This window comes from Eretmochelys imbricata, chromosome 1 (assembly GCF_965152235.1).
Source record: "Eretmochelys imbricata isolate rEreImb1 chromosome 1, rEreImb1.hap1, whole genome shotgun sequence".
In the NCBI taxonomy this organism is placed as follows: domain Eukaryota; kingdom Metazoa; phylum Chordata; order Testudines; family Cheloniidae; genus Eretmochelys; species Eretmochelys imbricata.
The window spans coordinates 283,358,711-283,647,068 of record NC_135572.1 but is presented as its reverse complement, the minus strand read 5'-3'; the positions used below and the strand labels follow the sequence as shown (position 1 = coordinate 283,647,068).

The following is a 288,358-nucleotide window of genomic DNA, read 5'->3' as shown; positions in this document are numbered from 1 at the left end:
AACCCACTTCACGAAAGCTTGTGCCCAAATAAATGTGTTAGTCTCTAAGGTGCCACAAGTACTCCCTGTTGTTTTTGCTGATACAGACTAACACGGCTGCCGCTCTGAAACCTGTCACAATTTTTTATTATACACAGAAAAAGGATTTGGGCTCAGATTCACCAGAATGTTCCAGCTGCTCAGCAGTGCACCCTAGTGATGCAAAGCAGCTGGAGTCTACTAGTGAATCTGTCCATTGAATCATAGAATCATAGAATCATAGAATATCAGGGTTGGAAGGGACCCCTGAAGGTCATCTAGTCCAACCCCCTGCTCGAAGCAGGACCAATTCCCAGTTAAATCATCCCAGCCAGGGCTTTGTCAAGCCTGACCTTAAAAACCTCTAAGGAAGGAGATTCTACCATCTCCCTAGGTAACGCATTCCAGTGTTTCACCACCCTCTTAGTGAAAAAGTTTTTCCTAATATCCAATCTAAACCTCCCCCACTGCAACTTGAGACCATTACTCCTCGTTCTGTCATCTGCTACCATTGAGAACAGTCTAGAGCCATCCTCTTTGGAACCCCCTTTCAGGTAGTTGAAAGCAGCTATCAAATCCCCCCTCATTCTTCTCTTCCGCAGGCTAAACAATCCCAGCTCCCTCAGCCTCTCCTCATAAGTCATGTGTTCTAGACCCCTAATCATTTTTGTTGCCCTTCGCTGGACTCTCTCCAATTTATCCACATCCTTCTTGTAGTGTGGGGCCCAAAACTGGACACAGTACTCCAGATGAGGCCTCACCAATGTCGAATAGAGGGGAACGATCACGTCCCTCGATCTGCTCGCTATGCCCCTACTTATACATCCCAAAATGCTATTGGCCTTCTTGGCAACAAGGGCACACTGCTGACTCATATCCAGCTTCATTGATCTTCTTTAACTTTACTTTTGCATTGGTGTTGCAGAAGGTTAATCATATGAGCCTTCCTTTTGGGCATGAACCACTTTGATATGATAGCAGATACTTTCTTAAAGGGATTAAATAAGAGAGCTCCAAAAATATTAGGTATCAAAGAACTGTGATACCTTACAGATGAGTGCAACCAGGAAATCCACAAATCATTTTCTTAAACAGAATTGATGACTTATTTGTCAATTTTGCCTTCACTTTAACTTTCAAAACATTATTATTAATCATTTGTATTACAGTAGCACCTAAAGGACTCATTTGAGATCAGGGATCCATTGTGCTAAGTACTGTCCAGGAACATAGTTGTTTGCAGTGTGGTTGTAACCGTGTTGGTCCCAAAATATGAGAGAGACATGGTGGGTGAGGTAATATCTTTTATTGGACCTGCTTCTGTTGGTGAAAGAGACAAGATTTCAAGCTCAGAAGTTTGTCTCTTTCACCAACAGAAGTTGGTCTAATAAAAGATATCACCTCACCCACCTTGTCTCCCTTATGAGCATTCCAGACAATCCCTGCCAAAACAAGTTTACAGTGTAATTAGACAAGTCAGAAAAAGCGTAGACATAGTATTTTTATCTTAGTTTTATAGATGCAGAAAGGGGCACTGAAAGATTGGGAGACTTCCCTTAGGTAAGATATAAACTCGTTCATTCTTGTCTACTCTTGTGATTTTTATCACATTACTTGCAACATCTGTTATTTTACTTAACACCCCAAACCTTGGAGTGCTGTGATTAGGAGTTTCAGCTTTATTTTTTTAAGGTAAGCTTCTGGCTGTCATGGCTGCAGAGAAAACCTTGAGAATGTGACCTATGTGCACTCTAAAGGCTAAAAAAACAAGACAAATAATTGATCATTTTTTCAGCCAAATCACATTATCAGATTATTTTGGGGACCCTGACTCACGACCGTTGAATGCTTGGAGCTGGCAATGCCGAAAGTCTGTGGTGGAGCTAATCTAGGATTGAACCCAGATTTCCTGAGTCCCTGTTCCAGCTTTAACCACAAGACCATCCTTCTTTAGAGGAGGCAGCAGCTAGCAGAAGATGGTTTCAGTCCATCAGTCTCTGGTTTATAGGCCAAGGATGTTCCTGCTGTGTCACTCTAATGCTGACCATGTACATATATTTATCAATTCATTCAGAATGAAATCCATCCCCAGTGCAGGGGGATTGAACAAGGACCATGCACCACTCAAAAAGCTCTCTGGTACATAAGGGATACCTAGGCTTGTGCAGGCCTCTTGAACACAGATAAAGTTCACCTTGACTTCTTAAAGTCTTAGGCTCCAATTTTAGGATACATCTGAGGGTGAAATTAATTTGGCACCGTGAGATATTACAGGCAGGAGTAAAATTGCACCCACAATTCTATTGGAGATGGCTATTGAACATTTTAGGTTACTTAACATTTAGGTTTTGTTTAAAAGTGGCTTCCAAATTTGCATAGAAAACTCTGACCATTCTCCAAAACTCAGAAGTGTTCATGCAAACAGGGTGATTAGATGTTTAAACGCAGAGACCAAACTTGGAGTAGAAGTTTCAGAAGACTGAACAGCCAAAATTCCACTTGAAGTTAATGGGAACTGCTTCATCTCAAAGTTAGCCCCCACAGTCCAAAATTATCCTCTCTAGTTTCTGCTCTCCTGACTCTTGCAAGGTTCATTATTACTAACACAAGACTAAACGTAGGTGTAGAAGCAAAGGAAAGTCCAGATCAGTAAATATTATTGCAGGTTCAAAGTTGGCAGAATAAAACGTTAAAAACAGAATGAAGTTTATTTTGACAGGAACACAGACATTAGATATAAAAAATGACCAATTAGCATCTAGTTCATGGGATCAGATGACAGGAAGAGGAAAAGATTAGTTCATGGGAAAGGACACTCATATACATTTCTTTAAAATCAAACGAATGTATTAATTTACTGTAGTTCTCACAGGGTAGGATGGGGTCAGATTAGAAGTGGGATATTTGGAAGGGGTTGTGTATATTCTCTTTCAAGAAGTGGTCCTAGCAGTTTGAGAATCCTGATTTTGTCAAAGTTAAGCACATGCTTTGTTGAATTGGAGCCACCATCTCTCTGAATTAGCTCCCTGTCTGGAAAATGGGTATTCTACTTAACAGCCACACACAGATGTTCTGAGGATCAATTCATCAATATACTGTATACAAGCTGCTCAGATTCTGTGGTGATTATGGCCCTTTAAAAACCTAGATTTTTCTATTGTTCCTACAGTATATGCTTTGACTGATACAGTTTTAAAATACTACCACGTTTTCTATAACAAATACATATACGTTTGGCTAATGGCAATATAATAATTTAAGTCAAATGTGCTGTATTGTAATGGAAACATGTTTTTAGTTTCCTAGCAACCAAATTACAAGGAATTACTCATTTTCAATATCTTTTTGATGCTACACCTTTTTGGAGGACCTGATCAACACAATGCCATTGGAAGTGTAGCTCTCCAGTGTAAAACTGATAGACATTTTATGCAGCTTTACGCTATAATATAAACTGAGCAAAGTTTTATGTGGCTCTCTACTTGTTTCAAAAAACAAATTAATACCAGGTACTAATTATAGGCCCAAAGTAAAAACATCTTAAGTCTGTTTAGACGAACCACTGTTTTAGTAGAGCTGTAAAACTCGATCGTTGTTTTTTTCAGATCAGTGTTTATAGTTAAGAATATTCAGCATGGTAGATAAAGAATAGTAGACTGTCAGACATCCATAAGCACACATCAGTAAAGTGTGTAAGCATTGATCCTGATTCTTAGCTCCACCAGAGCTCCATCACAGGGGGTGAGATAGAGGGACCAGGATGCCTATCAGCCACCTTTGCACTTCTCTGTCCCCCAGAGCAGCTGGAGGTCAATTTGACCCCAGCATGATTTAGAATAGCATTACGGTTCCTCTAAATTACACTAGCCTTCAATGTTTCCCATGGGGCCATTATGCTGGTTGGGGTTGTCAGATTAAAGTGTGCTCTGGCCACACTCCTGCCTGCCCCAAAAACATACACTGGAGAGGCTGCTAGGAGGAGGTGTAGAATGGATCATACCAGTTCTGTGCCAACCTAGGAATGCCACATGCTGGAAGAATCTTCCACTGCTCCTATAGATCAACTTTAAGTTACCCCCAACAATAGAGTGGCACAAAGAGTCTTTAGCGTCTGCTCCACTGTATGTACAATTAATATGCACAAGTTATTCTGTGCAAAAGTTATGAATGTCCGGTCAGAACCAGATTGAGGGCTCTTCAAAACTCAATCCTTTTATAAACATAAAATATAAAAACACTAAATATAAGAAAAAGGCTGCAGATTTGAAATTGGAATCTTCAGAAAAACCTGCAATTTGGATCGCAGAGATATTCTTGTCAGGTGAATGATTAAACTTAATTAACTGCTATAGCAAACAAATTGGAAGTGATCCAGTTTTTCATGGTACTCAGGGTGAAAGGGAACATAATCAGGATATTTAGCTGACCATTTAAGCCGTTACAACATGTCCACATTAAATGATCATTTGGCCTTTGTAGCTTTCACTTCTCTGTTAGAAACAAGTTATGTCTGGATTTTGTTCCTGTTTTATATCACTGTTGGTTTGCAAGTGCAACCAAATGTCCATTTACAAATTGCATGGCAGAGCAGATGTTAGCCATAATCCGTTCCCTGAAATTGACATGCACATGAGTCAAGGTTGGCATCTGGTGTTTATTCCGGAGAACATAAATTTGTTCGCCTGACCAGGACTGATCAAGTCAGAATATTAACTAACTTTGCCCCTGGATCCTTAATTATTGTGTGCCTTTAAATATATGTTAAGTATTGACACAATTCATTATGCAGATGTCATTTTAAATTTCATCTGACATACAGAAAAAGCACATGTGAATATTCATTGTCAATTCGAACAACATAAAAACTGTCAAAAGAAAAGGAGTACTTGTGGCACCTTAGAGACTAACCAATTTATTTGAGCATAAGCTTTCGTGAGCTACAGCTCACTTCATCGGATGCATACGGTGGAAAGTGTAGAAGATCTTTTTATATAAAGGATGAAAAAATACCTCCTCCCACCCCACTCTCCTGCTGGTAATAGCTTATCAAAGAGAGTGAGTGATTACTTTAGATAAGCTATTACCAGCAGGAGAGTGGGGTGGGAGGAGGTATTTTTTCATGCTTTGTGTGTATATAAAAAGATCTTCTACACTTTCCACAGTACGCATCCGATGAAGTGAGCTGTAGCTCACGAAAGCTTATGCTCAAATAAATTGGTTAGTCTCTAAGGTGCCACAAGTACTCCTTTTCTTTTTGTGAATACAGACTAACACGGCTGTTACTCTGAAACCTGTCATAAAAACTGTCATCCTTCAGGTTTACTTAAGACAGTTTTGTCCCAGATTCTGCCCCTTTAGTTTTGCTGAATAGCACCTTACTCTGTGATTAGTCCCACTGCAATCAATGAGACTGCTCATGGAGCAAGCTGCTACTCAAAATTATATTAAGTTTACAGTAAGGATTTTTGTGGCTGTGGATTTCTAAAAGTTCATGGCAAAACATGTCTAGCTTACAAGCCAGGCATACAGATGGGCAGACCATGAGACAGAATAAAGGTTACTTGGCTCTTTTAATTGTGCTTTTCAAACGTTTTGTTCTCTTTTTAAATGAAACCCTCACTTTTTTTTGGCTTCCATCTACTTTTTTTATAACCTTCTGAGTTTTGCTTTGAGTCTGAATGAACCCAAACAGACCTGACCTGGTTTTGGGTTGAAAAAACCATATAAAAACTTAATATATTTTGCATGGGTTTGAACATAATCATAAATCCTCCTCAAAACACATGGGGAGGGAGGACATATATATGAAATTTGGTCTAGGTTCCCCTCCAAAGGGCTGTGAGAACTCCCAAAGACTTTCAACAAAGTTGGGCCAAGTTTCACTGGTTTCAGGTTGTAAATGAGCTTGACACAGCCCTAGTTAGCAGGCAGATTACAGTGAGGAACACTACTGCATAAATATAGCCACCTTATGTTGTTTTTATTTTCAGTTTGTGATACAGCATTTTTGTGGATTATATCTTTAAATTCCCCCATTGTTGGTTTACCCTTTTCACTGTTACTGAGAGGCCATATCAACATCTTGAAAATAGTTTTAAAAGCAAACCCTTTCAAACGAATGAAATGCAAGGGTTTGCCTTGGAAGTCTGGGTGCACTAGACAATCTCATTTCCTGGATCTATTTGGACTGTCCTGCATCACTGAAGAGGATAAATAAATCTCTCTCTCTCTCTTACTGTAGTTAAACTGTCACTTTGCTCCTTTCCTCCCACTGTCACTTGCAGAGCTGTTCTGGAATTTCCTTCACAATCTGCTGAGAAGGACAATTTTTAAATGGAATTGTATGCAGCTATCTTTCAATGACTGCATTTTGCATTGGTCTTGTTTTTTTCCCAGTTAGGAAACTAGACTAAATATACTATGATTCACAGTTTATTATTTCACTGGAAATAGCAAGTGTCTGGCAAGTACCTTAGAATAATAGAATCATAGAAGATTAGGGTTCGAAGAGACCTCAAGAGGTCATCTAGTCCAAACCCCTGCTCAAAGCAGGACCAGCACCAACTAAATCATCCCAGCCAGGGCTTTGTCAAGCCAGGCCTTAAAAACTTCTAAGGATGGAGATTCCACCACCTCCCTAGGCAACCCATTCCAGTGCTTCACAACCCTCCGAGTGAAATAGTTTTCCTTAATATCCAACCTAGACCCTCCCCATTGCAACTTGAGACCATTGCTCCTTGTTCTGTCATCTGCCACTACTGAGAACAGCTGAGCTCCATTCTCATTGGAACCCCCTTTCAGGTAGTTGAAGGCTGCTATCAAATCCCCGTCACTCTTCTGCAGACTAAACAAGCCCAGTTCCCTCAGCCTTTCCTCCTAAGTCATGTGTCCCAGCCCCCTGATCATTTTCTTTGCCCTCCACTGGACTCGCTCCAATTTGTCCACATCCTTTCTGTAGTTGGGGGGGGGGAGGGCCCAAAACTGGATGCAGCACTCCAGATGTGGCCTCACCAGTGCCAGATAGAGGGGAATGATCACGTCCCTTGATCTGCTGGCAATGCTCCTACTAATGCAGTCCAATATGTCGTTAGCCTTCTTGGCAACAAGAGCACACTGCTGACTCATATCCAGCTTCTCGTCCAGTGTAATCCCTAGGTCCTTTTCTGTAGAACAGCTGCTTAGCCAGTCAGTCCCCAGCCTGTAGCGGTGCATGGGATTCTTCCATCCTAAGTGCAGGACTCTGCACTTGCCCTTGCTGAACCTCATCAGATTTCTTTTGGCCCAATCCTCCAATTTGTCTAGGTCACTCTGGACCCTATCCCTACCCTCCAGAGTATCTACCTCTCTCGCCATCTTAGTGTCATCTGCAAACTTTCTGAGGGTGCAATCCATCTATCATCCAGAACATTAATAAAGATGTTGAACAAAACCAGCTCCAGGACTGACCCCTGGGGCACTCCACTTGATACCGGCTGTCAACTAGACATTGAGCCGTGGATCACTACCCATTGAACCCGACAATCTAGCCAGCTTTCTAGTCCATTCATCCAATCCATATTTTTAAACTTGCTGGCAAGAATACTGTGAGAGACCATATCAAAAGCTTTGCTAAAGTCAAGATATCACATCCACTGCTTTTCCCATATCCACAGAGCCAGTTATTTCATCAGAGAAGGCAATCAGGTTGGTCAGGCATGACTTGCCCTTGGTGAATCCATGTTGTCTGTTCCTGATCACCTTCCTCTCCTCCAAGTGCTTCAAAATGGTTTCCTTGAGGACCTGGTCCATGATTTTTCCAGGGACTGAGGTGAGACTGACTGGTCTGTAGTTCCCCGGATTCTCCTTCTTCCCTCTTTTAAAGATGGGCACTATATTTGCCTTTTTCCAATCATCCGGGACTTCCCCAGATCGCCACGAGTTTTCAAAGATAATTGCCAACTCCCTCAGCACCCTAGGATGCATTAGATCTGGACCCATGGACTTGTGCATGTCCAGCTTTTCTAAATAGTCCTTAATCTGTTCTTTCTCCACTGAGGGCTGCTCACCTCCTCCCCATACTGTATTGCCAGACAGCAGTGTGGGAGCTGACTTTGTCTGTGAAGACCGAGGCAAAAAAAGCATTGAATACTTCAGCTTTTTCCACATCATCTGTCACTAGGTTACCTCCGCCATTCATTAAGGGTCCCACACTTTCCCTGACCTTTTTCTTGTTGTTAACATACCTGTAGAATCACCTTCTTGTTACCCTTCACATCCCTTGCTAGCTGCAAATCCAATTGTGTTTTGGCTTTCCTGATTACACCCCTGCATGCTCAAGCAATATTTTTATACTCGTCCCTAGTCATCTGTCCAAGTTTCCACTTCTTGTAAGCTTCCTTTTCGTGTTTAAGCTCACCGAAGATTTCATTGTTAAGCCAAGCTGGTTGCCTTCCATATTTGCTATTCTTTCTGCACATCAGGATGGTTTGTTCCTGCACTCTCAGTAAGGCTGCTCTGAAATACAGCCAACTTTCCTGGACTCCTTTCCCCCTCTTATTAGCCTCCCAAGGGATCCTGCCCATCAGTTCCCTAAAGGAATCAAAGTCTGTTTTTCTGAAGTCCAGGGTCCGTATTTTGCTACTCTCCTTTCTTGCTTTTGTGAGGATCCTGAACTCAACCATCTCATGGTCACTGCTTCCCAGATTGTCACCCACATCTACTTCCCATACCAATTCTTCCCTGTTTGAAAGCAGCAGGTCAAGAGGAGAACAGCCCCGATTGGTTCCTCCGGTAGTTGGACCAGGAAGTTGTCCCCAAACCCTCTCCAAAAATTTCCTGGATTGTCTGTACACTGTTGTATTGCTCTCCCAGCAGATGTCAGGATGATTAAAGTCCCACATTAGAACCAGGGCCTGTGTTCTGTAAACTTCAGTAAATTGTTCAAAGAAAGCCTCGTCTACCTCATCCTCCTGGTCTGGTGGTCTTTCGCACACACCCACCACAACATCACCCTTGTTGCTCTCGCTTCTTAACTTAATCCAAACTCTCTCAACAGGCTTTTATCCAGTTTCATACTGGAGTTCTGAGCAATCATGCCGCTCTCTTACATACAGTGCAACTCCTTCACCTTTCCTCCCCTGGCTGTCCTTCCTGAACAGTTCATACCCACCCATGACAGTCCTCCAGTCATGTGAGCTACCCCACCAAGTCTCTGTTATTCCAATCACATCATAGTTCTTTGACTGTGCCAGGACTTCCAGTTCTTCCTGCTTGTTTCCCAGCTTTTCTCCTGATCACTTTCAGTCCTGGGAACTAAGGTGGGGATCAGTGATGGAAATTGGGATTAGCTACAGTAAATTGTGCATAAATCTACATGTTGGGGCAGACCTGCCCTCCCAAACAATTAAATACTTCTAGCATTATGCATTTCTAACTGAATATAATTTTCAGCATCTGAACATGCTGACAGCTCAGGACAAGTAGCAGCTCTACTTGTATTGTGCATCTGAGAGGAATATAACATTTGAAAATTGGCTCAACATTGCTGTAGCAATCTCACCCCAATCCACTGGTTCTTTGATGTCAAGCTAACAGGCCTTTGTATTTTTCTATCTCTAAGTTCCATGAGTTGCTGAAAAAGGGCCTCATCTCATGACACTTTGAAAGATGAAAAAGAAGAAAATTACATTCTCAAGTCTGTCTCCCTGCAAACTCAGGATTGTTCCTTGTTTTTTTCAGTCTATATTTAAAAGATCCCAGCTCTGTAAAGGGGAGAGGCTCCTTAGCACATTAACAATCCCTTAACCATCCAGTGACCCGTTAGGGTAGTTGTAAGTTGCCTTTTTTGGTAAGAGGCAAATGGTTCATGCTGTCTTTGGCCTAGCCAACTCTATAATCTTTTGTGGGTGTAACAGTGTGAGGTAGGGGGGTGATTTTTTGTAACACTTTTATACTGGCAAAACGATAGCGTAGACACAGTTCTATCATCTTTTGCCAGTATAGCTTTTATACTGACAAAAGCTCTTTTTTGTTAATATAATTTGTGTCTACACAAGAAGGGATTGGGATACTGGTATAACTATACCAACAAATCTTTCTAGTTTAGATAGGACCCTACACTATCTCCATATACTGTATTGCTCCAACTGTAAACTATGGTGAACCATGCAGGTATCTGAACCATAGATTTATCTCCCAATGTCAAAGCTTTTTCATTCTTCATCTGTATAGTAGGGACAAATGGCAATATGTATCTGGAGATATATTTATTGGTATTTCTGTCTCTTGTGGACTTTAAGTCATCTGTGATGTTTCACTCAATTTCAAATTAATGTACTGGACGATGTTTCAGTCATGTACTGGCCTGGCCCTTATGCACAATGTGGGGAAAGATGTAAGGCCTTATCTCTCCTGGTGTGGCCCATGTAAGGGCTGGGTGGAATTGTAATGCCTGTGCTCTGGAGAGTGTAAGGATTGTTCACTTCATACTTCTGCAGAGCTGGCCAGCCAGGTGGGGGACATAAACTGTCCTACTAGACCCCTTAGGGAGGGGGAACCAGAAGGCATTCTTCTTCAGGCATTGTTTCTCTTCAGGCTGCATTGTTCTGCACTTCTCCTTATTATTGCCCTGATTCAGACAGATACGTTAGAATAGTCCTATTTTTAAGCACAGAGAGTCCCACTGGCTTCAGTGTGACTATTAACATACTTACAGCTATGCATACACTTAAATATCATCCTCAACTGGAGACTGTCTGCAGTGCCACAGCATATGTCTACATTAGATTTACCTCAGTATAATTGTTCAGCCTACGATGAAGCTCATATGTTTGTAGCCTGGAAAAAAACCTTAAGGAACATTCACACTAGCCTTTACAAAAGTGTTAGCTAACTTGAGTTAATGGATCACTTACTTCCAGGGTAAAAAATGTCTAGTGTAGAGATGCCCTAAATGGCACAATCAGACCCATAATATGTAGATAATCTTTTTAAGCCATTAAATACAGCTCTTTCCAGGAAATTTAAAACTGCCTTTTTAGTTTTAAATGGCAATGTTCAGTTAGCTAAAATGTAATCCAATAGACTTATTCTTAATACCCGGCTAATATAAATTATTTCTGGCAGGCCTCCTCATACAGCCTGAACAGCTCAGACATAACTACAAAAAAATCAATTTTAGGAGAATAATCTATAATCTGGTCTGGTGTGTGCACATACATCTATCAAAGGATATTTGACACCCAGTTACCAATTTTTAAGCACAGGTTAAAAGAGCAATTTCTTCAGTTCAGTCTCAAAAGCCCCAGATATATTTACACGTTAACTCTTTCACCAGAAAATCTTTAAGGTAGGAAGCGGGGGAGGAGGGGAGGCCTAGATCCACAGCATGTAAGGTGAAATTCTCAAGTAATCATACATTAAAAGATGGCTACATTGTAATAGCAACAGCAGTAGTAGATACATAAAAGCCACTAGCTAAACTATGAAATATCAAACCACAAAGATTCCATATTATACAAGACTGCAAAGTCATTCACATTACTATATTATTAATGAACCACCAGCAAGGCATTTTCACCAAAAAAACCTCTATTTTCTGGGTTACAATGAAACTTCCCTTGAAGGAACGTTCAGGAGGGACCGTGTTTTTCTCTTTGTCTAGCATGATGGAATTCCAAATCTGACTGGTGTCCTTAGCTGCTACCAAAATATGAATAGTTATCAATACTACTAATAATAACGACCATGATAGGAGGAGAACAACACAGCAAATTTGGACTATGTACTGTATAGTGGGTCAGACTCTCAATGTAATCATTTTTTTGAAGTCCATGGAGCTATCTATGACTATTTACCCCAGCTGAAGCTCTGACCCAGGTTTGAATATTGTAGTCAGAGCAGTGTGGAAACTACACATTCTTACAGCCTGATATTCAACTGGTGAAATGGACTCCTACAAAAATTAACAGCTACTTTCTTCATCTCAGTCAAGATACTAACAAAATTTATCTCCAGTGTTCAGCTTCCCTTGAATGTTGGGAGATCCAGTCCATACAGGAGGAACAGAATACCAAAGCAAAGTCTATGTAGTTCTCAGTGGCAATTTTTTTCTCTAAAACTGGAGTCTGAGTAGGTAGATAAGCAGAATAAAGACAAGTAATAGCCATGATTAAACATTAGCGCTTCTCTATTACTGGATATATAATTTAATATATGTTTCAAAAATCTTAGGTTTCAAAAATACTATTTTGAGTTTTGTGCATCCCAAAGATTTTTTTTTTCAATAGTTCAAGGGGCTTAAAAATCTATTCTTTTTTCCCTGATGTGCAAGGGTGAAGATCCTTTGATTCCAGGATGAAAGGAATGAAAACAGATTGCTTGGGAGCCCTGCTTCCCATGTATGCTCCTCTTCTTACCACTGATGTCTTCTTTGCAACAGGGCCCAAGTGAGTGGTATGGTGATGGTGGTGGATGTGTGTATTTTCCCCTTCTTTCTCATCCCCAGGATCTATGGGGAGAAACAGGCAGGAGAAAATCCTCCTTCCCTCTACACTAGAGGCAGGGGGTTCTTCTCTCCTCCCTGCCCTAGGAGAAGGGATGTGTTGTTCCTCATGGAAATTCCAGTAGAACCAGTCAACTGAACTCTGTTTGGATTCTGCTGATCTTTGATGATACTTATGGGTCTTTGTTGGTTTATGCTGGAGGGATTGTTCTGATGTAAAACTTAACTATCAAGTGAATCTATTAGGAACCAATTAGAAATTTGTCACACTTTTTCACTGAGGCTTCCTCAACTAAGAGGACATATGCAAAGTACCAGTTTGTAACAGAACGTGACCCTCAGCCCTGTGAGCCTACGGCAGCTGGAGCGGACCAGCCACGGGTGTCTAATTGTGGTGCAGACATACCCAATGGGAACATAGTGAAAATAGGATTTTAACTGTTGATAAGTTACAAATGAGGACAAGGCTTATAATACTACCCCACCACCCAACACACACTTCATGGCTGTCCTATTTAGAAAGCCAGGCATGTGCTCTGCTGCACTGATTTATCAAGTTCTTACAATAACAAGGGGTAAATTATTTTATTTCTAATTGGCACTCAAATGCTACTCGGGCGATCATGTGATCCTAACACCAGCTTAAACAATTCAAGGACAAGCCATCCAAATCCGTTATACTTTGCAGTGTATCATGTGATGTGAATCAACCAGTTCTCACCCTCTGCATTGTTGCCCTTAGCAACAGAAAAAGCATGTGATGGTTCTTATGTGGTATAGCTACCCTGCAGCAGCGAACGAAAGGATTTAAGCAAAATGAAGTGGACAGAAATATTGATTCTGACAAGTAGCAACTCTACTGTCTGGAGTTTCCCAGTGCATTGCAGTGATAATGCAGGTTCATGATTCTGGGTGGGAAAAGGGGCAGCTTTCAAAAGAAACATTATGGTGAAATATTCAGAAATATTCACTTTTATTTACTTTCTTTACAGGTAACTAGACTGTTTTGTTCTTTTATCTCTGCCATAACATTGTGCAGGAGAAAGGAAAAAGAATGGTTAGGCATAAGATGAAGCTAATCAGAGTGATAAGCTAGGGACTGAGGGCTACCATCTAGCATTGCGAATGGATGCAACACTATCCAGGACAGTACAGACAAAACATATTCAGACAAAACAAAAGCAAGTAGAATACATGTGTATATAATAAAATTAAAGAAGTGAGACTGTGCATTATCCAGTCCTCTCTATATATGAGAATAGGGAAGGGACTGTAGAGAGATGAAATACAGGCTAAGAGATGCTTCTCCTGGGAGAACGTGGAGGGCTTCAAATCAATGTATTGACACCTGCAGTGCTATGAATGAGATATAGACCATGTCCAATACATACCATGTCAGTCTGACAATGTGACATGCTGCTTGCATAGCCAACAGTCTCAAAGACATCAAACCATCAGTCTGGTCTTTGGAATTAAGTTTAATTGAATCTAATGTCTATATTTCTGGAGATGGTTGGAAATTTTCCACTAGACCATTTTTCTGTTTTTAAAAAGCCACTTTGTCAAAAGCGAAACATTTTGTGGAAATGTGTCACTTCTGACAGAATTGTATTTAAAAAAAAAAAAAAAAAGTCCAGAATATTCAAATGAGGCTGAAATGTTTTCTTTTGACCTGTTGGAATGGAAGTTCTGATTTTGTAAACAATTTTTCATTTCAGTGTTTTTATTTTATATTGTTACTCCTTTTGAGCTAAGCAGCTAGTCAGCATTCAGGGTCTTGCAGGTTGTTCCAGTTAGGAGAAGAAATGATGGTCGATTAAAGCAGGGGAGGCCAACCTGAGCCTGAGAAGGAGCCAGAATTTACCAATGTACATAGCCAAATTGTCATTGTCAGCAGCCCCCCATCAGCTTCTGCCCCACCGCTGCTTCCAGTGCCTCCCACCCACTGGCAGTCCTGCCGATCAGCATCTCCCCTTCCCTCCCCGCACTCCTGATCAGCTGTTTCATGGTGTGCAGGAGGCTCTGGGGGGGACGGGGAGGAGTGAGGACATGGCAGGCTCAGGGGAGGGGGCGGGAAGGGATGGAGTGGGAGCTGGGCCTGTGGCAGAGCCAGGGGTTGAGCAGTGAGCACACACACCCCCTCCCCCCTCCCCGGCACATTGGAAAGTGGGAGTCTGTAGCTCCAGCCCCGGAGTCGGTGCCCATACAAGAAGCCGCATATTAACTTCTGAAGAGCCGCATGTGGCTCCGGAGCCACGGGTTGGCCACCCCTGGATTAAAGTATCTTTGCTGCAGTTCTGTTTATTTGCAAAAACGTACAAAGTCCCATTTGTTTGAGCACAAGAGGAATCAAACAAACTAGAGACATTTTGCCTGATCCCAGCACCAAACTTCTTTCAGTCAGCACACCCAAGAACTCTCTGTATGCTCTTCCTCAGTACCATGCCACTGCACTTGTTCAGGCTGAACTGGAGCTTCCTGCTCCACTGGGTTCTCTGGTGCTTCCCCTGTGTCATTTTTTTCCCTCACCTCTCTCCTGCCTGTCTGTCTCTCCCACATACCCTTAACTATGGTGTATTGAAAACTAAAAATCACAAATTATTACATTAAATTTGTAAGGGGTTTCCTGGCTCTGCTTGCAGGGCTGGGGGCTCTGTAGGGAAGCATGTAATCTGGGTCTTTGGCAGTCTTTCTTCAGCAAGGGATGATGAGTTATGCTTCTTTGCCTTAGAGAGCAGCCTGCTTTCCTCCTTCTGTGTTTGGCCCTTGTGTGTTAAGGTTCTAGATTTTAAGAAATAAAGTCATGTTACATTAGAACCTTCCAGAAAATTAAAAGCATAAACGTCTCTGTATGCTGTGAATATAACTAACAGCAAAACAGTACTCAGCAAAGCCATCTGCTCACATTTTCCTATTCCTGGGCCAGTTCCCTTAAGCTGTTATTCATAGATTCATAGATATTTAGGTCAGAAGGGACCATTATGATCATCTAGTCTGACCTCCTGCACAACGCAGGCCACAGAATTTCACCCACCACTCCTACAAAAAAAAAACCTCACACCTATATCTGTGCTATTGAAGTCCTCAAATTGTAGTTTAAAGACCTCAAGGAGCAGAGAATCCTCCAGCAAGTGACCCGTGCCCCATGCTACAGAGGAAGGCGAAAAACCTCCAGGGCCTCTTCCAATCTGCCCTGGAGGAAAATTCCTTCCCGACCCCAAATATGGCGATCAGCTAAACCCTGAGCATATGGGCAAGATTCATCAGCCAGATACTACAGAAAATTCTTTCCCAGGTAACTTGGATCTTACCCCATCTAAAACCCATCACAGGCCATTGGGCCTATTTACCATGAATATTTAATTACCAAAACCATGTTATCCCATCATACCATCTCCTCCATAAACTTATCGAGTTTAATCTTAAAGCAAGATAGATCTTTTGCCCCCACTACTTCCCTCGGAAGGCTATTCCAAAACTTCACTCCTCTGATGGTTAGAAACCTTCGTCTAATTTCTAATCTAAATTTCCTAGTGGCCAGTTTATATCCATTTGTTCTTGTGTCCACATTGGTACTGAGTTTAAATAATTCCTCTCCCTCTCTGGTATTTATCCCTCTGATATATTTATTGTCATGTTATTGTAGGAGGGGACTGCTTAACTGTCTCTTAAAGCTATCTTAGGCTATGTCTACACTGCACTTTTGTCAGTAAAACTTTTCTTGGTGAGGGGTGTGAATAAAACACACCACTGACTGACAGTAGTTTTACAGTCAAAAGTTTTACAGATGCTCTCCCACCGACAGAGGAACCACTGCTCATCACAGGTGGTTTTATTTTGCCGGCAGGAGAGCTTTCTCCTGCCAGCAAAGAGCAGCTACATGAGAGACCTTACAACAGCACAGCCGTAGCAGCACAGTGTAGACATAGCTTTTGATGATGGGTGGTGGTCACACCCCACGGTTTAAATGAGGCTTAACCCAAACTAAAGCAATTTAAAATAAAAAAGGTAAAAAATAGAATTAAATGAATTGGAGTTGATTTTGTTGAAACAGAATATTTTGGTGTGAAACAAGCTTTTTAATTTCTTTTAGTGAGAAATGAATAATTTTTGTTGGATTTTTTTACTAGTTTCAGAACAGAAAAAAAGAACTGAACTCATGGAATTTCCAGCAATATGGAAATTCTGTTTCTCACCGGTTGTACTTATTTTCTGACTTCGATATTTAAATAACTTGTAAGAAGAAAAGCTATACTAACATAGAAGTAAACTTATGATAAATATACCGTATATACTCGTTCATTAGCCCGTTCGTTTATAAGCCAACCCCCCCCAAGATGGATAGGTAAAAATAGTAAAAACTGTATGACCCTTTCATAAGCCGACCCTCTATTTCAGGGGTTGGCAAACTTTGGCTCCTGGCCTGTCAGGGCAAGCCGCTGGCCGGTCGGAACGTTTTGTTTACCTGGAGCATTCACAGTCATGGAGCCCCTCAGCTCCCAGTGGCCGCGGTTTGCCGTTCCCAGCCAATGGGAGCTGCGGGAAGTGGCGCCACTTCCCGCAGCTCCCATTGGCTGGGTACGGCAAACCGCGGCCACAGGGAACTGAGGGGCTCCATGCCTGCAGACGCTTCAGGTAAACAAAACAACAATGACAGGTTTCAGAGTAACAGCCATGTTAGTCTGTCATTGCAAAAAGAAAAGGAGGACTTGTGGCACCTTAGAGACTAACCAATTTATTTGAGCATAAGCTTTCGTGAGCTACAGCTCACTTAATCGGATGCATACTGTGGAAACTGCAGAAGACATTATATACACGGAGAGACCACAAAACAATACCCCCTCCCACCCCACTCTCCTGCTGGTAATAGCTTATCTAAAGTGATCATCAAGTTGGGCCATTTCCAGCACAAATCCAGGTTTTCTCACCCTCCGCCCCCTCACACACAAACTCACTCTCCTGCTGGTAATAGCCCATCCAAAGTGACCACTCTCTTCACAATGTGTATGATAATCAAGGTGGGTCATTTCCAGCACAAATCCAGGTTCTCTCACTCCCTCACCCCCCTCCAAAAACCACACACACAAACTCACTCTCCTGCTGGTAATAGCTTATCAAAAGTGACCACTCTCCCTACAATGTTCATGATAATCAAGATGGGCCATTTCCAGCACAAATCCAGGTTTACCCGGGGCCGGGGGGGCGGGGGGGGGGCGGTGAGAAAGCCTGGATCTGTGCTGGAAATGATCCACCTTGATTACCATGCACATTGTAGGGAGAGTGGTCACTTTGGATGAGCTATTACCAGCAGGAGAGTGAGTTTGTGTGTGTATGGGGGTGGGGGGGTGAGAAAACCTGGATTTATGCTGGAAATGGCCCACCTTGATTATCATGCACATTGTAGGGAGAGTGGTCACTTCGGATAAGCTATTACCAGCAGGAGAGTGAGTTTGTGTGTGTGGTTTTTGGAGGGGGGTGAGGGAGTGAGAGAACCTGGATTTGTGCTGGAAATGACCCACCTTGATTATCATACACATTGTGAAGAGAGTGGTCACTTTGGATGGGCTATTACCAGCAGGAGAGTGAGTTTGTGTGTGAGGGGGGAGGGTGAGAAAACCTGGATTTGTGCTGGAAATGGCCCAACTTGATGATCACTTTAGATAAGCTATTACCAGCAGGAGAGTGGGGTGGGAGGGGGTATTGTTTTGTGGTCTCTCCGTGTATATAATGTCTTCTGCAGTTTCCACGGTATGCATCCGATGAAGTGAGCTGTAGCTCACGAAAGCTTATGCTCAAATAAATTGGTTAGTCTCTAAGGTGCCACAAGTCCTCCTTTTCTTTTTGCAAAACAACAATGTAATAGATATTCAATTCAATGATTTCATAGAGTTTAAAATAATCAAATTTTGGTGTAGACCCATTTATAAGCTGACCCCAGCTTTTTGATGTGTCACTTTTTTACCAAAAATATTTGGCTTACGAATGAGTATATATGGTACTCAATATTTTTATTGTAAGTGATTTTATTATGGCCATGTATGTTCACTTTTTGCATATTAGACACTGGACAGAGCCATGTATTTACATCAACCTTAAGAATTTGTGTATAACTGATGTTAAAGATTCATTTGATAAAACCTTATTATACTCTGAGTGAAAATTCTTCAGTGAAAAGATGATCTTATGGTGAAGGCACTAATAGTAAAATTTGCAAAAGTGCCTAAATGACTGAGGTGATTTAAAAAATATTACCCAAAATCTGGGTTCTATTCCTGATTCTACTACTTTGGTCAAATCATTCTCTCTGTGTTTCAATTTTTCTGCCAGTAAAAATGGGGGAAATCATATTTTTCTGTTAACTTTACTTTGGAAAGTAAAATATAACTTTGCAGAGTCAAAACAGATATTGCACAACATTCTAAAGTGTATTTCCCCTACTGCAAGACCAGATCTGTGTATTAAGTGGAGGTACAAATGTGCACACATAAACCAAGGTGGAGAGATGGTTTATACAGATGTCACTGATGGCACAATCTGATAGTGAAGTTGCACAAGTGTCACCAATGACCTAGTTTGGTGTGCAAGGTCTTTGTTACTGGTGAAGGTGCACAAGATGAGAAGAAGTGACCATTTCTTTCTTCTGTGTTTGTACAGCGCCTAGCACAATGAGGACTTGGGACTATGGTGGTAATAATAATAATAACCTGGCCTAACATTCAGAGTTTGCTAATTTGGTGGCTGGAAAAAATATATTTCAAGCCAAGCATTTTTAGTGTGAAAAGCCTTGCAACATGGAAAACTTTTTTTTCAGAGTTGCCTTTTAGACCAGAATGGTGTTTTAATGAGGAAATTGTCTGATTTAGAAGTGTTATGCTTACAGCTGGTTCCTCAGTGCCATCATTACTGGAAGTTTCTTTTATGGGGGCTTACTTACACTTTGCTTGGCTGCACAAAAGACTGGTTATAGTAAAAGTAGGGGGAGAGATGCAAATTTAAAATTAAACCATTATAGCCTTTTTCTCCACCTGTATTTTACAACAAGAAAGATGTGCAGATGTGGTCTAAAAATTTCTGGAGCTATTGTCTCAAATAAATATAGATTTTTTTTTGTTTTCAGATTCTTTTGAAGGCACACAATTTGGGTTGGGGATGTGGACAACTGATTTGATGTTTAAATACTGTGGTCTCCATTTCTGTAACATTCCCCTGGTTTCATGACATCAAAAAGCTATGAAAGGCATCGAGAGGGAAAAAAAAATCACATGATTGTTATAAATCTAATTGTAGTGAAAGTAATGGCACTCCAGCACCGGAAGACGGACGCATTTCAAGAGTATGAGACTGGACCATATGCTAAGCAAAGACAACCTCATGAGAGAATTTATAGATTTATATCTATATCTATCATATGTAGAGAGAGACTACAAAATGCGGAAGACAAATATAAGAGTACTTCTTAGGCACAATACATCAATAACTGATTCTATTCGTATGCAGTGTTTCCCTTTTCTTTGTATACATCTTTTTTCTACTCTTATGCCTTCACACCTTTTCATAAAGCCTGAACAGTTATTAATTCTTGCAAATCTGATATTTTTACCATAATATGTATCAGTTATTGTTAGCTTTATATACATTTGTTTTAATATTGCTTTGTACTAATTCAACTGCCTATCTCTGCATATTCCTTTTTACTGAAAAAACTCAAATAAAATGTGAAGCAAAGAAATAATACTCGAGATATCTGGAAATTGTATTACTAGGAGTAAAAGATATTGTTAAACTTGCTATTGCTGAGCTTGGTTTTTTTGGGGGAAACCTCTGTAGGAAATAATCTTTAGTGAAAGAACCACTATTACCTGAACACACCCTGACATGCTTTCTCAATGTTTTTCTCATAACTTAGAAATGTTAAGCTGTAGGGAACCCAAGCCAAAAAAATATAACATGATTGTAATTTGTATTTGTATGGGCAAAGTACAGGCTGGGGTAGTTAAAAATAGTAATTATAATAGTTGTTTGTAAAGTCCCCAGGCCAAAAGTTTCTGGGCTCTTAAGTCTATAGTTACAGTAAAATAAGTTAATAAAACAGGCCATAGCCCAATAAATTCTAGCTTTAAATTCAGTATCTCTAAGCCTTTCTAGCAACTATTTACTTGTTTCCATAATATAAGAACTAGTGGCCACCAAATGACATTAATGGGTAGCAGGTTTAAAACAAATAAAAGGAAGTTCTTCTTCACTCAGCACACAGTCAACCTGTGGAACTCCTTGCCTATAACAGGGTTTAAAAGAGAACTGGATAAATTCATGGAGGTTAAGTCCATTAATGGCTATTAGCCAGGATGGGTAAGGAATGGCGTCCCTAGCCTCTGTTTGTCAGAGGATGGAGATGGATGGCAAGAGAGAGATCACTAGAACATCACTGTGGGAGAGGGATAGCTCAGTGGTTTGAGCATTGGCCTGCTAAGCCCAGGGTTGTGAGTTCAATCAAATGGGATCAGGGGCAAAAATTGGGGATTGGCCCTGCTTTGAGCAGGGGGTTGGACTAGATGACCTCCTGAGGTCCCTTCCAACCCTGATATTCTACGATCACCTGCTAGGTTCATTCCCTCTCGGGCACCTGGCATTTGCCACCATCGGTGGACAGAATACTGGGCTGGATGGACCTTTGGTCTGACCCAGTACAGCCATAACTTTAAAGTTTGCAAATCTAAAACTTTAGCGGTACCAGGTGTCAGACATTCTGGCTAGTGCTTATCTATAAAGTTACACCCTCATTATCCATGGAGGTCTTAAAGAGTGAAAAAGAATCTGAGGAAAATAAGATATTTGAATATGGGGGGAAGTTTTAGCCCCAAAGGTAAACTTGTCAGACAATGAAGTTTAAAAGCAGAATTAAATTGAGAATATTTTTGCAGCTTTAAGTTAGCGATAGCTATTGGGGTACTATAGTGTACTTGTTAAAGCACAGGACTAGGAATCGAGAGCTGGGTTCTGAGCCTGGCTCTACAGATGACTCTCCATGTGACCTATGGCCAATCACTACAACTTTGTGTGCTGCAATTCCCTCATCTGCTACAGGTGGATAATGTTTACAAGAACAAATCAAAACTTTTCTGTTTTGAAACTTCAAAGAATTGTCATTAAAAATATTTACTAATTGTCAATCACCTCTGAGGGTGAGATTCTGTGCTGCCTCTTGTAGAGGGACAGCACTGTACTCACAGCCTGGCAAAAGGAGACTTTAAACCAGCTTTGTGTCCTCCCAATACTGGGCTGCTCCAGAAACACATTATGCCAGTCTCCTGGGGCTGCTACACTGCCTGGCATCTCCACAGTGCTGTCTCCTGGGGCTCTGTAATGGAGCCCTTCACTACTCGTACCACAAATCTGTTGAAGACTGCTTAGCATGCAAGCACCAGTGCCCTCTTATTCACAGTGTCAGTTCCCATCACTGTTTATATACAGTCCATTCCACACAGCTCCCTGGGGAACAGCTAACTTCTTCATTCAGGAGGGAGAGGGAGAGGGAGAGGGAGAGGGAGAGGGAGAGGGAGAGGGAGAGGGAGAGGGAGAGGGAGAGGGAGAGGGAGAGGGAGAGGGAGAGGGAGAGGGAGCCTCCTCCCTTTCCAGTCCCCCCCACCCCTTTGCTTTCTTTCTGCCAGCTTTATATAGCCCCCTGCCCGATAAGGCCAGCAGGTGTTTCTGCTGAAGCCCTTAGGCAAGCCATACCCAGCCATCAGCAATTAATACCCCTTAATTGGGGCTGGGCTAACAGAACCTCCTGGCCACCACCCTGTTACAGGCCCTGACACCCACCCCTTACATCAGGGATTTTACTCGGAGGATAGCCTTATGGCTGTCTCCCGCAATACCTGCATCAGTGGAATTTTAGAGCACCTTTTCATCACTTCTACCCAATGTATACAGATGTGAGAGATTGAAGGCTTTGAACATGGTTCTGCAACCAGGGCTCAGATTGTGGCCACCACACCGCAGCTCTTCTAGCTCGCAAAGGGTCACACCCATGAAGCACCTGATGGGGGAGATGTCCAGCCTCACTGATTGGTTGGGATGCACTACTTAAACCACAAAGAGGCACAGGAATTTGTCTGAGCAACTGGGTGTTACTATGGTTCCTGACTACTTGCCTGACTTCTGAGTCCTACTTTCCTGCCTGTTCCTGTTCTCCTTATCCTCATCTCTTCCCAGTTCATACTTTCCTGCCTCACTTCAGGTCTTTGCTCCTATGCCATACCACTGACTCTGGCATTGAGCACTGGCATAGTATCTGACTCTGACCTTGGCATGTGGCTCTGATCCTGGCTTTGGTACCAGGCTCCTGACTCTAACCATCAGGCATCATTGCTGATGCCCTGACCCCCTATAATAGGCTGGAGCAGGGATGAGGCTATCACCCTAATTATTCACCTACCTCATCGGGGAGTTGCTAGGCTTAGTTCATTAAAGCTTATGAAGTATCTTTAAAATTTCCCAATGAGATGCTGTACAAAAGGGATTTTGTAAGAGTATTTTATGTTTTCTCTGTATGCCCCCACCTGCTGTGGTGTTGCTAGTCCAAGGAGCTGTGAAGACACTCCATTCTGTCCATTATACTACTTTATTGATGTCACAAACTCACCACTTATCAGAACGGGAGAAGGAGAGTGGCACCAAGTATAAGATAATGGTCCTATGATGCTGCAAAATATTTAGGATCACTTCAGGAAAAATAGCAGCTTCCTAATTGTTTTGGGAGGCAGTAGGTAAGGGAACCAGCCCACTGATTTTTAGTATCCTTTGTGAAAACATTTTTTTAAAAGATCAGATTTCCTAACATTCAAAATGCCAATCTTCAGAAAGATGTAGTGTCCAGTTTGGTATATATGTTTTGTAGGATGCTTATTTGTTTAACTTGATGCAGCACCCTGAGAGTTCACATGGCAAGAAGCACTCCTCACCCTGCAAAAGCTGTGAATGGTTTTTTGAAGTGAATATTTCTGATTGAAATTGGTATTTCTGAGCCTCCTGCTGATGGGCTCCAGTTTGCATACGGAGGGACCACATTTCTGTTTTTTTTTTCCCATAAAAATCAGCACTGGGAGGGGCATCTTCAGTTCTGTTCTCCATTTCCCCGTGCTACTGCACATAGGCTCTTAAAACAATCCCGAAGCCTTGTCTGGACTAGCACTAACTATGGAGATACCCTGGGTTTGTTCCCTGCTCCTTTCACAGTTGTAGAATCATAGAATATCAGGGTTGGAAAGGACCTTAGGAGGTCATCTAGTCCAACCCCCTGCTCAAAGCAGGACCAATCCCCAACTAAATCATCCCAGCCAGAGCTTTGTCAAGCCTGACCTTAAAAATATCTAAGGAAGGAGATTCCACCACCTCCCTAGTCATTACGCTGAAGACTAAAGCAATGCGGTAGCTCGATATTTCAGCTTTCCTCTCTCATCCTCTATTAGTTGGCAGGCACCCTTGATGAAAATAGCATCAGCAATAAATTCCATATCCTCACACCCACCAACAACCTTTGCCCTGATGTGATCAATGAACCTTTCTGGTCAGCCCTACCCTGTCCGTCAGCAAGGACTCTCTCTTGCAACATCATTCTGAATGACACATTTCCACAGAATACCAAAATTTGAGACACAAATCTTTATTACCTTCAGGTTCCAAACAGAAGTTTACACACCATCACATTCAAAGTAGTTTCATCACTAGTACGTGACCATCACCAGTAAATACCAGTTCCAAGCAGGTTCAGCACACCAGTCTTAAAGCATCTGAACTACAATGAATCTATCTGGTGAATCATTAATAGATTACAACAGAAATGAAGGGAAAATATACCTATTGCATTTCCTGTTAAATTGGATAATATACATCAGCTATGATAAATGGGATAATACTAAGGTAGTCGAGGTAGTAAAGGTGTGCAAACTTCTTGTAAAGAAAGAGGAAAATGAGACTCTCAGTGTGCAACCCCGACCTTCCTCTATTACATGTATTCATGTAACCCAGACCTTCCCAACACTCTGCAGAGAGCTCTCCATGGAGTCCAAGACTTATGCATGGGCCAGGGGGTCAAGAACAGGGCTGAGGGACCCACCAACTCCACTGGAGGTATACTCAGGAAAGTGAACTTTCTTAATGAGCCCTTCCACACTGTAGAGCTCATTTTAAAAGGGCAGCTGCAGGCTAGGGAGCTCCATTGAGCGAAGGGGAAAGGAACCCTGGCCCTGATACAGTGGTACAAGACCTCTGTGCAGATGGCCTTATGCCTCCAGAAGATTAGAGTCTGCTGGATTTGGAGGTCAAACCTTCTTCCACAGAGAAGCAAGCACGCTCCACCCCCCTAAAGAATACAGAGAAAAATTCTGCAAGAGTTATCTCATGCACTTTTCCTTGTTTGACTCCTGGCCCTCTTCTTCCAGAAGGTGTGATCTGTGCCATATTTCTATTAAATTAACCTGGATAGCTGCCATTGTTACTTTCTGAAACCCCCAACTATTTGGACTTGGGCCACTTTTCCTTTAAAACTATTATTATAGTAGCAGATGCTACATTTTTTACCATATCTTCTCAGTATCCCTTATGACAAGCTTCTAGCATTGCTATTTTCTGACATGATATTGAGCTAGAACTTTCATTGTGATACTAAGGCAATTCAGCTATTTGCGATAGTCTGGTGGAAAAAGAGAAAAAGGATCAAGCTAAAAGCATTCTGAACTATTCAGTAATGGATAAAATTATTCTTTGTTTTCTAGCTGAGCAGACTTTGGCCACAAGTTGACACCTCTAAGAGGAGAAAAGATATTAGCTACTCAGAGGCTGGTTTTACTATTTAAACGTGGAGATGCAAATGAGTTGGTTCCCTTAGATTTCTCATTGCACTGCCATTTTTGAAACATCTACTAACTAACTACTAACTCTAGTAACTCAAATGCTGATTAACTAGCTTAAAATAGTAAAGATATGCCAATTCCCGTGACCCAATGGACTTCCATAACGAAGTCTAGTCTGAGTGACCTCAGAGCTTTTGGACTGTCTGAGGTTGAGAGCATCAGATATCCTTAAGTGGATCAATGATCCTCACAATGGCTGCTTTGGGATGCTGCTGCCAATGGAAATGTGCAGAGCAGCTGGAACAGAGCCCTGTATCTGTTCATCAGCCTTTGTGTCTAGACTTTAGATTAAGATCTAGCATGATTTGTGTGCCCCTCCCATTTATCTCTATCTTAAACTAAAATAGCTTTTCTTATGTGTTAACTGCAGTTGTTCCTCTTTTATTGTCAATAAATTAACTGCTTTTTATTATCCTATGCTGTCAAAAGTCCCCAAAGCTGTGAATAGAATTTGTGAAAGATGCTCCTTTTATGACTGTTTCCTTCACTTACTATAATTGCACAGTTCTATTTTAAGCTTTTAGTGACTACATTAATTTACAGACAAGAGCAGGGAGTTTCAGCCTGTGTCTGTGTATCTGTCGTCGGGGCCACTGTAGCATGCTTCCCTTTTCTAGGGCACTGATAGTGCATAGCATACTACTAACTAAGGTAACCATCTAACAACATCAGACCTTCTTACATGGCAGACAAGAATATCAACCACAATCTCTGTCTTGCTCTATTCCCTTTGTGTCACATGGGCAGTGCAAAGGGACCAGCTACTGCACATTTATCCTCAGAATCACCCAGTGTGGGGAATCCCCAATGGGCATAAAGCCGGCATAGGAAGAGGCACCACCCCCCGTAGCTCTGGCATGGACCACACCCCCAGTAGGCCCATAGCTACTTTCTATCCCCAGTTGGCAGACTGTGCCCTGGCTATTCTAAGTTCTTGAGGAACATGGCCAGTTTAGAAATGCTAGAAAACCTTAGCCTTAAGTCACTTCTAGGAGCGTACTGATTTACCATGCTTTGGGTGTTTTCATCATTCCGCAAACAGTCTGTTAAATGTTATGTTTTCCACACTGTGAAGAGCAAGAGATGTATTTTCACTGTGGATGATTTGTATCTGAAATTGAGGAAAACAACAAAGAAAGAGAATACACATTAAATATCCCTCAGAGAGAGTGAAAGTACAGAGTTGTGTTCATTGTGAACCAGACTTAGCTAGCTTTATCTTTGTTGGACAGTCCCTTAGTCTGCAAGTAGCGCTATTGATTTCAGTACTTCAAGCAGTGTTACCCCACGGGCAGGTAATGTGCTTACAGTACCTAGAACACTGAGTGATTCTAACTGCTACTGGAAACATCTGTCTAAGCTAGATAGGGAGTGTCTGTGGCCGTTGAGACATACAATTTCAACCTTTGTTCACTGAAAAAAAAACCCTACCATACAAAATGTCCCCTTTACCCTTACACTTCTCTTTTTTGAGAGAGAAGTGAGAGGACAACAAAGAGCCTTGTGGTTACTATTGCTTGATATAGACCTTTATTCTTAACCTTGCAATATATACTTTTAATCAATATATTGTAGAATAATCCTTCTTAAAAATAGCTTTGTCTTCCTACCAAAAAAAAATAATAATAATAATTCCACTAGTGCCTGGATTGTGTTAGTAACTGAAATGATAGTGAGCAGTTCACAGTATTTCTCAAAAATTTCTAGAAATTTCCTTGTGTTAGTTCAGGTTAACACCATTGATTTGGCATTTTCCTAAGCAATTACAATTGTGTTCTGCTTGGTTTTATGCAAGACTGACCAATATTTATTATAATATCAGTTTTTCTAAGTTAATGACCATGCAGTCACCCTGGAATTACATGTTGTCGGGGTTCCCTCCCCACTCTGAACTCTAGGGTACAGACATGGGGACCCGCATGAAAGACCCCTTAACCTTATTTCTACCAGCTTAGGTTAAAAACTCCCCAAGGCACAAATTCTCCCTTGTACCTTGGATTAGGTAATGCTGCCACCACCAAGTGATTCAGATAAACTCAGGGAAAAGACCACTTGGAGTTCCTACTCCCCCCTAATATCCCTCCAAGCCCCCATACCCCCTTTCCTGGGGAGGCTTGAGAATAAACAAGATGAGCACAGACCAACCTTGGGCTTTTTTAGGACACTAAAAAAAACCCCAATCAGATTCTAAAAGAAACAGAACTTTATTAGAAAGAAAAAAGGTAAAAGAAGCACCTCTGTAAAATTAGAATGGAAGGTAATCTTATAGGGCAATCAGATTCAAATACACAGAGGATTTCCCTCTGGGCCAAACTTTAAAGTTACAAAAAGAAAACCAGGAATATACCTTCCTATCAGCACAGAGAAAATCACAAGCCAAAACAAAAATAAGCTAATGCATTCCCTTGCTAGTACTTACTAATTCCAATGGAGTTGGATTGCTTGCTTCCTTGATCCAGCATGCACACACAGAACAGACAGACCAAAACCTTCCACCCCCCAGATTTGAAAGTATCTTGTCCCCTTATTGGTCCTTTTGGTCAGGTGCCAGCCAGGTTACCTGAGCTTCTTAACCCTTTATAGGTAAAAGGATTTTGTGCCTCTGGCCAGGAGGGATTTTATAGTACTGTATAGAGGAAGGTGGTTACCGTTCCCTTTATATTTATGACATGCCCTTCAAATCACAGATAGTGTTGGACAGCAGGTTCCACACTGCCTGTGATTTCTTCCTGGAGCTCAAGGAGAAAACAGAGTTAATAAAACACATGCATCTCTAACTATACTACTAACTGTGTAAAGACTAACAATATTTCCCACATCTTAAGGACGATTTGGACCAGTTGATTCTGGGAAACTTTCACGGGAGAGTGCATCAGCCACCTTGTTAGAAGCTCCTGAAATGTGTTGTATGTCAAAATCAAAATCTTGAAGAGCTAAACTCCACCGAAGAAATTTTTTGTTATTGTCCTTGATGGTATGAAGCCACTGTAGCGCAGCATGGTCAGTTTGCACGTGGAAATGCCATCCCCAAAGTGTAGCTTTTCCAGAGCGTACACAATGGCATAACATTCCTTTTCACTGATTGACCAGTGGCATTCCCTCTCAGACAGTTTCTTGCTGAGAAACACGACAATATGGAATTCTTGATCCTGTCCTTCTTGCATTAAAATTGCTCCCACACCATGCTCGGACACATCTGTGGTTACTAGGAATGGTTTGTCAAAGTCTGGGGCCCTTAGCACAGGGTCAGACATGAGTGTCACTTTAAGCTGGTTAAAGGCCTTCTGACACTCTTCAATCCACTGAACTGCATTTGGCTGTTTCTTTTTGGTTAGGTCTGTCAGTGGGGCGGCGATTTGGCTGTTTTGAGGTACAAATCGCCTGTAATATCCGGCCAAGTCTAAGGGGGATTGGACCTGTTTTTTTGACTTTGGCACAGGCCACTTTTGGATAGCATCCACTTTGGCCTGTAGTGGGTTGATAGTTCCTTGACCCACCTGGTGTCCAAGGTAAGTCACTCTGTTTAGGCCTATTTGACACTTTTTAGCCTTAACAGTTAGTCCTGCCTCCCTTATGTGCTCAAAGACTTTTTGTAGATGCTCCAGGTGTTCTGCCCATGAATCAGAAAAGATGGCCACATCGTCAAGGTATGTGACTGCAGATTCTCCCAATCCCACTAGGAGACCACCTACAAGTTTTTGGAATGTGGCAGGTGCATTTTGAAGCCTGAAAGGGAGCATATTAAATTCATACAGCCCTAAATGGGTGATGAAGGCTGACCTTTCCTTGGAGGATTCATCCAGCAGTACTTGCCAGTACCCCTTGGTTAAGTCTAAGGTAGAGATGAACTGGGCCCATCCCAGTTTCTCCAATAGCTCATCTGTGCGTGGCATTGGATAATTGTCTGGGTGAGTCACAGCATTTCGCTTACGGTAGAAAGTGTATTTCCCCATCTGGCCAGGAGGGATTTTATAGTACTGTATACAGGAAGGTTGTTACCCTTCCCTTTATATTTATGGCATATGTCAAAGGCCAACATTTTGGAAGAGAGACACTGTTTTCCACAATACCTGGTATTTCTATAAGCCAGTATATTTATATGTCAGGATGTTCATAGGTTAATTATCACGATTCACAGATATCTTGACATCTTAGTTCAGAAGACAGAAACATCTGAAAATAGTCACTCAGGGCTTGATTATGCCTTATCATTACAGCTTTGCATTGAAATGATAGGGATCTGCACTACCCCACAGGGAGCACCAGAAGCATTCTGCTGCAGACAGTCAGCACAAAAGGAGCAGAACTGGCTGAATCCCTCTAGCTAGGAATTCCCTTAGGATGGTTGTGTCCCCAAAATATATAGAGTTGGAATAGCCAGTTCCAATGCCAGCCTCCCTGCAGTCCATGGTGCAGGGAAGGGAGAATTGGAGCATGATGTAGGAGTAGATAGAATGCAGTGCTCAGCCGGTGGATAGTCCTTTGACTGTTGCCAGCTGGCACAAGTTAGAACAAGTTAACTTGTGCTCAAACCTGCCTTGGGGCTATGACAGAGAATCTGGGAGCCTAAATTGGCTGCTTGATGCTCCCTCCCCCGATTTCACTAATCCTTTATCAAGCTAGAGAATCTGGCCTTTAGATTTCACATTTGTACAAAAATGATTTTTAAATGAATGCTAGTCCTCATGCTCTCTTTGGAGATTGAAGTCTATTTTTTATCCACAGGGAAAACACAGCATGGTAAGCCTAAGTGCTACTCCACTAACATGCCTTTCCTCTGAACTTGAGAACCCCTGCAGGGATAAGAAGATACTTCACTCTTATGCTCATTCAATGCTTGGGCTCTCTGAGACTGTCAGAAAACAGGTACTAATTCAAATACTGGTGTTTGTTATTAGGCCACTAGGCTTGCACTGAATGCTGTGATATCTTGTCCTTGGGTATTAAATAATCCCATTCTTCATTCGCTTAATCCTCCAAAGGATACAAAACAACAAAACCATAAAAGAGTGGCAATGTGGCAGGGAAATACGATTACAGAGAATGCCCCATCAGCCCACATAGCCACCACTACCCAGGAAAGCTTTGAAGATAAAGTGACGAATGAAGAAGGGGTCAGCCCAAGAGGAATTGGGAGAAGTCTGTTTGAGGCAACATTGACTATCAGTGGTGGTCTAATTTAGGGCTATCTATCTTAGGGCTTTATGCTGTCATCCATCACCACAGTAACTGAGTGTCTTCCACATAAAATCAATAGCAATGTCCCTAGTGGACTTCGTGGAATCTCTGGCTTTTCTTTTTTTGGAGTGAATATTCTCTTGGAGTTGTTGTTTCTTTTTGGTCTCTTTTCTTTTCGGTTTCAGAGTAGCAGCTGTGTTAGTCTGCATCTGCAAAAAGAAAAGGAGTACTTGTGGCACCTTAGAGACTAACACATTTATTTGAGCATAAGCTTTCGTGAGCTACAGCTCACTTCATTGGATGCATTCAGTGGAAAATATAGAAGAGATTTGTATACACAGAGAACATGAAACAATGGGTGTTACCATACACACTGTAAGGAGAGTGATCAAGTAAGGTAAGCTAGTACCAGCAGGAGAAGCCGGGGGGGCAGGGGGACTTTTGTAGTGATAATCAAGGTGGGTCATTTCCAGCAGTTGACAAGAACGTCTGAGAAACAGTGTGTGTGTGGGGGGGGGGGGGGGGGAGGGGAGGAATAAACACGGGGAAATAGTTTTACTTTGTGTAATGACCCATCCACTCCCAGTGGGTTTCCTTTTTGGTTAGTTGTTGATTTGTTTGTTTAAATTTTTTGTGAGGGGTGGGTGGTATTTGGGTATGGGTTTGCCAGTATTGTGACAGTCATTCTTACTATGCTGGAAAGTCTTTTTCTAAGAAGAAGCTTTTGCAGCATTTCCCAAAGATAGACTCTGGATACGCCTAATCTCTTTGGAAAGTTTATTCCATAGCTGGAGCTCATCGAAAGAGGATGCTTTGTCCCCAGCTCTCACATTCTTCGTCCTGTGCTTTGTGGTCTGCATTCTCCCACAGAAGCTCTGCTGGCTCAGTGATTATAGACTTAAATTTGATCTTTAGTATAGTTGAAGCTTGGTCTGTTTGTTGCTTGAAAGATTAGGACCCAAGCCTTAAAACGGTATTTGAAATTGGGATCTAGTGGAGGGACTTGAGCAACAACCTAATGTGCTCATAGCAGCATAGACTATGGAAAAAGTGAGGAGCTGCATTCTGTACCAGTTGGAGCTTGTCCATTGTGCTCATGTTCACGTACAGTCAATTACAGTAATCCAGCCTCGAGGTAACAAATGCATGGGTCACTGTGCCAAGTCCTCACCTGGGAGGAAGGGATGAAGTTTCCTACTAAGTTGAAAGTGAAATAAGGCATTTTTAGATACTGATGTTACCTGATCTTGCAAGTTTAGCGGGGAGTCAAACAGGATCCCAAGGCTTCACAACACTTTGAATAGGGTTGTATGCCTTCAACAGAACATGGAGACAGTGTATCACTAGTTCTTTAAAACATTTAACCCTTTCTGACCAACATTGCTTTGGTCATGTCTGGGTTCAGATTGTGCCAGCAGCCCTTCATCCTGACAATTTAGTACTGATAATTTCAGCAGTGGTGAATGAGACATATAGTCGTGTCATGCAGTGATGGATTAGCCACTGGGCCTATGGGGCCCATGCCCAAGGGCCTAAGTCAACTAAGCTAACCCAGGCAGGTGGGTGGGGAAAGCCCCAGTGCCCCCCAGCCCCGCTCCCCGGTGACCACACTGGGTGGGCAGGGTGGGCATGGTGGTGGGAGACTCCCCCAGCATCCCCCATCCCCAGCAGCAGCCAGGGGGCTGGGGAAGCCCACAGCACTCCCTGACCTCGAGAGAAGCCGGCTGACCACAGGGAAACACCTAGCGCCCCCTGACCCTCTCCCTGGCAAAAGCCTGGGGTCAGCAAAGGAAGCCCCCAGTCCACCCCTAACCCCATCTCTGGCAGAAGCCAGGGGACAGCAGGAGAAGCCCCAGCATCATAACCCTTCCTGTGGCCCCAGCGTTGGAGGAGCTCTTGCTACCTGCTGCGGCCCCAGGACTGAAGGAGCGCTCGCTATGTGCTGCAGCCTCAGGGCTAGGGGAAGTCTCACTCCCCGCTGCAGCCTGGGGCTGTAGCAGGGAAACAGAGCTTCTCCAGTCTTGGGGCCACGTGGACGAGCAGAATGGGGAGGACCCTGGGTGGAATGGGGCAGGGCCCTGGGGAAGGAGCAGAAAGGGGTGGGGCCATGGGCAGGGTCACATGTGCAGGGGGTAGAATGGGGGTGAGACAACAGGTGGAAGGAGTGGGGAGGGGCCCCCCATTTGCTCTGGCCCAGGGCCCCAGGAAACCTTAATTCGCCTCTGGTGTCATGTGCACATAGTGAGATGTCATGGGCTCAGCAGCCAACAATCTTCCCTAATTGTCTCATGTAGATAGTGAAGGGGGAGTTGAGGTGGGACTAGTATGGATCTCTGTGGGATCCTGCAAATGATGGCCTTTGCGGGTGAAGGGAGGGAGAGGAATGATTGGTGCAAATATAGTTCTAGACCATTTACTGCTGCTATGGCATGTAGAGGATTGGTGATATCTTGCGGTCTACTGTGTTAAAGGCTTCAGAGAGTAGTCCAGCAACGTCAACATGGTGATCTTGCCAGTGTCCACAGCCATGAGGAGTTTCTCTTTGAGTGACTGTCAAGGTTCCTCCCCCACTCTGAACTCTAGGGTACAGATGTGGGGACCTGCATGAAAAACCTCCTAAGCTTATCTTTACCAGCTTAGGTCAAAACTTCCCCAAGGTACAAAGTATTCCACCCGTGGTCCTTGGAATGGCCGCTACCACCACCAAACTAATACTGGTTACTGGGGAAGAGCTGTTTGGACGCGTCTTTCCCCCCAAAATACTTCCCAAAACCCTGCACCCCACTTCCTGGACAAGGTTTGGTAAAAAGCCTCACCAATTTGCCTAGGTGACTACAGACCCAGACCCTTGGATCTTAAGAACAATGAACAATCCTCCCAACACTTGCACCCCCCCTTTCCTGGGAAATGTTGGATAAAAAGCCTCACCAATTTGCATAGGTGACCACAGACCCAAACCCTTGGATCTGAGAACAATGAAAAAGCATTCAGTTTTTTACAAGAAAACTTTTAATAGAAAATAGAAGTAAATAGAAATAAAGAAATCCCCCCTGTAAAATCAGGATGGTAGATATCTTACAGGGTAATTAGATTAAAAAAACATAGAGAACCCCTCTAGGCAAAACCTTAAGTTACAAAAAAGATACACAGACAGAAATAGTTATTCTATTCAGCACAATTCTTTTCTCAGCCATTTAAAGAAATCATAATCTAACACATACCTAGCTAGATTACTTACTAAAAGTTCTAAGACTCCATTCCTGGTCTATCCCTGGCCAAGCACAGCATACAGACTGACACAGACCCTTTGTTTCTCTCCCTCCTCCCAGCTTTTGAAAGTATCTTGTCCCCTCATTGGTCATTTTGGTCAGGTGCCAGCGAGGTTACCTTTAGCTTCTTAACCCTTTACAGGTGAGAGGAGCTTTCCCCTGGCCAGGAGGGATTTCAAAGGGGTTTACCCTTCCCTTTATATTTATGACACGCCCCCCAAATCTCAGCTAGGGTGAAACACTGGCTGGGATTTCTTCCTGGAGCTCTAGGAAAAACAGAGTTAATAAGACACATGCATCTCTAAATATACTACCAAGTACATAAAGACTAACAATATTTTCCACATCTCAAGGACGATTTTAACCAGTTGATTCTGGGAAACTTTCACGGGAGAGTGCATCAGCCACTTTGTTAGAAGCTCCTGAGATGTGTTGGATGTCGAAATCAAAATCTTGGAGAGCTAAACTCCACCGAAGAAGTTTTTTGTTAGTTTCTTTGACAGCGTGAAGCCACTTCAGTGCAGCATGGTCGGTTTGCAGGTGGAAACGCCGTCCCCAAACATATGGGCGTAGCTTTTCCAGAGCGTAGACAATGGCATAACATTCTTTTTCAGTGACTGACCAGTTGCTTTCCCTCTCAGACAGTTTTTTGCTGAGAAACACTACAGGGTGGAATTCTTGATCAGGTCCTTTCTGCATTAAAACTGCTCCCACACCACGCTCGGATGCATCTGTGGTTACTAGGAACGGTTTGTCAAAGTCTGGGGCCCTTAGTACAGGGTCAGACATGAGTGTCGCTTTAAGCTTGTTAAAGGCCTTCTGACACTTTCCGGTCCACTGAACAGCATTTGGCTGTTTCTTTTTGGTTAGGTCTGTCAGTGGGGCAGCGATTTGGCTGTAGTGCGGTACAAATCGTCTGTAATAACCGGCCAAGCCTAAGAAGGATTGAACCTGTTTCTTTGACTTTGGGACAGGCCACTTTTGGATAGCATCCACTTTGGCCTGTAGGGGGCTGATAGTTCCTTGACCCACCTGGTGTCTAAGGTAAGTCACTCTGTTTAGGCCTATTTGACACTTCTTAGCCTTAACAGTTAGTCCTGCCTCCCTTATGCACTCAAGGACTTTTTGTAGATGTTCCAGGTGGTCTGCCCAGGAATCCGAAAATATGGCCACATCGTCAAGGTAGGCGACTGCATATTCTCCTAATCCCGCTAGGAGACCATCTACAAGTCTTTGGAAAGTGGCGGGTGCATTTCGCAGCCCGAAAGGGAGTACATTAAATTCATACAACCCGAGATGTGTGATGAAGGCTGACCTTTCCTTGGCAGATTCATCTAGCGGTACCTGCCAGTACCCCTTGGTTAAGTCCAAGGTAGAGATGAACTGGGCCCGTCCCAGTTTCTCTAATAGTTCATCTGTGCGGGGCATTGGATAGTTGTCTGGGCGAGTTACAGCATTTAGTTTACGGTAGTCCACGCAAAAACGTATTTCCCCATCTGGTTTGGGAACTAGAACCACTGGAGATGCCCATGCACTTTCAGAGAGGCGGATTACACCCATCTGTAACATATCCTGGATCTCCCGTTCTATAGCAGTTTTAGCTTGAGGAGACACCCGGTAAGGTTGGACCCTAATTGGGTGAGCATTACCTGTGTCAATGGAGTGGTATGCCCGTTCAGTCAGTCCTGGGGTGGCTGAGAACGTTGGCGCGTAGCTAGTGCACAGCTCCTGGATCTGCTGTCGCTGCATACGCCCAAGGGTCATGGAGAGGTTCACCTCTTCCACACCACCAGCACATTTCCCTTCATAGTAGACACCTTCAGGCCACTCAGCATCATCTTCTCCCTGGGCTGTAAACTGACAAACCTTTAATTCTCTGGAATAAAAGGGCTTTAGAGAATTAATATGGTACACCTTAGGCTTTCGGTTGGAGGTGGGGAATGCTATGAGATAATTAACAGCTCCCAGGCGCTCCTGGACCATGAATGGCCCTTCCCACGATGCTTCCATTTTATGGGCCTGGAGCGCCCTTAAGACCATGACCTGGTCTCCTACTTTGAAGGAACGCTCTCTGGCATGTTTATCATACCAGGCTTTTTGCTCTTTTTGAGCATCCTGTAAGTTTTCTTTAGCAAGGGCTAAAGAGGTTCGGAGGGTGTTTTGTAGGTTGGTTACAAAGTCCAGAATGTTAGTTCCTGGAGAAGGTGTAAATCCCTCCCATTGCTGCTTCACCAACTGCAATGGCCCCTTAACCTCACGGCCATATACAAGTTCAAATGGGGAAAACCCTAAACTGGGATGTGGTACAGCTCTGTAGGCAAAGAGCAACTGCTGCAACACTAGGTCCCAATCATTGGAGTGCTCATTTACGAATTTACGTATCATGGCCCCCAAAGTTCCATTAAACTTCTCCACCATGCCATTTGTTTGATGGTGGTAAGGAGTGGCAACCAAGTGATTTACCCCATGAGCTTCCCAAAGGTTCCTGCCAGGAAATTAGTCCCTGCATCGGTGAGGATGTCGGAGGGCCAACCTACCCTGGCAAAAATGTCTGCTAGTGCCTGGCACACACTTTTAGCCCTGGTGTTGCTTAGAGCTACTGCTTCCGGCCATTGGGTGGCAAAATCCATGAAAGTCAGTATGTACTGCTTTCCTCTGGGTGTCTTTTTCGGAAAAGGACCCAGAATATCCACAGCTACTCGCTGAAATGGAACTTCAATGATGGGGAGTGGCTGGAGAGGGGCTTTGACCTGGTCTTGGGGTTTTCCCACTCTTTGGCACACCTCACAAGACTGGACATAGGTAGAAACATCCTTGCCCATTCCCTCCCAGTGGAATGATCCCCCCAAACGGTCTTTGGTCCTGTTCACCCCAGCATGGCCACTAGGGTGATCGTGGGCTAAGCTCAAGAGCTTGGCCCGGTATTTAGTTGGAACTACCAACTGTCTCTGAGGATGCCAGTCTTCCTGGTGTCCACCAGAAAGAGTTTCCTTGTATAAAAGTCCTCTTTCTACAACAAACCTGGATCGATTAGAAGAGCTGAGAGGCGGTGGGTTGCTCCGTGCCGCCGTCCAAGCTCTCTGGAGGCTTTCATCTGCTTCCTGTTCGGTTTGGAACTGTTCCCTTGATGCTGGGGACATCAGTTCCTCATTGGATTGTGGACCTAGGCTTGGTCCCTCTGGAAGCGATATAGGGGATGGAGCTGTTTCTGTTGACTGTGAACCGCTCTCCGCTGGTGCACTAGGTTGGGATTCAGGCTCCGGCTGAGCCTCTTGTGTAGGGTTATCGGCTGCTGCCAGTTCAGGTTCGGTGGGGCCCTCTGGTGTTGAGGTTGCAAGTACTGGATTCAGTGCTGGCACGGGGTCTGGTGTTGGTTGTTCGGCTGGTTCCGGTTCTGGGACTGGTTCCGTCTGGGTCTCTGGGACTGGATCCACTACTGCTGTTGCAGACCTTGGCCTGGGGTCCGGGTCCATCACCTCTGACTGGGTCCTGATAGAAGTTTCCGGAACAGAGCTAGGCCTCACGGCTTGTTTAGCCTGGCTGCGGGTGACCATTCCCACCCTCTTGGCCTGCTTCACATGATTGGCCAAGTCTTCCCCCAACAGCATGGGGATGGGATAATCATCATAGACTGCAAAAGTCCACATTCCTGACCAGCCCTTGTACTGGACAGGCAACTTGGCTGTAGGCAAATTGAAAGAGTTGGACTTGAAGGGTTGAATCGTCACTTGGATCTCTGGGTTGATTAAATTGGGGTCCACTAAGGAAGCATGGATAGCTGACACTTGTGCTCCGGTGTCCCTCCACGCGGTGACCTTCTTCCCGCCCACACTCACAGTTTCCCTCCGCTCCAAGGGTATCTGGGAGGTATCTGGGCCTGTGGACCTCTGGTGTGATTCCGGTGCAATGAACTGTAATCTGTTGGGGTTCTTGGGGCAGTTGGCCTTTACATGCCCCAGCTCGTTACATTTAAAACATCGTCCAGCTGACGGGTCACTGGGGCGAGGAGGGTTGCTGGAGAACGGGGTGGCAGGACGATAAGGGGTCTGGAGGGTTCTTTGGGAGGTAGGTGGGGCCTTGGGCGGCCCCCGGTAATAGGGTGTGGTCTGGGGTGGTCCCTTCTGGTCTCCGCTCCAACTGCGACCAGTTTTCTTCTTCTCTGCCACCTCCACCCATCTGGCTCCAATCTCTCCTGCCTCGATTACAGTTTTGGGTTTCCCATCTAGGATGTATCTTTCTATTTCCTCAGGAACACCCTCTAAGAATTGTTCCATTTGCATTAGGAAGGGCAAATTTACTGGAGATTCAACACTTGCTCCTGATATCCAGGCATCCCAATGTTTCACAATGTGGTAGGCATGTCGGGTAAATGACATGTCTGGTTTCCACCTTAGGGCTCTGAACCTCCGACGAGACTGCTCGGGTGTTATCCCCATTCTGACTCTCGCCTTGGATTTAAACAGTTCATACTTGTTCATGTGTTCTTTAGGCATTTCAGCTGCCACCTCAGCTAAGGGTCCACTGAGCTGCGGCCTCAGCTCTACCATGTATTGGTCAGTAGAGATGTTGTACCCAAGGCAGGCCCTTTCGAAGTTTTCTAGGAAGGCCTCAGTATCATCGCCTGCCTTGTAGGTGGGGAACTTTCTGGGATGGGAAGTGGTACTTGGAGAAGGATTACTAGGGTTTGTTGGGATATTCTGCTGAGCCTTTATCTTCTCCATCTCCTCCACATACTTCCTCTCTTTTTCCTTCTCCTCCAGTTCTTTGTCCCTCGCTTCCATAGCTCTCCTGTGAGCAGCCGCTTGGTGTTGTTCTGCTTCTCTCGCTGCCTCCCTTTCTTGTTCCTTCTTCAGCCGCATGAGTTCTATCTGTCTTTCATGTTCCCTTTGTCTTTCCTCAGCCTGAAATTTGGCTAATTCCAGCTGTAGTCGAGCTGAGGATTTGGTCATTCTAACCTCTCTGTTTTTAACTAACTTTACACCCGAGGTTTAGAAATAAACAAAAAAAAACTTGGCTGTAAAATTTTGCTGTGCTGGAATAGAATACCTATTCTCTGATAGTGATTGTCAGCCTACAGAAAAAGACAATTCCCTTGTCTCTGCTCTGGGCCCAAATTAAAGCAAAAAACCTCCAACTACTTGGAAACCTGCTTACCCAGCCCAAAGAAAAAAAAATTCCTTTTCAAACCTGTGCTCCTTGTAAAACAAAAAAATTAAAATCCTAAAAAAAAAAACCCTGCCACTTTTGTCTCCAGGCAAATGGGTAGAGCACACACCCCCTATTTACTTTTAGGAAGGAAAAAAAAAAAAAACCTCTGGGTTGGAAGACTGTGAATTTCCCTGCAGGAGTTAAGTACCCTGCCTCCAGGCAAAGAAAACCTGCAATTCACAAGATAATCCCCTTTTGTCTCTGCTTGGCCACAAAGCAGAGAAAAACAATCTGCTTTCAGTTTCAACTGCTTTCCAAGGGAAAAAAAAATTCCTTTTTAAAATCTGTATTTCTAGTTCAAAAAATCTCAACTGGATCTCAAAATGATTTCAGGTTAATCCCACCACTATGCCACCATGTCAAGGTTCCTCCCCCACTCTGAACTCTAGGGTACAGATGTGGGGACCTGCATGAAAAACCTCCTAAGCTTATCTTTACCAGCTTAGGTCAAAACTTCCCCAAGGTACAAAGTATTCCACCCGTGGTCCTTGGAATGGCCGCTACCACCACCAAACTAATACTGGTTACTGGGGAAGAGCTGTTTGGACGCGTCTTTCCCCCCAAAATACTTCCCAAAACCCTGCACCCCACTTCCTGGACAAGGTTTGGTAAAAAGCCTCACCAATTTGCCTAGGTGACTACAGACCCAGACCCTTGGATCTTAAGAACAATGAACAATCCTCCCAACACTTGCACCCCCCCTTTCCTGGGAAATGTTGGATAAAAAGCCTCACCAATTTGCATAGGTGACCACAGACCCAAACCCTTGGATCTGAGAACAATGAAAAAGCATTCAGTTTTTTTACAAGAAAACTTTTAATAGAAAATAGAAGTAAATAGAAATAAAGAAATCCCCCTGTAAAATCAGGATGGTAGATATCTTACAGGGTAATTAGATTAAAAAAACATAGAGAACCCCTCTAGGCAAAACCTTAAGTTACAAAAAAGATACACAGACAGAAATAGTTATTCTATTCAGCACAATTCTTTTCTCAGCCATTTAAAGAAATCATAATCTAACACATACCTAGCTAGATTACTTACTAAAAGTTCTAAGACTCCATTCCTGGTCTATCCCTGGCCAAGCACAGCATACAGACTGACACAGACCCTTTGTTTCTCTCCCTCCTCCCAGCTTTTGAAAGTATCTTGTCCCCTCATTGGTCATTTTGGTCAGGTGCCAGCGAGGTTACCTTTAGCTTCTTAACCCTTTACAGGTGAGAGGAGCTTTCCCCTGGCCAGGAGGGATTTCAAAGGGGTTTACCCTTCCCTTTATATTTATGACAGTGACATAGGAATGTCTTTGTGCTGTGCCTGGTTTAAAACTCAATTGTGATGCTTCCGGAATGTTGGCTGGTGTCATGTGTACCTGGAATTTAGTGGTACTGTAACTACTTTTCCAATTATTTTGCCCAGGAATGGAAGGTTGGAGATGTCTCCGGCATTGAAGGATGGCTTCTAGCCCTGCCATACTTCCACAGCTTTGTTCAGCAGAGGCACTCAAAATAGATCCCCTGTCGTTGTTAAAGAAATGTAGTGGCTGGTTCCAGAACTTACTCCTCACCTTGGGCTGAAGTAGCCCAAATTTGGTGACCTTCCAAGCATGCTGTAAAAAGGCACCTGTTAGATAGATTCCTGTTTTGCAGAGGGCTGAGGATATACTTCCCACAATAAAAACTAGATTTGTAGATGGATGGATGGCTGAGTTCCTCTTGAGTGATCAATTAATCTCTTATATTGTTGGCTTGTCTTTTCTCACACTATGTGTATGTTGGATTTCAGACCATCCCCTAGGGATGTGCTTTTGGGCTGTCTTCCACATTAGGGAGATCAATTCTCTGTAGTGCTGTGTGTTGGAATAATATTAAAGATGGGTTCATCCAATTCAAAGGTAAAGTCTTCCCAGTTAGTCTTTCTGATATTGAATCTCAGAATGTACTTTCAAAAAGAAGAGGAGTACTTGTGGCACCTTAGAGACTAACAAATTTATTTGAGCATAAGCTTTCGTGAGTACAGCTCACCTCATCGGATGCTCACGAAAGCTCATGCTCAAATAAATTTGTTAGTCTCTAAGGTGCCACAAGTACTCCTTTTCTTTTTGTGAATACAGACTAACACGGCTGCTACTCTGAAACCTGTCAGAATGTACTTTGTTTTTTTCTGGATTGTACTGCAGCCTCTATTGTCATTTGCTCTGGTTTATTCTGCAGTCTTGGCATCGCTGCCATAACCTCCCTTCCGAAGTTGCCTGCGTTTTCAGAGGTGACAAAGGTGAGGTCAGAAATGTACCTCTTTTTCCATTGTGAACTTGGGAAATTACATTTATACTTGAAGTCAGAGCAAGGTCAAGTTGATAGTTGCTGCCCACTTCTCAACTTCTTTCCCAGACGGTGATATGACTGTTACAATCTCCATTGACAAGGAGAAAGTCAGTTGGCCATAAAAACTGTTCATGCTGGTTTGTTAGCAGAAACTACTGCTTTTTGATAAAGTTCAGTCATGGTAAGTTCCATTATACCAGGATGTTTCACCAGACTTTTTTCACATAGAAGTATTGTGCTGCATAGATGTTGCTTTTAATGTTTGCAGCAATAAACATGCCAGGGACAGTTGGTGCTGATGCCTCTTGCAAGCACATAATGTCTGCTTTCATGCCAGATTGAATGTCAGCCTTCCGTACAGAGAATCCCTCCACTCTGAAATTGACAATTTCAGAGCCTTTGGCTGAGGCTCTGAAAGGGGAAGTTTATGTTGACAACGATGTCTGTCTGCTATTACAGGCTTGGTGTGTACTGTCAGATGTGCTCTCTTCTATAGTTACTTGCAATGGGAGATTAATAGGGGTCACAACATGAACATACCTGACTCTGCTCAACCTACAAGCTATAGAAGCAGATGATAATGGGTAGAATAGCACCAATAATGGAAGGACAGCTGACTGATGACCAAGCCACTTTCACTAGGACGTTCATGCTTTTGCCATGCTGCAAATCTAACTCAATACATTGAAGATTACTTAGAAATCTGAAAAATTACAGGCTGTGTTTGTTGATCTGTTGACTGTTCAATAATCAAGGATTGGGGGTGGGGTTAGGTCAGGATGGCTGCTTAGAAAAGTCTATGGTGTACTCAGCAGAAGGATTGCTCCAAGATTCAGTGTTATCCCCCTTGCTGTTTAATGTCTTCACAGACAACAACCAGAATTCCCCGATATGCAAAGATTCATTTATGTAGATGATCTTTTCATCACCACCCAGTCAGAGAGATTTGAGGACGTTGAGCAGCTAGGGATGTCTGTACTTGAGTGTACTTGGAAAAGACTGTGCTATCACACACAGTTCTTGAATGGCAACCTTGTCAAGACATTAATGTATGTTTTCCATCTGAAACACCCCCAGGCCAAGCAAAAGCTCCATATATTATGAAATGATACAACCCTTGAGCACTATGAACATCCGTTGGACCTTGGGGGCACATTAGACCAGACACTGTCATTCAAAGAGTACATCAATACGTTGAAAAAAAATGAACCCCAGGAACTGTGTTCTCCAGAAACTGCCCAACACAAAATGAGAAGCTGACCCTAAAACACTGTGAGCAACCAGTTTTGCCTTGTGTTACTCAGTTTCGGAGTACTGTGCCTCAGTGGTCTTGCTCACACCATGTGCATAAAATTGATACTGAACTCAGTAAATCCTGTAGGATCATCACAGGGACTTTGAAAAAAAAATCTTCCATACTGTCGCTATACTGCCTTGCAGGGATTGCACAACCTTCAGTGAGGCACGATGCCTTCATTAAAAAGGAGAGACAAAAATAGATGCATGTTCCAAGACATGCTCTTCATGGACATATTCCACCACACAAGTGTGGCTGAAGTACAAAAAGAGCTCTGCCTCTGAAAATTACTTATCCCAAAATACCATTGTGGAAAGCTACAGAGTTACAAAATGGCAGGAAAAGCCAATGATCTTGAAGAACCTGGTTCCTTCAGAACAACCCCCCCCCCAGGCACTGACCTCAAGGAACTGTTTTTTTCTAAATCCAGTGAGAGATGGGGTGGCAAAGGCCAGTGACAATATGTCTGAGTGGAAGCTGAGGAATGACCCTAGGTGTGAATGTGGGGAGCCTAGGCAAACACTTGAACACTGCCTGAGGCAGTGCCCCCTGTCAATATCCTGTGCTATCTGAGATAAGTGACAACACCAGGTCTTGGCTACAGTTTTGAAGTGACAGGCTATGATGATCATTTAATGATGCTAGGATTTCTCTTGTATTATCACTTACGTGTGAGGGCCTCTAAAACCAGGCAGAGATTTTTTTTATTATTTAAATCTAAATAAATAAATGAAATAAAACAGTAAGTTGTGTGTATGCTGCCATTGATGGGATGGAGAACAGAGAAGACTGTATATCTGGCCTGAAAACTGCATCTGCAGTATCAAGAATAGACAAATATTTCTTTCCTTATAAAAAATAAGGATATGGTTTTAAATGCCACTCTTTAGGCATATAGCTAACAAATCCATAAAGAGTTATCAGAATAAGGGGTTGGACTATTGGTAGATAGTTTTATTTTATGGGCCAAATTCTGTCCATTTTCACCCATGCAGCCATGGTGGAGTCAATAGGATTGCAGTGGTATAACACAGCACAGAAGTTGGTCATGTATGAGCCATCTTCAAGAAGGGCAAAGCAAAAATATTTTTAAACAGGCCAAACATATTTAGAGTATTTCCTGATTGCCCTTTCCTTTTCAAACATATATTGATCATGTTCAAGGTTATTTTGTTTGTATAATTCCTCAGTACACTGATGTGCTGATGACATCCACCTGAGAAGAGTGTGACTAAGAACTAAGAGGGTGCGCAACTGAAAATCTCACCCTGGCTCACTAAAGATCTGAGATTTCCTGAAAAATAGGACACTCAGGAAATGTCCGGTTGTTTGTGTAATTGGTCATGCAAATGTATGCAACTGGATACACAGATCTTCAGACATCTTTTCATGACAGTTACATCTTTTAATGAAATTGCAAATTATTTCATAAATTCATGCAAAACGGTGCTTCTAATCCATTCATGAATGGACAAAAATGTCTTGCTTGGGATATTTTTTTTAAATCTAGCTTTAGATTTTCTACATAAGCTTCTTTTTCAGACATCTCACTTAAAATAACCATCTGTGATAGGTATCATTATTCAGTCCCTGATTCAGTCAGGTGTTGATGCACTGCCTAACTTTAAGCACATAAGTAGTCCCATTGATGTCAGCATGCTTAACAATCTTCATGAATCAGGGCCTAAATCCCTTGCTAATCCATATGATTTAAGAACCAAGCTTGAGATGGAGGTTATGTGGAAAATTAGAAGGAAGGGAAAAATCTGTATGGAGAGTGCAGGTTAAACTACTTCTTCACTCCCACCGCCTATCATCCATTATTCCAGTTGCCCTTCCAAGCACTTTTCTATTACCAAAAAAATGTAATTTCAGACTATTACTCTTCCCAATTTAATTCTAATAAAAAGCGGGAGCAGAAAGCAATCATTTAGCAACAGATTGCGACTGAAAGGTCAGCAATGCTCATGAGAGAAGGATAAAGGGAGCTTATGTTAGTCCAAGAAACCTGAAAAAATAAAATTAGTGAATATTCTTTACAATAAATATAGGTCAAGATTCTTTATAACCATGGAGGTTATAAATTTGCGCTTATTTTTTATTTTTATTTTTGAGTAGAAGCAAATTTTCTTTGCAAGATACATTGTAAAATTCCCACAACATTTGTTTTAAATCTTTTTTTTTCATTTTTCATTACTAAGCTTTATTCCAGATGAACAGAATTTGTTGTCAGTGTGAATTATTTTCTTATTTAAAACATTTTTGTAAAACCAGTGAAATTTTTACTCTGGTAACAAAAACAGCCCTGGGCATGCTGCAGATGACTACTGGGATGGATGAGGACATAACATTAAACACTGCATTTTCAAGGTGTGCACATTGTTGACTAATGCACACACTGTCATTGCTTATTACTCCAATGCTATTGTAGGTATGGTGCTTAAGACCATACAGTTTTTGCTTACTCATGTGAGTAGTCTCGCTGAAGTCAAGGGTCTACCCACATGAGTAAGGAGGCCAAGATCCAGCACACCTTTGTGAAGAACTGTGGGTTCCCTTAGGATAAAAAGCACTATGTAAATGTAAAATATTATTAGATTTTTAAAAAAATCTAAGAAATGGGTCAAGAGTGAATATAATACCCTGAGATATGCTGAAGAAGCTGCTATAAGGCTGACGTGTGCTCTCAACTCCCAATGGACTAGTACCAATCAGGATCAGGACCCAAATAAGCACTAATACTTCCTTAAACCACACACGCCCAATCTTTAAACCATGTTTCAATTAAATGTAGCCTATATTAGTGACCATACAATTAACCAGTCAAACCACTTCACTTCACCCAATCAGTAATTAGTACAAAGTGGATCTACCAATTTTCATAAACAGACATTTTTATAAGGTCATATTAATTAAAATTCAGATCATATCTATGTAACCCCCCTTTGGCGTTTGCTAGCTCCTGGAAGGCTGAACTGAGCCTCTATGGAGCCTACACTCTTGACCACAGCAACAATGGCTCCAGAACCAATGGACTCCATTTCCCAGACTGCTTTAGGGTCTGGGGCAGGGACAGAGTAGACTGGGAAGGCCTACCAATGCCAATGAATTGGATAGAGTTATTTATATAGACAGTTTGCTGGTCCAATAAGAAACCAGGACAGTTCAGTTCTGGGGGAGGACTGTGTGGGGGAGGGGTTTCCTGACCCAGAGACAAAAGGACTAGTTTTGGTTTCACTTTGGGGAGAGGTAGCATAGCCTAGGAAGTCTGTAATCAGCTTCCACTTTCCACACAAAAGTGGTCTTTGAATTACAGTGGGATTTAGTCTGTGACTGGGGAGTACCAGCTCTGTGGATACCAATGATCAAAGGGGCAGAGAACCAATCCAGCACCAGTTACCTAGAGCCAGCCGAGACCTCTACTGGGCTCCAAATCAGGGGGCCAGGTGAGGACCCTGCCTCATGCATGGGTGACAACACCCTAAGGGGGAGCCCCTTTGTTTTATATAAACTAGCCAGCATTCACAGCACTGCAGCACTTGTTGCAGAACTTACCCTCAGTACCTCATCTGCTTGGAAAGGTTCTAGGGAGGGAGCTGGGAACCTGTATCGAATGGTAAATGCAGGGAGGTAGGGAATTTGACTAAAACATCAGCAAAATAACAATCTTAATCCTTTCCTTCCCTAGAGTATTTGTTTCCTGTCCCCAATAAAGTCCTCTGTGCAGTATTATTCTTTCTGAATGTGGCATTTCATTGGCTGGGGCTTCTATTAATGTATTATATTTTTCATGTACGGGATTACATTCCTTGTGAACAGAGTAACAGAATTAATTATTTTCCCAAGGGACAGCACCCCTTGTATCCCAGACACTGAGAGGAGTCACCTTGGGTGGAGGACCAGATGCTGAAATAAAGAACCAAGGACCTACCCACATAAGGTGAGAGGAGAAGCCACTCAGTTAGCAAGCATGAAGAAGGCTTGAGCCATGCCTTGGGTGTAGCCAAAAGATGATGCTTGTTATGTTATTATAGAAATGTTGAAATTTAAGGAGGCCCAAACATCTATTTCTTAAAAATAGGCTTGATAATAGTCAAGCGAGATCTGGTAAAATGAGTAAAGTGAAATGAGTGAATTCAGATGCAAGCTGAAGATAAGTTAGGATATAACCCCAGGGCAAGTTGTAAACATGTTTTGGTCCTGACTGGTTTTTTCAAGTGTTTTAAATAGCATTTTCCAAAACATTAACATTTTATCTATATTAATAATTACAGGTATGGCATTTACACAGATGTTAACATGGCAATGTTAAATAGCCAATAAGAAAGTAGAAAATATTGAATTATAGTAAAGATGGAGTTAATGTTATTTAATTAAAGCGTATTATTATAATTCATTAAAAAGATAGCACAATAATTTTACATTAGGCACACCCTTTTACTATTAAGGTATAGTTAGAGAATGAGTATAATAATTTTTCTCCATTTAGGGACTGATCACCCCAGCTGCATCATATCATCATATAATGTGAGTATAAATGCAGTGTATGATTATACTGTAATGCCTGTTTGCTTAACTATTTCATATTAAATAAAGTATTTAATTTTATCATTTGTGTTATTTACAGTCCTTCATTAAATTAAATTATCTGTATCTCCCTTGGAGGCCCAAATCTTAAAGAATTCAGTTTGCTGTTATTCCTTATTTTTAAATTAGTAATTGGGAATACATAATCAAAGGTTACATGGGGGAAGGGCTAAATATAATCCTGTTAGAAGAGTAAGAACAACTCTTGTGGGTGTGGGGAAACCAGAGGGTTGGCAAATAAAGAGCTTCATAGAAGTGGCTATTACATCTCATGTAGGTTTGAAGGTTTAAAAGTCTTAATTGGATCATAATCTGCGCTACAGTATTGTGTGTTGTGACTCCAAACTATGTAAAATCTTAAATGACATTCACAGCAAATGTATTAAGAACTGAAATCCTAACACAATGTCCAGGATTAACAAAATCATACTTCTCACTGAGGGTCAGTTGCCAGAAGAAAATGAAATATTCTTTTCTTTCTTAAAAAAGCATGGCTGCACATGCAGAGAGCACAATGAGATCACAGCATATGGGAAAAATCAGTGTGACACTACTCTCAGTTCATTTCATGGATATTGGTTTGAAACAAAGTACAATAATGATCTGGTTATAGAAGGTCTAAGAAACCCTTCTGTTTTTCTTCACATTTCCTCACATTCCCCCACTCCTTAACACTAGTAGCCACCCCTCCCCAGTGAGTAGCAGTGGAGAGCAGCCAATGGGGCTGTCCCTGGTGCATCAGGAAGGATAGGGTGAAGGGCAAACCACTAAGAGCAGAAGTCTGAAAGAAGGATGCTCATTCAGCTTCTTTGAGAAGGTGCATGTGTAAAGGTGCCCAGAACACATGTAGCTGAGGAAGCCCGGGCGGCCCAAAAGTGTTACTCCAAGAGACTGATAGAAACTAAAGATAGGGCAGGAGACAAAGTGGCCCACTATCACTGCTGTATCAGAGAGCCATGGCCTGGTACCAAATTGGTGGCCTCCTCTGCTGACTTCATTAGAAATTATAGAGTCTCTGCAACTCTTAGGATCTGACCGTTGCTTCCTCTGGATATTCTGCATTCAGTTGGAGGGACGTACCATTTCATATTCAAAGTTCAATTTGGGCAAAACTTAAAACTAAATTCTAGTGAAGTGCTCAGGTCTTCCAAGGATCTGGAGGTTCCAATCTAAAATGGAGTGATATCTGAAAGAGAAGACACTACTTAATTCAGAAAATGTCTCTGTTATTTTGACTTTGCACTGAAGGATGATGGGCTGGAAGTATTTTTAATGCAATTAAGAAGTTAGGAATGTAATTTTAGGGTACCTTTAATAAAGAGATGAGTCCAAGATACAAAATATGTTTCAGATCTATTAGACTGATGGGGTTTTCAAAAAAAGTAAATTGTAAAAGGCTGCTGCTGATGCTGTTAAAAGTTGGCAACAAGTCTTTTTTTTTTAAAAGATAATTAGGGTGCACTGAATCCAAATATGGTTGTTACCAAGCTGTATGTTGTGAATACAGGCCTCTACGAAGAGAGCAAAGTAACTTTTGGAAATTGCTGAAGAACAAAATTTTTTATTTCCTTTTCATTTAGGAATAACGTGTCAAATGATTGTAATGAGTTGTGGGATGTAATACAAGTGATCAAATAATATGCACAGCCTGTTTATAAAGCTATTGAATTTCCATTTCTTATTTGCAAGAGATATTAGAAGTAGTTCACTTTGTTATACAACCACAAAAGTGCTCTTATTCCTTCAGTGTTAGAACTTCGAAATAAAGGTATAGCAGCTGATTTAACTATCAGAAATATAACACATAATCTGAAAACATCTGGTTTAAAAACATGTGGTGATATATTCTTGACTAAGCATGAACGTATGCATTAAAATACTTATTTAATGTTGTACTATTTAAAGAAACTTTGGTATACAGAGTGAATTAACATTTTATTAAGTCACTTATGACACATCTACTTATTTGATAATACTGTCCTTAAGCGGTAAATATCAGGTACATTGACACAACCTTGTTCCAGATCTCGATATTTGCATGCTCCTGTACAAACAACTCATGCTGTCCTGCAACTGCATCACTGATTCTTGCACCCTGTTGTACAGCTACAGAATATTTCCTCCATTCAATCTGCTGCTATTGGTGGCAATGACATGAGCTGTGGCACCAGACTGCCGTTCTCTTATTTCCAACCCATTGTATTTGGAGGAGGAAGTACTGGATCTGGGCAGTGAACCTGTCTCCCAACTAATGCCTGGAAATGAGCTCTCTGTATGTGGCAGTAACACCATCACTTACTGGGAGTAGTGCTTCTGATGACTGCAAGCAGGTGAACAAAATAGCAAATGCTTTGTCAGTGCTATGGACCTCTGACAAGTCATATATCTTACAAATAAACTCTTCTGCACTTTTCACCTTCTTCAAGTCCAGCTCACTGTGTCCAAGGTGTATTAGCAGCTAATGAAGTCGCTGAAAAACTTTCCATGTGGTCTTTTTGCTGTGTCCAGCAATAAATGAGGTAGCATCACAATCGGTCAAGGTGTGAAATGGGAGCAGAGTTTCCGGAACGTGTGGTTCATATTGTAGTTTCCTATTCATGCCATTTGTGAGAAAGTACTTTAGTTCCTTTGATGTGCCAGCTTTCATCCAAAGCTGCCTGCATGTTATTTTGCTGTGGTGAGCCAGCAAAAGAATAAGCACAGCAGTGTCCCTAGCTGCAATAACCATACTGTTGGTATCACTGTGGAATCATAGAATCATAGAATATCAGGGTTGGAAGGGACCTCAGGAGGTCATCTAGTCCAACCCCCTGCTCAAAGCAGGACCAATCCCCAATTAAATCATCCCAGCCAGGGCTTTGTCAAGCCTGACCTTAAAAACTTCTAAGGAAGGAGATTCTACCACCTCCCTAGGTAATGCATTCCAGTGTTTCACCACCCTTGTAGTGAAAAAGTTTTTCCTAATATCCAACCTAAACCTCCCCCACTGCAACTTGAGACCATTACTCCTTGTCCTGTCCTCTTCCACCACTGAGAATAGTCTAGAACCATCCTCTTTGGAACCACCTCTCAGGTAGTTGAAAGCAGCTATCAAATCCCCCCTCATTCTTCTCTTCTGCAGACTAAACAATCCCAGCTCCCTCAACCTCTCCTCATAAGTCATGTGTTCCAGACCCCTAATCATTTTTGTTGCCCTTCGCTGGACTCTCTCCAATTTATCCACCTCCTTCTTGTAGTGTGGGGCCCAAAACTGGACACAGTACTCCAGATGAGGCCTCACCAATGTCGAATAGAGGGGAACGATCACGTCACAGACACAGTGCAAAATCATTCTTTTGTCTGTTTCTTGCTGTTGAGTGCATTGCTGATTGGTATCAACTGTTGCTGTCGAGCATCATACCTGACCTTCATCCTGAAAGGCATCAGCCAGAATGATGATTTTATCATATGGTGCTTGGGTCATTGGTTGCTCAGATAAAAATATTACAAGGTCCTTCTTATTTTCTGGAAGCAAAATGAAATTATCCAATTTCACGTATCTGCCTTCCACCACTCATCAAATGGGTCTTGTACCTCTTGACTGTTTTTTGTCATGTACTGTCCTTAATAGATTCTTTGTAGTATCTGTCAAACACATCTATTTTGTGGAAGTCTGCACCAGTCCTAAGTATTATTTTTACAAATGTATCCACAAGATCTCCATACGTTCTGGGTTTCCTATGGCTTGTACAAAGCTTGCACATGTTGCATAAGACATCTTTTCCCAACAAGGGTAACTGTTGGTGGGCAGTGTAAGTCAGCTCTCAGTACACCCCTCAGTATTGCTTTTGTGCCTTAGGCTGCCATTCATCTGCACTCATGCCAAAGGGACAGTCATTTCTTGTTTCAAAATTTGTTTAACTTCACAGTCCTGCCATCTTTACAGGCTGTGATTAGGCTCTGAAGAATATTTCTGTCTGTCTTCATGGTTGAGGCCTTTTCGTTGACTTCTTCCCCCAATTCATATAGCATGGAAAAGTCAGAGCATTATTTTTTTGGCAGTGGATTATGAGAGTGTACATACCTAGGCTCCCCCTCCTGTGTCATAAGTTGTTTCTCCACAAAACTGTCCAGCACCACTTGTTCTAGGATCTTTGCATTCCACAATGCATCTTGTATGGCTTCAGTAGCCAGATCTTTTGTTGCAATATTTTGCACTGAAGTGGGTGGTTGCTCCCCAAAGAAAACGGTGAACCTTTGAAGTATTTGTAAGAGTGCATCCTCATCTTCATTGTCATGTCACTTCTTTGCCTTTTTTGGACTTATTGTGAATAAGTTGGTCATCCAACCCAACATGGAACATGGCTCTGGTGTCTGCTGTGATATGGGCTCTCACTGTAAGACAAGGTCTATCTGAGGCCTGAGCAAATCTCGGTGATGCCTACAATTCCATCTTCTTTCTTTCCCGTTCCATTAAGCCACACTTGGCTTGATCAGGGTCCATTTCGTTGAACTTCTAACATGATATCTTGACAACAAAGTTCTCCTGTTGGAATTCCTTGAGCACTCCAGCTGGTAGTTGATGCATTTTGGCGATGTAGATGGCACCTCACTGTGACATGTTGGGGATCATCCAAACCAGAAAGAATTCTGTCTCCACCTACTCTATAACCTTGGATGTCTTTTAACTATGCAACTTTGGTTCATACCCCTGACAACAGTAGCCTGCCCACAAGCACAAGGTCTCACCCTCACTTCCACCAACCTAGTTACTCCTTGCAGGGTGACACCAACAGCCCTTTCCAGTCCTGAGTCTACTCAAATCCATCCTCCCTGAGTTCTATCAGGCACTCAGACTTTTCCCCTTTGCCTCATCACCCCAAAAGGTGTGAAACCAGCCTCCCAGATACCAGCTTACTTTGGCACATACACACCACACAGTTTGCACACCAGAGGCCTGATTGGGGTAAAAAATAAATAAAATAATTATTTAATAGAAAAGCCACAGCTTCAAAGGTGAAATAATAGTAAGGGAGAGCAAACTTATACAAATTACATAGAAAATACACATAAAGATGTAACCTCAGGCTCTAAACTTCCATATTAGATACAATCCCTTTTCTAATTTAAATTACCAGTTGCCTTTAAACAGTTTACCAGAATTCCCCTTGGCCATAGGGAGGATCCAGATTTCACGGACAGCACCTGCCAAGTAACTGTCCCCCAGCTCCTAGATGAAAACCTCAGATTCAAGCCTCCTTTTTTTTCTCTCTCTCTGACTCTGTCTCTCTCAGGCTCTCTTGCACAGTTACCCAGATTGGGCAAATTCCCTTTTGGTAATAGCCCTCCACCCCCCCCCCCCACAAATTCACTCTCCCATTAACCAATGGGCTATTACCAGCAGGAGAGTGAATTTGTGTGTGGGGGGGTGGAGGGTGAGAAAACCTGGATTTGTGCTGGAAATGGCCCAACTTGATGATCACTTTAGATAAGCTATTACCAGCAGGACAGTGGGGTGGGAGGAGGTATTGTTTCATATTCTCTGTGTGTATATAAAGTCTGCTGCAGTTTCCGCGGTATGCATCCGATGAAGTGAGCTGTAGCTCACGAAAGCTCATGCTCAAATAAATTGGTTAGTCTCTAAGGTACCACAAGTACTCCTTTTCTTTTTGCGAATACAGACTAACACGGCTGTTACTCTGAAACCTATAAATTATAGTTGACCAACACCTAATTTAGGGGTGTAAATTAATCCGTACTGATGCAAAGATGCAAATTACATCACCTTTGCCACAGAGAGCTGCTGAGCCCCAGGGACGATTAATTCCCCACCATTTTGTCCTGGGGGTACTTCTGTGAAAGGGAAGGTTTTTTTAAAAGGGATTTTAATGTCTGGTGTCATTGTAAGTTGGTTTCAGAATATCCCTGCTGGCAATTTTTAGCATGGAAGTAGCATCAGCTCCCTCATAACATTATTCCCCTTGTTGGCTGGAGAGCAAAGATACACCAGCAGACTACTCTTAATAGTCTGGTTTAATTATTTTGACAGGCTTAAGAATATAGAAAACTTGAAATATGTCTAGTACTGGTGTTTGGCCTGTACATATTATACTGTCTTTTATGTGTAGTAATTGACATGTATGAAGAATATTTAGTTACTAATGAAGTAGTCTCTTGTTTCTTTCATTGTGAAAGACCATAAAACACCTGAAGTCTGGAGTATTGTATTATTTATCAATCCGAAGCCAGTCACCTGATCCTGTAAGCTTTGGCACTGCATGATCTGTTCATTAACAAGCATTTTCCTGTAGTCCTACCAGTGTCATTGTTGTAAAATATAAAATCCTATTGCTGTACTATGATATTTTCTCTCATATGCATTTGTAAGAAGTATAGTAGAGTTTTTTTAAAAGTGCTTAAATTTTTAACAAATTGCATTTCTTATCCCTTTTTGAATACTTCTGAATTAAAATTAAATTAATTTCAATATCTATAGCTATAGAAACAGCAGATTTCTACAAATTTAGGCATTCATATGTTATCATTCCACCTTTCTTCAAAATATGCCGAGACAGACAGGATGCCTGCTATCACTCCTTCGTTAAGCAACATGAAGGAGATTGGCCTTCTGAAGCTGTCTTCAATCTTAATTTTTTTTCAGATTGCCCAGCTGTCAATCTTACTTTCATGAGCACTCAGCTCTATTGGAAAAAACAAACCATCTAGCAACTGCTGTTGAAGAATTTATCTAAATAGGTGTCGTTTAGAAAGGTGATTTCAGTTTTGCTTTTGGTAGTTTCATTTCCTCAAATCAGATGGTTTTATAAAGTGAGGAAAGCCTGGTTTCTGGCTTTGCTTAACTGTCTCAATTCTGCTTTAAATTTTCTGGGTGAAATCCTGGCCCTATTGAAAGTGAAACTCCCAGTGTGTTCAGTAGAACTGGGATTTCATCCCATGTCTTTATAACGGTCACTCTCCATTTTAATTCTTATGTAAGAAAATAACTTGTACTGTCAACAAGCCTTCTTAATTAAAAAATGCAGTACCCAGTGGTCAGATCATGCTACTTTTACACGGACTGGATAAGACATATTTGCATGGTAAGGTTCTACTGAATTTGAATTAGGGTGACGCAATCTGGCCCAAAATACTGCAAGTAGAAAGACATATTAAAATCACAATAATGCCAAAGTAACCTATAAATAATCATTACTATGTATTAGGGTTAATAGTGAAGGAATCAGACAGCACTGTGGCTGAGCAGAGATAGTGATGCTTGACAGTGTGGAAGAGAATGGTGTGGGAAGCCTATAAAGCAACATTATTCAGTGTAGATGAGAGGCTCTTTCCCACTCTGTTGACCAAATTTATCCTTAGCACTAACACCGTTAAGCCCACAGAGCTTTAGCTAAACTCGGCCCATCTGTTTCAGTGGAGTTGACATGCTTACCCCAGTGTTTGCATTTGGTTCCAGAACTACAGACTCAGGGAAGCCTTTTGGGGCATCCATCAGTCAGCTGCCCTGCAGGTTAGTTCTGACTAAAGCAAACTTGGTTCGCGGCTTGTTCAGGGTAAGCCCCTGGCGGGCCACAAGACGCTTTGTTTACCTGAGTGTCCACAAGTATGGCCGCTTGCAGCTAAACAAAAGAATAAAAGTAGCAGTTAGAGGTAGAAAGGCATCCTTTAACAATTGGAAGTCAAATTATAGAGAGGAAAATAGAAAGGAGCACAAACTCTGGCAAGTCAAGTGTAAAAATATAATAAGGCAGATTAAAAAAAGAATTTGAAGAGCAACTGGCCAAAGACACAAAAACTAACAGCAATTTTTTTAAAAGTTCATAAGCAATGACTTGCCAAACAATCAGTGGGGTCATTGGACAATCGAGGTATGAAAGGAGCACTCAAGAAAGACAAGGCCATTGTGGCCTTTGTACTGATTGTCACTGAAGAAGATGTAGGGGAGATCCCCACATCCAAGCCATTCTTTTTTTATGTTGTTGGCAGAGATGTGCTGGAATAAACTGATAAATCAAATTGTAATAAGTTGCCAGGATCAGATGGCATTCACCCAAAAGTTCTGAAGGAACATAAATATGAAAGTGCAGAACTACTAACTGTGGTATGTAACCGACCACTTAAATCAGGGGTTCCCAGACTTGGTTCACGGCTTGTTGCACTGAGAATTAAGAATCAGATTTTAAAAGCATAAAAGAAAATTACTAGGTCACCTCCATAAAATAACAAAGCAAAAAATATTAAAAATGGATGTCTCAGAAGTGTTGTAAGCAAGAAGAAAAATCACACTGGAAACCTCAGTACAGAAGTGGGAGCTGATCCACAGCTGGTGTCAATTGCCATAGCTCCATTGACTTCAGTGGAGCTTGAAGTCAGTGACAGTGTATGCCAACTGAGGATCTGGCACCATGTATTTTGGAAACGTTTTCTTATAACCAGCGTTTTCTTATAAGTGATGCAAATTTTGTATTAGATAGTGACTTGGACTGCATGTTTATGCAAGTCAATAAGAGAGCAAGAACTTCCCTTATAGGCCTGAATGAGTTCCCTAGAGTAAGCTGGCACTGTTGGTAACATTTCAGTGGGACATAGGATTCTGAGGCACTTTTAAAAAATTACCGGTGTCCTCCTACCTTCTGCAGGTGGGCAGGGGTTGGGCAGGGAGGGCTCCACCCTCTATTAGTTGACAAGCACAGCTGAACTGTGAGAGGGTTGTTGCAAATTATAGCTTGCTCCAGAGCAAGAAGGAAATGGGAGGATGTGTCAGTGTGGATCTCTGAAATCACAGTGCCTCTGTCTATATCGGGGTGGGAAAACTATGGCCCAGAGGCCGCATCCAGCCCTCCAGATGTTTTAATTCAGCCCTCAAGCTCCCTCCGAGGAGTGGGGTCCAGGGATTGCCCCACTCCAGCCGGGGACCAGGGTCGGGGGCTTGCCCCGCTCCGCATGGCTCCCAGAAGCAGCAGCATGTCCCCCCTCCTGGTCCTATGCATAGGGGCAGCTAGGGGGCTCCGCATGCTGTCCCCACTTCAAGCGCCGCTCCCGCAGCTGCCATTGGCCAGGAACCGTGGCCAATGGGAGCTGCAGGGGTGGTGCCTGCAGACGGGGCAGCGCGCAGAGCTGCCTGGCTGTGCCTCCATGTAGGAGCCAGAGGGGGGACATGCTGCTGCTGCTGCTGCTTCTGGGAGCTGCTTGAGGTAAGCACCCCACAGAGCCTGGTCCAATCCCCTGGACCACCTCAATCCCTCTGCCACCCTCCAAACCCCTTGGTCCCAGCCCGGAGCACCCTCCTGCATCCCCAACCCCTCATCCTCAGCCCCACCCCAGAACCCGCATCCCCAGCCAGAACCTTTCCCCCCACACCCTAACCCACTGCCCTAGCCCAGAGCCTTCTGCATCCTGAACTCCTCATTTATGGCCCCACCGCAGAGCCCATGCCCCCAGCCAGAGCCCTCCCACACCCCAACCCCAATTTCGTGAGCATTCATGGCCCACCATACAAGTTCCATACCCAGATGTGGCCCTCGGTCCACAATGTTTGCCCATCCCTGGTCTATATGCTATTCCTACTGCAGGTAATGTATTCCTGCCCTCTTCACCTTACTGAACTCTGTGCCTAAATAAACAATCTAGCACTGTATGGTCACATTTTATGTAAGGGTTCAAAAAACAGTTGAATAAAATAGGAACCAAAACTATGCGACCAGTCTCTGAACTGAGTCTTTTCTGAGGTTATAAAAAAGTTGGTTAATGTTTGAAAGCAAACACTTCCCAGTTTGGGGGCCTGCATGCTTCCTGGGTGGGGCAAGAAGCCAAAGAAAAAATGTGACTGGAAGTGTCTGGCTCAATTTTGAAAACCCATGAAGTTCTGAAGAGCTTAAATAGCCACATGTTGGCTGATCCAAATCTCCATCTTTTCAGGTACACCCATCAGAATAGATCTATAATTTTGTGTGAGGCAAAATGTCAAAGGTCCAACTGTGAAAAGCCAAGAACGCAGATTTAACACTGACACTGTCTGCCCCTGCACACTGGATGGCAAAAGATTAGGGGATTATATCATTTATCACTTGCTATGTGATCTGAAACTGGTTTTCAAGTTATGGAGTGGAAAAATTTGTCTTGAAATGGTCAGTTTTGATATTGGTTAACAAGCCTAGGGCTAGATTCAGTAAGAAATTAACTGGGTTCTATGCTGCGCAATTACTGCAGCATGAATATTCAGATAATCCAATCCACCGGGATCCATTATCAGCAAAGGGACCTTTGCAATCTGTGTTCTTTAAACACATTTTTCATGATTCAGGAAATAATTGAGCTTACTCTGCTTTAGAGGTTCAGATCTGGGACTGTAATTTAATTTTAAACCTTGACCTCCCTGCATTAATAAATGACAATAGAAGCGTCATGAGTAACTTTTTTTTTCCCCCTCTGCTTGCTCTTCCATACACTTGCTTTTTTTTCTCAGGTCAGGGGTAATGGATCTGTCTGTAGTCATTTCCCCTAACAATACAATACTGAAAAGGCAATGGCGGGGAAATACCTTGGTAATATCAACAGAGATGCTATCCAAACTTGTGCCTCTTTAGACTGGATTTACTATTGATGTATAATCTTTGTGCAAATCTGCTGGCTGAAGCAGTCTGGCCTTTGCCTGGATTTAGCCAGCTTCAACAAAAGATATGAACACCTTTCTTACTGATGGAGGGCAGAAGCACTGATTGTTACTAATAGGAGTGGACACAGTCTGCTGATGGTTGGATTTTAAGCAGCTTCACTTAAATTACAATACGTGAGGGTTATTTGTGATCCTAGCATGTGAATTTTGACTCTTACCCGTTAGAAATAATTTTCTAATAGGCTCAAATAACCTCACAATGAAAATAATGTCATTTATTATAATTTATTATAGTAATCCAGACCCCAACCACGAAAGAGCCCCCATTGTGTTAGGCATTGCACAAATACATATAGTCAAAAACCACCACTGCCCCACAGAACTTACAATTGGAATGGACAAGTGAGAGTAAATATTCGCATCCCTGTTTTACAGATGGGGAACTGAAACACACCAACATTAAGTGACTTGCTCCAGGTCACAAAGGAAGTATGTGACAGAGACAAGAATGGAATCCAGAACTCCTGAGTCCCTGCCTATTTCCCTGACAGCAAGACCAGCCTTCCTCCCTGAACACAACTTCCTGGGATAAGTCTCATGACTGGAATATTGGTATAGAGGGGTATAGACTATTCAGGAAGAAAAAAAACAAGGAGGTTTTGCATTATACATCAAGAATATATACACTTGTTCTGAGGTCCAGAAGGAGGTGAGAGGCAGACTAGTTGAAAGCCTCTGGATAAAGGTAAAATTGAGGGGGGCGGGGGCGGTGAACAGGGATGATGTCATGGTAAGTGTCTATTATAGACTACAGGATCAGGAAGAGGAGGTGGATGAGGCATTTCTGGAATAAATAACAAAAATATCCAAAACAGAAGACCTGATAATAATGGGGCACTTTAACTACCCGGACATCTACTGGAAAAGTAATACAGCAAAACACAAAATTGCTGTTAAGTTTTTGGACTGTATTGAGGACAACTTTTTGTTTCAGAAAGTGGAGCAAGTAACAAGGGGAAAAGCCATTTTTGACTTGATGCTGACCAACAGGGAGGAGTTAGTTGAGAATCTGAAGGTAGAAGGCAATTTGGATGAAAGTGATCATGAAATGATAGATTACATGATTCTAAGGAAAGGAAGGAGTGAGAACAGTGGAATAAGGACAATGGACTTCAAAAAGGCAGACTTTAACAAACTCATAGAACTAGTAGGTAAGGTACCACAGGAAGAAAATCTGAGGGGAAAAAGGCGTTCAGGAGAACCAACAGTTTTTCAAGGAGATAGTATTAAAGGAACAGTTAAAAGCTCTCCTGATGTGAAGGAAAGATAGGAAGAAAAGTAAGAAGACAGTATAGTTCCATCAAGAGCTCTTTATTGACCTGAAAAGCGAAAAGGAATCCTATACAAAGTGGAAACATGGACATATTGCTAAGGATGAATACAAAAGAATAGCACAAGCAAGTAGGGACAAAATCAGAAAGGCTAAGGCACAAAGTGAGTTACACCAAGCAAGACACACAAAAGGCAATAAGAAAAGGTTATTTAAATATGTTAAGAGCATGAGAAACATGCATGAAAGTGTAGGTCCTCTACTTATAGTGGAAGGAGAGCTAATACCTGATTACATCAAGAAGCCCGAGGTGTTTAATGCCTATTGTGAGTCAAAAGTTGAAAGCTGAGGAATTCTCTTCCAACAGCTTCCCCCATTTATATCAAGGGAACTATAAATTAAGCACTTTCTGTGATCCTAACTGTAGAAATGTGGCATAGGGAACAAGGTGGTATCTCAGTTAATCATGTTGATTATTAATTTAAAATATTAATCTGGAAAATCAGAAATTGAGGGGCAGATTCTCCTGTCAAGCCATGTCGACCTCAGTTCCATCAGCATACAGCTGCCGCAGTAATTAAATAGCTTTTGCATGTCCACACTATGCTCCTTATGTCAGCGGTTTGTCTCTTCACGAGCAGCACTTGCATGGATGCAGAGAGCAGTACACTGTGGGTAGCTATCCCACTGTGAAGCTCACCACCTTCTAGCACAGGGTGTTTTGGAGAGGGTTTGCAGTGCCTCATAGGACCAAACAAGTCATTCAGGGTTGACTGGGAACATGATTTAAACATCCCATAATGCAGTGTTCATCTCATAATTTAATCTGCATCCCATAATGTTTTGCACCTTTTTTCAAAGATCCCCACAAACCCACCCATCCATCCTTACTGTCTGCCATCCATATCAGACGCATGAATATTGCACAGCTCTGCCCTAATGTGATACTCATTGTGAGCATGGGCTGCCTGATCCTGCAGTATTTGAAGAGCTGTCAGAGGAGCTGCGGGGAACATGACAATTCCTTGGGTGAGGGGGTATATTGTTGTGGGACATAGAAAGAAACAATACAAAGTTGCTGACATCATTCACGGAGCAACTGCAGATGGTAGAGTGCTGGTTCTGAGCCTGAAAAATGACCATTGATTGTTGGGATTGGGTCGTAATGCAACCTTGGGATGATAAGCAGTGGCTGCAGAATTTTTGGATGAGCAAAGCCACATTCCTGGGTCTGTCTGTAGAGCTCACACTAGCCCTCCAGCACAGCGACACCACAATAGATCTACACTGACAATGGAGAAGCGAGTGGCGATCGCTCTGTGGAAACTTGCAACACCTGATTGCTACTGATCAATCGGGGATCAATTTGGAGTGGGGAAATCCACCACAGGGGTGGTTGTGATGCAAGTGTGCAGAGCCATTAATCATCTCCTGCTACAAAGGACTGTTACTCTGGGCAATCCCATGCTCTCCCCACCATTCTCCACCTACTAGACTGAGTGGGAGGTGGTGGGGGGGAGAGCTCATGTCTTCTGCCCTGTGGAGGGGTGATGGGGCTAGAAACTTCTGCCAAAGATTACTGGTGTCAGCTGAGAGTGGGGTGGGGGCACAATTTAAAGGTTTGCCTCCCCCAACAGCTTGAGTCATGCCCCTCAACTTACCTCAGCGGCCCCGCCATGCAGTTCCCAGGTATTAGCTCCACGCGGAGAGGCAGCAGCAAACAGCTGAGAGCTGTAGGGAGGGATTGCTGCTATAGCTCCCTGGCAGAGGCAGTAGCAAAAGTAGCTGCTCTCCCTGCAGCTCCCAGCTGTTTGCTGCTGCCTCTCCCCATAGCTGCAGCTCCCAGCTGCCATGCAGGGAGGGGGCCTGATGGCACCATGTGACTGAGAGGGGCCAGCAAACTCTGGCAAAAATCTGGGGGGTGCACATTACCTCATCTGACCTCCCCCACACATCACTTCTGGCTTCTGCCCAGAGGCTTCAGCCCTGCAAGGTGCACCTTCCGGGGCTCAGGGCTTCATCTTGAAGCCCCGAGCCCTGGCAGGTGCCGACTACTGGGCTGAAACCCCAAGACCCCATTCCCCATGGGGATGAAGCCCCAAGACCCAGCAGGTGCGCCCCAGTTCTCGAACTTCTGAAGATTGTCATATGCAGCTCAGAGGATCAGTAAGTTTGGCCACCCCTGACATAGTGGATGGTTTTTCAGCAGTGGGGTTCCTGAACTGCGGTGGAGCAATAGATGGCACACATATCCCTATTTTGGCACCAGATCTTGCCACAGAGTACACCAACAGAAAGGGCTACTTTTCTATCCTATTAGAAGCACTTGGATCATTGGGGAATGCTTTACTGACATCAGTGTAGGTTGGTCAGGGAAGGTGCATGATGCACGCATCTTTAAGAACACTGAGCTGTTCAGAAAGCTGCAAGCGGAGACTTTCTTTCTAGACAGGATTACCATTGGGGATGTTGAAATGCCAATAGTGATCCTGAGAGACCCAGTCTACCCCTTACTCCTGTGGCTCATGAAGCCATACACTGGCCACCTTGACAGCACCAAGGAGCGCTTCAACTACAAGATCAGCAGATGCAGAATGACAGTTGAATGTGCCTTTGGCTGTTTGAAAGGTCACTGGTGGTGTCTGCTTATGAGATTGGACCTCAAAGAAAAAATATCCTAATGATTATAGCTGCCTGCTGTGTGCTTCATAGTATCGGTGAAGCAAAGGGGGACAAGTTTCCACCAGGTTGGAGGTGGAACGGCTGTCCACTGATTTTGAGCAGCTGGATAGCAGGGTTATAAGTAAAGCTCCACGTGGAGCTATTTGGTTCAGGGAGGCTGTGAAATACCATTCCAATAGTGAGCCACAGAAATATGTATTGCTGTAGTGTGCTGTACCTTGGCATTGCTCTTTTACACCCCAGTATGAACCTTGTAATGAGTGCTATGTGTGTAATGACATGACATTGCAAATGCACCTATTACTAGTATCTGTGAATGTCAGCCCCAGCTAGCATTTGTTGTGAACTAATAAAGATGAATTAAGTTTCCCAGAATAGACTTTTATTCCATACCCATGTAAACAGACACATTTATAAGTGAATAAAAATTAATAAATAGAAGGAAAAGAACTTTTGAAGGGGAAAGAACAGTCATTTTCATTTCAGGTACACAGACACCTGTGTCCTTCACAGGTCAGTGTATGCGCAGCTGTGATTGTCTGTACTCTCCCCCAGGGTGCAGCAGCTGCAGATACCATGTGGAATGTGGGGGGTGGGGGGAGCTGTAGCGAGGTCCCAGAATGCAGTTCTCTGAGGGATGAAGAGGGAGGCAAGCACAAGACTGTTGAACCTGGAAGTCAAAAAGAATCTGCAGCATGTCCGTTTGCTGCCTGAAAACCTCTAGCATCTCCTGCTGCACATCTCTTTCCTTTCCCCACACGTTTCTCCTCTCCACTCTATCTTTGGCCATTCTGTCTGCAAGGGTGATCCTCCAAGCCCTGTGCAGCAGAGTCTTTTAGGATCTCTTGGAACATGTCATCCTGTGTCGTCTTCCTTCTCCTCGTTATCTTGCTGAGCCACTCTGCTGGTGTGGATGCAGAGACCCTCAAGGCCACATTTCCAGCTGCAAAAGATACAATGCACAGAGGTACCACGGCGAGTGTATTCACAAGATAAATGGAAACCTGGTATACTGAACTCAATCCCCTGGATCCACACAAATTGCAAGCACTACATTCTCACTTCTACTTGGGATTTATACAGCACAGTGGCAGTCCCAGCCATGGTGAGTACAGCCCTGGGGGAAGGGGGCAAGTTGGAAAAATAAGTGCAGGGGGGATAGCTAACTGCCATAAGTATATGTGTATAGGGCCATTGAACTGAACACTGGCACAGTTTTCCACAGGCAGTGGTGATTTTAGCTGATGTCTCACTCCTGAAGGTAACGGAGGTTGAAAGGGAACAGCTCCTGTATGCTTCCAGCTGGGTCTGTATGCTGTAGCCTGTGTGCTGTAATGGTGCCTGCTGACGTAATTGCTGAGTGGCATGGAAAAGTGTCCTACCACAGCAGAAGAAATAAGGCAGCCCTCCCCAGAAACGTATGGCAGAGAATTGTAGACTATCTTCAGGAAAGTTTCCTTGAGATCTCTGTGGAGGATTCACGGGACATCCTGGTGCACATAATAAAGCTGTTCCACAGCATCCCCTCTGCCTAGCTGTACAGGGGAATGAGAACCAGATAGCAATTCTGCCTCTATTGGTTGTTTTCTAGCATAAGGTTGTTTTTGTTTTTGTTTTCTTGCCTCAGTCTTCACAGACAAGGTCAGCTCCCAGACTGCTGCACTGGGCGACACAGTATGCGGAGGAGGTGAGCAACCCTCAGTGGTGAAAGAACAGGTTAAGGAATATTTAGAAAAGCTGGACATGCACAAGTCCATGGGTCCAGATCTAATGCATCCAAGAGTACTGAGGGAATTGGCGGATGTGATTGCAAAGCCATCGGCCATTATCTTTGAAAATTGTTGTCACTTTGGATGGGCTATCACCAGCAGGAGAGTGAATTTGTGTGGGGGGGTGGAGGGTGAGAAAACCTGGATTTGTGCTGGAAATGGCCTAACCTGACGATTACTTTAGATAAGCTATTACCAGCAGGACAGTGGGGTGGGAGGAGGTATTGTTTCATATTCTCTGTGTATATATAAAGTCTGCTGCAGTTTCCACGGTATGTATCTGATGAAGTGAGCTGTAGCTCACGAAAGCTCATGCTCAAATAAACTGGTTAGTCTCTAAGGTGCCACAAGTACTCCTTCTCTTTTTGCGAATACAGACTAACACGGCTGTTACTCTGAAACCTGAAAATTCATGGCGACCGGGGGAGGTCCCAGGTGATTGGAAAAAGGCAAATATAGTGCCCATATTTAAATAAGGGAAGAAAGAGAACCAGGGGAACTACAGACCTGTCAGCCTCACTTCAGTTCCTGGAAAAATCATGGAGCAGGTCCTCACGGAATCTATTTTGAAGCACTTGGAGGAGAGGAAGGTGATCAGGAATAGTCAACATGGATTCACCAAGGGCAAGTCATGCCTGACCAACCTGATTGCCTTCTATGGTGAGATAACTGGCTCTGGATATGGGGAACTCAGTGGATATGATATATCTTGACTTTAGCAAAGCTTTTGATATGGTCTCCCACATGTTATTGCCAGCAAGTTTAAAAACTATGGATTGGATGAATGGACTATAAAGTGGATAGAAAGTGGATAGATTGTCGGGCTCAACAGGTAGTGATCAACATCTCGATGTCTAATTGGCAGCCAGTATCAAGTGGAGTGCCCCAGGGGTCAGTCCTGGGGTTGGTTTTGTTCAACATCTTTATCAATGATCTGGATGATGGGATGAATTACACCCTCAGCAAGTTCACAGATGACACTAAGCTGGTGGGGGGGGGAAGAGGTAGATATGCTGGAGGGTAGGGATAGCGTCCAGAGTGTCCTAGACAAATTGGAGGAGCGGGATAAAATAAATCTGATGAGGTTCAACAAGGACATGTGCAGAGGCCTGCACTTAGGAAGGAAGAATCCCATGCACCGCTACAGGCTGGGTTACTGACTGGCTAAGCAGCTGTTCTCAGAAAAGGACCTGGGGATTACAATGGATGAGAAACTCAATATGAGGCAGCAGTGTGCCCTTGTTGCCAAGAATGCCAACAGCATATTGGGCTGTATTAATAGGAGCATTGCCAGCAGATTGAGGGAAGTGATTATTCCCCTCTATTCGGCACTGGTGAGGCCACATCTGGAGTATTGCATCCAGTTTTGGTCCCCCCCCACTACAGAAGGGATGTAGACAAATTGGAGAGAGTCCAACGGAGGGCAACGAAAATGATTAGGGAGCTGGGGCACATGACTTACGAGGAAAGGCTGAGGGAACTGGGCTTATTTAGTCTGCAGAAGAGAAGAGTGAGGGGAGATTTGAAAGCAGCCTTCAACTACCTGAAGGGGGGTTCCAAAGGGGATGTGGCTAGGCTGTTCTCAGTGGTGGCAGATGACAGAACAAGAAGCAATGGTCTCAAGTTGCAGTGGGAGGTCTAGGTTGGATATTAGGAAACACTATTTCACTAGGAGGGTGGTGAAGCACTGGAATGGGTTACCGAGGGAGGTTTTTAAGGCCCGGCTTGACTAAGCCTTGGCTGGGATGATTTAGTTGGTGTTGGTCCTGCTTTGAGCAGGGGATTAGACTAGATGACCTCCTGAGGTCTCTTTCAACCCTAATATTTTATGATTCTATGATTCTAAGTAAAAAAACGTAAATCAGCCGATGTGTCCTGCTACTTTGGAGGTTCCATCCCTGCAATTGCAAATTAAACAGAATACTTACCAGAGGTTCCTTCCCCTGCATCAAACTCGCCTCTGCTGGGCTGTAGGGACTGGGTTCACTACCCAGGAGTCAAAAACAGGTCCTGGCTCCCCATGCCACTGGATCCCTTGGTCACCTCTCCGTCATAATCCTCCTTGCTGTTCATGATGGGGGCCTGTGGGCTCTTGGGGATGGTGGTGGGGTATCTGCCAAGGATGGCATGCAGCTCTTTGTAAAAGCAGCAGGTCTCCAGCTCCGCATCAGAGTGACTGTTTTCCTCTCTTGAATTCTGCTACACCTGCTGCAGCTCCATGACTTTCACACTGGGCACTGTTGCGGGTCCCTCTTGTAGCCCTTCTCTACCATGCCCCAAGCAATCTGCTCATAGATGCTGACATTTCTACAGCTGGATCAGAGCTGTGTCTGCACAGCCTGTCCTCCACAGAGCCAACATCTCCTGAGTAGTCCAGGCAGGCGTGCCTCTGCAGTGTGTAGCCAGTATGGTCAGCTGGGCAGTTGCTACGTGTTCTCTCCAAGCCAGGCAACCAGGAAATTGATTTCAAAAATGTGCAAGGCTTTAAAAAGTAGGGGCCTGTAACTGTGTACCTGACTGCTGGGCAGCACAGTTCAAAACAGTGATCAGAGTGGTCAAGTTCGGGCATTGTGGGACACCTCCTAGAGGCCGCTAAAGTCAATGTAAGTAATGAAGTAATGTCGTGTCTATGCTGACACTGCGTCAACCTAACTATGTTGACCTAAAAGCTGTGGTTCTCATGGAGGTAGAGTTATTAACCCAATGTAGCAGGTGAGGTATGTCGGTGGGAGCAAAAATTAAATGTAGACACAGAGTTATATCAACGTAAGCTGCCTTGCATCAACCTAACTCAGTAGCCCAGGCCTCACTTATACTGGTATAAATCAGGAGTAATTCCGCTGAAGCCACACCCATATAAGACTGATGTGAATGAGAAGGGTATCCGGCCTTTACTGAACTTTGCCTAAAATAAAGCTTTTCAGAGTAAGCTCTGTGGTGTTTGAAAAAATGATGATGAAGAGGGTTTTAAGAAAAGTGTCCTAAAATTATTTTAAAAATTAATATTGATTGTTATTAATTCAAAGAAACTACTAAATTGATGGGCTCAGTGGGTTACAAATCAAGTGTGTTACTGGTTTGGTGCATTAAGTATCTTACCGCTGTGTTACTTTACTATGTTGTATTATTAGATACAGCTCAGGAATAATGTATGCAGTCATCAGAGGAATGCACCAGACAAGGGCATTGTCAGAACATGCACTGATTTGAACCTAGCTCCTGAGGGTGGCTTCTGAATATTCTTCTTTGTGGTGTACCTAATTGGAGGCGTGGTGTGGCTAGGGGCTGGATAAAAGTGCTGATGTGCACATTGCCAAAATTACATGATGAAACCAAAAAACTCTGCCATCTTTCCAAAAGATTGGGAATTATGAGTCTTGGCAAAATCCTGACGTTCTGTTTCCATTGGGCTGTGTACAGAAGCCTTTCATTTCACATATGCAGAAAGTATTAAAACTACACCACTTTTAGTTTTTTTTTTTTCGTGAAATGGAATATTTAGTTGCATAATACATACTTGTGGCTATAGATTAATATTTAAAGCCGTGGCAAGGAATAACCACATAGGACCCCCCACTTTCCCACCCCAAGATGTGAAAATTCTGTGAGATATATATACTAAATGCCATGCTGACCAATACCTGGAACTTTGACATACGGTCACAGAGCCAATGAGCAAAAAAGACAAGGTGAAAGGGAGGGGAAAGTAGGCTGTTTTACTTTAATAGCCCATTATATTGTTACTACTTTTGACAATTTCACTTCCAAAAAATTCAAACTTTAAATGTAATTAAAGCAGGGAGAAAAAAACATGCTAGTTTGCTAGGTCATGTTTTTGTGGGTGTTTTTTGGTTAACAGTGATAACAAATTCTACTCATGTGTTTTGAAATCCAATTATTTTGAGCTGGGCAAAACCAGAAAATAGTATGAAAACATATACACAAATATTTCAGTGAAGTGTGCATTTTTCCCACATTTATCAAATCTTGCTACTATTCTGTAAACTCTTACCTAGTTTTTTTTTTTTTGTAGCATTGGGGCTGCAATGATTTACACTATCTGATCTGGGCTATTTTGTGTATATATTTCTTTTAAAGAATCACTAAGAAAAGAGGGGATATAGCCTTCGGCAGCTTAGGGCCAGCGCACCCCCAGAGGGAGCGTCAGGGGATCAGTATGCCCACCAGATGAAGCTGTATGTCCTTCATAAGTTATTTTCTCTTAATTTATTAAGTTTTAAATATACATGTTCTAAAATTTCATGGTGTCCTTTTTGTTTGGATTGAATTCTTTTCAAAATAAATTTCTATTTAAAACATAACTCATCTTTATTATTTTGCAACATCCGCTACTGAGTGCTTAGCAGGTCTGAAAGCAACCAATTACTTGTTACTGACAATGTGATACAACTCACTGGATAAGCCACATACAAAATTAATAGATGTTTTAACAATGTTATATTCCTATACGTAAATCAATCATCACACAGGCCATGTAACTCTCACTGCAGCAAAACACTCTGTGGTGGCTTACTCTTAAATTGCTTTCAAAGACTCCCTCGCCATATAGCTCTATGTTCAGCTCTTCTAATAGCCCTTGTGTCTGGCTGTTCAAATTCAGCAGACAATCACGCACTGCACCTCTGCCCTCCACCCCAGTAAAAACTTGTCCCCCTTTGCTTCATATACATTATACAGTACACAGCAGGTAGCTATAACTATTGGGATATTTTCTCACTGAGATCCAGTCTTGTGAGTAAACAATGCCAGCATCCCTTGACTTGATCAAAAGCACACTCAACTGTCATTCTGTGCCTGCTAAGCTAAGTGTAGCTGAAGTGTTCCTTGGTGCCATCAAGATGGCCAGCGTATGGCTTCATAAGCCAGAGGAGCAACAGGCGGGCTGGATCTACAGGTAGGCTGATTCAGGAACACGACTGGCATTTCAACATTCCCAGTGATAATTCACTCGTCAAGAAAGAAAGCCCCTGTTTTGCAGCTTTCAGAAAAGTCCTGTGTTCTTCAAGATGCAAGCAGCATGTACCTTCCCTGACCAGCCCACACTGATGTCAGTAAAACATCCCTGGTGATACACCGGCACTTGCATAACCACAGAAAAATAGCCCTTTCTGCTGATGTACTCCGTGATAAGGTAGCCAAAATAGGGATATGCATGCTGTCTATTGCTCCACCGCCATCCAGGAACCCCTTTGCCATGAATCCATCCACTATGTCCTGCACATTGCCCAGTGTTGCAGTCCTTCATGGCAGGAGGCAATTAATGGCCCTGGGCACTTACATGAAAATGTCCCCCTGGGGTGGATTTTCCAACTCCAAATTGATTTCCCACTGACTGGTAGCAATCTGGCATTGCAAGTTTCCAGAGTGCAATTACCATTCATTTCTCCTCTGTCATTGCACCTCTCATTCTGGTGTTCCTGCCATGGAGGGCTGGGACATGCTCAGGGCACAGATCCAGTAATGTGGCCTTGTGGATCCAAAAGCTCTGCGACCACTGCTCATCATCCCAAGCCTACATTACAGTGCAATCCCACCAATCAATGCTTGTTTCCCAGACCCAGAAGCACAGCTCCACTGCCTGCAGCTGCGTCGTGAATTCCACTCACAACCTTGAACTGGTTCTCGGTATGTCCCACAGCAATCTGTCCTCCATGAAATCGTCATGTTTGCCACGGATTTGGTTCTTCTTGCAGTTCTGCAAATACTGCAGGGTCGTGCACTCCGTGCTTGAGCTGGTGCCAATAGTGCAGAACTGTGCAGGCTCCATGTTTTTGTCAGAGATGGCGGACAGTGAGGAAGGCCACACACCTTTGTGGAATTTTGAAAAGAGTGCAAATATTATGGGATGCAGATAATATTATGGGATGGAGACGGTTGCCAATTGAGAACTTGACCCCTTGCTCCCAGTCAGCCCTGCATGACTCATTTTGGGCCCATCACACATTTCTAAAACATCCCAAAACAGTGTGCTGGAGTTGCAGATCGGGGTATCTACCTATAGTGCACTGTTAATTGATACAAGCACTTCTGGTGAGTATGCGCACCAGTGACAGAAGGAGCCAAGTATGCATGCACACAAGCGATGTACTGACTGCAGTGGCTTTATGCTGATTAACTTGCATCAACGTAAGTTTGTAGCGTAGAGATGGCCTCAGTAACTTTCACAGACCTGAAGAAGAGCTCTGTGTAGCTTGAAAGCTTGTCTCTCTCACCAACAGAAGTTGGTCCAATAAAAGATATTACCTCACTGACTTTGTCTCTAATATCCTGTGACCAACATGGCTACAATTACACTGCAAAAAATATTTTGCATGTCTCCTACTCACTAAGTTATTATTGTTATTACAGTGGTGATGAAGAATTAAAAATTTGTCACTATAGATGTGGAATCTATATGCATTCGTGAAAGACATTTTTATTACTTTCAAACAAATTAAAAAGTGAGACTTTGTTGGATTTATTCCCATATAAGGTCTAAACTGTACTTTATGTTGTTTTTAATCTGCATAGAGAATACTGGCATACTATTGAAAGAGGTTCTGGATGGATTCCAATTGATGGATAGATAATGTTTGGATGTCTTTGAATGAGATGGCACAGCAATACTGTTTTACAGAGACATACAAATTTAATCCAAAACAACAAAACAAAACATGCATCTGATGAAGTGGGTATTCACCCACGAAAGCTTATGCTCCAATAAGTCTGTTAGTCTATAAGGGGCTACAGGACTCTTTGCCGCTTTAACAAAACAAAAGTATACGAAACATAATTCAACACTACCCCCAACACTACAGTAACCCCCATACACTTTGCTAATGATTAGTGAATGGAACTATTTGGAAATGAAAGCATTAAAGATGTGAAATAGTGAACTGCACAATAGAGCCATGTTTACTAAATATTTTAGTGCAGTCTCAGCTGGGACTTAAGATGCAGCTGGAATTGTTTCATTAATTTTTACAGCAATTTTCAGTTCTCTAAAAATTGTTGCCTTTAGAGGGCAACAGCACCTTGCCAAATGCTGAAGCATGCATTTAGGGAGAATATTATATTTCAGCCCCTGGCTTAAAACAAAAATGTGAATGTTCAGTTCATACACATGATCAATCTAGTATTAAATCGTTAATTATCATACGGTGGTTGACAATTAATATTTACCCAAATACCTTTTGCAGGTAATTTACCATTGGGGAATGCACATGCTTAAGTAGGCTTTAATTCTTTAGGCTGAGATTTTGTAATGGGTATTGAAAAAAGACATTCAGCCAGATAGTGAACGTTAAGCACAGACCTATATTAGGCAGTGTGGAATCAAATTGCCCCCTGGCAATGCTCCAAGTGGCACTGCATCTGAGGAAACAAAACACCATCTCATGTGAAAGTTGCACCATCCTTTTGAATGGTGTAGTTGATAAAATATAACAGTGTTTGCAAATATAGGGCCATAAACTCTCATTGATCCCTTCTCACAGCCTCCATTTTCATCCATTGGGTTTGAACATACAGGTCAAAGACACTAGGTAACTTACATGTGGAACAATAACAGATTCATGTTAAAAATATATGAACTGATTGTGCCCCCAAGACCTGAGTGTAGTAATGATGGTAATGGGCAATTTAAATTAAATATGTTTTAAAACACTTATGGTATTGCCAACTCAAATCTCATGAGTCAGGCTCTCAAAAATCATGAGAATAGCTTAAAGATCATGAGATTTTAAAATAATCCATTTAGGGGGCTTTTTTTCCTTCTGCTTTTTGAGTCTTTAGGTCATACTCATGTCATATTTTCAAGCTTTTTTTTCCTTCAGCCATGAGAGCTAGAAACTTAATTTTTTTAAATGAAAGTTGCATTTCTCACACAATCACTTGTCTCCAGCAACTGAAGCTTTAAGAAATAAACCAAGCATTGTGAGATGTGTGATAAAATCATGAGAATTAGCAACACTGTGTAACTTAAAAAAAAACTTCACCAAAATAAAACCAAGCTTTAAAATGTATCTATATGCAGTGCCAAGGCTTATCTTAAAATAGTTTTACTGCTCCTAGTTATAGATTCTGAGAATGCAGATGTGTGTGAGAATTGTTCCCTTCGACTTACGGATAAAAGTATTTCAAGAGACCATTTCATGCACTTCCCAAATCCTGTAATATATAATGAAAATACTTTTCTCTGTGAAGCTTACTGGTGCTAAAATGCTCTAACCAATTCCCATAGAGGAAAACTTTGATCCTCTGTTTTTGTAACCTTTTTGCATGAGACAATACAAAGTAAATAATTTCTACAGAGGAATATTAAGTTAGAGAAAAATTAAAATATAAACACATTACAACTAAGCCAAAATTCATGGTGAGAATCAAAGCTTGCAGGCTTTATTCTTCAGAATAGTGCGTACACAGACCTTTCTAATCACCTTATTGTCATAAGGGATACATTCCATAAGATCTGTGATCAAAGCATTGTGCCGGACTATCTGTATGTGTGTTTAGCATAATCTAGGATTAAGCGTGTTCTTTAGAGAAAAACAAAGTTGTCGTTCATTTTGAGATATCATTAGATCATTGTAATCATATGTTAATATCATTAAATACACTAAAGAAAAGAAAATATCAGCTATTGAACTCTTTCTGGAAGATTAAATATTTTTTATTAGAATACAGAACAGTAAATTTGGTTAGTTTATTTAAAGAGCTACAAACTCTGACTCAGTTAAAAAAAACTTTTCACACATACATTTTCTCGTCTGCACTGTTTCTTTTTGTGTTCATGTGTATGTGTATGGATGAGTGTCAGTTTTCTGGGAGCTAATGATTTGTCCATTAAGAGGATTCCATTTTTCTGGACAAAGAGCTTTTCATCCTATTTATCTCTTGTATATAGCTGTGTTTTTGAGCTCAAATCCTTAGAAGACATACCAGAAGTCAGCCCATCTACACTAGAACAAAGTTAGAATATGTGGACCTGTTTCCTGATTCTCACCTGTTTTACAGTGGAGTAACTCCACTGATTTCCATAGGGTTACTTAACTCTCATTCCATAGACTTTGAATCAAGCCTTCAGGGAAGAACTTCCATTGATTCTAGTGGGCTGTGCATAATGCCCCTAGGGTCTAATCCACAGTACAAAGTAACTCCTGGAAAGTGCTGGGAGCTGAAACATTCAGCTCTGGCTCTGGTAGTGATCAGCACCTTGTAGGAATGGGCCATTATCCTGATGTAAATATAATCAGATCCACCTCACTTTCGATCTCTGTGAAGGGAGTGGGGGCGGGTGGAGGGAGTAAACAACTGGAAAATATAGGTCTTTCCATACTTTAACACAGTGCAAATTGCAAAGTATGCTGTTCTCTATGACAGAACGCTATACACCAATCTGCCTCTGAGGATTTGTTTCCACATTTTTTCTTCTTTCAGCTACAGTCAGTGTTTCAAACCAAATAACCACATGGCCTGTATCTAGTGAATTATTTAATAGATATAAAGGTATGTAGAATACATGTAAAGGATGTATGACATGACACACATCTGAAGAAGTGGGTATTCACCCTTGAAAGCTTATGATCCAATACGTCTGTTAGTCTATAAGGTGCCACGGGACTCTTTGCCGCTTTTGCTGATGTAAAGGATGTAGATCATAGAAATATCAGGCTGGAAGGGATATTCAGACGTCATCTAGCCTGGTCCCCATGTTGAGGCAAGACCACGTAAACCCAGACCATCCCTGACAGGTGTAACCTGTTCCAAAAAACCTCCAGTGACAGGGATTCCACAGGGAAGCCTATTCCAATACTTAACTAGCCATAGAGTTTAAAAGTTTTCTAATATCTAACCTAAATCTCCTTTGCTGCAGATGAAGTCAATTACTTCTTGTCCTACCTTGTGGGCATGGAGAGCAATTGATCTTCTTTGTAACAGCCCTGAACATATCTAAAAACTGTTATCGGGTCCCTTCTCAGTCTTTTTTGTTTAAGACTAAACATGCCGAGTTTTTTTAATAGTTCCCTTTTATGATATGATACACCAGACCCTTGCTATAGCCCGCGTCGCTATAGAGTGGATTCACGTATAGCGCAGTCGCGGCGATGGATTCCAAATTTAAATATTTAAATTGGGATCCATGGCAACACATCCCCCACGTTAACGCGGTCCCGCACGTGGATCCCGAACCCCAGGCTATAGCGAGGGTCTGGTGTGTCATATTTCTTGTTCTCCTCTGGGCTCTATCCAGTTTGTCCACATCTTTCCTAAAGAGTGGCACCAGAACTGGACACAGTATACCAGCTGAGACCTCACCAATTCTGCGTATAGTAGGACAGTTTTCTCCCATGTCTTACATACAACAAACTCCTGTTAATACACTCCAGAATGATGATAGCCTTTTTCAGAACTGCATCACATTGCTGACTCGTATTCAATTTGTGACCCTCTATAGCCCCCAGATCTTTTTCAACAGTACTACCACCTGGCCAGTTATTCCCCATTTGCATTTTTCTTTATTAAATTTCATCATGTTGATTTCAGACCCATTCTTCAATTTGTCAAGATCATTTTGAATTCTAATCTTGTCCTCCAAAGTACTAGCAACTCCTCCCAGTTTGGTATCATCTGCAAATTTTATACACATACTCTCTTCTCTGTTATCCAAGTCATTAATGAAAATACTGAATAATACTGAAAGTACTGGACCCAGGACAGACCCCTGTGGGATCCAACTAGATATGTCCCCCCAGTTTAACACTGAACCATCAATAACTACTCTGAGTATTGTCTTTCAGTACAATGTTTTGCACTCACTTTATATTAATTTCATCTAAACCACATTTCCCTAGTTTGCTTAAGAGAATATCATATGAGACTGTGTCAAAAGCTTTACTGAAATCAAGATATAGCACAATTGCAGCTTCCCCAATCAAAAGGCCAGTAACCTATCAAAGAAGGAAATTAGGTTAATTTGGTATGACTCGTTCTTGGCAAATCCATGTTGGCTATTCTTTATAACCCTATTATCCTTTAGGTGCTTACAAATTGTTGCAGCATCTTTCTAGGTACCAAAGTCAGTCTGACTCAGAGCTCGAATGAGAGAGGTTTAGGAGGACCAGGCCCTCTTACTACTTTTAGGAGCTACCTAATTTCTCTCCTATTCAAAGGCACTGTGAGGCAGAATGTTTTGGCTCCTTTACTTTTCCCAGTGTTCCCTGGAAACTACTCACCAGAACAGGGAGCATCTGCAAACTGCCTGCCCAGCTTGAGAACATGCTCACAGAAAGCCAGCCAGCAAGAGAACATATATAAACTGTACATGTGGCCAGAAGTATGCACAACAAGCCAGCCAGCACAAGGGCATTTCAGCACATTCAAATCCTGCTAGAGCTTGTACAGCAATTCAATTTTTATGCCAGCCTACAAACGTGCTCTTAGGCAGGGCAGGTCTACTTTACAAATGTACAGCTCTCCTGTTGGCGTAATAACTCCACCTCCGCAAGAGACGGTAGCTATGTCAGCGGGAGAAACGATCCTGCCAACGTAGCGCTGTCCACACGGGAGATTATACTGATTTTTCACACCCCGAGCAACGTAGTTATACTGAAGTAAATATGTAGTGTAGCCTAAGGCAGGGAAAGTCATCAAAGTCATTGTTAATTTGAGTCCTACTTTGGGCAGAAATCTGGAAAAGGTTGGAAGGTACATTAGTAAAATCTGTCTCTGTAAGGGGTTGGTGTTGGTTGGTTGGTTTTGTTTGTTTTTTTAATTTGGGGGCATGTAATCAAAGCATTTCATATATTCATATGAATGAGCTGGGATCTCTGTGTGTGGGGGGAATTAAGGTAACACTAATCTAAACATCGGAAATCCAGAAAATGAAATTAATAGTTAAGATATGCATCACCCTTGTGGGGAGTGTGCGTGTGTGAGCGGGTGGTCTCGCCAGAGTGTGCAGGGAATGGGCCCGATTTGGAGAAAGGGTAGATGGGGTGGACCCGCAGCATACCTGAGGAAGCCTGGCTGAAGTGGGGCAGAAGTCCCAGCTGGAAGTGGGTAATTGGAATAGGGGGCCCAACTCAGTGTGCAGCTCTAGCTACTTGACCAAGGTCCTCCAGTTAGTTGCTACCTGTGATATGCGTACAGTGCTAGTGGCTTAATGGGATGGGCTGGGAAGGGGAGGGGCATCTGGAAATGTTGGTTGGTGGGGCAGGGGGGGATTGCATGTTATGGGGAATGGTGGGGCAAGGGGTGAAGAAGGAGAGAGACACACCAGCTTCTCTCATATGCTTAAAGTTACTGTAACAACCCGGAAATAAAACTGTCCAAGGTTTGGGACCTAGACTATGGATGAGAATTTTCTCTCCAGCCCTGTCAATAACGACACATTTCAAACATTCTGAAGCAAAGTTAAGGGAAACACCCATGCAACCTTACCTCCACCCTCTTTGAGCAATGCCCATAACACACATACTGACTCTCTGCCTTTTTGCTGTAATGGACAAGTACTTCCTGCACTAGCCCGACACCCAGATCCTGAGCCTATTTCCTGACAGAAGAACACACTTACAAAATTTATCAACCACTTCATACCCCTCACGTTTTCACACAGGTATACTGTCCCCTACCCATCATTTGATCCACCGACTGCTTTTATACCCCACCGCACTACTGACAATATCCTTGGCAAGAAGACCCCAATGCCCTGCTACTGACACAACCTACATAATTCTGTATTGAAATGCTGCAGACTGGATCTTCAAGGTACACATGTGGGCATTTACCTTTACGCTGTATTTCCTGGTTTTCTGACATTTGAGTTTTGCTGAACTGGAGGGCATTCTGGGAGGGCACGAGCTATCACTGGTCAACCTTAACTCTTTATTAACAAAGTTTTTGTGCCATTTAATTTCCAATATGGCCAGAGACTACTTGCAGACTGCTAGTGCTATTGGGGACCATGCACAGCAACCTAACCCAAAATTGCAAAGTACCAGAGCACCCTTACTTTTTCCCCCCATCTAATTTATCTAAATATTTTTAACCCGTCCTTTCCCTATTTGGCTTATGTTCCTTCCCCCTTATTGTTAATATTAATTGTGTCTAATATCTTGTCACAATTTACTTTTTCAGTAAAGACTGAAGCAAAATAAGCATTAATCACCTCAGCCTTTTTGATGTCATCTATTTTTAGCTCTCTTTCCCCACTAAATAGAGGAACTATTCTTTCCTCTATCTTTCTCTTACTCCTACTGAATGTATAGAACCTCTTCTTACTGCCCTTTATGTCCTTGCAAGGTGTAACTCGTTTTGTGCCTTAGCCTTTCGGATTTTGTGGTGCTCCGTGAATTTTGTGGTGGCTTTTTCTGCATACTGTAGCACTTTGTATCCTCTAGTATTTCTATAGAAGCACAACACAAGTTAACAGATAGAAGAATTACACGTTTTCTCCTTCTAATCTCAAAATATAAATATTTGATGACTTTTGACTATAATTATTCATTTCTTCTGGCACATAAATGGAATTTCATCTCTATTTCTTCTTATTCCTCTTTTTTTCAGATTCTCTCACTTGGCATTACTATGTTCTGTATATTAATTATTATTAAATATTATCATTTGTTAAACACCAATAGCATGTCTGGCCTTGTTTGAGGCACACAAAAGCATGGATTCATGAAAAATGCTTGTTGGAGGCTTTAGCAGTCAACGTACATTCACGTTTTATTGTGGATGTGGGTGGCTGGCATTGAGAGGGTAATGCCTTTGAGCAGAATTTTAAAATTCTGTGCAAGATTTATCTACATGCTGAGACAAATTCTCCTCTCAGTTGTGCATGCGATGCTGTCATTGATGTCAATAGGAACTGCCTGGGCTCATCTAAGGTCAGTATTTGGACACAGACCACAGTCCTTATTTGCAGAATTTGGACATTACTCCACTGTGTTTCATTTTAAATTGCAATACAATACCAGGCATCAATTTTCTTTAAAGACTTTTATTGCTCCTAGGATAAGTATGTTTGAAGATCCCTAACTGGCTTCACCCAAGCCCACAGACAAAGGAGTGATATGGACCATCCAGCAGAAAAGGAACATGCAGACCTCCCAAACAATCCCAGGTTTCTCCTACAAAACCTTCTGTCCTGGTTGTAGCAGCTGCTGTCCTACAGGGCTGGCTGGGCTCAGCTCCCTGTTCCAGGCATTGCCACCTGCTCTCTCTCCCCTTCCTTATCCCTCACAGCCCCTCCCCTCCCTGCTGTCCAAGGGTATATCTACACAGAAAAAAACAAAACAAAACCCTGCATCAGCAAATCACAGATCCTAGGTCAACTGACTCAGGTTTGCCCTATAGGGCTAAAAATAGCAGTTCCTTCTCAGGCTTGGAACCTGGACTTTGAAACCTGGTGAGGGTCTCAAAGCTGGGGCAGAATGTCTACACTGCTATATGTAGCCCCATTGTGCCAGCCTGAGTCAGTTGACCTGGGCTCTGAGACTCACTGCTACAGAAAAGAAAAAACTGGTAGGATTTGTCAGGGAAAGCTGTCTTGCCCACTTTCATGCCAAGTATGTTTGGTTGACCACTGAGTCTGATGAATACCTGTTGCAGGTCATTCTGCCCTGTAGCACTTCCTGTTGAGTTAGTATGGTGGTGCAGGCACTCCTGGTCTCAGTTTCTCTTTCCTGAGCCCCTCCTACACAATCAAATTGAGTGAAAGACAAAATACCCATGCTGGAGATCTCCTTTATTAAAGCTAAATAAACTTGAAATAAAATTCTCTCCCTTTGGGTTCAGGGGTTGCACATCCCTCCTCCTTGGAGCCTGTGGTTCTCAGTCCTGGCCTCTAGTTTCTCCCCTTGGGCTCAGGGGGTGCCACAGCCCTCCTCTTGGGGCCTGTGGTTTTCTGGGAGTGCCTCTCTCTTAGGAGTGCGTCTCCTTCTGTGAGCACCTCTCTGCAACCGAGTCCTGATGCTCTTTTATCAGGCTGCCTAGATAGGCTTGTTTCCCTTAAATCAGTTCATCAAGGTAGCCTGGGCCCAGACTCTCCTTAAATGGGCTCAGTAACCCCAGTGATAATGCCCACATATCTTTTTGTTTTAGAGTTATTTGCAGGTACAGCAACATATATAATATAACTGTCAGAGCAAATTGTTTTGGAGACTCAGAAAACTAGTATTCAGTTTCACAGAATGTTTTATTATTCAGCTAGTTAATGGGTAAGTGTTCAATACTTTAGTCTGTATGTCTTTGTAGTATAAATATCATAACCAAGACTACAAACAATGCACAAATGTCTCAAGACATAAATTCACATATGTTATGCAGTACACAGCAGGCAGCTATATCCGTTGGGATATTTTCTATCTCAACACATAAATTACACTATATCACAGTAATTGTTATATTTTAGGGCCTGAGCCAAAAATCATTGATTTTAATGGGAGTCTTTCCTTTGACTTGAAGGGTCAGATTAAAGTAGAGGTTCCCAAACTCTGGCATGCATACTCCTGGGGGTATTCAAGACATCTCTGGGGGGTATGCAGGAAAAATTGTGTAATGGTGGATTTTATTTATTAATTATTTTATGTATTACATTTTCATAATGGGCTTCGCAGACAAATCTTTAAAACTCTGGGAATTTGTTATATAAAATATGGTAGTTAATTTACTTCAAGATGTACCAATGAGAACACAAGTACACAAAGACACTGATGTACAGAGTCCTCACCCAGGGCCAGATTTCCAGTTAGGCACAGTAGGCACATGCTTAGGGGTGCCAGCATTCTAGGGGCACCTTACCTCTCTAAAATTGTGTGCAACACAAAGGTCAGCTGTAGGCAGGGGGCGCTGAAGATGTTGTGCCTAGGGGTGCGTAAAGTGTAAATCCGGCCCTGTCCTCACCTCCAATCACCGTACACTGCGGGTTCAGTTGCCCAGCAACTGTCCAGTCTAACTTAGCTCAGAATTTAGGGGGATTTTTGGTTGTATATGTCGCACTATAACTATATCTGTACATAACAGTGAAATATGGACAAATGGCTAAAGACCGGTAGTGTTAAGAAGAACACACAAAGTATCAATGATGAGAAGGGCAGGGGTACATGGGCAGCTTCTAGATCTGGAAGGGGGTACACAATAAGAAAAGTTTGGGAACCTCTGGATTAAAGAATTATTAGATAATTCATTCAATATAACAACACCAAAAATCTTTATTCCTTTTGTGAAATTGTATTCTTCTTGATGTTTTTAAACAGCAATGCACCTAGTGTGAACAGGAGGACCTGAAAAAGGGAAGAAACAATGGGTTAAAAATTAAAGCAGGTCAGTTTTTTATGCTCATTCATATCTAAATTTAATCTGTTGCAGTTTAGAGGCCAGATCCTGCTCCCATTGATGTCACAGTAGGCAGAACAACAGGAAAGATAGACCAGTGGTTAGAAATGCTAACATAGGACTTAGAAGACCTGGGTTCAGTTCCCTATCCCTTTTCTAAGCTTCTTGCGTGACCTTACCCAGATCATTTGGTCTTTCTCTGACTTCGATCCCCCTCTGTAAAATGGGAATAATAGCACTTTCCTACCTTATGGAAGTGTGTTATGAGGCTAAAGACATAAAAGACTGTGAGGCACTATGGGAATGGCGGATAAATAATGTAAATTTTGCCATAAACTTCATCTGCCCCGAAAACACACCAATTGGAAGAGATGGTGAGCAGAACAGAAAATCCTAATAGTAAAATAATAAAATATCTGACAGAGAAAAGAATCCAGCAGAATATACCTGCAGATCAAAATGCTGCTCACAGATCAATTCCTTAAAGGGCTGTATGTCAGAAGAGATGGATAAATCAGTTCAGTCAGAATATGAATTAGTCTGTACCACATCCCAGTACTTAATATAAATAAGCCCTAAACCTTTTTTTTATTACTAATTTGGCCAACACTGATAATGGGGAATTCCACTGACCTTCCAATATATGACAGTAGAACAATAAAAGTCTATGGAGATACAGAGCTAGATTCTGCTCTCAGTCTCAGTATAAAACTGAGATAACTGAGTTTCCGACTCAGTGATTTGGGGTCTGAGCCAACTTCCTTTGTGCTTCAACAATTTCCATTGGTGGCAGTGGGACTTTGGGGTGCCTTTGGAATTCAGGGTGAGTCTTTGTTGTAATTAGACACAAATTTTGTTTTGTTTTTGCAGAGTTTATAACTTGTTTGTGATATACTTTTCTCATAAATTTGAGAATGAATTTTCTTCCTCGCGTAATTTTGTGCTGTTTGACTTAGTGCACATGTATCAATTATTAATAATAATTAGGAGGAGGAGAAAGAGTATGGTATCATCTCTCAACCCCAGTAATGGACCAGGACCCCACTGTGCTAGATGCCGTACAAACACACAACAACAAGATTGTCCCTGCCCCAAAGAGCTTACAATCTCTGTAACTGACTTTTCCTCCACTGCAGGTGAAAGAAACAAGCTGTATAAACAAATAAGAGAAAGGATGGGCATCAACATCACTGAAGAAGTCTTCACTGCTCTGGGCATAGGCGTGGGAAGTAGCAGTGTGGGGGTGCTGCAGCACTTCCAGGTTTTATGGAGGGCCGGTGGCCCCATGCCCTGCTCACCAGTTGCTGGGGTGTTTCCCACGCCTATGCCCTGCTCCTGGCCCTCCGCCCGCCCTCAGCTCCCCAACCCCTCATCTCACCTGGAGCTCAGGTCCTGGCCATCCCCACCCGCCGCTCCCAGGCCTCTGCTCCCGGGGCCTGCCCCACTTCTAGCCCCACACCTGAAGCTCTGCTCCTGGGACCCCAGCCACCAGCCCCGCTCCCCAGCTGCTGGCCCCATGCCCGGCCCCACAGCTGGGGTTCTGCTCTTGGCCCTGCACATGGGGTCCAGCCTCCTGGCCCCTGCCCGGGGCTCCGCTCCTGACCCCACACCTGTTCCCAGCTGTGGCCTTGGCCCCTTTACCCCTGTCTCGGTCCCCCCTCCTGGACACACAGCCCTGCTTCCAGCCTCAGGACGGGGTGGGGACAGACAGGGGTAAGGGGGCTGGCTTTAAGCACCCCCACCACTAAAAATGTTCCAGCGCCACTGGCTCTGGGAATCCTGTTTCTGAGGCTGTGTCTACACTAGAGACCTTACAGCAGCACAGCTGTACCAATGCAGCTGCACCACTGTAAGATCTCTCCTGTATCTACTCTATGCTGATGGCAGAGAGATCTCCCGCCGGCATAATTAAACCACCCCCAACAAGCGATGGTAGCTATGTCAGTAGGAGACGCTCTCCCACTGACATAGAGCTGTGCACGGTACCACTTATGCCACCGGCGAAACTTCTGTTGCTCATGGGAGTGTTTTTTTCACACCCCTAAGCAACAGAAGTTTTGCCAACAGAAGTTTTGCCAATAAGTGGTAGTGCAGACAAGCCCTTAATTACCAAAACCACCAATAAATAGAGACTTATCTTGCTCCCGTTGAAGTTAATAGAACTTCCTACATGATTTTAATGGGGCAGGGTCATGCCCATAGAACACTAAACTTATCTTTGTGGGTCCCACTAGTTTGTCAATATTTTCTTATTTTAAAAAAAAAGCAAGTACTCTTACCTCTACAGTAAGCAGTGCAATATTAATTGCAATTAAGGCCAAAGTGTTGTTTTCAAACCACATTTTAATATACTCGTCACATCCCTAGGCAAAAGCAGATGAATAGTTATTAACTGCAAAATTATTTTTGATTCTTTGATTCAGACTGCATGTTTATAACATGTCCCTTTTCAAATTTTATGCAACAACTTCCTACCAGGGATTTACGGGTTCTGCTACTTACTCATCAGAAGGCAAAGTCACATTAGTGTATAATGCTGAGTTGGGCCCAAAACATTTTCAAGTGTTTTTTTTTAAATGTTTAAACCAATTTTTAAAAGTAAATGACTGAATTAGTTACCTTTTCACCCAAAAGTACTGGGACTAATGGCTGATCTAAGGGGAAATTTGCTTTTGTAAAAGCATATTGATGGATCCTCATTCAAGCATCCAATCACTCTACAATTGGATACTTAAAAGGGTATGTTTAGCTATTGCAAGTTTACTGTGATTCCCACTTATTATTCATCTCAGGATGGATTTATCTGTCTTCTGGATCATTGTTTGTGTTTGTTATACCAGTCACTTCAATAATTAATAAACTGTTATATAGGAAACAAGTTGAAAAGTAAAGAAGGGTCATTGTTACTGCAAGGAAAAGGTATTGTGCAGGTCTCACACTAATATAAACTTCCAATCTCCATGTCTTTTCCTCTTTCCACTTCCCTGATTTTGAATAACAGTATGTGTACATATTCAGAAATCTTGGAATAGTGAAAAGAATAAAGTTTTTTTAGATTAGGACTGCTCAAAGATTTTCTGTTGAACTGTTTTCCAACAGCAAATTTGATTTTTGATTAAATGAAAATTTTCATGAAGAGTCTCTGTTTTTCTTGAATTTGGGGATGAGGGGGTTTCTAGGAAAACGGAAAACCAAAAAAGGATTTCTCTTGTTTTTGACTGAAAGCTTTCAGTCTCTGGCAGTTTTCAAATAAAACACTAATTAGTTTCAGTTGTCAAACCATAAATATAAAAATAAAAATATCTGGTTTTGAGCCATTTGCTTTTTTGACAAAAAGTCTAAATTTTCCATGGGGAAAATAATGCTCTAATATATAGATGAGAAAATATGTCTCTATATCCCATTAAATGACCTGCTATCAGAGTTAATTCATTGCAACAACAGGGGACAGTACCAACTTGATGTGAAAAGAGTGAAATCATAGAATCATAGAATATCAGGGATGGAAGGGACCTCAGGAGGTCATGTAGTCCAACCCCTTGCTCAAAGCAGGACCAATCCCCAACTAAATCATCCCAGCCAGGGCTTTGTCAAGCCTGACCTTAAAAACTTCAAAGAAAGGAGATTCTACCACCTCCCTAGGTAACACATTCCAGTGCTTCACCACCCTCCTAGTGAAAAAGTTTTTCCTAATATCCAACCTAAACCTCCCCCACTGCAACTTGAGACCATTACTCTTTGTTGGCTGCTAGTTCCCTTTCCGTTGAAATTCAAGTTGCTGATTAGTATCTACAAACTCCTCAATGATCTGGGTCCTATTTGTTGCTGAAAATCTCTTTTTTTTCATGCCATACCATTCCAAAATATCTATGATTGACATGAGGTGCCTTCGGCTGATTGTCTGAAGAATATTGCCCAAGAGCATAGGATTATGGTATTCACTTTGGATCCTGCGCCTCTCGAATTTTTTCCCAATGTAAGGTTCTTGAGATCAACTCTGGGTGTTCTTAGGAAGTATGGTAAAATGTATCTGTTTGCTCCAGCTTTCTAATAACAGCAATCTGATGGCCCTAAACAAGCTTGTCCTTCTCTTTTATAATTAGATAGTTCTGATCTATCAGGTTCTCAGATAATATGCTTCTTATTTTTCTGCTTGGGATTCTTTCATTCTGTAAAGTGCATGCAGATGTTTTGGTGAAAGACAACTCCTAAATAGGTGAATACACTGCTGGCATGATACAAGTAACAACAAAGCTAACAATTATGTGTTGCCAGAGCTTTTATGTTATATTCTTCACTCCTTTTCTGTAGCATAGCTGTACTTGCACTCAGCACAAAATGGTGGATGGCAACAACTTTAGTACCGCACAAGCTACCGGTAAATGTTCTCTCATGACTGACTCACTCTGTGATGCTCCCAGCTCCTGTTATCCTGAGATCTCTGCCTTGATCTAGAGTTTCCTGTGTGGTAGACTCCGAAAAAGTAACAACCACGCCAGCAGCCTGCTCAAGAATGTCTTTGCTTTAATTATGAAGATCATTACTACTGTTTCAATTTTTTTAAAGGCACTTATAGTTTAATTAAGATTTGGAAAGAGTTTTCAAAGGTTAATTTAGGGTATGTCTACACTAGAAATGTAAGTTGATCTATATTAGATCAACTGATAGCCACTGCAGTAATTACTGTGGTGGTGCATGTCCACACTACCCTACTTGAGTTGGTGGGATGCGCCCTCACCAGGAGCGCTTCCACAGACCTAAGAGAGGCAGTGTGGGGAGCTGAAAGCCTGGTCTCTCAGCTCCCTGCAGCAAGCCCAGCTGCCCCACAAGCTCTGGGGCTCCTGATAGGCTCTCCCCCCCACTCCCTGTTCCCCGCCAGGAGACGGGGGGAAACCACCAGGGGCTTCTTGCCTCCGCGTTTCCTGCCAGGAGTGCCAGGGGGTTGGGGGGGGGGAGCCACTTGGGCTTCTCACCCCAGCTCCCAACCAGGAATTCTCACCCCAGCTCCCAGCCAGCAGGGGGTCCACTCTCACCCAGCTCCCAGATGATAGCAGGGCCCAGCCACCTCCAGTGGAGCGAGGGGCAGCTGGGCTTTAGCTGTCCAGCTTTTTTATCAATTTCACGGCTTCTGCCTCACTTTGATCTAATTGTGTAGAGTAGACCAGCCCTAAGTTATCAAAGCTAGCTACTGTGTTCACTCAGGTGAAATAAAGTTGCTTATTCCTTACTTTAATGTACACTTCATTCTCGGGGGCATCACACAACCATTCCTTCTTATTAGATTTTGTACATGAACATGGGACGTGATTTGTGTGTTCTTTATTTTCATTCTCTTCCCAGTCTGTAAAATTGTGTCTTCCACAGCATTCCAGCTGGAAAAAAAAAGATCCTGTACTTTTAATGCCAAAACAAATAAAGAACGACACACGGTGCCCCCAAGGTAGACAGAATTATAGTACAATAAGAGATATTAGTAATAATGTCAGTGATGTAGTTTATTCTTTAAAAATATGGTTTATATTGTCTCAACGTCCTCTATCATGTAAGAATCAATCTCTTTTCCAAAACAGCCATTGCATATATTTGTAATATGCAATGGTATGTATGGAATGTTCATTTTACATGTGTATATTAGGAGAGGAATATGTTCTTAAAATGTATATTTGAAAGGAATTTCTATTTGTGGCACTAGGGTCATGACAGAACTACTAAAAATGTAAACTGGATATGTTGTTATCATGTTTTTATTCCAGGACAAATGCCAAACATTTGGACCACCACACTCAGCCTTCATCAAGGTTTAAATGTGAGCTAAGAAAGCATTCACTTTATAAACTGTTGTTTATTCAGTCAAGCAGTAGAGGCACCAAACTGACAACAGGCCAGGCCACAGTGAAATACTACCAGAAAGAAAAGAGAAAAATCTGTAAAAATAGCAAAGGAAATGGAGTGCATTTCCATAATTAGGACCAGATTTCTAAGGAGTACAGGTCTGGTTTAGCCACCTCTATAAGAGCAAGATTTTCCAAAGCACTCACAACTCAGCAGCTCTTATGGTGGCACAGTAAGATTTTTAAGAGCTCAGCTCCCAACATGCTGAGCTCTTTTGAAAACCTGGCCATTTACCTAAATGAGAGTGGAGCTCTTTTGACAATCTAGCCCTAAGGTCCTCATTTTAGGGTTAGCACTTGGCAAAAAGCTAACTACTATCACAAAATCCCATGGGGTCAACTCTAGGCATCCTTCCCAAAAACCTGTTTGAATATCAGTGGTAGAACTGTTTGGAAAACTGAATTTCTGCCCTAGGGGAAATTCTAATATTTCAACATTTGTTTTCATCCTAAAACAGCATGAAAAGTCGAAATATCAAAAAAATAAAAAAAACAAAAAACAAAAAGAAAAGAAGAAACAATTCTGAAAAATTTCAATTTGGAAATGGCTATATATTTTTTATGTCATTTTTGACACTTCACAATATTGATTCAAAATGTTTCAGGTTGAAATGTCAATTCAAAAGGAAATGTACTGTTTAGAATTTTCCTGTTGAAAAATCAGATAATTTAGTCAAAAATGACATTTTCCTAGAAAAATTTTTTTCAGTGAAAAACCTTATTTTGCTGGAAAAACTTATCAAGCAAAAAGCTGTGAAATCTTAGGTTGTGGTTGTGTTTTTCTAACAATTGTTGATGACATCACACAAGAGCTGGAAGCAGAGCGGGGAATGCTGTCTTAGTTTATGATGATGATGTCACAGCACCAGCTGTTGCTGAAATCAGAACTTTGCAACTCAGAGAAGGAAGAACAGATTTTCAAAGAATGTTTGTTTTAAAATGTATCTGCAATGCAAATTAACTTGTAATTGCAAGGGTAGATACTGCTGTGAATTATTTGGGATCATAAATCATTGCCTATCATTTGTAAAGAACTTTGTAGGTCACCTTTTAAGCAATTTATCTCATGGAAAATGATGCTGCTATTAAGGACTTCTAACAAAGGAAACTGTTCATGTCTCACCATGTAATGAAAATGTTTATGAATGCTCTGAAATATTAGTAATAAAATGTTGATATGCAGGACTAATGTGGCTTTAAGTTGCCTGTGGCAGTCGGGGCTGGTGAAGAGAAATATAGCACCAGCAGGTGTTCTCACATGCACTTGGACACTATGGTGATGAGTATGGTATAATGCATTGGAGAGATCGGCATTGCCCCTGAGGAAGGCACATGACAATTCCCTTGTGATTGCTGCAACAGTGTGACTCCAACTATACCCTCTTACAGGATACAGTTTTCAATCCTCTCCATGCTGGGACACCTCCATTAGACAATGTACATGGAGTTGAGGCCATGGCCACATCCTGCCCACATCCTTTGTAGTTATTAGCATTGGCCAAGGCATTAGAGAATTCTTGCCCTTATGCTCAGGGGCCTAATTAGGCCAGTGGCCTACAGTGACCGGAACTGTGCCTGTCCCTGCACAGGGTGGCAAAGCAAGGGCTGTGGGGGAGAGGCCTTTTGCACATCTGCAGAGCTAGCCCTATCAACCCCATTGACATCCAAGTTTTCAGTTAAAGAGTAGTATTACATCTGACACCAGCTGCCATGCTATATAAGCCTGTGGCTAAACAACCGTTTTTCAGTCAGTGCTTTATGATATAAGACTTTTCATGTGATAAAAGGTGATAGAATATTTCTGGGGTGGTGATTTTTCAATTTTCTGCTTACAGTCTGCTGCACAGCATTCAGAATATTCCACTCGTGTTCTCTTCCAGTCAGATTTTTGTTCCCATAGTTAGAAATAACGGCATCAATTCTGTCATTCCACAGAATCTGGACCTGTTAATACAGAGCATTTACCATACACACTGGATGATTGAAAATAAACTGCTCAAAATACTGTATTATTAGTATACAGAGGTCCCAACTGAGATCAAGGCCTCATTATGCTTGGTAGTGAGAAACAGTCCTTGTGCTGAAGAACTTTAGTCAAAATAGACAACATAGGTAAAAGGTGGGAAGGGAAACTGAGCTACAAACTTGAAATGACTTGTTAGAGATCACATAGCGGGTCAAAGGCAGAGACAAAATCATCCTGATCTCCTGTCTCCCACTACAGTGCCCTATCCACTAGACCATGTTGCCTCTACTATGTCTTCTTAGAGTTCTGATGAAAGAACGTGTATGTCAGCAATGTGTTGTATACTCTGGTTTCATGAAAAGGCTCAGGGAACTGAAACCTGGACATTTCTGTTGTGGAAGGAGGCACAGTGTTTCCACTTTTGGGAAAGGGGATACTGCAGTCTGTGTTTTTTCTTTTACTGACATTCTGCTTTCTCCAAGGGCCACCTGTGAGCAGCGTTGCTTTGGCCTCTTTACCATATATAAGAACACGGCCATGGCAGCAGCAGAAAAGAAGAAAGCAAAGATGAACAAAGTGGTCCAGTGTAACAGCAGCCTCTAGGGCATTGCAGTGACAGATCACAGGGAAAAGTGTGGCTGCACAGAGGGCATGAGTATCATATGATGACATGCTGTAGGTCATAGAAACATTTCATTACAATGCAAGCAAATGGTAAGTCTCTCTCTGCTACCCCACCCCAATTAGCCTATTCATTCTGCCGACATGGCTGGAAGCTCTGCATTGTGAATGATAGCATGTTAGTGTAATTTATTATAATACCAGACCCGCATTATAGTTAGGATGAGATAAAATTGTATTTCGTTTACTGCTCTCTTTAAAATAACACACACATGAGCACACACACACACACACACACACACAATTCAGAATATATCGTATCTGTTCAAATATTCCAATACAGAAAATTATTCTGTGACAGGCAGAACTCAGTCAGCATTCATTACTGGTTAAGAGGCAAATTCTGGTGCCACAGAGAGACCCAGATGCAGTAGAACAGATGCAGTTCTACTGTATAGTGTGGTGATAGGAGCTGGCTTTGGAAAACCTGCACAAGAGCCTGCACCCCCCTGTGCATGCTGAGCCTTGCTTCATGGGGACTCCGTTTGCATTCCGATGCAACAGAGTTTAGGGAGTATGGCCAGGAGAGGGAGGGGTCAGGACTGCTGTACAGAACCACCAATTACTGCCCTCCACAGAGCAGCAATGCTGAAGTAAAGTGCGTAAACTACTATATGAAGGTACAAAACAGTGGAGTATCAGGCCAACAGCTTTGCACAATCTGTAGCTGCTGCTTCCTATTGTTAAAAAAAATGAAGGTATGTAGGAGTCAATGGCAGATGCTGGGGAGAGAGGTGTGTCCTAAACCACAACCCTTGCAGAATTAGGCAGCTAGGTCTGGGATGCAGGGAGGTGCCTATTTCTGCTCGTGATTCACAGCTAGTAAGCGTCTCCTGGATTCAGGTTCCTAAGCCATTTTTTCAAGAATAGCAGCATTGCACATCTAACTCCACACAAGAAGGCTGGGGGTGGGGGGCAGAGAAATGAGACAGGCTAGGGGCCACCTCCTTTATAACCTTTAGTTCAGAGGTTAGGGAACTTACACACCATGGGTGTCAGAAGGGAAGAAAGAGGTTTCCCACCCCCTGTGTGCATGCCTTAACCACTAGACTACGGGATGCTCTGATGTGGGGCTCGCAGATGCCTTGTCTACACTAAAGGGAAAAGTCAATCTAAGCTATGCAATTTGAGTTACATGAATAGCATAACTCAAATCGACGTATATTAGATCTACTTACTGCAGGGCCCCCACTACACAACATCAATGGGAGACACTCTCCTGTCAACTTCCCTTACTCTTCTTGATCTGGTGGAGTACAAAAGTCGACAGGAGAGCGATCAGCCATTGATTTAGCAGGTCTTCACTAGACCCGCTAAATCGACTACCGATGCATCGATCGCCACAGCGTAGACAAGCCCTCCATCTCTTTGGTTGAAGACTTTCCACCTTGTATTAAACAATATGTGTAGGGCCAGCAAATGAGTGAGGATAACTTGATAGCCCAGTGGGTAAAGCACTCACCTTAATGACAGGCAACCCACATTCAACTCCCTGCTTGTTAGGTGGGGAGAGATTGAAATGGCATCTCCCACATCCCAGGTGAGAACTGTAGCCACTGGGCTAAAGGTCACAAAAGAGGTGTGAGTTAGGCATGGACCACTTTGGGGCCTGACTCCAAAAGAGGGTTCCCAGCTGTGGACTGCAGACCGTGGTAGGTGCCTCTCTGCAGCCCAGACTTAGGCACCTATCTGCCTGATAGGGGCAAGGCTTAGGTTACATCCATCTCATCAGCATCTGGTGTTGAGTAGCTTAGGTGGCTCCTCGCCTACCATGCTCATAGTTGTGGATCCCATTCTCAGGCACCTATCTCTCCCTGTGCATTGTAAAGGAGCCTATGTGCCTAACCCAGCATTTGTGGATTCCAGTGATTTTCAAGGAGCCTAAAAGTTAGGAGTTGCAACACTTACTGTTGTAACATCTAAATCTTTTGTGAGTTTAGGTGCCTACAGGTTTAGACTGCAGCTGAGCAGCAGTTTTGTGGATTGCAGTGGTACCTAAATCTGGGACTTGGGTGCCTAAGTCCCTTTGTGGATTTGGGCCATAGTCATCACATAGAATTTTTGCATTCACAGACATGCTGGCTGTGCTTGCATTTAAAATAGAACTTAAGTTGACAAATAGTGTAATTAATTCATATATTTTACATGTCATGGTAACAATTACTGTTGCTACAAATTGCAAGATAGATGCAGTTCTTACATAGTGGTTAATTGTATCATTCATGTTATAAAGCTCATTACATAAGCTAATTATCTAATTTCAGCATAATTATTTTATTATTCTTTAAAAATACATTAATTCCCCATTAACAGCCATTAGAATTTTACAAAAGGTCTAGCAGTGGCAGTGCTAATGTATTGTACATTACCTACACTTCTTATATTTCATAAGAGAAAATACCTTCTGTCATGTGAACTACTTTAGGACCATCCCATCTAAGACAGTTCCATATTTTCCCCCATCCAATCATTATCTTGCAGAAACATGTGTTCTATGTGGTCTTTAATTCAGCCTATATGTTCCCTCTAAACTGGGATAATACAATCTGAACTATAGCGCTACGGTCATTGTTTACACAGTCTTTGCTTGGACAGTGGGATTAAATACTTGGTACACGGAAGCCTGCCCCTTTAAGGGACAATGGGACTTTTGCCTGTCAGCACCGCACCCCGCTTCACCTGTGCTGGGTATTGAATTTAAGAGGAAGGAAGCGCAGTTGTGGGCAGCTGGCAGAGGTTAAGGAGTGGCTGTTCAGGAAATAGCAGGGAGCAACTCAAAGGAGCCCAGGAGGGTGAGATGGAAATGAACCTGGAAAGAGCAAAAGCTCAGCCCTAGGGTGCGCAGAAGAGTGCCTGAAATTAAAGGAGAGAAGACAGACCCCTTGGGAAGGAGGGGAGCCTTTGGGTTTTAGATCTGGATTCCCCAGAAGGGGTGGACTCTTGTTAATGACTTAGTTGGAGGGCAAAATCACTGCAGCAAGTCAATGGCATGGCGAGAGCAGGCTGAAGATTGTGTGGGGAAACTGGGGTGGAAATGCTACATCTGCTGCTCTTGCTGCAGAGGGGCTCTCTGGGATGGTGAGTCATGTAACAATACCTGTGATTTTCTAAAGGCCAAATACCAACGCTGCTGGCCTGTACTGTGAGAAGTTGAATTTTATGGGGAAAGCCCCCTGGCAGCAGCCAGAGGTGTGCCATGGATCCCCACCCTTCTGTCTCTTCCTTCCCACTTCTGTATGCAGCAGTGGAGTCATCGGGGAGTTACGGGAATGTGGTGCCTTCCCGGATGTCTTGGCATGGGGTAGCATCCAAGCTACCTGGTGGCTGGAAAGACAGCGAGTGAGCCTTCTCCCAGCCCAGCACCAGAGCTGGCTGGCATCTTCTAAATGGAGATATCAGCAGGAAGTGGGCTCATTAGCCCACAGTGAAAGGTATTGGGGTGATACCTACTCAACCCACACTCACAAGCACCTGTATCCCTTTCAAGCTCCCCCTGGGCGGATCTATTGGTGCTACTGCTGACCAGAATATCCTTGGATCCTGCACAGGAGAAGGCTGTAAAGACAGTCTGTGGAGGAGGAGGTGGGGAATTAATTTGCATGAGAACCTTCCAAGTCTCCTTGGGTTCCAAGTGGCTCTGTGTCCCCTAATGTGTCAGCATGAGCATACTTGGGCATATTAAGTCCACTGCAGAGCTCCCATCTCAGTGCATAACATATCTCTGTACCCCCATAGGGATTGGCCCTTAATAAGTTTAGCAACAATTTAAAATTAATAACAGGTCTATATGATAGAAAGTTTACATACCTCTTCTTTTCTTATATATATTAGCAATAGCATTGCAACTTGGACACCAAACAGCAGGACTATGAGTCCTGGATACTAAATAAATAAATAAATAAATAAATAAATATATAAATAAGAATTATTGCACAACAGAACATTGCATGGAAAGCTGCTTGCTCCATAAACTGAAATCTGATCAGCCATGCTTATTATTTAGATGTATTCCAATAAAAGTAAGGAAATATGTCTCTATAAAAGCAATCAGAGAGCACAATACATAGGTATCGCTGCTGCTGCCATTCAGGATTAGGCCACGGCTATATATACAGTGCTGCAGCGGCACGGCTGCACTGATACTACAGCGCATCTGGTGAAGACACTCTGTGCTTACGGGAGAAAGCTCTCATGTTGGCATAAAACACCACCTCTGTGAGCAGCAGAAGCTATGTCAGAAGCTCTCCCGTTGACCTAGCGCTGTGCACAAAAGCATTTATGTCGGTGTAACTTATGTTGCTCAGCGGAGGAGGGGATATTCACACCCCTGAGTGACATAAATTTTGCCAAGATAGGCTGTAGTGTACACATAGCCTTAGATATTAAGTAAGACACAAGTTGATGACACTAGATTTAAAGAGGAAGCTTTAACTTTTATTGAAATAATGAGCAAAGTTACTGGTAGGTAGCAGAGATGTTAAGCATCATAATTACAGAGTAGTTGCAGTATATAGTGCCATTCATCTTGAAAACATTGTGAAACACTTAGGGTGAAATCCAGGCTCCTTTGAAGTAAACTATTATTTATTGGTATTATCAAAACAGCTAGTAGCCTCCCGGCCCCCACCACACAGCCCCCTGAACATTCTTCCGCATCCCCCCTTGGAGGGCATGACCAACAGTTTGGGGACCACTGTTATATGGGATGGTAAATATTTCAATTATTCCTTCTCTTCCTATGCTTGCAAGTCTTCACTTTCAGAAAGGCCATAAAGTGAGCACTGCTATCTCTGCTGAGCCTGTCCCTGCTAACATAAGTCAAACTGTGAGCCTGCTCTGCGGAGTCTGCTGTGCAGCACACAAGTGCTTCATTTCATCCACTGAAGCACTGCACTCAGGAGACCTGACTCCACAGAGCACCACAGCTTGCTGGGCAGGCAGACTATTGTCAGCAGGAGGAACAATGGTTTAGAGCAGCGATTCTCAAACTGTGAGTCGGGACCCCAAAGTGGGTCATGACCCTGTTTTAAGGGCTCGCCAGGGCTGGCTTTAGACTTTCTGGGGCCCAGAGCTGAAGCTGAAGACTGAGCTTTGGCTTCCGTTAAGCTTCAGCTTCCGTTTAGCTTTGCCCCCATCTGCCCGCAGCGGCAGGGCTTGGGCAGGCTCAGGCTTTGGTCCTCCCTCGTTGTGTTGTGTAGTAATTTTTGTTGTCAGAAGGGGGTCCCGGTGCAATGAAGTTTGAGAACCCCTGGTTTAGAGTGAAATCTGATTGCCCTGTTGAGGTTTTGTCTGAGGGAAAGGGACACTTTTTCTTGAACAGTTCCAAGAGCACAGGGAATATAACATGCAATAGCACTGCCAATTTACAACTGAAAACAGCATCAAGTAGTAAATTAAAGTCAACCAAATGTAAGGGTCTAAGTGAACTGAATGAATTCTCCCCTGACAGCTAGCTGGGATGGGGAGAGACTTCCGGAGCAAACTTTGTTTACATGAGCACACCTACTCTGCATAGATACCTGGCAGATAGAGCAGTATTGCTTAAAATAATCAACTTTGGCTGGTGTTGGTTACTAATCACTCTACTATTGAGTGCAGGGGTAGTGAAATGCCGATACCAATGTTGTTGGCATTATTGTATGAATACAGAAAAGCAGGACTGTGCTTAACCTGTCCCAGATTAGGGGGTCACCCACAACTGATAGGACCTCGTTAAGCCATGGTCTCAAATGCCAGAGCCCTGTGAAAGGCTCCCTAGGAGGCCCCAGACTGGTTTAACCTGTTCTTCCCCACTGTTCAAAGAAAGAACTAAACAGGCTTCATTAGGAGCCTCTTTGTTATTTTAAATGCTGAATCAGAGCTGAAATCAGTTGTGGTGGGACTGTGTTTCTGCCCACCCTGCAAAGAGCTGAAAATTACTAAGAGACTGATGTGCAGCAGTCATAGCAGAGAGACAGGTGGCTGACAGTTGGCCGGTGAATGAGCGAGGCAGTGAGCAGAATGAGAGGCTGGTGAGGCAGTAAGGAACCGTGGTTGGCGGGGTGGCCAGATGGCAAGGAGCAGCAGCTCGCGGGGCAGCCAGCCAAAGCAAGTGCTCAGCTGGCAGCACAAGCAAGGTGTCTTCTTCCCCAGGTGGGAGATGAACTCACACAGACGCACCTCTGAACCCCGAGTCCTGTCTGACCAAGCACAACCTCTGTGAGTGGGGTATGGTAAGGGAGCAGAGAGGGACACTGTTTCAGAGTAGCAGCCGTGTTAGTCCGTATCTGCAAAAAGAACAGGAGTACTTGGGGCACCTTAGAGACTGACAAATTTATTTGAGCATAAGGTTTCATGAGCTACAGCTCACTTCATCGGACGCATGCAGTGGAAAATACAGTAGGGGGATTTTATATACACAGAGAACATGAAACAATGGGTGTTACCATACACACTGTAATGAGAGTGATCAGGTAAGGTGAGCTATTACCAGCAGGAGAGGGGAAAAAAAAAACTTTTGTAGTGATAATCAAGGTGGGCCATTTCCAGCAGTTGACAAGAACATATGAAGAACAGTAGGAGGGAAAAATAAACATGGGAAAATAGTTTTACTTTGTGTAATGACACATACACTCCCAGTCTTTATTCAAGCCTAATTGAATGGTGTCCAGTTTGCAAATTAATTCCAATTCAGCAGTCTCTTGTTGGAGTCTGTTTTTGAAGTTTTTTTGTTTTAATATTGCCACTTTTAGGTCTGTAATCGAGTGACCAGAGAGATTGAAGTGTTCTCTGACTGGTTTTTGAATGTTATAATTCTTGACATCTGATTTTTGTCCATTTATTCTTTTATGTAGAGACTGTCCGGTTTGGCCAATGTACATGGCAGAGGGGCATTGCTGGCACATATCACATTGGTAGATGTGCAGGTGAACGAGCCTCTGATAGTGTGGCTGATGTGATTAGGCTTTATGATGGTGTCCCCTTAATCCTGCTTGTGGCATTCTCCCTAATTAATGTCAGGTGCCTTCCCTCCTTTCATGAAAAGTTTCTTTTCTACATTCAGACTCTGTGCTTGCGAGTGGGCAAGTATTGCCTCTCAGAGGCACCCATGGGTAGTGTGTAATTTTCTCAGCTCGAGTCGGGGCTCGAGTTGGTTCTTTGTTGCACTGTTGAAAAGAAACCCCTAGATATTGAACCCAGCCCTGATTGCTGCTGGATCCATCTGGCAGAAGGGTTATACAAATAATCCAGTAAAATAATCTGGCCTGGTAGCAAAACTGACAATGCAATTGTTTTTTTCCAGTACTGTCACTGCAAGGTGAACCTATACTGTTAAAAGGGTAGCAAGATCTACAGCATACTGTAATTCCACAAGGTGTTGCTATAAGTGGGTCTTTGCGGGAAGCAACCTTTATAGTCTGAAACTAAAAAGGAGTTTTACAAATTACTTCAGGGGCTAGAGGCATTTCCCCTCCCCCCCAGAAAAGAGCTTACTGATAATAAACTAAACTAATGTTGCAAATGTAGCTAATAGATAAAATTTTCAATGTTCTAACATTTTTAAACCCATATGCTTAATGCTCACTAGTATTGTGACTTGATAAAAGCAATTTGCTGCAGCTTATTCTCATCTGGTTATGTATTCTCTTATGCCACGCAGCTTCTTACATCATGATCTCTCATTTTATATTCACTCTCCTTATCTATTGCTGCAGAATTTCACACGTGACACAGGCATTTGGTAGAAAGTAAATAATAATATTGGGACACTCTGTTCTTGTAATATGTTCATTGACCGTGCTTTGCAAGTTAACATTTTAAATCTGGAGTCATTTTACAAGAAAGTACTTACCAGAATTAGAAACCATCTGATTTCTTTAAAGCTTCCTAGGAATCCCAAGAATGAAATAAAAAAAAGGATGAATCCAACACCAAGCAACATATAAGAAATATATGCTACCAAATGGCTTTCACCTGTGAGAACTGAAACAAAATGAATTCATAAAATGTGATTCTTTTTTTCTTGGTAACTTCCACTTCCACAAAACATCTGCCATCAAAACTTCTTCATTTTTAAAAATTCATTGTCCCAACTTTTTTAATACCATTGTTGAAAGACGGAATTAGTGAAGTCACCAAATGAAGTTATTACCTGCACTGCTAGATCTGGCTAAAGAGACAGAGGTCTGCTTTTCTCTTGATATTTCGCTAACTCCCAGTATTGTTCAGAGGAGGTATACACTCAGTGGTGAGCTGGAGCCGGTTTGCACCAGTTCGCTAGAACCGGTTGTTAAATTTAGAAGCCCTTTGAGAACCGGTTGTTCCATGAAGGACAACCAGTTCTAAAAAGGCTTCTAAATTTAACCGGCCAAAAGTGGCACCTTAGGCGCCGACTCCATGGGTGCTCCAGCCGTGGAGCACCCAAGGGGAAAATTTGGTGGGTGCAGAGCACCCACGGGCAGCTCCCCACCCCACCCCTGGCCCCAGCTCACCTCCACTCTGCCTCCGCCTCCTCCCCTGAATGTGCCGCCCCGCTCTGCTTCTCCGCCCCCCAGGCTTCCCGCGAATCAGCTGTTTGCATGGGAAGCTGGGGCAGGCTGAGAAGCAGGCCGCGGCTTCCCGCTCAGGCCCAGGGATGTGGAGGTGAGCTGTGGCGGGGGGCGTGAGGAGGGGCGCCCGCACCGCAGCAGGTAACCTGGGGGGGGGGTGGGGCGTGCAGGGGAACCAGCTCGCCTCTGCCACCCTCGGCCTGAGTGTGAAGCCGCCACCTGCTTCTCAGCCCTCCCAGGCTTCCTGCCGAACAGCTGATCTGCGGGAAGCCGGGAGGTGGGGATGCGGAGCGGAGAAGCAGAGAGGGGCAGCGTGTTCAGCGGAGGAGGCGGAGCGGAGGTGAGGTGATCTGGGGCTGGGTGTGGGGTTGGGAGCTGCCGGTGGGTGCTCTGCACCCACTAAATTTTCCCCGTGGGTGCTCCAGCCCCGGAGCACCCAGGGAGTCAGTGCCTAAGGTGCCACTTTTGATGTGATCAATGGTGGAGCGGCCGCTCCCCCTGCTCCTCCTCCAGCTATGCTCCCCTGCCCCTAGGAGCCAGAGGGACCTGCCAGATGCTTCCTGGAAGCTGCCCCAGGTAGGCACCTCCGGGACTCCCCACCTCGCCCCCCGGCAGGTGCCTCTGGCTCTTAGGGGTGGGGTGGGCACCCACTATGGTGGCCCACGAGACCCTCCTGCCAGGTTCTGGGGGCAGTCAGGGGACAGGGGTGGGGGGTGGATGGGGCAGAGGTCCGGGGGGGGGTCATCAAGGAATGCGGGGGGGTTGGATGGGGCAGGAGTCCCGGGGGGGCAGGGGTGGGCAACGACCCCCTCATGGGGTGAGGAGGGAACCCATTGTTAAGTTTTGGCAGCTCATCGCTGTATACACTCACATAGAAAGTAGTTCCATTTGTGAGAGTTCAGTCTGAAACCATAGTACAAGGAATTCTGGGACACCCAGAGTTGTCCAGCAGCACATCAGATGTAAACAAGGATATATATAGTAGAGTTGTGTGAACAGTTCATAATGAAACCAGAGGACACTCACCTGCTTATAAGTTTGTTGTGCTCTCAAAATTAATGCTAGATTCACAAACTCTTTGGGCATGGGTCCAGTCCTCCTTAACTGGAGGACCAGGACCAGGCTTCCATTTATATTTTATCATCTTTGTGGACATGAGAAGATGGTTGTGATTCCACCCTCCACCCCTCTACATTGTCAGTGTCTTGTGTCAGAGTTACTTTACTGACTAGATGAGTTGTGGTTCTTTGTCACTCAGACAGGTCTTAAAGGTATGGCTCCTCACAGGTGGGAAGGATCCTTATCTCAAGAAGTAATTCTGAGAGGGACTTCAGGAGTGTGGGTATGTGCTTCCTGCCCATGGGGAGAAGGCAAAATGGTTGGTGCTAATAATGCCAGCAGCAGGAGGGGAGCTGCCTCTATACTCTATTGCAGAAATAAAGAGATGTGGTTTTGTTCCTTAACTAACCTTGTTCTCATGTCATTATTCTGGGGACTTTGCCTAGCTGTGCCAATCTACCGACAAGTAGACCACAAGGTCACATAATGCTTTTCAGGAGAGAGCTTGCTTTCCTCCTCCCTATGTTAGATCTCTGGGGGTAACCATTTAGACCACTCTCTGCCCCAAAGGCTGACATGGGAGGAGACATCTAAGGTGAACTCTTTCTTTCCCTTCTTCCATGTCTACAAGAAAGATTTTTGGACCTTTGTGACCTTCAAATCACCTCAGTGTTGATATCTGGGACAATGTAGTTGGCCCCTTCCTCCACATTCAGCCTTTGTGGAGGTGGTTGCTCTCCTCCGAGTCTACATAGGAAATAGCTTGTGAATCCTTGAAGATCTTTCCTATTATTACAGGTGGGACAGGGGCTCAGGCCTGGTCTATACCTAAACTTTAGGTTGACCTAGCTATGTCGGCTACATTCATACCCCTGAGAGATGTAGTTAAACTGACCTAAGCTCTGTTATAGATGCTGCTCAACGGAAGAATACCTCTTCAATTGCTGTTCTAAGGGTCTATGCTGTAGATTTCGTTCCCTCAGTTTGGCAATAGATTTGTCCAGTGAGGGACAACATAAATTACAGCAAAGTTAATTCATTGCATTTTAATCCAATGCTGCCACCTTGTGAAGAAATTCAATAATTATTTCTGTTAGCTTGTATATGTTTTGCTAGTCATGGAATGCAGAAAAAAAATCTATTTATAGTCACATAAAACAGTGAATAAATTGTTTCTGTCAATTAGAAGCCACACACCAAACATCATAAGCATAAGACCTAAAACCTGAAAATAATGTTTTTTTTTAATTAATACAGTTGCTGAATAATATTTACCAAGTTATTTAACTTGTTAAAAATAAATCAAGATTCTTACCAAGAAAATTCCATTGAAGATGCTTAGAAAGTATTTTAGGATTAATATTTTATCTCTCGGTTTCATTCTCCTTCTTTTTCTGAGTTTTTAATGGCTTCTGAAAATATAATTATTCATTCAACATAAATCATTCGTTCAGTATAATGAATGAGATAAGTAACTCCTTCAGTATATGTCTGAATACAGTTCTATAAGTGTAAATATTTAAAACTGCTATTTTGAGTTACAAAGTGGCAGCATTATCAGAGGTGCCAAGATGGTTGACAAGTCAGGGCTGCCTTATAGCTGTGATCGGTCTTACATTTTCTTTTTCAGTCTTTTCTTTATACATCTGCAAAAACTTTTTGGAGCAAGAGGGATGAAGGTCTGTGTGTCAAAGATGTCAGTTATGGTTCTGTCGGCTACACACTTACACAGCACCACTGTGATCATGAAGCTCCCACTTGGCTGCTGCTAACCCTGTAGGCACCTTGACTCAGCACCTAACATTGTTGGATCATATTAAAGAAGTTCTGTATTAAAATCACAAATGAGTTTGATTCCCCATAGTTTAAATTCCAGGGTATTACTAAGTAAGAGGTCTCTTGGTTTTTGGTACTGTTTCTCTCCCTCTCTGTGTGAAACTTGCAAGCTGCTAATTGTGTTAGTACATTCTAAGACAGAGTCTGTTCTCAAAGCAGTTCTTTCTAACAACAACTACTCATACAGAGAGAGACTCAAAGCAATACTCTGTAACAACAGAAACAGCACCCAGAGACTCCCCGCCCTTTTGTTGTATTCATCTCGCTTTAATCAACAATTGTGATTAAAATAGTGATAGAGGATGTATGTGGATGGATGCTTGGTGTGGATAATAACTGAATGATCAGGGAGGTACCAGCCTAAGAATCCAGTGTCCATCGGCTGAAGAAGGTGTCAAGTGGAAATAACCAGAGACCCCCAGAGGTCAGACTGGAATCCACCCAACAGCCTCAAGAATGGGAGAACCAAAGAACAAGATAACATCTGGTAGCACGGTGCCGTCAGGAATGTGCCATCTGCTGATTGATTCAGCAATAGCATGATGAAGCAATTCCCATAGACTGGCATAGGAAGAAATTCCTATAAAAATGGACTCTAGAAAGTGAGAACTTTGGGGTCTGATTCTGCAAACCAACTTCCAGGAGCATCAGATGAGCATCTGACAAGGCCCTGCTCCCTCCTCATGTCCAGGCCACCTGGCCAGTGGCTTGGCATGAGCAACTCTAAGGCTGGTAACTATGATACCAACCTTGCAGTACCTGTGTGTGTGTGTTCGTATGAATGAATGTGTGAATAAATATGAAATTGAATGGAATGTTATAGCTATAACTAACTGCTTACTATGATGCTTTCTGTATTCACAATAAATGTGGCATTTTGCCTTTTCCCCTTTAATAAGATCCTGCTGGTTTTTATTTTATTGGTATAACAACATTCCACAGTAAAAGTTCCCTCGATGCCTAAGTTTTAGATCTAGGGGCATGTGCGCGCTTCCCCATTCTAGGCGTTCGGAGGCCTATCTCCCACCTTACATCCTAGTGCCCAGCATAAGGAACATGGCAGAGCAAAAGATATCATGGCTGGGATAAGCCCCAGAGCAAATCATGAACCAGAGGAAGACAGGCATTTGGCCGCCTAAGTCGTGTGAGGGGCCCAATCTGGGAGGTAGTCACTGAGCATTCCATTCAAAATATGGCCAGAGGAAAATGTGGTATTATTGCCTATTTTATAACTTTTACCCACGTGATTAGCACACTCACCTGGGATGTTATAGATCTAGGTTCAATTCCTCCAGAGCTGTCTGCAGAGGAGGAGAAAAGATTTGAAAAGAAAGTATCCCTTCTCTTCCTGTAGCAGAAAGAGGGTAATTGAACCTCACTCTCTCACATCCTAGATGAATGTGCTAACCATTCAGCTACAAGTTATGAGGTGCACAAGGCCTCCTTCTATGGCTTTTTCATGTGGAGTAAAGTGGTGCTTAACTCATGCCCTCAAGAAGTGGCTTAGGCATCTAAGCCATCCCGTTCCAGGCAATGGATACCAATTTGTGATTGCACACCAACTTCAGCACCTATCTCTCTGAGCGGGGTGGGGCTTAGCATACACCCCTCTCGTCGGCATCTCCCGTTGGCTTCCTTAGGCAGCTGCTTGCTTAACACACTGGCTTTTTTGGATCACATTCTTAGATGCCTTCCCCTCTCCCTTCATGGTATAGGGTACCTATGTGCCTAATTCAGTTTCATGGATTGCTGTGTTGTTCCTGGGATTTTCTAGGCGCCTAAAAGTTAGACGCTGTGATGCTCAGGGCTGCAATGCCTAAAATCCTTCATGGAGCCCACCCTACAAGACTTATCCCTAATGGACAGTCACATTTGTCTAAAGTCAGTTACCATCCCCCATCTATAAAAGTCTGAGCAGAAAGAGCATGAGTCCTGCCAGTTAGAACTGACATACTTTAGTAGAGCCCTATGGGGAAGACTGTAGAGTGTCTCCTGCATTATTTCTGGATTAGCACTGCATCTTTAGGATCTGAACACCCTTTGATTAGGCACAGTACAGCAGTGAAGCAGAGAGAAACCAAGGCCTAGATCCTCTAGAACAAAGGAGCCATACTTGCTGAAAGTCTCCAGGAATGGGAGTGAGAGTTGGGAATAAGGTTGCATTATACCCTCTTTGTGGCTCTACAATCCTGGAGCTGGAAATGCTAATCCAATTCCTTGTGGAAGACAGAGCAGCCTGAAGATTACTCTATTTTATGCCAACTGCCAATGGGAGCTTTTCTGCCAGTAACGAAACAGACAGATATAGGGAGTTCCCACCCATGATATCTTTTGCTCTCTATTCCTTATGCAGGGCACTAGGACGTAAAGTAGTATGATTAGGAGACGATACTCCACTGGTCAATTGAGATGGGTTTAAGTCTGCTTCACTGTGCTTAAATAGATTTAACAAGATGGCTAATCTCATCCTAAGGGTCTATCCAGGAGGGCTGTAAGGTAAAGAGTCCATCAGGACTGACAGGAAAAGTCATGTGAACAGAGCTGAGGGAGGACAATCAAGGAATCTTGAGGAAAAAGGAGTTGAGGAAAAAAGGAGTATTGCAGTTTTGGTGCATCTGAGTTCCATTTAGTTTTAATCTAATGGCTCTAAGGAGTGCTTATTCTTGCTTTCATGAGCACTAAATTCACTCACAACATACATAGATAACAAACATACTCCGATTTTTTTTTAAATAACCTTTTCTTTCTACCAGCTTCTTTGGTGGTAGGCGTGGTGATACTGAAAAACTGTGAGATTTGTCACATACTTATAATACTCTATTACAATCCTAATTCACATAACACGACACTGGTATTAAATTACACCTTTAACCACAAAAGTTATCTGTACGCTTTTCTGTAGATGAACAGAAAATTCCACTAACTGATTTCTCTGTTTGATGACACCATTCAGGCAAGTGAAAGAATTAAATTGCTGAAGCCCCAAAAATTTAACAGTGCTATTCAAATGGTATTTCCCAAAGCAAATTTCAAGAGATGCAATAGAAAAAGAAAGGATGCCTAAGGATCTCTCCTTTGTCAGGGCTGCTATCAATTTCTGCGCACGAATGAGAATATAATAGTTACATTTTCTGTCATTTTTAAAATAGAAGGAGATTACCAGGATAGATGCAGCTTCCATATTTTCAAAGAATTGTATCCAATAAACAGTCTACTGTACAGACAAAACATATATAATGAAGTATGGTGAAAGGCATTGATTAAGGAATAAGAAAAGGAGTACTTGTGGCACCATAGAGACTAACCAATTTATTTGAGCATAAGCTTTCGTGAGCTACAGCTCACTTCATCGGATGCATACATCCGATGAAGTGAGCTGTAGCTCACGAAAGCTTATGCTCAAATAAATTGGTTAGTCGCTAAGGTGCCACAAATACTCCTTTTCTTTTTGCGAATACAGACTAACACGCTGTTACTCTGAAACCTGTGATTAAGGAATACCATTCAAATTAGTTTTTGCTTGACTTGTCAACATTCTTATTCTTTGCATTAGGAATTTTTACTTGCTAAACACTAGAATGACGAAAAGAAAAAACTTCTTAAAACGGCTGCCTTTTGATATGTTTAATTCTATATTACAAAACCGTGTACAATTTATGAACCATACTGGATAACTGTTGCTCCACTTCCCCTGGAATAGATTCCAGCACTCTTAAAATAATGCACTATGTATTAACAGGGAATTAAATCTCATCCCAGAGTTTTTCACATCTAGAATTTAATGAAATGCTGTACCTGCAGCATACTCAGCAAAACAATACTAATGGTTACATGTTACCTGACCAAATTGTACATGAAATAGTCAGAAATCTTTGGAAGAATAGTGCTTGCACTTCAATGTTTCACTATTAAAACTGTTTACACACAATTTTTCAATCTTTGTAAAACTGTTTGATTATATAAAAGGTAAAAATAGTGTTATTCCCACAGAAGCATGTACTGTAATTATCCTATTAAAATACAACTCCAAAACAAAACAAAGATCCTTACCAGTGCTGAATATTTCGCTCTCATCTATGGAGCACTACCATATAGTGGCATAAATTCGTTTCTTCACTGCATCTTGAGTATGTTTACTAATTCTTCTTTTGTTGATAATATTTTACTTCCTTGTTACAGAAGACAACGATATACAATGCTCTACAGAAGTTTCTTTCCTTTCAGTGCTGCAATAAGTTGTTTGCTTTAATCACCATGAACACAATGATTAAGGTCATGTCTACACTACAGGGTCTATACCAGCATAGCTACAGTGCTGTAGCTATGCTGGCAAAACCCTGTAGTGTTGACACAGCCTACACCAATGGAGGGCCTTTTCCATCAGTGTAGGAACACTACATTCTGAGCAATAGTAGCTAGGTTGACCGGAGCAGTCTTTCATCAACCTAGCTGTGTCTACACTTGAGGTGAGGTTGGCATTTTTCACAACCCTGAGCAACATAGTTACGTTGACCTAAATTTTAAGTGTAGCTCAGGCCTAATTCATGTACTGGAAGATAAATATCACTGAATCAGTTCTGCCCCTGAAGAATTTTTAAATGATCTGATTTTCTCTTAAATGACAATTTTTAAGGTGGCTGAGATAATATCTGTTACTAGACCAACTTCTGTTGGTGAGAGAGACAAGATTTCGAGCTTACCCAGAGCTCTTCAAGTAAACTTTTGTCTCTCTCACCGACAGAAGTTGTCCAATAGAAGATATTACCTCACACATCTTGTCTCTCCCATATTCTGAGACCAACATGGCTACAACAACACTGCATGAAAGAACTTTTAAAATTGGTTTAGATGGGGTTGCCAGGCATCCGGTATTCGACCGGAATGCTCGGTTGAAAATGGACCCTGGTGGCTCCTGTCGGCACCACCAACTGGGCCATTTAAAGTCTGGCTGGCCATGCAACGGGGGCCCTGGGCTAAGGCAGGCTGCCTAACTGCCCTGGCTCTGCATGGCTCCCAGAAGCAGCTGCCAGGTCCCTGTGGCCCAAAGGCACAAGGAGGCTCCGTGCAATACCACCGCCCTGAGTTGCGGCTCTGCAGCTCCCATTGGCCAGGAATCATGACCAATGGGAACTGTGGGGGCGATGCCTGCAGGTGCAAGGGCAGCACACGGAGCCTCCCTGGCCGCCATGCAATATTACAAGTATGTGATAAATCTCACTGTTTTTCAGTATCACTACTCCTACCACCAAAGAAGCTGGTAGAAAGTAAAGGTTATTTAAAAAAAAATCGGAGTATGTTTGTTATCTATATATGTAGTGAGTGAATTTAGAAAGTGGACAACCCTAGATTTGGATAAAATTGTTACATATTATTACAGACTGCTGGGGGAGACAGGATGGATTTCAAAAGGACAAGTTTTGTAAATACTTTTAGTATTGACATACCATCCAATTGTATTGCAAGTTTAATAATATTTGTATTTTTCCCTCAAAATACCAGCTCCTGAATTCAGGTGATTACTTGAGAAGCTCATCTTTCTTTTTAAAGTATGTTTCTAGCTATCAGTGCAGAGAAAAGCTTAGAAACACGATGCTAAAGAGCTCACAAACCAGAAGACAAAAACTAACAAACCCAACATTAATTATTCATAAAAATCTCGTGATTGCGAAACTAATCTCATGATTTGTTGGGGGCGGGGGGTGAAGGGGGCTGACTACTCATGATTTGTGAATGCCTGGGGTTGGCAAATCTATTTCCCATGCCACAGGCCAATCAGTGTAAGAAAATAATGAGGGGTTGAAATAATATTCAAGCTGGAGGCGGGTGGGAGCTGCTAACGGGAGCCCAGCGGGGCTGGTGATAGAGGGTTTCCCCTGAGCCTGCAACTACGTTTCTCTCTTCCTTCACCTCCTCTCCCCCGGCTGGAATGCAAAGCGAGCGCTGCTCACTAGGTTCGTCCCTTCCGCGTGCCGTAGCACAGGCTTGGCCCGGCCCACAGTCTGTCGGTGCCATGGTTACGCTTCCTGTTTAACACCGCAGCGTGCGCAGCTGGAGGGGTTGTAGAGAGGTCTGCGTGACCCGGAGCTGCAGGATCGGGGCGTCTCCAAGGGCCGAGGCCCGGGTAGGAGCCTGGCACCGGCCACGAGAGGCGACCAGCTCCATGAAATCCACGGGGACTGCTCGGCGAGATCCTGGGGGCTGCGGCTGGTCCGCCGGGGATGGGGAGGAGGAGGAGGAACTATCACTCCCAGAATGCACAGGGGCTTGGTGGGGCCGATCTTTGTCGCCCGGGAGCTGTAGGGTCTGCGAGGGTGGTTTTTTGTTGCATTCTGGGAGTTGTAGTCCTGGGCGGGACCTCTCGAAAGAAAATGAGCCGGGCGGGACCCAGGCGGCTGTGGTGGGGGGAGCCCAGCCTTGCCTGGAAGGGAAGTTTCTTCTCTCGCCGGCTGAGAGCCTTGCCTGTTCCCGTGTGATTCTCACCCCCTCCGGGGGAGGGGCTGTTTTGCCAGCACCTGCCTTGAACCCCTGGATATCTTTAACGTAATAACTTGGCTGCTGTTTGTATTTGCCTTCTTGGTCCTGAGCCTTGTGGCTCTTTACACTCAAACCTTTTCTCCGCGAACCACGAGACGCTTTTTGTCTTTAAGTGAAGGCTGAGCTTCTGGAACCCACCCAGCCGCTTGGGTCTGCCAGAAAAAAAACATCAAATACCATGTGACTCCTGAGCCCATAATGAGGGTTGGCAAGATGATAGTATATTACCCGTGATCGCGATTAGCGCTGCAGTTGCGTTGATGGAGTCGAGGGCGGAGGGATTTTGCTGCACGTGAATGTATCTGCGTGAAGCAGTTCCACATTTAAATAAGTGCTGTCTGCTTTAAAAATTGTCCTAATGGTGTAAAATCCCAGGATGCAGCCTCTCCACCCTCCCTAAGTGTTCTTTTTAAAGTTTGGTTTGTTTTCTTTGTGAAACCTGAAATCAGGAGGAAATGTAAGGGCTTGTCTGTGTGGGGGAAGTTAGGGTGCAGCAAACCAGGGTGTGAATTTAAAGCACAGTAAGTACTCTGCACTAAGGCAATGTCTACACTACAGCAGCACAGCTGCTGTAATGCTGTAGCATAGACACTTCCCATGTTGATAAAGGGTTTTTCCTGGTGATGTGGTTAACCCATCTCTTCAAGATGGAAGGTCACCAGGGCCTAACTATTTCACTCTATGTGAAACTTTTCATAGCACTGAACAACATAGCTAGGTTAATCTAATACATGTACACCAGGCCTAATTCTCTGTGTGGAGGCTCTTACTCCGCACTCTTCAGAGCCTCCACACAGAGAATTAAGAAAGAATAGCTAATGTACACAAGCTACTCTAGGCTTTTTGCCTGTATAGACAAGCCCTAAGCAATCTTGCTAAACTTTCTGTTGTATCCTTCCTAAGGAATGAAAAGAATGATGTATGAGTTATTCTAGCTCAAACTTTCAAAACCCTACTGGTACCCTCAGGCTTTCCACGTAAATGGCCTCTAGCCATTCTGGATTGGTTTTGTATTTTTATATAATATATATATATATATACACACTGAAGTTATCAGACACATTCTAAACGTACACAAATTTAAAATAAAAATAGAATCAGAATGGCCCAAGGACACCAAGCTCCTCCTCACCTTAAAAAGACCTTTTTCCCTAAATCAGCTCTCCTGTCCCAAAACCTCAACTCCCGAAGTGCGCTATATTGTATCCGGTGTGCCATTTCACTGTGCACTTCTTGGGCAGTATCTATCTTAGCCTTCATATGTAAACTAGTGTAAAGTATACAGATGAAAGGCATATTAATACTGATTATTTATGTTTATGCTTAATAGTACCAATAGGAAAGGGTATAGGGTTGGCATGTTTTTTTGTTCATCCTAAGTGGCAATGTAACGGCAAGGTTGAACTTGGGACCTCTGGAGCTGAATATGTGAGCCTCTACCGCATGTGATTGTTAGCTAAGGCAGTAGCAGACTCATTAATCTCTCTCTAAGTGGTCTCAATGCTACTACATAGGATAGAGAACCACATGCAGGAGGTGTGTGGGTTACAGCAGCTGCTGCCGAATCCACAGGAATAGGCTGTTCTGGGATGCTTTTCTTATCTCAAACTATTAAGCAAACCCTTTCCTGTGTTGTATTGTTTTTCTTCATTCCTGTTAGAGAGTAAAGTGTGTAGTTGGGATAATCTTGTGAAGTTCCTTTTCTCTTTATTAAAAAATAGAGATCCACATGCACTGCCCATACTCTAAATCAGGGGTGGGCAATCTGCGGCCTGCCAGCTCTTTTAATCTGGTCCTTGAGCTTCCGCTGGGGAGTGGGGTCTGTGGCTTGCCCCTCTCCAGCACTCCAACCTGGGAGCAGGATTGGGGGGTGCTCCATGCAGCTCCCAGAAGCAGCGGCATGGCCCCCCTCTGGCTCCTACGAGTACCGCGGCCAATGGGAACGGCTGGGGAGGTGCCTGCGGACGGGGCAGCGTGCAGAGCCACCTGGCTGCACCTCCGTGTAGGAGCAGGAGAAGGGACATGCTGCTGCTGCTTCTGGGAGCCCCTTGAGTTAAGTGCCGCCCAGAGACTGCAGCCCGGAGCCTCCCTCCACGCCCGAACCTTGATCTCCCTCCTGCCTGCCAAACCCCTCAATCCCAGCCTGGCGCACCCTCCTGCACCCCAAACCTCTCATCCCCAGCCCCATCCCAGAGCCCGCACCCCCAGCTGGAGCCTGTGCCCCTTCCAGCACCCCAACCCCCACCCCACCCTGCGAACCCCTTGGTCCCAGCCCGGAGCACTCTCCTACACCCCAAACTCTCCTCATCCCCAGCCCACTCCAGAGCCCTTCCCCCTGCCCCCCTACAGCCCACTCCCCTGCCCGCAGTCCGGAGCCCTTTCCCGCATCCTGAACACCTAATTTCTGCCCCATCCTGAAGCCCCCACCCCCCCAACCAGAGCCCTCACCCCATCCTGCACCCCAACCCCAATTTTGTGAGCATTCATGGCCCGCAGGCAATTTCTATTCTCAGTGTGGCCCTCGGGCCAAAAAGTTTGCCCACCCTTGCTCTAAATCCATAGCTGACTAAATTGAGGCCAAATGGGAATGCATGTTTACTGTGTTTTGTTTAATACGGTCAGTGATTAAAGGTAATGCTCTTTGTGGACCTTTGAAGGTTGATAGGAAACCACAGATATGTGTACTGCCATATAAATAAATTAGCATGGTCTACCCACCACTGTGGCAACTTGGTTAGCAGCTCAAGTTCATTCCTAGGCTCCCCTTTAGGCTTTATCTTAAACTGCTAACTGGAGTTGCCATGTTTTTGCTGCTATTTTAATCCAAGTTAGCTAACCTGAGTTAAGGACACACCTTTTTTTCCAGTGCAGATATACCCTTAAACTCATATAACTTTGCTCATCTGAGTAGTTCCTCCTATTGAAGCCAATTAAAGTTACACACATGTAAATGTTCATGGGAACAGGGTCCAAGGTAATATATTTTATTATTTGTGTGCATCCTTCTCTCTCAACAGATTGATAAATATAGAGTTTTAGGTCCCAGTACAGCCAAACATTAATTTTACAAATGTGAGTATTCCATTGACATCAATGGGACTACTCATGTGTCTAAAGTTAAGTGTTCATGTAAGTCTTGTCATAGTTGGAGCCTTACTGTGGATATAGATGCTTTTTTGTTTTGTTTTAGAGCTTTTTGAGATACCTACTACTGCCACAAATCTAGCAGTAAATACAATATCCACTAAAAGAAAAAGAGTACTTGTGGCACCTTAGAGACTAACCAATTTATTTGAGCATAAGCTTTCGTGAGCTACAGCTCACTTCATCGATGAAAGTTTATGCTCAAATAAATTGGTTAGTCTCTAAGGTGCCACAAGTACTCCTTTTCTTTTTACAAATACAGACTAACATGGCTACTCTGAAACCTGTCAATATCCACTAATGTATTCCATTTTATTTTTCCTTTTTTGCTGTTACAATTTTATTATGGAAAGCTATGGAAGATGATGATGATGTAAAACTTGAAGAAGAAATAAATATAGAATTGAGCAGAATCAGTGTTACTTCCCTTGAAGCGGATGATTTCAACACTGATTTATCAGCAGAAGCTTGGAGTGATGGTGAAACAGTAAGTGTTTAATGGAAACAGGAGGGAGAGTACTTCCTTTACTTTTCATGGCAAATGTGTGTCTTTTGTGGAGTCCTCTTGCATTCCTGCTTTTCTAAGGTACTTGGAAGTGTACTATAGGGTGGATTTGATTTAAATCACTAGTCAGGAAGACTCAACTTAATCATGGATTTCTACATAAAAGTGCATTCTTGTTGGTTTTTATAACCTTAATACATATTCTTCACAACTCAGAGATAGATGTAGGTTTCATTTTTAGAAGGTACACACTATACATTTTTAAAGTGATTTATTTTGAAAACTTTTCAGATTAGTTTTACAGATATATCAGAAAATAAATGAATGATTGTTTGGTTATTTCATTTACCAAAGGTAACTGAAACAGATATTTATGAAGTCATTGGGAGGTGAACTATCTCCAATTCAACAGGTTAATCATTAATATTTGGAGGATTTTCTTGCCATGATGTATTAGGAGGAGAACATCAACAGACAGACATATAAATTGTTTTATTTAACTAAAACAACAACAATATCTATTCTGGATTTTTTTTCTTCAACAGCAAACATATAATATTTTAACAAAACAAGCATATGAATTTTTGAGTTTAAACATTCAAGTTTTTATAAAATCAGGTTTGTTTTTGTTAAAATAACTTTTTTTAAAAAAAATATTTCAAATCAACTATGTCAGCCAGGTCAACATGAAAACCTTAAAATATTGGCTTCTGCAGCTAACTCAGTCTTCTTCACCTTCATTTTCCTGTTTGTTCATAATATGGAAAAGAAAAACAAGCTTTCCTGCCTTTTCAGGTCCCAAACAATTTCTCAATTTGGAATGAATTAGTCCAAAGGAAGAAATTTTTCTTTCTACACTAGCAGAAGAAGCTACTGCTGTTAAAAGTGAGACAATCTCTTCAACAGTCTCTGAATCCAAGTGCTTAAGTGACTTCCATTAGTTCACTGGTGTGACTTTCTTTAAAACATCATCAGCAAACATATATTTCTTGAATGGTTTGCTCTGAAGTTTATTATAGTTGGCATTATGGAGGGCTGATTGCTGGATGTCCATTTCATAGCCAACTCCTCTTCTTCAGCAGTTAAGGTTTGACTTGGTACTGAGTATTGAGAATATTTGCAAGAAAATGAGCTGGAGATAGTGCTCGTCCTGTTCGTTTTTTTAATGCTTGTGATTTAACTCTGTCATTGCATATTTCTCTTATTAAGATCTCACTCAGTTCCTTCCAGATTTCAACCGCATCAGCAATAAAACAGCTGTTTCCCTGCATTTTGTTCAAGGCGACAGAAATAGGCTTTAGGGTACTCAGTATGTGTTCAACATTTCTCTTAAGCCCAAGGTTGAGAACTTTGGCTGTGACAGTGCCATCTATTTTTTTATGATTTTGTTCACAAACTGTCATCAGATTAGGCCAGTTCTTGATATAGTGCTCAAAACAGTCCACTACTGAGTTCCATCGCAAGTCTTGTGGGAGAGTTAGCTTGGTTCCTCCCACTTTTTTCAGAGCAGCTACTGCAAAGTGGTTATTACGGAAGTATTTTGCAATTTCAACATTAGGCTTTATTTCTGGAACACTGAAGTCTTTGTCTAGGAGGTGCATCCAATGAGCACTGAAACCATATGTTATTAGCTTGGGGACTGTGTTCTAAATTTCTTCTCATCTTGGATACATTTGCAGCTCTGTCTGTGACCAAGCTGCGTACTAGACATTTGAATTATTTTTCACAGTTTGTTATAGCTTTTACTGCTACTTCTTGTAAGTATTCTGCTGTGTGTGCATTTCCTGAGGTATCAATTGTTTCTGTAAGGAAGACATCCGCTTCTTCTGTTGTCACACAAGCACACACAACAGGATCATTGAGGACATCCGCCCATCAAGACTCAGGTGAACAATTTCACCCTCTAGACCTTTTGCACACTGCTCAATTTCTCTTTCATACGCTTATCCAGCAATTTGCCTGCGACATCTGCTCCATCGGGTGGACTGTATCCTGGTCTTAATGACTGAACCATGTTAATGAAGTGTGGGTTCTCAATCATACAGAAAGGAGAGTTTGTTGCATAAACAAACCGGGGAATTTTTTCATCAATTACTTCTTTTTGTAATCTGCTGATTCTTATCACAAATTTATCTATGGTTGTTTATGGACGAAGGAGACTTTTTTTTTTTTTTTCCTTTTTGCATACTGTGGCTATGTGACATGCATGATGTGACTAAAACACTATCATTGGCAGATAACTCTGAAACTATGGGAAAATGATGGTGCTCTTGAAGGTGGATAGTCTTCAGAATCCTGGAATTGAGGATGGATTCTCCTAAACAAAATAAGTCAATGTACAGTAGTTATTTAATTATTATTACCATACTGCTCATTTACTCATTGCATTCACTGACACTCAATACTACTTTAAAGGTGAAATTGTAAAAGGAAGATCTGCCTATTTCAGCTATTTATTTTTTTATCAAACTGCGTCTAAAATTATAGTACCATAGAGTAACAACTATATTTTTTGCTCAAACATGAGAATTCAAGAATAGTCCAGAGTGAAGACAGGCAGTCTTTAAGAAAGAAGTATGAAATAAAAAATTTTACTGACCTGAAGATCCTGCATGTTCAGACATGTTCCTTTCATCATCTTCAATGCAGCTTCCTCCTGAGAAGGAACACTTCTCGTGATGTTGTTTCATTCGGACAACCAGGCCTTGCATTTCTTTGTTGTACTGTTTGCAAATTTCACGCATGCCTGTCTTACCCACAGGTAGAGGAACTTCATTAAAATATTTCCAAACTGGAACTCTTTTATGGCCTGCTGCCATTATAGGTTTTTCCTCCTAGTGAGAGAATGGTATGGTAGATCTCAAATCTATGAAGGTTACACTCAGAAAGACCTCAAGACTTCTGGAATATGCTGCTCAAACAGTTTCACTTTTGTTTCTATTGCCTGTCCCTCCCTCCTCACATTTATCTCCAGACTTCTTCTCCTTGTCCAGATCTTTTCTGCCCCCAACAATCTTCTATTCATTGGAACTTTTTGAAACTTTGCAGTCTCTTAGAAAGAGGTAAGGGATTGGCTCTGTGTACACAAATTTGCAAAGGGACAGTAGGGTTGAGGTCTGTTATTTTTCACCTCTCTATATTATTTATCTATTTATTTAAAAAACATTTTTGCTGTTAACAAGCATGTTATCTCTGGAGACACAAATCCAGTTTGAGAACTACAAAAGGCCATGTCTACACTACCCACTGGATCGGTGGGTAGTGATCGATCTATCGGGGATCGATAGACATGTAGATGTGATTAAATCGATCCCCGATCGCTCTGCCGTCGACTCCAGAACTCCACCACGGAGAGAGGTGGAAGCAGAGTCGACTGGGGAGCGGCGGCCGTTGATCCCGCGCTGCGAGGACGTGAAGTAAGTGATTCTAAGTCGATCTAAGATACGTCGACTTCAGCTACGCTATTCTCGTAGCTGAAGTTGCATATCTTCGATTTCCCCACCCTCGTGTAGATCAGGCCAAAGTAACTAAGCATCTCTGATGGTATCTTCTAGACTGAGCACTGAGCCTCATTGAATAGATAGAAAGATTAACCTAAATAATCTATACAGAAGCCCCTGGAACCCCATAAAATTGGAACTCATTTACAAAACTTTTCTTAAACATTACATTAATATATTGTCTCATACTATAGAATTAGAATTTATAATCTCTATTCCATGATGAGATATCTTTGAGCTATAATGTGTCTTAATTAAAACTATCTTTAGATTGCTTTTTGTGGGGAAAAAAAGCATTTTTATCAAAAAAAAAAAATCCAATTTAAATTAAAAAAAATCTGATTTTTATTTAAAAAAAAAGGAAATAATTGATTTTTGTGAGATATGAGAGAGTCTAGATGACTAATGTGCTATTTCCTAATATTTATTCCCTGGCGGAAAACCTCCTTCAAATGTATCCTACTCCTATTAATTGAGCTCCATGAAAATGTAAATTTGAAGTGACAGATAAGCCCCTGAAATAAACTGATATTAAAGAAATACCTATTGTGAACTGTGTATTTAAAAGGGCATGTGTTAAAAGAAAGCTATTTATGGGATATAGAATGAGTTGCAACCTGACTTTCAGAAAACTCAAATTGGTAGGTCGGGCATTCTGCTGAAGTCACAAGATCAGATTCCAGTGGATTGTAATTTTTGACAGAACCTTTCGATGTTAAAGATGGGTGAACTTTAAAAGGTGATAAGATAGATAAAAGTTGTGATGGTTAACCAAATTAATCTTTGGTCTTAAAAATTTGGCTTGCAAATTTTGCAAGAAGAAGCCGTCTTGTACAATACTTCCCGAGTTTTGATTCTTTCCATATAAATTAATCCCTTTAGTTTCCCCCCTCTCCCTGCTTTTTTTAAGCTGTCCTCTGAATTCTATCCAGTTGATTGAGACAAGGTAGATGAGGTAATACTTTTTATTGTGGGCCAACTTCTGTTGGTGGAAGGTACAAGCTTTTAGCATCATAGAGCTCTTCTTTGGTATGAGGAAGGTAACCACGGTGTTGCAGACATTCCCTTCCCCATACCTGGTTACCTTCCCCATACCCGAGGAAGAAGCTAAAAGCTTGTACCTTCCATCAACAGGAATTGATCCAATATCCTGGGACCAACTCAGCTACAACAACGCTGCATTCCATTGACAGACATAATTCTGGTATATGCCTATAATTATATGTAGTATTCATAGAATCATAGAACTGTAAGGGACCTTGAGAGGTCATCTAGTCCAGTCCCCTGCATTCCAGGCAGGACTAAGTATTATCTAGACCAGTGCTACTCAAAGTGGTGGTCCGCGGACCGGTGCTGGTCCGCGAGCCATTGGCTGCCAGTCTGCGTGCACATTGGGGAAAAAAAAATTGCCGGTCCCCCACATCAGATAGCTTGAGAAGCACTGTCTAGACCATCACTGACAGGTGTTTGTCCAACCTGCTCTTAAAAATCCCCAATGATGGAGATTCCACAACCTCCCTAGGCAATTTATTCCACTGCTTAACCACCCTGACAGGAAGTTTTTCCTACTGTCCAATCTAAACCATCCTTCTGCAATTTAAGCCCATTGGTTCTTGTCCTATCTCAGAGGTTTAGAAGAACATTTTTTCTCCCTTCTCCTTGTAACAACCTTTTATGTACTTGAAAATTGTTATTATGTCCCCGATCAGTCTTCTCTTCTCCAGATTAAACAGGCTGGTCTACTCTAGACCACCAAGTCCTACTATTCATTTTCTTGGAGTACTTCCAACCTCATCAAAATCAGAAAGTTCCTCAAGAACACCAAGAATACTGCATGCTATTCTAGGCACCTACATACCAGAATTATGTCAATCAGCTGGATGGAATTCAGAAAAGAGCTAAGAGGGGAGGGAGAGAAGTAAGGGACAAAATAGATTAATACATGTGTAAAGATTAACAGAACTGCATACTGTCTTGTAGGCCCTCAATCCTAAAGTCAGTTCTCCCTGGGCTCAGGGGTCCACCTACACAGAGGGTCAGGACCTTAGTAATTTAAGTACATATAGTCGTTGGAAAAAGTTATTTGGAGGGTAAAAAATATGAAGACAGAGAAGTTGCTAAAGGTAGATCCAGTAGATTATAACTGGGAATCATGGGATGAAACTGAGAAAATAAAGGTTTAAACTGAATTTCAGGAAATTTCTTAAGGTAAAAATTATGGAGGTCAGTGCAGCACTTCTTTATATCTGAATTATGATGTCGGTAGTGTATAGGAATGTGGAAACAAAGCCCAAGTGAGATTGACCCAAACCTTTTTCAACCTTACTTTGTTAGGTTTGAGTTTTGGGTCAGTCCTCATAGGAGCAGAACATGTAGTGATACCTGTTAAGGTTGTCTGACACTTTGCATTCTAATGCTCTGTTTTCACTTGTTTGTTTTTTTTAAATCTAAATCACTTCATTTATTCCTTATTGACCAATATATGATCATGGAAATAAATGTGTTTTTGGTAACAAACATTTTTATTGCTCTCCTTTGCCACCTCTTTTGGCTTCCTGCTCCCACCATCACTTATTCTCTGCTACCACTTTTCTGTAGGGATGCATCCTTGCTTCAAAGTCTTTGGACTATGACTGTAATCTCAAGGACCCATTGTGTTATTTCCATCATCAGAACTTTTTGTCTTTGTAAACTACCGCTGCCTATTGGCAGAAAGTTCCTAGAGCATTGGCCAGTGGGGATCTATTTAAAAACATAAGGCCTGATCCTGACAGTCATTAAGCACCTACAACTCCCACTAGAATAATGAATGTCAGGACCTCTCAATGTTCAGGGCCTCTGAGTACTAAGTGCTTCCTGAATGATGATGATCACCTTAATCTCCTGTTGATATAAAAAGGCACTGACACTCAGCAGCTCTCAGAAGGCACTGGGTTCTTCACAGGATCGGGACCCTTAATGAGGAAAAACAAATACAAATTCTGAACAATGAGGGTGAGGTCTCTCTTGCCCAGGTGAGCAATCTGCTGATGATATTCCACAGAACTGAGTTCACTCCTCTGCTTCTGGTTGCTCCTCTGTGCCTTTCTGCCTGTGACTTATGTAGTCGTGGATAGAGTAGAGTACCAGTGAAAAGAAGTGAAATGGAGTACAGTGGGAGCAAAGATGTCATTTGCAGGCTCACCTGAGAAAGCTAAATTCTATGGTTAATTAATGTCCCTGGGTTGGGGTATAAATTCAGGACTATACATTTCCTAGATGCACAATGGAATGCTCTCTAATGTCAGTAAGAAGTTTTTACAGAGATCAAGGAGACTATGTTGCCTTTATGTAGTAACTAAATATTTAGTTGTTTATTACTTGTTCAGTGCCTTCTTGTAATGCTCATCATTCTGAAGAAAATCTGTTCCCTTTCAGGCCACTGTGATCTCTGCCTTGTTTCCCCCCCCCTCCTCTGTTCTTTTCATTTCCATCCCTGCAGAAGCATCCTGTTCCCAACCTAGTACACTTTGCTTCCACCCACTGAAATGATAAATTATTAAATAGTAGAGCTTCCTGAAAAAAACATATATGAGAATTTTGCCCCACCAAAAATGTTGATTTGTCAAAACTGAAATGTTTTGTGGAAATGGATTGGTGTTGATGAAATTTTCATTGGGAGGTTTTTCAGGTCCAGCGCTTGAAAGAGGGAGAGACCCACCCACCCTAGGACAGCTGAAAGCCTGATGGTTAAGATACTTGCATAGAGTGTAGGGAACCAGGGGTTCCCAACTCACGGTTGGGGACTTGAATCTCCTGGTCTCCTACACTTCAGGAAAGTACCCTAACCACCAGGCTACAGCCTCATTCTCTAGCTGGCGCTCTGAATATTAAATTTATCATAAGTAGAACAGTTCCATCGGAAGAGATTGAGAGAGACTGACTCTGTAATCTGGTGATTAGGGTATTTGCTGAGGACGTCGGTATTGAATCATTTGTCCTTTTGTTCAACTTGGATCAAACCAATAACAAAGAAAACAATATCAATTAGAAAGATGCTTCTAGAGGGCAGTAGTAATTAGATTGCTGTGAAATCTAAATGACTGTCAAATAATGAGTGACACAATAATGAAACAAGGCCTGACTGAAAAAATACATGATTTGTGGGAGGGAGTGTGTGTCCTTCACTAAAAAACTAATGTTTTAGTGAGGGATGCATATGGTATGTCTACACAGCATTTTGGAGTGAACCAGGAATGAGTCTCTCAACCTGGGTAGATAGTCTTGGCTAGTGGGGCTAGTGCTAGTGCTTTTAAAATAGCTATGTAGACAGACCCATGGACTTTAATTAAGAATGTTAAGTGTTTGCCTGTGGTCTTCACAGAGAGATGAACATACAGAATTTAATTTAAAATAATGTTTACTTCTAGACTTCAGATGAATTACCAGAATCAGTTCTGTACTGTCTAAACTTTGTGAAGAACAGAAGTCAAAATGCTGAAAATTTTATACTGCAAGACTTGGAAGATGAAAAAACCACAAGTAAGCTATGACTATAATAAATGTATGTGTGATGTGCCCCCTCAAACCCTCATATTGACAGTGCAGACCAAACTAACAACCATCCATAATATAACATAAATCGTCAAATGCAACAAAACTATGAAACCTATTGCACCAACTTTAACTCATCACCTAGTATTGCAGCTCTTATACTCTTTCAGATGTTCTCTGATTATTGTTAAGTAATGTAGCATGTAGTCTGGAAAATATGAGGTCCTGTATAGTATGGTATGCATCACTTTTATTACTACAAAACAGTTTGCAAAGGATTGGCTAGTAAATATGACTGTGTTCAGTGATACGGAAATCTTGGTTAATAGTTTATAGACTGCAATGCCAACGGCTTGAGGTGGTGTTGCTTTTCTAGCCTTCACAATAGCATGAAAGGTTTCTGTTGTTATAAGAGTTCTTAAAATCTGCATTCTTTTCTGCCTCATTGATTCAGACAAGGATATTCTAAAATTTCTGCATAATGTTAGACGGTCTGCAGAGATGGAAGTCCAAGGCATTTTACACATGTGCTGTATAGAGGACAAGTTGAAGTTGTCTTAATCCCATCCTTAATTCCTTCCTCATATCCTGCATAATTGATTCCTACCCTGCTACTGGGAAACCATCCAGGCTCCAGAATGTCACCACAGTCACTTCTAACTTCATTGTTGTGGGATGCTGAAGAGTGATGCATAATGTGCCTTCCCTTCTTGTGTTTTGAAGCCCCAATTCTGTGGACCACAAGGAATCAGTATTTCTCAACGACCGGTCCATAGACTGGTGCCAGCCCCTAAGATCTCCCTGACACAGTTTTCGAAGGCAGCAAGCCAGTCCCTGGTATCAAAAAGGTTGAGAAACACTGTTCCAGACTATTCAGGTCAATCATGAGTTTTTTTTTTTTTTTCTTCCCCCCCGCATCCCCACCCCACCACACATGTTTAACGTTTGTAATCTCTAAAGACTTAATTCAGAAATAGCATTTGCTAGGGTGGATCTTTGCACCTGGGGCCACTGCTGGCAGGTCTTCTCACAGGATTGTTCTCTGAAATAGTAGTACTCGCCCTCTCTAGACCATGCTCTTGTTAGGGTCAATCTTGTGAGGTGCTCAACACCCCTGCCTCCCACTGAAATTAGTGGGAGCTGAGGTAATTGAACACCTCAAAGACTGATCTCTTTGTTACTAAGTTACCCTACTTTGTTGAGACTCCAAATCCCAGTTTAGTCAGAGTTTCCAGGTTTCACATCATTTAGTTGGGACCTCTTCTGAATAAAGTTAAGTGTTCCCTATTCATCCTTAGGGGAAGTTTCTTCCATTTTTCTCAGTAATAAGAATTATGTATATTCTAAATATAATTTATGTATATGCTTACTTATTTACCTTGTCCTTTAGGGAAGCTTCAATTTGTCACAGTTCTTATTCTAAAAAAGTAACCACTGCACACTTATTACTTCCTACTACTGGAGAATGTTTAAATGTGTCTTGTCTTGTGGAGTAGTTTTCTTTGCATAGATGCTGTTGCCATAGATTTTCTTTTTTTTTTTTACTCTAATATTTTATTTCTATATATCCAGTGCTTTAATTAGCGTAGATTAATTAGATTTAATTAATATTAACTGAACCTCTTCTTGTCTGAGTGGATTTGATGTTTTTCTTAAACTAGTACCTGTGGTGTACGCTTTTAAAGCACAAACGCATTGTGTTTCTGATTTTGGATTTTATGGACAGATAATAGGGAACTAGCATTCACCAGAATTATACTACTTAGATTAAGACATCTTCTCCCAATGTCCTTTTTTTCTCCCCCTTCCCTCCTCAGGTGATATCTATCGAGTAATTTCTAGCCCAGCTTCAGAGTACTTGGCAGAGTTGGCTTCTGAATACAATGAAGATCCAGATGCATTGAAGAAGAGGGTATTCTATGTTTAAACCATCTTTATAATAGATTCAGATAATCAGCTTCTTTTTTGGACCCAATCTTACAATGACCAATGCACATGCTTAAATTTACACACTCTAAGTAGTCCCCATGGGACTAGTGGTGCACATGGTGTATAAGGGGAAGCATTTGCATGTGGTTTTGCAGGTTGGGGTCCTTGGCTGTGATATACTTAGTCCACAGATCATGAAGTTATAACATTTGGTATAAATGTCTTAAGTGGTGGGGATGAACATTAAATGACTATAATAGACTTGGTCTATCAATTATTCATATTTAATCCAGAGGCAAAATGTCATTTTTATCATATAACATTTTTATAGTGTTCATTTTTAAATTTATCTATTATTTTACCATTGTCTGTTTCTTTTCATTATTAGGATTATGAGATCACTAACATAATTCATTTATTGACGAGGTTTTGCTGTTTCAGGGAAAATGTTAAAAGAATTATGACTGGAATTTTCAAGTTTGACTCATGGAGTTAGGCACATAATTTCCATTGAATTTCAGTGGTATTCAGTTGCCAAACTCTCATAGGTACCTTAGAAAACCTGAACCTATATTTTAAAAACAGTTCAGTTCTGTTTATGTACCACCTTTTACTTGTTTCCCTGTTTTTACCAGTGAGCACTGTATAAAATATGAAATTTAATTACATTAAGAGAGCATTTTCTTGTGACTGTCCTGTTTGTGACAGCACAATTATTTACTGTGATGGTGGTTATATCACAAATGTAGAACTATACCTACACTGTGCAGATGGTCAGTACGTAGCGGGAGTAGATCAATTCTTGGCAGTGAAGAACAAGGGAAGAAAAATTAGAAGATGTGATCCATGCAGTGTTGTTTTCAAATAATGTTTTTTTCAGTTTCCCTGTGTGATCAATGCCATGTATTTAATGTCATGGTAGAATTAATTTATACATATGGTACTTGCATTTACTTGTGCAATTTCTTACAAAAAATATATTTTGACCATTTCCCTTTCAATATACAAAATATAAGAAAGCACTACAATCTTTTGGGAACTGCTCCAAATATTCCTTACTCTAGAAAATAACATTCTAATTTTAAATATAATTGTGTGATACTGTTGCCTAAAGGCTGCAGTTAGGGATCAGAGCCCCTAGATTGCTAAACTCTGGACAATGAAGATGAAGTCCCTGACCCAAAGTCTTTATCTGAAATGTTCTGGATTGTTATAGCTTCATCCCATTTCATTTCATCATGAGAATGTGTTTTGGTTTTATACAGATACTGTCTGAAATAGAAAATGAAGAATTGCAGACCAGTGCAACTTCGGACAGTAATAGTCAACCCATCAATGAAGATACAACTTGCAGTGTGGTTGCTGATGAGCACTCTGTCACAGGTAAACAAACAATATTAATTTATTTGTGCTGCTAATTAGTGCATACTAATATCGCTGAATAAAATATTTCTTCTGCTCCGTCCTTTTGATGAGAATAGTTAAGGCAGTCCAGTACAATATATATTACAATGCATAGGTGCCAACTCTGTGGGTGCTCCGGGCTCGGAAAAAAAAATAGTGGGTACTTAGCACACACTGGCAGGCCCACCTCTTCCCCCCCCCCCCCCCCCCCGATCAGCTTCTCCCTTTCCGCCCCCAGCGCCTCCCACCTGCAGTGGATCAGCTGTTTGCCAGTGTGCGGGAGGCTCTTGGGGGAGGAGCGAGGGTGGGACACACTCTGGGGAGGGGGCGGAACATGTCGAGAAGAGGCAGGGCAGGGGCAGGAAGAGGCAGAGCGGGGTGCAGGTTTGGGGAAAGGGGTGGAGTGGGGGTGGGGCCTGGGATGGAGCAACGGTCAAGCACCCCCTGGCAACTCAGAAAGATGGATCCTCTGTTACAATGGGATTTAAAACCTGATTCTGGAAGTGGAGCTACTTAGGCAGATAGCTGCATTTATCCAGTTGTAGGATTGGGATCTTAACTTCTTATTCTTGTTCCTTTCTAAAGTCTTGATAATGAGTTTATTTTAAATGGCATTATACACAAATGACTTAAGTAATATAGTTTGTTAGCTAATTTCATTTGCTGATTTGTACATTTGGCCTAGTTTCTGATTTTGGGACCTTTTAAGTATGCTTAGCCAATATTAATATTTGTTAATTTCAGGGGGGGGTTACATTAAGGGCCGCATTTGCAGAATGTGGCTTTGGTGTGAATACACACAACCTGAACATGCAGTTTTCTTCATAAGTAAATCCAATTTAAATGCCTAGATTGAGTGCAAATAAACTTTGTATGTATCAGTTCTCTTGTTTCTCCATGCAAAACATAGTATGAACACAAATGGAAGTTCTATTGTGGCCACTGATCATTTGTTTTATAGACTATTCACTTTAAATGTCACCCTCCAAAATGGCCTCTGTATTCTACTGTGGTAGAATACAGAGGCCTTAAAAGCCCCTATGTGGCTAAGGGAAAATTGCCCTGGTGCCTCCATGGGTAGGACTGTTCTAAGACCTCCTTACAAATCCTGGCATAGTGGGCATGTATGTTTGTGGCAGATCCTTAGGCTGGAGTGTGTAGGCCTATAGAACTGTGGGCATTTTGTGCAGTGCCAGATCTTGTAGGCAGCCCATAACAGAGTGCCGGAATTTAGAACAGCTCTATGGACTGCCACGTTCTGCTCGTAGCACTTTTTCAGCCCCGGGAGCAGCAACTCCTGCTCTAGGGCTTCAAGTTGTAGGCTGTACAAACACAAAATCTTACTCATATTGTTTTCTTTTCAATCCATTAAATTATTTTATGATTTCAGATAAGTAATTACTGTGAGCTGAGACTTTTAGTTAAAAAGTGTGTTTGCTTAAATTCTTGTAGATAATGGTGACATGACCATTAGCTTTACTTACCATGAAGTAGAGGAAAGGTGCAGGCAAGAATTTGAGCTGTGGGAGGAGCGACAAAAAGAACTTGAAGACCAGAAAAGGAAAAAGCTGAAAGCTGAGAGGGAAATAGAGGAAAAACAAAATGAAGAGGAAAAGAAAAGAAGGCAACTGTATCTGGAGGAATTTGAGGCTGAAAGGATGAAGTTAGAGGTGCTTCATAAGGTAACATTTTAACAAAGACATGTACAACATACCCCTTTATTTATCTGGACTACTTGAACATACAGATCAATGCTGAAGAGAGGGGAAAAAAGTACCCTCTCAAATCTCTGCACATCCCCACACTTCTGGTTCCAAAGAGAAATACTGCTGAGAATAGATCATGTAGATCTTTGTATTGATTGTCTCTCGTCCCTGTTTTGATCAGCTGTGAACTACTTAAGAAAGCTGACATTTAAATTGTCATAGTTAGGCTTTATCATTATTAGTAAGTATTTATAGTATGGTATCAGCCAAAATCCCTGGACAAGAATGGAACCCCAGTGTGCTAGATGCTGTACAGATACAAGATAGATACTAGAGCAACTCATAAAAAGGACTTTTTCATGGAAAATTTTCCAACTTTTTGGTAAAAAATCCAAAACAAAATATTTTGGCTGAAAGTCAAACACTGCTATGGTGCCTCCTGGGATTTGTAGTTCTGTTTCTTATGCTCCAGTTCTTTTCTTTTTATGTTGTTCTCCTTGGTCATATTATGCCTGCCCGATGCACCAGAGTTCCCTCATAGTGAAGTGAAGTGGTTGCATCATGGAAGATGTAGTCTGGCTGGGGATCTCAGGCCATAGAGAAGAATGAGGGCATAAGAAAAATGAATTACAGCTCCTATGAAGCACCTGATTCAGATATCTCATTTCAATTTTTTTGGTTTTCAGCCTAAATATTCAGGCTGAAATATTTTGGTGTTGAGGAATCTGCTTTTTTGATGAAAATTTTCTGTTTACTGTGAATTTTTTTGTGAAAAACTTCATTTCATCGAAACCCCAGTTTTCTGTCAAAACTGTTTTGGTCTAAAATTTTCATGTAGCCATAGGAGACATTGTTCCTTCTTCAAAGAGCTTATGAACTTCAGAATTATACACTATTCTAATGGGGGTAGTTCACACTTCTGTCAGTGCATTTGTTTCAGACTTAGACATAATTGCATCAGTTAGCCTGTATGCATTTTGAAGGATCTCTTCATGTCCCATAAGGATAGACACTTTTTTTTAATTCTCAACAATAGATTGGTAAATAACTGCCATCTTGTTCTTCAAAATCTCCAAAGTAAAGTAAAGTACCAAGTTGCTGACCTGGTTTTGTCTTTCAAGGTATGACCAAATGGGTGACATTGAATCTGAGTTTTTAGCTACTGTTTTTTTGTTTTGTTTTGTTTTGATTCAACCAACCTGACTGCTTATTATATTTCAGGTATCAGCACAAAATAAGTGGATCTTTGGAGAATGCTATTTTTATAGTCAGCTGTGATTTTAGTGAGTTACGTAATGAAATATATTAAAATAATTGATATAAGGTTACTTGTTATACAGCAGCAACAAGCTATGATGGAAGATGAGTTACTGAAAGAAAAGGAAGTTTGGAGAGAAAAGTTTAGGCAACATGAGGTAATTTGTACACATGAGCTTTTGTCAAAAAGGATTTGAATGTTATTGTACTATGCTTGAAAGATACTTTCATTGTTATGAAGGAAAACACAATCAAATTTAATGATTTATACCATGTGTGTTAAGAAAGTTTACCTGTGTGTGGTTTTAAAAAAGAAAAAAGTTTTTGAAATTTGTGAAAGCAGCCCTTCTTTTAAGAGGGTTAACTCTGGCTGAGCAGTCCATTTCTCTTCTTGTTTGAGCATCTGCAAATAGCTCTCAAGTTCTTCAGCTAAACAAAACTTTTGGCCAACTTTACAAACTGGAGTTTGTCTCCATGTACTGATAAGAAGACAATCCTGTGTCCAGACTTACCTGGAGAAATGTAGAAGAAACCATATTAGCAGAAAGTAAAATACCTTTTAAGAATAAATCTGTCTGTCTTGTTTCACATATTACAATTACATCTTAAGGAAGAGTTCAATAATTCAGATGCTGAATAAAATGTATTTCCATTGTCGTTTTGGCACAGGAATTGATCAAAAGACTACAGTTGCAAATAGAAGAGGAAAAAAGGGCCTTTGAAGAGCAGAAAGCAAAAGAAAGACAACACTTGGCAGAGCAGTGGAATATAGCAGCTGTGAAAATCCAAGCTAGATTTAGAGCATTTATCGTGTACAGAAAATATGCTCCTATCTTAAAAGAATGGAAAGCAGAAATTAAAAGGAAGAAGGAACTGCAACAAACAATGGAGAGAGAAAAGAGAGAAAAAGAAGAAAAAATGAGGAGACGGATGCAAGAAAGGAAGCAAAAAGAAGAGGAGGTGAGAAAGAGACAAGAAGAAATAGAAAGACAAGCTCATATGGAACAGATGAGGAGACGTGAGGAATATGAAAAGAAGAAAGTAAGTCTGAGGCTTGAACGAGAAAAAAGCCTGCAACTAGAAGGACCTAGAGGGCAACAAGGAGCAAAACGAAAAGAGAAAATAGCAACAAATACAGAAAATAGAGACAAAGACACACGAAATACAAAGAAAGAAAAAGAGAGAGAAAATATAAAAGACCTAAGAGAACAGGAAAAGGAGCAGAAGAAACAGATACTGGAAATAAAAGAAGAGGAAGAGAAACCAGAAAAAAAACATGTTGGAAAGATACAAGAGGCAAATAATTTGGAGAATCCAAAAGACAGAAAACAGACACCACCAAACTCTGAGAAGAAAGAAGAGTCTCATGAAAAAAGTAATGAAAATGAAGATGGGTATGTGATGACACATACAGGAAAAAGTTCCCTACAAACTATAGATCTTGATAAAAATACAAATACAAATATGCTGGATAGAGAAGCCATTGTTCTTGTAGCTAATGATGCAATCGCAAATAAGGAAAACAGTATGCACAACAGTCAGTGGAATTTGGAGGCCCAGTCAGAGAACAGGAACAGTGAACACAAAATGCAATCGTGTAAGTTTGAAACAATTAAAACAGCAGAGGTTGTGATGAAGGAAATTCAAGAGGGAGTTGCTGAGGATTGGGACAACAGTGAGAGTGTAATTAAGTATTTTGAGAGGCCACTAACACTACTTGATGATGTTGAAAAGAAGAGGCTAATGTGGATGACAACGTGTAAACCCTGGTCTAAAATTTATAGGGAAAACCAAAGAAAGAAAGTCATTAAAAGAAGCAGACCAAGAAAAACCTCAGCTAGTAAGATGCCTCCATTAAGTATAGAAATGATTATTCAGTGTGGCCCCTGGAAAGCCCTCCAACAGGTAACTAAATACTGTAAGTAATTCTTAAGCAGTGATTTACGTGAGAGCTGACTGGACACGTGAGGTGGAATTTTCAAAACTGCCAGCGTTGGCCTAATTGGTTTTCCCATTGACTTCTTCAAAGGGAAAACAATGAGGCCAATGTTGAGTGCTTTTGGAAATCCTTCTTGTGGTGCTGAATCTTTGTTTTCAGCTGCTAAACGGCATTAAGTAACAGCTGAAAATACATAGTTTCCTAACGTTAATTATCCATATAAGAAATTGCTTTATTGAAACAAGGATGTTCTGTGACTGGGATAGGAAGTGGTGCATAAGACCATGTCTCTATCAAAATGTGATTCACACTGATAAAATGGCCCAGAACTGCAGAATAGTTTATTTTAATGCAAAAGAGACTGGCACATATTTGTATTATTGTCATCTGACTTTTATCAACTGTGACAGGGTTGGGTCAGATGGCTACAGGAGAGTAAAAGAAAGCAGATATATTAGCCCCAGGCTAAGCAGGTCCCTTTTCCCTGGGTAAGGTAACAGGGAAAGTTTTTTTTTTTTTTTTTTTGAAACAGAAAAGAATTTCATTTGTAATACTTACAAAGAATTACCAAAGAAAACAAAACAAACGATGCAACAAAACAATGCAAACAGAAGGTACAACACAACAGCTTTCAGGGGAGAGAAGTGTTCACGCTAGCCTGGGCCCAGAGCGGGGGAGCTTCCTCGACACTCATGGTCTTCCACCCTCCTGAGTTACCTGGTGGCCTAGAGCGGGGGGGCTTCCTCGACACTCGTGGTCTTCCACACCCTCGAGTTACCTAGTGCCGCGCCCAGTGTCACCGATTATCCCTCTCCTGAGAGTGCCCGGCAAGATGGGCACGGCTGTGGGGTGGGCAGTTTAGGGGTGGGGGGGTAGACACCCATGTATTATAGGACCCCTCCTAGATGACAGTAATGATGGTATCCACAGCGGCAACGGCTGGGGCTGGCGTCTCTCGCTCTTCCCCTCAATCAAAGGATCAGACAGAGGGAACCAGATGGGGTCACCGAGCAGAGAACCCCAGACAGCGCCCACCGCTCCTCGAAGGCGTCAAGGGAGTCGGTGGACGCCGCCCAGAGGAACTCCGCCCGGATACGTGAATGTACTGAGGATCGGAAAAAGGCCCTACAATCACAGGACGCTTCATGGGCCAACCTCCCCTCTCTGGTTTTATAAATGGCTGTTTTAGCCAAGGCTAGGAGGAGGTTAACCAGGAGGTCTCGCGATTTTGTGGGGCCACGGATGGGGAGTGTATAGATAAAAAGGTGAGGGGAGAAATGAAGCCAAAAGCGCAATAGAATATTTGTGAGGAGCCGGAAAAGGGGCTGCAATTTGGCACACTCTAGATATACATGCACCAGGGTTTCCCTCACATTACAAAAAGGGCAAGTATCCGGGATGGGGGTAAACCGTGTCAGAAACACGCCCATGCTCACAGCTCCGTGAAGGAGCCACCAACTGATTTCCCTGACGGGCCTCGGGACCAAGATGGAATACAGGCTGGCCCACCGAGGTTGCTCACCCTCCAAGGGTGGCAGGAGGTCCCGCCACTTTGTATCGGGGCGGGACACCAGGGTGTGGGCATGAAGGGTGTGAAGCGTGAGTGTGTATAAATAATTCCGTGGTGCGATTTGAAAACTGACCGGCTGCAGTTCATGCAGCCGGCTTGCAGTGAAAGGGTGAGGGGTTTGTTGGGATCGGCAGGGTAGGGGCCCAATGGAAAGGTCCGTCGGGCCTGGGGTAGAGGATGGGTGGGGTGCACCCTCGCGCAAGGCCTGGTTGACATAAGCCCGAGCAGTGGGGGTCAAGGCGGTCTTCACCTCCTGAAGTACGCGCCGGAGGGTACGAGGGCTGGAGAGCCCCATGCGCCGAGCGAGCGTCAGGGGATCCAGCCAGTCTCTCCGGTTGTAGTCCAGAAGGTCTTCGACCCTCGTGACTTCCGCCAGGACCAATCTCTGGCGCACCGAGCAGGACTCCGCCACCTGCACACGGAGCTGGGGGTTGGGTAGCAGGGGCTCCGTGAGGAGATCTGCTCCCACGGTGGCCGCCACGGACCTGGTTGTTAGACACAGTTTCCAGGTCCGGAGGAGGTCCTGGTAGAAGACCAGCAGCCCGGAGAGGTCTCGCAGAAAACCTCTCGGACAAAGATAAAAGAGCTGCCGGTGGTATCGGAGCCCTTGGAAGCGGCGCAGGAAGGCGTGCGCCAATATGCTCCACGTCGAACTACCTGCACTATAAAGGAGCCTCTGCAGGGCCTGGAGGCGGAAAACGTGGACCTGAGTGTACAGACACTTCAGGCCCTGCCTTCCTTCCTTCAGGGGTAAATGAAGAACTCCAACAGGGGCCCAGTGCATTCCTGACCAAAAGAACTCTAGAATCAATCTCCGGAGGTGAGTCAGGAAATCCGGGGCCAATGCCAGGGTGTTGAGCTGGTACCAGAGCGTGGACAGGACTAGTTGGTTAAGCACCAGTGCTCTCCCTCGGAGGGAGAGACATCGGAGTAGCCTCGTCCATTTCCGGATCCACTCTATCACCCCGCCCTCTAAATTTTGCCAGTTCTCTGGCGGGGAAGGGTGCGTGGCGGAAAGGTAAACGCTGAGATAGAGCAGTGGACCCACATTCCACCGGATGGTCTGAAGCGTGGGTGGGAGGGAGCTTACCTGCCGCCAGTCCCCCACCGCCAAGCCAGAGCTCTTGACCCAGTTGACTCAGGTGGAGGAGGCTGCCATGTAGATGGCCTGGCAAGCCTCCACTCGTGCCAAGTCACCCGGGTCCTGGACCACGAGGAGTACGTCATCGGCATACGCCAACAGGACCAGCCGCAGCTCCGGCTCCCGCAGCACCAACCCTGTCATCCTCCTGCGGAGGAGACAGAGGAAAGGCTCGATCACCAGAGCATACAACTGGCCCGAGAGGGGGCACCCCTGCCGCGCTCCTTGCCCAAAGCTGATGGGTTCGGTCAGGGTCCAGTTGAGCCTAACCAAACGCTCCGCGGAGGCATACAGCACCCGGAGAAAACTCACAAACTGAGGTCCGAATCCAAACGCCTGCAGAGTGCTCAGGAGGTACCCGTGGTCTACTCTATCGAACGCCTTCTCCTGATCAAGAGACAGGAGGGCGAACGACAGACCGTCTCTCCGCCCGAGTTCCAAAAGGTCTCGGACTAGAAATAGGTTGTCAAAAATGCTGCGACCCGGGACAGTATAGGTCTGGTCTGGGTGGATCACGTCCGCCATCACGGACCCTAGCCGCAGTGAGATTGCTTTTGCTACGATTTTGTAATCCGTGCTAAGGAGTAAGACAGGACGCCAGTTTCGTAAATCGCGGAGATCCCCCTTCTTTGGCAGCAAGGCGAGCACCGCTCGCCTGCACGACAGAGGGAGGACCCCGCTCTGCAAGGACTCAGTGCAGACTAGGTGACTAGGTCTGGGCCGAGGATGTCCCAGAACGTGCGGTAAAACTCCACGGTCAGCCCGTCCATGCCCGGAGATTTATTGGTGGGCATGCGACGGAGGGCTTCCGAGAACTCGGCCAGGGTGAGAGGCAGCTCTAGTCGGTCTCGGTCGCCCACGCTGACCGTGGGGAGTTCCTCCCAGAGCACCCTGCAAGCGCCAGGATCGGTCGGATCCAGGGAGAAAAGGCTTGTGTAGAAGTCACGGGCCCTCCCACACATCTCTGGATCCGTGAGGGGGGTGCTGTCTTCCGCAAGAAGGCAGGTGACGTGTTTCTTGGCCTCCCTCGTTTTCTCCAGGGCATAGAAGAAGTGGGAGCCCCGGTCCATCTCCCAAAGGAGGCGGATGCGGGACCGAACGAAGGCACCTTGGGCCCGGTGGTCCTCGAGGGCCCGGAGCTCCTCCCGCTTCTCCCAGCACGCTCCGCAGAGGGACGGGTCCTTGGGGTTGGCGGCCAGGCGCCTCTCCATCTCTAAGACCTCCCGTTCCAACTGCTCTATCGCCGCATTTCTCCGTCGGCTGGTGCCCCGAGTGTAGTCACGGCAGAAGAGCTTGGCGCGCACCTTCCCGAGATCCCACCATCGCCGCACCAAGGGAAAGGCACACCACTGCTCTCGCCAGGCCAGCCAAAACTCCTAGAAGGACGTCACGAAGCTCTCGTCCTCCAACAGGTTGTTGTTAAAGTGCCAATAGGCCAGCCCTGGTCTCTCTGCATGGAGGGAGACCGTTATGGTGACTAAATGATGGTCGGAGAATGGGGCCGGCTGAATGGCGGAGGAGTGGGCCTGTGAAAGATGGAAACAGGATAAGTAAATACGGTCCAACCGAGAGTGGTGTGACCGATGGGCCTCCACCCGGACAAAAGTGAACGTGGAAGTGTCATCTGGGTGATGGTCACGCCAGACGTCCGCTAGGGGGTGATGTTCAACTATTCCTCGGAGAATGTTCGCGGCGGCTGGGCTCGTCTCGGCCCTTGAGCGGTCCCATTCCTCGAGGGTGGTGTTAAAGTCCCCTCCCAGGACCAGGCACTCGTGCGAATGTAGGGTGCCGAGAAAGTCGGACACCCGCTGATAGAATTGTGGCCGCTTCCAGCTTGTTTGCGGGGCATAGATGTTAACAAGGTTGACCACGAGCCCCTCCATACGGACTCGAAGGTGCAGCAGGTGGCCCGGCATGGCCTCAGTGACCCCTAGCACCTCGGGCCGTAGGTTGGGGGAGAACAGGGTCGCCACTCCAGCTTGTCGAATCGTGAAGTGGCCAAAGTAGACCCCGTCCCCCCACTCCAGCTGCCACCTGTCCTCGGCAGTCGGGTTGGTATGGGTCTCCTGCAGGAAAACTACAGAGTACCCCCCTTCCCGAAGGTAAGAGAGCACCTGGGACCTGTGGAGAGCCATCCTACAGCCCCTGGTATTCAGGGTTGCAATAATAAGAGGCGTCATGCGGAGGGCTGGGGGGGTGGGGGTTTCTTGTTGGTGGGGGTGTTCTTGGCCCCCGGCGGGTTGCGCAGCAACCCGTGACCCATCCCATGGATGAGTAGATTGTTTCGGAAGTTGCGGGCCCGCTCGTAGGCCGCAGCACCGCGCTTTCCTTGTCCCCTGCCCTCCTGTATAAGGGCCCTTGTGATCTGGAGGATTTGGTCAAAGTCCCCCCATAGCTGAAGAGCCAGCTGTACCCTATTGCGGGCGCCAAGGGTGTGTTCTAGGAACTTCCGTAGTGCATGCCGCAGCTCATGGGGGGGTAGGGTTACGATTTCCGGGGTATTCCTTGGTGGGGCTCTTAATGCAGCCTCGTGGTCCGCTGGCAGGCAGGGTGCGGACCACCGACAGGGCGTCTGACAGGCTGGGGTTATTAAATCCATTTCACGCCTTGGGGTGGAAGGGGATGGCAGGGAAAAAATTGCAACTCCTAATGGGTCGCGACTAGAAAGTGCAAAGACTGCTCCCTGGAGGGAATCTGCAAAAGGCGGGAAAGAAATAACCCCAGGGGCGGCATTAGCATTGCAGGAGGAGGGGAATTGGGCAGGGACGGGGTGGGGGCGGGGGCAGAGGTAAGGCTCTGGACTTCATGAGGCGAGCAGCTAAAAGAAGGTGCCTCCTGAGCAGAGTCGAGGGTTAAGGGGTAAGGGAGGGGGCTCCCAGTGACGCTAGGCGCTGGCTCCGTGGTGGTCTTGGCGGCCATGGCATCAGGTGGTGGACCACCTTCTGCGGTGCGCTCGCCTGGGAATGCAATTAGCGGGAGGGAGCATGGGGAAAGGGGGACTGGGGTGAGGCTACCCAGATCGAGGCCAGCCGGCAGTAGATCATCTTCTCCCTGGGTGACCGGGGTCAAATCTAGGGCCTCAATCTCCGCATACAGGGAGGAGAGGCCAATTCCTGCTACCCCGGGGGCCTCTCCTCTCGGGCCCGCCTCAACGGTCGCCTCGGGGTTCGCGGGGGGTTCAGGTGGTATCCGGGCAAAAGGAGCTTCCTCAGGGGTCTCGGAGGGGAGGGTCTCTCATGGAGGGGGGATTCTGCCCTCCAATGCCAGTCTGTCTTCCCCTCCCGACACCAGCGGATGGATCTCACTCGTGGCCGTAGCGGAAGGCTCGATATCAGTGCCTCCCTTCCTGGTCTTCTGGGGGGCTTCCGCATCGGATGGGTGCAGCGGAACTCAAGCCTTCCGCTTGCCTCGCTTCCCCTGGACTAGAGTCCAGCCCTCCATAGCATCGTCTGGGGGTTGATTAGCAGGGGTCGTGTCGGGGGGGGGGGAGGCGATGGTTCGGGGGGGTAACGGTAAGGCAGCATGAGGGGCAGGGGGTGCTCCTTGGGGCGGGCCCTCTCCTATACCTGGTAATATCTTTGACACACCCTTCTCCATAGGCTCTACCAGATTGGTAATAGCAAGGGTGGGACTCCCTTGCTCGCCTGGGCGTTTTAGGGAAGGTGTTTCTTGGGCCCGGACAGGAGCAGCGGTGGATCGAGTAGGAGGAGGGTTGGTTTCAGGTTCCGGGTGGCCAGGGACGTCGGCAACGACAGGGCCGATGTCCTGCCGGGTCTCAGGTGCCCCTCCCCCCTGGGCCAAAGGGCAGTCTCTGCGGACATGCCCCGCTGAGGTAGCACCGGGCCTTTCCGGTGGAGTAAAAGACCCGGTAGCGGGATCCTTGGTAGTGGACTAGGAAGGACCCCTCGAGCGCCTCTCCGTCATGCACCGTCGCCGGCGGTAGAAGCTGCACTTGCCGGCGGAACGAAAGGACGCGACGGAGGGTGGGGTCCTTGCAGCCCAACGGGAGAGGGCTGATGACAGAGACAAGTTTCCCCAGGGTGGAGAGAGCGGGTAACAGGGCAGCAGTGGGTAAAAAGGGAGGAACGGAGGTGAGGACGAGGCGAACGCCCAGGTCTTCTAGCGGCTCTAGGGGGACAAACACCCCCCCCCACCGCCAGTCCCTTCTCCACCGCCTCCTGAGCAGCAGCCTCTGAAGCTAAGAAAAAAACGACCTTCCCATACATTTTGGAGGCCACCACAATAGCCGTGGGTCCTACCACCTTCGCCAACACCTGCATGTATGTCTCTACGTGGGGCGAGGCGGGCACCAGGAGGCAACGGACACCGTGCCTCCTGATCAAGGTGGGGAAGGGGTCCTGGCCACTGGTGATGGTAGCGGAGGCAGTGGGTGGGCAAGATGACGAGGTGGCAGGCAGGGGGAGCCTGCCACCGCCCGGGCATGTGTCCTGGGGGCCGGGGGAGGGACGTTCGCAGAGTTGGTGGAGGGAACAGCGGGGGGGGGAGGCGCCACAGTCGATGACAAGGCCACAGCAGTGGGGGCAGCCCCTGCCATGGAGGGCCTAGTGGTTTTAGCGGAGCCCTTTCCTTTCTTCCCGCCCTGGCCTTTTCGGCCAGCTGCGGGGGGGGGGGGTTCCTAGAATCTGCGGGGGCGGTGGACGAAGCAGTGGCAGTAATCGCCCCGGTGCCTCCTGCTGCCGGTGCCCCGGTGGCAGGTATTTTGACAGTGGTGGTGGTGGGGGGGGGGCTCGGGGGTTGGGGGGGGAGGTGGGGGAGGAACAACTGATATTGGTAAAGGGGCCTTGCCCCTCTCATTCCCCGCCATTGTGAGCGGGGAGAGATGGGGAGGCACCGGAAGGAGGAGGGGGGAGGGGGAAGCAGATTAACCGCTCTGCAGGCGGGGGGTACCAAATGGGTTGGACTGGAAGGGGGGGAAAAACAGGAATCGGGGTCCGGTGATAGGGGCAAGCTGTGGGATGAACAGTCGGGGGGGGCTGTGGACCCATGCACGTTTGTCCAAAGAGTCTCGTTTGGTCGGCTGTTATGTCCGGTCTGAAAGGCAAAGTTCAAAGCAAACAGCTGGATCCGAGGCAGATGGCAGGTTGCCAGCAGGGACAGACGGCGGGGGGGGCGTGACAGTTGTAATAATGTTGGGGGGGGGCACCGATTGATCGGGGGGCAGCTCCGTGCCACACCTCCTGTGCCGCCACAAACGTAATTAAGCCACAGTCAAACTCCCCCCCACGAGAGTATAATTCAAAAAATTACTCAGTCTTACGGCCCCCTCCACGATGATTTGTAGCTTCTCTGGGTGATTTCTTCTGTCTGCTATCTTCTTCTTCTCTAGCTGTGTTGGCTGTGTTCCAAGGCTTTGGGCAGGCCGAGAAAAATTGCAGAAATAAGCTGACAGCAAAACGGCTGGGTCTGGGGGCTTCCACTCCCCCCTCCGGATAGCGGGTCGGCAATCTTCCCCCCCCTCCTCTGGGGGTTTCAGCTGAGGCAAATAGCTGCGCCCGGGAGCAGGCGTGTGGGGGGGGGGGTGTTGGCAGCAAGTTGGCAGCTGACCAGCACTCAACGGCAGCAGAAAACGGCAGAAAGACTAAACGAAACAAAAAAGCGTCTGGCCCGGTCGGGGGGAGAACTAAGGCAGGCTCAAAAAGTAAGAAAAATGCAGGCCAGGGGGCTTTAGGAAAGAATAGAAAGCAGATAGCTAAGGAGCAAGCGAGGGACGTCCCGTTTCCCAACAGGGAAGGTTCCAAAACAATCAGGAACCTTCTGGAGACAATTAAGAGAGACAGGTTGATTAGAACACCTGCAGCCAATCAAGAAGCTGCTAGAATCAATTAAGGCAGGCTAATCAGGGCACCTGGGTTTTAAAAGGAGCTCACTTCAGTTTGTGGTGCACAGGTAAGGAGCTGGGAGCAAGAGGTGCTAGGAACTGAGAGTGAGAACGCATACTGTTGGAGGACTGAGGAGTACAAGAATTATCAGACACCAGGAGGAAGGTCCTACAGTGAGGATAAAGAAGGCATTGCGAGGAGGCCATGGGGAAGTAGCCTAGGGAGTTGCAGCTGTCGCACAGCTGTTCCAGGAGGCACTCTCGACAGCTGCATTCCACAGGGCCCTGGGTTAGAACCCGGAGTAGAGGGTGGGCCCAGGTTCCCCCCAAACCTCCCAACTCCTGGTCAGACACAGGAAGAGTCGACCTGGACTGTGGGTTCATAAAAACGGCCAAACTGAGTGCTGCTGTGAAGCTCCAAGGCAAGCAAATCCGCCAATAAGCGCAAGACCCAACAAGTTAGAGGAGGAACTTTGTCACACAACATACCATTATTATTCCTAATATATATGATACTTAGTTTCGTGACGATTCTTTTCACTTCTATTATGATAAGATTAGATACACTTCTAATCTGTTGACGTTATAAATGAGACGAAACCCACGTTGGCTTCTGTTTTGCTGTCGCATTAATCTTCTATTCATTCACATTATACATTATTAGTAGTGAAGCACTTATGTTTGAAATGGACATCAAAATCAAATGAGTTTGGCTACCTTTTTATAGTTTTACCAATTTTTTCCACTATCAGTCATAAATTAGGGCTTTCAATTAATTGCAGTGAACTCAAATGATTATCTCAAAACAAATTAACTCAGTTAAAAATAATCACGATTAATCACAGTTTGAATCACACAGTTAATAATAGAATACCAATTTAAATTTATTATAAATATTTGTGGATTTTTTCTACATTTTCAAATATATTGATTTCAGTTGCAACACAGAATACAAAGTGTACAGTGCTCACTTTATATGATAATTTTTTAGTACAAATATTTGCACTATTCTGTGGAATGGTGGCCAAAGAGTAAAGGGACATACGGATGTTTAGCATATGCTATTTTTGTTTCTTTTCTACAGTACAAATATTTGTAATAAAAATGATTAAAAAATTGCAAATAATTGCAGTGCTCACTTTATAATTGTTTGACAACCCGATTATAAATCATTTCCATGTTTTTATGATGCTTAAGTATTGTTGTTATACATATTTTTTTTTATGATGAGAGCATTAATTTATCAGTTAATGATTTTGCTGAAGATCAGAAAACTTTTAGTCTTTAAGTGTTTTATAGTAAATTCAGAATCTAGACTTAATTCATATAATTGTATGCTACGTAGTATGTATTTAACTTTAAAAAGGCTACATAAAAATACCATTAGAATGCAATTTTATGGACATCCTTTTCATTGAATGTGTGTAGGTTACAACACTTACGCTTCAAGATTTGTCTGGCTGTAGCCTCTCCACATTGTCAGAATGTTCAAATCTTCAGTTATTGACCCTTAGACGCTGTGGACTAACTGCACTGGAAGGACTCAGTAACTGCAAAGGCCTAAAGTATATTGATGTGGAGGTACCTAGCATATTTTACTGTCTACGTGGAGGTGGGGTGAGACTGTCATCTCTGCCATTCAGAATACTATGAGACTGAATCTATCAGTTTATATGTGTATGTACATATAGGACAATATTTTTTTTTAAAAGTGCCAAAAGTTAGTCTACTAAGTGCATAGTTAGGATTTGCACTTAATAAGCAGCCTGATTTTCTACAATTATGAGTACTTAATCTTGTTCCTTGTTTTTGGCTCAAAGACAAAGTTGAAGGGACACAAGGAGATGCTAGTCTACTGTATATATTGTTATAATTTTAAAGTGCAGTAATTTGGAACTTTCAGAAGTCAGAAATAGGCACAGTCTCTTTCTCTGTCTCCGAGTATTAGGTTGTGAATGGCTCTAGTGTGAGTATGGAGGGAAAGTGATAAATCTTCATTCCCTCTGTTGCATGGCTGTACAAAGGCTGTCTTCCCCCCCCCCCCCCATAGTGACTAGAGCATTTAAAAGTGGGCAAGGAGGCCCTTAGGCACATATCTCCTGTGTACTAGCCCAGATTGCTTGCCCACATGAGCAAGGAGCAGCACCAGCATTGGTTTCTGGGGCACAGTCTTTCCAGTGCTGCTTCTGCGGGGGGGGTGGCATTGCACTGCTGCTTTCACGGAGCTGTGGCTTAAAATCTAAGTGACTAAAGAAAATGTGTCTTTTTATAATGTGCCTCATTTAAAGAACTTGACGATTTATATGAAATGGATGGTTTTACCTTTTCGGTTTTTAGTATTTTGATTATGTCAATGCACTGGGAGAGTTCATGCATAATGACTAACAGAAGACAAATTGTGTATACAAGCTTTGAATGTTTCTTTTTTGCCCAATGACTACTGTTTGGAGTGTGCTGTGACCTTCTCAAAACTGAGAGAGGAATGGGCAAGGTCAGTTATAGCTAAGGCAATGTTGTCTAGTGGCTAGAGCAGTGCACTGGGAGTCAAGACTCTCTTGTGTTCTTTCCCCAGTTTCTTACCTATTAAAAATAATCTTGGGCAAAATTTTCAAATGCCCACTAATTTTGGGTGCCTCAAATTACAGCGCAAAAGGTGTAAGAGGATTTTATACATATAGCTAACCTGTTAATCTTTCTCTGACTGACATTTATGGGTGATGAGGTTTTATACTAAGTGTTGCCTAGTATTTTTACACACAAACTTGGTGTTTCTAAGGATTAGAAATGTTATTCTATAGACTGTCTATTCGCTGGAAGTTGGGTGGCTTGATCTACGGGCAGTGCTGGCTCCTCTGATAGAAGACTTCCATTCAAACTAAAATGACAGAGCAGTTAAATGCCCCTTTGTTTACTAATAGCTGAAACAACAGAAGACACTTCCCAAATCACAGATCAGCATGGCAAGGCTCCAGTAGGAGTTGAGCCATTTGGTCTGAGGGGTTTTCCTAGCATCTGCATACCAACACAGGGGACTGAGTATTCACAGATTCCAAGGCCAGGAGGAACCATTGTGATTGCCTAGGCTGAGCTTCTGTAAGCCACAGGCCATAGAACTTCCCCAAAACAATTATTTGAGCATTGCTGTTTGGTAGAGCTGTAAGTGCCTGAGCGTCAGAAGCAAAGAAACTGCCTCCTGTTGTGTGCTTCCTACTGTGTTCAGTGAAATAGGACTCTCTGTACATTCTTTATAAATGGATTACATCAAAGATGCCTGACTCAACCATCAGTTTTGCCTCTTAATGGAAACACTCCTCAAGGCCCCAAATACTAGCTAACTGCTCAGACTAAAAATGGTTAACGACAGTAAAGTTTACAATATTTTTGAATGACCCATAATAATGCTTAACTTTAATATAGTGATTTTCATCAGTAGATCTCGAAGAGTTTCAGTCTTTTACGGTATTTATCCCCAAACACCCCGGTGAGGTAAGGAAGTGGTGGTATCCTCATTTTTACAGATGGGGAACTGAGTAACAGAGAGACTACATGAGCAAGTAGTCCAAGAGCACACAGGAAGTCTGTGGTGAAGTAGGGAATTGAGCCTGGATCTACCAAGTCCTAGGCAAGCTAACCAAACGCTGGACTACCTTTTCTCTCTCGCCGAAAACTGCCTATACTTTTCTATTCAAAATGATCTTTAATTTTATCTGTTTTTTTTCTTTGTGGTAGGAAAACAATATTCAGACAATAAGTTGTGAGAATCTAGACAATCTCTGCATTTTAATTCTGAATAAAAATCAACTTGCATCACTTCAAGGCTTAGATGGCTGCAGTGATCTCAGGAAACTTGAACTGTCCTGCAATAAAATCACTCGAATTGGTAAGAAAATATTAAAGATGATGCATTTTATTCATTTAACATCAGTATTGTGCATTTATTCATAACTTGGTTTGGTTGAGGATAGAAAATGACTGTTGCCAATGTAGTAGTGTTTATTTTTAATCTTGTAACAGGCTTATTTCAAAGAAGATATTACTCAGTACTCATGTCCTTTATTAGGATGGAAAAATCGGAAAATTACATTTAAAATCTTACACCCTTTGTGGGACGTGAATAGTTTAAAATCTCAAGCAAGGTGGGTGGACGATGAGAAACATGAGGGGAATTAATTTGTTTTAGATAATAAAGGAGGAAAAAATTATACAAGAAGAGAAATACTTGTCCTAGTTCCTCCCTCTGGGAGTAACCAGGAGACCCACTGGCCTAATACTGGTACAGCAGGCCTCAGAATGTTTTCTCTGTTATGAAGGGGCAGTTAAATGCAACCCAGTGAAAAGAATTGCTGATTCTGCTGCATTAGAGTGGGGAGAACCGGTTCTTTGGTTGTCTACAGAAGAATGAACCCATTCAGCTGGCAAGAGAAAGCTTCAAGTTTTCCCCTCCAAAAGTAGCCTTAATAATTGAAGCGGGGAGAGAGGTAAACCGCCTTGTAATTACCTAAAATGATGATCCCAGTGCTGAAAGGAGCAACGTGCTTCTTCCTTCAAGAATGAAATACAGCAGGTAGATCTGCTGCTGAAAGGGTTGCAGATCCTGCTGTGGGGACTGGGTCATGTTGGAAGGTAGAGTTGTGAGGGCCACAAGGATGTAGGTAATCATTGGAATACTTAACTAATTCAAACACTGAGCCTTCTGGGGCTTTCCAGGAACTAATTCGAGTGAAAATCAAAACATAGGTTTTGAGGAAAGATTTCATTTGCTGAAGCAATTCATCTTTTGTTTGGAGGAAACTCGTTTGAGCTGAGGAAGCCGATGCAAGCAGTGGGTGGGTAGGTGGCCAGCTCTTGAGTTGAGGCCGCTTCAGATGTGTGTATGTAAGGACTTGAGTTGAGCATCAGAAAGGTGGTGCTTTTGAGTGCTTTGTCTTGCTTTAGACTTGTCTTAACGTTTACCGATAAACAAAATGAGGTGTTAACAGAAATAAGGAATTAAATGAAAAACCAACATCATTGCAACTTCCACACTGACAAATTAAGCCCATACACATATGGTCATTTAAAAAAAATTAGAAGTTTTTACAGCAGCAAAAACAGAAGTTTAGACAAATATGCAGTTATGAGAGGTGAGGGACAAACTCCATGATTAACAAAATAAACAAGAAAAAGGCAAATAGGAAATATTAAACTTGAGAAATTAGTGATTGTACAGCCACCCTTGTGGTGTTAATAGCTTCAGTTTCAAAATGCTAATACTTTGGATATTGGATTGTTGATTTTACATATTAAAGTACATGACCATATTTCATGTTTCTGGGGACAGTGTCCTGCGGTGGTTGTAAATGGTGGTGGTGTTGGCACTTTCTATAAAAACCAATGCCAGTAGCCTCAGGGGAACTGAGGAAACAAACTGCAAGAAGCAATACTGGAACTTCCTCCATGTCTGGTTGCCAGTAATGCTGTGTGAGATTATTTGTTTGAGATGGATTTCCTGTGGCAGAATACCTGCAAGATTAATATGCAAGTGACATAATATTAACTGATGATCCTTAAGTATGAAGTATCTGTGTACAGAGCAAATGAAGTAAAAGCCTTCTGTACTATCTATTATGTACAATGAAAGTACTGTATTTACTGAGTGTAAGATGTGTTTAAATGGAGAAGTGAATGTTCAACGAAAAACCACATGGTTTTCTCTCCTAAGGAACAGCTTTGAGGATGTCTGGATAAACTAAATGCATAACATAGATTTTTTTTGTTTGTTTCACACAATAACATATTGATAGTTAGACATCTTATAGAATCACACAAAGATGGACTTGTGTTTTTAAGATGTTAATTTGCTCCTCCCATCTGTAAATCTAGTAGAATGTCCCATGGCAATTTTGGAAGTTGCACTGCTGTGTAGCATTCTTTTTTACATTCAGTTCATTCAGTTTTAAATTATTCTAATCTATGGGGTGTTTTTTTTAAGGGCTTATTTATATTTATGGTTGTAACAATTCAGGTTAACTTGTTGCAGGAAGTTTCCTAGATACTATTACTTTTGTTTTCACCAGAGTATAAAAGTGGGGGAAAATGGCAGTTGGCAGAAGCTGTCAATAAAGTAAATGGGGTTGAGGGGAATGCTTTATTGCAAAGGAGCATGTCCTCTGAAAGCAGCATGCTCACTGCCTGAGTGATTATACTTTTGTACAATGAACGTAAGGAACTTTAGCATATGTATATACTTGGGAGGGGGCTAGTTCATTGAAATATTTCTTTTATTAATGAAAAATATTTTTTTTAAATCTTGTCAATTATGGCATTCATAGATTCCAAGGCCAGAAGGGACCACTGTGATTATCTAGTCTTGTGCCCTGTGTAACACAGGTCATAGAACTTCCCCAAAATAATTCCTAGAGCAGAGCTTTTAGAAAAACATTCAATCTTGATTTTAAAATTGCCAGTGATGGCAAATCTACTACGTCCCTTGGTAAATCGTTAATTACTCTCATTGTTAAAAACGTATGCCTTATATTCAGTCTGCATTTGACTAGCTTCAACTTCCAGGCATTGGATCATGTTATACCTTTCTCTGTGATTGGGGCACCCATTAACCCTCTCTTTGTTAAGCTGAATAGATTGAGCTCCATGAGGCTATTGCTATAAAGCTTGTTTTCTAATCTATTAATCATTCTTATGGCTCTTCTCTGAATCCTCTCCAATTTACCAACATCCTTCTTGAATTCTGCATACAGTATTCCAGCAGTGGTTGCACCAGTGCCAAATACAGACAAAATGTAACCTCTCTACTCCTATTTGAGACTCCTTGTTTATGCATCCACAGATTGCATGAACTCTCTTGGCCATAACATCACACTGCGAGCTCATGTTCAGATGATTATCCAGCACAGCTCCCAAATCTTTGGTTAATAACTAGATCCAGCCCCTTTGAAAATGCATGTGTATGCCGCTGCTTCTTTTTTCCCCCTGTGAATTTCTCTGTGGGTTATAGGATGTGTATTCTACCTGGTATGCTACCAGTGCTAATGAGAACAGAGCACAGCCCTGGATCACCCTTTCAGGCAGTCTTGGTTTTACCATTTGTTAGAAGTTAAGAATCGCCTAATTGGAGCATCAGCTTACTCAGAACCCCTCTTCTCTCTTTCTTTCAGTCAGAAGTCTCCTCCTGTTCATCATAGGACCTCTCTTCTCTTGCCTCAGCCATTGTCTTCCTGTTTTAAAAAGAAAGTTACTTTATTGCTGCTGGTCACTGAGTCAGGACAATGTGCGCTGAATGGGGTGCTATGGGCAAGTGGATGCTACATGCAGCTGCACTGTTTTCACTTTACCAAGAGCAGTTCTGCTTATAGAGGGGTTTTCACCTCAGCTTGTTTTATTGAGACATATGCATATAATCACAGAACACCTTTTTTCATGTACTGCCATAGCTGGTATCACATCATGTGTTTTATGTTGGTGCCTTGTCAGTGCCCATGAGAAGTCAGACTCTCAACAAAATCATTACTATTTTTTAAGCATGACAAGATCTTTAGCATTGAACAAAACACAGAAGGTGTAAGATTGGCCATACTGGGTCAGACCAATGGCCCATCTAATCCAGTATCCCTGTCTCTGACAGTGGCCAATGCCAGGTGCTTCAATGGACAGAACAGGCAATCATCGAGTGATCCATCCCCTGTCATCCACTCCCTTTGCACTCTGCACAGTGCAAAATATATAGTCACCTAACATTTGTGGTTAGTTTTAACCTTGCATATGTCGGCAATACAGCCAGTACATATTTGTATTACAGTAGCACCAAGAGGTCCCAAAGTAGATTGGAACCCCATTGTACTTAGCATTATACATACACAGTGAACGACAATCCCTGTCCCAAAGAGCTAACAATGTAAATAGATGAGACGGACAAAATAGACAAGACAGAGACAGGGCTTTCAATCTAAATAAATGAGGAAACAGGTACATCAAGTGAAATGGCTTTCTAAGATTGCGTAGTAGGGTAGTGACAGAGCTGGAAATAGAACCCTGGTCTCTTAACTCACACACACCTCCTATACAGTTCCCCTTTGCACATCCTATACTTGTCTGCCACTAATTTGAATCCAGTGCTGTCTTTTTTAAGGGTGTTGACCTTGCTACACAGAAGTACAAAGCTTTAAAAATGGAAAAATAATGTTGAGACAAGTTCTTGCAGCTGTCAGCAGTTTTCAGTACTATGCTTGAAATGAAACTATGCTCAGTCCACTAGATGGTGCTAGTTCCCTTTTAATCCCCCCCCCCCCAATAAATAAATAAATAAATAAAATCCAGAAAAGCAGCTTGCAGTCTGGTATAGTATGTCACAGGCATATCTGAAATTCTTTTTCAGTAATTAAAGGCTAGTAAATTAATTTCTTAAAGCTCGGATGGGAGGAAATAAACTGCTTGTAACAGACCATTTGACTTAAATTTACTGTAGTATCAGTTTAATATCTGATATTCTTTTCCATTTCCAGTTATTATTATCCTAAGTCCTATGCTGTATAAATTCTTAATGTAATGTGAATATTGATGTTTAATTTTTACTTTTTTTTTTCCCTTTATGTTTTTTCTTCTTTCTGTATACACCCTCTGTACCTGTGGTAACCCTTTCTTTGGCTGGGACAAACAGTACTTTGGAAGGCCTAGGTTGCTCCAAGGAGATTACCACAAAGACACCTCCATCCTTGCACACATCATCTCTACTCTGTGCATGGAAGGATGGGAAGGTTGGGGGTAGGTCTGAAAAGGACTGCCTCAACTACCTCCCAATACTGTGAAGATTACCCAGAAAAAAGGTCTGGGAGGGTACTACATTTTTCTCACTTTCCCTCCCCCTGCCATAGGTTTTTTATACCCTATTCATCACTATCATTTTTGAGCTCCCTTCAAGGAAGCCACAGTGCTAGGAACAAGTGAGGAGTGAATGGGCCCAGAGCCGGTATAGAGGTACAAGGCCTACCCAACTTTCAGATCCCCTGAGTTCCATAAAGTTGTGGGAGGAACCTAGTCTTGTTGCACTATCATATAAACTGCCAACAGAATGATTTGGGGGCAACTCCAGGAGAGAACTCTCACTCTCCCAGGTATAACTGTGGGATGTGATAGCCTGATTCTTGCTCTGTATACCAGCTGTTAGGAATGCTCTTTAAAACTATGGTAGTTGTAGATATAGTTCAAGACATACATATGTTTACAGATACCTCACTTTCCTTAAAAGACTTTGTTTTAATGCTCTTGCTTGAACAATGCATGCCCTCATTCACTTCCCTGCTGATTAGCCTCTGTGTATTATAGTGGTATGATTAGTTCTTATCATTTCTGGTCACTTTTTAAAAACTTTAACTAAAATATTTCAAAGTTAGACCATTAAGCTTTTGCTCTTAGTAGAGATTTTAAGATGGTGGCTAGTATTTTGCTAATACCACAGGACCTTGACTAAATATGCTTTCTGCCTTGGATATTTACTAATTTCTCTAGTCACAGCATTGTAAGAGAACTTTACTGCATGAAGCATGTCCTGTTACAACACTTTGACAATGTGATGTGCACAGAGAATGCTAAGTTTATTTGGTTTCTTGTTTAGTTGATAGACTCAGACATTTGCTATTTTTGTATATTCTGAAGATGATTGTTTAAAATGCTTGAAACACATGGGGATGAACGTAAAATTAATCGGTGTTTAAAATACCTCAAAATCATTGTAAAGCCTTTTATAGAGAACTGAATGTGTTTATTTTTTATGTATAAAATATGAACCTGTTACAATTTCAGTGTGCTTTATGTTTCAACATCAACACAATTTTAATCACATTATGATTTAATTCAGGTTAAAATATGAGTTTTCCTTTTCAGGTGGTTTAGAGTCATTGAAAAATCTCCAGCAACTAATTGTGGACCACAATCAGTTAATTAGTACGAAAGGTCTTTGTGATGTGCCAACTCTCATGCACTTAGACTGCTCTTTTAATCATCTTACTCAACTTGAGGGCATTGAGAATTGTGGTCTGCTTCAGATTCTGAAGTTACAAGGAAATAATCTAAGTGAGGTAATATCCGTGAATCAAATAGGCTGTTTTTTCATACCATGCTTCTCTGATACCAGTAATACAGCCCATGATGCTGATCACATTTTTTTTTTTTTTTTTTGAGGGGGAGATGTACAAATGGCCAGCTATGGGAGTTTGGTGTCTCAGTACCCTTTTTAACCTTTAAAAATCCCCCCCTCAGTAATTTAGTTTCCATTCTTTGCACTATAGTGGGTAGTTTTCAGTTTGTTGTATACTAATTTTTTTTTTAAGTTGGTCAAACTGCTATGATCATTAAAGGTAAAACCAGCCATGCAGTAGAGATATTTCTTCCAGAATTCAGTATGGGATGATTTTCGTAGGTGATGACTGCCTAAAACTTGAATTAAATCATTGTGGGCTACAACTCTCATAATGAGGCCCTACATGGCTACCTGTACATTTAGTCACCTTTCTTGGCAATGGCTTTTATATAAAGCTGAGGCAAAACCTACTTGTCATAAATAGTCAGTCATTGCATGAATGAAAGCAGTAAATTTGTGTATATTGCTAATCTCAAATTCTGTGTTTTATATTGAATGTTCAGACTATGCACAAAGCATAGAAAAATGTTAGCATGTAATAATTGAAAAGGATATACATACTATGTAACAAAGCATATCTGTAACAGTATTTAATAATCTAATCAAGAAAAGCAGCTGATAAGCATTCAATTGTTTATATGCAATCAATTTTTATTTGAAAAATAATAGCAAAAAATCACTTTTGTGTATTTAGCTCCCTACGTTGGAAAATCATGTTCTGCTAAGAGAACTATACTTGGATGACAATAGTATTTCAGCTATGGAAACATTTTCTTTTTATTGGCTGCCTCTGCTACAGATCCTTTCTCTATCACAAAACAGGTAAAGTGGAAAGTCTTTCTATTCAAGCAATTTAATACATAGATATTTACAAAATAACAGTTCTCTTATGAGTTTTAGGTATGAACCTGAGCGTATATAAAGGACAGCTCTGCTGTACCAGACAAAGCAGAGTTCCTAGGATGATTCTGTCTGAAAAAGTATATTTAGCAATTAATAGGTGTAATCTTCTTTAGACAATTTTGAAAACAATGGTGAGTATAAAAGGTTAACTTAAAATATAATTATGGCAGTGCTGTAAATAGTTATTTGTAAAACAGTGTCTGTCTTACTTCCCATCAAAGGGCTGGTTTTGCTCCAAAAGTTGGACCTAATAGAGGCCTCCCACTCTATCTGGAATAAACAGTGCTAATTAAAAAGTTCATCAAGATATTAATTTTCATTTCCATGCACACATTGTATTCAGATGTCAAAGAAAAGGAATTTCAAGTTGCTTATCAGATTTTATTTTTCATTGTTACAGTTCAGTTTGATTTAAGGTGTAAAAAATAAAATAGGGTTTTTTTCTTATTATTTATAAGTCCTATAGTAAAATACAAAGCTATGGGAAGTCATAAATTAGTATATGGCAATCTGTGCTTCTATGGGAATATAGTGACCACATGTTCTGAGTCAAAAGGTTGTTACCCTTTTTTATGTAGTTGATTTCAAAATTGAGTCTATCTCAGTGCATGAGCAAAGGCAAACAATAACAAACAGTTACAATTCTGGATATTTCTAGTTCTCTGTATTACTTTTGTACAAACTCATAAGACTGTGTGTGCGTGCCTATGTGGTTTTTTGTTTGTTTGTTTTTGAGATATAAGTAGCTACAGTTTTTGAATGGGAAGTATATTTTACTAGCTTACATCACCATTTCAGACATTTTATAAAGGATTTTTGTTAGTAGCTTGCCCTCTTGTCACAATGTAGGGTATAGGTCTGCAGGTATTTTGCATGCCCTACTGTAGGGCATATACAGAATCGATAGCCTTCCTGAAAACATAGGGCAGTGCTAAAGAATTTAGGGCATGTCACACTAAGCAGGGTTCTGTCATAGCTGGGGCATGGTGCTTTCTGTGTCCAAGGAGAGCCAATTGGCTATGACTGTGGGGAGATGTAAATAAAAAATGTGTTTTAGATTCACTTAGGGGGCATTCTGACTTTTCAAACTATGCTTTACAGGTCACCTATAATGTAGTAACACGTATGAAATTGCAAGGCATGTAGGGTGGATATGCAAAAATCTAGACTTCTTTCTTGATCAAGCTTTCTGGAGACAGTGCTTCATGTCTGTGACTAACACGAGCACTGTTTGGTGGGCAGTGGATTTTGATTTACTCTTATTTTGGTAAATCAGACTAAAATATAAGTCTGTGTATGATTTCCCCAGACAGTATTCTCCCTCTGTTTACTTCATATCTTTCTTTTCTGTTTCCTATTCGGCTTCTATAAAACACCCATCAAAGTGGTATCTGAGGCCTGGATTTGCAAAGGTACCTAATCACCTAAACCCCAGATTTAGGTACCTAAATTTGTGTTAAGGTGATGTTAAGTCCCAGTTTTAGGCTCCACTGTGATACAAAACATTCCTGCTGAAAGCTTTATATATCTAAACTCACTTGGCACCTAGTTTTCTGCCTCTGGGTATATGCACTGCTGCCTCACATTAGGTGTCCAGATTCACAATTTGGGGAAGATAGGTATTCAGCTGCCTACCTTGTGTGGAGGGCCCAATCTGGTAACAGTGCTCAGAGGTTGCCTACCAGATTGTGTCGCATTCAAAATATGGCCTCAGTACAAGATGATGGTGATGAACTTTTGAGCTGAAGTGGTTATGGTATTCAGCTGGGATGTGGGAGATCTGAGTTCATTTCCCCCTCACCCCCTTCCAGAGAAGAAGAAAGGATTTGAACATGGGTTTGCCACCTCTCGGGAGAGTGCTCTAACTGCTGAGCCATGGGATTGTCCAGTGTGAAGCTCCCTCAGTGTCTCCTGTTGAAGCTGTTCGACTTTGGATAAAGAGTCATTGGAGCAGAGAGAATGGATGCTGGGTCCACCACCTCCCAGGTAAGTGCTCTCACAAGGCTATAGAATCATATTTTCTCTCTCTTCCAAAGACTCTTTAGTATTTGAAGCTGTTCCACTGTTTTTAAATACTTAAAAAGTCACAGAGTGAGAGAATGACTGATTATAGCTTGGTGGTTAGGATACTCACCTCAGAGGTGGGAGGACCCTTGGTCTAGTTCTCCTGCTCCAATCATTCTTCAATTATTTATCCAAACTGGAACAACTTCAGTAGAAGAGACTGAGAGAGCCCCATATCAGACCCATAGCTCAGTAGTTATAGCACCCTACAGGACGGGGAGAATTGAACCTGGATGAGTCTCTAGCTATTTTGTGTGGAGCGATGCTCTGGCCTCATTCTTTCTCACAAGAAGCAGCTTAGTCATCTAAGCTGCCTGACTCCAAGAAAGGGGTTCCTCTTTGTGAACCGCTAGCAAAGAGAGGCACCTCCCTACAACCTGGACTAAGGCATCTCCCTGCCTATAGGGCTGGAGTTTGACACATCCTTGATTTTGGCATCTCCTATTGGGTACCTCTAGTCATTTCCCTGCCTAGCATGCTGGCTTTTGTGAATTGTATTCCAAGGTGCCTATCTCTCTCCATTTATTGTATAGGAGCCTAGATGTCTAACTCAGGCTTGGTGAATACAATACGTTCCTGTGATTTTTCTAGGTGCCTAAACATTAGGTTTTGCGATGCTCAGTATCTCAGTGCCTAAATACCTTGTGGATCCAGCCTGAGTGCCTTTTCCTCTTCTCTATATTTTATGGAGTCCTTGTCTGTTTCCTGTCCCCTGCTTTTTCCCCCTCTCCCCCATCTCTTTTTTTCTGACTCATTCACGCATTCAGTTGCCATCTTTTTCTGTTAAAACCCTCATTCCCTTTCATGTGTCTTCTCTCTGCTAGTCCTGCTGACATGCTGTGCTTTAGTGGTTGGCTGAAATGTGAAATGCTTCCCGTAGTGGAGAAAGAAGCGCTGTAATATGTCAGAGCATCAACAGAACAAATATATGAATGATAAGTCAGACATGAACAACTACCACATCATGTGTCAGTGCCTTAACTCAAATCTTTGGGGCAAAAGAGACAAGTTAGCATTAAATGCAGGATAGAAGCCTCAAAATTCCTAGTATTGCAGTAGCCTACTCTGTTACATTCACTTTATGTACATTATAAGCAGCTCCATATGCGTCGCTATGGCATAAATAACTGGATGCTCTATATAGGAGGAATTAATGTAATGGAGTAAGCTGTTGAAAGAAAAGCTGTTTCTTTGCTTTAATCCTTCAGCCAATGCAATCTTGTGAATCTTTTTAAGAGTGTGCACTGAGTGCCATTTCCTTTTTGCTGATTTCAGGAAGCCCCTGCAACGGTAAGACTGTGAATTTATATTCTCCTTAAAAATAAAGCACAGTGTTAAGGAAAATCAAAACAAAAAAAGAAAGTTCTTCACAAACTAATTTGTAAGGATTTGTTGATCTAGATATTATGTCCGTATCGATATCAAAAATTGCTCCCAAAAATCATTTTTCAAAGTTGAACCTCAAAGCGTAAAGAAAATGTTTTAAATCCACAACTTGTTAACAGGGAATTGTTATAGAGCTAAACATTACATATTGTAAATGCATCTGAAGACAAAATAACTGAAAACAAGTATCTCTTTCACATACCTTCAGCAGTCCAAGTTTTTTGTGGTGTTGCAGTGCTACAGCTGAGATGGTCACAGAGCTTTGCGTTATGTAATACATACATACTCAGCAAAAAGAAAAGGAGTACTTGTGGCACCTTAGAGACTAACAAATTTATCTGAGCATAAGCTTTCGTGACCTACAGCTCACTTCATCAGATGCATCCGATGAAGTGAGCTGTAGCTTGCGAAAGCTTATGCTCAGATAAATTTGTTAGTCTCTAAGGTGCCACAAGTACTCCTTTTTTTCTTTTTGCAGATACAGACTAACACGGCTGCTACTTTGAAACCTATACATACTCAGTGTGGGTTTGATCCCTGCAGTCAACAGCATATCTCCCACTGACTTTAATAGTGCAGAATGAGGGCTGTCAAGGTTCCTTCCCCACTCTGAACTCTAGGGTACAGATATGGGGACCTGCATGAAAACCTCCTAAGCTTACTTTTACCAGCTTAGATTAAAACTTCCCCAAGGTACAAACTATTTTACCCTTTGTCCTTGGACTTCCACTGCCACCACCAAACGTTTATCTGGGTTTATTTATTAGGAAAGCGTTGTTTGGAAACGTCTTTCCCCCCAAAATCCTCTCAACCCTGGCACCCCACTTCTTGGGGAAGGTTTGGTAAAAATCCTCACCAATTTGCATAGGTGACCACAGACCCAAACCCTTGGATCTTAAGAACAATGAAAAAGCATTCAGTTTCTGAAAAGAAGGATTTTAATAGAAGTAAAAAGTAAAAAAAGAATCACCTCTGTAAAATCAGGATGGTAAACACCTTACAGGGTAGTTAGATTCAAAACATAGAGAATCCCTCTAGGCAAAACCTTAGGTTACAAAAAGACACACAGACAGGAATATCCATTCTATTCAGCACAGCTTAATTTCTCAGCCATTTAAAGAAATCATAATCTAACGCATATCTAGCTAGATTACTTACTAAATTCTAAGACTCCATTCCTGTTCGGTCTCCGGCAAAAGCATCCCACAGACAGACCCTTTGTTTTTCTCCCTCCTCCCAGCTTTTGAAAGTATCTTGTCTCCTCATTGGTCATTGTGGTCAGGTGCCAGCGAGCTTCTTAACCCTTTACAGGTAAAAGGATTTTTCCTGTGGCCAGGAGGGATTTTAAAGGTGTTTACCCTTCACTTTATATTTATGACAAGGGCCTATATGAATGTACTAGTCAAAAGCTATGTTTAGGGTTGCCAACTTTGTAATATTTAATAACACTCCAGCAGGAGTGCCAGAACCTCTCCTTCCCTGCCCCTTCTCCCTGCGGACCAGCCTCTGCCCTGCCCCTGAGGCCCCGTACCCATTTGCTCCTCTTTTTCCCCCGTCCCCCTTGTCGCTTGCTGCTCTTCACCTCCCCCACCTCTATTGGGATGGACTTGCCTGCGGAGCCGGGGCTGGGAACTGCAGCTGCCTGACGCAGGTAGGACCCAGCTAAGTAGGGACTGGCACAGGTGATGACTTGGCACCTCCCTCACTCACAATAACGGGACTTCAGGTGTCTTCAGTAATCTGAATGGACACTGTCAGGTCCCCTTTTCAACCGGACTTTCTGGTTGAAAACTGGGCAGCTGGCCTCCCTAGCTATGTTCCCTGTGTGATAGCTGAACATCACAAACACCCAATTAGAGAGAGGCATTCAAGGGAACAAGTGTTCCTTGCTTTGCCTTAGACTTTTAAGATTACATTAGATGTTTCAGAACAAACAGAACCCTGAAGTCAGGATGTGGCCAGTAGGTGGAAAAATTCATTTTCAGAAAGGTTTTCATTAAAAGTCTTTAATATTTATATCCATACATGTACTCTGTTAATGACTTAGGATCATAACAGTTTCTTTTTAATTGACAAAGGCTTTACAATGAAACTTTGTTAGCCTAATTTTCAGCCAGCTATTATGTTTCTGAGTATAACTTTATAGATTATGAATCCAGACGGAACCTTTGTGATCATTTATTCCAGGGGTCTCAAAGTCCCTGCCCGCGGGCCATCTGCGGCCTGAGAACCTCCCCACTGCAGCCCACAGAAACTTTTTTAAAAGTTCTTTCATCTGGCCCTCATGGCTACCAGCTGGGGGTAGGAGAGGACCGGGCAGGAGAGATTCACATGCCCCTCCCACCAATGTTGCTCCATCCTGCTGCTCCTGGGACCCTCCCAGGGGTTGCACTCGGCAACGTGTCATTCACCTCGAGCAGCTCCGCTCCCTGCAAGCGGTTCACTATCCCTGCTGTTGTAATCAATTTATTTGAAAATATAGAAAACACCCAAAATATTTAAATAAATGGTATTCTATTATTGTTTAACAATGCGATTAATTGCATGTTTACTCATGATTAATTTTTATAATCGCGTGACAGCCCTACTAACTATTCATTTAGCTATCCAGGGTGCTAGAACTAATTGCTGCAGTTTTCCTTTTTAGCTTATAGTGCTTTATAGTATTTTAATCTTTTACATGGCATGGCATTTCAGCTCAGTACTTTAGACCAGCTCAGCTTAGTCTAACCATTTTCTCTTTAGGAGGTTTTGTTTTGTCTTTTGCTTCATAGATTTTACTCTTTTTTTTTTAATGTAGTTCTGATTATTTTAACTCTTCTGCTACTTTTCAATGACTCAGCTACCATGGCTTTGCTCTAGATAGCACCACCAGTATGGGACTAGCAAGGGGCCATGATTCTGGGGAAATAAGAAAAATCTGTTTTTCCTCTTTTTTTCTCAGTTTTCTCCTCCCTTACACTATTTGTTTCCATCTCATTTCTCTACTCACTCAAATTGCTTCCTAGACCTTAAAAGGTACACAGCAGGTACACATCCTTGTAGGCGTGCATATGCTCTGATATATCAGGTGCTGCACTGAGGTCAACTAGCTCTGTAGAGCCTCCTGTATCTCACTACCTCAGAAAACTCTATCAGAGATATGCCAAGTACAAGGACTGATATAGAATTACTCTTTATACGCTAGTCAGTCAGAACAGAACTTTCCCTGCAGACTGAAATAGCAAAATACTGGGTCCCCAAAATAGGAAATCTAGTGTGGAGAGTATTTGTGGCATGGGTATGATCAACACATAGTACGTTTTCCTGAATTAAAGAATATTTTCAGTTATTGCAATTAAAAAAATCAAAATTTATCCACAGTTGTGCTATGCACTGTTATTGTATTTAGTTAAACCATTGCCAGTTTGTTGAATGAAAATGCTATTCTTTCATTTTAAAAGAGTAGTTTATATTTTGCTTTATCTTAAACCTGAAAAAAAAGAAGGGATCAAGCTAAACTGCAATATGCCACTCTTAAACCAAAATTAAAGGGTTTATGCACAAACTTGAACTAGTTTAGCTAAATCAGTTAAAAAACACGCATTTAATTAACCTGGTTCAAGTTTTTGTACGGACAAGGCCTGAATATCACAGATGGCACTGTGACTGTTGGCAACTGTTAGTTTTTAAAATCGAAAGGAATGTACTGTGGGGAGGAAAGTAAATGAACCTATAAATTAGAGTCTGCTTTGGTCAGAAATCTTTTTGCATAAAAATATCTACTCATAGACTCACAACCTGTTAGTCAAAGCTGCTCATATATTGCCAAAATACATGTTTTATGACTTTTAAACACTGTTATTTCTGTAGTCATTACAGCTAAGAGAAAAAGATGGATTTTCTTCTGGTTCATGTATCATCAATAGAATTGTGAACCAAGTTTTGATTGCAGAATCTTTATTACTGATGAATATGTGTGCATGTGAGCCACAAAGAGCTCAACCTGACTTTCACATCCCATGTCAAGTCACATGGAGGGCAGTTTACAAGTAAAAATATAGTTTCAAAGTCCGAAAATCAAATCTAGAGTCAGTAAAATTCATATTAGTTGTGTCTAAACATGCCTTTTCTTTTTGAATTACATTTCACAGTAAGAACTGCACTTACTCCAGTTTATCCTCTGCCCATCATATTTTTTTCAACGAGATTGAAAAAATTATGGAACATTATAGCAGGGATCCGCAACCTTTGACACGTGGCCCAGCAGAGTAAGCCCCCTGGCAGGCCAGGCCTGTTTGTTTACTCCTGTTGCATCCGCAGGTTTGGCCGATCGTGGCTCCCACTGGCTGCGGTTCGCCGGTCAAGTCCAATGGGGGCCGCAAAAGAAGCGGCGAACCGTGGCCAGCGGGAGCTGCGATCGGCTGAACCTGCGGATGTGGCAGGTAAACAAACCGGCCCGGCCTGCCAGGGGGCTTACCCTGGTGGTCCGTGTTCCAAAAGTTGCCAATCCCTGTATTATAGTCTTTAAAAACGATTTAATATGGTTTTACAGGACGTTAACAATATCATTTAAAAATCACTTCAAAAGTAGTTTTTCCACTGACACACAAATAGTGCATCTATTTTTATTTCTCATAACAGTGTTACTGCATCTTGAAAATCCATGACACAGGCTCCGGTACCTCAGAATCAACAAAAGTTAGTCTGGGTGCTATGGAGTGAAAGCTGATTTTAAAGCAGTTTCCGAGACAAAATGATGCACTATTTTTTTATGCTGTGTTGATTATGTTGGTAGTTGTAGCGCTATTCTGTGATGAATTGACAATTCTATTTGACTCCTGCTCTGCTTTTTTCTGCTGGGATTATTATGAGATTTAAAACTTTCTCATCAGTATATCGCTTTCCTTTGACTGACAGGCTTTGTTAATTATTTTTTGAAGAAAATTCAAACCAGAAAGACAAAGGACATTACTGAAAACTTAATACCACTTGACCTTGTCACACTAGCCCTCGGCATAAAAAAGATATAAATTACAAAGAAGACACACAAGTAAAAGATATTCACAAAAAAGCAAGCAATAGCTTCCGCTTTCTGCTCCCATTTAATGTTGCAGCAGGAGTAGGACTCTGACAGCTAGAGAGGCTTGCAGTCAGAAAAAAGATTTTTAAAAGACTTGAACAGGAGAAAACAGTGTAAAAATGAATTTTAGAATATGCTCACCAAATATTACACAATGTCCCAAATCCTGTTGAATGTCTGCCTTTACCCAGGAAAGTTTTAACAGGTAGGAGGACTGAAGAACTAAAATTTAACTGATGTGCTATAATGTATATTCTTATCTTAAAATAAAGTTCCTGTATTTCTTTCACATTCTTTAAAAATTATACAGTGTTTTACTCACAAAACTTCACCTTTATTGCCCTAAATTTATCCTTCTTTTTTTCCTGAATATTCTGGCAGAGAATACTTAACAACATTGTCTAATACTAGACACTCAAAATAAATATCTGCAACAAAAGGTTACTGAAATTGATAAAATCCAGTCCTATTCAGAAAAATTCTATAGCCAAAGGTATTTTTATGACTGATTAACTCCAATATCATAGTTAATTACCACTAAGGATTTCTGGAAATGTTGTAATTCCCAAAAGACAGTGGTTTGCAATGGAAATACACTGTCAACCATAATTACAGTCGTTAGTGTAGTATAAAAATGCATATAACATGCACATTTAATAGAGAGACTAATATGTATTAATAAGTGAGAGCTCTGAGGGGGCATTTTGATTAGAATTCCTTTAAAAAAAAACACACTGGGTGTGAAAACATGTTGCAGGATCAGTGTGTTTGCACTGAATTTGATCCTGCTTAGATCGAAGTCAATGGGAGTTTGTTTTGTCATTGACTTCAACAGGCAAGGGATCACAATGCCTTGAATGCAACAGAGATCTTTTTTCTACTGCCCAAAGATAATTTGTCTATTTTAAACAGAATCCAATGGCTGGAATTTGAAGCTAGACAAATTCAGACTGGAAATAAGGCATAATTTTTTAATGGTGACAGCAATTAACCATTGGAGCAATTTACCAAGGGTCACGATGTATTCTCCATCACTAACCATTTTTAAATCAAGATTGGATGCTTTTTCTAAAAGATATGCTCTAGGAATTATTTTGGGGACTTCTATGGCCTGTGCTATACAGAAGGTTAGACTAAATCAGGGGTCTCAAACTCAATTTACCTTAGGGTCATTGCCAGTCCTCAACTCCTCCCAGCAGGCCAATAATGTCTCTGAAGATGGTGTTCACACCACCTCCCAGCCCGTTTCCCACCCTTTTTCCTCGCTCCCTTGGCCTCATGCCACCATGGCTGACTCTGCCTGACAACGAGTGATGCTCCCTCCATGGCTGACTCTGCCTAGCGACTAGTGATGGTATCTCTGTCCCTCTCCCCCAGCCAATGGAAGCTGCTGCGGTGGGGGAAGGGGGAGAGGGGCGCCGCCTGTAGCAGACAGCTGGCAGTGTAGCTGCATGGTTTTCTTTTTTGGTGGTTTGGGTTCTGTAGTTTCCACATCTGAGTTTTGCTCTTTTAAGACTTGTGAAAGCATGCTCCACACCTTGTCCCTCTCAGATTTTGGAAGGCACTTCAGATTCTTAAACCTTGGATCGAGTGTTGTCACTATCTTTCGAAATCTCACATTGGTACCTTCTTTGCATTTTGTCAAATCTGCAACGAAAGTGTTCTTAAAACAAATAACGTGCTGTGTCATCATCCGAGACTGATATAATGTGAAATATATGGCAGAATGCAGGTAAAACAGCAGGAGACATACAATTCTCTCCCAAGGAGTTCAGTCACAAATTGAATTAACGCATTATTTTTTTAATGAGCATCATCAGCGTGGAAGCATGTGCTCTGGATTGGTGGCGGAAGCATGAAGGGGCATATGAATGTTTAGCATATCTGGCACGTAAAAACCTTGCAATGCTGGCTACAGAAGTTCCATGCAAAGGCCTGTTCTCACTTTCAGGAGACATTACAAATAATAAGCAGGCAGCATTACATCCCATAAATGTAAACAAACTTGTTTGTCTTAGTGATTGTCTGAACAAGAAATAGGACTGATTGGACTTGTAGGCTCTAAAGTTTTTGCATTGTTTGTTTTTTGAGTGCAGTTATGTAACAAAAAAAATTACATTTGTAAGTTGCACTTTCACGAGAAAGAGATTGCACTATAGTACTTGTCTGAGGTCAATTGAAAAATGGTATTTATTTTGTTAGTTTTAGAGTGCAACTATTTGTAATAAAAATAATAATATAAAGTGAGCACTGAACGTTTTGTATTCTGTGTTGTAATTGAAATCACTATATTTGAAAATATGGAAAAAAAACCATTCAAAATATTTAATAAATTTCACTTGGTATTCTATTGCTTAACAGTGCAATTAAAACTGCAATTAATCCTGATTAATTTTTTTAATTGCAATTTTTTTAGTTAATCGCGTGAGTTAACTGCGATTAGTTGACAACCCTAATAGCAAAATTACATATATATATCCCTGACATCGTATTTCAAAACTTATTTCAGCAATACTTGTCCCTATGTCTGTCTCAATGAGAAGTGCTGCTTTTTTATTTACATAACTTTCTCTGTTTTGTTTCTAGTTTGACTCAGCTTGCACCCCTATTTTCATGTATATCTTTGGAAAAGCTTAATATCAGCAACAACTGCTTGTCAGGTGAGTATGTAAAATTAATTAAACAATATTTTTTTTAAAAAAATTACCTTAAGGCCTTTTTTAGGAATACAGGCAACCAGCATATTATAAATTTCAGTTGTTTATTAAAATATATGGAATGGGGTCTTAAAATGACAGGAGCTATTCTATTCTATCACCACCTTCATGAGTGTAGTATCTGGGCACCTTCCAGTTGTGTACTAAGTGATGTCGCTAACATATGTCACATGTGATTTGTTCTGTCTCTCATCCTCTCCCCAGGGGAAGAATTGTGTTTTTGTTTTTTTTTAATGTACATGCTGCTATGTGTTTATGTAAAAGAAGGGTTGAAGAATTGCATCTTGCATTTGGATTAGAAGGTGGTGAAGTTTGTGAGTTCATTCTGCCATCTCAGATGGGCCCCCTGAGAGAGCTTTTTCTTCCACACAGAAGAGCATTACCCTTATGATAGGAAGATTAATTATTCTTCAGGAGCATTTGTTGGTCAGACTTCATCCCAAGGCTTCTGGTGATCTTTGAGATATGCTAGGCCTAGGCTGCTGAACACTTCAAAGATAAGGACCTTGAACTTGGTTAATTAATTCTATGGGAAGCCAGTGTATGCAGCAGAGGACATGTTTGACATGCACACAGTAGTCTGTGTTGCTAAGGAGATGCTTGGTGGTGTGCTGTACTACTTGAAGTTATCCAAGGTCTGATGGCTTGCACTGCTGTAGTCCAGATGAGAGGTGAGGAAGGTTTTATGTAACTGAGGCAACCAGCATGTAATGGAGTCTCCTAACCAACTAGAGTTGTTAGAAGTTGTTTTATTCGTGGATGCTGCTATGTGAGAATTTAGAATCAGAGTGAGGAATCTGGGAGTACTGCTCACCTACATACTGACTTCACCAACTGAGGGTGTGTACTTTTAATCAAAGGAGATTGCACTGTGGCTGCAGACTCATCAAACTGCTTTCCTCTTTCCATCAGCATAATCTCTGTCAAGTTCTTTTTCAACCAGCTGATCTTCATCCGTGAGATGATCTCATCCAAGCACTGGGGCATCTTAGTGGTAGGTCATATACAGTGGAGTTGCATCATACACGCATTTAACTTACACGGATTCAACTATACACGCTCAGCAAAAAAAAAAAAAAATAACAGTAACTCGCTGTGGTGGAGAACTGTACAGGAGTTGACGGGAGAGCGCTTGGGGGTCAATTTATCGCGTTTAGACTAGACGCGATAAATCAACCCCCGATGGATCGATCACTGCCCGCCGATCCGGTGAGCATTTCGCCGCACTGAGTGTGATTCTAGTGTTTAAAGATCTGTATTTTTTGTACAACATGGCCCCTAAACGCAAGCCAACTACTTCATCTGGTGCTCAACCGAAGAAACAGCAAGCTGTTCCAACGCTGAAGGAAAAACTGGCTGTATTGGCCTTATAGAGAGATGGTATGTATGTTGGTCTCCAGTGTGGCGCATAAATATGGCTGCAACTAATCTAGCATCCGTGTCATCAAGATTCGAGAGAGAGAAATTCGTCAAGCCGTGGCATCAGGTGCTCCAATAACTGCTAAGGTGATGAGCCAGGTGCATGATAAGACTTTAGTGAAGACTGAAAAGGCATTAAACTTATGGCTGGAAGACATGAACCGGAAACACATGGCTATTGATGGCAACACGTTGCAAGAAAAGGCTCTTAGCCTGTATGCACTGTTCAAACCTCCTGCCGAAGAGGGACAGCCTTCTGATGAGAAGGAATTCAAAGCCAGCCAACGTTGGCTTAACAGTTTTAGGAACCGCTTCAATCTCAAAAAGGTGCAGACTACTGGTGAAGCTGCATCTGCCAATGAAGAGGCAGCAAAAACCTCCCCCGAACAATTAAAGGAAATCATAGAAGAAAAGGGCTATCTTCCGGAACAAGTTTTTAATGCTGACGAGACTGGGCTCTTCTGGAAAAAAAAAAATGCCCAACTGCACTTACACTTCAAAAACAGAAAGACAAGCCCCTGGCTTCAAAGCAGCTAAAGACTGTGTTGTTTTGTGGCAATGCAGCTGAGCATTTAATAAAGCCGGGCTTGCTCTACAAAGCTGCAAATCCCTGTGCCCTACAAGGCAAGAACAAAAATCTCCTGCCCGTGTTCTGGCAATCAAATTAAAAGGCTTGGGTGATGGCAGCGTTATTTCTGGATTGGTTCCACAAGTGTTTCATTCTGGAGGTCAAGCGGTACCTTGAAGAGAAAGGACTTGACTTTAAAGCGTTGCTGATCATAGACAATGCTCCTTGCCATCCTGAGGCACTCCGGTTTTTGCATAATGACGTTGAAGTCGTCTTTCTCCCATTTTTATTCTTTCATTTTTCTGTCTCTCTCTTTTTAACTATACGTGATTTTCGCCTTACGCACTGACTTTAGAACCTAATCCCCATGTAAGATACGACTCCACTGTATGGTGAAAAATAGGTAAAGCTCTGTGCCATCTGCATACTGGTGGCTAAAGAACAAAAAACCTAGACATGAATTACTGCTATATTTGAAACAATGAAGAATATGTTGTAGCTTCTATTCCACAGACTCAAGCTGGAATTGTATACCATCAGCTCTGTTTGTAGTAGTTAGTGTTATTCGTGCATTTCCAGCTGTAATGCAAAGGATCATAATTTAATGTCACAGTGCTCTTTAGATGAAGGAAATCTGTAAAGAAGGAATATATCCTCATTCTGTGTTTTGGGATGCCTTGTTGTCCTCACCTGTTTTTCAAAATGTAATAGCATAATGTTTTATCAAATACCTATTTATCTAGATATTTCAGGTATTTCCAAACATATTCAGGCAAACAGGTGACTACTTTACAAGACAACAGAAATATTTGTATACTTTTGCTCAATTTTATGATTTCTGTTAAATTGAATTTTATTTGAATATACTTTATACTAGAGCTGGTTGAAATTGGAGAAAACTTTTTCACAAAAAATTTGGACAATTGTCATTTTGTTTCTAACAGAATCCACAGTAACTGAGAGTTTGTTAATGATACTACTTTACTATAATTCTTTGCTTTTTACACATGGTTTCACCTTAATCATTCAATGTTATATATACTTTTTCTTCCCTAATGTAATATAGACCTTGAGAGTGTCATCACATGGTTTAGTGGATGTCACAAACTAACTGAGTTGTCACTCAGTGGAAATCCAGTTCTCCAAGAAAAAAGTTGGAGGTAAGATAAACAATTAATTAACCCTTACAATATATCCATTGCTCAACAAAATATAAATCAACCAAAGTTCACACATAACCAGATGGTAAATAAATCTTAATATTTAAGTTTAGCTAAATAGTAATTTTATAAAAATCTGGAGGTTGCAATGAATACACTATACATTTTATTATTCAGAATATTATATCTGATCATTTTTGAAATCTAAATATTATAAATACCTCCACCCAACAAATGGCCAAAATTATCCCTCAGCTCTCCTGCACACGCTGCATTTAGGCTTGTGGCAACATCTGCATCTAGGCTTGTTGCAACATCTGCAAATGTTGATATTTTTATAGGTGATCTGATTATTTTTTTTTGGTGTAAATGCTGGTCATTTTTTAAAGTTAGATATTGTTGTGAAATAATATCCAGAGAGTCATCATCCTTGTAGAGATTCTAATTTTAGGAAAAGACTAAGGCCTAAGCTTCTATGATCAGAGAAAACTTGTAGTGGTAAATATTAATCTTTGTTACATCCAGGAAATGTAGAGAGAGACTGTCATAAATATAAAGGGAAGGGTAAACCCCTTTGAAATCCCTCCTGGCCAGGGGAAAGCTCCTCTCACCTGTAAAGGGTTAAGAAGCTAAAGGTAATCTCGCTGGCACCTGACCAAAATGACCAATGAGGAGACAAGATACTTTCAAAAGCTGGGAGGAGGGAGAGAAACAAAGGGTCTGTGTGTCTGTCTATATTCTGTCTTTGCCGGGGATAGACCAGGAATGGAGTCTTAGAACTTTTAGTAAGTAATCTAGCTAGGTACGTGTTAGATTATGATTTCTTTAAATGGTTGAGAAAAGAACTGTGCTGAATAGAATAACTATTTCTGTCTGTGTATCTTTTTTGTAACTTAAGGTTTTGCCTAGAGGGGTTCTCTATGTTTTGAATCTAATTACCCCGTAAGGTATCTACCATCCTGATTTTACAGGGGGGATTTCTTTATTTCTATTTACTTCTATTTTTATTAAAAGTCTTCTTATAAGAAAACTGAATGCTTTTTCATTGTTCTCAGATCCAAGGGTTTGGGTCTGTGGTCACCTATGCAAATTGGTGAGACTTTTTATCCAACATTTCCCAGGAAAGGGGAGGTGCAAATGTTGGGAGGATTGTTCATTGTTCTTAAGATCCAAGGGTCTGGGTCCGTAGTCACCTCGGCAAATTGGTGAGGCTTTTTACCAAACCCTGTCCAGGAAGTGGGGTGCAAGGTTTTGGGAAGTATTTTGTGGGGAAAGACGTGTCCAAACAGCTCTTCCCCAGTAACCAGTATTAGTTTGGTGGTGGTAGCGGCCAATCGAAGGACAAAGGGTGAAATATTTTGTACCTTGGGGAAGTTTTGACCTAAGCTGGTAAAGATAAGCTTAGGAGGTTTTTCGTGCAGGTCCCCACATCTGTACCCTAGAGTTCAGAGTGGGGGAGGAACCTTAACAGAGACTGACGTGTAAGTAGCTGGCAGTGAGATTAGTTATGAAGAGCTGTGCAGGGCTTGCCAGCTGTGGGAGATATTCATTTCCCCTTTTTGTATAGAGGGATGCATTTTGCATCACTCACTAACCTCAGATTTGGGGCTGTCTTCCAGTTTCCAACTATAATGGTTAATATTCTGGGCAGCCTGCCTGTGGGTAGGTGTACATTGCAAAAACAAACGCTTAACAAACGCTTGTTCTTAACTCAGGTTAGCTAACTCAGGTTAAAATATCAGTGAAGACACAGCACAAAGTTTTTAATTTGGGTTAGCAGCTTGAATTAACCAGCTTTAACCCAAGTTGCTAATCCAAGTTGACATGTCTTTGATGCTATTTTAACTTGAGTTAGCTAATGTGGGTGAGCTAATTTGAGTGAAGAACACACGTTTTTTTGCAATGTAGACCATACCCACTGTTGCAGAGAGCATGCCTACTGCAGGCCTCAATAATGATAAAAGTATGACTCAATAAAACCCTAGAAAATACTGCCAGATTACAGTGGCTAGTCAGGTGGCAAGCTGAGACTACCTTCTACTTTGCAAACAGTTCTGCTGTTATCATTCCATCATCCTTTTGTACCTGCTTCATCTATGTGTTGTTTCTGGTTGTGAGCTTAGCTTCTGAGCTCTCTAGGACAGGGACTGCCTTCCTGTTCCATGATTGTATGGCACTTAGCACAATGGGGCTATCATCCTGGCTGGGGCCCAGAGCCTGACTGACATGCCTGGACAACCAACCCCACACCTATAGTAGCATGCACATAGCTAAGACATTCAGACATGCACCCAGGCCACACAAGTACTGTGTTTTGGGGAAGGTAAGGGAGTTGACTTCAAGTAGCAAAAAAAGGCTCAGCCCCTTCGCTTCCCTTGAGAATAGGAAAAAACAAAACGCTCTGCTTTGCTCCTCAGCAAGAGGGAGTGCAGCTGATCGGAAGTACCCAGCTTTATGGGGAGCTACCCACCAAAATTACTGCTATCAGTAACAGAAAGAAAGAGAAGCCAGTTCCCTAATCTAAATAATCGCTACCCACAAACTGGAACGAGCAGAAAGAGAGAAAAGTCAGCATGGCTTAGTCTGTCGAGAGGGAACTCCCAGATTACACTGTCCAGTGGAAGACTGACTGTCAGCATTAGTCACTAGGCTTCTTGTGCACCAGGAGCTGCTTCCCTGCCAGCCTAGCTTATAATGAGACTTCACAACTATGAGTATTGTGGTGCTGCATGTAGGTGGTTAGGAAAGAGGAGAGTTCTGTGTGTGCACAGAAAGGTGGAGGTGCACAGAAATGAAGGAGCATGTCAGTACCATCATGTACCAAAATGATGGGCAGGACAGAAACATTCATAGGATTATCTGTAAATTTACTTTGCTTCAGTAAGCCTTATAGAGCTTCAACACCAGGAATATGCCAGCCACTCTAAAATTATTTAAAAATCTCAACTTGTGCTTGTCAAGTTACAAATGAACACTTACATTTACTATGGTGCATGTGAAAGGCAGCATTGTGGTGCTTTGGGAGAGGTTTTCGGAGGGAAGATTTGTTTCCCTGACACTTAGTATGGGTGTAAGGTGCTGGGTTAAAGTTAGATCCTGACCGATCCTGTCAGTTTTTGGACTCAAGCACCTTGTCCTCCCTTTCCTTCTCTTCCAACTCTGAATTCCACTGCTTAAAAGGAAAACAGTTTTCACCATCACAGTTAAATTTGGGACGGGGGGGAACCCAGACTTATCCCAATACAAAAATGTGGGCCTGGCTGCTGGATTCTGCAGTCCTTTTGTGTTCAGGGATTTATAACTTGGATGGGGGTGACAGGGAATGAGTGTGGATAAAAAGAATTGGAAAAAGTTAATGATTTCATTGTTGGTTTTTATGGAGGCATTCTGTTTCCTTCTGACTTCTTTCCCTCACAATGAAGGATTCTGAAGAGTCATTGAAGATATAAGTGAGCAAGTAACTGTCTCTCTTCACTTGTAAAATTGTTGACACAAAACATGCTTTCCTCACCCACAACTCTTTGGTCTTAGATACACTCCTGCAAACAACCAAGTATGACACTTCTAAACGAATGAAGTAGGAACAGGACAGATATACAATGAAAGAGAACTGTGATATGTGTGAGTGTGTGTGTGTGTGTGTGTGTGTGTGTGTGTATATATATACACACTCTTTACAATAGCACTTAAGGGGGAAAACTGCAAAAATGGGCTGAATTCTGCACTGTTTATTTGAGGAAAAATCCTATTGATATCAACGGAAACTTTGCACAAACAAGGGCCCCAAAATTTAGCCCAACATTTCTGAGTTTTTAGTAAAATGCTGTATATTTTCATAAGTTTGCCAAAGTGTGGCAGTGGTTACTTCAAGCTTATTCTCCACTCTAAATAGCATTCTTTCCCAACTCCAAATAAAATTAAAGAACATGTCTTAAAATGTTTTATAGCTTTATAAAGTTAAATATACAAATTAAGATGTTTTAGTAGAGTACTTACTGCTTCATAAAAAGAGTGAGCATTGACCTGTTCTGGCACACACGTTTGTCACTCAGATATTTCACAGCATACCTACCATTTCATCTCTGTTCTCTTTCTGAAATGGTGTACCAATTTAAATTGGCAGGTTTACTAGGTTCCATCTCTTGGAGTTACTGAAATCCCTGTTATAATATCAATAGAACACTTTTATGATATTTCCAGTGAGTAATTGCTGTGAAATGCTTCTTAAAAAGTAGTTTTCATTTGTATAAATATTGAGAAACTAATAGATGATTAAGGACTTTTGTATGCAATGGTATGTAGGACTAGTTCTTCAGTTGTGGCTAAGATGTACACAGTATAACAGGTCGGGGGAGAGAAGCAGGCAAGGTATTAAACCTCAGGCTTCAGATTGAGCCAGTCTCAGGTGTAAAGCAGAGCAGCTTCAGGGACACTAAGGGCCATCCCAGCAGCTGAGGAATACAGGCAACCAACTGTGCACATTTTCCCTGGCCAGATCCCGTGGTCTGGGAGGGTTGTTGGGAAGCCTCTATTACAACTCTGTACTACCCCAGGATTCTTCTATAGTTGGGGAATCTTTAAAGGGCTGGATCTGCCATCTTTCTGGATGCTTTGTGGGATATGAAGCAGCCAGAGTGGGCAGCAGGATCTGGCCCTATAATGTGGGGTGATGTTTGCTCTCACTATATGCTTGATGCCTTTAATGGACTTTCAGTTTTTTGCCAAGGAGTTGTATCTCACTCCTTCATTTGGGATTTGAAAACTGGCTGAAAACCCATTCCATAAATAAGCTGCATTTTTTTTCTTGGATTGGTCCAATAATATTCCATAAATCCTGTATTTTAATTTGGAGAAGGAGCCTTCTCATGGTTACTTCCTCCCGCTGTAGCATCTCCTGAAGCAGTGAGTCCTGTTGACCCCCTTTCCTACCACCTTTTTTCCCCATAACAAGGGAGGGAACTGTGCTGACCCCCAGATCACCTATAGTGAAGTTTGTACTTGCATTGGGAGCAAAAACATTTTCCATAGTTAAATGTAAAGCACATCTTCATTTTAAATCGATATTTTGAAAACAAATGTCTATGAATGCCAGCTGGGTGGGGTGATAAGGAATCATGCACTGCAGCCAAAGTTCCTGGTCTGTTGTAACTCAGGGTAATTGTCTCCTTTGCCATCCTCTGTCTAAATTCTCTGTCATGCTTTTTAACTGCGTTACCCCACCATAATGTAGCATAAGCCCTTGCCATTAAGTCCTCGTACTTGAACAAGGAAATACGACTCTCTCACAAATTATGCTCGCATAACTGCAAAAGATCGTTCTTAAAATTTTGAAGCACTTTAGGTCTGCGGGATTTGTTCTCATCTTTTTTTTTTTGTTCTTTTTGCCCCCTTTCTCCATCTGTTGTTCCCTAAAGAGCCAGGTAAATAAATCCAAAAACTCCCCCTTCCAAATCTTTTCCTTAACCTTTTTAGACAGATGGTTCCTGAGCAGCCAGTCTGATCCTGCATAAGATCCAGAGTTCTTTCACATAATTTTCTGGCCTGGTAGCTTCAAGAGGAAGATGGCAGGCCTGGAATCCAACTTTTGTCTTGTACATGATAGGGCAGAATAAACTATTGGGTCAATAAGCTGTCCCTATTACTGAACTTTTTAAGTGAGCCATTTAGTTGATTCAGAGAAGCTTTAGATTGACCAGAGCAATCTAAACTGTTCTTTCCAAATAAGGGCATGTAGTATTTACTTGGGAAAGTATTACTTATATAGAATTGCTCTAAGGATAGAAAAGAGATATTAAGCCCATTAAAAATGTCAGTATTCTGGGTTGAGATAACAAGGGAACTTTCAGATAAGATATGAGTAATGTAGTTGATTATGATTTTGACTAGGAACACTTTAAAAAAAAATTAAAAGAGCTTAGCAATTGGATCCTGGCCTCGCTTGTGTTGCTTATCAAAAGTGATATCACAAGGCGGTGGAATATATAGCCGTGTTTGAGGGTTGTTTTTTTTTGATTATTTAAAAAAATATTACTGTCATTGATAAGCCCTCTTGGAACCATAGATTGAAATATTTCTTAACTTCTTTTTTTCTTTGTTTTCCTAGTCTCTGGGACCAATCTTTCCAAACCACAGAAATATGCTGCTAGTAATGTTCTTGTGATTTCCTACTTTTGCTGCCCACGAGCCATAGTCCCTCAAGTGCAGTACCATGTAACTGTGTATAGTAACCTTCAGTATGATCATTTCAGTGTCTGAGTCAACATTTACTTTGACATTCATTGACATTCATTTCTGTAATCATTTTTTTTTAAACTTTTCTCTCAGTTCCTTGCATCACTTCAAGCCAATTAAATACAAAACTTTATGCTCCAGTATTACCACAAGCTTCCCTAATGCAGTGACTTGCCAATTTTTACTTTATTGGTGTGATAAATTCGGGGGGGGGGGGGTTGGTTTTTTGTTTTTTGCATGTGGTATATAAAGAGAGAAAAATATATACGTATATTTTCTGCAGTAGGAGATCTTTTAGCAAACTTCATATTAGTATTCAAGTGGAAAAATGTGTGCACATTTTTTGGAATTTGAAGCTTTCAAACAGTAGCAGAAGTAGCTGTAAATATGTGTTTATATTTAATGCATACAGGTATTTACACTACTGTTAATGAATGCAAGTACTATTAAATATTACTCTTCAGCATGTGACATTTTAGTAAAGCTCACATTTATGTTTATACTGTTTTTAATTTCTGATGTCTCATAGAACTAATTTCTTCCTCAGACATTACTCAGGAAAACGAAATTACTTCTGAATTCCTATTAACTTTAAGAACTGATACATCAGGTTCCTCTCTTAGATCATTTGACGCAATAGAGCCTTTATGATTGGACAAGAGATTCATTTATCTCAAGGATTTAAAGGATGGGACAGTATAAAATATGGATTTGTTGAATACAGCATTAACTATAACTTCAGGCAATATGTTCCAATGAACTTTACATAACCCCTTGATACCAACAAAGGAATTAGTTGTAAAATTTTCCAATCGGTTTCCTACTTTCATGTCCAGCCAGCGATAACACCGACAAAACTGAAGTACTAAGAAATTGCTTTTTAAAAATTAAACCCTAGGATCAGTCTGAGCGCTCCTAGGGGAGTGTGTTTCACTGCAGCAATGATTAATAGAGCCTCTTAAGTGACAGAATATTCACCAGGAAGTTTTCACTAAATGAAATATTGACTCAGCCCTTCACCAGGAGAAACCCAGCTGGAAAAACCAGTGTTGAGATCCCATAGCTCTAAGATACACTACTTCCAGCATTAATCAACTTGATATGGCACTTTTTAAATGTATCATTATTCAACATTGGCTCTTCACTACAAGCTCAAGGCCAGTGTATCTAAAATGATCCTTTTATTTCAAGTATATTTTAGACAGTATTACATTTGCCATAACAAGCAGGGAGTGCAGGGTAATCTTTATATCTGCGTCAAATAGCACTGCTGTTGTAAAGACTTTTGCCAATCTATGTTTTGGATAATGTAACTCAGCCATAGAAATTTGCTCGGATTTGAAACTTGGCATATATGATCTCAGCTAAGTAACATTCTTTTCTTTAAATATGGGGGCAGTCAAGCAATGCTCTGGTTCTGAAGGATTATGTAATATAGTTTTAACTGATGGCAAGGGTGCCTATAATGCAGAATAGACTTTCTTTAATGTGTGGTGTTTAAATCTAAATAAAGGAAAAGTTAATTCAGACTTATTTAAAACTATTTGTGTTAAGATATAATACTTTACCAATTTAAGATTTTTTTTTGCAGTTTGATGAATTGAAAATAAGGAATATCAGACATAATACATATTGTATTGTCCTAAACAAATATTTAAAATACCATGAGGTTTAATTGGTCAATAAGACACACATAAAAAGTGTTTTTAACATCTGTGTGCCAGATTATCCCTTACATGTGAAAGGACTGCCTAGGAAATTCATTAGCCCTCCCCACTCTGCTTTCACTGGTACAACCTCCTTTCTTCTAGGATGGACTTTGTGCTATGAGGGGCATTGTTAATCCCATAGTCTGTTAAATCATATGTTACACATTTCTGAATATTTTTTAAAATACATCTTTTAGAAAGGTAAAAAATGAATTCCAATAGCTATCTAAGGTGTTTTTTTTTTTTTTTTTAAAGGGGGTGAATTAACCCAGTCCTGTTTTGTTTGAAGTCAGTGGGAGTTCCATTTAGGTATATACAGAATCAGGGACCTATCCCAGTGACTAGGATTGGAGCAGGAGCCATCCCTTAATTCTCATAAAAATGTGTGACTAACAACAGCACTAGAATTTGCTATAGTGCAAGCAAGTTCCATGCTATTTTCTTCTCATTTGTGACTTGCAACACCCCTGCTGTTCCACATGGACTTTTATGAGATTGCTAGTCAGGCTGAATTGTCTTGTTTTTGCTGTGTGTATAAATGGAGAGTGAGCTGATATTGCAATGCCATTTTCATTCACAGTCTATGCAATGTCTCCAAATGTGTCAGGTCAGCCAGTGCTGCTTTATTTTTATTTTTATGTTATTCCATCATGATATAGTTTTCTGTATTGCCTGGTAATCAGTTGCCAATGTTTCAAAACAAAACACAAAAATATTTCAGGTACTCATGGAGTTATTAATGGTAATGGATTACATCCGGGCCCTTTTGAATCAGAGATTTTTGTCACTGATTTCAGTGTGGCCAGGATTTCACCCAGCATCTATATACCTACAAAGTATTGAGAATTGCTGCAAAGAAATTATTTTTCATGTTAATTTTGTGGTTTCCGTAAGAGTAAATTTTGCTAGTAATAAACCGTAAATAAATATCAAATAAGGTATAGTAATTTTATGTAAACATTTTCATGTATACCAAAATGTTTAGTAAAATAACATACTTAAAGGTCAATCTCTTTATGTAGTTGTGATGGGGATTTCTAGACTTTGGATTCTAAAATGTAAGTTTTTCCATAATGCTAATAATGAATTGTTCTCTCCTCTTTTAAAAGGTGTTCCCTACTTAAAATACTTCCTAGTTTGCAATTTCTTAATGGTGAAAACCTAAATTCTCCTGCAAAGCTCTCAACTGAAAGAATCAAAGCATCAAAACCAGGAAGCTTTTTGAAATTTTGTCAAGCCCAGATTGAAGAAATTGACTTAATAAAAAAGACCACTGAACAAGGGTAGATATCCGAAATCTTTTTATGCAAATATAATTATTTTCGAAAGCATGCTTTTGGAAATGTTATGTCTTTAGTATACTTCCTCATTGTTTTCCTGTATTTTACTTAATTTTTTGTCTGGGAATATAAATTTATGTTAAGAATGAGAGTATATATCAGTAATTTAAACATAAAGAACATTGCAATGATGTTATAATTATCCTCAAAATAAGCTTACAAAGCCAGGTCAGAGTTAAAGTTAAACTTAAGACAAACATGTCAAGGCCTTCAAACAAGTTTGAGTCTATCCTCTAAGGGCTGATTCAGTCAATACATTTTAGTATTTGTGGCCCAAGACTAGATTAAAGTGATTTTTGTTAAAGGCACATTGAGATTTTTTCCCATATTAGTTTTTCTTGGGTGTGTTGATAATACTCCAAGTGATTGGAGGTACATAGGTAAAGCTCTAAGTTTTTAAAAGGGAAGACTGTGGTCTTCAAAGTCTCTCATACCTCCAGACTTGATACTGTGGTAAAATTTTGAGCAGCTGTCCTGTGGTAAATTTTTCTTAAATAAATTTATGAGATTGAGATTTTCTTGCAAGGAGATAATGTAGAAGTATGGAGAAAATATCTTCCCTAGAATAACTTTAGAAAAGATAACATAAAGCAGGTAATAATGAGGCAGGTAACATTATTTAACAAATTAATTGGTCTTGGGCCAACCAAAAGTTTCCTGTTCGATCATTATTAATTTAGTTCTGATACATATTCCAAGAAACGGATATATCAATGCAAATAATTAATTTGTCTAGCACTGAAATGTCAAGTCCTTTTAGAAACCAAGACGCTGGTCACTCTGTGTGAGTGTGTGTGTGTGTGTATGCTTGCATGTTTATTTCAAGGAATCCCTGTTGAGGTTACAGGGACAAACCATCCCGATGTGTCGAAAGAATAGTAAATATGGCAGGCGACCAGCTTGACTTAACGGTGAAATCCTAGCGGATCTTAAGCATAAAAAAGAAGCTTACAAGAAGCGGAAGGTTGGACATATGACCAGGGAAGAGTATAAAAATATTGCTCGGGCATGTAGGAATGAAATTAGGAGGGCCAGATCGCACCTGGAACTGCAGCTAGCGAGAGATGTTAAGAGTAACAAGAAGGGTTTCTTCAGGTATGTTGGCAACAAGAAGAAAGCCAAGGAAAGTGTGGGCTCCTTAATGAATGGGGGAGGCAACCTAGTGACGGAGGATGTGGAAAAAGCTAATGTACTCAATGACTTTTTTTGCCTCTCTCTTCACGAACAAGGTCAGCTCCCAGACTGCTGTGCTGGGCATCACAACATGGGGAATAGATGGCCAGCCCTCTGTGGAGAAAGAGGTGGTTAGGGACTATTTAGAAAAACTGGACATGCACAAGTCCATGGGGCCAGATGAGTTGCATCCGAGAGTGCTAAAGGAACTGGCGGTTGTGATTGCAGAGCCATTGGCCATTATCTTTGAAAACTCGTGGCGAACGGGGGAAGTCCCGGATGACTGGAAAAAGGCTAATGTAGTGCCAATCTTTAAAAAAGGGAAGAAGGAGGATCCTGGGAACTACAGGCCAGTCAGCCTCACTTCAGTCCCCAGAAAAATCATGGAGCAGGTCCTCAAAGAATCAATCCTGAAGCACTTACATGAGAGGAAAGTGATCAGGAACAGTCAGCATGGATTCACCAAGGGAAGGTCATGCCTGACTAATCTAATCGCCTTCTATGATGAGATTACTGGTTCTGTGGATGAGGGGAAAGCAGTGGATGTATTGTATCTTGACTTTAGCAAAGCTTTTGACACGGTCTCCCACAGTATTTTTGCCAGCAAGTTAAAGAAGTATGGGCTGGATGAATGCACCATAAGGTGGGTAGAAAGTTGGCTAGATTGTCGGGCTCAACGGGTAGTGATCAATGGCTCCATGTCTAGTTGGCAGCCGGTGTCAAGTGGAGTGCCCCAGGGGTCGGTCCTGGGGCCGGTTTTGTTCAATATCTTCATAAATGATCTGGAGGATGGTGTGGATTGCACTCTCAGCAAATTTGCGGATGATACTAAACTGGGAGGAGTGGTAGATACGCTGGAGGGCAGGGATAGGATACGGAGGGACCTAGACAAATTGGAGGATTGGACCAAAAGAAATCTGATGAGGTTCAATAAGGATAAGTGCAGGGTCCTGCACTTAGGATGGAAGAACCCAATGCACAGCTACAGACTAGGGACCGAATGGCTAGGCAGCAGTTCTGCGGAAAAGGACCTAGGGGTGACAGTGGACGAGAAGCTGGATATGAGCCAGCAGTGTGCCCTTGTTGCCAAGAAGGCCAATGGCATTTTGGGATGTATAAGTAGGGGCATAGCGAGCAGATCGAGGGACGTGATCGTCCCCCTCTATTCGACATTGGTGAGGCCTCATCTGGAGTACTGTGTCCAGTTTTGGGCCCCACACTACAAGAAGGATGTGGATAAATTGGAGAGAGTCCAGCGAAGGGCAACAAAAATGATTAGGGGTCTGGAACACATGAGTTATGAGGAGAGGCTGAGGGAACTGGGATTGTTTAGTCTGCAGAAGAGAAGAATGAGGGGGGATTTGATAGCTGCTTTCAACTACCTGAGAGGTAGTTCCGGAGAGGATGGTTCTAGACTATTCTCAGTGGTGGAAGAGGACAGGACAAGGAGTAATGGTCTCAGGTTGCAGTGGGGGAGGTTCAGGTTGGATATTAGAAAAAACTTTTTCACTAGGAGGGTGGTGAAACACTGGAATGCGTTGCCTAGGGAGGTGGTGGAATCTCCTTCCTTAGACGTTTTTAAGGTCAGGCTTGACAAAGCCCTGGCTGGGATGATTTAATTGGGTATGGGTCCTGCCTTTGAGCAGGGGGTTGGACTAGATGACCTCCTGAGGTCCCTTCCAACCCTGATATTCTATGATTCTATGATTCTATGTAAGTGTATGCATAAATAAAATGTACAGTATTTGTTAACAGGCATTCTTCTACTACATATGTTGCATAAACAGCTTTTTTCAAATTTGTTACAAGTTTATTTTTGCACAGGTTTTTTTATGTTTGCTTTATTTTGATAAGGGATCTTATTGGGGCTTTTGTGTGCTGATTAGTCTCTGGAATCACTCAGTGTTTTCATTCTTGGGCAACATCTACATTTCCAGGATGAGACCTTCATGCATTGTCTGTAGTGATTGTCCTATTCCTTACTAGGGGTTACAGATTTTGTTAACATAAAATATTTGTGATATGAATTCTGAACGGCATATTATTACAATAAGGCATCTTAAAATATCCCATATAAAATACCTATTTGTTTTTTAGCTCTTTATCGGAAACATACTTTTGTGTATATTTCATAAAATTATACCAAAATCCACGATCTGTGTTTCTCATTCCATTCATGAGTTCTTTGGTATCTTGCATAGGGATAGAGGCTTCAGTTCAGGAAAGTACTCAAGCCTGTGCTTAACTGTAAGTGGGTGAATATTTCCACTAAAGTTAATGGAACTACACATATGCTTGAAGTTAAGTGCTTGCTTAAGTGCTTTGCTGAAACAGGCCCAGATAAATCAGGAAATTGTAAATCTTTCCAAGCCTTTCTGTGACATATTAGCAGAAAGGCTTGGAAATGTTCTGGGTCTTTTTGCAGAGATATTCTCACTTCTTCTTCAAGTGCTTGCTCATGTTGATTCCAATTAGGTATGTGTGCACTGCGTGCACAGTAAGCAGAAGGTTTTTCCCCTAGCAGTAGTCATGAGGTAAACTCAGGGGCCCGCTAGAGTCATGCTTCTATGACACTGTATATAGGGCCCTGCCGACCCACCCCCACTTCAGTTCCTTCTTACCGTCTGTGACAGTTAGCCGGAATACTTGTTCTCTCTTGCTTTGGCAAGCTTTCTCCCTAGTAGTCTTCAGACTGTTTTTTCTGTAAATAGTTAGACCAGTAGTTAGTAGTTGTAGTTAGTTTAGTCATTATATAGTTAGAATTCCAGTAGGGAATTGTTCTGGGGGTACCTCCCATTCCACTCGTCCACAAGATGCTACTCAAGGTTCAGAGGGATGAAGCCTCTGTAATATTGACAGGTTTCAGAGTAGCAGCCGTGTTCGTCTGTATTCACAAAAAGAAAAGGAGTACTTGTGGCACCTTGGAGACTAACCAATTTATTTGAGCATAAGCTTTCGTGAGCTACAGATCACTTCATGATAGCTCCATGTCAGCACCTCTCTTCTGGAGCTGTCAGTGGAAACTCCAGTCACTCTACCGTTTCTCCTGGACCTGATAACACAGGACCGCTGCCGTCTTCAGCACCCCAACATTGAATCTCTCCACTTCATGGCTTGGAAGCTCCAGGGCTAAACCCAATGGAGCTTTCTTGCTCTGATCCATTTAGGGAAGTCCTCCTTGGCTGTAAGAAACCATCTACTAAGGCCACTTACAACCCGAATGGAAGAAATTCACAATTTGGTCATTACAGAAACACACATCTTGTGCGCACTCAACAATACCTTTTATCTTGAACTTCTGCACTTGAAGCAGCAAGGGCTTTCTATTTCATCAGTAAAAGTCCACTTGGCTGACATTTCCGTCTTTTATCCAGATGTGGCAAGCCAGTCGGTCTTCACAAACCCAATAGTTGAATGCTTCCGTAAAGGACTTGAGAGGCTATACCCTCAAGTATGATAAGCCATCCTTGCCTGGGACCTTAACCTGGTTCTTTCCAGAGTATTGGGGCCCCTCTTTGAGCCACTAGTGACATGTTATTTCTACCAGAAATGTTCCCTTTCATGAGAGACAGAGCAAAAAACATTTGCCAGGAGTGTATCCAAGATTAAGGTCCTAACATCTGAACCTCCTTACACAGTCTTCTATAAGGACAAGATTCAGCTTCAGCCTGCACCCGGCCTTCCTACCAAAGGTCGTCTCCCAGTTTCACGTTAATCAGGACATTTTTCTTACAATCTTTTACCCCAAGCCACATGCAAACAGCCGGGAACAAAGACTTCACTCTTTGGATGTTCGCCAGGCGTCAGCCTTCTATATTGAACAGACAAAGCTGTTTCGAAAATCTACTCAGCTGTTCATCACAGTAGCAGACAGAATGAAGGGGCTCCCGGTCTCTTCTCAAATAATTTCTTCACGGATTACCTCAATTATCAGGATGTGCTACAATCTGGCGAAAGTACCTGCCCCATGCTTACAGCACGCTTCATGAGGGCGCAGGCATCTTCAGTGGCATTCCTGGCCCAGGTCCCAACCCAGGAAATTTTCAGGGCTGCGATGTGGTTTCCCGTGCATTATGCCATTACTCAGCAGGCTAGGGACAATGCAGCCTTCAGCAGAGCGGTGCTTCAATCAGTGAACCCATGAGCTCTGACCCTGCCTCTGAGTTCCTGCTTGGGAGTCACCTAATTGGAATTGACATGAGCAAGCACTCGAAGAAGAAAAAATGGTTACCTACCTTTCGTAACTGTTGAGATGTGTTGATCTGAGATGTGTTGCTCATGTCCTTTCCAAGACCCACTATCGGAACCTCTACTCCTCTGTCGGAACAAGTCGACAAGAAAGAACTGAAGTGGTGGCGGCTCGGCAGGGCCCTATATATGCCGCCATGAAGGTGTGATGCCAGGGGGTGCCTGAGCTGACTTGACGGGTACTGCTAGCGGAAAAACCTTCCGGCTACTGTGCATGCAACGTGCACACACCTAATTGGAATGGACATGAGCAACGCATCTTGAAGAACAACAGTTACAAAAAGGTAGGTAACTGTTTTTTCTATATGAGATAGTCAATATATCCTAAATGGAGTATCTATCCCAGGGGCTGGCAAACTTTTTGGCCTGAGGGCCATATTGGATTTCCAAAATTGTATGGAGGGCTGGTTAGGGAAGGCTGTACCTCCCCAAACAGCCAGGCGTGGCCTGGCCCCCCTGGGACCCTGCTCCATCCACCCTTCCCTCGCCCCTGACTGCCCCCCCCCCGCCCCATCCAACCACCCCTTCTCTCATTCCTGACCGCCCCGGAATCCCTGCCCCTGACTGCCCCCCATCGCCCTATCCACCCCCCCTCCTTCCTGACTGTCCCCCTGGGACCCCTGACCCCCATTCAACCCCCCTGTTCTCCGACCTCTAACCGCCCCAAGCCCGATCCACACCCCTGCCCCCTGCCCACCATCCCAAACTCCCCTGCCCTCTATCCAACCCGCCCTGCCCCCTACCGCGCTGCCTGGAGCACAGGTGGCTGGCGGCGCTACAGCCGTGCCACCCAAAGCACCAGGACAGGCAGCCATGCCGCCCAGCTGGAGCCAGCCATGCTGCCGCACAGCACAGAGCACTGGGTCAGGCTGTGACTCTGCAGTTGTGCTGCCCGGCAAGACCTCGCAGCCCTACCGCCCACAGCATTGCGCTGGCGGGACAGTGAGCTGAGGCTACGAGGGAGGGGGAACAGCAGGGGAGGGGTTGGGGGCTAGCCTCTCAGGCCAGGAGCTCAGGGGCCGGGCAGGAGGGTCCTGCAGGCCGGATGTGGCCCGCGGGCCGTAGTTTGCCCACCTCTGGTCTATCCTCTTCTGTTTCAAATTATATGTACATATTATGCGGGCTTGCAGTGGAAGAATCACCTCATCAACAGTCAACTTTGTCCTACCTTAACCACCTTTTTAACTAGTAACACCTTTCTTCTTTACTGTGTGAGTTCAGTATTGTAGGCTTTTTTTTTTAACCTTTATCTGCAACAAACTCTGCAGATGAGGCCTGTAGAAGGTCCATTTAGTTTGTGTTTACACTTCATTTTGTCTGACCATTCCTGGGTTCTAGGTCATATTGCCCTGATTACTTTTCAGGGCTCTAGTATTTAGATTTGTTCTTATTTTATGTATCCAGGTTTCTCTTTGGTTTCCAGAACATATTCACACTGCATGCTCTTATTCTTACAGCACACAGTAAGAGTTTTCACATCTTCATAGCCAGCTGTGTTTTTAATTGTGATTCTTGGCTTCTGTTTTGCAGATGAAGCACTGATGCTTTCTCACCAGTTTACCACTTGAAGCGATGTCTCTTTGCTAAAAAATTTGCCTATTACTTATTTACCGTGTAGAGAACTTTATACTGTCCTCAACTGTGGATCTATAACTGGTACTTCAATAAGCAAATCACTTTCCTGCAAAGTGACTAGAGACACTTAGGACTGCTTCAGCCCTCAGTGAGGATGGGAAATATCAATTGCTGGTGTACTGGGGGAGGATACAAGAAAATTCTAAAGCTATGGCGGTTCCTGCCATAATAAAGCATTATGCACCCAAAATTTTGGATATATTTGAGAAGAGCAATTACAAGTAGATAATTCTCATGTCCAAATTTTGTTTCACAAATATTCTTTAGTTTTAACTATCTTCTGTTGTCAATGATATCTGAAGGTCCTTTAAAAATTTTACCCTTAGTAATTTTTAAATTTAAACTTGTAAATTGGAAATGGATGAAATAACTCTTATGAAATTTGGTTTAAAAAAGTATTCACTTGGGTTACAAACTTGTATATTATATTTTTTGGCCCAGAGCACATTTTATGGATGATTTAAAAACGATTGAAAAGTGCACTTAAAAAAACACACATAAAAACCCCCTAAACAAAACATACCTACATAAGCCTAAACAGCACAGCTATTATACTTAAATACTGTGATACTTTCTCCAAGTTGACTGAGTTAATGTAACGTTGAATAAGAACAGACTGAAAAAAGACCAAGCTTCTTGTCTGTTTCACATCTCACTAAGTTATGAGCCCCTGTAGGTACGACCTCAGCTATGTAATCTGCCAAAAGTAATCACTGGTTGGTTCTCTAATCCATGTTTTCATATACCACTGCTGCTCAAATAAATTGTCTGTGCAGTTTCTGCTTTCAAATGCCTTGTTTTTACCGTGCTTAAGAATTATGTTTTTTAAAAATTAAATTTCTGTATTCTAATAATGCCTGTCATGTAATCTTTTGACACTTACTAATAAATAGCTATATTAAGAAACCCAACACTTCAGTTTCAGTAATAGATACTGATGGAAGTTGAAAACCTTATAAATAGTAACTATTTAAAATAGTGAAAATGACAGGAAAGCTCTGTTATAGGAATGTGAAAGAAGAAATATAAACAGTGAACTCTTTTATGTATCTGTAAGGGACTTTTGTACTTTGTAGTTGAAGAATAATGATACTTCTACATGTTTCCTCTATGCAGAATTATTTTACTACACAATTACAAATAGAATCTAATGTAATATCTGAGTGTAGAGTCTCCATATACTGTTTGTAACAACTCTCATATTTCTTTTAAACACAGAATTGTGTAATAATTCTTTATTAAAGCAACACTCACTGAATACTGAAACCTGATATAATTTATGTTTGGGAAAGCAAGTCATTCTACACTATCAGGCATTATGGTGCATTATTAGTGTCTATAGTGCCAGCATTGACGAAAGGGTGCTTTTAAATATGGACTTGTAGGGTAAAGATTCAGATAAGAATAAGACATTTTTGCCAGAGCATTACTAATGCCTACATGTAGTTTTGCAAAACTGTAATCTAGCATGTTAGGCAAAGTCTTTGATGGCTTGTCAGTAATAGTAATAGTAGTAAAATTCATTTGTTCCTGGCTGAACACTGGTGACATCATAGCAAAATTTTCGGAAGCCTTTTCAGTCCATTGCTAACTTCACACATACAGCAGCTGAACTTCTAGTGATCATCTGCAAATCATCTATCCATTTTCTCACTGGTTGTCCTTTACTATAATGATCCATCACTATTCCTTTCATGATAACTTGTTCAAGGGTATTTTCATCTCTGTGTCTGATTTGATCAAAATACACCTCTACCCCGATATAACGCTGTCCTCGGGAGCCAAAAAATGTTACTGCGTTATAGGTGAAACTGCGTTATATCAAACTTGCTTTGATCCACTGGAGTGCGCAGCCCCGCCCCCCTGGAGCGCTGCTTTACCGCGTTATATCCGAATTCGTGTTATATCAGGTCGCGTTATATCGGGATAGAGGTGTATATAAGTTTGCACCTGTTGATTTCCAAGAGCCAAATCTGCTTCTCTCTGATAATATTTCTAATGTAAGTGCTTTTCTTCTTTTCTGCCCAGGAGATGCACAAGAATCTTCACTAGTACCACATCTCAAAGGCTTCAATTTTCTTTTTGTCTGCAGCATTAGTTTCCAAGGATTCGTATCCATAAGTAACTAAGTTCACGTGGACCTTTCATGCATTTTGAGATGCCACAGTTTTTCCACATTTTCAGATAGATTCCATGGCTGAGTGATCCATCTGTAATCATCTTCCAATTTCTTTGGAGCAGCCTTCTTGGTTGGATATGTATGATACCCAGATAATGAAATTAATCGACAGCCTGTGCTGTACAGTTAATTGCAATGTCTGCTTGTATCCTATTTTTATTGTTCATGTCAAAATTCATGAATGTAAGTTTTTCCACTTTCAGGAATAGTATATAGTCCTCACTAACTGCTTTTACAGACTAACATTCATTGCATTGTATCAATGGTTGCATCATATCATCAGCATATCTGAGGTCAGTTAAGAAGTGTGCACCAATGGAAATTCCAGCTTCTTCCACTTTATCAAAACTGTCCAGATCTTGTCTCATAATAAATTCTGTGAACATGCGGACCGAATATACGCTGCCCAATGGAAAAACACTGGCTGTTGGCTGCTGCTGCTAGCATCATGGTCTGCTGTTGATCATAGAGATTTGGAATGAGTTCAGTGGCATATTTTTAGAATTCCCATATCCTCCAGTATCCTCCAGAGACTAATATATTGGATGGCATCAAATACTTTGGAGTAGTCAATAAAACACACAATCAATGGGTGATTCATATCACTGAAAAATGTAGGGAGTTCAGATATTCATAATTTGATCACGTCCCTCTCTGAAACTAACTTCTTGTGGTGGTAGTTCTGTTTCTATCATTCGCTTCTTGCAATCCTGAATTATGTAGAACAGCACTTTATATGAATGTGATATTAGGGAGATGTTACAATAGCTACTGCAATCTGTTATATCCCATTTCTTTGGTAAGGACCGAAAGATTCTCTTCATCCAAGTCATCCAGCCAGTTTTTAGTCATTTGTATCACAATACAAGTTTTCCGCATGAGATCAATACCATGGTCACCAATCATTTTTAACAATTCTGTTGGTAAGTTATCTACCCCTCATGCTTTCTCAGGTTTCATTTTCATAATAGCATGCACTGTTTTGGACTGATGACTGTAGGTCCATACTCTTTTCTGTCATCCTGTATTGTAAATGGCTTTGACTGGGCATACAGATTATTACAGCAATCTCTCCAGTTGCATTTGATATAGTCACTTTCAATAACCTGCCATCATAATCTTTTATTACACTCAGTGGTGGGGAAAACTTTTTAGAAAGAAGTCTGACAACTTTGAACATACCTTTTGTATTATTACTCTTTTTACAATTTATAATCCTCACATTTTGCCCTGATGTAGTCACTTTTGTCTTGTCTGCTCTGCCTTTGAATCTGTCTGCTCAATTCCTTGTGTTCTTTCCTGCATTCCTCAGTCTTCAATCCTCTCTCTTTGACTCAGTGAAAAAATAACGCAAGATCAAACACCTTTTCAGTCAACAATGATGTGGTCCAACACTGATTTTTTTTTTTAGAATGTGTGCTTTGGCAGCTTTGAGCATGATGGTTTCATTTTATTCCAAGTTCATTCAGGTTTTTCTCTTTTCACCTATGACAATGACTCAAACCTATATTGAAATTATATAGAAGTCTTGTAGTCTTTTAATTGATTTTGAACAAGACCATACACAGTGGACCTGCCAAACAGCTTATTTTTTTCAGTTTTAATTTTATGTTTGAGGCTAAGAGGTGATGGTCTGACCGGCAGTCTGCATTCAGGAAAGTCTTCGTCCATTGGCCACTCAATCGCAATCATCCCTGTATCATTACATAATCAGTTTTGTTCTTTGTCACTCTGTCACGTGACCTCAATATATAAACATCTAGGATGGTGGCTGAAAATGGTGTTTGTAATGACCAGATGATTAGAGCAGCAGAATTTGACTAAGTGCCTGTAGCGGAGTGTAGCGGGGTGGTCATTCCGCTCCTCCCTAGAAGGGCTTAAAGCAGTCCGGGAGAGGGCTGTGGGAGAGAAACGCAGGGCTGATGGGGAAAGCAGCCACAGCTGTAGCCAGTGCAATCCGGGCCCAGCTGGCCCTTATAAGAGGGCAGTGGGCCAGAAGCTGAGACAGTCTCTCTCTAGAGGTTGAGAGGGAGGGCCCTGACTGCTGGGATCTGAGCAGGGTACCTGTGGGTGGAGCAGGGATGGGGAAAGGCCAGAGGATCTGGGGAACTCTGGCCTGAGAAACCCCCAGGCTGCAGGCCTTGATGAAGACCTAGGAAAAGGGTACTGGGCAGCCCAAGGGTAGGCAGAAGCAGCAGGTCCAGACCCTCCTTGCCGATGATGAGTGACAATTATACTGCAGTCTGCCTCAGGAAGTGGGGGCTAGATGGTGACTGGCAGTAGCCATATACTGAGGCGAGGTGGGGATAGAGGGTGGGGGTTCCTGGGGGGGCGGGAGGGAGACCCAGATCTGTGGGGGTGCTGCCAGGGGGCAGCAGAAGGCACTCCGGAGGCTGGAAATGCTAATTCCCTGAACAACCAGCAGGAGGCGCCACAGGGGTGTGTCCCACCCGCCACAGTGCCTTCCTCTCTCATTTTTCAAACCCAGACCATTGTTTCCCATTACTTCCTTAAGAGAGTTTACAGCTCCTACTTTCGCGTTCAGGTTTCCAGTTACAAGGGTGCAGTCTTTGCTTGGTGTTTTAGTGAGTGTCAATAGTAGTATTGTCCGTAAATTCTGACTCAGTGAGTGGAACGGAAATTTCTGACAGCCAATCTGAAATTCAAAAATAAGTGGTGGATATGAGATTGTTTATTAATGGTATCACTTTTTCTAGTAATGTTGTCATTGTTACATTTATTGGCATTTCTGAACTTCAGAAATTATGAGGGCTGTTGCATAATGTTTGGGTTGCAACACATGTAGAAATTTCAGATTGTCAGTGAACTTTTACTAGATGGATTCAACAAGGAATGTAACAAGCATTAATATTACACTCTTCACCCCCCCCCCTTTTTTTTTGGCCAAATGATATTAAGATATGTTTAAGTGGTTTGTGAGATATGATAAAAATAATCTGGCTTAGACTGGCATTTTCAGAAGAAGTTGCACTGGTGATGGTCTCAAACATAGTGTCTATTGTTGAGCTGATAGCATTTAGCCCATCATAATCAACAAACTTCTTTGATGCAGTATATCTTGCAGCATTTGGGAAATGCAATTCCAACCTTTTGGCATGTTTTCAATAGATCTATCTTCTTCTAAACCTTAACAATATTTCTTTCATTTTCAGACATGTCAACCTTTTTCCTGTTTTGAAGTCAGCAGGTGCAGGTGTAATTTATCTTAGTTCCTCAAGCAAATGTACAGCACTGTTGGTTTTAATAAATCTTCATAGATAAAATGCTGCCATTGTTTTGGAATTTTTTTAACAAGAAAGAGAAATGCTGCCTAATGGGCAACAAGACTCTCAAGTTGTTTGGCCCATGTATCTGCAGTAAGTTATCTGGTTTTAGTGCATGTACCTAATTTCTATTAAACCAGTTTTATGCTGGTGAAGCTCCCTTTGAGTCAATAGAATCAAACTGGTGAAAAGAATCAGGCTGTCTTTCTAGCATGGCCTGACTCAGTTTCCAACATTTCATACGTTTGGTAGAAATACAGTAGAGGAATGTTCATATAAGGAAAATCAGTGTGTGGCTTTTTACATAGCCAGGCACTACGAAAGCCTTGTCTTTCGATAAGAAAATACGGCAAGTGTACTGCTGTCATTCTTCTGCGACAGTTGCAGGTCTCAATTCTGCCAGATCCTGTACAGGAGCCTTCTAGGTTTCCACTTCTCTTGTGCCACTGACCCCAGACATATTTATTGACTAATGCTGTGCATTCGTTCTATGTAAGTGACGATCAGCAAGACATACTCCTCTGTCTGCAGTACCTGGTTATTATATGCACTTACTCCTCCTATTCATGTAAGGGCTACAACACATAGCCATACTTAGTGGAGAGAGGAAAGGAAAGTAGGACTATGGACCCAGCAGCCAAACAGGAAGGCAAGTGCCCTGCATGCCTCATTTCCTCTTATGTTCCTTCCTCTACTCTAAGCTGATTATCATGCCTTAGTGCATTTAAACCTACCAGTCACAAACCAGCAAAAATCCATGAAAACTTCACCAGCAGTCAGCTATGGAAGTGGGAGGCCACTGAGTAATTCTTTGAAACCAGCAAGCTGGTGGAGAATGGTAACCTGCCATAGTATTTTATTGTTGCATTTCTCCATTTTTTAATAGTCTTTTTATTCTCTTTTAGACCCTCACTAGACATTGAGGCTTGTTGGTTGGAGTCTGAGTTTTGTTAAGTTCTGCTCTAGATTCAGAAATATGTAGTACCATCTTTACTTTGTCTTGCTTAGTTCCTATTTTAGAATAGATTCGTAAGGTTATTGGTGTAAGTAAAATAGACTCAAATCCTCCAGAATTTGCTGCACTATGTGCTCCTAACCACACTAAAATTTTCAGTGAAATAGATACCCCAGTACGTATTTCAAACCTAAAGTCTGAAAACAGAGAAAAAATAATTTTCTAATCAAGCTACTGGCTTAGTAAAATAAACAAACTAATGTGTGTTAGTGTATTCAAGATACTGGAAAAATAAAGAGGGGAAAAGAAACCATTTAAGAATATCATAAATTAGCAATTAAAGCAGGAGTCATTTAGTACTCAGTGTTCACAATGTTATGTGTGTGCTAAACTCATCCAATACGTGGCTTATGTACGTTAGAAAATAAAAGCATGCTTGATTTAAAAATATAATTCCAATTGTCTGAAATAAATGTAACTGCATTTTTATCTTTCTTCAGAAATGCTTCTGCCTTGGATGCTGCACAGAGTCAGTGCTGGTATTTTAAGGAGCTGATGAAACTTAGTAATGAACACCGATGTGCACATGAATATGGAGACCTAAACATTGCTGACAGAGATGAACCAGAAGCACAGCAAGATCATTTGAAGCAAACAGCCACCGACAGGCTACAGCAAAATAACCTCTTTATCGCTGGTGCAAAGGAAAATAAGCAGGGCTTGTTGAATCCTTCTGAAAGATGGATTACTACACGCCACATTCAGCCTATGTTCATTAACTCCTCCGTACCTGTGCCTCAAAAAAAAAGTAATCAAGAGCACAAAATAAAGAAGAAGAGTACTGAATGTTGCATCAGTCACAAAGGGGAGCACAAAGATAACAGAAAAATATCAACCCCAAAAACAAGAAACACATTCAGAGAGACAGTCATTGCAAGTAATGAGGGAGAGAATCTCCAATATGTTGAGAACAGTGTGGAAAAGTAAGATATAAATGTCAAATATTTGCCATAAAAACCCAGTTCCATTTCTGCATAAATGTAATGTGGAAAGTTAGTTTTCAAAATAGTTTCCAATGGGATACAAACTTACAACTATTATGTTCTATTAAGGGCTTGTCTACACAGCAAGTTACCGTGCTGTGAATCTACGGCGCACTAGTTTGCCATGCAGCAGCATCCTGGGTGGACCACAGTGAAAGTCCTGGAGTGTGGCTTAGCATTCTTCTACTTCTAAGTGCAGTATGCTATATATTACACACAGGCTTTCTGTGCCGTAACTTGCCATGTAGAAAAACCCTTTGTCTTTTCTGTTCACCTCCTATGTACTTTTTTTAATAAGAAGTTTTAACTCTTATTGTCCCCTAATCATGGTTAAAATTAATGTCCTTTATGTATGACAGTTCTGTGATATTTTGTCAGTGATTGCATTTAAAAAATATTTTAAAAATATATTCAAATTGAAAACTGCGTGAAAAGTAAGGAGAAAATTTTAAATGTGACTTCTATCTAACTTTTCCTTTCTTGGTACTAAATACATGAACCCTCTGCCTAATTGTATAAAACAATAAGAAACAATAGTGTAGAGGTTTTTTTACCATTGTTAGTAAGATTTTTTTTTCTGAACTTCATTAGGGCTCAGTCCTAATCTGTGCTGAGTTTACAGTTGAGCAGGTGGGAGGGAAAGGTGGTGATAAAACTGTTTCTCCATTCTCCTGACCCTAGGCCAATCACATGCAGCTGTGCTGACTGAAGAGCCAACTATCTGTCCTGCCTTTGGCATTCCCAACCTGCCTCTTTCCATCTTATACAAGAGGGGTTGGGGAGCATAGAGCCAGCTACACTTGATTTGTGCCATCTAAGGATTCTCCTGTGTGAAGTGGAATGCTCTGTTGCTGTTTAGGGCAGATTTCTAGCTACTTTGTAGTGACTCCAGCTACACAGGTAGAATGGGAGGTGAAGATTTGGTCATAAAAGTTCCGGTATGACAAGGTGTCCAGTTTAAAAAATACACTGTACATGTACAAGCCTGGGGTACATTGTGAGGGGCAACACTGAAAGGTATGTTCCTTCGGTTTCCTTAGAAGTACAATATGCAGACATCATTCCCTGTGTTTTAGGGTTTTTTTTTGTTTTTGGTTGTACGTGGGAATCGATTAATTTATTATGAATGTATTCATTGAGAAGGACTGCAGAATTCACAATGGACTCCAGTGGAGATGAGCGGGAGCATAGTAGCCCATTATGAAACCTTAGTGTTTTTGAAAATCTAAATCCTTTTCTAAACATTGCATTTAAAGTTTTTTAGTTAATCTTCTGATATAAATATTTCAGGAATTCTGCTGTTAGCCATTCTCTTAACTGTGAGTTGCACCCAGTGGTGGAACATTTTTTTATAGTGGAGGTGCTGAAAGTTATTGGACAAAAGTGTAAACCCTGTATGTGATAGAAACTACTTCAAATCAGGGGTGCTACTGCACCCCCAGCATCCTTAGTTCCCCACCCCTGGTTGCGCTTGCTCATCAGTACTTAAGCAAGGTTTTAAAATATACTTTTTTGTGGTGATATCAATTATTTTTAAAAATTTCCCAAGTATTTTCTTAAAAGTTAAGATTTTTAAAAAGCCACATATTTTCCATTTGATATTTACTTATCTCTGAGTTAACGTGTTGACTTCAGAATATTCCTGTGGGAGGTTGTGACTTGTTTTAGAGTATCTGTTTCACTGTAAGCTGCTTCACATTTTAAGCAGCTATACCTAAATAAGAAGAAAAATATAAAAATATAGAATGTTTGGGTGTTTCTCAGTTCTTCTGCCTTTTCGTTGGTTTGTTGATATAAGAGATGCTAGGGTTTTTTTCTAACATTTTGAGATAACTTAGAACTGCCATTAGACATTAACTTCTCTGTAAAAAATTTATCTGCAGATCACTGTAGGGAGCATGTGCCTTGATTTCTTGAATTCCCCAAACCTTTAGAAAGCAGCAACCATTTGACAGATCTGAATAGTCTGATTGTAATATAATCAAGACTGTTTTATAGCATTTAAATTAATAACTGTACTTTTTAAACAATAAGCAAAATGGAACTTGAACAATACTTTAACCACTAGGATTGCCGTATGAAATTATAAACTATATGATGATTGCCTAAGCCTAACTACATGGCACCCCATACATAGCTGTTTTAAATCATTGTGGAGATTTAAAAGCATCCCTAATGTATTACTCTCTGGAATAGTCTTGTTGTTTAAAAAGTAAAAATAGGTAGAAGCTGAAAATGCGTTTTCCAAGAGTCTCTCAACCATTGTGTGTGGATAAACACATGTATGCATAATATCTAATGGGGAACTTCTTTATCATTACTGGTAGTGTCTTCAGTTCCATAAAACTTTCTTTTTCTGGTGTTGATAGCTTGGCAGCTACACTAATCCAGTCATATTGGCGAGGCTACATAATTCGCAGAGATATTAATTTCTGTGCTAGACTACATATGGCAGCAACAGAGATCCAGTGTGCTTGGCGGAAGTACCGTGCCAGGAGAAACGGTGTCTACTGCAAAAAAGAAAGTAATCAACTCACAGATGCTATAGAACAGAAGCATAAAGCTGCTACCCTTATTCAGGTTGGTTTGCTACAGTGTTCTGTTCATTTGTTACAGTTAGACTTAGTAAGGAATGATCTGATTGATTAGCTGTATTTATAAGTAATGTTCATTCAGTTTTTTCCTTGAACCAAACAGATGATTCCAGCAGAAAACCCTTTTTTTTTTTTGTTTAATAAAATCCTGTATAAGCATCACAAGTTTTTGTCTTTTACAAAATACTGATCGGTTAAATTAGTTGATGCTTGATTTTAATTTTACTGGGGTGACTTAGGAAAATAATGCTATGTACCCTGAACATTCTAAGTTCTAAAATCTGTATAGTCCTTTTTAAATTAAAGGGACATTGCCAGAATGTTTAGCCTTATGTAAACCCTATCTTGAAAGTTATTCCATATTGTGTGTGTTGGGTGAAAACATCAAAGGTACCTAAGTGATTTAGGATCTTAAGTATCATTTTCAAAAATACCTTAGGCACTTTGAAGCCTAAATCTTATTTAAATATCAATAGGATTTAATCTACTAAGTATCCTACTTTAGAAAATTGTACTGCTTGCCTCATGGATTTCATCACATTGTGGCATCTGCTCAACGTGACTTGTCTTCTGGGTAGAATGTAGAATGGGTGTCAGGAAAGGACCAACATTGTGGGGAAATGCTGTCTTTTCCTTCTCTCTGAATTCTAGAAATGGGGTCTCCAAGCACAGGTCACTTGCCCATGAGGATGCCCTTTCCTGCCACATGTGCTCTGGAAGAGTTGAGGCTATAACCCAATCTACAAGCTTTTAACCCAGCCAATCATAAGTGCTATGGTATTCCTGATTTAACTTTAATTGTATGTTCCTAGTAGTTAAAGCCCAACAGAGTAACCAGTAGGAAAGCAGATCTTCAGTCTCAGCATTTCATTATGTTTATGATAAATCATTAGTTTATGGCAGCACACTGCAAATGATAAGGCAAAACAGATACAGGGCTATTATTTGCACATAATTTTTGAGAGGGAGGAGGAAATGGCAATATCCTCTAATTGATACAGTATAGGACATTCTCAATGAGCAAGGAAAATTGCTATCCAAGTTCTAACACTGTCTACCATAAAACAGGAATTTCCTTTTAAAACCATGATCCATAAAACTACAGTTATAAAAAATAATATTCCCATGTATAATGTACCTTTTATCCTAACGTATCCAGTATGTCTTTGCACATATTCCTAATGACTTGCATCATGTTCTGGTATACAAGTGCTCATTCTTTTGCTGTATGTTCTTTTTTTACCTAGATGATGATAAAAAGCCTCTTTCTTAAAAAAAAGTAGAGTAGACAGTAACTGTGAAGATGTGGTTGACTGGTTTAGGTTAATTACATGAAATGACAACAACAATTGCCACTTGTAACCACTGAAAATTTGGTATAAGTGTGTTTTTATTTTTGTTCTCAGTAATTTGAAAGTGAACACTCAACTTTTTGTTATATCTTCTTCCCCCTCAGCTTAGAATAGGCCCTGTAGGAATTGTCAAATAATTAATTAGTTGACCTAGGTTTGTAGTTGAGGGAGTTTCAAGATTCCATTCTGCTTACTTGAGGAAAACCTCTTGAGTATTCTGAGCTTTAGACATATGCTGGCATTTAATTTGTCTTGTAGTTTTAAATGTCACATAAAGTTCAAAAAACAGATCATTGAGCTATTAAACCAAGGTCTAAGATGTTTTATCTTCCTAATGGGATAACATAGAGAATCTGGATTTGGGTTTGATCTATGGCCTTGTATAACATGCTTTAAATTTTTGTTTAGGCATTTTGGAAGGGTTTCCTCTTGCGGAAGAAACTAGCCAGTGCTCTTGCAGCTGTTAAAAGTGATGAAGTGGAGGATGACTATGAAGAAGTAAATGTGGATGATTTTACATTTGATGAAGTAAGCACAGTTGTTAACATAAAAGCTCGCCTAAAACAGCAGTAAACCTACCTACATTAGAACTGTATGTTGGGTGTCCTAGATATCCCGATAGAGTGAGAGAGAGTTACATTTTGTGTATATAATTCATTTAAATGTACTTGTTATGGATTATTGGATTCCTGGTCACATTGATGTTCCAGTGCTACTATGCTTTTAATGACATACCCACCGTGGAACCTTATCTATTTCTAGAACCTGAAGGCAAATAAATGGATCGAGCAAGTGGTTCTTTTTGTCCAAAAATGTGCAGTTTTGTAACCCTTTTAATAATATTTTATACCCTGTGGGGTAAAAGGTACAATGTAGTTTCAAAAATATTACAAAACCATAATTTTTGGAGAAAATATGGATTGGCCTTGACCCTCACAGGTGGTCCCCAGGTTCCCGAGTAGGTGTGATGTCACCAACATAGTGATCAGTCGGGTCATTTGGCAGATTGGGAGCTATGACACTGATGGATGCAAACTTCTAAAAGAAAAACATATTTGAAATTAAAGGAAAATAGATCTGCTAATTAACATTAAGGGATAACTAAATAAATAAACAAACCACCACGATCAACAACAGGACGTGGAGAAAACTGTTAAACGATTCAGCAGTCTCACCTGTCTTTTGGAAAATGACAAGGAGGATCAGGGTCCTTAATACAAGAATAGTTAATGAAGAAAGGGATAGTGAAATTGGGAAGGAACAGGCTAAAGAAGTAGTACTCCAGAACGTCCATCTGCAGTACCACAGGAAATACACCTCTATCCCGATATAACGCAGTCCTCGGGAGCCAAAAAATCTTACCATGCTATATAGGTGAGACCGCGTTATATCGAACTTGCTTTGGCCCCCCCTGCTCCTTGTCCCCTGACTGCCCCAACGGCTATCCACACACCCTGCCCCCTAACAGGCACTCACCGACAGCGGCAGGAAGCGAAGCAGCCTGGCCCCAGCCCGCTCCACTCCGCCAGCTCCCAGCCACGGCACTCCACTTCCTGCCGCCTGTGAGTGTGGGGAGGTTGGAGAAAGGACGCCCCCTGCGCTCACTGGTAGCGGGAAGTGGAGCGACACGGCCCCAGCCTGCTCCGCTTTCCTTGCCTCCAGTGTCGCTCGGGCTGGGGGAGGTTGGGGAAAGGTCCCATGCTCACCAGTAGCGGGAAGTGGAGCAGCCCAGCCCCAGCCTGCTCCACTCTGCCAGCTCCCAGCCACGGTGCTCAGCTTCCCACCGCGGGTGAGTACGGGGGGCATCCTTTTCCCAACCTCCCCTCATTCACTGCTTTACCACGTTGTATGCAAACCCGTGTTATATCGGGTCACGATATCAGGGTAGAGGTGTATTGGAATAATTGTCAATAATATTGGCAGTTCAGGGAGGATAAGTGAAGTTTCAGAGGACTGAACTAGAGCAAAAATATTCATTTTTAAGAGATGACAAAGATCACCAAAGGAATTACAGAGCAATAAAGTAAAGTTCAAAACCTGGTAAATTGATATATAAAACATTTAGGCAATGTTCTACAGCATCTAGGGAATCGAACAACTGCCAACAGCCAAATCTTTTCACTAAACATGGAAAAGGAACCTTACGCAGCATCATCTTCACTTTCCTGCAAAACAACAGAAACTCCTCTTGGAAAATACTTGCACGGTTGGGGCTCTGTTTTTGGAAGCAGTTGGCAGAGTAGACTCCAGCAAGGATTTAATTGTCGCTCAGAGCCAGTCAGAGGGTCATTTCAGGGGAGAATTAATCCAGTGTGAATTAAATACTACACAGTACAGCCTACCACACTTCTGGAAACTGGATGGAAACTGAGTATCTGTAGGAGCAATTCTGGATGAAGAAAGTTACTCACCTGTAATTGGAGCTCTCTGAGTTTTCTGCACATCCTCATTCACTCACCCTGCTTTCCTTGTCATGATTTCAAGTACAAGAAAGGAACTCATCGTGGCTGGCTCCATGGAACTGTATATGGCTTTGTCATGGACATTTGGATCTGGGTGAGCCGTGATGTACTGTATGGAGCTCATGGGTGTTTGCAAAAGTCCTGTGTTAAAATCCCACCATAACTTCAAAAGGGAGGTTGAGATGACTTACTTCTGATGTGGTTAACCCCTCCTTGGCCAGAGATCACGTGTTCTTAGGGCTTATAAAATATTTTTGCCTTTGCCATGTATCAAAATGGAACTGTACCAGTATCTAGTGACCTGAGGATCAGCCACCTTTTGAGGACCCAAGTTAGACTTGCACTGGATTAAACAAAACAGGAATGGTGTTTATTATATAGACATACAATTTGTTACTTATGACTTGGAATAATTTTTAACAATCAAAATTAGTTTTTCTTCAGTCTTTGAGTAGCTATAAACTTTTCAGGGGTATATTTTCAAAAGGACAGCCACCCTTTTGAAAGTGTAAATCAGACAGAGGCACAAGTACCCGGAAATAATTTTGCGGGCATAAATGGGGGTTTGAACCAGCAGAGTAGGCTTAAATTTTACCTTTTAATGTTTGGGATTTTAAAACGTATCCAACATAAAGAGCAACTGTGTTGTTTGCTCCCATCTTTCTCTCAAATAATACTCAATACTAGAAAGTTGCAGAACTTCCTTTCTCACACAGGGAGGAAAATATCTGTTCACGTGTATCAAAGAAGGGAAAGGCACATATGTTGTATTGCATTTTACACCCAGTGAACCAGATCCTTATTTAGTGTAAATCAGTGTAGTTGCATTAATGTCAGTGGAGCTATGGCCTTTTATACCACATGGAGATCTGGCCTGGAATCTCTTTTTATTCCAACTATTATAGTATTTTTCTAAAATGAATAACAGTGGTGTTTATAGCGTGTATTCCATATCAGAGTGCTATCATGTCATTACCTGAATATTCTTAATAGTTGCTCATCTAGGTGCAAATACAGAGTCAAGCACCTGGCCTGAATGGCCAAGCCAGGCACAGAACAGATGTAAATGGGAGGAATCTTTCTACCCCTCCCAGGGTCATGGAGTGATTACTTCAGGCTAGGAGGCAAAGCAGTTTCTATGGCATGTTACAAAGTGAAAAGGCAGGTGAGGATTCATGCAGTGATAGATCCTTCCACTTTGCCTGTTTCTCAGTACAATTGCATCAGGAGGCCTTGCACAGCTGCAGTGAGCATGAGGTGCCAATTCTTTGCATTCAGCTCATCCTTCTGCAATAGACCTGCACTAGCTCTGTTGTCAGGGGAGTCACTGAACTCATGGAGGCGGGAACTGGAATTGAGTCTAACCCTAAATTCACATATTTTTGTGTCCAATTAAAATTAGTATATTTTTGTATTTTGATGGTATATTTTGCCTTTAAAGGGTCATCCAGAATGTATAAATATCCAGAGATCTGTCACCTCAGTTATTTAACATGGTCACATAATATTTGGTACATTGACTGGTGGGGAAGAAGACTTCTGTAACATCTGTTTTCAAACTCTAGGAGTGCTTTCTCCCTGCCTGGCTGCTCCAATGATTGCATTCTGGCTTACTAATATGGGTGACCCTCTATTTCTTCTGCAAGTTCCTGTCCATATTAACTACTCTTCTAGGTGTTCCTGTACATCAAGGACAAGAAATCCTGTGTCTGGAATGATTGAGGGTTTTATACATCTTTGCTGTCATGCTTTTAGCGTCTATACAATTGAAATGCCAAGAGATACTATATTAAGCTTCTCCATCCAGTTGTCTGCCATTAATTACCCAGAACTCCCATTTAACCCTCATATAGATTTATCATAATCTGCTCCCTTATATAAATTTATCATGGCATGTATGATATCGTTATATAGATGAGGTAATGTGGGGTCTAGCTAATCTTTTCCAGCCCATAGCCTAGGGGCTTTATATATAGTTGCTTCTAAAGAGTCAAGAACTTTGGGTTACACTCTTACTAAAGTACTTGGAGATCTGTGTGCCAAGAATGTGCTAATTGTATCAACATCCATTTCCATACTCTGTGAGAAGAGGTCATCAATGCAGCCAGTATTGTAATTGGCTTTAATATCAATACTTTTTAGAGGGACAAAGGAGGAAAGTGAAGTGTCAATTTCCTTTCTTTCTCTCTCCACACAAAAATCCATATGTATCTCATTGTTTGTAGCTTGGCTCATGAAATCCTTTTAGTTTTAGAACACGGGATATCTTCTAACCCACAGGCTAAATGTGAGGAGAAATTTTATTCATCATTAATTCATTTGTTTTTAAAGGAACATGAATATTTAATGTAGCAATAATAGAAAAGAATGACCAAATTATTTCAAAATAAAATCTAATAAATTCTTGCTTCCAATTGAAGTTCTTGTCTTTGAGAGCTGTCCTGGAGAATTCATAGATATATTCAGCATCAGCTTAAACTTCAGAAGCATTCACTTTTTCCAATCTTAAGAAAAGTGATAAAAGAAATATTTGAGAACATTACTAAATGAAACAATCCTCTCTTGAAAAATAATTACTATTATCTTCTTACGAAATAGAGCAATGTTACACAGCTCTTAAACTGTTGATTTGTCATGCAACCTTTCTTTCCTAAGCCTACTTAGGACTTATCCTTCATGTTGCAAACTACCTGGAAGTAAGGAGACAAAGATGGCTTGTCAGTCACAGCTGCTATAAGTAGCTCAACCCACCCACTTTCTCCTCACTGTTTTTCCTCTTTCTGCTGGTAGCCTGAAGTGTATACCTTATTTCTATAAGCCTTTCCCCCCCTCTTATCAGTTCTTGAGCTCCTAAAGGAAGAGGGAGATAGGGAAGGAAGGAAGGAACAAAAACCAAATGATGTTAGGAACAAAACAGGCAGAATATGTGCATCTTGTAACCATGTGCATTCTTTGACTGTAAAGAGTCCATAAGTTTTGTCAGGTTCTAATAATTTATTCCTGTGATTCTTAAAAGGGAAAAAAGACATCACAAATCTCCTTATGGAGACTATGCAAATACAGTATTATCTTTGCTTACAAACAGGCAGATTTCCCTGACCCTGTATCAATCAAGTCCTTCAGTTTTAGGCATGACTGCACCTTGGGTTGAGGAGCCAAAAAAGCTGTTGATATGGCTTTCTGTGGGTCCTTACATTAATTGTTTATTTTGTATCCTCCCACCACAAAAAATAAATTTTGACACACAAACAGTGACAATTATTGATCTGCAGGGGTGACTGTCCAACAGAGAGACATTTTGGAGGGCCCAGCATTTGGAGGTTCTCAAAACCTCTCTAAACAGAGGTAGATTGAGTGCAGATCTCAAAAGAATAGTGGATCCAAGTCCTAGACTGACAAGACACTCGGGGACCAACTGTTTTTAGAGCTTCATAGGACTCGTTTCTGAAGAAGAGTTGAAGCCAGGAGGCGCAGAATGTGGGGACTCAGGTCAAGGCAGGTGGCTAGCAGTGGGTCTTACGAAGATAGATCTTCTTAATAATTAAGTATCCTGTGTCCACCTTAAGCATCTTACATTGTGATTTTCAAAAAAACAGGAGCCTAAAACTATGTTCTGAAGTCCATATTTAGACACTTAAAAAGTAGCCTGTCTTTCAAAAGGGCAGAATGTGCAGCCGCACTCCAATTTTGAAAATCTCTGCCTTGGGCAATACCTCAACATTTATCCTGTTCCACTATTAACTTTTCTCTCCAGCTTCTCTTCTTCTGATAAAGCTGCAGCCCCCAGCAATTGTAGCATATTCTCTGGTGGTGATATCCCATATTGGACATCTGGAGGTCAATATACTCTGAGTTATGTTTAATAGAGAAAGCTCCAAGTGCAATATTATTTAGATACAGAAGCTTTGTGGTCTTGCCACAGTCTAACAAAGCTGTTGTAGTTTGAGTTCCCTAGCTTTATTTACAAAGTTAGGATGTATGGGAGATTTGGTTGTGTGGGCACATCACCTGGAATGTGTAGGGACAGTGGTCTGGTTGGGATCTTGTAGAGAGCGGTGGAATCAGAGGTAAGAAGGCAGCAGGATTCTGGGAGCCTTTGGAAGGAAGATTGTGTGGGGATCTTGGAGCCTTCCAGAGGAGGGCTGAAGGTGCCAAGAGCCTGGGGATTCTTGAGGTTGCTGAGAGGGTGGGATTGGGAACTTCAAAAGGGCTGGGTAAGCATCCAAGCATTTCTGGTGCTTATGTGAACCAAGTGTAACCTCTGAAGCTTATGAGGTTCACTCATCTGTACTTTGTAGTCTTTTATTCAAAACAAAATGTAGGAATTGGCTTCTGACCCATAACTTCCTTTGAGCACTATCAAGCTTAGGGCACAAAGCACATTTTGGAGAAAAGTTATGTGTATGTCATGAATAACTTCTGTAACACTATCATAAGACTTGACCTCTTTGGAGTTAAGTATGGAGTGTTTTCATTTGTAAAAATTCCAAGGTTCTGGAGATTGTTTTATTTTACTCATTTACTTGCATCCTCCTTCATATACTGAGTAGTCAGCTAATTCTACACAGTCCTAATCATATTTATTTAAAAAAAAAAAACAGGCAATAGGAATAAGAGTGAAACCAATCATTAGAATGATTGTCTAGGGTTACTCTAAGGATTTTGGCAAATGACATTTGGCGCAAGCATTCACAAATATGGTCCTGCGTTAAGATTTTCTCAGCAAAATGTTATCGTTTTTTTCATTGTGTCCACTTACAAGAGAGAGATACAGAGGATTATGCCACTATAGCTGTACTTTTCTTCTAAATTAACTCTCTCTTAAAGGAATGTTCTGTAATAATTACTCTACTTTCTTATGTCTTTAAAATCTCTTGAGATCCCATGAGAACAATTCACTGTTGTGATATTTCTTTGGAATTCATACAACACCTCTCTCTACTTTTCTTGGCTGGAAATATTGTTTGGTTTTAGCAATTAGAATAGTGTTCTAAAATAATCTCAGTTAGTAGTGGTTCAGAGTTGTTTCTGAATCCAGGTATAGCAGGTTTCTAAAGCTTCCTATTTTTGTAGATAGAGGTATGCAATAGCCTTTTTCTGTAATCCTTATTTTTGTATTGCACACAAAGTTTTGCACAATTTTTATTAAATTTACATATCCTGATGATCTGTATTTTCCTCGCTTTGCTTTCAGAGTGGTTTGCTATATGGTTTTACTTTGTAAAATGACTGAGACAAACATAGCACTCCAAAATGCCATTTTAGTAGTGATTTACCTATGAAATGTGCTATGTTTACAAATGGAAATTTTTCTAACTGCCAGCCTTGCAAAACTCAACTCGGGATCCAAAAGCTGAATATTTTCCGTGGCATCTTCACTGGTCTGCGCTACAGAGATCTCCTTTGCAGATTCACCAGTGGCAGCTGAAGTGTTGGTGTCAGGCTATGCTGCTTCCTCTTACTGGTCAGGCATTCTACATCCAATGGCAGAGATAGTCATCATGCTTCAAGCTCGCCCACTACAAACAAAAGTGTATACCCATTTTGCTAGCATGTAAACAGTATTAACCTTTCTCCATTCTGATTCTATCTAAGGGACGTTTTTTAAAAGCAACTTTGGAACTTATAGGAATCTTGCTTTAAGCACACATGCTCATTTTCTCTTTCTCAACTCCTCCACCACAAATAACAGCAGATCTAAGGAAGAAGCATTGGTCAAAGGTTAAAATGCTCTTCTGGGGAGCTTACCTGCTTACTTCTACCAAATAGAATAGGTGAGGTATCAGGAAAAGTAAAACCAACAGAAAAAGGCTACATTATTCTTATTGGCTGCAATTCTAAGATTCTATCCATGTATGTGATTCATCAATAGAACTGTTGGAGGAAAGATGGAACTTGTGGGACAAATTGATTTAAAACAACAATTCAGGATGATAGCTTTTATAAAAATAATAGGGCCTGGTCCACCTAGTTGCACTGTTTTTTATGCTTGTGTAACTCCACTGACTAAAAGGTGTTTGGACTAAGGTGTAAAATCAACGTAATGCTGAGAAGTATCAGGCCCAATATGTACAACTTTTTGTAACACATAATTCATACTACCTCAACTTCCAACTTTTATCCAATCTTTTTGTTTGACAAAATTAAAATCTTCCCCCTTTTAATGAAAGTTGTAGCAAATCTGCCTGAGGACACATCTTCAGTACATGTAAATAGGTGTAGCTCCATTGGATTCAGATGAATTTATACTAGCCAAGAGTTTGGCCCTGAATGTCTAAATATGTTTGGCTTCCTGATTCCAAATTAAGCTATACAAGAGAACTCCTGTTGCTTTCTTGCTCTGGAAAACTAGCCTGTAGAGTAATCTTATTTATCAAAATTCTGGGGATGAAAGAGAACTTTAAATGCACTAAAAAAATTCAGATCTCTAATTTCAAAGGCAGCTTTCATTCACAGTCAATCAGCAATATATAAACAACTGGGAAAGAATAGTTCAGGGCTCTTATGCCAGGAAACCTGTGAGTTACAATTGCATGTTTTCTTGCAACTTTTGCAAGTACTTAACTTTACAGAGAAGAACTTTGTATCAGAGATACTAAGATTCTTGCAGAAAACAAAAGCTAGATTAAGTGGTGAAAAGGTTTTGTCTTGGAGGATTGAATGGCGGTGTGGTAAAATCAGGATGAAGAGGACATTCCTTACCTAGAGATGATGTGAAAAAGGCATGGTGACAGGATTGGGAACTGGAGATGAATGACCTCATTGGCAGAGCAGAAGTCAGGGAAACTGATTAGACAAAATCAGAGGTATAGACTGGAGCTGAGTATAGAACAGCCTAGAGTTAAAACAAGCAGTGGATTTAGCTGGTAGGCCTGTGAAACTGTAAAGAGAGGCTGTTTCTTAAAACAAGATTTTACTCATTGCCTTCTTTCCTTCCATTCTTCTCATGCCACTGTCACTCCCACAGGCCAACAGGGCACCTGAATTCAGAATAACTGTCAGAATAATTGTTTTCATTGCTTTGTTTACATTTGGAGAATTCCAGCCAGTCACTCCCAAATTTTGGTTTTGAAGCACAGTATAAACACAAATATGACAATTAGTCTGGACAACCCCATGCTGTACTGTAGGCAGAGAAGGGGTTAAATGAGGGGGAAGAGAGTGATTGAGGAGGTCAAAGGGATTTTCTACTTTTAAAAAGGTAACATTCAACATTTTGAACAGCTCTCTTGTAGGTTTTTTTTCTTCCCATATAATATGTAGCTATTTAAGTGAATATTTAAATGAATTGACTCTACTGTCTAGAATTTCAGTAATATATTACGGGATTAATAAAAATATATCTTGGGACATAGTTAGTACTTGTAAACAAGAAGAACTGTCAAGCTATTATAATAACTGAATCATGGGCTAAATCAATTTAGAAGCTGTAAAGCTATTGTGTGTTTGTAGGCAGGAGTTTAGGTTAATACATTAACTTGAAGAATCCTTACGTAGTTGTTTGTTTGAAATGCTGATTTATTTAAATATTTTGAGACTCTTCCCTCCCTTTTCTCCTTCCTGTCAACCCAACCTCTCCCTAATTTGTTTTTTAGTTGTGGGTTGTTTTTATATTTTTGTTAACCCTCCTGCTCCACTTTGCTCCTGGAGAAGACTATGGTCCAATCCTGTCCAAAACTATGCATGTGCATAACTTTACTCACATGAGACCTGTCCATTGATCTCAGTGGGGCTACTCACAAGAGTAAAGTTACTCTGATGTATGTTTGCATGATTGGGACGTAATCTCCACCTCCCAGTAGGCCTAATCCATCATACATTCAATGGACATTGGATCCAATGAAAGTAATTAATTTTTTTGTAATGCAGTTGTATTTTTATAAAAGATGAATTAGGACACCCACCTTCTCTACCCACTGCCTTTTCCTTCTTAAGAAGTCGCTGACCACCTCATCATTGCTTTTATTATTATTTAAGTTTATTTAAATTATACTCAGCAGAATTCCACACTTTTATGTGCTGACAGTCATCTGCAAAGTGCTGAGCTCCCACAGCTCCCACTGACTAACACTAGAATTGGGGGTGCTCTGCATTTGAAATGTTAAGTCCAAAATGAGGACTACTTAATAAAAGCAAGATATATAATGCTCTAGAAAGAGATATTGGGATTATTTTAGAATTAATAGATTAAAGGTAGGAAAGAATAGCTATATATGGAAAGGTTATGTAGTAAACTATGGAGTGGAAGAATTCACTGTTCATTTGGAATTCATTTATGAGATACCAGAATACTGGGGTAAAATAATCACAGGATTACATTCACAGAAGCTGAAAGAATGTGATGCAGTGAATCACTGAATGAAGTTCTTTATCTAATCGATATACCAAAATGTACTTACAGCATAAACATTTTGTATTACTATAATATCTATGTTCATTTTAATAGTTCTTGCAATATGAAGCAATGAGGAGAAAAAATACTGTATTTAATAAAGAATTCCATGAGCTAGATTGAGCATGAAGGTATAATCTGGACATTCTTGTGCCCACTCCTGGTAAATCAGAAAGTGCAAACCTTTACTGAATAGTACTCAATATATGTGTATTCTTTCTTGGAAAAACGTGCCAACAAACTAGTGTTAAAAGGTCAGACTGAAAGGAGGTTAACATAAAGAATTTATTTTGGGATTTAAAAATGTGCTAGTGTTTCTAACTTGCAACCAATTCATGTATTATCTCTAGCCGCTAAATATCTCATTTCTTTGCCAAATCTTCAGTTCCATTAAATGAAGCTTTGTAAATTTCATTCTTTATTTTGAAACAAATAGAACTAGATGTAAAATTCCAAGGGTATAATCCTGCAGCAAATTGTACATGAATAATTGACTTTACACATGTGAGTTAGGTCCATTGAATGGAATTTGCAAGCATGCATAAAGTTACTTGTATACATTTAGTGTTTTAAAATCAAGCGCTTAATTTGGTTTCAGAAATATACTTAATATTCAGCAGAGGCTCTTTGACGTACACACACTTCTCTAGTAAAAATGGAATTGGTGTTTTTTTATTTAGTCCATATAATCATGCTTTCTACTTTTTATACATCTTTAGTCTATCCCAGCTTGCATTTTTTTCCATCAGAGTATATCCTCAGTAGTATTGGGATCTAATTTTAAGACTGTTATCGAAAAATCTATTTGTGTATAAACTTTGGTTAAGATAGTTATACTTCAGTACTATATTTATGGGAGGACTATGAACAGGAGTTTCTTGAGCTTGGTACTGTAGAAATCTCTAGGGATAAGCATAATAGAATAACATACATTTTGAAAATCAATGATGTGTTTGTTGTTGTTGGCCAAAGCAAATGACATTTTAGTATATTTTTAATACACAGTACATTCTTAGTAGTGCTAAATGTGCTTCGTATTAACAAATCTGATCTTAATGATAAATCAATTGTCTTGGTAATGTTTTGTTAGTTACTGTACCTTTTATATCTTTGAATAATGCTTTACCATTCTGTACTGTGGGGTCTTTTTTTACCGGACAGCTTTAGACATTTTATATTTTACATACAATTAGTGAAACAAATGAAAACACTATTAAAATAGTAACTGATATAAAATTCAGTAAATGGTATAAACTGAATTTAAAAATTACAGGTTTCAGAGTAACAGCCATGTTAGTCTGTATTCGCAAAAAGAAAAGGAGTACTTGTGGCACCTTAGAAACTAACCAATTTATTTGATCATAAGCTTTTATGAGCTACAGCTCACTTCATTGGATGCATACGCATACACATCCGATGAAGTGAGCTGTAGCTCACGAAAGCTTATGCTCAAATAAATTGGTTAGTCTCTAAGGTGCCACAAGTACTCCTTTTTTAAAAAAATTACAGTAAGGCTTCAATATGCATTTAAAAGCCAAAGAAAGAATATTAGTAAATAATGCATCTCTAAAACAAAGGGATCCAATCCATACTCCAGGCAGGGACCATACCAGCATCTAGTCTGGCCTCCTGCATACCACAGGCCACAGAGCTTCTTCACCCACCCATTCTGACAATAGGCTCATAATCTCTTGCTGAGTTACTGAAGTCCTCAAATCTTAAAGCTGTCTAGGCTTCTATGTTTGTTTTTGTTGACTGATTTCTGTAGCAAATGAGCTCAGTTTAGAGTAGAAACTTAAACTGCCAGGTCTACAAACTTGACCGGAGATGTGAGAGTCAAGCTTGGGTCTTATTCTGCATTAATAAATGTTTTGCAGAATCTCCTTTCAAATATGCCTGTGTACCACAAGTAGCTTCAGTGTGATTACCCAAGAGAGATTGATTAGAATTCAGTATTATCAGGAGTAAGGCACTGCAGCTATGCCTACTCAGTACTCCTGTCACCCTAACGAGTCATCTGGGCTGCCTGACAGACCATCCTGCCTGACTGGATGAGGCAGCCAGTAGGCCAGTTCTGAAGATCAGCAGGAGCTGTAGCTTGGTGACTGCTCAATGCACATGCACACAGACTTTCTGCCTCCTTGTGCTTGTCTGTCACCAACCCCTGCTCCTGCTCTGCTCCTCCACAGCTTCAGCCCAGATCCTGTCCTGCAGCCAGCCTTGTTCCCATCCTGTCCCTGCCTTGCTCCTCCCTCAGAACCTGCCCTGCTCCAGCCTTCCCTGACTTCTGGTAATCCAGTTCCAACACTCAACTCTGATTCCTGACTGCAACTCTGCCTCAACCCTTGGCTCTGGCATTTGGACACTGACTCTGATTCTGACCTTTGATCCTAGTTCTGGTCCTGTCTCAACCCTTGGCTCTGGAAATTGGAATCTAGCCACTAGGCCTGACTGCCTACTACCCAGTCTCCTGACAAATATACAGAAGAAATAACAGACTCCAGTACACACTTACTTGTGTTGACTTGGTACTACTAACAGAGAGGGAGGAGATTTTTGAATAAGAAGGCTATCATCTTTATACAGCTGCTTTTTGGAGCAGAACTTCTAGTGTCAGTGAGGCTACTTCTGATGGTTGCAGGACTGGACTCAGGATGAATGAAGGGATGCTCATTTGAATAATTAGAAGTTTTTTTCTGCTACTTAATTGAAGCTGAGTACAAATTAAAGAGGGCATGAAGAGTACTCATTTGTAAACTAATACCTATTTCCAAATGAGATGTTTGGTAGTCTCATTTAATGTTAAGAAAAATACGCAAATTTGACTCCCTCTAAAATTGTTCTTTTTGTCAAGATTGAAGAGACTTTTAGCTTCAGAACCTCTTCCCACAGCAGATAAACTACAAGGCCAACAATAAGTATATACTTGTAAAGTCTGATGGATGTCCTGAGATACCATTCCAAAGCTAGGAAGCAAGTGCTGTGTGGAAAATCTGGGAAGCTCCCAATTCTAGCTCTGCTGGTCATAGACCTATCAAACCTTGAATTAGTCACTGTTTCTGAGTCTGAACATTGTCCATCTTACATCTCAGATTGGTGGCTTTTAAGGTGTGGCGTGCAAAAACAGAATTCACATTCAGAGTGGCACTTTGAGGGTTTTTTTGTTTTTAAAGCTGCTCACAGGTTAGGAGTGTTAGAATAAATTCCAAAGTGGGTTGATGAGTGGACAGAGGGCGAATGAGACCATCATAGGTGCATGATAAATTTATCTGGCAAATGTGTTTTGACTTTATCACGCTGATATTTCCTTAACATGCAACTGATGTGAAGGGGTTTAAAGGAAAACCTAAAAAACTTTGTTCTTGAAATTAAACGATAAATGGGAAAGAACAGCGATGCTACATCAGATATAAACGAAGAGGTAATAGAATCTGATCTAGATTTTAAAAGAAATTAAACCCCAAGTACCAAATATGGCTAATTCCATCATATCAAGCTTAAGGAAATTATAGAAACGAGTCTAACATGGAAGAGTTCTTATGATTTAAAACTTGCCTATAAACTCTGAAAAACCTTGTTTCAGGAATTTTTGAGTAAGTATGGAGGAAGGATGATGATTCAGCATCATATAGTACATATAGATAAGAGCTGTTTTAAAATTAGTATAGTACTTGACCATCATCCAAGGTTACCTGTTCAAAATAGGTAAAATATGAACCTGTCATCTCCTCTTCAGAAAGAATCTGGCAGCACCCATCGTTCACCAACGTAAGATTATGCAAAGACTTGTAAATATGCTAGCCAATAAAGAATTACTGTAATCACGTCTTAAGGTATTCAAAGCTGGGAGTTCTGATGGAGGCAGAAATGAATGCAACCTAATAATATTCCATAAATGGGAGATGTTCTAGCTACATAAATTAGAGGTTTTTGGAAAAGGGAGTAGGATTAGAATGAACTGCTGAAGTTCTTTGCTGCTGAAGTAGGAGCAATCTGAGTGTCTGAGTCTTCAGTAAGAGAAGCCAGACTCTTAGAGGTACTTACTTATTCTCATCGGGATGTGCACTTCTATCACTTGTTTAAAAGTGTTAAAAGAAAATATGGTAGAAAAAGTCAATGAAGTGTAAGAAAAAAGTTAGACTGGCTGAGTTTTAAATTAGGAAAAAATAAAATACCCTTCAGGATCTGATTCTGCGACCCTTGCAAGTTTGTTCTATTAGGCTATAAATCAGTTGGACTACTTTAGTGAATGTTTGCACATTTTGACGCATTGATTTCAGTGGGACTCTTCACCAGATAAGTACAACTCAACATGAGAAAGGGTGACAGAATCAGGCATGCAAACAGGGATTTAAAATAATAATTGTTCAAAAAAAGCTAACAAGCTTCTCTGTGCCCTTTATATTAATATTTGAAAACTACTTTAGCTCTGTAGTTTTCTGTTTTAGTGGCTTTTATTTGCTTATTTTAGCAAAGTTGTTGGAGTAAAATAAAGAGAATTTGAGAAGAGGATAGAAACAGCTGAGTGAAAATAACTATTAATTGTGGATTTATTTGTGTCTTTTTTTGTTCTATTTCTACAGCACCTAGTACAATAGGGGTCTTGGTCCATGATTATGGTCCTAGATGCAATGATAATACAAACAGTAAATAATAATAGAAATCAATCCAATGCAGCACTTCAGAATTGTGACTGTGATTACATTGCAGGTGGCAATTCTGATATACAACGTGTACACATTTGAATCAATCTGCAAGACTTTAAAAGAGACTTTGTAGAAATTATCTAAACTGTTCTTATCAGTGCATTATTTGACTTTACTCATTCATACAGGCTGCCTTAGAGAGAGAATGGCTAGCTTTGGATTCCACCCGCTTCCCTTCAAAAACACTGCTGCTCACAAACCAGCTGCACTGGCCAAAGGTAACATGTCATGGAAACTTCTTAGTCTTCAGTCTTTGTTCATTCCTTGAGGATATGCTACACCAGGGTGATTAATACTTCAATTTATTGACTTGAAAAACACAATTACTTTTAGAAGCCTCTGACTTCCTCCTCATCCCCAGATGTAATTTTTCATGTAGCTTTTCTTTCATTTGCTTAAATTTTTCTTTATTTTGGATTTCTTTCAACACTTTACTTCACAGTAGCTCAAAAAAAAAAAGATGATGTGCTTCATCTGCACATTTGGCAATGGATTAAAAATTGCTCGTTGACACAGTACTTTAAAAATACTAAAGTCTGCATTATATAGCAACAGCTGAGGACTTTCAGAACAGCTAAAGGTCACTGAACTGTAATGTCTGTGAGTTATTTGATAAACTTTGAAGTTTCAGCTTTCTGGGGTGTTTTTGTTTTTGTTTTAGGTTTTTTTCCATTTTTCTTCTGCTATATGCAAAGTATTCTTTAAAATATTTTTGCCTGGATTCAAATAATGGCTATTCATAAATGTATAGTGAGTTAAACTTTTTTTTTGCTTTTGAGATATAATTAAACACACCATCTTTTTTGCAATATTCCATAGAGCATTTAGTTAATTGAAGAGAAGGTCTATGATGGACCTATCATGTTTTGACTATACCTCTGAAATACAAAGGGCATGACTCTGCAAACATGACTCATGTTTAAGTACATATGTGAGTAGCCTCATTAAAATCAGCAAGGCTACTCCTGTGCATAAAGTCAAGCCCATGAGTAAGCGTTTGTAGGATCAGGGCCAAAGTTACGATACTATTCACTGACTGTTTTTTATATATATATATATTCCCTTACTTACAAGTATGCTAGGCCTCAACGTTCCGATCATAATTCATTTAATTTACCATGGCCTCCACATGAAGCCTGGCAGTGTGATGAGAGACCACATTCATTGTCATCAGAAAACACCCAACTTAGGAGCAGGTAAGCCAAAATGATTTGCTTTTTTTATTACTACTTGTACCTGCTCTGGCAGGGACCAGAATAGACACTGGAAGAGTAATTAGTACTCCTCTTTGTGGTGCTTTTTGCAACTGTTTGATTGGTAACTCAGATAATTACTGATTTGTAAGTAAATGCGCTCATTAAAACTGAATAAAACAAATACAGTCTATTAGGTCTGCAGTCGTTTAATGTGCATTTAATTAAAATATCAAAGTTCTAAGAATAAAAGGCTGTAAATATGTAAATAATAAAATGTTAACAAAAAAAATCTTATAACGTAGGCCTTAACATACAGATATCTAACAGATAAGAATTTAAAAGTATTTCTCACAAGGCTGTATTCCTTTGCAGAAAAGGACTGAAATATACTTCATTGTAACTGAAATGTAAACATTCAAAATCAAGGGCAAACTTTTATTGCTCCCAAAGATAAAGCCTTCTTGGAGTATTAAAATACAAGTTTTTATTTCTGAGTTTCAGAAGGCATAAATAGTTCGCAGAATAATAAAGGCTGCAAAGCCATCACACTATACTTTTACTACTGACCCAGGTTTCAGTATTGCTTTGCTACTCTTTTGTCAGGTCAGACAAGAGAGCTATGTCACGTCTCTCTGACTTGCAACCCAGAAATAAGTTGTCTTTCAAATCGGAAAAAGAAGAGAAAATTTCAGAAGAATGGTATGTCCAAATCTATCCTATTGTTTTGTTTGTTTGTTTGTTTTTAATGTGAATTCTACACATCAGGAGCTGTAGATGTAGAGGATTTTAATAGGTACCCTGGTTAAGTAGGTATTTATTTCTAAATGTCAAAAATATTGTTTTAAACTTTTAACCGGCGTGTGAGATACCAAGTCAATTAACTACAATGTCTTAACTGTTTAAGATGAGCACTGCAAGCATCTGTGTAGTTCAGTATGTCGAGTATCATACATGAGATGTCCTGTGCTCTTGCTGTATTCTATGTGAAAGGTGTGGGGGAGGGGGAGAGAGAGAGAGAACACTGTGCACCTGATATGTGAAAATGTGTATATATTGATAGTAAAATATCACCTTCCCTTAGGGGTTTTAAAGATATTGCCACTGCACAGCTAATGCTGAAGAGGGCCCATAAAATGAAATCCAAGAAATCTAGTCATAAAAATCTAGGTAAGTCAACAGTTCTGTTACAATATATGTTACATAAGAATATGTATAAAATGTAGAAAACAGCAGGTCTCTACTTCTTCATCTGAAAGCAGATTGTCACTTCTAGAAATTTTGCTTGTATTTTCTTAGATTGCTTCACATGTTAATATGAGGGGGGAGTAATGTGCTTCAGAAATGAACATATTAAATCATCATAAAAGGAAGTTTATTTTGTTTATATGTTAAATATATTAATATTTGAAAAAGTACTCTGGTGAATATTGAGAGGAATATTTGACAAATGTATGACATGGGAACTTTGTTTCATTGTGTTCTGTGTATTCCCTTTTCTAGATATAAAGTTTATATTTCTGTATTTTTGTGCTGCTTAGATTTTTTTTTCCTTCAGAAGAATATTTCAAAGGAAAAAAATGCTTGCTCAGTTCTCCTGCTCTTGATTATATTAGGTGCTATTTATATACATTTGTGAAGGTTTCACGGTTTTTGGTGTCTCTAGAATTGATCATAATTTGGCATTCAAGCTTCAAAGATGATTCTGTGAATCTTGGAAGGTACTTTCCTCTCTTTGCTGACTGATGCTAAAATTATTCCTTCCCTGCATGGTTACTTCTTGTGTCCGTCATAAGGATAAAATATCTTAGTTAATTATTGGTTGACACCTTTAAGTTCATTAGTCATGGCAGGCTGTCTTGAGAAATCCTTACAGTAATAATGTTTAACTCTTTGGTGATATGTTTGGAGCTCTCACTACTGGCTATAATGCATTTTCCATTACTGCATAACATGGGAAATCCCTGTTTTGTGTCAAGCGGTGGTTGTTTGTTTTTTTTTTTTTTTTTAATTCAAGAGTATTTGCACTCAAGAGGGGAAACACAACTTACAGATAAAAAGGTAAAGTTAAGAAAAATTTGCAAGTCCCTCCTCCCCCAGCCAAGTACCAGCACCTAAGACTACTTATGACAGATAGATCTCTAGATTTCAACAAAAGGTACCATATAATTAACCTTTTCATTATGGATGTTTTTATATGCATTTTGTTCAGATGATTGGAGGGGGTTTTGTTTTGTTTGTTTATAGAAAGTGCTGCTCTGGAAAAGTCTTCTAAGCACATGACCAGTGTTTAAAAAGTTAAAAAAAACTTTATAATTTGAGTTGTTAGATCTGTATAGACCTGATCTGTTGTTTAGTTGCAAGATATCTCCTTCCATGACTACCCAGTAAGGAATCCCCTTTCCAAATATACCATCCAGGCAAAGGAGAGCGTTGATTTTCAGAGTGAGTGTCCCGTCACAGAAAATGCCCCACCTTCAATCCCCTTTCAGTATTGGGGCTGTTAGGTCAAGTACCTCCCTTCATCCTAATTGCTCTGGTACAGCATGATGAAAGAGGCAGACTCTAAAGTAGTCAGATCTAAATGGAGCTTAACTTAAAACCAACATTTTCAGTTACACCCTGATCTGAATTGGACACTAGTGCAGATACTGAAGCACAGCTGTCAATCCCTCCTTGCCAGAAGCAGCACTAAGTGCATAATCAAGCAACTACATTCAGAACTTTCTGGTCTGGCTTCTGTAGTCTGCCAAAGTTCCTTTGTGCTGCTTATGTGAAGTGGCCTTATTCTGGTCAGAAAATCCCAGTGGAAAATTTTCCCTGTGTAGGGGGAATCTCCACAAGCATAGCTGTCTCCTACATCCTTCCCAGCATACGGGATGGGGGTGGGTGGGTGGGTGGGTGGGAAAAGAGAAACAGAAAGGGAATATCAGGGATGGTCTGAGGACATGGTGGAACTGAGACCTTACACCAGAAGCTTAAGTAAGAGGTGGAGGAGTCCTGTTCTAACTTGTTCCGAGACCAGGCAGCCCTGAATCAGGGAGCTGCAACAAGCTGTGTGTGGCTGCCACTCTCCCCAACACGGGGATGAGTGGTCTTCAGATGCAGCCACATGTAGAACAAATTGCAGTAACTCGTCTTGAGGTAAAAAAACATATTTGGCAATGTCAACATCCTTTTCAAGAATGAGATTGGTCACAATCCCTTAACCAGACATTAAAAAAAAACAAAAAAAAACCTTTGGCCTCTTCTGTCAGTTTAACCTCTCATGCAGCTGGATATCCCCAGAACATGTGCCTCTTACTAACAAAAGGCAGGTAACAACCTCTCTAAACAATAAGCAATTGTCAGCCTCATCATTTCCTCTTGTTTCCCTAGGAACCGGCATCACATCCTTTCTGTATTCTCTGAATTGATCCTCAGCCACCATATAGTCATCCACACCTCAATATTACCCTTACCCTGATTATATCTTGGGTTTTTTTAGGTTTGATCTTTTCTTAAACTCCAGATTGTATGTTATGTTATTTGGCACTATTCCTTCCTAACATAAAAACAATGAGGAGTCCTTATGGTACTTTAGAGACTAACAAATTTATCTGGGCATAGTTTCAACTAATTTCATTCAAAAACTTAATATTATTTTAATATAAGTATTAACTTAGTGATATAGACATTCCCACGAATCTGAGGATAAAGTACAAAGTATGCACACAGCGTTAATTATATTCTATAAAGAAGTAGGTTTTCAGAACCTCTAATATGTCCATTCATTGCTCTATACATTATTTGCAAACAAAAATATAATAAAAATTAAGTTGTCAGCTGAGCCATAGAATGAGCAACCTCCAGTAGCTCAAAATACAAGGAAATTACAGAATATTAACAAATAGGCATCCTTTTATGCTCAAGTCTCAATGTCAGCCCGCTAACCAAACATCTTTCATGAGAAATATTGCTATGCTAAGGTAAGGACTTGCTAAATTGAAGATGTTGCATTCACACAGTAGTCCCTTATTAACTGCTGTTTCATAGGACCACTCATATGCTCTGGTCACTACAAATATCTTGTGGTCTTGTCACCCGTCACTTGCAAATGTCACCAACTTCCTCTGCCTTAGGGCTTTATTAGCTGATATTCACATACCCACAAAATAGAAAGTTAGCATCTGCCCTGGGTTTTATATAGCCCCTCTTTAAAATGCCTACTCATTTACCACAGTGGAACTTGGATGGGATTAGCATTGTAATGAACATCCTGGGTTCCTGATGCTCTCTGGTGAGGGGACTTGTTCCCTTCTTCTCTCCATATATCTGCTTCTTATAGAGCTGTGATGAGTAATGTGGTGGGAGGGTTTCCCATCCTGTGAAACCAGGACTGGCTTATGCACTGGCCACTTGGGGTATGTGTACACTGCAGTGTAAACCCAGGCTCAGACTCAGGCTTGAACGCAAACCCTTCTTCTGTCTGCGTAAATCTCTCAGACTCGGGCTTGGACCTAGGGTCCACTCCTAGGACTCTGTGGTGTTCAAGGGTAAACCCGTGTCAAGCCATGATACATGGTTTGAGCCCTATCACTTTGCATGGTAGTCACAACCCCCCAACTTGAGTCCAGGGAGTCCGAAAGTAGTATACCCCAATCCCATGGGTCAATCACCTTTCTCCTCTGTATCCCAAGAATCTCCAGTTGAAAAAAGAAGCCACCCCCCTCGGCATACAACAGCACCTCAGTGAATCAGCGTTAACTCTTCCATTGTCTTGGAATCAGCTTGGCATTCTGCCTCCCTTTCCCTCCAGCCCCCCCTCACACGGCTCAAAATGACGACCAGGAAGTGAAAACAAAAATGAACACCTTTAAAGAGGATTTTTACTGGAAAGACACAGATTTTTTGCTCAGCCCATTCCTGTTTCATAAAAATAATATTACATAGCCGTGCATTTGCCACACTGTAATCACTCAGTGGTCTATGGAGCTGCCTATAAAAATGAACTATGTGTTTAGGGAAATGTGATCCATTTTCAAAACTAGTTCATTTCAGTTAAAGGTAGTCCATGCAGTTCATAGGTGACACAATCATTTATCCCAAGTATGACTGGGGTTTGCAGTTTTGTCCAGAAATGTGCTGTGGGAAGGAAGGAGGAATGCAGCCATAACAGAATAAGCCATGAGTGAGCTAACTCAGCATTCTGTTCATTCAGTCATGGATTCTGACCCAGTCCTGATTGCTAATAGCTGCAAAATTTTCCTGAAGCAGGAATTCCAGATAGTTAGTCACATTGTGTGGAAGCATATATTTTCCAGTATCACTTGGGTAGCTCACCAGCCCACTCCATTCATAGATGTGATGTTCAATCATGATATGTTTGAATATTTCTGATGCATACGCTGCAAATTGACAACCAGCAGCTTGGAATAACATCTTCCTTTGCCAATGGGGCACCATGAGAACAATTATGTCCTTCCAAAATATGAAAGGCCTGAAATGATTATAAAAAATAAAAAAAGCTTTTTGTAGAAAGGCCATCGACCATTCCCCCTCCCTTTCTCCAACCCACGTAATTATGCAAGTTTTGTAAAACAAAAACAGCTTTGCATTTTTATTTACCATTGTGTCTGCACTGCTTTAACTGCGGTTACTCAGGCTGTGTCCAGGGAGATTCTGGGGACTGAAGCATCCATTTCACAGTATATTGCAGTTAAGTTTTGAAATGTAACATTTTATGTCCTTGAAATTCCACAAGAATTAATTCTGGGCTCCTGCCACTGAGATATTTGAGACGCTCTATATTGTGTCCTATTGCAGTCCCCCCTACTAGCTGCTGTGTCTCCACAGCTTGATATCCGTACCCTCATGGACCATTCCAAGAGGAAGCATTTCTGTGATGAACTAATGGTTGAAGTTCTTGAGAGGGCCAACAAGCAAGTTGAGTATCAGAAACACAGGGACTTAAGACTGGAGAAAAGGCATTCTGAGAGGCAAGAGGAAAGGCTGAGAACAAGGTATCAGCACAGGAGCGAGAACAGTGGCTAATGGGGGAGGACAGGGCTCATCAGAAAGTACTGTTTGAGCTGTTCATCTTAATTATGGCTGCAAGATTACTGGTTCCTGGTGCCTTTCCCACACTGTGGCTTGATTCCCTTGTGACATACCCTGAGTCCAAAAACAGCTGCAAAAACTCCATGTCTGGGTGGCCCATGCAGTCTGGCCCCATGAGCAGGTGGACAGGGCAAACTAAACCTCATGTGGCCCTCCATCTTGATCCCCCTCTCCTCTGAATACCTCCATCCACCTCCTGCTGCACCAACTGCATGGGAAATGAGAAAAGAAAGGAAAGGAGAATAGGGAAGCCTGGGGACATACAGCGGTAGGGTGTTTCAGTTATGTGTGCACTTGTTTTCCTATTTTGGGGATGTTCTTTTGTAACTGGTGTTTTGGTGTTGTAATGGCAGCCGGCCTGCCTGGCTGTGTGTGACTGCTGCACTGTTTTAACACATGTTTATAAATAAAGCCTTTTATGTCACCAAGAAAGTTTATTGCTATCACTGCATCTCATAATACAACCAAGATTTGAATTAATAAAGCTAAACATAAGTTCAGGAACAATTTTAAGAATTAGTAAGCAAACACTATTCCTATACAGTTAGGTACGCCAATCCACGTGTCAATCACTTCCTTATATGAACCCATACTATGACTCACTTCCCACCCATTTCATAAGACGACATGACATTCATAATAACTACATTGCATGGTAATCTAGCCCTGTTTCCCCGGGCCCACCCGCATACACAAGCACATTCATAGAGATACTATTCCACCTCTTCCACTGGGCCATGCAAGTCCATAATGTGAGAGCACAAATCATCCCTGACTTCTGTTGCTCGGGTGCATCTGGTTCCAGCAGTGGTAGGTGCACTTTATGACTGACTGTACTGATTCAGCAGCCCTGTGACAGAGGGAAGGGAGTGAATAGATGAGCCTGCACTCTGATCACTTAGAGGCTAATTAGTGCCCCAGGAGAAGCTGTCTGGGATCAATGAACTCACTTGGCTCATCAGCCCCAGGCTGATAAGAGGCACAGGAAGGCAGTGTAAAGGGAAGAAAGAGAGAAAGGGGAGAACAGAGGGACAGGGCTAGCTGGGGCTGGTCACAGAGAGGGCTCAGACAAAGGAGACCTCTTCTCCCATCAGGTCAGGACCTGAGAGGGCCTAAAGCTGTAGGTGGAAGCACTGAGTAAATAGGTGGAAGCCCTGGGTACTGTGGTGATATTGGTGAAGGGGATGTGCACTGAGAGCACATCTAGAGGACTGTGCAGTTTTTGCAGATTAACATGACCCAGTTATGGGGTTTGCCTTCCCCAAAAGCTTAGTTTAGGGGGGGACTTCGTGTATATGCATTCTATTTGTGCATTTGTTGAAACTTTGTGGAGCAGATTCCAGTGCAGGAGTTCTACGAAAATGTGAGGTTTTTACCAATCTTAACCTTGGGCACAGGATTAGAAAAAAATTAAGACAAGACCTGCAGGGCATGGGGTCTTCTACACAGTCATGCTGTGTCTGGGCCCAAGAAGCTTTGCACAAAGAAAGACGGGTCTGAAGGATGCTAATAAGTACCCTGAGTCCTGTGCCTTGTATCATTAGGGAGAGCTAAAGGTAGTCTGTCCTTACTCATTGTCTGCACCAACCCAACTTTGTATCATATTGCACTGGACCAGTACCGCCGGCATAGATTATGCTCCAATCTATTACGGTTATGGATGCAGGTATAAACAGTTAAAATCGTGGCCTGTATTTTAACCATAACATATGCATGCCATGTTTTATACCTCCACTGTATCCACATCAACTACTTTTCTTGACTGTCAAATAATATGAGAAATGCGGGCAAGATACTAGAAATTTGTGCAGCCAAGCAGAAGCGGCAAAATATCAAAAATATTCCCATTTAAGAATGCATGAAATTCTGCAGAATTCTAATTAAAAACCTAAAAGCAATAGATGGTAATGCACTTCATTGTGCCTGGGTACTAAACATCTATGATTCATAAGATCACAGAGCCCTTAAAGATATCTTGGCACAAGAGAACAGAGTTTCTGGCTTAACTTTGGGATTTAAGGGCCTATTATCAAATCCACAAAATCAAGGAAATTCAAAGACTTTAATAAAGTTAATTTCTTTTTTCTTTTAACAAAATTTTTTAAAATGACCAGAGGTCTGGAGTAACTGTTTTCAGCTGCTATCTTCTGCCATGCTGTATTGTTACTTGTTTAACCATTTCCTTTCTGGAGGCAAAGTTTGTTAGTGATTGACAAAATGAAGTGATACTTCTGGTGCCACCCAGGCGGAAACAGAAGAAGAGACAAAGGAGAAGTAAAAGCTGAGACTTGACTACTCAGATAAAACTGAAACAACTGATTGATTTGTTACAGGACAAGACGTATTGTTCTGTCAGTCTGTTTTCTTCTTCGTCTTTGAAAGATACTACATTAAATACATTCAGATTTAAAAGATTTTCTGAGAATACAAAACAACTCTAATGAACTGAACATCATTCACCATCTATACTTCACATATGAATTAAAATACCCTTATTCCTGAATTTTCCTTAATGGATGCAAGAAATTCTGCTGTAAAAAATAAAATGCTTCTATGTTTGTTTGTTTGTTTTTGTTTTGTTTTATTCTTTGTATAGCAATAGTCCCTAGGAGTCCCAGTCATGGACCAGTAAAACACTGTGATAGGCACAATACAAACACAGAACAAAAGGATAGTCCCTCTCCCATTGAACTTACTCTGAATAATCCTCCTTGACATGATGCAATGTTCGCAATTTTGAAATATCAACTCTTTAAAACTGGCACAACTAATACCTATTTTTGTTTTCATTTTCTCAGTTTTTCCCCACGCCCAAAATCAGTGACAAACTAATTAAAGTTTTGAGGGTTTTTTGTATTTTCACGCATTGCCAAGATGTCATGTAACAAATGCCAGCTCAGGCAGTAACATGAATTTCCATAGAATTTCCATAGTATTTCTATCACATTTATAATGTTTGTCCAAATTATCTTTTATATCTGGGATCTGCCAAAATGTGTGCATTAAATTACCTCCCAGGTTTCCAGATATTCAGTACAAATCATCAACTAATAAACCAAATTTAAACAAGTATGCCATAGTCTAGTAAGATCTCAGTGTAATTCTGAACTGTTTGACTCCTTCACAGTTCCTGTGTGTGATATCTAAAACGTTTGTTGATTGTCTATAATAAAAACATAAATCTAATCCATTTCTCTGATACTGAAAAATACTAGTATCATAAAATAACTGAAGTAATATTACCTTAATTGGAGACTAGATTTAAAAAGGGTTCTTTTTAATATAAAAAGAGCTGTAGGCAATGATTAGGGTAATCCATGTAGGTGTAATTTAAGTACTCTGACATTGTGATAAATCTCGGCGGATTATTTAAATTATTTTGCATAGCTCAAAAGTAAGATTATCTGATATAAATCTCTCAGAACAGTTTCCATAGCTCTCTTCCCAATAGACAGATCTCCTTCAGTACCTACTTTGACAATCTTATACATAGATCAATTATAGAATAATTCTGGTGATATTAGTCATTTTATGTGACTTCACCCAAATGTCGCTGATGCATTGTACTATTAGACTGGTCATCGTTTTCAAACTAGGCAGGTTTGAATGTGAAAAAGTTCCATTTCTAAAGCTTTTAGACATAGCAAGTTTGGAATAGCTTCAATAGACCCAAGAAGCAAAACCAATTTATAATAGTCTGTTAGGAACATCAGAGAAGAAACCTAGGAATCCTTTATCACATTTTGTTTTGTGAATTACTAATCTTTCAATTTTGGTAACTTGATCTTTTACCCTCCTCAAGAAAGTTACCGTATTTGAAATTGTTCTAAAGTAGTCTGCTGAGGTGTCTGGTTTTTCGTTGCACATTACAGGCTTGGTTTTGGGGAAGCAATTAATACAGAAAATATTCTTCTCTACCTTTCTCACTGTGTGTTGTACTGTATATAAAAATGGGTCTCATTATATAACTCTAGAAAATACACTACAGTGTATTACATTATAATTATAAATTATAATGAATTACACTATAGTTAAACATTTTTATATTTCATATAGCTTTTCTGTCAGCTAAAGTTATTGAGAAAAGGATCTCTGAAATTAAAATTGTATGCGCATGACTGATATAGTTATACAGGTGCAGTATTTTTACTGAGTTATAGTAAGAAATGCATGACAAATTCTTTTGTATATTGTAACAAGGACTGATTATCTGTTACTGTATTTTAGATATTTGTTATGAACCTGCACACCAGTATGACCGAGTACTGTAAGCATTTGCTGACACTAAGAATGGCATATTAATAAAGATTTTGGTGATTTGCCAAAATGGAAATACTTGACTTGTCTAGCTACCCACCGTAACTGCTAAAATCTCCACAGTTAACAAATTAGCCCAGTAGTCTGGTTCCTCAACACACACAATCTAGTTATCTGAAACATTCTAAAATGTCTTTTTTAAGTTAATGGAGCTAACCTTGAGAGAAAGGCTGATGCAACTTGCAGCCAGGCAAATAGAGGGTCAGGCTAAGGTGACTTTTCACTTCCTTTGTGACATCTCAATCCTTGGCTCCTCCAGAGGCTGGAGAGGTCATTACCAGAACATAGACAGACCTTGGAGGCCTAAGCTATGGCAGCATCCTCCAGACTGCCCTATAGACCACAGCACTGCCTGGAATCTCTGGATTCTGTGCACTGCAGTTCCTGTTTCTATATAGGTTTTTTTTACCATGCTCATGACCATAGTATCTGAGTGCCTTTCAGTAGTTTCAGTTTAATAACTGAGGCCAGATCTTGGGAGTCCCTTAGCCAATCATAGATGGTAAAAATTATTACTTCTAGATGCTGCTGTGTGAGAGCCTAGTGTCAACAAGGAATCCCAGGAGTATGCCTGAACTACAGACTGAATTGAATTTATTGCGAATTTGTTCCTTCAACCAATAGAGATTGCACCATGATTGGAAGCTAAAAAGCCTCCCTGACCCCCCGACACACATCCCTCCCCCACCTCCAGCCATGCTCCTATCATGCCCTCTACCCTAGGGCTTGTGATGGGGTCCTGGGTGTGGAGTACTTGCACCAAGGGAATCCTCCTCCCTGCAGAACTGGAACTTCTAGGGCCCCTTCATGCCACTCCAGCCCTTTTACCTGGTATGAAGGGACTCCAGCCTATTTTCTAATCTAATTCTGCTGCCATTGAAGTTAGTGGAAAAACACACCTTGACTTTGGAGAGATTAGGGTCTGACATTTATAGACCTAGCTCCCTTCCCCTCACCCTCACGCCTCTAAAAGGCTACATACTTTGCTGCTGGCTCTCAGAAGCTCTGACAGCATCACTGATTAAGAAGTAATTTTGTCCCCACAGAAGCCTCCTCCTCCTTCCCCCAGCTCCCTTGGTAACAGTCTCATAATGGAGAAACTGACATTATTATTCTGACACACCCACTCTCTCCAAAACTGCACTTCCCATCTTCCCCAATCCTTCTACGCTGCCTACTCATTCTTTTCTTGCTAAGTTCTACTCCTTTTTCTCTTCACTTCCTCAAGCTACATCCTTTCCTCATTGTCCCCACTGCTAAAACCCTTTTCACGGCTAAAAAACAATGTCACCTTGTAACAATCTCTTTTCTGCCTTCATTTCCTATTAGCTTTCCCCTTCATCCCAAGTCTGTCTGCTGATACAGTCTCCTTCCCCCTTCACTAACGATATGACCTTTTCCATTAGTTCCCTCCTTTGGGTCTTACACTGTTTACTGCATCAGTTAGGGTTGCCAATTTTGGTTGGACATATTCCTGGAGATTTACTGACATGACATAATCTTTAAATAAAGATTAATCTTTAATTCCTGGAGACTCCAGGCCAATCCTGGAGGGTTGGCAACCCTAGCATCAGGTTCAACCTTCCCAACCTCACCCCCTGCACAATCCTATGTAATACCTCCCGCTCTAACTCTGTGCATTTCTTCCAGTTCTTGTGTTCTTCCCACCCCCTCTTCATCTCCTATTCCAGGTACCTGACTTAAGCTTATTTCATTCTGCCTTCTGTATGTGAGACTCTTTCCTTGTCCTCAGGTTTCAGAGTAGCCACCATGTTAGTCTGTATCTGCAAAAACAAAAGGAGTACTTGTGGCACCTTAGAGACTAACAAATTTATTTGAGCATAAGCTTTCGTGAGCTACAGCTCACTTCATCGGATGCATGCAGTGGAAAATAAAGTGGGGAGATTTATGTACACAGAGAACATGAAACAATGGGTGTTACCATACACACTGTAACAAGAGTGATCAGGTAAGGTGAGCAATTGCCAGCAGGAGAGCGGCATCTTTTGTAGTGATAATCAAGGTGGGCCATTTCCAGCAGTTGACAAGAATGTCTGAGGAACAGTGGGGGGGAGGGGAAATAAACATGGGAAAATAGTTTTACTTTGTGTAATGACACATCCACTCCCAGTCTTTATTCAAACCTAAGTTAATTGTATTCAGTTTTCAAATTAATTCCAATTCAGCAGTCTCTCATTGGAGTCTGTTTTTGAAGTTTTTTTTTGTTGAAGGATTGCCACTTTTAGGTCTGTAATTGAGTTACCAAAGAGATTGAAGTGTTCTCGACTGGTTTTTGAATGTTATAATTCTTGATACCTGATTTGTGTCCATTTATTCTTTTACGTAGAGACTGTCCAGTTTGTCCAATGTACATGGCAGAGGGGCATTGCTGGCACATGATGGCAGATATCACATGGGTAGATGTGCAGGTGAACGAGCCTCTGATAGTGTGGCTGATGTGATTAGGCCCTCTGAAGGTGTCCCCTGAATAGATATGTGGACACAGTTGGCAACGGGTTTTGTGGCAAGGATAGCTTCCAGGGTTAGTGTTTTTGTTGTGGGGTGTGTGGTTGCTGGTGAGTATTTGCTTCAGGCTGGGGGGCTGTCTGTAAGCAAGGGCTGGCCTGTCTCCCAAGATCTGTGAGAGTGATGGGTGATCCTTCAGGATAGGTTGTAGATCCCTGATGATGCATTGGAGAGGTTTTAGTTGGGGGCTGAAGGTGATGGCTAGTGGCGTTCTGTTATTTTCTTTGTTGGGCCTGTCCTGAAGTAGGTAACTTCTGGGTGCTCTTCTGGCTCCGTCAATCTGTTTTTTTCACTTCAGAAGGTGGGTATTGTAGTTGTAAGAATGCTTGATAGAGATCTTATAGGTGTTTGTCTCTATCTGAGGGATTGGAGCAAATGTGGTTGTATTGTTGAGCTTGGCTGTAGACAATGGATCATGTGGTGTGGTCTGGATGAAAGCTGGAGGCATGTAGGTAAGCATAGCGGTCAGTAGGTTTCTGGTATAGGGTGGTGTTTTTGTGACCATAGCTTATTGTCACCGTAGTGTCCAGGAAGTGGATCTGTTGTGTGGACTGGTCCAGGCTGAGGGTGATGGTGGGATGGAAATTGTTGAAATCATGGTGGAATTCCTCAAGGACTTCTTTTCTATGGGTCCAGATGATGAAGATGTCATCAATGTAGTGCAAGTAGAGTAAGGGCATTAGGGGATGAGAACTGAGGAAGTGTTGTTCTAAGACAGCCATAAAAATGTTGGCATACTCTGGGGCCATGCGGGTACCCATAACAGTGCCGCTGATTTGAAGGTATACATTGTCCCGAAATGTGAAATAGTTATAGGTGAGGACAAAGTCACGAAGTTCAGCCACCAGGTTTGCCATGACATTATCGGGGATAGTGTTTCTGACTGCCTGTAGTCCATCTTTCTGTGGAATGTTGGTGTAGAGGGTTTCTACATCCATAGTGGCTAGGATGATATTTTCAGAAAGATCACCAATGGATTGTAGTTTCCTCAGGAAGTCAGTTGTGTCTCGAAGATTGCTGGTAGTGTAGGCCCTGAGGAGGGAGTCGACATAGACAGACAATCCTGCTGTTAGGGTGCCATGGTGAGATGATGGGGCATCTAGGATTTCCAGGTTTATGGATCTTGGGTAGCAGATAGAATACCCCTGGTCAGGGTTCTAGGGGTGTGTCTATATGGATTTGTTCTTGTGCTTTTTCAGGGAGTTTCTTGAGGAAATGCTATAGTTTCTTTGGTAACCCTCAGTGGGATCAGAGAGTAATGGCTTGTAGAAAGTGGTGTTGGAGATCTGCCCAGCAGCCTCTTGTTCATATTCCGACCTATTCATGATGACGACAGCAACTCCTTTGTCAGCCTTTTTGATTATGATGTCAGAGTTGTTTCTGAGGCTGTGGATGGCATTGTGTTCTGCACAGTTGAGCTTATGGGGCAAGTGATGCTGCTTTTCCACAATTTCAGCCCGTGCACGTCGGCGGAAGCACTCTATGTAGAAGTCCAGTCTGTTGTTTCAACCTTCAGGAGGACTCCACCCAGAATCCTTCTTTTTGTAGTGTTGGTAGGAAGGTCTCTGTGGGTTAGTATGTTGTTCAGAGGTGTGTTGGAAATATTCCTTGAGTTGGAGACGTCGAAAGTAGGATTCTAGGTCACCACAGAACTGTATCATGTTCGTGGCGGTGGAGGGGCAGTTTGGCCATGTACATTGGGCAAACTGGACAGTCTCTACGTAAAAGAATAAATGGACACAAATCAGATGTCAAGAATTATAACATTCAAAAACCAGTTGGAGAACACTTCAGTCTCTTTGGTCACTCGATTACAGACCTAAAGTGGCAATTCTTCAACAAAAAAACTTCAAAAACAGACTCCAATGAGAGACTGCTGAATTGGAATTAATTTGAAAATTGTATACAATTAACTTAGGCTTGAATAAAGACTGGGAGTGGATGTGTCATTACACGAAGTAAAACTATTTCTCCATGTTTATTTCCTCCCCCCCACCCACAGTTCCTTACATGTTCTTGTCAACTGCTGGAAATGGCCCACCTTGATTATCACTACAAAAGGTTTTTCCCCCCCGCTCTCCTGCTGGTAATAGCTCACCTTACCTGATCACTCTTGTTACAGTGTGTATGGTAACGCCCATTGTTTCATGTTCTCTGTGTATATAAATCCTCCACTGTATTTTCCACTGCATGCATCCAATGAAGTGAGCTGTAGCTCACGAAAGCTTATGGTCAGATAAATTTGTTAGTCTCTAAGGTGCCACAAGTACTCCTTTCCTTGTCCTCAAGCACTCACTTTCCTTCATATCCCTCCTTAAATTCACCTGTTCAAGCAGTCCCTCCTCCCTTCCCTTCATTAATAAACTGCAAAACTCCCTTCTCAGCTGTTGAACAAAAAGATGTGTTTTGCTTTTCTTATATAAATTGTAAGTTCGTCTGGTGTGGGAATGTTTGTGTCCATCTCTGGCTCTTTACAAACAATTTTTGATAAGTTATGAAGACTTAAGACTATGTAGCCTACTAATTATGGGAATGATTATGGAGAGTATGTTTCCACAGGCTGTTGGAGGCCATCTCTACTTTGAACAGGATAGGATATGTTAAAGGGCTTTCAGTTCATTTATGTTCCTCAAGTTTAGCCTCAGATAATAAAATATTTGTGATTTTCTTTGCTTAGTGGGAAACACATTTATTTGAACCAGTCTATTAAGTTGTAGACATTGGGGGTTACATATTTGTTTACCAAATTTTTATGATTGAGATCCCCACCTTCAAAATAGGACTTCTAAATATTTGCTAAAATATATATCCTTTCAAAATGTAGTTTTGCTTTTCACAGGTGGATGATTTAGAAAGCTTTTAAAAGTACATAAACAAGTCAAGATGGCTGTTTCTTTGTACATATATTAATGTATTTTAGAAGTAATGTAATTGTTTTTGTTAAGGTAAAACGTACACAAGAGATTGTTTCTTTTATTAAATGACTAAAAGGTGAATATCTGCTTCAAGGAATGAACAAGCCAGATCTGACCTCTGATTTTAACTTGTTCTTGTCGTCTAGACCCAGCTGTGCGCCTGGCGTTGTTCAGAAACAATGAAAATAAACATCCCCCTGTGAAACCACCAAGGAAGAGACAGCCAGCAAAAGAGACAGCCAGCAGTTACTTTGAAGGTATGAACAGGAGTTTTTCTTTATATGTATTTATGTATTTTGCAATGTCTTTGCAATTCTTTTTCAGTTATGAAAAAACACGCAGAAGTAAGAGAAGGGATTAGCTCCAAGTCCTTAGCTGCGTGTGGACAACTCAAATGACATGATGAAACATTTCAGTTTTAATACATTTTTTTCTAGTGATTAATTTGTAACGTGCACTGTAGGCCTGACCCAAAGCTCACTGAAATCAGTGGGAATTTTTCCATTGATTTCAGTGAGCTTTGGATCAGGCACTAAATACTTTTAAATTGGGGGAGTTGGTTTGAGTGACATGCTTGAAGCTACATGCACAGAAGGGAGGTGAAAGACCAATGTTCCCTCTAATTTTTTACATCCATGTGCGGAATGAATTTTGTTATGTGCACCAATATGGAGATGATGTCTGGCGGGGGTGGGACTGAGAGTTTTGGCATGTGGGAGGGGGCACAGGGTTAGGGTGTGGGGGGCGGTGAGGGCTCTGGGGTGGGGCCAAGGATGAGGAGTTTAGGGTCCGGGAGGGGGCTCACAACTGGGGCAGAGGGTTGGAGTGCTGCAGGGAGGTGAGGGCTCCAGCTGAGAGTGTGGTCTCTGGGGTGGGGCTGGGGATGAGGGGGTTGGGTGCAGGCTGCCACGGGGCTGGGGCTGGGGGAGAGGCACCTTTCCCTGCCTATGCGGCACTTGATAGCCCTTGATAGCCTGCTGTGCAGCTACACGGCTGTGCAGCTTAGAAGGATCTTAGTAAAAGACCCTTTCAACAAAATGGGGAGCTGCTCACCATGCTGTGGGATTGGAGGTGGAACTGCATGACACTAGCTGCTACAGATTTAATAAAATATTTTAAACAAGCAGCAAAGCACTGTACAGAGGAAATACAAAGCAGTAGCATAGAATACTATGAATGGTAGTAACCAGAGAAATAATATGGTTTGGGCCTTGTGTACACCCTTATCTATTTCAGACACTGTTCTTTTTTCTTACCAATTTAAATGCACCAAATAAAACCATTTCTAAGCTCACTTTGTTTCTTGGTTATATTTTTTTTCAAGTTACCCATTCTTGAAGACAACGAACCTTTTTTATTTTAAACAAACTATTCTGTAAATTCAAAAGAAAAACATGAAAAAATCTTTAAATGGAAAAAAAAAACATTTTTGCTCCATGCTCATACAATTCAAACATTGTATTGAACATTCAAAAAGAATTCACCTTTGGGCTGAGGGTATACGTAAGAAATTTCAGAAGAACTTATAAAAGTTATAGACTGAGCTTTTCAAATGCCCTCAGCGTTTGTTCAATTCTGCTACTATTAAAGTCAGTGGTAATACTCCAATTGTCTTCACTGGAAGCAGAGTTAGGCCAATTCTGGGCACTTCTCCCATCGTCCACAGCTATTCCCCTCTCATCATTGACTTGGCTGGGTTTTTTTCCAGCTAACTCTCACAGACACTGCATGCTATTAGTGACTATTCCTTCCTAAAGGGGGTTTGGTTAGACTGAGAATGCTGCCACATTGCTTCATTCCTTGATCAAGTGGAAGAAAGCATCTCGGGTGCAATATGGCTTCAAATGGGCTTCCCAGAAAGCATTAAGTTGGGGATGGGAATTAGGGTCAAAAGCACACCTGAGGAACAGCTGCTTGAGCTGTTGTGATACCACCAGGATGACTTCAGAGCTTTCTGAGCCTCACTTTGGCCTCCACAAAACAAAGAGCCTGCATGAGAGTTTCACTGAGTTGGGCTGGAACAGGATCTGTGCAGACTGGGTTGCTTGACTCCCATCTCACAAGCACCAGGCCAATGTCTTCTCTTTCTGTCCTTTTGACCATGCCTTTTCCTGCCTTGAGCAGATCTTCTTGAATCTTTTTTTTATGGTGGGAGTTCCCACTCTCTGCGAACAAGCTCTGTAGAGATACCAGGTAGATACAAGGTGGGTGAGGTAATATCTTTTATTGGACCAACTTCTGATCAAGCCCTGCAGACATTGTCCCCCAGAGCAAAAGGAAGAACAAACCAATCAGCTGACTGGTAGGAATCAACTTCACCCATACAACCCATTTTCCCTCCACGGACAGCCGGCCTGCCTGCCAGTCAGTGCTTTAATACTTTGGTGGAGGGTTTGAATCCCAACTCCTCTCCTTTAGAACCCACTAAAGAGAGATCTCAAAGAAGAAGGGATCTACATTCTAAATATTCCTGCTTTAATGTGGGAGGTGGGGAGGAGAAACTGTAACATCAATAGCAAGAACACATGTTATCTGTTAAATAAGGGGATTGCCCCTTTTGAAAGGGGATGCCCTAGGAAGTGAAACAATTAAATGATTTTTAGCTTTTTAAACTGGAACACATCACAGCAGAGAACATCTAGAAGGATTTAAGTTGTCAAATGTATGGTATGTCTCTTGAGTCTTCTCTGTTCTTTTGGTTGTAATTATGGATTATGGTTAACAGTATTTAAAATAAGCCTAATGCAAAAAAGAAACACTGCATAGACGGAAAAGAAGTGGTAGAAAAAACAATATATCTAAAAGCTTGTATCTGACTCCTATCTATACAGTATTAACCAGTATTGATGGTTATTTAAACCACTGTATCATATTTGTATTTTATATTCTATCCTTGGTTAAATTTGTTTCAACTTTAAATATATCTGGTATTTCATTTTTTTCATGGTTATTTTAAAATATTTATTGTTCTAAGGATTAATGGATGCTAAGCATTTGTGGGAAGGGAAGAATATAGCAAACTTTTTGTCTGGAAACAAGTCCACTGAATGGAAGGAAAAAACTTGCACTTAAATAAGATCAACAATCTGGTGAACTAATTAAAGCAAATCAATTCTGTCTGAGTTAAGGATGACATTTTGTCATAATTCACCTTTTTTTCCTACATAGTTCAGAAGTCTCAGGATGTTGTATGCTGTTGTGTGACATAGATCTAAACACAATGGGGGAATTAGGATAGATTGGCATCTGTAATACTCAACTTCCTTGGTTTAAGTTTAGGTAAAACCAATATTTTAATTTGAATGGGATTTTTTTAAATCGTTTTGTTTTAATACTACATAAAAAGTATAACATTCCCTTCCCCCACATGTTGAGTTGACAACTAATTGAACTTATGGCTTTTTAAAAGCTCACTGAGACTTCATGGAAAATAGCACTTTTCTTGCTGACAGTACTCTTACTGGCTCATGTATTTTCTTTCTGCCTTCATTCATTTTTTATTACAGATTATTGTATAAATCCAAAAGTTTTGGTTTTGAGACCTCCTGGTCCTGCTTTTTCCTCATTTGAAATGGGAATTTCATTTCTGGCATCACACTAATTGTACTTGTAAAAGCAAGTGTGATGCCACAGATTTACTATACTGAGGTATCGCCAAAAAGAGAAAATGAGCTCTGCAGAAAAAAACCCATTTTTATGCAAATCATTCTATAACAAAATTGTAGGGGGAAAGTGAGAAGAAATTTATGGACCTACTTCAAAGCATCAAGGCATGTGCATAACTTCGATCACATGGGACTACTCATGAGCAAAACCTGATACATGCTCCTTGAATGCGTTATAGGACCAGGGCCTTTGTGAACAGGAATATCCAAAAATATATTTTTTAAAATTTGCCATGAGATATCAAATCTTTCATGAAATGTCAGTGAATCCACTACTGATTCTCCAGTGACTGTATAATAAGCCTGAAGGAGAAATTGTTATTCATTAATATTTATAGCAGAGTAGCATGGAGAAGTCCCAATCAGAAAGAGACCTCTTTGTGTTAGGTGTTGCACAAACAACATATGGAGACCTGGTCTCCACCTTGAAGAATTTCCAATGAATCCGATGAAGTGAGCTGTAGCTCACGAAAGCTTATGCTCAAATAAATTTGTTAGTCTGTAAGGTGCCACAAGTACTCCTTTTCTTTTTGCAAATACAGACTAACACGGCTGCTACTCTGAAACCAATCTAAGAAGATAAGTGATATGTAAAAGGGATGGGAGGAAGGATATATACATGCACCAAAATAATTCTAGAGAAGGTGAGACAGTAACCTGTCAATACATCAGAAGGCTACAAAATCTTCCTAAATGTTGTGGCACTGATGGGCCATGTTAGCACTTAGTAAAATTGTGATATATTTTAAACACGCACATGCACACACACGCACACGATAACCTGCTTTTCTTCTTGGGAAGTTAGGGCCTGATCCAAAACCCTCTGCAGTTATCTGAAAGACATGTTCTGTGATTTCCAGTGATCTGTTAGCCGTTCATATGGATCAAATATGTTGGACTGGATTCTCTGGTCCAGCTGAGTTCTGCTTAGATTGGGACTAGAAGAGGGAGGAGTTAGATGGCTTTAAGCTAAATCTGGTTAAATTTTTTTTCTCAAATTTTGATTTAAAATGACAAACGAAAAACTGTAATGGAAAGTTTTGTGAAACTTTTTTTTTTCTCAATTAAAAACATCAGTTTTTTTTTCATGATTTTTAGACCAGCTCTACTTTAAACCACTTTTATTTCTACTCCTTCATCCTGGGCTGCCTAGGGACCAGTCCAATTCCTGGTCTCGTGTAGAGTAGTCTGGGGCCTTTTGGACCCAAAGAGTTGATCTGACAGCTACAAATTGCTGGTGTTCTCTGTTGTCTCCTTCTTGGAAAATTCCTGTAAATCGTGAGCCAGAGTGTGACATAGTCCGTCTCTGCCACAGTCAGTTCAACTGGCAATATGGCTGTATTAGTCTGCTACAGCAGCACAAAACTGCTGGGTCTGGCCCACTTGGAATATAAGCTTTTGAAGCACTTCAGATCATCTTGGCCACCTGATAGTTAGTGCAGTCCATCTACCCATATGATTGGTGAGCCATGTTCATCATTTCTCTTAGGTGTGGAATCAGCTGTGCAAGATGGAGAAACAGAATCAATCTGTTGAAAGTCAGTAATCCTACTGAAAATCTTTAATGTCAGGATCCACTTCTCTTGCTATTACTCAGAAGTTCAGGCACTGTACTCTGATGCCTTTATTAAGTTTTACTCACAACCGATGACCGACTGGCATAGAAGTACATGCATCAAGGTACATCTGAACCTCTTGGTGCATATGCACTCTCTGTATAGTCTTCAGATTCAGTGAAAATAACTCATTAAGGTGGCTTCACTCCTGAATGTGCACAGTGTTCAGTGTCACAAGGTTAATCTCTGAGTCATATTGTTTTATATTGTTAGATGTAGCCTGCAGGCTAGAAATTTCTTAATAAGCCTTAGTATCTAATTAGTAATACTTTGTCCTCTGTCATCTTATGATCATTGTCACTAAATTATAGAAAGTATAATAAGAAATATAGAAAACATAATAAGTACTAAGGATAGATTTTCATAAATATTCATTTGAAAACTAACAGGTTCTGCTTTTATCGGTCAGTTTTTATTTAAAGACAAATGTATTTAATTTCTCTAACATTGCAAATGAAAATACAAGTTGTTTTCAGATCACATTAACCAAAAATTAGAGGAAAGATGACTGTGTGGTTACAGCACAGGACTGGGATTCAGGAAAGCAGGTATGAAATCCTGACCCTTGTGAAATGAATAGCTAAACTCCTGTTGTCTTCAGTGGGTCCAGGTTTTCATCCATCCTGGCTGTGACACAGACAACTTATTTGACTTTAGGTATGTCTCTTAAAATATGTCTGTGCCTCAACTTTCTCATAACTCATATTTGTAAAGCTCATCTACATCCACAGACAGAAGGTGTTACTTAAGTGCAAAATGTTGTTATACTGTATTTATTATTACTAGGCTTAACTTAAACCCATGAAAACTGAGACTTAGGACTGCCACTTTGTCTTTAAATTTCTTTGCTATACTAGGCCAAATACATCTGGTAATTTAGGATTCTCTTTTTTGGTTAATATAAGTACGCACTTTAAAAATGTTTTTACATAAACATTTTTAACATATGTAATATCCTATATTGCAGTAATGAAAGGAAATACATTGGAAAATATAAGCATGTAGTAAGTAAATAGCATTTACTTATTGATTCAAATTCCTAGTGGTTGTCTGGATATAATATCTTCAGATGAAAGCTGACAGAAGTGTCATTGAGATTGAGATATTTTCAGTAACCTTTACTAGTGCTGTGAAACAGATAAGCTTTCATTATATCAGGATGTGTATGTCGTTCAAACGGTAGATAAGAATATTATGAAAGGTAGCTAATACACATGGGTATTAGTTGTTTTTAGGCTTTAATAACTTGACCATTTTCAGTTAAAGCATATAAAAAGCCTTAGTCCCCAGAATGCACAAATTGTTTGTATACATCCAATTTCTAAAATCTGGTCTAAAAACACATCAGTAACCATGCTGCAAAATTAATTCTCTATAATTTAACAAATGTTTTCCCATGTTTACAGTAAAAATATAATAATCTCTCCCAGGCACTATATTTTTATGGCAGACTATGGAAGCAATATCTGATTCTTACAGTACTGCACTGGTGAAAGTGACAGAATAATGAATTTCCAAAAAGCATAAGATCTATCTTGAGATGTAATAAAATGCATTTAAAAAAACCCTGTAGTGTGGAAGGGAGTCTGTCTTTTAAAATCATAGTTCTGTAACTTTGTTTCTCATTATCTAGTGTGAGCTCACACAACAGAGCTCTGCACATTGAAATATTTTCTCATTTTAAGGAATTAATGGCTCTCCACAAGCCCTTTAACATGTAAAATGAGTAGGTTACTTGTGTCCAGTACATCCAGAAAGAGCCAGGATAAAATAAACATAAGGAGTTGGATATCTTGGAAAAAATCTGTCATGGGTTTGGGTTAATCATCTCCAGAAGAAATCAACTTGATGCCTGAAATGTAAGACTTCTTGGAGAAAGCAGTAAAGCCTGAGGCAGTGTTGATCTGAAGGAGTGCTCTCCATGGGTCAGAGCTGCTCTGCTGGCAGAGTGCAAACCCAGTTCACAATAGCGGCACGCTGAAAAGTTGCAAAAGACTGCAGGGGCCTTACAGTGCACGCACTCGAGCTTCAATTACATAGTTTTAGTAGCCCAGTTTCTTATTATGAAATAAAACTTTAAAATGAAATCTGTGCCTAATTTGCCAGTCTTCTGTCCATCAATGATAACATAGTTATTTTCAGTGATCTTGGAATAAACCAATCTTAAAATTGCTTCACAAGCTTAAAAATAAATAAATAAATAAATAAATCCTATTTTGTGAGGTGAGCAATGCAGTGTGCATTGGCGATTGAATATTTAGAAAGTGAATTTTGTGTTTTATGTTCAGAAGTCTATTTTAAACAGTAAGATTGGGATTTGCTTGTGATTCCAGCACTGTAAGTACCAGCCATGGAGATACTACAGCTTGATACCCTGCTGCCTCACTGTGGTTCTGGTCTTCCAAATTCCATGGTGTTAGCCCCACAGGATTCTGAACTTGGCGGAATGTTCCACCCATTTGTTCACTGTCCCCTCTCCTCATTCCCTACCTCCTCCCATTTGAAGACTCTAGTCATTTGTAATGATATTAGGTGAACAACAGTAAGGCGCTTGTGAGGCTATCTGACTTTAATATGTTCTCCAGTCTTCTGTGCCACAACAACCTTTTAAGGCCCCAAACTATTTAAAAAAAAAAAAAAGTTAGAGCTTTGACACCTGGGTCACACCTGGCTGCTATGGCAATTTACCTGGCTTTGAGGGAATGGGGGTAGAGGGGGACTTTACATTTAAAAACAATAGAGCGAGGTCTTCCTGCTTCTTAAATTAATGACTGACTAATGTGGACTTCAGTGGGTGGAACAAGATTAGGCCTCATAATTTCTGCAGCCACTTAGGGCAATTTTTTATCATTCTTGAATAAGATAGCTGAACAGTAATTTACAGCATCTGAAGTTTTCTCTTTTCTTTTTTCTTTTTTTTTTTTTTTTTTTAATTTAGCTTCTGTGACCTGGAACTGGGTAACATAAAACAAATATTTCTGCCTCGCAACCAATTTATAGATGAATAAATTGAGTGCAGAGTCAAAATCCACAGCTTTTTACACTGCATAAGGCAGTCATTTTGGATGAATAGACCCCTGAGTACTAAAGCATTTCAAATCCTTTTTCATCTGACCATTCAGTGACCTGATAACTATTTCCTGTCCCTAAGTAAGGTTGTGACCCAGGTCTTCGAGTGCAAAAGACAGATAATTTTAGCAACAAGTTAAATCCAAATGGGTTTGGTTGGAGGGGTTAAGGGAGAGTAAATTTGGCTAAATTCCTCTTTCAATAAAGTTTTACAACATTTGAACTTAAGTCTAATTAAAAATAATCATTGAATTTGTTGCCATGTACTTGGATGACATACGTCCATACTATTTATTTTTTTAAAACAACATGCCAAGGCAGAGATTCTACTTTTACTTTCCAGAAAGTCACTAAACATAAAGAGGTTATCTTACTTAGTTTTGGATTGCTAAATATTCTAAACGTTTAACTCATTTAGATATACAAATAACCTTTTACAAAGGTTACACAGAGCATTTAGGTATATACTGCATGTTCAAAGAAGATCCTCAAGTGCCACATTATGTGATAGTTCACTTCACGAAAATAAGTTAGGAGTGTGCAGAGTTATGACTTTGGGTGAACAAATGAATTCTTAGAAACAATTCCTGTGTGCAACTCCTGTAACAGATGGCAACATGATACATTTTAAATCCACAACAAAGAAAATAAAGTATTCTATAAATGTATATGTTATAATACAAATGCCTCTAATCATCTGTCTTAACTGCTCAAATACCTTTGAGGTTGGATTAGGACAAGAAAGACCTTTACAAGGTCATTTTGTTGAACTGAAAATGTAATTGACTGACATCGCTTATGAAGAAATTATTGGTTTTCTATTCTGTGCATGGGACCTACAGTGTTATGAAGGATTAATTGTCTTAATGAGGTCAGAGATCTACAGCGTTCAAAAAAAGTTGTTTCCTTGTGACAACATTTTTAATATTAAACGCACGTTTGAGTTGTTTTTTTCTTTTTTCTTACTAATAAAGTTAAGGATCAGCAGTATATTATAACTTCTTTTGATGATGTGAAATATTCTTTTAAACAAAACATTGAGAAAAGACTCCAAAATTGAAACTTAGATATTGAAAATATAGTGCTGTTAAATAAAATGAACAAAGCCCTGTACCTTTTACAAGATTCATATAATCTACACAAATAGACCGTAATCATGCTAGATTTAGATGCTTTTACAAGGAATTGTAGGTATGGTTACAAACTATTCAAATATTTTAATAGAGGAATTGTAGAATAATATATCTAGTCAATTTTATATTAACCTTTAGGACATGTGTTATATAATATACACTTTTCTGCTCCATGACTTCAAAATTCAAATTTTAACATGTATAATATACAAACTTTTCAAGTTATGTCAAATGTATATGTCTGTACTGTTTATAAGGAAGGTGTTTTTAGGTTGGCGTTACACCACAGTGCTTCTTGGTGTGTGTGCCTTAAATATTTTATCTTGCCTATGTATATTCAAAAAAAAATTTTAAAAACAGACTATTGAGTTTCAAGTTTTAAATAGGCTTGGAAACAAATCTCATACTGTACAATTAATACTGGGTAAAGAAGAATGTGAAAATACTATATTTTCCAATTGATACAGTTAGCTTCTTCAGCTGTGACTCAGGAAACTTCTATGCTTGTAAACATTGTCACGGCACTGCAGAGATCATGTTCTACAATAAAATGTCACTTAGATGACCATTCAAATAATTCTTCTATTCATACACTATCAGGTTAAAATTTCTGACATTTTATTATAATTGCATAAATTAAATTATTGCAACTAAAAAGCCGTTGATAAGGCTTGTGTTTAGCCCCCTGTGGCACGTTCAGTATAAAGGAATAAAAATAGCCAGACAAGGGTAGCAATTAACCTCACTTTCACATTAATTATACAGCAAGTGGGATATGCTTAAGCATAAGTTATTTAAGTGGTTTTCAAGTGCAGATTGAGTACCAGGCTTACTAAACTATGAAGGGTCATTTCTCTTAAAATAGTTACATCATTATTGTACTCTAATATGAAGCATTTTGAAGCATATGAAAAGGGGCATCTTTTATAGATATAGTTAAGGATTTAATTGCAAATATACATTTTATTATTTCTAAACAGTTTAATATGTATATCAAAGTAAAATGTATATAGAGAATTTTCATTAGAGGTTCCTCTTTTATGTAAGAAATTGATTGGGAATTAAACATAAAACAATCAGCTACAAGGTTAAGCAGGGAGTTCTGATTTAACCTCGAGATGACCTGGCCTTGTTTATTCAGATGATGGTTCTAAAAGTGTGCAGAGAATATTCCCTTTTGATACAATTATTTGCTGCAATCCCTGACCTCACTGACTGTCAGGGAGCAGGACTGAATTGGCCCTTTCTCTGATATCGTGACATTGCTTCTGTTGCCTCGATTGTGACCTCTGATTGCAAGATACCCTTGAGAATTCTATATAATAAGCATGACTCCTGATTCTTAGCCAGGTCTGCTTGCTTAGGTTTTGTCAGACTCTGCTTGTAGTCTGGGCTACATATGCTAAAACATCACGTAGGCTGTCATGGTATTATGTGACTTTAGTACACCATTTCTTTTGAAACTTTTTTTTTAAATGCATTTTGCAAATACTAATGTTTGTAAAACTTATTTGACATACATTTCACAAACAAATTCCTTGTTCATTAGATGTCCATCATCTCATATGATGGATGTGATGGATTTTTTTATATTTGTACAAGCATCAAATAGTTTCATAGTCACTGATTAGTGATATAGTATGTCTTATAATATGTTGTACAAGTTATGTAACAAGAGCTTTGTCTTATTTCCCTGTTCAAAGTGCTTCTTGTTTCCAAGTCCCTCTGCCAGTATGATATACTCGGATGCCTCATATGCATCCTGGCAGCACTGCTAGAGGGTGAAATCCTTATCTTCATTGTACAATTAACCATGTACAAGGAGGCAATACTGGTGAGCTCCCAGACCACCTCAAAGTGAGGTGATCTAAGGTCTGGCTAGATGAAAACTGTAGAACCTGGCTGGAATCTGGGAGAAGGAAAGTAGTAGTATGAACTTTAAGTTTGTTGGATTTCACATATTTTGCTGTTAATTACCTTTTAACTACATTACGTTCTTTTTTCCTGTTTTATTAACCATGGCAGCTAGAATCATGAGGGAGAGGAGAGCCTCTTCTGAGAATGTGCTTGTTTGGGGGACTATGATGCCATCCAGGCATGTCTCTGCATTAATTGCTTCTGCTGCAGCAGCTTAACTAGAGTGGGAGAGCTGCTTGCTTCAGAGGTTTGAAAGGGTATTTTGGGGACTATGATGCACCCACTGATGACAAGTTTGTATGTTTTTCATTAACATTTTTTATCATCTCACTGCAGTGATACATAAGTCTCTGTGAGAATATTTTTAACATGCTGTTTCTAATCAATTTATTTTCCTTTCAGATCAGAGGAGTAGAAGAAATTCTGCTGTAACACAAGACTGTTAAGCATGCACTTACTTTCAGTTATTAGAGTGCATTTAGACAAATGCAACTACCATATGTTGTAAATATTTCTAATTAATGTGGGACTTTTAATTTCTTGAGCTGTTATAAAGCTATCATCATTTTTGTTCATACTATTTTGCTGTTGTTTGTGTTGCAAGAATCTAATAGAATCTGTCTAGTAAGGTTTTATTTTGTATGAATCTCTGTGTGTTTTCTCTTTTTTTGTGACTTGCTTCAGCTCTTCCTGGGAGAAGCCATGGATTCTGGGTTCTCCCAAACAAACCCAAAAGCAGGCATGTGGCATTTCCAGATTTGTCCATTAAATGCCATCATCTCTGCCTTATTACAGAGGTTATTACAGATCAAGTAGCATCTTCTTAATTGGTTTGTTTTGATGGAGATTATTTTGTTGTCATTTTGAAGACTTCTCACCTGAGATGACAGCATTTTACTAGTATAGTTGTAGTCTTTACAAATTGGAAAGATCATCATATAATTGGACATTCCCTGTACTGGGATAGGGACTGTGTGTTTTGCCTGCTCAGTGCCAGAGACAGGGACTGAGCATATGTAATTGGCATGGAGGTTGCAAGTGAACAGTCAGGAACAAACAGCAGTGAAACAATTCATACTTCTGCATGTATCTTAGCTATGGACATCTTGAAAATTGTTAGAGATGAAAAAACAAAACAAAACAAAAAATGAGCAGAGATTAGAGAGACAGGACAAAAGCATCACCTGAAGTCAGAATCAGCATCCTAATGCCTGGATTTAACTGGTTCCCTTGGAAACACCCTAATTAAACACATGATCTCCCCATTATTTGTGTCCCAATTAAGTGAACTTGAGTATATTCACTGTATTTTTAATAGTTGCCCAAATAAGAATATCTAAAAATCATGGGAATTTGTGTACAACTCCAATGAGAATAAAATATTCATCCTCATCTTACAAGCTTAGGTGAGAACTTAGTGAATTAAGCAGTACAGGGTTGTCATTAGCTTAAAGTTAACTTATATTAAGTAGGCATTGTGCGAGTATAATAGTTCCTGCAAAGGACTGTGGGAATTTGGATTCCTGGGTTCTGTTCTCAGCTCTGACTTGTTATTTCTGTCAGGCAAATCATTTAGGCCTGGTCTACACAAAGAAATTGTGCCAATGTAACTATATCTGTTTCTAAATCAATCTCATTAAATTTGGTGCAGCCTCCTAGATTGACACTCTTAAGTCGTTTTAAATGTGCCCACACAAAGAGGTTATGCCAGTTGTAACTAAATTGGTTCAGAAACAACTGTAGTTAAATTGTTGCCATTCCTTTGTGTAAACAAGTCAGAAGACTCTCTTTTCCAAACAGTTGAGGCTTCATTAAGGAACATTTGTAAAGTCCTTTGAACTCCTTGGTGTAGAAATACAAAGTGTTACATTAGGGCTAGAAGAATGTGTTCAAACGACTCTCTTCCTTTCTCAATGGTTCCCCTTGTGCATGGAATGTCCTCCCTGAACTTAACTATAAGATCTTGTCCTTCAAATCCCTCTTTAAGAACTACTTCTGCCATATATAAAGTCACCAATGAATTATGATTTGAAGGGAAGATGGGGATAGTTGGCATTTATATCTATTTATAATGTACAAATTGCAAATACATTTTAAATGGTATGTATTTGATTATACTCGTCTCCACCTACCATGTCACTTGTTTCCTTAGATTTAAGCTTTTGGGGAAAGGGACCATGTCTTCCTATATGTGAATCTGAAATTGAAATCAATACGCCTATTGAAATCATTACAATTCTTTCCATTGACGTCAGCTGAGCATTGGATCAGGCCTTGTTTGTACAATGCACAGCACAGTGGGATGTCTGATCTCACTGGTGCCTCTGGGTACTACTGTAATATAAATATTAAACAATAATTCTCACATCCTTTTTCATATACTTTGTGTGTGGAACTTATATGAGAAAATACATAATGATGTAGTGTGATATGACTTATTGCCATATGTTTTTTAATTGCTGCATTTCTCACACTCATGAAGCCATGAATAGTTAATACAATACTCTTATCTAGTTAAATAATACATATTTCATCACAAAGCAATGACCATGACTGACCCAAAAACAAATACTATTTTTCATCATTAGCTGAAATAACACAAGATAAAACCCTTCTAAAATGAAACACAAATATGAATGTATTGATCAGCATAATATACAAGCCCATGTGCATTCATAATTTTACCATATGTTGATAAAGTATACATTTTCTTTACTAAACTTCACTTAGTGTTGTTCTAAAGAAACTGCAATTATAAGTACATATACAAATCCTATTATCAATTGACAAATATTAAGTTATAATAGTGTAATTAGAATATACTTTAGAACAAAATATTTAGATATTAAAAGCAAAATAAAACATACATAAATACTGTAATATATGTTTTTTAAAGTAACTATAAGGTTTGGTGAAAAATATGCATTTCATAAATAGTATTGGCCAAATATTCATCTGGTGTAAATCATTGTGACTCCCCTGAAGTCATTTTATACTATCCCTACCTAATCATTTCCTTGCTTGTAAGTACTTAGGATGATGCAAGTTAATTACAGTGTTGTCACTTAGTAATCTCCATTTTTTAAAAAAACTGGGTTTTTTAATATCCCAATATTTCCTCCCCTTTGCCCTGCATGCCCCACCAAAGACACAAATTGTTACAAGGTTTGCTAAGCTGGATAATGTTTCCCAGCTTGCTTTCACCACTCAATCTTAGAGTGGTGGTGAGTGGGAACAAACTCTTCGACTTTGACAAAATGGCTTCTGAGACCCTATTAGGAAGGAGACTTTTCTCACACTAGGCAAACTCCAGCAAGTGTTGTGCTTGCATCTGCCATCCTGGAACCTTCAGGATCAGATCCAAACCATATTCAAATAAGGAAAAAATAACAGGCTTACTGAGTGTATCTCTGTCTAGGCCGAAGAATAATCCTAAACCAAGGAGAGAAATCCCCGCCCAACCTCTTTTTGGTACTCTAGTCTCACACTCAAAATCTAGGGGTAGTAGAATGGGTTTATCCGTACTGCTATCGTGAAACCACTTCCTTCCACTCAGTGACAATGCTGCTTGTCATAAGCCTGTGCTTCAAAGTGGAGGCACTTTTCCATTTGTATTTCAAACTAGGCTCTGGTGCCTCCATTCTTGTTTTGCTACCTTGCATCTTAGATTGCTTACTTTTGCTGAATGTTGGCTTCTGCTTGTTTTCCCTGAAAGAAGGTGCTGCACTTGTACTGTCTGCTAGTGTGCCTAACAAATTTCTGGGATATGAATATAGACTTCAGCAAATTCATGGACCCTTCCTTTTGAATCATGTTGGGAACATTCTTTACACTTTCTGTAGCAAAAAGCGGCCGCCTTTTTGGTCATTTATTACTATTGTTAAGTGTGTGGGCGAGCTCCAAGCTTTGATATCTCATCCCTCTCTTACAGTTCTTAATAAAGATAAGATAATGTGTTTCAACTTCTGAAACAGTCCATCCATCTACCCCACAGACTCTGTGATGGTCCTAGGGCAAATTTGCTCTATAAAATGAATGTAATGCAGGTATTCTGTTGTTAGCTGGATAGGACCTAATATTTTGGAAAGTCCTGCAGATGACGTATTGCATTTGACAATTTTCTTAGGTGTTGAGATTGTGCAAATTGATCATCCTCACCAAGCAGATCTATTATGTACTCTCTGGAGTTCAACTACCGGATGGCCTTAAAGCCAACTCTAGTAGAGTTAGGGCAGCTTCTACAGACTCCCAGTGTCCATCTCTAAGATTCACGGAGAGACTTCGAGGAATTGGATGCATATTTTTACCCAGAATTATTCATTATGTTGAGGCTATATCAGATTAATGTTTCCATCCTTCCACTAAGCACTTATCAGTCATCTAACATAGTGGATTACTTCTGTTGTTAATCTCAAGAGTTTGAGAAATGTAGAAGTAATTTCATAAGGGAGAAACTGTAATGAAGTTTGTGGCTCATTTCTGGTTCAATCCCCAGTTCAATATTTAGCCAATTGAGGGCTCCATAATCCTCAGAGAGGATGACCTGAGGTCATTGGGGACAGGATAGGGTGGAGACCCAGAGACACTGGGAGAGCAGAATCAGCAGGCCAGAGGCAGTATCATGGTAGTTGGCTGCGGAGGAGAGGCTTGGAAGCTGGGACTGAAAGGCTGACAGCCAGACTCGCTCTGTTGCTGGCAAGGAGGCAACAGTTGCACCTCCCAGGGAGATACAGGTAGCGGCCTACAGGCCAAGAGGATAGGGTGGCAAGGTTACAATGTGATGATGATATTGATGAATTGGACTGCTTTTAGGAGCTGATCTGAGGACTGTTGGTGGTTTGATCTTTGCATTGTAACATAAAATCATTGTGCTTAGGGTGCCATTGTGCACCTGGTAGTTTCTGGCGGCGCTGGTAAAGCAATTATGTGTTACTTGAGGTGTGTAAATGTTGATTGTTTTTTTGTTCATTGTTCTCCCTGTCAGTCTGTCTGTATCCATCTGTTCTGTCTTGCCTTATCCTTAGATTGTAAGCTCTTTGAGGCAGGCATTGTTTGTGTTCTGTTTATGCAGTACCTAGCATAATGGGGTTCTGGTCCATGATTTAGGACTCCTAGATGCTATGATAATACAAATAATTTAGTAATCCACCAGGGTCTGGCTGCTGAAGAGTTTAGTGCTTGTAGCACCTTCAGCGCTTGCCTCCGAGCACATAGTATAGACAGTAAGATATCTAGGAGGAGCTGGTATGCCACAGCTCTTGCTGCTATACCCTAGAGCAGCAGTTCTCAAACTATGGGGCTGGGCGCAGGAATGTGTCAAGGGAAGTGTGAGCTGTGTGCTGCTTTTTTTTTTTTTTTTAAGAGCTCTGGCTGTCAGCCCCAGGTGGCTAGGGTTCATGCAGAAGGACCATGCACACCTGAGATACGGGGATAAAGGGGAATTGCCGGAGCCTTGCAACCTGGGCTCGGGCACTCCTTCCCTCACCCAAACACCCATCCCTCACCTGGAGGCAGCGGGGCTCTGGCTGCCAGCCCCGGGGTGGCAGTAGCAGCACAGAAGTAAGTGTGGGGTGTCAATGGGGCACTAAGTCTGCTGTGAAAAGTGATATTCGTCAATATCACTTTTCACATTTCTCCCCTTACTTCTGTGCTGCTGCCAATATGGCGCTGCCTTCAGAGCTGGACGCCCAGCCAGCAGCCACTGCTCTCTGCTCTGCCTTCAGAGCTGGGTGGCGGATTATGTACTTGTGGAGGGGGGTGGGATGTAAATGACTACAGACACAAAAAAGGGAGGCCTGATCAAATAAGAACCACTGACCTAGAGGAATATCAGCTGCAATATGGCACTTTATCAACAACTTAATTTTCCCAAATATGTCGTATGGCCTCCACAGATCCATATTTGCCCCTTCCTTCTATCACTCCAATTCTGTGTCTTTGGTGTTTTTCTTTATTTCAGATTGAAACTGAGGCGGGGGGGGGGGGGGGGGAGCCTCTTTGCCTTTTTTATCACTTCAAGCTTGGCACCAATCTGCATGTGTAGCAACAACATGCAGCCAAGTGCTCTCAACGTTTTTGAACCCTTACAACAAGACACGTGGGCTCTAAATGGATTTGTGGAAATGGATATTTTGGAACATCCAGCTACTGATAGTGATTTAATTATGTTATAGCTAGGCTTTGCAGAATTTGATTTTTATTCTTTTGTAATTTTGACAGTTAATATTGTTTATTTTAAGCTTTTCTTTAGATTTTATCAATTTACATTTTCATTTTTATGGAAAATTATGTTTTAGCAATTTTTTATTTTCATCTATTTAAATTTTCACTGTTGCAGAAAGTATGGGGGAGCAGACCATCATTATTTAATGACAGTAGATTGAGAGATTCAAAAAGTTAGCTTTGTCATTTGTTAAAACACAAATTATCAACATCACATCAGCATATACAAAGTAAATATCCTTGAATCCAACTCTAAGACGTTCTCAAGCATATTTTTCTTACTTTGTCTATCTGAAATTTCCGTTATTATTGCTGCAGATATTTTTGTCAGTTTGTGTATATGATGAAATCTGTGTTTGTTGACATTTACCTATAAAACTGTAATCCTTACAAGCCTAGCTATAGCACTAAGTAAATGCTGTTTCAAAGTATTTTAGCAAATGCACTTGACACATTTCTAACTTGGTTGATTTTGATTTTTCTAATTGTCCACATATTTCAGTTCACACTAAGGACTATGGTGGTCGGGAAAGAGAGGAAGAATAGTCCAGTGGTTAGGGTGCTAGCCTGGGACTTGGGAGACCCAGCTTCAATGCTCTGCTTTGCCACAGACTTCCTATGAGACCGTGGGCAAGTCAATATCTCTGTGTATCATTTCCCTATCTGTAAAATGTGGGCAATAATACTTCACTACCTTAGAGGGTTGTTATATGAATAAATATATTCAAAGATGATAAATAAATTAAAAGATGCTCATATAACATGGTGACTGGGAGCATATAGGTACCATAGATAGAAAAATAAATTGCCACTCCAATGATATGCTACTCATATTTTTTTTTCAATTGTTTTGCTCCTAAAATGGGTATCTTGTATCTGTCACTTGATGCAAATGTTTATAATCACTTCAAATTATGGATTCTAATGAAAACTGTTATGCTTTGCTTTGGAGCTACAAATGGTATTGCCATGATACCTGTCTTCTGTTTTTCCTAATGCAGCCTCATAGATTTCAAGAATCTAAATGTTAGATCAAATGCTGGCACAGATGTTACAAAGATTTGATATTCATCCAGCATACAAGAAATGAAAGACTGCTTTCTTTCTAAACCTTGCTTTGGAAATAGTAGCACTGACATTTTGTGAGGGAGTTGAATTATTCCTATGAATCTGGAAAGTTACAGAGCAGTTAGAATCTTAGTCTTTCAGCTTTTATGTAGTTTACTTCTGTCTTATTTTTCTTCTATGTAATTCACTTGATAAACCATTTGCGTCTGGCTATCGTGCCAGGTGCAGAAGCAAAAAAAAAAAAAAAAAAATCCTACTGTTTTGCCGCACATACCTAGTACAATATGGCTCCTTTAAAATGTCAGTATTACAAGGTGACATGCTGATATTTACCAGAGCAATGCTGAATATAAATGCCAGAATGGAGGTTGTCATCTGTGAAGGAGTTAAAATGCATCTACTCTTGGCAATAGATACATTCTATAGTTCTCTACTTGTTAATCTTGGATTTTTCATTATCAGGGAGTAACAGTAGTCCCCAACTTTAGGTACTAATTTTAGTCCTGGTATTCATCGCTAGTATCTCAATTGTGACTACCCAAAACAGTGGCTAGGTCATGTTTTCTTAACTCTGTTTCTAGACCATGAAAATCACACAACCTTCTCAGAAGAAAAAAAAATCTTCCAGGTAATTTTACTATGAGAAAACTGAGGTGTCATCTTTAGCTGAGATATGGTATTATATGGAGGGAGGCAAGTTAGGAGTGGAGAGGTAGATTTTTTCAATTTGTCAGGTACCTGAAGTCATGTGAGTAGAAGAGAGCACCCAGAGATAGAGTGCAGGGGAGGGGAATTGAGACAGCTGGCAAGAAAACTGAAATAGTGGAGGAGGAGTATGGCCTCACAAATGAAAAGTGGAACTGATTTTACCAAGATATTGGACTCTGGCCCTATTTGAGTCCTCACTTTTTGAGGATCAGAGAGACCAGAGCATGCTTGCATTATGAGAGGAGAGCACTGGAGAATGATGGTGGGGGTCAAGGGAGGTCAGGATGTGAAAAGGGTGGAATCACACTAGGGCAGGTGGAGGGATTAGAGGAGAGCAGGAGGGGGAGATTGTGGTAGCTCTTATTGATCTTCTCTTTGAAATCTGAACAATCATGTGGAGAAGGAGAGGGAGAGAGTTTTGGGACAGAATCAAAGGTTGTAGTCCTCATTTTACTAGATTCTGGCTATGTATGCTTCAGTTACTTTCTGCAGGACTCTTGGTGTTGTGAATGGGTCAAAAAATCTGTGTACGCAGTACTCTGTGTTAACCTTTTCCTTAGTACATTTGTAAGTTTCTGGGTGCTTTTTGGTTTAGAGTTCAGTTTCATGGTCAGACATTGCTTTCCCTTGAGAAATTTCCATCTTATAGCTTTTTCATTCACCTTCAGACGTTAATTGGGCTCACTGGGAAACTCCTGGACCGTGAGTGCATAGTCAGGGCAGCAAGCCTATGGTGCCACTCAGCACTTTGCCTGTGCTACTGCAGTTAGGCTACTTTTAGTGCGCTGGGAATCACCCCCCTAGTTCCAAGGGTAGACATAGCCTACAAATCCCAACTCGGCACCCTGCGTACTTTCTAGTTGCCCATCCCCCCACTAGGGGAGCAGCTAAAGTTCTTCTGAGCTGGGGAATGCAAAGGTTCAAAACTACAGTTTAAATACAAATAATATTCTAAAATATTATTGTCAACGGTGTTTACCTTGCTCTTCAACTGCCAACGTTGGGCTAGGTTCCTAGCACTTTAGTTAGGTGTTAATAGTTACGCCTCAGGCATTACTTTCCAACTCAATAAGACCAGAGAAATAAGTAACATAAAACTAGAGACCTGAAATCACCTCCCTATATTTTTTTATGTTTGAAAGATCCTTCTTAGACCAGACATAATCCTTTAGAGACCCAAGTGAGTTGATCCCTCAATTTGCACCTTCAGTAAGCTGACTACTTGAACAAAGTCATCCTCTAGAGTCCAAGTTCCATGAAAAAGGTTGGACATGCACAATTGTGAGGATATTATCTAGCCCAGAGAAATTTAATATTGAAATATTAAAGCATAACAGACTGCAGTTGTGTGTTGTGCGTGCTGACTGTTAATTGACAGCACCTAAAAATCACTATTGTATTGAGTTTTTTAATCTTAAATGGTTAAAGTGCATGTATCATGTAGGTAAAGTGTAATAGATTGAAAGCTTAGAAATGATCCCTTAATGTGTGTTATTTTAATGTTTCTGAAATTAATTTAGTTTTCTTGTATTGCCTAGTGGTTAGAGCACTGGACTGGGACTTAGGGGTCCTGGGTGTTATATTTCTGGTTCTGCTCCTGGCCCTACTAAGTGACCTTGGTCAAGTCAATTTACCTCCCTGTGCCTTAGTTTCTGCATCTGTAAAATGGGGAACAATGATACTGACCTCCTTTTGTAAAGTGCTTTGAGATCTACTGATGAAAAGTACTACATAAGAGAGAGGTGGTGTTATTATTACTGTCATTTCTCTCTGAATAGTCAAAAGTTCCCTTTTAACCTGGTATTCCAAGAGGAGTTTATGTTTTGCAAATAGATAGGCCTGATTTTCAAAGATGGTGAATGCCTATAGCCCCAAATGATTTCAGTGGGATTTGTAGGTGTTCAGTACTTTTGAAAATCAGGCCACAAGCTGTCAGAAAGCTAGAGTCCTAATTTAAGAATGCTGTCAGGTAAATAGCATTTTATTACTATTGATATATCAGATCCCCAAACACATGATATTTGGTATGGGTGGTTTTGAAGATTCACAAATGGAACAAGAGTGGTTGATTAACATTTATTATTTTTTTAATATATTATTTTTTCTAAATTAGTAAAAAGATTGTAACCTCAAGAAAAATATTCAAGACATTAACACTGAGATTTAAGTGTGTCAATATATTTTAGGGAGAGACAAGAGAACAGAATTTTCTTATGCATTACTAAGCAGTTCCTGCATAGCATTTGCCCGTTTGAGAAAACAAAAACTGTGTTAAATGTAATATGGAAAGTGGCCATTGTGTTAAATAGCAGATGTGATTTAAAAATCAGTTCATACATTTGTCAGTTTAATGTACATACATTTATCTTGATCATTTCCTTTTTTAAGTAACTGGATGTCAGAATGTTTTGCATTGCTATGAATAAAACAATTGGCAATATTCCCCAGACATAACACAGTCAGAAATCCAAACCATACACGTAGCAAATAATTAACAATAATTTGGAAAACATAACTTGCCAGTTAAAAAGAGTATGTACTTTTTATTATAGCTTATTGTATATGCGACTTCCTCCCTGACTCTCTGCCCTGCTTTCCCCCCAACACTCAGAGGTAAGTTTCAGCAGTTGTTCCAACTCTTCAGCTAGATTTCCCCCAGAAAAAAAAAAAACTTTGCTAATATATAGTTAAGATTTATTATCTTAACATGAAATGACTGTTTGGAGGCAGCTGAAGCTGAGAGTTGGGACCACTATCAGTTGAGGCTCTGCCAACTTCTTGTGTGACTTTGGGCAAGTCACGTTTGCTTTGGTTCCCTATTTGGAAAATGAGGATAATAATAATTCCTACCTTATGGGGGCAAAGTAAAGATAAATTCATTAATGTTTGAGAAGCATCTAGATGCTGCACTAAGCAGGGCTATAAGTTCCTGGATAGAATTTTATTTCCCCAGCTACTGCAGAAGGATGCTCTGCAATCTTCCCCTTCCAGACACTTTTCTTCAAAGGGTCAAGATTTTATCCTAAAAAAGAATAATGTTTAAAAGTAATTCAGAGGGCTTTGGACTCTTTTCAGGTTATGTGGATAATTGCTGGTTTGTTGACTTCCTCAAAATCATCTTCTGATATTTGCAGAGTTGGATGATTGCTCTTTTACTCTCTCTTATTCTCAAATAACAATGGAAGATGAGGATCTCTTTCTCATCCCCAGGGAGGGAAGAAGATATTGTCCACTTGGATACCACTTCAGATGAGAAATTACAAAGGAGCAAAGAATTTACATACCAATGGCTTCACACACAGGTCGGAGATTATGAAGCAACCAGTTTGAGCAATGTTAAATGGTGAGTTCATTGGCTTTTAAATTAGATTTGTGTATGTTAAATACCTCTTGTAAAGTGAAACCTAGGTGTATTGTCTTAAAACAAACATGGCTTTATAGCCAAAGGCCTGCACATCACAATACCAGGTCCCAAACAAGTTTCAGAGTAGCAGCCGTGTTAGTCTGTATCCGCAAAAAGAAGAGGAGGACTTGTGGCACCTTAGAGACTAACAAATTTATTTGAGCATAAGCTTTTGTGAGCTACAGCTTACTTCATCAGATGCATTCAGTGGATGAAGTGAGCTGTAGCTCACAAAAGCTTATGCTCAAATAAATCTGTTAGTCTCTAAGGTGCCACAAGTCCTCCTTTTCTTTTTGAGGTCCCAAACAGACTCCCGTTAAAACTGATTTAATAATTCTATGGATCCCTCTTCTGCAACTGATAGGGAATTGGTATGCTACCAGAATGCAATATCTAATGATAACATATATAAGTAACTTTTCACCACAAATATGAGGAATTGTATTCTATGAAGAATATAGGAAAAATATATGTTCTTCATCTGGGGCATAATTTCCTTGTTATATAATGCATTCAAATTATTTTAGTGTAATAGCTAATTAGATACACTGTACATACGTTGTTAGGATATGTTAAGGAACTAATTAAAACTTTACAAATGGATAATATGTATTTTTATTTTATCTTTGAAACACAGAGAACAAATTAAGAAAATACAACCTTGACAAGTCTATACTACATTTGGATAAGGGGTTGTAAAACGCCCCTCCTCTGTATTAACTTTGTTTTGGTTATTAACTAGATCAAATACAAGTATAGATTATTAAAAATATTGTTGCTCCTTAAACGGAGATGTTAACATAAACACAGTGCATTTACCATTTCTTGTTCATAAAGTCAATAGCCAATAAATATTTGGCCATTGAAGTCACTGCGAACTGCAGTGACTTTTCTTTTAAAAAGAAAAATCATGCTAGTATGCTTTATTTAACCTATTTCTTTAAGAAGCAAAAATATTAATTTCTGAAGAAAACTACTGTACTGATATATTTTTTCACTTAGAAAAAATAATCTTTCTCTACATTGTTAAATTGTGTATATCAGATGAGTAAGTAGCAATAATCTCATAGTGAGCTTCATGGACTCCAGGTGTTTAAGGTGATTTTTCACTGCTTTTGATTTTAATGAAAACATTTTGCAAAGGAAAACAGGATGATTTTCAAAAGTAAGAAAATATGTCCGCCGCAGGAAAAGTTTTAAAATCTGAAGTTACCTCTGCAAATGTGCGTATTAGGGGTGCTGGAACAATTTTTAAAGTGGGGTGCTGAGAGCCATTGAACCAACTGTAAATCCTATATATGATGGAAACCACTTCAAGTCGGGAGGTGTGGTAGAACCCCTAGTTCCAGCGCCTCTGATGTGTAGGACATTAATATTAGTACTAGAGAGACAAGCTGGATGAGGTAATATCTTATTGGACCAACTTCTATTGGTGAGTGAGACAAGCTTTTGCGCTGATACAGAGCTCATCTTTAGGTCTCTGCCACATCTGTTTCAGAGTGTCACATCCTGGGACCAACACAGCTACAACACTGTATATCGATATTTTGTCCAATCCTGCTCCTATTGAAGTTAGTGGCAAAACTCCCATTGACTTCAATGGGAACACAATGTGTAAAACAGCTGATAGACTTAAACAGCTTCATTGTGACAGAAGATAAATATAACAACTGATTTGATTAGACCTGATAATTGTGAGCCTGAACCAAAGCCCACTGAAGTCAAAGGGAGTCTTCACTTTCTTCAGTGGGTTTTGGATCAGAGTCTATGGCTGTAATTTATACTTATTCAGCAAACCGCTATATTTTTTGTTTCCAGTCATTGACTGATTTGCATTTTGAGAACTACGTGTTTGGCTAGCTTGAAATAACTGATGACTATATTTGAGCTACTCAGATGTTTAAAAAATAATATGCCTTGATATAAAATAAAAATAATCATTGATCATATTTAACTGAATATGTTGCTTTCTCTATTGAGCAATAGTACTTCCAGGAAGGTATCTTATTGAAATCTGTATAGTTAAGGTGTTTCTGAAGTATTTGCTCTGGTTTTTATCACTACACAGCAATCGCTTCTTGCCTGACTTAGATCGAGACATACTCAATGGTGGACGAGTTCAGCTAGTGGTAAGATGTTTGTTTCACTGTAAAACTTTCTAAAATCAGCACTTAAACCTTAATAGCTGATATTCCCAAATATGTATGCAGTATGAAAAACAAGCATGATCTTTTTTTTTTCTTGAATATAATCCTTTTATTTAGTCCAAAATTTCCTCTTCCGGGGCTAATCTGCCCGAGATCTAGGGGGCCAGTCTCTGCTGTCTCTACTTGTGCAGAGACGTTAGGGTGTGGGTCAGACTCGGGTGCTTCTCCCTCTTGGGTGGCCTCGTTTTCAGCTGCTTGGGTCCGCCTACCTACGAGAGCGATCCTCTGGCTTTGGGCCAGTATTCGGGTTCCCAAGGCCTTAGCTGCCCTTCTTTCCCTTTTCGTCTTTCTACGCTGTCTGGGAGAACAAATCTGGGGGGATATTTCAGAGAAGGTTGTGGTTTGACAGTCTACCGTGGATGCCTCACTACTTTCAGGGCTTCCCCCTTTCTCCAATTCCCCTACCGGGAGTAAGTCTCCAAACCCTGGGAAGTCCCTCCCTATGAACACCGGGTCTGGGAGTTTAGGGACTACCCCTGCTGCTACCTCAGTAGTGTTCCCCTGAATCTCGATTTTTACTGGGATGGTGGGGTAATAACCAACTGTCCCATGGACGCATGCTATCCCCGTACACTTAGCCCACAACAGCTGACTACGCTTCACGAGCTTCCCTGAGACAAGCGTGATAGCACTCCCCGAATCAACCAGTGCTGTGGTCTCTACCCCATTGAGCTTCACTGGTCTAGTGCACATATGTGGGGTTAGTGAGACCCCCCACAAGGTGGATTAGGGAGTATGGGTCTACCCAGTTCCCCAGGTTACACTGTATAGGCTCCTCGGCATTGGGACACTGTACAGCTATGTGTCCCCACTCCCCGCAGGCGTAACATCTGTATGGAGCCCTAGGCATTCCCCGGTCTCTTGGTTTGGGTAGTCTAACATCACGATCCTCTTCCCCCTCAGTGCTCCGACTCTTTGTGGCTTCTGGTGGGCCTTCAGCTCCTCTCTCTTTGCACCTGGGTTCTCCTGGTGGCCCAGTCACCCGAGCTCTAGGGCTTGGTGCTGCTAGTTTAACCTAGGGTGCTTCTTCCTTAACTGGTCACTGTCCTTCGCCTTTCTACCAGCACAACAACCTCGTCGTAAGTGGAGGGTTCATTCTGGCTTACCCAGGCGCGAAGGTCTGGCGGTAGTCCTCTCATGTACTGGTCGATTACCAGAACCTCTAGTATCTCCTCCGGACTCAGGGACTCAGTTCGTAACCACTTTCGTGCAAGATGGATGAGGTCATATAATTGGGAGCGCAGGGTTTTGTTTTCCTGGTACCTCCACTCATGATATTGCTGGGCCCGCACTGCGGTCGTTACCCCAGATCTGGCTAGGATCTCTGCTTTCAGCTGGGGGTAGACTGCCGCAGCCTCTTCAGGCAAATCATAGTAGGCCTTCTGGGCCTCCCCACACAGGAATGGAGCAAGGATGCCAGACCACTGTTCTCGGAGCCAAGCCTTCCGCAGGGCTGTCCTCTAAGGCCAGGAGATATGCCTCTACATCATCCTCCCATGTCATTTTCTGCAGCCAATTGCTGGCCCGCATGATCTGCGTCCCATCATGGCCGCGGTTCAGCTCTGTAAGGTCCTTTACCTGGTTTACCAGTTCCCGCAACATAGCCCGGTCTTGAGCAGTCTGGTCCATCAACAGGCGACTAGTCTCTTGCTGGAGCCCCACTGCCTCCTGTCGGGCGGCTGCCTGGATACGAGTAGCCTCCTGCTGGGCAGCCGTGGCTTGTGTCAGTGCCCACACAACCTCCTTCATTGTGGTGAAAAAAAATAAAAATAGACCCTCTTCCTTTTTTTTTTCCTTCCTTCCAAACACCCTCCTTCTTCCTCCGTGCTCTGGACACCAGATCCCACTGCCGACACCAGTTGTGACAAAGTTCCTGCTGTACCTTGGTGGGTCTTGTGCTTATTGGCAGATTTGCTCGCCTTGGAGCTTCACGGCAGCCCTCAGCTTGGCCGTTTTTCTGAGCCCACAGTCCAGGTCAACGACTCCTGTGTCCTACCAGCAGTTGGGAGGATTTGGTGGGAACCCGGGCCCGCCCACTATTCCAGGTTCCAGCCCAGGGCCCTGTGGAATGCAGCGGTCTAGAGTGCCTCCTGGAACAGCTGTGCGACAGCTACAACTCCCTGGGCTACTTCCCCATGGCCTCCTCCCAACACATTCTTTATCCTCACCATAGGACCTTCCTCCTGGTGTCTGATAATGCTTGTACACTTCAGTCCTCAATAGTCTGTGTTCTCGCTCTCAGCTCCTAGTGCCTCTTGCTCCCAGCTCCTCACATGCACAGCACAAACTGAAGTGAGCTCCTTTTTAAAACCCAGGTGCCCTTTTTAGCTTTCCTTAATTGATTCTAGCAGCTTCTTTATTGGCTGCTGGTGTTCTAAGCAGCCTGTCTTAATTGTCTCCAGAGGGTTCGTGATGTTCTGGAACCTTCCCTGTTCCCATACCCAGGGAAGAGGGACCTCCTTCGCTTGCTGCTCAGCTATCTGCTTTCTATTCTCTCCTAAAGCCCCCTGGCCTGGGCTTTTCTTACTTTTTGACCCTGCTTCAGTTCCCACCCGCCCCCGACCGGGCCAGCCGCTTTTTCTTCGTTTTGTTTTTTTTTGCTGTTTTTTTTTTTGCTGCCGTTCAAGTGCTGGTCGGCTGCCAGCCCCCCCCCCCCCACCTGCCCTCAGACACTGCTACTGCTCCAGCTGAAATCCCCGGGGGGGGGGGTGAGGACTGCCGACCCGCTCCCCAGAGGAGGGGAGTGGAAGCCCCCAGACCCAGCCGTTTGCTGTTCGTTTGTGGACCTGTAATTAACCGATAAGTTATTTTTTTTCTTCTTACCTACTTGGCATTTTTTGGAATGCTCCACAAAGCCCGGGAGAGAAGGCAGCCGACAGAGGAATCGCCCAGGGAAGCTACAAATCATCGTGGAGGGGGCCGTAAGACTGAGAAACTTTTGAACTGTACTCTCGTGTGGGGGGAGTTTGACTGTGTCTTAACTGCGTTTGTAGGGGCACAGGGGGTGTGGCAAGGAGCTGCCCCCCGATCCATCGGTGCCCCCCCAACACTACTACAACCGTCACAGCCCCCCCCGCCATCCGTCCCTGCTGGCAACTTGCCATCTGCCTCTAGATTCAACTGCTTGCTCTGAATTCCGCCGCTCGGACCGGAAACGACAGCCGACCAAACGAGACTCTTTGGACAAACGCGCATGGGTCCATGTCCCCCCACTCCCTCCCCCTGGACTGCCCACCGCACAGTTTGCCCCTACTACCTGATCCCAACTCCTGTTTCCTCCCCCTGTCCAGTCCAACCCATTTGCCCCCGCCCCCGCCTGCAGCCCAACAGGGAGAAGTGGTTAATCTGTTTCCCCCTCCCCCCTCCTCCTTCTGGTGTCTCTCCATCTCTCCCTGGTCACGATGGCGGGGAATGAGAGGGGTGAGTCCCCTCTAACAACCTCAGCTGCCCCTCCCCCTCCTATCCCCCTGCCCAACCCACCCTCCCCCCCCCCCACTGCTGCCAAAACACCTGCCACCGCCACCGCTGGGGCATCGGCAGCAGGAGGCACCAGGGCAACTACTGACGCTGCTAGGCCTACTGTCCCCCCAGATTCTAGGAGAGCCCCCCCAGTTGGCCGGAAAGGCCAAGGTGTGAAGAAGGGAAAGGGCCCCGCTACAACCACCAGGCCCTCCATGGCAGAGGCTACCCCCACCGCTGTGGCCTCGTCATCGACCATGACATTTCTCCCCGCTGTTGCCTCCACCAGCTCTGCGAGCTTCCCTCCCCCAGCCCCAGGGCATATGCCCAGGTGGTAGCAGACCCCCCCACCGCCTGCCGGCTCGTCATCTCGCCCACCCACCACCTCCGCTACCATCAATAGCGGCCAGGGCCCCTTCCTCACCATGACCAGGAAGCACGGCATCCGTTGCCTCCTGGTGCCCGCCTCGCCCCACGTGGAGACCTACGTGCGGGCGTTGGCGAGGGTGGTAGGACCCACGGCTATTGTGGCGGCCTCCAAAATGTATGGGAAGGTCGTCTTTTTCTTAGCATCGGAGGCTGCCGCCCAGGAGGCGGTGGAGAAGGGTCTGGCGGTGGGGGGGTGTTTGTTCCCCTGGAACCGCTAGAGGACCTGCGCGTCCGCCTAGTCCTGACCTCTGTCCCTCCTTTTCTACCCAATGCTGCCCTGTTACCCGCTCTCTCCACCCTGGGGAAACCCGTTGCCGTCATCAGCCCTCTCCTGTTGGGCTGCAAGTACCCCATCCTCCGTCATGTCCTTTTGTTCCGCCGGCAAGTGCAGCTTCTACCGCTGCCGGCAGCGTGTGATGGAGAGATGCTTGAAGGGTCCTTCCTGATCCCCTACCAGGGAGCCTGCTATCGGCTCTACTATTCCACAGGAGAGGCCTGGTGCTACCTCTGCCGATCAGCGGGGCATGTCCGAAGAGACTGCCCCTTGGCCCAGTGGGGAGGAGCACCCAAGACCCCCGAGACCTGGCAGGACATCGGCTCCGTCGTTGCCGGCACCCCTGGCCGCCAGACACCTGAAACCACCTCTCCTCCTGCTCGATCCACCGCCGCTCCCGTCTGGGCCCAAGAGACACCTCCCCTACAACGCCCAGACGAGCGAGGGAGTCCCACCCTTGCTATTACCAATCTGGTAGAGCCTATGGAGGAGGGTGCAGCAAAGATATTACCGGGCATAGGAGAGGGCCCGCCCCAAGGAGACCCCCCCCCTTCATGCTGCCTCACCATCGCCTCTGCCCCCCGCCACGACCCCTGCTAACCAGCCCCCAGACGATGCTATGGAGGGCTGGTCCCTAGTCCAGGGGAAGCGAGGCAAGCGGAAGTCTCGAGCTCCACTGTACCCTCCGATGCGGAGGCCCCCCAGAAGACCAGGAAGGGAGGCACTGACACTGAGCCTTCCGCTATGCCCACGAGTGAGATCCATCCACCAGTGTCGGGAGGGGAAGACAAAATAGCATTGGAAGATAGGATCTCCCCTCCACGGGAGACCCTTCCCTCCGAGACCCCTGAAGAAGCCCCTTCTGCCCGAATATCACCCGAACCCACGCGAACCCCAAAGCGACCGTCGAGGCGGGCTCCAGAGGAGAGACCCCCGGGGTGGCAGAAGGCATCCTCTCCTCCATGTATGAGGAGATTGAGGCCCTAGGTTTGACCCCGGTCACCCAGGGACAGGATGACCTACTGCTGGCTGGCCACAATCTGGGCAACCTCACCCCAGTCCCCCTTTCCCCATGCTCCCTCCACCTAACCGCCTTCCTGGGCGGGCACCCTACAGAAGGTGGTCCACCACCTGATGCCAAGGCCATCAAATCCACCACAGAGCCTGCGCCTAGCATCACTGGGAGCCCCCTTAACCCTCGAATTTGCTCAGGGGGCGCCACCTTTCAGCTACTTGCCTCCCGAAGCCCAGAGCCTCGCCTCTGCCCCCGCCCCCCACCCCGTCCCTGCCCAATCCACCTCTTCCTGCAATGCTATTGCCGCCCCTGGGGTTATTTCTTTTCCGTTTTTTGTGGATTTCCCCCAAGGAGCAGCCTTTGCATTTTCCTGCCGCGACCCATTAGGAGCTGCAATTTTCCCTCCACCATCCCCTTTTACCCCAAGGCTTGAGACGGACCTAATAACTTTAGCCTGTCAGATGCCCCGTCGGTGGTCCACACCCTGCCTGCCCGCCTCAGCGGACCACGAGGCTGCATTAAGAGTCCCACCAGGGAATAACCCGGAAATCGTAACCCCACACCCCCATGAGCTGTGAAAAGCATTGCGGGAGTTTTTAGAAGACATCCGTGGCTCCCGCAACAGGGTACAGCTGGCTCTCCAGCTATGGGGGGACTTTGATCAACTCCTCCAGGCCACAAGGGCCGTTATAAAGGAGGGTAGAGGGAAAGGAAGGCACGGTGCCGCAGCCTACAGCATTTACTCAGTTACGGGATGGGTCACGGGTTGTTGTGCGACCCGCCCCGCCAACAAGGAATGCCCACCCCCCCAGCCCTCCGCATGATGCCTCTCATTATCACAACTTTGAACACCAGAGGCTGTAGAATGGCTCTCCGCAGGTCCCAGGTGCTCTCTTACCTTCGGGAAGGGGGGTACTCTGTGGTTTTCCTGCAGGAGACCCATACGGATCCGACCGCCGAGGACAGCTGGCGGCTGGAGTGGGGGGACGGGGTCTACTTTAGCCACTTCACGATTCGACAAGCTGGAGTGGCGACCCTGTTCTCCCCCAACCTACGGCCCGAGGTGCTAGGGATCACTGAGGCCGTGCCGGGCCACCTGCTGCATCTCCGAGTCCGTATGGAGGGGCTCGTGGTCAACCTCGTTAACATCTATGCCCCGACAACGAGCCCAAAGCGGCCGCAATTCTATCAGCGGGTGTCCGACTTCCTCGGCACCCTAGATTCTCATGAGTGCCTAGTCCTGGGAGGGAACTTTAACACCACCCTTGAGGAACAGGACCGCTCAGGGGCCGAGCCGCTGCGAACATTCTCCGAGAAATAGTCGAACATCACTCCCTTGTGGACGTCTGGCATGACCACCACCCGGATGACACTTCCACGTTTACCTTTGTCCAGGTGGAGGCCCATCGGTCACACCACTCTAGGTTGGAATGTATTTATTTATCCCGTTTCCACCTTTCACGAGCCCACTCCTCCAACATTTGGCCGGCCCCATTTTCCGACCATCATTTAGCCACCATAACAGCCTCCCTCTGTGCAGAGAGGCCGGGGCCGGCCTATTGGCATTTTAACAACAGCCTGTTGGAGGATGAGGGCTTCGTGATGTCCTTCCAGGAGTTCTGGCTGGCCTGGCGAGAGCAGCGGCGTGCTTTTCCCTCGGCGCGGTGATAGTGGGATCTAGGGAAGGTGTGCGGCAAGCTCTTCTGCCGTGACTACACCCGGGGCACCAGCCGAAGGAGAAATGCGGCAATAGAGCAGTTGGAACGGGAGGTCTTAGAGCTGGAGAGGCGTCTGGTCACCAGCCCCGAGGACCCATTCCTCTGCGGAGCGTGCCGGGAGAAGCGGGAGGAGCTCCGGGCCCTCAAGGACCATCACGCCTGAGGTGCCTTTGTTCAATCCCACATTCGCCTCCTTCGGGAGGTGGATCGCGGCTCCCATTTCTACTATGCCCTGGAGAAAATGAGGGGGGCCAAGAAACACGTCACCTGCCTTCTAGCAGAAGACGGCACCCCCCTCACGGATCCGGTGGAGATGTGTGGGAGGGCCCGTGACTTCTACACAAGCCTTTTCTCCCTGCATCCGACCGATCCTGGCGCTTGCGGGGTGCTCTGGGAGGAATTCCCTACGGTCAGCGTGGGCGACCGAGACCGACTAGAACTGCCTCTCACCCTGGCCGAGTTCTCGGAAGCCCTCAGTCGCATGCCCACCAGTAAATCTCCGGGCATGGACGGGCTGACCGTAGAGTTCTACCACGCTTTCTGGGACATCCTTGGCCCAGACCTAGCCACTGTCTGAGCCGAGTCCTTGCAGGGCGGGATCCTCCCTCTTTCGTGCAGGCGAGTGGTGCTCGCCTTGTTGCCGAAGAAGGGAGACCGCGCGATTTACGAAATTGGCGCCCCTTGTCACTCCTTAGCACGGACGACAAAATCGTAGTGAAAGCAGTTTCGCTGCAGCTAGGGTCCGTGCTGGCGGACGTGATCCATCCAGACCAGACCTACACTGTCCCGGGCTGCAGCATTTTTGACAACCTATTTCTAGTCTGAGACCTTTTGGAACTCGGGCGTAGAGACGGTCTGTCATTCGCCCTCCTGTCTCTCGATCAGGAGAAGGCGTTCGATAGTGTGGACCATGGGTACCTCCTGGACACTCTGCAGGTGTTTGGATTTGGACCTCCGTTTGTGAGTTTTCTCTGGGTCCTGTACGCTTCCGTGGAGTGTCTGGTTAGGCTCAACTGGACCCTGACTGAACCGGTCAACTTCGGGCGAGGAGTACGGCGGGGTGCCCCCTCTCGCCAGCTGTATGCTCTGGCAATCGAGCCCTTCCTCTGTCTCCTCCGAAAGAGGTTGACAGGGTTGGTGCTGCGGGAGCCGGAGCTGCGGCTGGTCCTGTTGGCGTACGCCGATGACGTGCTCCTCGTAGAAACCCTGATGCACGTATATTTAGAGCGTGCCAGGCTGCAGCCCCTTTTCCGGCTCCTCACGAATATTTTATTACGCCTTTGGCTGCACTTTTCCCCTCACCTTTTTATTTACACACTCCCCATCCGTGGCCCCACAAAGTCGTGGGATCTCCTGGTTAACCTCCTCCTAGCCCTAGCTAAAACGGCCATCTATAAAACCAGAGAGAGGCGGTTGGCCAATGAAGCGTCCTGCAACTGTAGGGCCATTTTCTGACCCTCAGTACATTCACGTATCCGGGCGGATTCCCTCTGGGCAGCATCCACCGACTCCCTTGACGCCTTCGAGGAGCGGTAGGTGCTGTCCGAGGTTCTCTGCTTGGTGACCCCGTCCGGTTCCCTCCGTCTGACCCTTTGATTGAGGGGAAGAGCGAGAGACCCCAGCCCCAGCTGTTGCCGCTGTGGATACCATCATCAGCGTCACCTAGGAGGGGTCCTAGGACGTGGATGTACGTTCTGCCCCAAACTGCCCACCCCGCAGCCGTGCCCATCTTGTCGGGCACTCTCTGGAGAGGAATAATTGGTGATACTGGGCTTGGCACTAGGTAACTCGAGGGGGTGAAAGACCACGAGTGTCAAGGAAGCCCCCAGCTCTAGGCCACCAGGTAACTCAGAAGGGTGGAAGACCATGAGTGTCAAGGAAGCCCCCCCGCTCTGGGCCCAGGCTAGCCTGAACACTTCTCCCTCCTGAAGGCTGCTGTGTTATACCTTGCGTTTGCTTTTCTTTTGTTGCATAGTTTTGTTTTTTTCCTTTTTGGTGATTCTTTGTAAGTGTTATGCAAATAAAATTCTTTTCTGCTTCAAAAAAAAAATTACTTTCCTATAGCCATCTGGCCCAACCCTGTCACAGTACATTAACTTTCTTGTATTTTAATTGTTGAAATTTGAATATGTTCCTAATATGTTTATAATGTAATTCTGTTAAAGGCTAAAAAAATAACCTTCTAGTTGCAAAAGCAGCTTTGTCTAGTACACTGTTTTGAGTCTTCAAGACAGACTGAAGAACTAATACCAAACTCCTAATTCTCCAATGTACTTGAAATATATGCCTGACTTTAAGCACATAAGTAGTTGCATTGACTTCATGTTTAAGTTACGCATGTTAAATTAGCCATGTGCTTAAGGACTTCACTGAATTGGGGTATTAGAGTAGAGTGCACTTCCTTTTTCATCTTAACAAGGTGTTTATTACCTGTTGTGATAATTGGGCTGACAAATTTACCCTAATTGTAAACTCAATTGTAAAACGTGTATGAAAGTTCATAAGATACTACAGTAACCTATAATAATAAATATTGATCGAGAGTAGGTCAAGTTGTTTTCAGTAATGAATGTTACAAACAGATGCAAGAGAACCAGACAGACTAAATTAGTCCAAACAAAAAAAAAGGCCACTTGATGTATCTCAAGGACTGTGTTGAAATCACAAAAGATGTGGAACCAGAAATTTAATGAGCCAGAATAAGTGTATCCAATATTAGGCCTAACTGGTAAACATAATAATGGGCTATTCCACCCACCATTCTCTTTGTGGGTCCTGGAAGAAGGAGACTTTGGGGAGAGAATGGAATGAAAGACAGAGGTTACTACAGCAAGCTTCACCATCATGGCTGCCAAACCCCACCCCACCTCATCCTGGTCTTCTGGGACTCTTGGCTTTCGTCATCCAAATCCTGAGAGATGTCCTGACCAGACCGGGCCAGAGAGTGGGATCGAGATCATGGCACCACCCCCCCCAGCAGCTTCAGCTGAATCGCAAATTCCACCTGAGATAAAACAGGATCATATTTTGACAACAGCAAAAACAACAACAGCGCCAATCAATTTCATCTAACTTCTTCTCTTTCCCCACACCCCCAAAGTATGGTTATTACCCCTTGGATACCACCTAAGAGATTTCCAAACAAGGGGTTTTTTTTCCTTCTAAAAACTCTCTCCAGCTAAAGAAAAAGGGAACAATAAATATTAAAATGAAAGCTTTATTTAATACTTTACAAAGTTTTAAGTTTTTCCTTCTTTTCTTTTACTTTACTAAAAAGTTAAAAGGACTTTTAATGGTCTGTTTGCCCTGGTACTAAGCAGGCTGAGGTCTTTGTATACCAGACACTGTACTTTGTTTAACACTGTTTAATGTTCAACAGGGACTGGGTTATGGTAACACCTTTGGCCCATTTATTCCATCTAAATTAATACATCATATCTCCAAATAATTATGTTGTTAATAGTTAATTACTGATTATCATACCAAAAACATCCACATATCTTTTACATGTATAGATAGCCTTTTCTCTAAGAAGATTTGAAAATTTAACAAAGTAATAATCAAATGTACAAATCTACAGCTATATTCAATACAGATAGACTTTCCTGTGGAGTCAAAAAAAATTCCAATTAATTTGAAAGGATGTTTTATAAAATAAGGCCAAGGGTGAAATAGGGAAAAAGTTAAATATAGTGTCATGAATTCAGGTGAGATGCTTACCTCCACTGTTCTTAAAAAAAAAAATGTGTTGGACTTCTGCTGCGCATCTTGGACCTGATCCAAAGTCTACTGAAATCAATGGGACTATTTCCATTGACTTCTGTTGGCTTTGGATTAGGCCGCTTCCGGGTGCTGGACGAAACTTTGTTCTGTAGTAAAGAATTTTTAAAAGCTAATATTTTGATTGACCATCTTTTGATGTGATTGTTCTTATCTTTATTTTAGCCTGCAGAGTAAGAAATATTAATAGTCATAAAGCCAGCAACCCTTATTAAATCCGGTGTAAATGTGTCTGTAAGTGAGGGATGCATTCTCAAAAGGTTTGTTGGTGGATAAATTGGATAAGAGCCCCACAGAATGGATACTTGTTTAAATTACTGAATCATTGGTTTCCAGCCAATGGGAGCTGCAGGGGCAGTGCTTGCAGGCGTGGGCAGTGCATGGAGACCTGCTCCCCCGCCCCACCAGGGACATGCAGAGACATGCCATGGTGCAGCAGCTGGCCACTTCTGGGAGTGGTGTGGGGCCATGGCATAAAGGCAGCCTGCCTGAGCACCCCACTATGCTGCCAGCCAGGAACCGCCTGTGGTAAGCACCTCCTGGCCAGAGCCTGCACCTCACACCCCCTCTTGGACACTAACCCCACGCCCAAGGTCAGAACTGCCTCCTGCACCCAAACTCACACCCAGACCCTGCACCCACTCCTGTACCCCAATCCCCTCCCCAGCCCAGAGACCCCTCCTGAACCAAACTCCCTCCCAGAGCCCTTCCCTTCTCCTGCACCCCAACATAAATTTCATAGAAATGTGCGGCCCATGATGACTTAGCAAAATTCATGGAGTGCCCCCCCCCTGCCAAAATTATTGCCTGCCCCTTCCCTAGAGGATGAGAGGTTGTACTTCAGAGTTTATAACAGCTCCAGCAAGAAATTGCAATAATGGGGAAGGTGTCTGGAAAAGTGAGAGAACAAAAATTAAAGGAACAATTTGTGCATTGTGGGTTGAGGAGCCCAAGGCTTGATCCCACAACTTTCTCTAACATGGGGTTCTCTGAAGTTTTAAATCTTGAATAGAAATGTAACTACATGAAAATACACTCCACTCACAGCTCATTAATTCCTCGTCTCCGGGAGCTCCAAGATCAGGAGCTGTTATACTGTGACTCCACAACTTCACAGATAAGGAGAAAATCCTAATAGCACTGCAGAGACCGGGGGTGGGGGTGTGTGTGTGTGTGTGTGTGTGTGGAGAATGTATTTTAGTGTTTCTCCCCAGTTACATCTTTAAGTAAACCCTCTTTTATCTGGCAATGCTAAAGGTCACAAAGGCAATGTGGTGTAGACAGTCTACAAATCCTGCAAAACAGCAGCTTTCATTTGACAGAAGGAGATTGAGGTGTGAGGATATGAAAAAGCACGATACTCAGAAAATAAAACCAATCACTCTGTCTCTCAGAGACTGAGTAAATGCCAGGTTTATTCCATTTCATGCATGCTCTCTTGCTTGCACTCTGTTAACATGGAGGTGGATTCATTTACTTTCTCTTTTCTAAATCTTGTCTATCGTTTTACCCTGCTTCTGAAATTTCCTTTTACACATCATTGATACCTGTCAGTATTTAGTTGCAGTTTGAATGGAGATTACAATGGCCATTTTTTACAATGATACCTTTTACCTGTCCAGCTCAAGTCAGGAATTTAATACTTACAGATTGCTCTCTAGTCAATGACTATTGTCTCTTTTATGTCTCTCTGACATAAGGTACTATTACTTTTCTCACAATGGTGTCCAGCCTGAGCAGGTTAGGTTTTATTTCTTTGGTACTTGTCATATCATAAGTCTCCTAATTTTCCTCTCATCCATAGAATCTGCTTAAAACCCAACATTTTAATTGTAGAGCCCCTCCCTCTTTTGAAATACCATTTTAGGGCCCCTTTACATATTGTAAACAAGCTAAAAAGGACACCGCTCTTCTTCGTTTCCTTTGCAGGTTGCCTTTAAAACCTCCATCTTACACAATGTTTTTTTCAAGGACAAGATGGTGCTCCCAACACAGCCTGAATTCCTTCCAAAGTTGGTGATGGTGTCCCACCTTCATTAGTCAATATCCCTTTTCATGTCATTCCTTTACTCACATCTGGTGCGGTGAAGACCTTCTTCACAAGATCAATGTAAAAAAAGCCCCTGAGCTTTTATCTGGACCAGACTTCATTTCTCAGAAAGTCATCACAAAGGCTGTGAGAAATCTTAGTTCTTGTGCTGTTTTGAATGCAAAGACTGTTGAAATCTATCTTGCATTACCATGGCTGCTAGACTCCACAGAGGAAGGAGGGAGGATCAAGAGCCGTGGTTTACCTGACTTGGGCATGATAGCACCAAGGATGGTACAACAGCCTGTCTCTCTCTCTGCACTGAGGCACAATAACTTTGAGTTCCTGCTGAGGATCCCTAAAGCTGACACATATTGTCATAATTGATCCCAAAATGTGTATACACCTACATACATGTGTGAGTGTGTGTGTTTTTATATAGTAATAATGTAACATAAAATTGCTACTGTTCAAGATGTATGTTTACTGTGTTTATCGTCTCACACTTCCTATTGCAGTTCTTTTTCTTTGACATATCTGCAGCAGTTTAGTCTCCCAGAATGGAAATCTATCAAAATAGGTATTTTCAGAGAAGAAATAATTACTTTCCTATCATTGTTTTCATTGAGGAGATACATCTTGACAGATTACCACTCCTCACCAAAATGGGGACTCTGAAATTTGAGTATATGTATATTGTTCATATGCTTTTGTTTTAGAAATATATCAGTCCCTACTAGAAAGAGAACTGACAATAAAAGCACAGTGGACTGTCTAGGTCCCTAAGCATAGGTGTTGCAGGATATCCCCTGCTTGGATTAATATCTCAGATCTTCTACCTAAGGGAATTCTCATTAAGTACATGTAGGTTCAAGCTCCTAAAAGTGTTATCTATGGACTATGGTATCTTCCAGGTCAGTGTTTCTATGCCATGCTGCATGAGCCCCCAAGATCAAGAACCCAATGCTAAAATGAGAGAACATTTCAATTTTATGTTATTGTATTTAGGTTCATATATCCTGTCCATCACCAACATGTACTGGCATTAGAAAAGGTTCAGAAAAGGGCAACTATAATGATTAGGGGTTGGAACAGATCCCATATGAGGAGAGATTAAAGAGGCTAGGACTTTTCAGCTTGGAAAAGAGGAGAGTAAGGGGGGATATGATAGAGGTATATAAAACCATGAGTGGTGTGGAGAAAGTGAATAAGGAAAAGTTATTTACTTGTTCCTATAATATAAGAACTAGGGGCCACCAATGAAATTAATGGGCAGCAGGTTTAAAACAAATAAAAGGAAGTTCTTCTTCACTCAGTGCACAATCAACCTGTGGAACTCCTTGCCCGAGGAGGTTGTGAAGGCTAGGGCTATAACAGGGTTTAAAAGAGAACTAGATAAATTCATGGAAGTTAAGTCCATTAATGGCTATTAGCCAGGATGGGTAAGGAATGGTGTCCCTAGCCACTGTTTGTCAGAGAGTGGAAGGGGATGGCAGGAGAGAGATCACTTGATCATTACCTGTTAGGTTCACTCCCTCTGGGGCACCTGGCATTGGCCACTGTCAGTAGACAGGATACTGGGCTGGAGGACCTTTGGTCTGACCCAGTAGGGCCATTCTTATGTACCACCATTACATGCCAGAAGATTATAATTAATATAATACTCAAAGTATAATTTAAATGCTCTTTGATGGCCATGGTTAAGTAGCAAACCACTAAAAGATGAAATTACTTACTGCATGCTTGATTGATAGAATTGATACTTGCCCTGGATAAAACATAAATATTGCAGAAAATAATTTGATATGACATTTCTGGCATTCAGCTATGACTTAAATTATAGACTGGTCAGTAAATGATCTTAAGCTGTTTAAGGTTTCATCAGCTGTCTGCAAGATTGATTTTCTTCAAAATTACTGTACTGAAAAGTTTTCTTTTGTTGTTGTACTGACTCAGATCGCAAACCACAATTTTAAGATCAGCTCTTATTTACAAAAATGCTTTGACATAGTGCATTTGTTCAGCCGAGGCAGCAATAAAGGACTGTGGTATCATTTTGAAGAAGGTTGTTTGACAGAGTCTGTTTGTTTATTTGAGGAATGTGAGCTGCATTCAGAAAATGTCATATTTTGTTTCATGATTGTGTACATTCTCTCCCACTGCTCCCAGGCAAGCCCTGTAAGCAGAGAAGACGCGGATTTAGACCTTATTTCCATGATCAGTGGAAGTGCTTTGACTCAGAACAGAGAAAAAAATAATCAGCCACACAGACACTCAGCAGGATCTTCAAGTAAGTTGTGGTTTCTTTCAATATTCACTTTAAAATGAGTTGATGGAATTGCCTGTCTAACTGCATTCTCATATAGATGGGATAGGATGCCAGCCTTTGGAAAGTCTAGTAACATGTATATTTGATTCTTTCTTACTTGAAACTTTCCCTTTATGTTTCACATATTTATTTATAATGCTAAATCACTTCAAAAAATTAACATCATTAGATTTTTGTCTGTTAGTTAATTGTAACCTGTGATTCTCCTGTAAACTATACCAAATCCTTTGATCATTCATTTCCTAAAAAACAGATTTTTGTCTAACTCTTTAATTATGAAAGGAAAGTTTTGTACTCCTAAAGAATTGATTTCTTGTCTTTCTTCCATAAAAGTTCATTAAAAATATTTAGGGAAAGTTGATTTCTGTAACCACCCGGATGCCAGTACATATGTCCCAATCAAGGCACGTATTGCCATGAATTCAGTTATTAAATGGGGATGGAGATAGTGATGACTGTTGGACTCTAATAGCAAATGGTATTTTCAAAGTTCTGGGGAAACTTTATCACTGTTTAAATGTCATAGAAATAAACAAGGGAATCAACACTGGAAATAAAGGTTCTAATTATTAAAAATCATAAAAAACTTAACTTTTTAAGCTTCAAGTTTTGCTTTGCATAGTAAAACTAATTGAGGAAAATTGGGGAATCATCTGTTGTGTAATATATTATATTTCATATGCTATTTATACTTTGGATGTAGATTTTGGAAAATGTGACTTTCAAGCGTAAGTGAAATTCAGGTGAAAAAAAGGACCGCATAGGAAGTGTAAGGGATATTAAAAGACGAAGGCAGATTTGTGTAGTTCAGTAGTACTGTATAACTAGTGGAGTTCATTGAGATTGTTCATATCATTGTGAAATAGGTGATTTCAACAAAAAGTAAATCAAATTGCTGGTTTTAGAAATTTTGATCAGACTGTTACCATTCACATTAATATTGACTGTTCAGTTTATATGAACTTGAACCAAAGTCCAATAAACTGATGTCCTAAAAGAAAAAAAGTAGATATAAAACCATAAGGAATACTTTTTAAAATCTATATTTTGCTACTATAATTAAAAAACGTTTAAAACAAAGGGTGAAATGACGATACAGCTGGAATACAGTCAGTCAGAAAATCCACTAAGGGCAAAAAAAAAAAACCCCCAAAATTGCATCTAATCCTACACTAAGTTAAATTGATGGCAAAAGTCCCACTGAGATGAAAGGAAGTAGGGTTGAGCCCACTGTGCTCATAAGTGTACAGAGATACAAAGTCCTGTAATGAACACTTGAATGAACTGTTCATAAATAAATACATGTATAATGAATGCATCTTATCTATAATTCAATTAAAAAAACTTCATAAATGCAACGTATCTTGAACAATATATATGGAGAAACCTTGACTCACATATAATGATGAAAAGTGGGTGTCTGTTTTATTAAATAATACAACATATAACAATTGTGGCCTAGGTTGTAATCCTAGCCCTATGTGACCATCCTGATAAACATCGGGGGGAGGGGCATGTATTACCTTTATCCCCCGGATAGCCATGTAACTTTATGCCAAAGTGGGAATTGGGCGCAAAGGGGAGGACAGACACCACCACCATGCAAACAAGTGAACAGGAAGGAACAAAATGTTGGCAGAGCCGTATTGTGTTTGGGGGTGTGTGAAACAGGGGTGGGGTATGCTGTGAGTGGCAGTAGGCCCCTCCCCTGTCATCCTCCCCTGCACAACCCAGGAACTCAGGGAGAATTGTAATTCAGAGTAGTGCCCTTGTATTTCTTTCTTTGTTACAGATTTCAGAAGACTATTCATAATAAAGGCATACAAAACCAAGATTGTGTGTGTGTGATGTTAATTCCAGTATAGACAAAAATACAAGTTAGAGTCTCTCTGCTTGTCCCCATTTGCCATCCTTCATTCACAACCCTCCTTTGGCTCAAGTGAGTACCCTGTTCCATAGTCACATTTACTGTAGCTGAATACTATATTGAATTCAGAAACACGTGGGGTCTTGGACTCAGAAAGGCAAAACTCTCTCTCTCTCTCTCTCTCAACTTGTCTTTCCTACCTTGCTCTCTCCCCTCCTCCCTCACCTACTCCTGCTACACGTCACAGCCCCTCACATCTTGCCATTATGCTTCTGTCAAGGTTCCTCCCCCACTCTGAACTCTAGGGTACAGATGTGGGGACCTGCATGAAAAACCTCCTAAGCTTATCTTTACCAGCTTAGGTCAAAACTTCCCCAAGGTACAAAATATTCCCCCCGTTGTCCTTGGACTGGCCGCTACCACCACCAAACTAATACTGGTTACTGGGGAAGAGCTGTTTGGACGCGTCTTTCCCCCCAAAATACTTCCCAAAACCCTGCACCCCACTTCCTGGACAAGGTTTGGTAAAAAGCCTCACCAATTTGCCTAGGTGACTACAGATCCAGACCCTTGGATCTTAAGAACAATGAACAATCCTCCCAACACTTGCACCCCCCCTTTCCTGGGAAATGTTGGATAAAAAGCTTCACCAATTTGCATAGGTGACCACAGACCCAAACCCTTGGATCTGAGAACAATGAAAAAGCATTCAGTTTTTTACAAGAAGACTTTTAATAAAAAATAGAAGTAAATAGAAATAAAGAAATCCCCCCTGTAAAATCAGGATGGTAGATATCTTACAGGGTAATTAGATTCAAAAACATAGAGAACCCCTCTAGGCAAAACCTTAAGTTACAAAAAAGATACACAGACAGAAATAGTTATTCTATTCAGCACAATTCTTTTCTCAGCCATTTAAAGAAATCATAATCTAACACATACCTAGCTAGATTACTTACTAAAAGTTCTAAGACTCCATTCCTGGTCTATCCCTGGCCAAGACCAGCATAAGACAGACACAGACCCTTTGTTTCTCTCCCTCCTCCCAGCTTTTGAAAGTATCTTGTCTCCTCATTGGTCATTTTGGTCAGGTGCCAGCGAGGTTACCTTTAGCTTCTTAACCCTTTACAGGTGAGAGGAGCTTTCCCCTGGCCAGGAGGGATTTCAAAGGGGTTTACCCTTCCCTTTATATTTATGACAGCTTCCGTGAGCCATCTTTCTCTTCCTTTTATTTTCTCTTTCTCTCTTGTATCCCCTCTTTCTTTCTTTCTTTCTTTCTTTCTTTCCCACACCATGTTTTCATATTTTCCTGTTCTTCTCCTGCCAGGGGTGTGGTGGGGCAGGTAGCTGGTGCTCCCATTATGCCTCTGCAGTGCGGCACAAAGAAAAGGAGCTCTGATTAGGATCAATGAGAACTATGAGGAACAGCCTCTTCAGCACATATTGCAATCCAAGCAGCTCTGTGTCCTCAAGACAGAGATGCAATTCACTGAGATCTAGAACTCAGAACTAAAATCTGAGACAGTGACAGCCAAAATGAGACTGTTAGCAAAGTTCCTACTGGAGAAAGGAGCTCAAGTTCTCAGCTGTTCTCTTCCCCCATCCATCCCTTTCCTGGTCAAGGAAGCCCAATGACTCATTTCTTTCTTTCTACCCTGTACTCTCCCAGGCACGTGGTGGATTAGGGAAATGCAGTAGAACAGTATATCTCAACTTCAGTAAGGCATCTGATATGGTGCCACATAATATACTCATAAACAAAATTGAGTGCTGTGGATTAAATGGAGCCACTGTACTACAACAAGCTAAAACATCAACAGAAAGAACAGGGATATAAGAACTGCCATATTGGATCGGACTAGTGGTCTGTTTTTTTCGGTATCCTGTCTCTGCCACCGGCCAGCACTAGCTGCTTCAGAAGAAGGTACAGGAAACTTTGAAGTGGTCAGTTATTGGATAACCTGCCCCCAGGAAAAATTTCATCACAACCCAATTAGTTAGAGCTTGACTTGTGCTCTGAAACATGAGGGTTTATATCCCTTTGAAAACTCTTGGCTGTTAATTTTTTTGTTTTTTAATCATTGCTATTATACCTCTGGGTCTTCTCATTATCCACATAAATGTTCAATCCATTTTGAATTTTGTGAAGGTGTTGACCTCAGTGACATCTTGTGGCAGAGAATTCTGTAAGCAAAATGGAATATTGTGTTAAAAATAAAATGTTTATGATTATTAAATATTCAGCCTTTCAATTTCATTTCCTATCCCCTTATATTTGTATTAAGAGACAGGGTGAATAAGTAGCCAGTATATCTTCTCAATTGCCTTAATTAGTCTGTGTGCCTTTAGCAGTGATTATTAGTGATTTATTGTCAAATAGTCATGCAAAGTTCAGGTATGGGTCCAATACTAATTAATATTTTAATTAATGTCAGAAACTTTGCAGTAAATAGGACAGTAACCAAGCTTGTAGATCATTTTTATGTAAGACTATTAACATTCTAGATGCCTAGGTAATGCAAAATTGTGGATGGGATTTTTTAGAGAGAATTAGAATATAGTATAGCTTTGACAAATTGGAAGGATAGACTGAAATACTTACACCAATGCCCAGTTTGTGGTCATATAGTGCAAGACCTGATCACAGTGACCTGTTTTCAATCTCCTCCTCCCTCTTTCTGTCACTATGACTCTTCTTGTGGTTTTGACTTCCAATGCTAATTATCCCTAAATCTACCTCTACTCCAGACCTCTCCCCACTCCAACCAGTCTTGCACTTTTAAATGTCTCTCTGACATCTCTTCTGCAGTGTCCAGCCACCAGCTCCATTTTTCCTAATTTGAACATATCCTTTTTTTCTCCTAATCGCTGGCCTTCTCATCCTTTATTTCCATTCTCCTCCTTGTTTCTGAGGCCTATAATTTTGTTGTTATCTTTTAGAGTGGAATTTCCAAAAGCACATGCATGATTTAGAATTGAAAATCAATGGGACTTGTGCTCTTAAATCATACAGGTGCTTTTCAGTATCTCACCTTTAATTCTTACCTCTCCTCCTCCGCACATGCTAATCTCTCGCTGAGTCACTGATTTAGGAAAACATCACTTCTCAGGCAAGGAAGCTTGCCTTAATCAGATACCTAAATCCCGGCACTTCTTCCTTATCATTCTTTTCCGAATCTACCCTTGACTTATCGTCTCCACTGCTAAACCTTTATATATTCCCTGGGCACCTCTCACCTAAATTACTTCTCTACTACATCACTATATTGTGAAATTAAGTTCATCATGATTAATGAAGCATTTGTATACTACTGTGGTAAGACTACAGAAAACCCTCTAGTTAAATTAACTAATTAAATAAACAGTAAGCTTTTACTGTCCAGTCTCCTGGCTCCAGCTGTCCCTCCTCCAATCTATACAAAATTCTGCTGAAAAAATCATCTTCCTTTTCCTCCTCTCTGCTAGAGTCTTCCCTCGTTTCCCGTCATTACATCCTATATTCTAGCACTTCATGATCACTTAGCAAATCTTCTACATTGTTGTCACCTATGAGGCCTTTTACATCTTGTCCTCACCTACATTTCTGCTTCTTCCTACTCCTCCACGCTACCCACTCCCTGAGCTCCACCCAGTTTCATTTGAAGGTTGTGAGCCGTCTGTCATGCTACCTCCTACACCAAGAAAGCTCTTACTGTCTATCCTATTCCTTCAAACCCCTCCTTAATCCACTTCTTTAACCATTTCCTCAGTGTTAGTAATCTCCAGACTGTCATTCCAGAAATGTAGTCTTCTGTATCATCTTTATCTTTATTTTGCTGCTAGCAGTCTGTAAACTCATGGGGCAGGAAACATTTTATTTCTGAGCTAAATCCCAATGTCTTTACTCATCTTTTACTGATTCTATATTTAGCTAACTCCCATTGACTCCAGTGATAATATGCCTCAGTATAAAAATGGACCAGGGATCTCCATATTTCACCTTGTATCTTTAAAGAGATATATAAACTTACAACAGTATAAAAATGTTTATTAATAGTAATAAAATGCACAAAAGGCAAAGCTGCCATGGAAACCTTAACTTTGAGTATCCTACCTTTTGTCTGCTCAACCAGCTGGAGAAGTACAGGAGCATCAATGCTCTGGACCCTCAGAGGAGACAGCATTAGATACAGCCACCCTTATGTAATTGATTTACTCTAGCCAGTAGAACTATAGCATGCAAATTAATGAGTGAGGAATAGTGATGAATGATTGAGTTGTCTCTGATATCACGGTGACACAAAAGAATGACATGAATCATTGAATTTGCTCTGATTGTAATACGTTTCAAACAACAGTAATTAATGAAGTTGCTTAATTACAAACTTTTTCAAATGTGCCTTTTTCCAGGTTTTTTCAGATTTTTTCAATTAGATTTGACTGTATGGAGAGTTTAAAGGATTAATAACAAGCCATTGGAGAAGCCTGAAAGATTCTGAAACTCAACATAATTTTGTAATGAAATTTTTAAGGGATCATTTTAAATTAATATTAACTGCTTAACAGCTTACTTGAAAATAGCCATAAAATTCACTCTTCACTCAGATTAAGTGCTGTAAATTTGGAGAAGATATAGTGTATCTGTCATCCAGAATAAAGTCTTTAACCCTAGCCTTGCATTAAATTGAACCCTACCTTACCTCTAGAATCACAACTACTGCCACCATAATTAGGAGTAAGGTAGATATCTTCTGTAGGCTTATAGCTAGCTGAAATGTCCACATATATTTTGGTAGGCCTGCAATCCATCAAACAGAGGGCATGATGGGAGAACAGACAGCTGTGCAAACTTTAAGTGTGAGATGACTGGGAAATGTTCTACTATTCTGACATGCTTGAAGTCTTGATAAATGTTGTTATACCTAGTAGTATGGCATGGACACCTATTGAAAAGTCTGATAATTTTAAATATACTTTTAAGGTGGAGAACACTTCATAGTAATAATTACTTATTTATATGTATAACATCCCTGTATATTTAGGGCTGTATTGTACTCTGAGCTATAATCCAAATACAGACTTTCCAAATATGTACTTTTAACTGTGACTCATATAATATTGATACTTTTTATTCAAGATATAATTAAGAATAAAACAATATCAGCTATGAACAGAAGTTATATAATGTTACTTTAGTTATTATGGAGTTTATTAAGGTGTTTTTAAAGCATAATGTGTGAAAAAAACACAACACAATAGAACTTATTTGCACAAAATCTGAGAGAGATAGAAAACTGATTTTCTGTGTATAGCAAATGAATTGTATTGTTGGGCTATATTATAGCTACTTGGGAGACACTGTGGTGTAGTAAGAAAAGTATTGGAGTGGGACTCTGTCACTACCTGCTAGGTAAATGTTGGCAAGTCACTTCCCCTCTCTATACCTCAGTCTCTGCATATGTAAAATGGGGATAATAATACTGACCAAATATGTAAAGTGTACTGATAGCTACTTATGAAAACTTGATAGTATTATTTTGTTAACTACCAAGAGTAGTATGTGAGAAAAGGAGCAAGTACGTACTAATTATATATTTCTTGCTCATTGATGAGTTAACTAAACTGCTTAGAACCTCCATGTCAAGACAAGGGTAGGTCCTACAAATGGATGCACCCAGGCATATCCCTGCTCACAGAGAACCCCATTTAAAGTCAATGGAGCTCTGTACCAGTGCACATCCATCTGCACAATCAAGGCCTTTCTTGGCAAAAATAAACCCATGGCCAGACACATGAGGTGAGTGATGTACTTACCAGCAAAACAAAGCAAAGTTGGTTGGTCAGACTGTAGGCGTATCAGCTTTGACAGTTTCGTTATTTTCTCCAACTTTTTTCTGGATATATTAAATGACAAAAGTGCAGTATTACTCTCAAGTAGTAATATTTAAAATTTGACAGAGCATCATAAAATAAATTGGCACAATGAATTAAAGATTCATGAAAGTGACATGGGCTTTCTTTTCAAAACTTTTCTTTAGAGTTAAGCCAGGGGGCTGGAACAATTTGTACAATGGGGGTGCTGCGAGCCATTGAACAAAACTGTAAACCCTGTATGATGGAAATCACTCGAATCCAGGGGGTGTGGCAGCATCAGCCCCGCACCCCTAGATCCAGCGCCCGTGGCCCCAAGCCTACAAGTGAAGTGATTCAGCATGCCTAGAATCTTGTATGTCCTCCTGGAGCTCCATTGACTTTAATGTGCAGGTGCAGGGATCCTCCCACATGCAGCCACTTACGAGATAAGGAGCTTAGGTTTGATTCTAGTAAAGAATCACAGTAATAATGGGACAGAGTGAAAAGTTGGACTTCTGGGTCTAATTTTGATTCCGCTGAAGTCAGTGGCAAAACTCTCATTATTAACTTCAGTGGGACCAAGATTTCACCCATAATTCATTAATACCCTAATAGTGAAGCCTATTTATTGCATTCCTTTAATAAAGTGCTTAATCTGTTTGGGGGATACATATTTTGTTGGGAAAGCCCTAGAAATAATGCATACATAAATATTGTTTTCACCTATGAGACATATATATCAGATATAGAGACAGACATAGATCTATAATTACACACAAAAATTATATTAAAAGAACATTATTAAGGTTAAAAAGTCAAACACTCAAAAGTTAGGAAATGCCAGAATTAAGGTGCCTGTGCAACCTTAATTTGGCTCCCTTGTGCGTATTCATTATGATGGTCTAGTTAAATGATTACATACTGTATTTTTTTTTCAACAAGATCCCTGTGCACAGAATGGACAGTGCTCATTTAATTGGCAGCTATACAATATTTTCTTTTATCCTTATTGCTCAGTGTGTGGCCCAGGCCTTATTTATTGCACACTATTCAAACCCTGCTCTGAAGAGAGAATTATTATTTTCCATATGGGCTTTTCTGTGGTGCTCATTTCTATAGTACAGGGGTGGCCAAACCCATGTGACTCTTTTTTACAGTTAAAGTGCAGCTTGCAGAGCCCCGCTATGTCCCCTGTTCTCTGCCTACCAGACTTAGGGGAAGCTCAGGGCTTCTGCCCTGTGGTGGGTCACAGGGCTTCAGCCCCATGGGAGGCACCTACCAGAGATCAGGGCTTCAGCCCCACTCTTGCTGAAGCCTCAAGCCCAGGCAGGCTAAAGCCTCTAGCCCCTCCACCCTGCCACAGGGCAGAAGCCCCAAGTCCTGGAAGGTGTGCCTGGCTCTCGAGCTTCTGAAGATTATCATATGTGGCTCGGAGGGTCAGTAAGCTTGGCCACCGCTGCTATAGTATCGGAGTGCTTCCAGACATTAATTAATTTATCTTCACAACACCCCTGTGATAGGATGGTGGTATCCCCACTTTACAGGTGGGGAACTGAGGCAAAAAGACTTAGGTCAAAAGTATCCACTAATTTTTGGCACCCAATTTGAGATACTTACCTCCTGTTTTTTCTCAGAGCAAGTAATATAATATAGCACTTAATACGTTCAAAGCACAGCCCTCATTGACTTCAGTTGCAGCTGTGAGTGCTCAGCACTTTGCAGTTCAAACTTCTGGGTGGGAAGTCCGGCACCCAGAAAAGGAGGAACACAACTAATGACCACCTCTGAAAAGTTTGATTTAAGTGACTTGCCTAGCATCACACAGTAACTTAGTGACAGAGGTAGAGAGAGAATCGAATTCTCCAGGGCAACATTCAGTGTCTTAACCATGAGACTGTACTTCTCTTCCTGCAGTCCCCTGTCTCATTTACTACACACCTTCCATCTTCTACAACAAATGGACAGGGGTCCTACAGACAAAAGCCTCCTTTATTACACGGTGCTGATTTATCTCCACAGCAGGTCCATCATATGCATTGAATGAGGCAGGAGTCTGATGGAAAAAATAGCATTTGTGTTTGTAGTTGAAGACTGTTTCATAGTCCGTGTGTACATGCGGAAATGAATTAAGATCAGAAAGGGAACCTTAATTCTGGTATTTCCTAATTTTGCGTGCTTGACTTTGCAATATTAATCGTGTTGTTTTAATGTAGTTTTTGGTATGGAATTTTCTAGGTTTTTGAATAAGCAAACTGAAAAAAACAGAAATTCCATCATGTAACATATTGACATCCGCTTGGGTGATTATTAAGGCTGGAACCTTTAGATCCACCACACAGACCTCTGCCACTTGAGCTAACTGAGTAAAATAGCCTGTACTCATCCTCTATCTGAAGTAGCACCCACTTTGCCAGTGGGTTTTATTGATATTTACTGATTTCAGAGGAATGGTGAGATACAGGAATCTAGGGCTTCATTTCAGGCTCTGGAGAGGAGTGTGCTCTAATGGGCACAGACTTTTCTTATTTCCCCAAGCTTGACCACTTCTGCTCCTTTGCCTCCAACCTGCCCAATTCTCTCTCTTCCTCATCTGTGGCTCCTTGTCTCAGTCCCATTCTCCTCCTCTAGCCAGTCTCAGGCTCCACTCCTGAGCTTCTTATCCCAGTCCTAGTCTCCCACCACCAGTCGAAGTCTTTTTCCCACTCTCAATTCCAGTCTCCTTGCCATTTCAGTGCCAGTTCCCTCCTTCCAGCTCCTCATCCCCTCAGCTTCCAGTCTCAAACCACACCCCACCACTGGCTCCCTGTCCTATTATACTGCTCCTCTTCCCCCCTCTTCCTCGCCCCCCCCCCCCCCCGCCACACACACACACATACACACACAGTCCAGTTCTTGTTCCCTTTGCATTTGATTCAAGCAGTTTCCTATTCCATGCCTGGACCTGGCCCAACCTGCAGAAGCAGTTGTAGGGAAAGTTCTACTCAGTCCCTGAAATTCCAGACCAGAGAAGCTTAGTGGGGGCATAATCTTCTGGAATGTATCTGCAAAGCTCTAGCAAGTCTGTACTGATCATGTGTGAACTAAGATTTTTCAAAGGCTTATAACTTGGCTAAATTTGAACAGATCATGGGAATGGCAAAAGACACATCCCTGACACAAAGGCTGCCTCCTTGCTAAAATTAAAGGCCCTGCTCCGTAGCATGGATGTTGCAAGAGCTGCTCATATGAAAGGTCACCAGAATTAGAAAGAATCCACCTGAGGCAGATAGCTGGCATGAAAAATTTATTTCAGCCAAAATAGGTAAAGCTTGCAAAGCAACTGAGAACATAGTCTTGTAATGGGAAGTGCCAGGCAACCTTAATATTAGTCCCTCCTGTGATTTAAAAAATGCTGTGTTTTACAGTTATTTGGAGGGAAATTGAAAATTTGAATTATTGGCTTTTTAAAACATGGTTTCATTGTATAGAAATGCCATAAGTAAATAGTTGCAATTTATGGCCCATACCCTACAAACACTTAAACTCATGAGTATCTTTATGCATTTGAGTAGTCCTTTGGAGATCAGTGAGGGTACTCATGTGCATAAACATTTGTAGCATGCAGGCAGAAGTGACAAATATTTAAAACTAGTTGTCTTGTTTACAAAATTCAAAAATCAGGCTCCAATCCTATAAATGCGTATGCCGATCCTTAACATGAAGTCAAGAAGACCCATACATAAAGTTTAACACTTGCAAAAATGTTTGCAGGACTGGGATTTAACCGACAAAGAATATTGTTAAAGATGTCATACCCCAAATCCTGTGAGGTTTATTTCCTCATCTTTGATCTTTACACATCCCTTTCTAAATTGTATGCTTGTTAAAAGTTCTAAATGTACTGTCTCATTTATATTACAAAATCTGATAAGAGTTGTTTTTAACAGGCCTGTTTTTGAGTCTGAAAAGTGGTTGAGGTTTCTTGATGCTACTGCAGAATAAGAGTGAAATAATAATATGAAGAAAATTGATCAAATTGAAAATTAGAGTTAAAGTATTAAAAAGTCATTTTGAACTGGTTTAAAAATGTATGAGACAGTGTAACGAAGATCACAATATATGTTTATTGACATACCAAATATATTATACATTGGGGGTAAAATCCTCACCCTACTCTAAAACTCCCATTGATTTCAAAAGGGCTAGAATTTTGCCTTCAGAGTTTTCTATTTATTTTCTCCCCTGATTTTTATCTATTTATAAAAAAAAGTTTAAATGCTACAAATAATGTTCAGGAGAAGTGGCCAGTATAACTTCAATGTGGACATAAGAAACAACATTAAAAACAACTGCTGATAGACTCTAGCATCTAGCTCACCCCTAAACCTGCTGAATCTAACTCATTCGCAGAGCTTAAATTGATGTAAACGCTGTGCTGCTAAGGATTCGTTCTGGTCACTTTCATTAAAATGTTGAATTTTTCTCTCCATGCTTTCTTTTGCAGTATTTGCTGTTAAGCAATACAATATGGTAAGGACTTTGAAATGAATTATATATCCAGACAACATGTTAGGTGTATCGATGAAAATCCTATGACGTCTTAGCATACATCATGAAAATTTCTAACATAACTTGTTTAACAAAGGTTTTTTTTTCTAAATACCAAGAGTTTCATTCAAAGCATTTTACATATTGCATTACTTATCCAAACAGAGCATATGTAAACCTTGACATTTGTTAAAGAACCAAGGATTTAACCAAAAAAGACCAGAACAAATCATTAGCAGAAAACAGATTAAACATCAGAGAAGTGACTGCTTGAAAATATGAACACTCTAACCAAACTCAAGAGATGCTTTCAGCACATATTTAAACAAAAATATTATTTGGTATGTGCAAGCACCTGAAAATATCTTTGATACTTGGAGCTTCACATAGCCAAAAACACAGTGTTACTATAAACAAATCATTTTCAATAACAGCTTCACAATTTTAGAGGTATGAATAGTATGAGTTATTCACTTTTCTTGTTTAAGAATTGTTTATGATTTTATTCCCATCTGGCTAACTGTTACAATTTAGCACAGTCAGTGCATAATTATTCTATTTAATAGACTTGTCCAATTCTGTTTAAATGTAATACTAATCATACTTATTAATAGGGGTATTCTTGTGGTTGCCACTATGTGTAGAGTCTGACTTTGAGAAAGGGCACAAAGACAACAGCTGAAGGCCCACAGAATAGTTTTGCAATGAATAAATGCCTGACCATGCAGCTCTTACTTATGTAATTAGCCTCATTGAGATTAATGTTTGCTACAGCACCTTGAAAAATACAAAATGCTATAAAAGTGCCAGGTATTAGTTAATAGGGATCTCTGGCTTTATCTCTGGTATCTCCAATCAATCATCTTCCTCTATCTCTCCATTCTTTCTTTGTCCCCTCTCTTGGCTGTTTAAAAAAAACACTTTAAAATAATAATCCTGCTTGGCCTCCTGTGTCCAGAAGGAAACAAGCAGCTACAAACACATGTACCAGTGAGGAGGAGGAGAAGAGAAATCAGAAGAAAAGAGAAAAAATATAAATAAACAGATGAAACATAAACTAGTATTTGTTACCCATTCATTTCAGTGAGAGACTGCAGTGCAGAATTTCTGGGAATAAGTGGTGCTGTATAAGTAAGGAATACTCTCTCAGTTCAAAATGATGTTGCCAATTCTGTAAATTCCTGTTGTACCCCTGGATCTAGACGGGACTGGAAACGTTGGAGATGATTCTCTCTTTAGTGGAAAGCTTCACTCAGAGAAAATTTTGCCCAGGTTTCTATATTGATAGCGTAGAATAAAGAGACAGATTAAATTAAAATTACAGACAGATTGACACCAAAATAACTAAATTGATTTTAATTGACAGCTTTTGTTATTTCAGTGCTAGTCTGTGTATGGACGCTCATTTTGTATAAATAAGACAGTCTTAATGCAAAATAAGTGCATCCATGCACAACTTTCACAAAAGTAACTAACTGTGAATTACAACCAAAACTGTTATTTCAGGGTCCATTTGTGCGTAGACAATTCCTATTCTGCAGTGTCTGCCCTGCAGCTGGCTCCTCTTTCTTTTTTCTTCCCCGCAGGTTGTTTCTACATTCAACTCCAGGAAGGACTAGGATAAAATTGGGGTACTTTTCTTACAAGGTGAACTCCTCCATTGACTACCCAGACTGCCTCTGGCATAATCACAGAATCCCAGGGCCCAGTCTTTCAATCATGATTAATGTGTAAACCAGTGGTAGTTTTCTGTGTGTAAAGCCTGCAGCATCAGTCTAGAGTAGGTATAGAAAAGAACAGGCTTCGCTATACTCCTATGCCAATCTAACTCAATTCTGTGTTCAATGGACAATCTTTAGGTATGATGAGGTTGTTTAATCTCCCTATCCATTCAGTCTTTAACCTGTCTGCTAAGACTGTCAGTAACAGTAGTAATAATAATAATAGTAATACCTAGTTCTTATATACTGCTTTTCATTAATAGATCTCAAAATGCTTCACAAAGGTCAGTATCATTATTCCATTTTACAGAGTTGGGGAAGCTGAGGCACATAGAGGTGAAATGTCTTGTGTAGTTATCTTGTAGCTTCCCTAAACTCTTGGGATTTCATAGTAGTTTGGTTAATCTTTCCCTTCAGAGAGTAGTTGATTATTTTTTTTTAGCCACTAAAGAGCAATCCTTTGCACGCCATATATGGATCTTGTCAGTTACGGAGGTAGAGAATGGCTAGATAATCAGGGAGCCACAACTGGCACCCTTACGAATCCCCCTCTTTGCTTCACTGAATATAAACTCAGTGAAACAGAGAATCTGGTCATGTAGGATTTTCTGGAAATCTACAAAACCATCAAAAGACTGAGTGTTTAATCCTACTCTGTGACACTGTATAACTACATAGACTTTTTGAAGTCTGCGATATGATTGTCATTCTTCCCACAAATGTAATCACAGACTGTTGGAACACCACTTGTTGTCGATGCAGTTTGCAAACTCTAAAAATTATTAAATTCATATTTATTTAAAAAAAAAAAATTAACACACATTTAAAAAAATATTACGATCAGAAATACAAAGTAAATTTGTGGACATTTGAAGCTGAAGTTTAGAGACTTTGGGGGCAAGAACAGTTCGTGCCGTAGTATAACATGGTTCTGTCCAAATAAAAAGATATAACTCAATAATTTTGTAAAATGTTAACAATTATGTTGCAGCAAATTACACCAAACTGGAAAAAATTCTTACATTTCCATTTCAGAATATTATTTCATAGCAATGGAAATGTAGTACTGTCCCTTCCAATGAATTATGTGCGTTTATATGTGGAAAAGCAGAAAACCCTACATGCAAAGATTTCTGAAGTCCTTCCACTAGAAATCAAATTTAAACAATGTAGAAATTTACAAGCAGCTAGTGCCATTAGTAGTTAGGGTGTGATGAATTTCAAGTTCTGCTCCACTGAATTCTGTCCCTTTTGGGTGAACTTCCAGAACCATTTTGGTATGGGGATTTTTTTTCCACGTAAGGGATATAAAAAGGTGTGACATGGGGAAAGGAAAAAAATAATTCATGTCCCCACCTTCGCCCATTCGTATTGCTGCAGCTTATAAGAGATGTGCTGGAGAAAGCCTGTCACATACACACACTAGCGCCAACTTTTTTCTTTTAGTCTAAACATGTAACAATGACTTCCTCTTTTCCACAAATAAACAAACCATGTTCCATATTCTTAATTCTTGGTGCTTTTTCTTCTTAGCAACTGCGCTTTCCAACTTCACAGTCTCTCCTTCAGTTGAGAAAGAAACTTCTTCATATTATTGTTTTATTATGCTTAATTTGAAACTTCATCAAGGAAATTATTGAATTTACCACTCTGCTGCTGTCAGCTTCGGCTGTCTTCTGTGAGTACTTTATGTCTCCAGTTAAAGAATTCCCTGAAAGTTTACAGTAAGCTTCCATTAATTATTATATACCTTAATTCCTTGCTCCCTATTAAATGTCCTGTCTGCACTAGTGACATTTTCTAAAAACTTATTACCATTGGTAAGGTAACAAAATGACCCAATGTTGAGAGCCCTAGTGTAGATGGGGCAACAGCTGCCACAGGCATTTTTGACACCTTATTAATTAGGTCTACTGTAAGTAGTATCAGAAAAGAATTGTGAGGAAAAATTAAATAAGAAAAATATGTATAGCTTGACTAAGCCACAACTAAAAATCGGGGATGCATAAAAAATATTTGAAGGGTCAAAATATCAAGAAGAGAGAAGTGTTATTTTGCGTAGTGCATGACAGTATAAAAAGGAGTAATGGGATAAAATTAAAAGGGGTGATGGAGAGTGAATATCAGGGGAAATGTCCTGACTGTGAGATACTGTTATACTGTAGAATAAGCTGTGAAGGGAAGTAGTGAAGGTGCCATTGCTTGGGAATTAAAACTAAATTAGGCAACACATATATAACAGTCACCAATCCTGTTTTGGCGGAGATGATATAATAGGCATTTTTCATTTCGAATCTCCATGATTCTATGAACTACTTTAATGCAGCTAATTAAAATGGTTGAAAATAACATATGGACTACCCAAAATGGGTAAATTAGAACTTTTGATAATTGGCAGAAAGACACTTGTAAAATTTGGTTATGCTTGCTTAGCTTAATTCTTTGGTAAGACACCTTAGATAACTGTATTATCTTCACCATTTTCCTCTGAGGATTTGCTACACAATGTGAGATGTGTTACACAGAATATGAGAGGATTTTACATGCCTAATGAGAGAAAGGGAGACATTTATGTCAGTTGAAGTGTTGATTTTCTTAAAATAAAATTACATCTATGGCATTCTTTATACATTATTCTCTTGTCTATTAAATTAACCCATCTTGTCTTACGCTGCTTGTTTGTAGAAATCAGTAGTTGCATTACTTAGGTATTTGTATAGATGTTACTAAATACTGAATAATTTCATAAGATTTAAAAGTTTTGGGAGGGGGGGGTATAATGTCTTTTTGTCCCAGTTCTGCTTTCATCAGCACTAATGGCAAAACTTCCTTTGACTTCAGTTAGAGCAAATCTGGCCCATTGTATTTGTACTGATGTTATCAAAACAATTACAAGTTAAATAGATAAAACCTCCAAGCTTGTTCTTTGTGTGGTTACAAAACATCTTTAGTTATAAGAGTGACTTGTTTCTCTAATGTATCTTTTGCATATTCTTTAAAATAATTTCAAAATGGGCAGGTAGGGAAACTTGTTTGGAAACTACATTGCCTATGTCTAATAATTTTGCAGTTTATTTTCCGAAATACTGTACTATATTTACAAAATTACTGCTACAAGCTTCTTTTAAACCTTGAAATTATTTTGAAGAAAAAGCACAAAGACAAAAGACACAAGCTATGTAAATGTATAAACTACCAAATTAGACATGTTGATGAAAGAATTTTTACTTTATTGTATTAAAAATAATTTAATTTGACTGAACTGATGACATATTTTCATGCCACTTGTTTGATTGTATAGCAAAGGACATATCTGCTTCAGAAAGAACAAACCTGGGTCCATTTCATAAAGAGCGGATATCGTTTCAAGACCATCCAGTCCGGCTCAGTGGGGGATGGGGAAGAGGCAAGAAGAAGGCAAAACCTTTAAAGAATTAGTTTAAACTTCAACATGCAAAATGTGTGGAGAGCTGTTTCTTTTCAAGAGGTCTGTGATTATCAGTTATTTCAGGATTCTAGATATATGTTACCAATTAGATACAAAATTTCAGAGAACTATGTTTGATTTATTTTACCCTGCATGTTTTGCAGGTTTTTTGTTTTGTTTTTGTTTTCTGGTGACGATATTCTATACATATCAGATTTTGTATTTGCAATTGCTTCTGTGTTCATGTGGCATGGAATACAGAATCCATTAACTTCTGTTACTATAATGTGATTTGTGGGTTTACTCATAACAACTAGTTTAGATGTATAAATGCAATAATAGGTCATGATTATTATTGAGGATGTATGTTAGAAACTGAAGTACTGATTTCTTATAATACAATAATAATATATATCATGTTTATACTTATGAACTGTGTTGTGAACTCTAATGGCCAAGAATGGCACCCTGAGAAAAGTCTACATGTATATATTATTGAAGAAACCATGGAAATTCTCAGCATGTTAGAAGCTTATAAAATGCAAGTATTTGTTTCTAGTAAGATGAGAGGTGCATATGAATTCTAATGCTAAATTATGTTAGTACTGTTCTGTTGTGACGCTAAGGCAAGCTGCTAATGTTTTATACTTTCAAGGACTTCTAACATTTTTTTTCAGTGAAAAGTTGAGTTCACCATCCTGAAATTCTCTCCTGTGGTAGTGTAGCATTACATCTCTAGGTCAATGATAGGCAGTCTCTATTTGTTCAAGTAATTGGTCTCATTCAAACTAATGCACGCATGCGTAAAAGTATTGTGAGACAGCTTTAATGAAAGGTTTCAGAGTAACAGCCGTGTTAGTCTGTATTCGCAAAAAGAAAAGGAGGACTTGTGGCATCTTAGAGACTAACCAATTTATTTGAGCATAAGCTTTCGTGAGCTACAGCTCACTTCATCAAATAAATTGGTTAGTCTCTAGTCTCTAAGGTGCCACAAGTCCTCCTTTTCTTTTAGCTTTAATGAAGGAAGCCTGAGAAGTACTATGTTTACCTTTAGCACGCTTGAAGTGGGTGCATAACTCTCATTGTTTTTAATAATCACTATGTTCATCCATAGACAGGACAGAAAAGGTCGTTAGATTTGTATTCCTATTTTTAAATGGTTTCTGTTTAAAAGGTGGAAATTGCTAATTGCATATAGAGAAGCAAGTCTTTGGTGTTTCCTCATCTGTTTGCTTTTGTTTCATGCTTTCTTGTGAAGCCTTAAACTGCTACAAACTGAGACTCAAGTGGGAAGGCTGATGGGGCTTGAGATGTCAGTCAATAAAGAAAACATAAATTCTTATGTTGTCATTGTTTTTGGAACATGGTGTAAATTCCAGAAGACATTGTTCTGTGAAGTGTCCATCATATTGTCTTCTTTTAACATCCACAAGTTAATATGGATTGGAAGTGTTTAACTTTATCTTCTTTTACTCTGAACAATCCAAAGGAAAGCTGCGTTAATACTGATGTTTAAGGATTTTTACTATTCATATGCAAACTCATGAAGCTGATCTCTGCCTATTTAATTGCCTCATTATTTAAAAGGAACAAAAATATTCTCTAATTAAAATCTACGTGCTAATTTCTTATTTAAATTTTGAAAAAGATAGATTGCTGCTTACTCCAGTGAGCCTGCTATTCATACTGAAGGCTAGTGTGACAGAATGCTGGAAAGTAACTGGTGAGCCTGCACTTAGGCACCAGTCGGTTCCCCGGAAAAAGGCTGATTGGGGAATATGCCACTAATTCGCTGATCAGGGTGGGAGGGCTGATGAACCTATTAGCCATGAGCTGAGGAGTATAAAAGAAGACACCGGAAGGAAGGAAGGGGAGAACCTGGGTTAGCTGATCCCAAGAATGCACTGAGATCTCAAGGAAGGGAGACTCTGTTCGTCTCTGGATGCACCAGACTGTATTGGTGATAGGAATTACAAATAAATTCACACAAAATTGCTACTTACTGGACCAAATCTGAGAAGTTTCTGGGGCATCAGAGGATGGGGACACCAGTTACCTTATTCAGGATGAATAGAAATGTATCAATGGAACTGCTTATGGAGTAAGCTGCTATTCATCATAAACAAGAATATAAAATGCCCATAAGCAGTGTGTTACAGCATCCAGTTCTTTAGATGTGGACACAAATTGGTACTTACCTGATCAAGTACCTGTTTTAGATACTTAATGCTAATTTGAAGATCCAGATGCATCACTACATGCCATGTAGGTGCCCAAATTTGAAAACTATGACTACCATTATATTATTAAGGATGGCAGGAACAACCTTCTTCCATCACTGAAATAACACGAAAAAAGAAAAGGAGTACTTGTGGCACCTGAGAGACTAACAATTTTTTCTTTTTGCAGATACAGACTAATACGACTACTTCTCTGAAACCTGAAATAACATAGTTTTCAATATGTGCAGCTGTACAGTCACTAAGTAGATTTCTGACTATATGTTTTACCTGTGTATCAGCTAAAGTAGAGGTCCGAATGTAACATCTAGTAATTCAGATTCATTATGTGATTTGACACACACCCATGGGTGTAGCAGGTGGCAATCTGCACCCCTCTGCACATGTGAGAGCAGCTACAAATGAAGGGGATTTGTATTTCCAAATTCATGCTGTGTAAAAGGGAACTGTATCTACTTTCATCAGGGCAGCACTGCAGATTTTCAAAAGTTAAGAACCGTCGTCTCCAAGCATGAATAAACTGAAAACTGTTTATGGCAACTGATTTGGCATCATCATTTCAGGTGCATGCTATGTGATGAGCAAAGTGGTAGTTTTGTCTTAACTGCTCTACAATGTAATCTGTGAGCAAGTACTCTGAAGTGACAGAATTTTGTAGCGAACTTCTTTGTTATAGTATTGTACTTATTCTGCTATTCCACAAATTAGCATTGTCATGGTGGTGTTTAAACAACATATCCATCCAAAAGTCAAGTATGGACTATGCCAAGATATGCTGCAGCCTTTACTACATAATGTTGCAATGTCATATCAAAGTGCACAATTTGCTTTTTCAAAGAACCCTATTATATGATCAGAACATCAAAGAGGCACTGGGTCTGGTCAGATATGGACAAAGGTGTCTGATCCAGCTCCTGTTAAAATTAATGGAAAGACTTCCATTGATTTCAGTTGGAGTAGAATGGGACTCTTAAGGTTGTGCAAACATTTTATAGTGGAATGTACACAACTTTGTAATGTCTGATATTATGAATAATAAGTATGGATGTCTAGAGATGGCAGCATATTTATGAGACATGACATCTCTTCCACTATCAATTGGGACCCCGTTCCTTACAACAGTCATTTTCAACCTGTGGTCCGCTGACCCAAACTATGTCTAAGATTTCCGAAGGGGTCCTCACCTCCATTTGAAAATTTTAGAGGTCCATAAATGAAATAAACGTTGAGAACCGTAGCTTTACAACACAAAGATGTCATATGCTACTTCCTGTGTACATCAGAAAATACTTCCTAGTTAGGAACATGGTCAGAGTATTTTCATTGAAAAATTTCCCAGGGAGCCAGTTCTATTTTCTGAAGTCAGAACAGGAATGTGTTGAATGAGGAAAAGCTGATATAGACTAACACTGACCCTGTAAACTGAAAACCCTTCTCCTCTCCCCATTAGTGGCTTAACAAACCCAGATCCATAAAAATCTGAGAGCATAGTCTGCTAGAAGTTCTACTGTCCATATGGTGCACCAGCACTCTTAACAACAATCCATCAACATTTCCATCTAAGGCTTTTTTTTTTCTTTGTACGTCCTATAAATCAGGAAGAAAAAATTAATGGGAATATCCACTTAAAAAGTCCTCTGGTGAATGTATAGAATACATTCTCAGAAACCTAAAAATGCAGTGATTCCAAATTGGGATTGAAATGACCAACATAGGAATATACATAGAGAGGTTTGTTATAACTGTGTCATTTACCAAATCAATTTGAAAGACTTTTGAAATTTTTACATGTATTCTCCTCTGATCCAAACACTGAACTCTCTTTGCCTATCTAACTTGCAGCTACCTGATTTCCTTCAACACCATAGTATCTGAGCTCATAAAATGAGAACTTTTTTTTACCTACTTGTTTATTTAGAAAGTTTTTAACAAGTTTATAGCTATTTGAATACTGGTAATCACAACATCCTCAAATGGGGAGACTATATCCAAAATTGAACATGATTGCTTAGTTAGACTAAAATGCGTCAATGATGCTCAAATAATCTGTGCTTGAATAACCAAGTACCATAATTATATATGCCTCTTGTTTACTGTACAGCCCATTCTGCTTGTATAGTAGACAGTAATTAAACAGTAACCTTATTTTAACAAAACACTATTCTTCAAAATGCTCTTTTCTTTTAATTGATCCCCATTTAACAAGGTGCTGCTCTATTTACAGAAAATATATTTTGGTTGATACAAAGAAAAATATTCTACAGATTTCTTTTTATGTAGGGTTAGTGCTGCATTTTACCTTAATGGAGCATCATAATTAATTTTAACAGGCCTGTCCCTTAAAGGTCGATCTACTCTATGATGCTATAATTTTCAAAGATGCTCCCATAACTAGGATCTATATCAGTCCACAGATACACAGGAGCATAACTACCATTTGATTGCCTACTGCACAAATTACAGTCACTGCAAAGAATGTAGTTGATTAACAGCCCTTTGATTGCAGTGTCACAGCATAGTAAGTCATAGCAGTCATGGAAATGTGTATTTATGGAGATACATTCTTTCCTTGATGAACGCCAAAGTTACTCCTATTAGCAGTAATGGAAGCCAGGTTGTACTGGAAAACGATACCTTACAGTGACATTGTGTAATGAGAAAAATCCTTACGAAAACTAGTTTTTATTGGATGTCCCCAATAATACAGAAGAGAACTGAACCATATTATGCATGATTAGGTTGCCAAATTTCCAATCTTAGATCAAAGCTGTTTGTACTAAACTGTACTAGCATAAAAGTCTTACACTAGCAATCTTTGTTGCTTGTTTTATTTTTTACCAGCATAAGTGGAAAAAAACAGATTATCTAATTTTAATCTTTTTAAAGACTTGTGAAAAATATTATCCTGGCTTGGCATGGGAGTTATAAACCTAGTAAGACAAGGAACCAGATTCAGTGCTGATTTACAGCCTCTGCAGGCCTAAAAATTGATAGTGGAACCCATGACACATAATTAACTAGGATAAATTAGATGAGACTGGGATTCTCAAGGGAATTGGGCGTTATTCCAGTTTAAAATAGAAAAGGAAAAATTGTCCCTTCTCACACAAGGGAAGAAAAATGGCCTTTCTGTAGGAAACTTAGGGAAAAGACCTCCAGCCCACCTGTAGATTAACAGGTTTGCAACACATCCCTCTATTCCAGCTCAAGGCTAGTGACACTGTATATCTTTTAGGTGTTATCTTGTGGTAGTTCCTTGCTCTGTCCCCAACTGCCCTATCTATATGTTGTGCAGGGACAAGCTGATCACAACTTGTAGCTTACACTTCTCACCCCCCCAGCTCACTCAGGCAACTCATGGTGGTGCAGAGGGCCTTGTATATGCGGTTGGGAGACTTTCTCTATAAATACTGAAGAGCTCCTTATATTTCAGCCAACCTTGCAACTGTCTTGGAATTTCCAGTAACTTGAACAGAGACACTGTGTAATCGACCCTAATCCCCTGTTGGACAAGCCTTTTCTATGGTGATTTGAAACTGACATGAGTAAAATTGTGAAGAGGGAGCATGTATGGGTTACCTGTATAACAACATACAAATAGATGCCTACTTATGGACAAATGACTGGACAGGTACACTTTTTGATAGTCTAGCTAAATAATGTTGTTCGGGCTGGTTAGCAAAATTCTGCCTGCCCCAGGCTCCAACTAATTAAATTATTTGTGTTTTGCTGGGATTTTGGGTTGATTGGTGTTTTTGAAACTGGAGAGTTTTCATTTGCTTTTCTGTATTTCCTTTAAGCGTCAACATTTACTTTGCTGCACCTGCATACTAAAGAAAGCGAGTTACCACTGATCAGATAGTAGCCAAGTGTCCTGGTGGCTGAAATTCAGTGGTCTCTTCAATCTCTAAGGGCAAGCATGTACCTTTTGTGCCCTAGGTGATATTTGATTGCATAACTCATTATGTTGAATCTTAATACCTGTAAGAGCACAATGTAGTTAGTTAAGACTTTAAATCAGCTCCTCCGGTGTTTCTCTGTACAAACCAATTTTCGAGGGAAAGTTGCTGCTATGTAGCTAAGGCTTTGTAAATTAAATAAACAATAAGAAATAAAGACGGTAACTCCTGTATTTTTGTATTGGTGTTAATTGTCTACTGCTGTGTGTCACGATTTTTAAGAGTATTAAAAGAACAAGGTTGATTCAAGTTGCTGTTGATGGAGATAAGTTATTTTCCCGCAGGATGACTGTAATAATATGATACCAGTCATTTCAACAGGACAGGTGTTTTGCCATTAGCATCTGCAAGAGATTCAAGTGTCTACCCATTTGCAAAAACACAGGACTAACGTGAATTCTTTCTCTGCCCTGTGTAGTGAGGTCTTTGTATTTCACCTAATTTAATTCAGTTCCTCAGCAATTTTCTTTTAAAAACAATTTTCTTAATGTGGGAAAAGAAGAATGCCTGCCACAGAAAGCAAATACTATTAAGCAGATAATGGAAGTGGAGGCAGTCCAAGAAAATGAAACAGGCTCAATTAAATAGTGATTTCTACAGACTTTTTTTTCCATTCCTCACAAATAGTTTCTTATTAAATTGGAACCTCTATGAAGAACTGGACTGATGAAATTGAGTGAACTTTTTGCTGCTAAGGCGACGTTAGTTCACAGAAGCGCAGTACAGCGGTTCCTTAAAGACCACAAAGGAATCTCTATTTTTAAAATGTCATAGTTAGAAACTGAGTGATCAGGTAGTTTCCCTTCTTTAAAAGTAGAAGTTTCATTCCTTATTTTGGGCCCATTCCCATTGATTTCCATTATTTTTTTGTCTGAGAATAGACCTCTTAGCCAACAGTTATGTGTGGATCGGACTCATGTTGATGTCATTTTCATTAATACTCATCTGCTTTGTTTCTGTTGCAGACCGTGCATCTTAAAGGCTGGTGGAGTCCATTTAGTATATTGTATTGCGTGGCCCTATGAGGTGATTAAAGTCAGTCTCTTGATCCGGAGGGCGTTGGTATGGTATTTGTATGTTCCTTATTTGGCGTTTCAGACCCCAATGGCTATCAAGGATGCGATCAATCTGGTTCTGTTCTATGTCCAGGACATGCTATCCTGCTTTGCTTCAGATATAGGTCTACAGGGCTGCCCTGTGACCAGAATACAAATCAAGGCGTCGAGATCAACCTTCCCTGGGTTATTTGATCGCACCAACGATTTACGGGCAGTAATGCAGTGATACACGTGTTTGAGCTTGACGTATCCTACTTTGTGCCATTTGCCTGCGTCCCCCGATAGGCAAATGCTTCGCCATAGGGCTCAGGCACGTTCTGCCACAGTGGCAGGTGGAGGTAGGAGTTTTGTCTAGACAAGTTACCTTCCCCCCTCTGAATATTTTAGGCAATTTGTAATGCCGTGGGTTAATTTTGATTGCACAATTTCGAAACAAAAAGAATACTGTCTCTAGCCATGGACGGTGAGATGGGGCTTTATTTGCCAATATCAATATTTGTGTGGAAAGCTTAAAATATGTTGTTTTCCCAAGAGTTAGAGTTTAAAGGGAAAAGAAAAGCACCATGGATGAAATATCAGCAGCACATCGGTTACCCACTCAGTTTTTGGTTTTTTGTTTTTTGTTGTTTTTTTTGGGGGGGTGGGGGGTGTATTCACTTAGATGCTCATGGTAAGAAAGGCCGAGCGAGAACCTTTAGTTAGCTGGGAATAAATGCTCCATTAAGCACTCAAAACGGCTTGAAAACTACAAAACGGTTCTCACCGAAGGGCAAAATAATGCTGAGACTCTCCAGATCCAAACCCCGAGAGAGCAGAATAAAATCGCTTTGTGGCTTTCGGCCTGGGCGCTGTATGAGTAATGATGAAGCTGAATTACCCATTTTTGAATCTGATCTAGCGTTTATGTTGCATGGCGAAAAGCAGCGGCCTTTCAGCTGATCTAAGCTTGAAAACTAGCAGTCCCTGTCAATGTGGGTCTAAATCGACTCAATGTAGCCGTTTGTTAACGCAGGCTCCATAAATAGCGGGCCTTTTTTTAGCCCTTGTGCGATCTGTAACCGACTTTCTTTAGCTTCGTGCTGCAAACCAAGAATTTCGACCTATATTTCATGTGGTGTTGTTTTTTTTTTAATCGTGAGATGACAACTCAGCCCTACACCCACTCACACCAGCCTCCGCGATGTTTTCTGTGTCTTGGCGTCGCTGCGGTAATGTAGCCCGTATTGATTTAGAATTGTCCTCCTAGTAATCAAGAGGCTAGCAAGGTAAGAGTGTATGACCATTACGGGGCTTTCTTAGGTGTGTGAAGTCTTGAATGTTTTAGAGTCCAAATCGGGGCTAGGTTGATTCACTTTGGGGTGGTTCTACAGAAAGAGGCTTTTTTTTTTTTAATTTAATTTAATTTAGTTAGGAGTCTTCGAAAATTAAAACTCTCAATGAGCTCATTTAAAAAAAAAATACACATAAGACATTAATTCTGCTGGGAAAATGAGCAGCAAATGTTCAACTTTCACTTACTAGCGGGCTTGTTTAGTCATGTTTGGGCCTCTTTTTCTTAATGTGACCATTTCTTTGATGTGGAAAACGGTATTTGTGTTTTTCTTTATATGTATCTCCTTGATTTATTAGACAGGATGGCACAGGGGGTCAGACCCCATTTCAAACAAAGTTTTCAGCTGCTGTAGTGGAGACCTACCTCAGCTATCCCCCCTCTCATTTCGAACTGGTGTATCCTTGTAAAGAGTGCGAATTGAATAGGGTCCAGATGCTCCACCTCCTCTAGGGGCCCGATCCTACTCCCAGTGATGTGACAGGAACTCTTTCTAGTGCCTGCGGGCAGTTAGAGCCGGCTCTAAAGTGGAGTACGGGACACGGTCGGGTCTTGGAAACCTGCATTCTTGAGTAGCTGGTCTCATCCTTATGACACTTATTGCTCAAATTTCAAACCCTTTACAGACCTGATAAAGAGCGACTATAACCTCCAGATAATGTGCAGATTGAAGTCTTGTTGGGTTTGTTTTTGCAACACACGTGAGTAGGCTTCATTATCATTTAAATTAGATCCAGTTAAGAGCTCCGTCTGCTTTTGTGGAGCATCTCTGTTGAGATTCCCTGTTGAGCTCAGATTTAATCCATACCACACACCACACTATCTCATACCATTTTGTTTTTAGGGAAACGTTAGGTGGTTTAAGAATAGTCATTGCGTACTCCAAATGGAAATTCATCAAAGCTGGCGTAGTTTTGGAAACAATTTCGCTGTTTCCTGCATGAGGAAAGCAAACCTTTACGTTTCCTACATGTGCTGTATTCTTCCTGAACACCTATTTGACGCAAATTAAACTGACAGGGATTTTCTTCTTTTTATCTGTGCAGGTGTCATAAAAGAAATCTGCTAAACCAGTAAGGTATTGTCAAACGGTAGATACCGCAGCGTTACTGCTTTTTTGCCCTTGGCTGGCTTGTAGATACGAACGGAAAGTGCCTGACCTTGCATTCCTTGGGTTTTGGCTGGGGGATCGGGACCGGCGTAACTAGTAAATGATCCGTTTGTTTTAATTTAACACAGATAGAAGTGAAAGGGGTTTATTAGAGCCAGTCAGTCGTTTTCTTCTGCACAGGATTAAATATTAAAATATTCAGTAAAAAACTGGATTTATTGGTATTGGTACGTTCTAACTGAGCCTATAGAGCCCAGATATCAGTAAAATTTCTCAATATATTTTTGTTCAACATTTTTCCCTCCAAAGTATGAAATGCGAAGGGCATCTGTCTATATTGAACCAAATTTGTATGCTTTAATGGGGCGCGGGGAGGGGGAAAGTTTCTTCGGTCCTTTGGGAAGAAAGTTCGTCGATTTGGACACGACCTGTCTATAGAACTTAATAGGGCTGAATCGGGTCCTTTAAGTATCCTGAGTGCTGCGGTTAAAACGGATTCAGTATTTTAATGCATT

At 41.5% G+C, this 288,358-nt stretch overlaps 2 protein-coding genes and 1 long non-coding RNA gene across 3 annotated transcripts; 2 read left to right on the top strand and 1 right to left on the bottom strand.

Annotated features, from left to right (window-relative positions):
• Positions 1-45,940: 45,940 nt before the first annotated feature.
• LOC144273886 (uncharacterized) lies at positions 45,941-62,308 on the top strand. The gene is made up of 4 exons (XR_013347807.1): positions 45,941-46,132; positions 46,533-46,626; positions 47,176-47,213; positions 58,321-62,308. It is a non-coding gene; the product is annotated as an uncharacterized LOC144273886 (long non-coding RNA).
• Positions 62,309-79,880: 17,572 nt separating this feature from the next.
• Positions 79,881-99,510, bottom strand: TSPAN19 (tetraspanin 19). The gene is made up of 8 exons (XM_077837801.1): positions 99,445-99,510; positions 99,282-99,354; positions 96,374-96,504; positions 92,350-92,424; positions 87,729-87,839; positions 85,233-85,376; positions 82,284-82,367; positions 79,881-79,952 (listed from the first exon to the last, which is right to left on the bottom strand). Exons 1-8 carry the CDS (start codon positions 99,508-99,510, stop codon positions 79,881-79,883), a joined length of 756 nt encoding a protein of 251 aa, XP_077693927.1.
• A 10,488-nt stretch (positions 99,511-109,998) lies between these two features.
• LRRIQ1 (leucine rich repeats and IQ motif containing 1) lies at positions 109,999-278,156 on the top strand. The gene is made up of 26 exons (XM_077807706.1): positions 109,999-110,130; positions 118,058-118,169; positions 119,999-120,093; positions 121,376-121,493; positions 122,967-123,196; positions 124,561-124,635; positions 125,147-126,382; positions 136,395-136,547; positions 138,696-138,846; positions 144,843-145,036; positions 145,793-145,920; positions 157,100-157,173; positions 160,284-160,377; positions 169,427-169,600; positions 183,632-184,114; positions 186,544-186,754; positions 188,529-188,648; positions 203,809-203,898; positions 204,755-204,876; positions 205,480-205,575; positions 205,958-206,043; positions 220,877-220,987; positions 243,339-243,471; positions 245,600-245,660; positions 260,612-260,732; positions 278,020-278,156. The coding sequence occupies exons 1-26, from the start codon at positions 109,999-110,001 to the stop codon at positions 278,154-278,156; spliced, it is 4,737 nt and encodes a 1,578-aa protein (XP_077663832.1).
• The last annotated feature ends 10,202 nt before the right edge of the window (positions 278,157-288,358 follow it).

Coding starts and splice junctions, on each gene's coding strand:
- TSPAN19 (XM_077837801.1), bottom strand. CDS start 99,510: ATGAAACCGAGAGATAAAATATTAATCCTAAAATACTTTCTAAGCATC. Junction 85,377..87,728: donor TGAATGCTGTGCAGCAGACT/GTAAGCAGAAAA, acceptor TTTTTTTTCCAG/CTGGAATGCTGTGGAAGACA. Junction 82,368..85,232: donor AGAATGAAGTGTACATTAAA/GTAAGGAATAAG, acceptor GCTTTTGCCTAG/GGATGTGACGAGTATATTAA.
- LRRIQ1 (XM_077807706.1), top strand. CDS start 109,999: ATGGAAGATGATGATGATGTAAAACTTGAAGAAGAAATAAATATAGAA. Junction 188,649..203,808: donor ATGATTTTACATTTGATGAA/GTAAGCACAGTT, acceptor TCATTCATACAG/GCTGCCTTAGAGAGAGAATG. Junction 243,472..245,599: donor AGTTTGAGCAATGTTAAATG/GTGAGTTCATTG, acceptor ATCACTACACAG/CAATCGCTTCTTGCCTGACT.